Source organism: Micropterus salmoides, unplaced genomic scaffold (assembly GCF_014851395.1).
Source record: "Micropterus salmoides isolate LMB-PRFRI ecotype aquatic unplaced genomic scaffold, ASM1485139v1 Ms_hic_scaffold_16, whole genome shotgun sequence".
Lineage (NCBI taxonomy): Eukaryota > Metazoa > Chordata > Actinopteri > Centrarchiformes > Centrarchidae > Micropterus > Micropterus salmoides.
In genome coordinates, this window is record NW_024040707.1 from 27,564,631 (window position 1) to 27,852,988 (window position 288,358).

At 40.1% G+C, this 288,358-nt stretch overlaps 5 protein-coding genes across 7 annotated transcripts in view; 3 read left to right on the forward strand and 2 right to left on the reverse strand.

Moving 5' to 3' along the window:
* Positions 1–1,111, forward strand: part of cep104 (centrosomal protein 104) — a 60,786-nt gene extending 59,675 nt beyond the window's left edge. Inside the window, 1 exon segment of the mRNA XM_038723195.1 lies at positions 773–1,111. Coding sequence (XP_038579123.1) covers positions 773–906 — 134 coding nt within the window. The 3' untranslated portion in view covers positions 907–1,111.
* A 977-nt stretch (positions 1,112–2,088) lies between these two features.
* b3gnt7l (UDP-GlcNAc:betaGal beta-1,3-N-acetylglucosaminyltransferase 7, like) lies at positions 2,089–4,447 on the reverse strand. Its single transcript, XM_038723198.1, has one exon. The coding sequence runs from the start codon at positions 4,148–4,150 to the stop codon at positions 2,918–2,920; it is 1,233 nt and encodes a 410-aa protein (XP_038579126.1). The 5' UTR covers positions 4,151–4,447; the 3' UTR covers positions 2,089–2,917.
* A 1,804-nt stretch (positions 4,448–6,251) lies between these two features.
* Positions 6,252–10,490, forward strand: cunh1orf174 (chromosome unknown C1orf174 homolog). Its single transcript, XM_038723203.1, has 4 exons — positions 6,252–6,431; positions 7,836–7,907; positions 8,171–8,548; positions 9,055–10,490. The coding sequence occupies exons 1-4, from the start codon at positions 6,420–6,422 to the stop codon at positions 9,196–9,198; spliced, it is 606 nt and encodes a 201-aa protein (XP_038579131.1). The 5' UTR covers positions 6,252–6,419; the 3' UTR covers positions 9,199–10,490.
* On the reverse strand, positions 10,482–14,627 carry dffb (DNA fragmentation factor, beta polypeptide (caspase-activated DNase)). The gene is made up of 7 exons (XM_038723199.1): positions 14,487–14,627; positions 13,593–13,719; positions 13,076–13,261; positions 12,337–12,416; positions 12,085–12,258; positions 11,596–11,696; positions 10,482–10,971 (listed from the first exon to the last, which is right to left on the reverse strand). The coding sequence occupies exons 1-7, from the start codon at positions 14,607–14,609 to the stop codon at positions 10,722–10,724; spliced, it is 1,041 nt and encodes a 346-aa protein (XP_038579127.1). The 5' UTR covers positions 14,610–14,627; the 3' UTR covers positions 10,482–10,721.
* Positions 14,628–16,117: 1,490 nt separating this feature from the next.
* On the forward strand, positions 16,118–213,122 carry nphp4 (nephronophthisis 4). Of its 3 annotated transcripts, none has more exons than XM_038723621.1 (29): positions 16,118–16,420; positions 19,779–19,916; positions 49,194–49,363; positions 51,402–51,466; positions 66,603–66,752; positions 71,696–71,832; positions 91,531–91,715; positions 101,694–101,829; positions 125,115–125,333; positions 126,859–126,997; positions 130,974–131,026; positions 146,731–146,868; positions 156,263–156,420; positions 158,919–159,110; positions 161,733–161,920; positions 173,517–173,677; positions 174,398–174,581; positions 182,947–183,081; positions 186,744–186,943; positions 188,042–188,265; positions 195,736–195,919; positions 196,579–196,662; positions 200,482–200,638; positions 201,246–201,319; positions 201,479–201,564; positions 204,187–204,358; positions 207,545–207,724; positions 208,168–208,311; positions 210,882–210,954. In XM_038723621.1, exons 1-29 carry the CDS (start codon positions 16,244–16,246, stop codon positions 210,900–210,902), a joined length of 4,251 nt encoding a protein of 1,416 aa, XP_038579549.1. In that variant the 5' UTR covers positions 16,118–16,243; the 3' UTR covers positions 210,903–210,954. The 3 variants fall into 3 exon arrangements, with proteins under 3 accessions (XP_038579549.1, XP_038579548.1, XP_038579550.1); XM_038723620.1 differs by lacking the exon at positions 210,882–210,954 and adding an exon at positions 212,678–213,122 and having other exon boundaries at positions 16,120–16,420; XM_038723622.1 differs by lacking the exons at positions 146,731–146,868; positions 210,882–210,954 and adding an exon at positions 212,678–213,122 and having other exon boundaries at positions 16,120–16,420.
* The last annotated feature ends 75,236 nt before the right edge of the window (positions 213,123–288,358 follow it).

A 288,358-nucleotide genomic window follows, 5' to 3' on the forward strand; every position in this document is an offset into this window, starting at 1 on the left:
TTTTTGGCCGCAGTGGTCTAAAAGTCTGGAAGCTGTGTTATAAAACACACCAGCAGTTATCACCAGTAACACGTGTGTTGCCAAATCAACCAGGACTGAAATCTTAAGGATCATAACTTAAAGCAACTTTGATAACAACAGGTAGGTCCCAGAGGAGGTCAGACGCGCAGGAGGGTAGATCCGCTGACCTTTTACACCAAGGGTGCCACAAGGTGTCATAATGACCCAGCTGATATATAGATTCTAAAAACCTTTCTAATAAGTCACTACTTTGCCTGTGTGCATAGTCAGAATTTAACACTTAAGGAGCAAAAGCTAACCTGTAAATCTGTGTACTTTACAGGGTTTTCCCCAGGAAATAGATTATCAAAGGTGTTAAGCCATATAATATTAATCCCATTTTACGTTTGATAAAGGGAAGGATCTGTGGCCTTTTTTGACATTTTGTTATTCCACTTGTAGGCTGACAGAACTGGATAGCATTAGCATCTATTGAAATTAAGCCTTGTGAAGAGACCCGCAGCATAGACTCAGTGACAATACGTAATGAAATGAGGTGATCTCTCCCAGTATGCACCCACATCATCATGAGCTGCTGACGTCACGAAACCTTTCTGTTTATACTCACTTGGCAGGTAATGCAGGCTGCTTTGTTTAGTGGTAAATAGTATACAAGAACAGAGGGGTGTCTTTGTGTTAAAGGGCTTACAAACGTTTTCTGTAAGGATGTCATTTTGTGTGTGTGTGTGTGTGTGTGTGTGTGTGTGTCCAGGCAGGGCTGTCGGTGGAGCCAAGCTAAAGCAGGCCTTGTCGGTCGGGGCCAGAGCCAGACCCATGGGAAGAGGCAGCCGGATCCCAGCCCTGGCACCCCTGGCCAAAGGACATACACCAGGGAAGCACACTTAGAAACAGTACTGAGAGGAGAGTAAGAAGGAGGTTTGGTTACAAGTAGAAGACTTTTCCTCCCTTGGCAACCCTGCAGCACACGATGTTTCAGTCCTACAGCCACGGACAACCTGAGTGTAGCTTTGCTGTCAGCTTCACGCTTTGCCATCTGTTTACATATTTATTTTTATTTCTTATCTTAAATAAATTATATAAAAGAAATGAAGTAGCACTTTGCCAAAGAGATGATTCTTCACCGCTGAATTTTCAGCACAGTTTGGACTTTAATTTGTTTTCCTTAATGCCTACTGACAATCTTGAGTAGATGGCACAGTTTTATATGCTCACAAGTCGACCTTTTAACTTAACAGAGTTATTCAAATGATATAAACACAAAATGCAGATGAATGTACGCTATACAGTAGAATTTGTATAGCACCTGTTTTATGTTTTTTTTTTCAAGTCTACTTGATTTCTGCTGAATCAACAAACAGTTTAAGGCACTTCAATGGCTTTAAAATGATTTTAGCCACAAAGTCAGAGTTAAGAACTCATAATAATAGCTATAATTTTACTACTTCTATAGTACAGTGTTATGACGATATTGATTGTAATATATCTGTGATTCGTCTACAGCCAAGAACTAACAGAAACAACCTTAAAACAGTATGAGGTGTTTACAAATTGTAATGATAGGAGGGTAAATTCTTAATTAATCTGTGTGAGAACAGTAACTGTTGTATTAGTGGAGAAACAACTAAACAACTTGATTAGAGTTGGTGTATGAGAGAGTATATTTGGTTTCTAAATTACCAATCCACCATGTTGGCTTAAATGTGCTTCTGTATTGAGGACTATTGCAACAGTGGATATTTTATTGTGTTTTTATGTGCATAGAAGTCTGTATTTACTTTGGCATCATTTTTTTTTCTGCAAACGAACCTGTATTTGTTTAAATAAAGCTGCATTAAGTTGAACATTGCAGAAGTGGTTTCACATGACAAAAGGTTTTCGATACTATTTAAACCTAAGAGTTGAAGGTATCTGTGATAAGCAACTCTAACACCCTTTATTTAGCAATCAGATGAAACTGACAAAGTTGTAGAACTTGAGACAGTCACCTTATTCCCAATCTTTCCCGTGCTGTTCCCCAGCTGTTCAAACATCAATATGAATCAAATGCTGCTACATTCATTCTATATATGCAAAGTTGACAAGGGTTTTCCAGTTTTATTTACACTATCAGACATAAATCTACAATATCCCTTTAGTTTCTTTGGTTTTTGCTTCTGCAAAATCATACACAAATGAAGTAACTCTTAAAAATAAAATAAAAGCTGAAATAAAACAATATATTAACTTAAGAAAACCAATTCATTTGATTTTTACAATGTCAGTACCCTTAAAAAATCACTTTCTGTGCTCCGTGCTGTGTTCCATACAGTTCACTTTCACAGTCGCACTGAAATCCTGAAATCAGAAATTGACACAATAATAATAAAATCAGCTGTTTCAGAGGAACACCTGGATGTAACAAGTCAAGTCTTATTCATGCCTGCACAAACGCGCCGAAGCTATTACAACCATGTCTCTGCATCAAAGCTGGTTCTCAGATTTAGTGATGGATCACCAATTTGAAATTGCATCAGTAATCAGAAACCTAGAAACCTTCCTCTGATGCTTGCACACTGTGGAGTCATAGTGGTTTAGGTAGCAGGACTAGTGAAGAGGAAACCCAACCTGTTCAGAATAGCTTGCCTCCTTTTTTAATTTTACACACAGAAAATGGAAATGCAACATCTGGATGTTCTGTGTAGTAACAAAACCATCACTGGGAAATAAATGTTGCTGTTGATATTGATGACTCTGTAAATGGTTGCGTCATTACTGAGTGAAAATGCCCCTACTACGGGAGTCAGTGAAGATCATCATGCATGACCAGTTAAAAACTCAGGTCTTCTGTCTATTCCAACCAGCAGTTCAGCTTTAATGAATTGATTTACTTTCGTTTATATTAATTGACAATTAACAATCATATGGAGGTCCTTTGAGCGCAAACCAGTTCCTCGTTGTGCACCACGCTCCACATCCTGAGCAGCTCCTCCGAGCTCAGTTTGTGCACCACGATGAGGTTTTTATAAAAGCATGGCTCGCTGTTCATGGAGCTCACCCTGCGTCTGGTGATGCCGAAGGTCCTGAAGCCCGGGTGCATCTCTGGGGCCAAGTGAAGCTTCTGTAGGCACATCCCCAAAAACACATCGTCAATCGGGTACAACTCTAGGTCCTCTGAGACCACGAAGAGCCTCCTGGCCAGCTGGGAGGACATGAGAAACCCCCCACCTCCGACATAAGGTGGATATGGCTTATCGTACAGCTCTTTGGGAATGTAGTACTTGCTCTGCCGGTTTCGGATGGGGATCGCCTTGGAGATGGTGTCCCCCACAAACAAATCGGCCTCTTTGCGCTCCTCCACTTTGAAGCCGATGAGCTCCAGCAGATTGTGCGTATTCACAAACACGTCATCGTCTCCCTTGAATATGAACTGTACGCCTGAGCAGTAGATGTCGAACCATTTGAGAAAGTTGACCTCTTTCAGGGTCAGGTTGAAGAAGGTGTCCATGAAGTCCCACTGGAGGATGTCCCCATAGATCAGGTTCTCGTACTCGATCAATTTCTGGAGGTTCTTGGTGTCTTTTCCAGTCGTCGGGCTTCCCAGAAGAAATAAAGTTTTGATCTTCTTCCCATCCACAGTGTGCTCCTTGCCCCAGGTTTTGCGCACCGCCTCCCGCCGGTCATGCTGCTCGATAACGGATTTGACCACCATGAGGAGGTGCACCTTCCCATCCACGCATTTCTCCGGGTGGTTGATGCGCATGGGGAAGTACCTGCAGTGTCTGTGCAGAACAAACTGGTGAAATCGCGGGTCCAAGCGGCGGAACCAGTCCTGGGTCCTCACCGACGCGTCCTCACTGCAGTTGAGAACTTGTGCGTCCCAGGAAGCAGAGGTCCCGTTAGAGACCCGCTGCGCATCCAAGTTGTTGCTAAGTACCGGAGAGTCTGAGCTCCCTAAACTATTTTTCAGTCCCTTCTTGAATGAAAAACACTCGGAGCCGCACCATCCGGCATCCCTCGTATGTTTAACTCCCACTCCCTCCTTCTCTGCAAGTTTCAGCTTGTGGATCATAAGAAAGGAGGCGAATACCAGAGATAGACTCAGCAGGGGCTTCAGCAGACCGATCCGCTTTCTGCGGAAAAAGTGATCCATGGCTCTCACTGCGGCGCCCAGAGACCCTCAGATGCTGGACCATTTGCCTTCATAGTGTTTCACAACTGTGCGCCCGAGTGGAGTCCCCGACACCTGCCCCTGCTCATTTGGACACCAGAGGTGCGTCTTCGGCTGTGTGAGAGCGCTGACACTGAAGTGGCCCCGGGGGCCCTTTTGCCCATGACGGCGCTCAGTGAAGTCACACATCGCCTCTCGGTGCAGGAAAATGATGCCAAATACGCAGCATGTCCCCGGGCTTCTTCTCTGCCCTCTGTCTGCACACAGACTGTAATGGAGACCTGCTGCAGGAGGGTTCTCTCTCTCTCTCTCTCTCTCTCTCTCTCTCTCTCTCTCTCTCTCTCTCTCTCTCTCCCCCAAAGCCCCCCTTCCAAATATCTCCTCCCCCTATATGACACTGATCCGGGACCAGCAGGTTTCCCATTTCTCACATACCAGGTGTCCACCATCTTAAAGCTACAATTTTGTCAATTTTCTTTAGATTCCTTAATTAACAATATTAACAATAGGCCTGTTAGGCGTCCTAGTAAGACATAATAATCAGAAGTAAAATCAGGAATTATTTAGAAAATATTGAAATTGTATTAACCTTTTGTGACACAGGCTACAGTGAGTAGGTAGATGTATTTTGTCACAGTAAAACCGGTTATAGGGTGAAACTGAGTTCGTAACTCTCTTCAGCTAGTACAAACAGTACAGTAACATGTTCTAGGTAAGCACAATTAAACAAACACAGTACAAAGAATAACAGACTATTAACACACACCTACAGAAAAAGTTTCAAAAGTGTTTGAGGAAAACTTTATGCCAAAAGTACATTTTTACATAGGCCTACAAGTAAGAGAAAGATACTAAATATAGCCTATATTTATGTATGTAGAATTTGGACAGGCCAAGAAAAACCATAAATCATAAAATAAATCATATCAAAATATTTTTTTAATTGAAAAGGAAATGATTTAGCTGAATTTGACATTGCCTAGCTCATCTTATTTGTTAACACGCAACCTATTACAGGGGAAGCTCCAAACTTTTCTTCAAGGTAGGATATAGCCTATGTTTCACTATTCCATCTCAGGGTTACATTAGAAACAAGCTGTTGGAAAAGTGCTCCTTGTTGTAGCCTAACAGCAGTTTGGAAAAGCTTTAAGATATTCTGAACAGTTATACAGCAATTCGTTTGGTTTAAGGAAAAGGTCAGGCAGCGCGTTTTTTAAAACCAATTCTCAAATAATAAGATTATTTTAATGAAGAACATTTCTATGGTTCCTCGGCAGTAGAATCTATAGATCATAAGGTCATCATCAAACGTGCTTGTAGTCGCTCCCACAGAGAGGGTTCAGAGCGCCTCTAGCACCCTCGTGTGGACATCCTGTGGAATTAGGCTACATTTAGTTTCCGCCTCCTCCTCCAAGCCGGTTTTTCACTCACAACACCCAGAGAAACCAAAAGCCCAACTCTGACAACCACAACTTATCTAACACGGCACCCTTTTCATACATTTACACGCACGCGCTGTATTTAGGACCTGTCGTCACATGTGGACAAGAGAAAACGTCCAGCTGAACAACTGCGTCAAGCTTCAACCACATAGACTGTTAAAGCGGAAAAAAAGGCTCGTGTTTGACTTCAAAATAAATTCCTGGGGATTTGAATAGGCTGAATACCGGGGTGTTACAAAGTGTTATAAACGTCAAAATAATGAATAGACACGCTACAGTAAACATATTCAGATAGAAATAATAGCTAAAATAGGCCTACAAAGTCTGACAGCGACATACTACACTACTTACAGAGTCGGATATTGTCTTTTTAGACGGAACCAAGAAAAGCTATAAATTGTATTTTTTTTTATAATTTAGCCACAAAAGGCAGGAGACTGAATATTTAAAGACAAAGTTAATTATTACAAACGCATTGGGCATTTTTGCGAACTGGGGTTGAATTAAACCATAGAAAAGTCCCATCAGTTCTGTGACAGAACAGCAGCCTGTCATTAATATGAAGAGGTAACATCCCGGTGCAGAGGACGTCCTGCTGAACGCAGCCGCTCTGACCTCCGGGTGAACCTCAGCGGCAGGAAATACGCTTCAACAACGCCACATATCGTCAAATTACGCTGGCTGTGTCCGATAACATTCAGCTGTCTGTAGCTAGCCGAGTTCGGATGATTTGAAAGCGAATTGCATACAAGACCGTCACGAAACGTTGATATCGAGGCCTCTAAAAACAGAAGCATTAACGTCGGTAAATGATGCACAAGGTAAGTTTTTATGGCTGTTTTCAGGCGAGTAACGTTAAGAAATTCCACACCGGTAGTTCATAGCTGTCATGCTAGCCTTATTAGCTCTCCGTTATAGCTAACATGTCGAGATCGATTAAGGGTCTATGTTTCGCTAACGTTAGCTCTTGTGAGGTATTAGCGTGTCCGCATATAACCTCGCACTGTTGTGACATTGTAACCACAGACAGCGCTGTCTTGTGCCATGTGACTTTCATTTGTTTATGATGCCATGATGGCTTATTTACGGACGATGCGCATGGGATTTAACGTTAATTGTCAAAAGCTCCGGTATATTATTAGACAAATTCTGTTGTCTTAATGTCGTATGTTATGTTATTCACTTCGGCACGTCTTGAACACGCATAAAAGGTGCGAGTGCAACTTCAGCGGGGTGAAGTTCAGAATTAACTGGAGGTCTTGAGTCAGAAACGTGACCTTAAATTGCCAGTATTTTGGGAGGAGTTTGGCCTGCGGAGGATACAGGAGCCGTTTTGAGGACTGTACACAGCCGTGGTGCGAAGATGTAGTAATCTGAATCCAAAATGTCGTGTCCTAAAAACATCATTCTTAAACCACTCACTCCATCATTTGACACTCAAAATGTGTAGTTTGGAGAAAAGCATAAGCATGCTGCAAGTCTAATGTTGCCTGCTGAAAAGACCCAACAGATGTTGGACTAAATAAAATCCAACTGCATCAGAAATTTGGTCTGAGCCAAAACTGTCCATCTGTTCAGCACATCACTCAGATGGCTGCTTTTCTGCCATCTTTTTGATTAAAAAACGTATTCATTTTAATAATTATTATAATATAATACATTTTATTTATAGAGCACTTTCAATCAAAGTGCTTTACAAGAAGAATACATTTAAAATACAAAATATTTTTAATTTAAACACTAAAAGTAAATAGCACTTATACAAAGACATCAGAGACAAACTGAATTGTGCGCAGCAGTGAATAAGTCGGTCTAATATCTGCTGGAAAACTGTTTCGTAATGTTGAAGTGCGAAACAAAAAGGCTCGCTCGCCAGCCGTTATCTTCCTAACCTTTGGTACAGTCAGAAGTCCTGTCCCGCGGGAGTTGCTCTCCTATATTTCCTTGGAGCATCATCTTACTAAACCCATGCATAATTAACACCATTAATAAGCCAAAGCCAAGGGAGATGACGATGATTATTTGAGGCAGCCACCTCAAAAGCACACTTAGACATACCAGGTGTAGATAAACCAGCTTTATCTCTTTGCTGATATTCACCTTATGCAGTGAAATACTTCGAACATCTTGATGCTCGTAAAGTTCGTGAAGTAAGTGGTATTATTAAAGCAGGGGAAGCTCAGTGAAAACATTTAGCTAACAACAAACCACATACTGCTTTGCAGATGCCTGGTGAACTCGACAGCTTGAAGCCCAGAAAGAGGAAGAGCAGCTCTGAGGTCAAAAGCTCCAGAAAGGTTTGTGTTTTTTTTGTACAGAGAACAGCCTGTAGAAAGAGCAAGTTAAGACAGCAAATATGTTCTGCTGTTTCTAACGGAGTGAATCTCTGGATAATTGTAACTGGCTAGACTGTCATGTCTGCATCTGAGAACTGCACTAGACACACACACTTTAGGCTCGCTATTCAGTGTGTCTTGCATCTTTATGAGAGTTAGTACAGTGGTCTAAGACCAGAGGATAAACCATCATTCTAACCCCGTTATTTAACGTTCTGACACAGGCTTCTGCTCCAAGGAGGAGATGTATGAAAGGTCCAAAGACACCCTCTGCAGCAGAGAGCAGCTCAGTAGTCGGTGGTAACAGTAAAGCAGACGGCCCTCTGGAGAGAGACTCTCGCATCAGCTGTGAATGCCACCAGTCTGCAGGAAGGAGGAGATGCACAGCATCCCCAGAGCTCGAAGGACAGGAGGGCAAAGAAAACGAGTTCAGGACAGGGCTGGATTTGGATATGGACTGCTGCAAAGCGAACGGTAGCTTTGACAAACATGAGTCTGAGGACATGGATTGTGAAGAAACCAGCAAAAACATCTTTCCAGATGATGACAGTAATCAGATTCTTCCTGTGGAGCAGTTCTTTGGAAACTTGGATGCCGTACAGGTGAGGCATTCTGTTTTATCTCCATGATAGGGACAAACTGTTACTCAGGTTAATGGTGTTACCACACATGATTCTACAGCTCGCTGACATTCAGAATTTAGCTCCGACCCTGGTGTGGGAACTCCTGCTGTACTGTGTGGCAGTTTTCCATCCATCAACTCAAATGTTTGGTTGTTGAATTTCATTTCCTTCTCTCACAGGTAATATCCTTGAACTGATATGAATTTTACCTATTTATACGTGCAATTTAAAGAACTGCACTGAAACAACAGTCAACAGGATTGCTTTCTGTTTTTAAGAAGTTATGAGATACAAGGAAGACATGAAAGAATGAGCGTGACCCCGATCTCACTGATGCCCAAAACATTGCACACATGCACTGTATTTACAATTATATCCTGTACTGCTACTGAATGTGGCAGCGGAACAGTTTGATTCGATTGTTGTTTAGGTGAAGATTATGTCCACGGTGAACAAATTAAAAAAACTACTTTTTATTTCCACAGGACTTTCCTCAGAGATCGTCAGCGACGTCTGCCCGCGTTGAGAGGGAGAACAGGAGACGCCATTACTACGCACGAGAGGACAGTGATGAAGAGGAGGCGGGCCTCAGCAGTACGCAGCCAGACGACAGAAGGAGCACTTATTAAAGTGTGCCGCACCGATGACTGTGGTTGACTCGGAAGTCGTGCCTGTGGAAGAACATAAAGCGCCTCAGCACTTAGAAAAAGCAGCCAAATGAAACTACCTATTCAGATGCAGCAAACTGCCCTAAAATCACAACACTGTTACAAACACACTATGTGTGAGCAAGGTAGCCAACATTATGTGGGTGTATTTATTATAAACTCACTCTCAATACCATCTGTTGATGTTTCCCACAGGTATTTATGACTTTAACTGTTTAAAAATTTATTGATTGTAAACTTGGACATTTGACTTGATAAGGACCGTCCAAACACACACAAATGTCAAATTGTATTAAGTTTTGCCTGTTACCCAAATACTTGGATTTAATTTGGTAATGTTTAATATAGCTATAGTAAAATAGGCACATGTGAGGAACATATACAGTAGTTCTTGTTTTATTTATTGCTGGATTTATGCTCACACCACCCCTGGTTCAGTTTCTTTGGTGTTACGCGGAGGGTGTGTTGCTGGCACTGCACATTTAGACAAATCAGTCCACATTGCTTCATAATTAAGTTTGCAGTTTGAGATTAGCCTTAAGAGATGCCAAACTAACAAACTCTCTCAAATCTACAAATATTTACAGTTATAAAATGTAAAATCCATAAGTCACACGTTGATTTCATGTCCTGCATTCAGATTGTATAAATATGAGGAAGAAGGGTACACACACATACACACCAAAGAGCAGTTCCATAGTTGGAGCATTTAATATCAAGACTTCAAAGATGAATGTTGTCAGCAGTTTTCTTTTATAAGAAAGATTGTTCACAAGTGTCAAATATTCCTCCTCGACACATCTTAGTGCTTTTTGGCAGCTGCTCATCGTTTTAACTTGACAGCTAATGGTTTCCTGATAGGTTCATTTGCAAACATGACAATTTTATATGAGGAATGTATTAAAAGAAAAACATTGACTAAAAACATTGAGGTTTCTGATAAAGGTGTTCAGTGTGTAAAGCAAACTTTAACCTGACTTTGAAAGTGTAATTTAGTAATTTGAGGGTTACTGTAATTGCACTAGTGCTATTCACATCTGTTGTAGTATTTTGTATATAGCTGATTGTTCTGACCATCCAATCAAATGTTTTTATATATTTTTACTCCCTTATTTATGCAAAATGCTTTTCATATTCTCCTATGCAACTTTTTCACTGAGTGAGTGCCTCCTCCATTCAGCTGTCATTGTAATCAACTCGTGCTTTTTACATCACTGTGCCAAAAGAAAAGGACAAATAAATGGTTTTCATGATTTCTGAAAGTGTTTTTAATCACTTGTGTCTGTATTAAAGTCCTGCAGATTCAGGAAGCAGAATTAAATAATGGTCAAAAATCAAGTGAGGTAAAAGGTCACTTTGTCATCGATCTGATGCTACAGTGGACCTGAGATACATATTCACATAATTTCAGTGCAGCACATAAGGTGTCACAGTTCATACAAATTAATACAAAAAATGTTTCCATAAAAGTAAGTTAAAAATATTCACACCAAGCGCCTCTTCTTCCCTTTGGCTGTCAGTTTTCCCTTGTCTGTGTCACTGGCTTGTCTAAAAATCTTCTTGGTGTCACACAGCAGGTTGTGAGCTCCTTTCTTGTGGCACACGATGTGAACCAGCTTCAGGTTTTCCCTGGTGAACAGCAGGCGGTAGAAGTAGTTCACGTCGACGTCGGTGCTCTTGTGCTTCTGTAGAGCTTCCACCAGAGCGGGAATGACCGTCCTCTTCTTTTCAATCCTGGACATGAAGAAGAAGAAGAAATGTTGAAATTTGCAAGTGTCTGGAAGCCAGCGAGTGTCTTGTTCCAACACGTACTGGCAGCTCTACAGACAGGCATAGTGATTAAAGCTGCAGCCCCACGGCCCTCAAATTTGGTTTATGTCTGATCACGGCCTACCAAAGCTTTGATGACTGGTCTCTGCTCTGACTGTCAGTGTGGATAATTCGAATACTCATTCTTATGTGTCAAATGAAATGCATAAAAACAGCCTTGAGTTTGCTAAATAACATCTAGAACAAAGGAAAACTAGGAAACAGCGCAATTTGAATGATGTACAACTATAGGAATGTAAACTATACGCTGTATAAGTGAAAGCTGTGCAACGAGGTACTACTTGCTGTAGGAAAAGCATAGGTATAGATAAAATGAATGATGATGCTTCAGAGGCCCTGTATTGTGCATGCTGGCTCACTGTCATAGAATAGTGGGACACTTGAATGGAACAAAGCCGTCATTAATAGTATCATTAGTAACACCTGTGCTTGTCCTACTATGATAAGTCAAAATGTCTGCTGTGAAACGGGACAATAGGGGTTGCCATTTGCTCTGTGAACGGAAATGCTTTTGAAGCTGAAGTGCACCTGTGGTCCAGATTCCATGTACTGAAGATGATCCTGCTCTCCCGGCTGCCGTAGGGATTGATGGAGTGGAGAGACTGGCACACTTCCTGGTCAAATGATCCCTGAGGAGGCAACGGAGACGAAGAGGTCTAGAGGAGGCCAAGTTCATTTAAAACGCGTCAGAAGAATTTATAGATATGGAGCAAATGGGGAGTTAAGCTTGGTGCTACACACCTTTCAAAATCTGCTGTGAATTGCTGTACTTCTCACACTACAAGATTGAGCCCCCCCACCCCACCCCACCACTTTTTTTCATGTTGGAATAGGGGTGCACAAACAACACAGCTGACCTCAAGGTGTACTGGTTACAAAACTGTTGCAGTTAGAGAGATTTGTGACTAGAGCAGTTGCCAGAATGCCAGCTGGACCCTGAAATCTTAGATATTCAAATCAGGGCAAAAGTCATGTAATCTGTATTAGATTTTCTTGTTCATTCATCTCCTGCAATACCTGGCAGGTAAACCATCCTTCCTGAGTACAGAGGCGATCCGGCTCCTTTTCAGTCCTGTCAAAGTAACAGCCGTTGTACCTTGCCGTCTTCAGCATTTCCCCCAGGCACTTTGATGTTTTCAGATACTCTGCCCTGACTTTAGTCTTCTGTATGGCTTTGGTGGCATCATCCACCTGAGAACAGAGACCGAAAACCAAACTGTTAGTTATCATGCCAGACGCCTGAGGATTTACTTGATAGGATAGTTTTACCTCCTTCATGTAGCCACGTATCCTGCTTTCACAGTTGAACTTCATGTAGGCAGACTTTGTCTTGAATCGAGCATCAACACCTGAAATGAAACCTCAACTTAACTACAGACAGATTTCACATCAAGTGTTTTCGTAGAACATTTGTATGTCAGTCAGATTTTCCCATTGCTAAATTATTGCACTGCCTGCTTTTGTACTTTTCTAAATAGAAAATTAGTTTTGACCAGATCTACGGTATGAAACCATTCAGAACCACAACACACAGATAGTTTTGTGAACTACACATGACCATTTTTCCGATGTCAGAATAGTGTTGGGGGAGGGGTTTAAGAAGCTATTAGTCATTCAACCATCAGTTCTAGTGAAGTACACTGACGCCTTTAGTTAGACTTCTGATATTCCTCATTTCCATAATATTGTTATATTTCCATAAACAACATTAGCTTGTATTCAGCCTGGCATGTGCAAATTACAAGAACCTGTTGTCAGACACTCAAAGCTTCACAGTTCTCAGACTACAGCACCAAATGTCTGAAGACCTCAAGTCTAAAGCCATGGAGGTCATTTGGCATGTGTAAATGATGAGAGAAATATGTCAATCTTACATCAAAAGTATCTTCAACTTGAAAAGGATCTCTTTAAAACAAGAAAATGTTCTTTTTATAACATATGTGCCAGCAACATGCTGCCCATTAACGAAGCAGCTCAGCTGTGAGAGAGTCTCCAGTGGACTTTGTACCTTTGAACCAGTCTTCATCCTCCTTTCTGCTCTCCAGCTCAGATCTGTCCTCCAGGTTCAGCAGCAGGTCAGTCAGGATTTTTCGCCTCTTAGGAGACTGCTCATCAGACAAGAGCCCTTTCGCCGCTTCAATGAGGCTATCAGCGTGCCGGTCTGTGCTCAGTAACTGCCCGATGTCACACACAACTGAAATTAGAAGCACAGGGGTTATAAGGTTAGACGACAACCCTATCATCCGAGCACTAAGAATACACTGCGTCTGGTCAGGAACACACATACACTGACCTAATGCATTCTCTAGCCCCTCATGCCAACTCTAACTTTGACCTATGTTTGAAAAAAACACATTTAAACCCTCAAAAAGCAGTGTCCGTGGGGACCTCAAATTTTTGTCCCCATAGTGACACGTTTCAGGATAAAGTCCCCACCAAGATATAAGAACATGAAACACACACACTTTACAGTTAAAAGATTTGTCTTGTTTTTTTCAAATGGTGTCTGAAGTTGATTCACTGACCCCCACTCCATGTCTGATCTCTACAGAGAAGAACAAGTTCAGTGTTGTCCGGCAGAGTCGGGAAGAATTCCTCTGTCACTTTTGTCCCATCCGCACACAAACAAATATGTGCACCAGAAAGTGGCAACTGGAAATGAAGATGACATACAATTAAATAATAATACGAACAATAATACAAGATTATCAAATTCAAGCTAAATCTTGGCCCAAATTAAGATTTTAAGTCTTTTATTTTTCTCTCAGAAGGGTTCATTTAATTTTGCTTGAGTTTAACAATGTGTCCCACAAGCCTGGCTAGAAACGGGGAAAGGTTTGGAATCCGCAGATGCAGACAATCTTGAGAAATCTCTGAAACACACTTGGTCAACATTTGATTTGAAAGGGAAAACATGGTTTTAAATATCCTATGCATTCTAGGGTAATGCATTTTATGTAGCTTTCTAACGAACGCATTTGTTGTTGGTGTATAACGTTACTTTGGTCATTATCTGTAACCTGCTGCTACATTCCTCTCTGCAGCTGTGACGCTAAATATAAATAGTTTTAACTTATCTTATATGCAGATAACGGTGTCAGGAACATGTTTGCATATCGCTTGTGGTTTATTCTCTTGACAGTTTCGAGATTGCCCTAGGTGACACTGGACTGGACCAGACACCGCCCCTGCCTCGAACAGCAATTAACCAAATAGTTAGTTACAATAAAGTTACCAACGCTGATAGTATATCCACAGCACCCTCTAACGTCACCAGTGGCTCCGATTAAATGTAACGTTAACAACTGTATCTTTGTGTGTTTTTTAATCAACAGTGTTGACTCTCTTTATTTAATCGAAGCGGAACAGCCGGCGTAACTTCTTCTATAAAGCGCCTAGAAGAAAGCACACGGGCTCACCTGTAATAACTTGCAGCCTTTTTTAAGCAACTCCTTCACATCTTTTGCTGCAACTCCGTACTTTCTGTTATCATTATAACTCCTAATTTTCACAGGTTTATTCTTCCCGAAGACGCGAAACATTGTAGTTTTCGGTTTTGTACCTACCGCTTCCGTCTTCTTCCTGTTGACGCTGACTACACGCAGCGGCGGTGCGTTGCTGCCCTCTAGTGTTTCTCTTATTATATTGCCCGTGTTTGATAGGAAGCTCATGAATGATTTCTCGTAGCGTGAACAGTGGTGGAACAAGTATTCAGGTCTATGATTAAGGCATTTGACGTAAGTAAAATTAGCGATACCATTAAAAAACACCCCATTACTAGTATTATTAAAAATTTAAAGTAGCCTATCATGCAGGCAAGATTGGCCCCAGTCAGGGTTATATTAATCAGAATCAGCTTTGTTGCCAGGTATGTGTACACATACGAGGAATTTGAGTCAGGATTGTACATTGCTCACGATGTGCTTACTTATACAATAACACAATAATACAATATTATACAATAATAAAATCAGACACAGGCTACAGTATAGAGAACACATATATACACACTATAAACAAAAACAATATAGAGATATTAAGACAATAGTACAATGAGCAGAGTGCAAAGGACGCAGGAGTGAATTATTATTACCATTATTATTATTATTATTATGTACATGTCAGAGGTGGATAAGATATACAGGTGCACATACACATACATGCATACATATGCACATAAACACAGTGCGATGGAGCATAGTGCAGTATTAGGCTATTATATTCTAATCTTAATTCATTATTAGCATTGTGTTATTATGATGCATCCATGTGTATGGTAAGCAGTATTTTGATGAGCTGGTAAATGGGAATATATAATTTTATTTTATAATAAAGTAGAAGTATAAAGTGTCAGGGACTAGCAATAATGCACTTCTGGGAGGTCTCTACGAGGGATAAACTCGGTTGCAGCCTGGCCAGCCCTTTCACGTAGAAATTGTTTTTTATTTCCCGCTTTCCCCAGACACAGAGAAAGCGGACCGTCGTGTGAAATAGGAACAAATAAGGTCTAAAACATGATGCTTATAACCAGTTACGGTAGATTGTATCATGCTTTGCTATATGATAGGGCCACATTTTTTCTGTAATGGGACACTACTTCTGCTACAGCGAATAGTTGTATAACACTACGAATTATACTAACTTCATTTATTAAATAATATTGTATTTATTTTTATTAGAATGTGTATTACTGTAAGCACATGATGTACGATATGCCTTGACAGTTTTGTTGTCTTGTTTCGTTTGTCACGTTTATGGAAGACCTTAGAATGTAGCTCTGCACGGTAACGTGAGCATTACCATAGTAACTGATGCACCGCGATGGGAAATACCAAATGAAAGGGTAGAGCTTTCACAATCTACCATTGCGAAATTTTGTTTTGATGTTCAGTTTCGGCGGAAACAACCCCTATCGGATAAGTATAAGCATTTATTACGTTAAGTCCCTACAATTTGCCTTATTCGTTTTACTCGTGACTGGGTGATGAAATAATTGATTTACTCGGTTAACCCCACTTCACTGAGTAGTAGAATCCGATTTCAATATGGCGGCCGCGGGTTTGAAAACGTAAACGGCTTGAAAAGATAATAATCCCAGCAACAACTCGGTTGTACGCTAACCTACATGTTTTAATTGTTTGCGATGCCATTCTAATTGTGCTATTAACACAAGACCATGGTCAAAACAGAGGGAAAATCCACCGTGGAGGACGGCTGGAGAGAAGTGTTTGAAAGAAGCCGGTTGCTTCCCCCGCCCAGGCAAACAGTCCGCCTGGCTGCCGAAAGCCACTTCACCCAGTCCCAGGGCTTCCAGCTCATCCTCAGCCGGCTCACTGGAGCTCACCTCCCCCAGGTGACTGCTCACAGCTAACGCTTAAGGCTTAGTAAATATGTTGAAACAGTTTTCCTCAGGGCAGAGATGCGGTGGTCGTTAACCGCACCTACATTTGGTGTAGTTTTTAATTTGTGGAGTAACGTTACAGTCTTCTAACTTTGGACTGCCATGTGTCAAACATTATGATAAAGGCCTATAAAGTAACGTTATACTTTACTTTAACAGTTACGCCACAGTGCGTCTGAAGAACACGCAAAAAAAGTTGATAATCAGAGGTGATCTTACATTTGATCAAAAGGTTGATTAGGTGATATGCCGAGTTTTGCCTGCCTGCCGAGAATTGCATGCACCTCCAAATAATACTTTTAAAAGCTGTAATAATCTTTGTGGGCTTCATCAATGGTGATAAATGATTAGAAGTATATATTTTATGAACGTTTGGAGTCTTTAATATTTTAATACACTTAATAGAAGTACCATTCCTTGACATTCATATCTGACCACAGATGTATTGTTTTTAGCTGCGATTCGCCTGTTACTCATGCCGCCTCACCAAGCTCCGTGTGTTCTCGCATCTTTAATAAACAAAGTGTTTCAAAGTTTTGCGCATTCTTTCAGAGCCAAAGCCAACACCTGTCTGATTCCAACACCAACAATCTGGTCAATCACTTCAATCATATCTGCTTGTCGTCACTAAATATTACTGCTCCTCTAAAGGTTAGGCCTACGTCTAAAGCTAGTAAGCAACCCTGGATAAATGACAGCATTCGCAGCCTAAAAAGGGAATGCAGGAAAGCAGAGCGCAGATGGAAAAAATCCAGTCTCCAAGTCCATTACCTCAGTCTGAAGGATTTATTAATTAACTACAATAACATGGTTAAGGATGCGAGAACACACTATTTTTCTGAACTCATTACTACACATAAACACAATCCCAGGTTTCTGTTTAAGACTGTGGATCAGCTGGAAGTAATGATGACTGTGAATTGTTTTAAATCTTATTTTACAAATAAGGTGGTGTCAATCAGAGCCTCTATTACCCCCGCGGCCTCTTACTCAGAGGTTCCTCACCAGCAACAAGAGAGTTTTAACCAGTTAACAGTATCACAAATGAGAGTGTCCTCCAGCCCACTTGATGTAATACCTACAAAGTTTTTACTGAAAGTAATAGATTCTGTTGGGCCCCATTTGATCTCTGTTTTCAACAGCTCCCTATCTACTGGTTGTGTCCCTGATTATTTTAAAATGGCTTGCATGAACCCACTTTTAAAGAAACCTGGTTTAGATCCCTCCCTCCCACATAATTTTAGACCAGTTTCAAAACTGCCTTTTATTGCAAAGATTCTAGAAAGAATTGTGTCCAAACAGCTGCTCACTGTACTGGAAAATAACAAAATATTTGAAAAGTTTCAGTCTGGTTTGAGGAAGTGGTTTGACTGCCCTGCTTAAAGTCACCAATGACCTTTTAATGTCTGCTGATGAAGGCATGTGCTCAGTCCTGGTACTCCTGGACCTTAGTGGTGCTTTTGACACCATTGATCACAACATCATGTTAGACAGACTGAGGCACTGGGTGGGGATCTCTGGTACTGCCTTAAAATGGTTTTCATCCTACCTGTCAAATAGGAAGTTTTGTGTGTCTGTAAACAACTATGTCTCTTCGCCCTGTCCAGTTAAATATGGTGTGCCTCAGGGGTCGGTCTTAGGACCCATTTTGTTTTCCTTGTATCTGCTTCCCCTTGGACATATTATCCATAAACATGGCATTTCTTTTCATATTTATGCTGATGACACACAAATATACTTGCCCATCAGATCCACAGACCCTGGAATTCTGAGTTCACTTAACAACTGCCTTTGTGAAGTTAAAAAATGGATGATTTCCTCCAGCTGAACTCAGACAAAACAGAAATCCTGATCATCGGGTCCCAGCAGATGGCAAATCAAATACTGCCATCTGCTGGTTCCCTAGTAAATCACATTAAGCCTGTGGCAAAGAACCTTGGTGTTTGGTTTGATAGTAATTTAAATTTCGAGCAGCACACCACAAAGCTTGTCCAATCATGTTTTTATCAACTTAGAAATATAGCAAAAATTCTTTAACTTTTAAGGACACCGAGACCATTTTACACGCCTTCATCTCATCACGCCTGGATTATTGCAACAGCCTTTTCACCTGTTTAACCAAAAATCTATTGATCGACTCCAGACTGTCCAGAACTCAGCTGCCAGGCTTTTAACCAGAACAAAGAAATATGACCACATTACTCCTATTTTAGCTTCATTACACTGGCTTCCAGTATGTTTTAGAATTGACTTTAAAATTGTATTGATTACTTTTAAAGCTCTTCATGGCCTCTCGTCTTGTTATATTTCTGAACTTTTAGTCCCATACACACCAGCACGTACCTCGAGATCCTCGGGCAGAAGTCTGTTGTCTGTTCCAGAGTCTCGACTGAAAACTAAAGGGGACAGAGCGTTTGCTGTCAGGGCCCCGAGGCTCTGGAACAGCCTGCCTGAGGAAATCAGGTCAGCTGAGTCAGTGAACTCTTTTAAGTCCCTTCTTAAAACATACTTTTATAGGAGAGCCTTTCCTGATCTTATTTGACTTTATTTTATCCCTTTTATTTTATTCTATTTTACTAATTTTATATTTATCTTAAATGTGTATTTTAGTCTTTTCTTTATCTTGTATTGTTTTTGTATTATTGTTTTTTGGGTATTATTGATTTTGGGTATTATTGTCTTTACATTTGTTAAAGCACTTTGTAACTTGTTTTTGAAAAGTGCTCTACAAATAAAGATTATTATTATTATTATTCAGTAAATATATGTGGTGATAATGTTGTTTGATCAATGAGCACAGCAAAGTGCCTGAGAAGGACCCAAAGAGGTAGATGCATAATTCGGCAGATCAAATTTTGTAGGCTACCTGCCGAGATTTGCATCCACCTCTTTTCTCAGCATAAATGACCGTTATCACCCATGAGGTGCCTGCAGTTCTTGGCAGGCAGGCAGAATTCGGTACAAAACACGAAAACGTGCTATGGATCCTCATGTAAATTCAGTTTTAAAGATAATCCACCAAACATCACTGCAGTTAATCTTAACATGCATAATTGTCTGTCACCGCTTGCTGCCTTAATCACCCAGCACAGAAACACTTTTAAGATAATTTAGATTTTTGAATATGTGTTAAATGTACTACATATTCTTTAGGTTTTTGGGTCCTCTATAAAGATCTTGAGTGAAAATCACTTATGGATGTTTGATGACGAGATGGGTAATGTTAACTTTTTCATACGTGTCAAATCTTTTTGGGTGGGGATTAACTATGACCTTTTCTAATGTGGGTGCCTTCCCATTTTACTCACAGGAAATGTCAGAGGGGGAACAAGATGTGGCATACCAGCTTCGAGTGACCCTTTTTGATAGAAATCACCAGCAATTCTTTGGAAAAACATGGAAGAGCCTACCCCAGAAGATGAAAAACAACAAGATCTCCTTCAATGAGGTAGCTTTATTAGAACAGTCATTCAGCTAAAGTCAGCCGAGACAACACGCAGCTGTGATTTACTGTGTGTGGCTTACATTACATTATATTTACTACTTTAGGTAGTTACACTTTTGTCCAAAGCGACTTAGAATTGCAATATATGTCAGAGCTCGCACACCTATGGTGCAACTAGGGGTGTCTTGCCCAGGGACACTTTGGTGGATGTGCCACAATAGGAATCGAACTTGGGTCTCTCATTCCAAAGGCATGTGTTGTATCTCCATTCCATCCATATATTCTGAACTCCTCATGTTGTTTTGATAAGCAGTGAGTTGATGATTACATAGTAAAATCAATGCCCATTCAAGCATACGTTACATTAATTTAGCGCAACCATTATTTAATTAAAATCAACTCAAAAGCTCCACCAATGAAGGCTTGAAATTAGCAGTGATGATTGGGCTGTGTTCTGCCATGCTCTTGAGACTAAACTCAGTAAGTTAAGTTACCACCTACCCTGATTGCCAATAAGTGATTCCAGTTGCATGTCATTAGCGATCCAGTCCATTTTCCAGTCGGCGAATATCAGATTTTTATGTGAAGCAACAACTTTTTCAGAAGAAAGTTATGGACACAGTTGTATCAACTACCTTTTACATTACTTTTATGGTAGAAATGTTAAATAGTAGGTCACTTGGTAATCAGGCAGTTACCACAAATTACAAATGTTCAGTTAGTTTAAAAGGTTGATCACAACATATATTGTGGCAAAAGTAAGAACATGATAAGGTGTAATTAAAGACCCTAAAAACTACTTTGTTTCAAATCAGATTTCTGTATAACATTAAATAGTCATGACTAAAAAAGACACAATCACAAAGTTCAAAAATATGACATCAATAGGCGCAATTTTGCAAATAATATATTAATATAGAAATTGTTGATGGATCAACTAGAACAGAATGTTTATTTTTGGCTAATCCAGATAATTAAATACTTAAAAATAGGTAATTCATCATATTGATGCAAAAATAATACAAATATCCAACACTGCCATAAAGCATTCCTGCTCACTGATTTGCAAAATTACCCATAATGACCCAATCCACCCCGACATATTTAAGCACATCTGCTGTGTCAGAGTTTAACAAAAGTGACCTGTGAATCCAGTTGGAGTTTGCACTAAAACATGAAATGCACAGTTGAATTTGTCCGTCCTGCAAGCTTCAATAGAAGTGAATGAGAAAACAGAGTGAACATTCGTAGTACAGAGGTGTAATGTGACCGATTTTGTTTCCTAAGTTTTTCCATATGTACATAAAAGCATCACTTATCTGCCAGGACTTGCTAAGTGGCCACGTCATTTGATACGCAGTACGTCAAAAAAGCATGTGAGAAGAGAGTATTTTTGTTTCCATTCCTGGACCATGGTGGACCAAAGTTTGGATTAGCTTCATTAGAAAACGAGAACGACACAGCAAAATGCATCTGCAGTAAGGAGATTTGATGCAATGGACAAAGCAGCCTAAATTCACAAAAAGCATTTACTTCAACGTGGCGTGTATCTGAAGGAATGCACCGTGTTCGATGTGTTGCAGTCTCCCAGATACAATGACGCCCCAGATGCAGCTAAAGCTAACAGCAGCAACGTCTCACGCTCAGTTACAAAACACAGATGAGCATTCACCTTCTTGTCACAAATTATTCAAATTTTTTTTTACTTAGAAACCCCCAGGGACATCCCTCTAGTACAGAAACACCCTTCACTTTGGCCACATAGGGGAGGATGAGCAGAGACAAAGTGGATGAATGTGAAGATTTGTGGTGAAGGTGTTGGAATCAGGACTGGATTCGTTAATCGGAGTAAGAATCTGAATCGATAAAATTGAATCAAAATTAAAAAATTTAATCAATACCTAATAGACTTTTAGATTACAGTATGTCTGATCAGCTAAAACAAATGAAAACACCTTTGTAACTGCAAAGGGTGTTGGTGCAGTTGTGCTTGGCCTTCCTTTTCTGTCATTTTTGGAATGACCAGGTAAACCATGAAAGCATCTTGTTCACACCTTTTACTTCTTCTGTGGCCTCTGAGTGTAAAATGGTGGCAGTCTCACATTGTGGAGACTTTAGTGTGTTTTGCTGTTTCAACTCAACCTTTTAAGTTTCCACGCTCCCACCGGAGAGATTTGATTGAAAAAGTTTGATTGATTTTCAAACAGCATGTACTGGGTACAAGATTTTAACATCAAATTGTTTCTATGTGAGTAAACCTCTTTCTGCCTTAATGTTTTCACAGTTGCAACACATTAGTTCTCTGCTCATCCTCACAAATGAACAACACCAAACATTTCTGCCATCTCACTGTCATTAGAGGTTTAACTTTCGCGATCGACCGTTTCAGTAGCCCTGCTACGAACCAGTGCCAGTTTGTTAGCAGCAGATACACAAAACCTACGAGAAGCCTGGTGAATTCAAAATGGTACATTTGGCTTAGTCACCTTAAAAATCACAGCTAAGTTGTGTGGATCGTTGGGCCATAGCTGCATTTTGCTTTAGACTGAATTACACTGCAGCACACCGAGTAAATGGTAAATGGACTGTACTTGTATAGCGTCTAGTCTTCCGACCGCTCAAAGCTCTTTACACTACATGTCACATTCATCCCATTCACATACTGATGGCTGAGGCTACCGTGCAAGGTGCCAACGGCTCATCACAAACAGAAACTGATGGATCGCACACACTGGGAGCAATTTGGGGTTCAGTATCTTGCCCATGTCTTGCTCGACATGCAAACTGGAGGAGCCGCCGATCTTTCGATAAGTGGGCGACCCACTCGACCCACTCGACCTCCTGAGCCACAGCAGCCCCACTGACGCAGGCAGCAAGCACATTTTGCAATTGTTCATTTTACAAACAAAAGTTTTACAGTGAGTCTTTAGTATCACACTATCCTCGGTCCTATTGAGGTCTTATCGAGGTGGAATATTGGTCAGTCTCAGTAGTAGGCTAGTCAGTGAGAGCTAGCTCAGTGTTTTCACAATTAGGAATTTGGATTACATTTTTCATTTCGTTTGCTTGTTTGTGTCAGTCGAAAAAAACATGGAGGATGCTCATTGCACTCTCCCTAGCTTTCTACTTAAGCACAATTGTATTAAGTATATTTTTATATAGTATATGTAGTCATTTGAGTAAGTTGATCAATTGTTGGTTTTTCTTTTTTGCTACTGACAAAATCACAGTGGAGTCATCTACTTGTTGTCAGCACAGCTCCTCCTGTAAAATGGTGATTAATTTAGTTTTGTTTCCTCATGTCATCACTTATGTTAACTCCGTGTTAGTGTTTGTATGCAGATTGGATTGCTGAAAGCAGTGTTTGTTGGCTACATGATCATGATAAAAAGGCATCTCCAACCATTAGGACATCAATCCTTTATGGTTTTCGAGGTACATTTAGTGCAGTTACATGTACTAACTGTTGTATTTAATGTAATTTAATTCCCTCTTTTGGAAGTGGTAATATTTCTGCTGTGGTTGGGCTCCTCTGAACACTAAAGGCTTGTTTATTGATTTTGGATTGTAATCATCATGTACTTTTGTCTGTGAGTCGATGTGAATATGAAGTTGGCCTGCATTTTTAGTCTGGAGTTTGAGTTGTGCAGAAGTCTACTGTCCACTTTTCTGCACTTTTTTCATTTCTTTACTTTCCCCAACCATTGTTCTTTGAGTTGTGTCTCCTCTGTAATCATCATTAGACAAAGAGAACAAAGAAATCATTTTTGGTGTCAAACTATGTGATGTACTCTTTGAAAGATGTGCTTTGATGATGAAATTTCCAATTACTTCTTGAAAACGCTAAAGAGAATGTCGTAGCTACGGAGGTCTTGAGATACAAAAGGCATAATATACAACATTGATATTGAAATATGCCACAAATCAGAATATCTTCACGGTATGCATTCAACTTGAAAGGATATCTTTTGTTTAGCTAGGCACCCTCCGGTCTGTCATGTCCATGCTGCGTTGGTGGCTTGTTTCCAGTACAGTAGATAAAGTTGATTGCTTCAAACAATGCTTTATGTGTCACTGTGCAATACAGATCTTTTCTAGTCAGATGTGAGGAGATGAGATCTAACTGGGCAAACTTATGGCACCACATGGCATGTTTTTAAAAAGTTAGTGTTCTTTCCATGGTTTAAGCCAAAAATGCACCGCGCGACACTGTTGGTCAAGAACCCAATGGAGTTTTGATGCATTTTACTTAGTCATTGTCTTAATCTTGTTTTAGAAGGTAAATTCTTACTACATTTGCTTGATTCTCTAATAGTTTTATGCCATAAGATTAGTCTAGACCATCGTGATAACACCTGTGGTAAAGAAACAGGGTGCAAAGTTATCTTTTTTGTCCTCTGGGCAAATGGTTAAGGAATTTTCAAATTTTACCAGACACTCAATAGGTTACCAGCATTTGTACTGGTGTAACTGGTGTAAACCGAAGGTAAGACCAGACCTGCGCAAAACACATTGTTACTTGTTGTTGTCAAGAGGTATTTGATTCTAAATGTTAGATACATTGACAAAGTCCGCCTCTTTTCACATCCCATTATAGTTTAGTGTCTCCATGGATACTGCCATTAAAGTAATCGAAACCGAATTTCAGAGCCTCTTACCGACGTAATTTCCCCATGTCGGTTATTTCAGTTATTTAATCCTGTTAATCTTGTGTGTGTTGATGTACTTTCCCCTTGAAACATGATACCGCGCGTGTCGTCACGTGACTCCGCCGGCCCAGTCCTGATCAGCCTTCAGACCGGAGTCTGAAGCACAATGGATTTGTGAAATCTGTGAATAAATAAACCCAGTGTTAATAGTTCTCATATTTACAGCAGGCTACAAACCTTGTCAGTAAGATATGAGGGCAAAAAAACAAAAAACTAATTCGTTCAATAATCTTAATCGAGGTGAAATTAATCGTGATTTTGATTTTAGGTGAAATCTTCCAGCCCTACAATGGATTTTATCATGTACACAGGTGTTTGAGATTGGATGACATATTTAGGTTTAACGTGTGTTCCACGAAACACTTTGTTTTACACAAGAAGCCAAACTTCTCAAATGTAAAATGTTGTCTAAATGTCAGTCTAAAATAAGACAACTTTTCATGAATTCAGATTAAATTAGTTAATAAGATTACAAATCTCACCTGACTTTCAATTTTTTTTTTTTGAGAGTGCAAGGATACATTCCAGTCTGTACTAAAAAACATGGAGGTTTAATACCCAGCCCTATAAAGTAAATGCAGTAACCTCGGGAAACGAGGACAATAAGTCAACTAAAGTCGCAACCATACAGCCCTCACTCAATAGTGAGTCTCACTTTCTTTAGATTTAGTGATTGAGTGCAGGGAGTTCTGAAAGAGTCAACACAAAGTGCTTTAAAATGACCGACCGGCGAGACATTGAATCTCGGTGTCAGTAAAACATTAGAAAAAGACTTTTGATCGGGTTCATTCTCGTGAGAAACGTCACTCTTTTTCTTCTTGATAAATAATTTGCAGGAATTAACTGCAACCTTTCATTGTGGTAAATTCTGAAATACACTTCATGCTTGGAAGCAAGTATTTTATACCCCTGCTGGAAGGGAGGAAGAATGAGGGAACAAGCAAGGGTTTTACTGCCGCTTCTCTATAAACTCTCTTCATTTGGCAGCCATGTTTCATCCAGGCATTTTTGGGGATCTGTCCTTGAGTTCGAGAGAACACAGCAGCCAGCAGCAAATATTTGTCCCCTCTGTTTGTGTATCCCCTTCTATAGTAATCAAAAGCAAAAAGTTAGGGTCAAATACAGAACAGCCGCCCCGCTGATGGCTGGTTTTTGGCATTTTCTTGCTCAAGACTAAACAACTGAGGAGGCATTCCTGCTATTACAGTCTAACTACAGTGCCTACCAGAGGAGTTTCTTGGGAAAGGGCCATCAGTTGTAAACTACAAAATATACCCCTGTGTAATCCTATCCCTTGAAAATGTGTCTCCCAGCATCACTTTTACCATCTCTTCCAAGTCATTCTTTTATTTTTGAACAGATATCTAGGAAGCAGCTGGATGTCTGTGTTCTCTCTCAATCAAACATCTGAAGGTCTCTGTACATCCCGGTTGGAGGCCAGTCACCCACTGTTTTATGATCGCGTCAGAGCACTGCGGAGCTCCTCTGTAGCTTCTAATGTTGAAGATGCTAATCTGCTTACAAGGTGTTTTGAGAAACGCTTTTTAATGGAAAAATGCTGTGAGCTGTAGCTGGCTGATAAATGCAGAAAGTCTTTTTTAGGGTGTAACAATGCACTCTAAAAGCGATTCTGATTCTCGGATCCGCGACACAAGATCGTGGACTTTTGTGCCACGGTTTAGGTCTCGGTTTCAGAACCGTTACAGCCCTAGTCTTTTTACAGAGACACCAATGAGTCACAGCTATGGCACATCCTGAATTCCAGTTTTGTCACCATCTGTTTTCTCTCCTTTCCTCTGCTTGATGTTCTTTTGATCAAACAATGTCTCACTGTGTATGGCCTTACTTTGAACCACCCTAATAGTCATAGCCTGTATAAAAACCCACTTGGTATCCCAATAAGCGTCCAAATCCCATTATCCACACAGGGTAATAATATAAACCACATCATATCCTATCAGGATGATAAAGTGGGCCTGGCCCTCTCTGTGTCGTGCCGCAAGAGCTGCACCAGCTTTTTTATTGGATTTGGCCCGATGCACTCGCATTCATGCTGGTGTTTATGAGTGGCAAATTGCTGTTTGATATCCAAATAATGTCATAGGGGGGATCCTCTCCTGAGTTACAGGAGCGCAGTGAAAATTGCAAGGCCCCCAACTCCCCCCAGTCAGCCATGATGGATTGGTTTTAATATCGGGTGAAAAGCAAAGATGCGAAGTGATTAAAGAGAGAGAGCGCTTACTAAATGTATTTTCTTGCTTTGTCTCTGCATTTCTTGCAGAAGCAAGACAACTTGACAATTATGACGTCTGTGGCTGTTGGGTCTGCTGCTTTACAAGTTGTTTTTGAGTTGTCAAAACTGACTTATGAAGCTTTTGTTTTGAAAGTACACATTTGGGGACAGTTTGATAGGTTTGTCAATGCTTTAATAGTTTTCCTGTATTGTGAAAGCTGTGGAATTGTGTGGAATGCAGCATGTATAGCTCAATAAATTCACATTAAAAACTTTGGCCTTTAGTTGTCTGTTTGCTTGGAGGGAAATTTAGGTTATTGTACATTTCCTGTGATATGGTTTGCGGAAACAAGGGCATGTCATGGGCCTCTGTGTGTTAATGCAAAATCAATCTAGAGCCTGTGGACTAATGTCCCTTTTGTGTCTTTTTGGTATCTTTTTATTTATCCTGGTACAAAATACAGTATGACCTAAACCACCCAGATGACACTTACACTTTCTCACCAGTCACTGGTTTTCTCACATCATGGCTCAGATTGTTGGACAGCTGTTATATTTTCCTCAGGGTAGCTCACCTTGCCATACTCAGTCTAAGGTAGTGAAAGCTGTGGGCAGTAGAGGGCAATGTTGTGCTACAGACAGCGCAGGCAGAGGAGTTGAGATACTGAAGGAGGCAAAGAGAAATGTGCATCTTTCTGCATTGTCTCTCGCTATGATCACTCCATTTAAACTCCCTGCCTTCACAGGGAGCCACTGGTTTCTTCTCATATGTGCAACATTATCAGGCCGACAGCTGGGCTTTGGAGAAAAGGCCAAGTTTTGTTCCTGTCCGTGCAACCTCTATTTTTCTAGGTCTTCAAATGCTGTTTGGCATGACGTAGGTAGCACTACACAGAATAAACTGCTGAGTAACACACACATACACATATTTTATTTCTCTACGTTTTATCCCTTTCTTCCTTCTCCTAGCCTTGACCACATGTCTAAACATACCCCTCAGGCTAACACTCCTAAACTAACCCTAAACTAAAGGACCCCCCACAGCGGGATGGATAACTAGGTCCCCACAATGTCACAAAAACACTACCCCTAACCACCGTACGTCACCAACACGCGCACATACAGCCATTACATGACTTCAAAGCACTGAAAAGCAGGAGATGACAGTGCTTCACCGATGGGAAAACATTTAAACATCAGTCATGCAATTCCTACACTTTTGTTTCTTGAATCGTTGTTCTCTTCCCATATGCTTCAAACTTAGGTTTGGAGAAATGAATACGTGGCAGCAGTCACATTCATCCTGTAAAGCATATGTTTCTCCTTTAAATGTACAAAGGTTGTCAAATTTAAGCTGTCAGTGCTTTAACAAAGCTACAGTTTACCTTGATCTCTAAAAGGAGACACATACTCCAGAAAGGCTGGCTCAGCTGAAGAACAACTTCTCTTTTGACTCGGGTGTATTTGTTGTGGTGTGCTACTGTATACACAGTGTTTTGCAGTCTGTCACGTATGATTGCACACATGATTCACATTTATTCAAGCGTGTTCATTCAGCTATCACGTAAGAAGCTCTGCCCTTTTCTCCAGTGTTTCTCCAGAAAAAAGGTGGCATCTTATTTCACTCCATGATAATAAAAAAAAAAACAATTGGAGAATAAATGATGTTCCTCCTTGTTGATAGGTTTGTAGGTGTCTGAATACAAGCCAACCTCAGTGATGAAAGGAGCCCACTGATTCAACCTGTAACATTTAGTTTAGCTGGATTGTAAATGATACTGCTTCTGTAATTCTCCTCTAGATAATGGACAGCAAAGTCGCATGGTTCTGCTGGTAATCATGTCATATTTTTATTCCGATAGCAAATAGTCACTCTTTTTCAGTTGCTGTATTAGTATTTGTAAGTAGTTCTGTGAGAGAACCCTTTGAAACTGGACTGATGCATTCATATACAGATTTATGTAGTGTAGAAAAGCTGTGGAAATAAAGGCAAAATACCCCCCTCCCCCAACAAACAAAACAAAAACTTTTGTAATAACCATTCTTTTTCATAAACTCATACAACATGTTTAGTATGGATATGGTACCACTGATGTGCTAATTAGTGGCATTTTTGAGTAGCCTAACATAATCTGAAAATTACAATATGACGTATAACAAAGAAAAATCTAATCATAATTCCATAATCATTTAGATAAAGGGAGTGAAAACTGAGTGAAAACAGCCGAGGGTTCAAAGAGATTTTAAAGCTGCCATGTCAGAATAATTTGAATTATGCTGTAAACACATAACATTTATACATAGGGGCTTTTAGTTCTGCCTCATTACTTAGAGAAAGACATTGGTACTGATACTGCTTATCATTTGTCTTTATACTGACACTCATTCACAATTCTGTGAATAAGAGGGATTTTATCTGAAAACAATTAAGTTATTCTTCTTGCACCAACTGTTATGAATGCTTAGAATTTACTGTGTTTTCATTCACTTTGTTAAAGTTAGCATTTTAGTCCACACCTTTTAACCTGTTTTCTGTAATGTTTGCAGTCCACAAAATGTAAACAGTGACAATGTCATCATTCAACAATTTCAAACACATCATCGGCAGATAGCTACATGTCGGGAAATAGGCAGTTCTGACAAATTTGAATAATAAATGTCACCAAAATCATTAAGATCTATGCTCTGGGGACCATGTCGCCTTCAGAAAATGTCATGGTAATACATTTAATAGCTGCTTAGATACTTTAGTCTGGACCAAAGTGGTGGACTGACTGACAGGTTTGACTGAAAAACATTGCTATCCCTAAAAATGTACTCAAGGCCATTATCATAATAATTTAGAAAACAACCTGACACACTAGATGTTTTCCTTTCAAGCAGGTCGTTTTAATCAATTTGGCAGAGCATCATTTATTTACTAAATTAACCTTTTATTAGGGTAACTAAATGAATGTCTACCTATGTGGGGGAAGTTTGCGCTAATGGTGCAATTATCACCTTTTTATTTAGTATGCGTGGGTTACACTTTTTTCCTATGGATTCTTCAACTTGATGCCATAGATTTATATAACTGCCTTAATGGGGAAGGTTTGATTAAAGACTGTCAGGGCTGTTCTTTGCATGTGGGAGACTGTCAAGTTGGTGACATGGAATAAACACATGCACAACACCACAGAGATATATTATTGACAGCAGTCTGTGCTGCCTCACTGTGTATGTGCCCAGTTTAATTTTTAGATTTAACATTTACAAACACCTGGTTTGAAAATGTTGGCTGTTTGTAAGTGCATAGCTGTAATTATGGCATCTGTCTACCAAACCATCAAATCTAAAGCCAAATGCTTTTTATGCTGTGTGTTAAACAGGAGGTGATTCGTCCTGATCATACACAGCTGTATTTTGTGCTATTGTGTTTTTCATACTTGTATGATTGGCTGTGGACCTAGTTTTCAAGATTTAGCTGCTTGAACTATTTCGTGAGGACAGGCACTTGTCAAACCGGAAATAGATTATCAATCTTAGCCTGAAAGAATAAGCCTGGAACTATTCTATTAATTATTTTAATACTACTAATAATTGTATATTTATTTTTCTCACTATTGATTCATTTTGGGCTGCATATCCAAAGCCTAACTAATTACATCCTAGGGCAGTCCACTGAGTAATTGGTAGTAAAACTCCCAAAATGGCAGGACCCTCAAGCAATGAAATTAGGCAATTCAGGCAACTCTGAAGTATGTTAGCACTGTGATGTCAGCCATCTTTCTCCGTGCAGAGGACGACAGCAGGAGGTTGTCAGAGTTCAAGGTGGAGTTCAGGAGTCCCTTAGAAAACGCATGTAGGCAGCTATTAATTAGTGCTAGACAACAATTAAAATTTTTAATTGCGATTTATGGCATAGTTATGCGCAAAATTGAGTAGTAGTGTATTGCGCACTTTTCATTTAAATGTACTGCCATACAAAAGTGCAATAACATTTGGTTTGCAAACACTTTAAACTTATAAGGTGCTTTTTACCAGCAGTATTCCTTTTTGGCTTTTTCCATCTCCTTTATTGAGTTTTATACCTTTTTTGTGCATGTAATATCTTTTCAAAGTTATAAAGCCCAAAGTCCAGCCCAAAGGGAGTTCCCATCTCCCACAGAAAACTCTGCTCTGGACTGCTTGAAATCAGCTTGTTTATAGTCCAACCATTTCCCTTTCATCTCTGTGACGACACAAGGGTGAAAGCTAAATGCGCCTCATATAACGCTTGCCAAGCGGCTAGTCCGACACGCCCTCAAAAACACGGGTGGAAAAACAGTGAGCTGCAGCACACACCTCCTCTCCCTTCCAAACACTAGCTACCCTCCAGGCAATCAGTGGATGTAAAGTTGTTACTGTGATATAGAGACAGAGCTCAGTTAAAACTTTATGGATGAAAGATGCTTTTGTTACAGATTAATAACTCACCACTCTAAAACTCTGGCTCCAGAGTTTGTTGCTAAGCTGGTCGGCAACATGTACAGCTGAACCGAAGCCTTGTTTACCGGCTTCTCACTGACCCGCCCTTCTCTACTTCTGATTGACTAGTAGTCCTTAACTAGGAACTGCACATGTGACTCCCAACAAAGATCATTTAGCGACAAGATGTATCACTCCATAGGTAAACCGAACCGTTCAACACAGGGTGAAAAGAGGAGCAGCAGCAATGCGCAGTATGACAAACAATATGGTGTTTTTTGAAAATTAAACCATGTAAACCTGTTCTGGCACAACCCCTAAATAGGATTTTGAACCTGAAAATGTGCATAATAGCACCTCTTTAAAAAAGGGTAAAAAACGATTGCTGACCTTAAGGAAGATATCTGATGGCTTGCAAAGGAACTCAAAGAGAGACTCCCTACTGACCGGCTTTATGGATGTGGCTTCAGTACAAGCCAAACAGATTGCCTCTCTCAGCGCTACCGCTAACATCCAAGACAGTGCTGTGGGACCCCAATACTTTTCCACGGCTTTCCTCCTGCTCGACTCCAAAGCACCAGTCCAAAGCACCAGTCGACCTGGGCTGAAGTGGTGCTCTGTGACTGCAAGACAGGCTTGGACAGGGCTGCCTCTCCTCCGCGCATCGGCCTCTCCAACCGCTATGCAGCCCTGTCTAATGACACTCCAGTCCACCCAGCAGATACACCCACTGCTTCAAGAATTCCTGACACGGATCCCTTTTGGCGGACAGTGCCTGCCGACACTGCTGCATCTCCTCCACTGGCTGGTCCGCCGATCCACCGCTGGGCCTGATCAGCGGTCGTCATCCCGGTCAAAGACCTTCGCTTCCCGAAGTTGGATCCTGAAGGAGGCTGTACTCAGATGCTCCGGAGGCCGTCTCTACCCTGCACCCGCGGGTAGTCCTTCTCTTAGGTCTGTTACTGCTCCTCCAACACAACACTTGGCAGCAAAACACTGGGCAAACACATAACTGTGGTCATACAATGGACTTTCCTCTGTGGAATTAGTGGATATGACCATATCTGACCACAAATGTATAGCTTTTAACTGTGAATCACCCGTTACTCATACTGCCTCAACAAGCTCTGTGTGTTCTCGCATCCTTAATGAATAAAAGTGTTTCAACATTTTGCACATTGTTTCAGAGCCAAAGCCAACAACTGTTTGATTCCAACACCAACAATCTGGCTGATCACTTCAATCATATTTGCTTGTCATCACTAAATATTACTGCTCCTCTAAAGGTTAGGCCTACATCTACAGCTAATAAACAGCCCTGGATAAATGACAGCATTCGCAGCCCAAAAGGGAATGAAGGAAAGCAGAGCGCAGATGGAAAAAAGTCCATTACCTCAGTCTGAAGGATTTATTAATTAACTACAATAACATGAGAACACACTATTTTTCTGAACTAATTACTACACATCAACACAATCTAAGGTTTCTGTTTAAGACTGTGGATCAGCTAGTAAACCCAACCCCTCCTTGTGCCTCAGCTGGAAGTAATGATTAAAAAAAAAAAAATCTTTTAGAAGAGACCTGGCCAAGGTAGCATGATGACTGTGAATTGTTTTTATCTTATTTTACTGATAAGGTGGTGTCAATCAGAGCATCTATTACCCCATCTGCCTCTTACTCAGAGGTAAGAGGCAGATGCCTCACCAGCAACAAGACAGTTTTAACCAGTTTTATCCCATTGACTTGTCTGAGCTTTTAAAAACAGTATCACAAATGAGTGTGTCCTCTAGCCCATTGATGTAATACCAACAGAGTTTTTACTGAAAGTAATGGATTCTGTCAGGCCCCATTTGATTTCTGCTTTTAACAGCTCCCTATCTACTGGTTGTGTCCCTGACTATTTTAAAACGTCTTGTGTGAACCCACTTAAAAAAAACTGGTTTAGGTCCCTCCCTCCCTCCAATTTTTAGACCAATTTCCAAACTACCTTTAATAGCAAAGATTTTATTAAAAAAGTGTCCAAACAGCTTCTCTCTGTACTGGAAAATAACAAAATATTTGAAAAGTTTCACTCTGGTTTCAGGAAGTACCACAGCACTAAGACTCCCCTGCTTAAAGTCACCAATGACCTTTTAATGTCTGCTGATGATGGCATGCACTCAGTCCTAGTACTCCTGGACCTTAGCGTTGCATTTGAATGCATTTGCATTGCATTGACCACAACATCATGTTGGACAGACGGAGGCACTGGGTGGGGATCTCTGGTACTGCCTTAAAATGTTTTTTATCCTACCTGTCAAATAGGAGGTTCTGTGTGTCTGTGAACAACTGTCACTTCGTTCTGTCCAGTTAAATTTGGAGTGCCTCAGGGGTCAGTCTTAGGACCCGTTTTGTTTTCCTTGTATTTGTTTCCCTTTGGACACATTATCCAGAAACATGCCATTTCTTTTGCATTAAATTACATTTATGATTTTAGCTGACGCTTTTTTTTAATCCAAAGCGACTTACAATTGCTATATATGTCAGAGGTCGCATGCCTCTGGAGCAACTAGGGGTTAAGTGTCTTGCTCAGGGACACATTGGTGTCTCACAGTGGATTCAAACCTGGGTCTCTCACATCAAAGGCATGGGTCTTATCCCCTGCGTCATCACCACCCCTAACCACCACCCTTTTAATATTTACGCTGATGACACACAGATGTACTTGCCCATCAGATCCACAGACCCTGGAATGCTAAGTCCACTTACCAACTGCATCTGTGAAGGCAAAAATTGGATGTCAAATAATTTCCTCCAGCTGAACTCAGACAAAACAGAGATCCTGGTAATTGGGTCCCAGCAGATGGCAAAGCAAATACTGCCATCTGCTGGTTCCCTAGTAAAGAATCTTGGTGTCTGGTTCGATAGTAATTTAAGTTTTGAGCAGCACACCACAAAGCTTATGCAATCATGTTTTTAGCTTAGAAAAATATCAAAAATACAATTTATATTAACTTTTAAGGACACTGAGACCATCTTACACGCCTTTATTTCATCACTCTGGATTACTGCAACAGCCTTGTTACTTGCTTAACCCAAAAATCTATTGATCGACTCCAGACTGTCCAGAACTCAGCTGCCAGGCTTTTAACCAGAACAAAGAAATATGACCCCATCACCCCTGTTTTAGTTTCACTACACTGGCTCCCAGTATGTTTTAGAATTGACTTTAAAATTTTATTGATCACTTTATAGCTCTTCATGACCTCCTGCCTTGTTATATTTCTGACCCTTAAGTCCCATACTCACCGGCACGTTTGAGATCCTCGGGCAGAGGTCTGCTGTCTGTTCCAGAGTCTCGACTGAAAACAAAGCGTTTGCTGTCAGGGCTCCGAGGCTCTGGAACAGCCTGCCCGAGGAAATCAGGTCGGCTGAGTCAGTGAACTCTTAAGTCCCTTCTTTAAACATACTTTTGTAGGAGAGCCTTTCCCGATTTTATTTGACTTTATTTTATTCTATTCTATTTATATATTATATTTATTTTAAACGTGTATTTTTTAAGTGTTTTCTTGCTTTTATCATGTATTCGTTTTTATGTGTTTTATTGTTTTTACGCTTGTTAAAGCACTTGTTTCTGAAAAGTGCTCTACAAATAAAGATTAATATTATTTATTATTATTACTCTCCTTAGAGCGCTTGCCGTTTACTTGCAGAGTGCTCGTCTCCCTGTCTGATCACTGGAGCAAAGAGCAACCCTGTGGGGCCAAGCGAATACGTTGTGATTTTAAGAACGTTCCTAAGACCGACATCTTGTCCAGTACTAATCAGCATGCAGTGTGTAGTTATCCACTTCATTATGGCATTTGATCGCTTGTCTTGCTTTTATCTACTTCTCCCACACACTGCATCCTGCGTAGTCTGCCAAAGCCTCCCTCCGCTGCTTGTTTGGGTGGCTGATTTTGCAGGCTGATCAACATCGCACCCCTCCTGACTTTCAAAATAACCATAATAATAATAATAAAAACTGCGTTAACGTGCGATAAATAATTGTTTAATATAATACAATATTTAATTAAGTAATGCATTAACACGATAATAACGCATTAATGTGCCCAGCCCTACAATTAATTTATTGTACGGTAACATATTATATTAAAAGTAGCCTTTAGCCTTTTGCCTATATTGTATATTTTACTATATTTGCCTCTTGTTATCAATATGCTATCATAACTTGGATTCAAACTGTCAAAAATATTTTCTTTAAAATGACACACACTGTTATATGAAAACAGCTATGCTTTTTTAATCCTTCAGTAATAAAAAAAAATTACCTGTATGATCATTAAAGCTAATTTAATTTAGTCTCACTAGAAGCAATTTACAAAACACTGTAATTGTAACTGTAATATTATGTTTCAGTGCGCATAATGCCTCTATACAATAATTTACAACCCCAGGTGCACTGCATGAAGTATAACCTCAGTGAGGTGAAGCAGGCTATTAATGTTTTTTTTTTTATTGTTCTCTACAATAATAAATGATAATAACAATCGCCAGTTTCATCATTATAATCTTTTTTTATTGTTATAACTTTTTAAATTCAAACACCAATATAATCACCAAGCCATCAGAAATACGATTAAATGTAAATTATAAATAATGTGTGAATTGTGCTCACTAGCCCAAAATGTCCCAAAGGAGTCTTACATCTCCTCCTTTGAACTGCTAAGTGCTCAGATAAATGGACAGCAGTAAAACATGAACTATTATTATATTGAGTCTTGCTTTGTCTTTTACAAGGAATGGTGTTTCCTACAGTAAATGTGGCGAGCCTATGAAGCCCACCTGTGTAAAAAGCCATATGATTGATCGACAAAGGACCTGCTATGGCAGCATAGACAGGCCTTCATCTTACCTCGATGCTTAATTACTTCTCCCAACTGGCATCCTACACTTAGAGATATATACTTCAATTATACATGGGGATGGGCGCGGAATCCGCTGCCTTGCCTAAGAACTGATCAATATTTCAGCTCCAAGGGGACCAAACATCTAGCAGAGCAGCTGCTGCTTAACAGCTTTACACACTGGAGTGGCACACCCCGTAATACACAGCTATATACTGTAGGTGTGTGTGTGATCGAGGGAATTCAAGGGCCGCAAGAGCTGCTGCTGAGGTGACAGGAGGGAGAGATGAGAGCCTCGAGGAGGTGTGTGTGTGTGTGTGTGTGTGTGTGTGTGTGTGTGTGTGTGTGTGAGAGAGAGTTTTTCTACTGTGTTTGGTGTGTATTGACTTCTTACTCCACTCTTCTTTCTCCATCCATATATCTTTTGTCTTTCCGTCACTCCCTTTTTTCCCTTCACACATGCAAACACATATGGAGGACCTCCATAAACACACGCACTCAAACACACAAAAACAAACACAGAGAGTGAGCTCGTCCCTATAATTCTCTCAGCTCTCCCCGGGGTCTACATTGCCTGTGTGTGGGGTAGAGCGGTAAAGAGAGACGTTGAGACAGAGAGAGATTCTGTCTGTCTTGTACTTTGTTGTTCTGGCTTTGACATGTCAATTCCAACTTTACCTTTTTGAATTTGGTAGTATGGCAGCGTTCCTCTTATCCTTTCATCTTTGTATATTTCCTGCATTTCTCCCTTATTGTGATGCATCTCCAGCATTTACAGTCAGTGTGTCTGTGAGGCATTTCAGACAGTATTTACAAAATGTCAGGAGACCAAAACCTGGTTGACAAACTAAGGCTTTACCCAGTGAGCGCTGAGATCTGTCATTGGCAAAGGTGGGGGATGTTGTAGAATATGCAGAATCTTTGGATTTTCTTGGAGTCAGGGACAAGGCAGCAAACACCAGAGGCACTGAAGCTAAAAACAAGGAATGGGGAAAAAGGTTATGGGAGTTGTGCTGATGAGGAGATTTTCACTGTGTGCATGTATTACGGAAACTGTATTCAGTGTTGATGCTGACAGTAGATTTGGGCTGTCATTGAAGCAAGTTAGCTGTAAGGAAAATGTCAGAATTATTGCATTGCTGCTCTTCTTTTATCTTGTTAATTTCTCATCTGCCTCAGCTAGCCTTGGCTAGGATCCAGGGCATAAAAGCTGTCAGGACACATGTAACTCTGAGTTGACATTCCCACTGCTTTCAGGATCTTAGTCAGTTTTCAACTTCATCTGTTACACCCGAGTCAGTTTGGAGCCCTTATCCATCTTTGTCAGTGTCTGTCTTCCCCATTGTGTATCTAGAGAGAAAGACTTTGCTTGCTTCTTTCAGGTAATAACACTTTTCAGTAGTATTTGGATTCATGTACACAATGCATTTGTGAACCTTTGCCGCACTTACTGTGGAGCTGGAGGATGATCGTCATAGTCTTTAGAGGATGTTACCTGAAGATTCTTTTTTCTTTCACGCTTTCCCTTATTTTCTGTCATATATATAATATAATGTTACCATGTCTGATGTTCATATTAAATGTGGCGGGTGGTGATGGCGCACACATAAAATTTGGTGTGGGAGACCTGGGTTCGATTCCCACCATTGTGTCCCTGAGCAAGACACTTAACCCCTAGTTGCTCCAGAGGCGTGCGACCTCTGACATGTATAGCAATTGTAAGTCACTTTGGATAAAAGTGTCAGCTAAATGAATAAATGTAAATGGCCAAGGTTTTAAATAATGACGTAAACATATTGTATGTAAAAGTAATCTAGGGCCCTTCCGAAATCTGTTTTCCCAAATTCCATGTTTTCCATTTACATCTTTCTGAATTCTGTGTTTTACAATTTACGCACATTTTGTTATGTGGTGGGTGAATAAAATTCCAACAGAGAGAAAGAAAATGTTACAAATGGAATCAATATCAATGAATTTATCCTGCAAATATGCATAGAAATATAGAAATATTCAAATGTATGTCCACTTATTTATGGGGACAATTCATAATAATTATATTGCATTAGTGGGATATTAAAACAACTCTCACGTGGGCCACGTTCCTCCTTCCTTACTAAGCTCGACCAGACATAACTTCACCAGACATAACAGAATATCTGACTCCACCCAGACAGCCACAAAGTCTACAACAAGTTAGCGTGTGAACATGTCATTCAATCATGCAAAGTTGGGGCTGGCCAATAAAACAAAAATGATAATTATCGCAATATAATTTTCTTCAATAACAATATTACAAATTGATTGATTTTATTCATTTTTTTATGATGAACGAATCAGCCCTTAATTCTTCAATTAAGATATTTATTTTGTTGAGGAAAAGGGGCTACATTTTTTAAGCGTAATTTTATATATATATAAAAATAGATTTTATCTTAATTATTTTGATTGTTCTACCTTAGAGTTGTAAAGTGATCAAGTGTTTGTCATGTTCAGACCATAAAGAAAACCGCAAATAACCGTCTGGTTTGTTTTATTGTGATAGAATATTTGGCCATATCGCCCAGCCCTATGCAAAGCTGCTCTAGTGCAATCCCAGAATAAAAATAAAGAAATAGAAGTGAGCAAAATAGTCCACCTTTAATGTAATTTAACACTTAGTTTTGCTGCTTCTCAATTTCAGCTTCCCAGTTGTCAACAACTCGTAGGACAATGGAGTGTGTGGCATTGATGTGGTATTGATGTGTAGGTAATGCTGCTAGATCTAGGACTGCAAGATAGTGGACATAGAGCCAGTGTAGCAAGATGGATTTTGCGATCTATCCTCAATAAAAATGAACACAATACAATATATTGATGGTAAACTGAGTTCTTACTGTGTGAACAAATTTAGAATTAACTCAGATGATACATTCACTGAATATAGTACAGTATAAGGATATGTTCAGTCTACACTGACTATAAATTAAGGTACTAATGTACATGATTTCTATGTTGAACATGTCCACCTACAAATTATCTTTATTGGTTACTTTATTATTATTACTATTATCTACCTTTTAATTGTGGTCAAACAATAAGCAAACAAGATTATGAATATAACATTTGATGTCAGTTTTCAGTTCTTTGTGCTATGGATACATTTTGTTCGGTACCCAAGGAGTATGTAGGTTTATTTGTATACATGCAGGCTAGGAGTCCTAATAAACATTGGTCACTTCTAAATAGCCTCACAGCTGTTTAATATTCTCTCTTCCCTAAAATAGCCTCAGATGGAGATTTTAGTAAAATGAAAATCACTGCTCGATGAAAGTCATTGCTAGATAGAAATCGCATCACTGTCGCCCTCATTCCTTGGAGGGATTCCACATAATTGGGCTGTTTCTCCAGTAATTGCTGCAGTTCTCTTATCTTTGGCTGATAAATCAAATTTTCTCTGTCCTCCACCTGTTTTTTTCCCCATCTCTGTTTTGTCCTTATGACATGAAATTTTATATCAAACCACTTTTTTCCCCTTCAGCCACATTGCACACTTCAGGGGACACAGCATTCACTGCCTTCATTAATGCAGCCCAAGCCTCTTTTTTCCCTTGAACCAGTCACTCAGGGGATAGAAAAGAACACCTTTTTCTGCCTTCAACTTCTCAATCAGCTCCATCACACTGCTTGTTTTTTTTTTTTTTTGCACTTGTCATGGTTCGGGTTTTCTCTAGCTGCCTCCTCCACTTCTGAATCTCTGATCTTGAGGAACAGTCCTCCTTATACAGAATATAAAGGTTCAGGAAAGTATAATGGTAATGGTGTAGGCATGTGTAGATCAATTTTACAAGGATCCAAATGACCAACTATTCAGCAGGAAATAAAACTGCTGTCAAGTTTGCACTGTTCTTCAAGATGACGGTATTTTTATGCGTCCCTATGTGTGTTAGATGGAGTACAATGGTAAGAATTATGAATCGTGGGTGTATTTAACAATAGATGAGGAATCCAAAGAATAGGTCTTCACAGATCCACTCAGTTCCTTGTAACTGAGACTCAACTGGGCACCAGAGTATCCTTATAATCAGACTAATTGCCATTTTGTTTCAGTAATCAGTCTGACATCATGTGTAAGACAACCGTTTTCTGTTTGGGAGGTGGTGTTATTTTGCCCGATCATTAAATAGTGACTGACATATCTGTCCCGTCTTTTTGAGTTGACACAGAAGTGGTTAGCAGTTAATTTAACATTTTTCACGCCGAAGAAATTGTCAATTTAGCACTCATTATTTCCACTTCCAACTGCCAGTTTGGCTGCGTCAATCCCACTTCATCACCATTTTTTTGTGGCACATCTTTTACTTTTTTCTCTGCGTCTGGTACAGGAAGATAATGCCTCCATTTTTAATCCCACCTACAAAGCTCTGATGAGTACAGCAGCATACCTATCTGAATCGCTGAAAACATTGGCGATGGTGGCAGTGATTATGCGGTCTGAATTTGGCTGGGTCCAAATTATATTCAGACTGGGACTTCTTTTCGGAATGCATTTCCATGACATTGATTCTTGGGGAATGTATTCTGTTCTGAAATTGGTGGCGCATTTGTTTGGGATTAATATTCCTCCAGTCTAATTCAGACAATTTCTGACTGTTTTCTTTTTGGATTGGTTCTGTTTTGGGTAGGTCTTCCACAGGTCAGTTTCTCATCAGGTCCAACATTTTGGACCTGTGAATACCTCTTGTTTAAAGTTTATTCGATTCAGCTATCCCATATGCATATTCAGTCCTCTCTACCGAGCTGCGATCCAGTGAGATTATTGACCATAAGGAAGTCTGGAGCCTCCATCCCTGTCATTTTCTCTCCCTCTATCATCTGCACCACCATTTCTCATCTCTCCTATGCTGGTGACAGTCATAGAATTTCACACAGAGGAGATTTGTGATGCTGATACCCGCTGGTTCTGTGCCTGTCAAATGACTTACTGCATCTCTCTCTCTTTCTCTCTTTCTCTGCCCTCCACCTCAAGGCATTGGCTATGCTGCCAAAACTAGTATCAAAGTGTTACAGCGAAGAATCTTCCTGAGTGCATGTGCTTGCTTTGCTTCATAGGACTTCATGAGCTGAGCTATGACCCGTTGCCAGGGTGAAAGCACATTATGGTGACAACAAATGTTGTAGTTGTACAGTGGGAGCTCACAGTTAAATGAACACTTATATAATGTAATAAAGCCTGATTTTGTATTTATGTGCTTTTTTCCTATGCTTAATGATGGTAGCCCTTATTCATCTTAGACGCACATGCACACACAGTCACATGCATTCACACAGGTACATGCATAACATGTGAGTCCCATGTAGCTGACACTAGTGCTCCTAGCCCACCAGCCGGCGGGTTGGCTAAATGGAAATGCCCTGTTTGGTTTACTTTTGGGAAGCCTCCAGGGGTCGAAACAACAGTGCCCTGTCGATTACACTCAAGTTGCACTGGACCTCTATGCAAAACAAATACCCATTTGCAGCCACCTTGAGAGGGCGGGGAAAATTAACCTCAGCTTTCACTCTCTGTTAGTACTATGAGCACACTGCTTGTTTAGCACCCAGTAATAGTAATAATCAAAGGTTATCACATATCAGTTCATAATAAGTCAACTTCATGGTTTAGTGTAGAAATAAACCAGCTGTCAAACCAGGGGATCCAGTGTGATGACTCTCTATAGGAACTTGCTTAGCTGTAGATGTACTAATGTACAGTAATTGTCCAGTGATCTGCTATATATAGTTGGCATGTCAACTGAACCCATTCAGTTTGTCACAAAATGTGGCATAGGTTAGATACACATTCACACACAAATGATATCTGTGATCACAGAAGCTGCAGACAGACTAGTTGTTGGTACTGACAGAGACTTCAAGCTATATGCCTCTCTGCTGATTATGTTTTAATGTCACCCCATTGCCAGTGTTGGGGGGGCGGATATTTACCCCTGTGAGAGTCGCTGCGAGTATAACCTCTCATTAGGTCCGACATATGCTGCGCCTGGCGTTGCCGCTGATGCAAGCTGTTTTCTCAGTGACATCTCCCAGTACTCCCGTGGTGATGCGAAGGAGCAAGATCTCATTGTCTTACCGTAAAGTTCTGTAGAAAAAAAAAATGTAGTGCTATATGTTGGTCTTAAAATAGTACAAATTTTGAGCTGCGCCCAGGCATGAGTGTAACAGTATGTAAAATTCAGAATTCCTTTATTGTAAAATAAACAATTCACTCAAACCTTTTCATATATCAAAAGGTTATCTACTGTAAAACAACAAAACTCAACTGACAAACAATATACAGTGAAGATCAATAAACATAGCATAGGCTTGTGCGGTATCAAGGTATTACAACATACCAGGGTATTTAGAAATCCCAACAATATGACTAACAATACTATCAAAAATACAGATGCTTCTCTTTCTGTGAAACTGATCCGCCCAATCCTAATGTACTATACAGTGTTTTATTGAATCATACTGTGTTTCTATAGGACAGATACAGCACACACGACACAAGAGGTGCTGCTGTAGGTCTCCCACAACTCCTGCGTATGATGGTGACCAGATGGATTCAACCTTTACATTCAGAGCATATTGAGGAATAAAAGGCCTTTTTAGAAATGTTTTAAGTTTAAAAACAACTCAAGACGCAAGAATAAAAAAACAAGCAATTACATCAGTCAGATTTCAGTAGATGTTTTCGGTCTGTAGGACATAATTACACAATTTGGAAAAAGTTAAAGCATGTCCGTTTGAATCATAGCGACAGACTGGATCAATTAATAGGTGAGCCCGAATAATTTCGGATTTTTAAGCCCAATTCCGATTTTGATATTTGAGGGTTTTAGATTCCGATTTTCAGAAACACATAACAAACAAAAATTATTCCTCACCAAGATAACATGACATAATGCAGTTTAAAAAATAAACTTTATTATATAAATAGTATAAATAGTACTTTGAACAAAAAGTACAGCTGATCGTTGTGTTTTGTGGTTGATTAGTTCCATCTATGTAACAGGGTAGTTTCAGAGTGCCCTCTGGTGGACAGACTATACAATGACAACACTCATAACATGATTGAGGGGGCCATCTTCTGTCTCTCTGTTTCTTTTTCACTAGTCATTTTTTAGCTGTTATAAACACTGATAGCCATTTATCTGTAATTAGCTCATATTGGCCGATAATATCGGCACGACTTATCAGTCGGGCTGTTATTAATAGAACAATAATATGACTGTACATACAATTTATTAAATCAAAAACGTTGCTCAAGGGTGCTCCCGTGGCTTAGGTTTAAGACTGTTCAAATCTGGCCAGAGAGCTTCTTAACATGTTAATCCCATCTCTCTCTTCCTCATTGTCTCTCTACTATTGCTATGAATGCATAGAATGCCCCAATACAATAAAAAGTTTAGTGTTAAGTTACTAGTCCTAGACTGGAAGGCTTTCACTGTGGGACAGCTGCAGATAGTGTTGAACAGAGGGTTGAATGAGAGGTCAGCATACAAAAATTGCCTTCATTGGTTTCTTTGTATCATCATCTGTAGCACCTGCTTTAGCCCTGCTCTTAAGCAGGATCTAAACAACACAGGTCAGCCAAAGAATCTCCAGCTGTGAACTTGTACTGGAGAATGAGATGAAAAGGGCATTGTGAGGCAAAACAAGGTGCGGCTAAAGCATGCTGTACCATTGTGGGGAAAAATGTACAAATCGGCACTTGACACTATTTTACCCTTAGTTTAGCTTGCCTGTCTCAAAATATTCATAACTAGTCATGGCTGTTTTCTTGGGCTTTGGCAACGTCCTTTTGAAAATCCGAATTATTGCAAATTGAGTAAGGGAAAATTTGCATGGGGACAGAGTGTTTGTTTATTTATTTATTTATTTAATTTCTGAGATTGGAACAGAATCAATTTGGAGGTGTATCAAAGCAGTGAGGCAGATGAAACAGGAATTCTACCTTTGAATTGGAAATCCGTCCTGAACAGTGTCCACATTTGGATTGCTCTGAGACTGGGGACGACGTCTTTGACCACAATGCAAATTTTACCATTATCACAGAGGGAGGAAACTTGGGTGAACATGATAGAAAACATGGATCCCTCCTCAATCTCTTGTTTATACAGCTTGGGATAGGTTCAAGAGAAGTTCATACAAAGATGAGGCATTGATTTGGGAAATAAATAAATACAGTGAGTGAAAGTAAAGTTTTCAGTCCATGAATACTGAATGACATGCATTTTGGGATGGGGGATATTTTTATTTTTATTTTTCTTTCTCAACTCAGCCGCTAGAATAAGATTTGCTGCAGCTAGAATATCTGTCTGAATTCCACCATTGTTACTCATCCTATTCTCTCTCATTGGCCTGCGTTGAAAAAGCATTGCACAACATTTTAATGTTGAATCACCACCACTTCAATCCTAGCAGACTCACCCATTTGTTTTGTGAATCTCAGCTTCCTTGTCAACAAGGTAATGTCCTATGAATGTATAAAAACAAGCAAACAGACCAATAAGTAAATCAAACCATGGCTAGACCAGTATATTTGCCTTCCACCTTTTGTATTCAGCAGTGTTTGTATTTGGAAAACTAGTCATTTAAACTCACTGTGCACAGAGATAAAAGACGGATGTAGCTGAAATAGGAATGCCTCAGAGCTTTTGAATTTGAATATACAGCTCTCTGGTGGCTGATAGCTGGGTCTAAAGATGAGCAGGCTCTGCCACAGTGGCTGGGAGAAATTGGCTCTGTATTTCAAGGTAGCTCATGTCTTCTATTCTGTTGACGCTGTCGTGTTCTTCTTTATGGTTTTGAAAAATAACAGGCTTTATTGTGCTTGGGGACCAATGGATCACAGAGAATTTGTGGGTCTCTTTATCATATTCAGGCCTTTGTGCATGTTAAGCGGCGTGGCTCTAGTGTAGGTAGGCTATTATTTAGAATTTGAAAGGCAGATCAGAGTCTGTAAACAATTGGTCCTACCTGGCATGGACTACAAACATACTCCCAAAAGGCTTGACTGTCTTCCTAAGAACTTGTTTAGTAAAGTGAACCCCCAACATAATCTGAAAGAGTCTTCTTACCAGAGGAACGTACCCACCTCTTGACTCTTGAGTTTTTGGTGTCATATCCTGAGTATTCTTGTCACCCCTGGATGTTTGGCTCAGTCCTTTCAGTGACCTGCAATATGGAGAGAAGCATGTTGGTGTCACACCTTTTGTTGGAGAATCAAAAGCAGCACAACAATTGGATAAAAGAAACAATTTGTTTATCTTTCTAAGTAAGGGATAATACCCAATAGGGTTGGGCCGATAGACGATGCCATCGTCCATTGGCAGTGGCTGACAGATGGTCAATGCTTGAGCAGACATTGTGATTGTAAAACCCCGCCCCCCGGCAAAAAATCTAAATTTTTCATTTTTTTGCTTGCCCTGGCCCTCTCGGTCTTCCCCCTCCTCAGTGTACTCCACTTTCTCCATCCTACGTTTTTTAAAGTCGCCTAAAAGACACATAACTCGTTGTTTTTCCGTATTTGTCCACCCGTGGGCCATTATCACGGCAGCAGGTGAGCCGCTTGTGGGTTGTTGACGCAGCCTATCAAACAATTGAAAACAACATCTGCACCCTGTGTGTTCACTGCTGCTTTACCTGGTCTGTGCTTGTAAAATTTCCACCGCGACTTGTAATGTCGTAGGCTGCCAAGTTTTTAACAGAGTAATATCTGAGTGAACACATGCACATAAGATGACTGCACCCCCCCCCACCACCACCACCACCTGCATGCAATGCCATCGTCCAATAGAAATTTTATAGACATTGCCCAGCCTTAATACCCAACAAATTGTACATTTCATGATTGTAATGCATGAAGCAGTTCACATTTTTTGCATCGATCAAATAAAAATGCTTATTTAAGAGTTTTCTGAATCAGGAGAATCAGACTCAGAAGGAGCTTTATTGCCAAGTACTTTGTTTTTACACGTACAAGGACTTTGCTTTGGAGATAAGGTGCTACACATAGACAAACATACTGCTGACATAAATAAATTTTGAAATGTATAAATATGGAATAGACAGATGGCATGGAATAAAGAGATGATATAAATATATAAATTGACAAAATATAAAAAAGAATAGTGATTAACACTTAAAACAAATATGTGCAATATGCCGGGTATGTGCAATAATGTGAAATGAAATAATAAAAAATTTACATGTGCAGAGATAAACAGTATTTGAGAGGGAAGGGGTAGTGTCAGTGAGGGACCCGGGCCTTGTTAATGTTTTTTTTTTTTCTTTTTTTAAAAACCTGTCCTGACCAGCACTTGGTATAGAGTATGATGAGCTGGATACCATATTGTGCCAGACAGATTTTATTTTAACAAGAGAATATTAATATACTTGTCTGTTTTATTATTTATTTAATTATGTATTGATTTGTCACTGGGCAGGACAGGGGCCAGACATGAGGATGGGGGGGGGGGGGGACAAACAGACAGCACAGAGAAAGGACAACACCTGCAAGAGAAGGGGGATGGAAGGTGGGGACAGGGGAAGGCAGGGAAGAGACAGGGAATAGCAGAGGGAAACACTAATTGTAGAAAGCAACAAAACCTGCAATAGAACAGAGGGGGGCTTGGGGAGGAGAAAAACAACAAACAAACAAACAATAAAAATAATAGTAAAAGACACCCAGCCGAACAGCAGCAATAAACAGCTGACATAGTAAGACAACTAAGAGAAAAATGAAAACAAGAAACAGTCACGCACACTACGTAAGCAACACAGCACAGCCACGAGAGCTGGAATAATAACAATTCATTTAAATAAGTAACTGAAAGAAAAGCATCAGGAATAATTCTACCAGGGACAACCTACATTTGTTTGTGTCTATGTGTGAGACTTTATGTGTCTGTGTGTGTGTACGTGTGTGCACATAAGCCTGTTAAAGAATGTAGCGAACAACCAAAACGCCCAAATGCCACGCAATCATCAACATCAATGCACTGCGCGCGCACGGCGACACCCAATGCCCGGCAGCCCCCCACGTGCAAGGTCGGGCAAATGAGAGAGAGCGAGCAGCAGAACACGACAGTGAAAGCCAGCAGAGAGCAACACCAGCAGCAACTCCCAGCCCGGCAGCAAACGCGCCGCGCAGGTCACAGTGCACCCGCCAAAAGTCCGCCGTCCCACCCCACAAGCCCTCTGTGTCTAAAGTGTAATTAAAATTGAGGGGCGGCCATTTGGGGGAGGAAGAAGGGCGAAGCCGCAATAAAGCAGCCCCACCCACCAAACGCCCCAGAGTCCTAAGGGTGTATGTAGTGAGACATGACCAAAGGGGGGAAGGTGAAGGAGGTCATAGGGAGGCTAGAATGGTCCTCCTCACTGGGACCAGATTCCTGACTGGGCCCATCATTCAGTCCCGTCTCCCACCCCCCTAAGCAGGAGGATGCCAGGTCCCTTCAGCCCAGGGCTTATAGCAAGAGCCCCTCTAGCACCGACAGCTCCCCAGAGTCAGCGACAACCCCGCCCAGCCCCAGGACGGGTCCAGGGGGGCCCAGCCCCCCCAGGCCTTGTTAATGTTAATGTAGGTTGACTTACAACAACCTGTAAAGGTGTAAACACCTATGTGGATGTAGCTTGGTAGGAAGATGACATATCCATTCACTTAATCCTGCTGACAAAGCTCTGATTGGTTGATTGTTTTGTTATTTCTCTAACACTTGAGACATGTATGTATGTACTGTAGCTCCTGTCATATGATGTCGCCATCAAGAGCCATTCAGTATACCAGTCATCTGGAATACATGTTGAAATTGCCTTGTGGAACGCATGGTACCGCAGTAGCATTATTCTAATGGAATGTTTGGGTTTTTTTTGTAGAAAAATCTGATAAACCTGGTGATAATTCATGCTATGTGTTACTAGCCATTAAATCTCAGTGTCCCTGGTAGAGTTGCTCCGATCAGGATTTTTTGGGCCGATCAACGATTGCTGAAAGCAGTATCGGCCAATACCGATCACAGATCACTGGGTCTGTTTGAAAGGACTTTGGTGCTAGCTAGCTTAGAAAACTGCTCAGACCGCCTAGTGAAAACACTTTAGCTGCTGTTTAAATTTTTTCCTGTCGAGTATTGCATCATCTGATCGGCCTTTTTAGAGACCACCAATCAAACTAGTTAAAGCCATTATTGGCCGATTACGATCGGTGACCGATCGATGTATAGTATGCCGGTGTTCTGACGATCTATGCTGCCTTGTCGAAAAATGCTATTACCGCAGCGCAAATCGACAGCAGACTCTGTCGAGTCGCTCTGCCCTATCAAAAAATGCTACCTTATGTGTTCCCTTTTCCAATCCCATAAAGTTATAACTCTCACAGTATTATGACATATTCTGTTTTTTGATTATACTGTATTATAACATCATTTCAGGGGTAGTGTATTCTGATATAATATCCCCTATCAAATAATGCTCCCACCACAGAATCATTTTATATTGCACCACTACTCACTCCATGTGTACTGTACGGAGATGGGGAGCATGTTGAAATACTATATTATGCCATCTTTATTTAAGATATCAGGGGTAGCGTATTCTAATAGACTAATAATGATTTTTCTTTTTATGTTTGACAATGTTTGACAGTCTGAAGAATATTGCTTTCATTAGTAATGTAAAAAATTATTGTTAGTTTGCTACACTTATTTAGCTTTTCTCTGCAGATAGTCTACATAAGAAAAGTCCTACCTCATTGTCACGTTATAACCTTGTTTAACTTTTAGGTGATCACCATCTTATTTACTCCCCAAACCAAAGGTAATCTTAGGGAACTAGTGGGGTCATGATGATAGAATTACATCTTTGGTGTCATTTAAATTAACACTATGTTTAGATTCACAGACATTGAAATTAGATCAAATCCAAGCTGCATTCTCAACAGATCAGAAATATCTGTCTTCATTCCATGTGTTATTTGGTTCTGTAGGTCCTGTACTTCCATACCTCTCTGCGGTTGCCCAGCATGGTGGTGGTACTGGAGCTGGTGTCCTTGTCACCCAGGCCAGATGGCTCCCAGCAGGCCCTGGGGCGAGGCTTCACTGTCCTGGAGCTTTTCACCAACAGGCCAGAGGCTCAGGCTGCTGATGGGGACAGAAGGTGATTAGCCCATTCTTATTTACACACAGCCAGGAAATAATGAGGTTTCTCACGAGGACATGGTCAAAGGAAAACAGGTATGGTTGTGGCAAAGGGGTTGGTACTTGAATATCATCTAGGCACTACCAGCGTATTTGGTATTGTATACTTATACAGTGGGGGAAATAAGTATTTGACCCCTTGCTGATTTTGCAGGTTTGCCCACTTACAAAGAATGCAACGATCTATAATTTTAATCATATGTACAGTCTAACAGTGAAAGACAGAATCCCAAAGAAAATTCCAGAAAATCACATCATATGAATTTATTAAAATTGATAACCATCTGATGAGGAAAAACAAGTATTTGACCCCCTGGACAAACAGCATGTTAATATTTTGTAGAAAAGCCATTATTGGCCAGCACAGATGTCAAACGGTTTTTATAGTTGGTGACAAGGTTTGTGCACATTTCGGCAGGGATGTTGGCCCACTCCACCCTGCAGACAGCCTCCAAATCATTCAGGTTCCGAGGTTGTCGCCTGGCAACTCGAATTTTAAGCTCCCTCCAAAGATTTTCAATCGGATTCAGGTCTGGAGACTGGCTAGGCCACTCCAGAACCTTGATGTGCTTCTTCTTCAGCCACTCTTTTGTTGCTTTGGCGGTGTGCTTAGGGTCGTTGTCGTGCTGAAACACCCATCCTCGACCCATCTTCAGCTCTCTCACTGAGGGAAGGAGATGTTGGTCCAGAATTCCACGATACATGGCCCCGTCCATCCTCCCCTCAATACGATGGAGTTGTCCCGTCCCCTTGGCTGAAAAGCACCCCCAAAGCATGATGTTGCCACCACCATGCTTGACGGTGGGGATGGTGTTCTTTGGGTTGTACTCGGTGTTCTTTGCCCTCCAAACACGACGAGTTGAGTTGAGGCCAAAAAGTTCTATTTTGGTCTCATCTGACCACATCACCTTCTTCCAGGCCTCTTCTGAGTCGTCCAGGTGGTGAATGGCGAACTTCATGCGGGCCTGTACATGTTTCTTCTTGAGCAGGGGGACCTTGCGTGCGCTGCAGGATTTCAATCCCTGACGGCGTGGTGTGTTACCAACCGTTTCTTTTGTAACTGTGGTCCCAGCTGCCTTCAGTTGATTCATCAGTTCCCCCCTTGTGGTTTTGGGATGATTCCTCACCATTCGCATGATCAGGGACACCCCACGAGGCGAGATCTTGTGTGGAGGCCCAGACCGAGGGAGGTTGGCGGTGGTGTGGTGCTTCTTCCATTTCCTGATAACTGCACCGACAGTTGATCTTTTCTCTCCAAGTTGCTTTCCGATTCTCTTGTAGCCCATCCCAGCCTTTTGCAGATCAACAATCTTGTCCCTGATGTCCGTAGAAAGCTCTTTGGTCTTGCCCATGGTGGTGATGTTGGATGCTGGTTGTTTGGGTGTTGACAGGTGTCTTTTATACAGGTAACGGGGTGAGGCAGGTGTATTTGATGTAGATAATTGGTTGGGATTGGGGCTGTGTCTTAAAGAAAGACTAACTGGCTTGTAGGAGCCAGAATACTTGCTGTTTGGTAGGGGGTCAAATACTTGTTTTTCCTCATCAGATGGTTATCAATTTTTATAAATTCATATGATGTGATTTTCTGGAATTTTCTTTGGGATTCTGTCTTTCACTGTTAGAATGTACATATGATTAAAATTGTAGATTGTTGCATTCTTTGTAAGTGAGCAAACCTGCAAAATCAGCAAGGGGTCAAATACTTTTTTCCCCCACTGTAGCTGTTCAGCCTTTGCAATAATATGTAGCACAGCTGTAATTTTACTTTTTTCTGCATGCTTGCAGAACTACTACTTCACATAAGATGTTTTGGGTTTGCTGTGTTGTCAGCAGTGGGGATTTAGATGGGGTGGCCAGGGAGCTAGTTTGGTTGAGAGACGCCAGTTTTAGACACTGGAATATAGCTAACACAAAAGTAGACAAATGTTTTGTCATGTGGGAGCCTATAGCAGCTCCATTCATTCAGTCGTTTAGGTTGGTTTCAATTTATCTCCTAGACTGAATCTACACCATGGATCACCAAGAAGCCTCCTCCATCCCCTGCTGAAGGACACTGTTGACTGTAAGAACCTTTTTTATTTGCCATGTTTTACAAGTATGTATTAGGTCCATTGACTTTATTTATCCCTAGAGTAGTGTACCAGGAAAACTGAGAGAGCCACAGTACATGTGGGGCTTAGCAGTATTCGTTTAGTAGGCCAGTAAGACCACCTGTGTTTTCTGAGGTGAGAACCTTGACAACCACACAGTTTGTAGCTACACATGACAACACTGTCGACAATAAAGGGTGCAGTGCTGCCCCACAGTTTTGTTATTTACCATGTTACAGCAAACTGAACTGTTGTGTGTATGTAACATAATATCATACCAGTGAGACTTCCTGCAGTCTAAAGGGATTAAGTCATCAGGTGACTATTTGTAATCCATTAACGAGGACCTTGTTGTGTTAATTTAGCTTGGCAGAGAATGAATTGGGACAGATGTAACAACTGCACACAAAGTAAGATGAAAAAGTGTCAGAGGGATGGTTTATGCTATAGTAAAGTAAAGTTGATTGAATAGCAAAACATTTAACTTACTAGCTCAACTGGCACCACCGTCCAAAAACCTTGCTGACTTGGAAAATCTCCCAGTACAAACCTTTATGAGGAAAAACAAAATAAATATTCGGAATGGAAACTTAAAATTGTGCAGCAGTCACAGAAAACAATAAAAAGGGCAGCATAATGGGTAGTGAAATGTTAAGATGAAAACATAAGATGCAGAGAATATAATTAGGTCATCAGCTGTCATTGTATCTACCACAATGTGAAATCAAAGAAAAGTTGGATTCTCTGTCAAGTATTCTTTGCCAGTTAACATCACATAAAGACGGGTCGACTGCCATGTAAGGCCGGTCTAACAGACGTCTAAAAGAAAGTCAAATACTAGACTGTAGTGTTGGCATATGGCATGTGGAAGTATAGCCAGGCAGCCATGGTCAACCTATTATTGACCATCCAGATCTCCATTATTTTCTTTTAAGGCCAGTTTGGGTTATTTTTGAAGTTATTTTAGGCCAAACCATAATATTTTCTTAAACCTAACCAAGCAGTTTTGTTGCTTAAACCTAACCAAACTGCAATGTTTCACAACAATTCTAACCAGATGTCGCATAATTATTCTTGCTAACTTCACCACAGAGCCTTACATGTATAAAAACGACACTGAAAGGTACCCAGGGCGTTAAAAATGACGCCAAGGGGTCTTGACAAAACGTCCGTATGTGAAGCCATGGGATGAGAACAGGTTGCCTGTTCATATAGCCCATCATATAGGAGGCTCACCAAGGCAGTCGGCGTACTTAATAAAGTGCTACTATTAGGGAAAATGCTAGTGCTTCACTAGACATTCACTAGACACTAGACAACACACTTCATGAGCGATGTCAAAGCTATTGGACGAAAGCCATTGGGCCCTATGGGACTGGGAATTTTTGGCACGAGTACAATTGTAGCTATTTTCTATAGAGTAAGGACTTTATGAAGATGAAATGTGGACCTAAATCTGACGTCTGAAATCTGATATGTAACAATTACATAAACCGTAGGTAATGAAGAAAGTTAATACTTTTTGATTGAAGGGTTTAATATAACTGTTGACCTCCAGTCCTGGAGGTTGGCAGTTTGGTTCTTGCTTTAAGTGTGAGGTGTTTTAGGGAATTTGGATTATCTTTGAATATTAGACCTACATTAGTTTAGCATTTAACAACAAATTCTCTTTAATTATTGAGATGGCTGCTTTAGCTCAGGGTTGGTCTAGATATGTCCTCGCTTGGCCTAAAAACTATGCTATGAATTACAAAACACCATAGTGTCTCACAGTATGAATAACACTGTGCCCAGTGAGAGCGAGAGTTCCTGTCTTGGCTATCATGTCACATGAATATTAGAAAACCTTCTCTCAAACAGTCTCTTATGCTCGCTGAATTATTAACCACCTGTTTCGTGAAACGTTGTTTTTTTGTTTTAAGGGCCATATTGCTGCCATTCTTGGTGTTACTCTTTTATGGTCAGAACCCCTTTTTATTTCTTTATATCACTTTTATTCTCATGCAGTGTGACAGGGACACATAGTCTCTGTATGCTGCTTGATGTTAAGCATTCTGTGCTGGAGTGAAATTAGTACTTTCTTATAGCGGTCATCCATTTCAGATTGTGTTAAAGAATTATAATGAGAAAACATGCCCTGGAGGCTGACATTGTTTTTATTCTTCATTCATTACAAATTCCACATTATTCATAATTCAGTTTCCCACGACTTTGTTTTTGAAAATACTGTAGTGCTGGATAAGAATAAGACCTTTATTACTTCTTGATGTGTTCCAAATGAAGTTGGGTTTAAATGCTGCAGTCTAATAAACACATTTGCTTCAGGGAACAAGAGTAAAGTTGGGGTGGTAAACGGCAGCGTGTGAATATTCCAAAATTAGTTTACATATGAATTTTCACATGGTGCCCAATGTGTCAAAGTCACCATATAGCATGTGAGGACAAACCTGTTTTGATTTGTACTGTTGTCATGGCACAGTTGCTTCTGGTAAAATGATTTGCAGCGAGAAAAAGAGACCGATGTTTTAATAATTAACATAAATACTGCCCTTGTAAGATGAGAGAAAGTATGTTATGAATACTTGGTTAAGTTAACAGTGTGTTTCTGTTACTAGTTAGAAGACGATTTAGCTAGCCGCACCTAAATTTGGAGTGCACACGTATTCAAGCCGGCCCAGAGAGAGCTGACAGGCAGGTTAGCGACAAAGACAAGTTTTGCAGTATGAGAGTCCTACCTGAAGAGAGGCTATGAAGTCTTCATGTTACGCGATACGAGAACCACATACAACATAATTTATCAAATTGGGTTGGACTTGATGAATTTAGCACAGGGATACAAGTGACAATGTCCGGTTTTCAAAATAAGGTGTCCATACAGTCTGGAAATAAGATTAATTGGATTATATTCACCGAAAGTATAAAACATATTACATGTGTCCATTAAAAGTAAAATAAAAAACCCAGCAACAATAAAATGTTAGGGAAATTTACTTATTCTATTTTCTATTCTTTTCTATTTTATTTCTTCTATTCTATTTCTTTACGCCATTATCTAGAACAGATGAGTCATCCTTACCTACACACTACACCACTTTACAAAACTTCCAGCAACTCAGGGCAGGCAAAGAAACTGGCTAACGGTAGCTACTGTTAGCAGCACTTAGCAGTTACTTTGGCAACAAGTAAAGCCATCTGTCCCTCTACTTAGTGAATGTGCTTTTGAACATGAGCACAACACGTTACCCAGTTTAGTCAACCAACCACCATATCTATAAACGCTACAGACTGCTCTGTATTTATGTCAGTTTTTGGGCTCATTGCAGTTACTATCACTGTCTTCTAAAGACTTATTTGTTCTCATGTAATTGTCCACGGGGTCATTGTATTACCTATATAATATAAAATCTTGATAATGCACACTTAGATGATTTTCATATGTTTACAAAAGGTATTTGCTGTTATTTTATTTTTTATGCAAACAAAATGGCAATTGTATTTGTAGTTTTCAATATCAAACTTGTTGAAATGGTTTCAGTGTGTGTATCAGTACATTTTAATCTTTTCTGGCACATTTTTACAATACCGTGATAATACTGATAACTGTGATCATTTTGGTCCCTATAATGGTGACATGAAATTTTCATACCATTTCATCCCTACTTTACATTTTGAGTAATGTTGAAACGTTTTAACTTAAATCAAGAGACAGCTGTATGTGGCTCGCTGGTGTGTGTGTCACGCACCCGCTTAGCAGCAAATATAAATTTTGCAGTCCCGGGATATGACTTTTTGGCCATATCGCCCAGCCCTCGGTGTGTGACTATGTGTAGTAATAAATGCTATCAGAATAAAGGATGGCCTGGCTGTAGCTCTAATATCACTTAACAAACAGAGAATATGATTTCAGATCTGAAATGACTAAAAATGTTGACTTCAACTAAACTACTTAAAAAAGGACTAAAGGTAGCCCATATAAACATATGTAGCTTGAGAAATAAATTGAGTGAAATCAAGGAATTCCTATTATTAGATAATATACATGTTTTATCAATATCTGAGACATCCACATTTGAACAGTCTGCATTAAATATACAAGGATATAATATAGAATATATAGAAATGCATATCTATATTCAAAATCATATACCTGTTAAGGGAGGACCTACTGTCAACAGAGATCAAAGCACTGTGGCTTCAAGTACATGTTCCCCATTTAAATCCCCTACTGGTAGGGTGCAGTTACAGGCCACCTGGTGGAAATTGCAATTATCTAGAGCAATTGTGTGAAATGTGAGATAAGGTGTGTGATCATGATAATGAAATCTATTTCCTGGAGGCTCTGAATACTGACTGTAACTCATTATGTTGTCCACTTAAGACGAAGCTTCTCACTGTTGCGGAGGCATGCGGTTGGTTGTAGTGATCATAAGCTAGTGGCAATAGTGAGGAAGACAAAGGTTCCTAAAGCAGGACCTAAGATCATTGTTAAGAGATCATACAAACACTTTTGTGAAGACTTTTTCATCTAGGATGTGAGAAAAATAAGCTGAGGAAGTGTGTTAATGAAAGATGATTCAGATGAAGCACTTGAAGCCTTTAATAAGCAAGTGATGAAGGTAACTGATAAACATGCACCTGTGGAAAAAAAGAACAGTCAGAACTATTAGATCCCCCTGGATTGATGATGAACTGAAGGATTGTTTGATACAGAGATGAAGCGAAGGAAATGGCAATTGAGTCAAGCTACATATCAGACTGACACATTTACCGCAAGCTAAGGAATTATGTAACAGGAAGAAGAAGTTGTATTATGAGTGTGATAGATAATGTAAAGTATGACAATAAAAAGCTGTGGAATTCTTTTAATGATATTATGGGCAGAACAAGCAAATCAACTCCATCATTTCTGGAAGCAGAAATGACTAAACCAGTTGATATTGCTAATTACTTGAATAATTATTTTAATTGTAAAGTAAACAAACTTAGGAATGAGATGGACCAAACAAATGATAAGCACTCCTATGACCTAATAACACATATCACATTATGACGGATAAAAATTGTAAGTTTAAATTCACCAAAATTACTGTGATCTATGTGGAAAAGTTGTTGATAATTTGGATGGAAACTACTAAAAATAGTATCAGATTTGATTGTTATTCCTATTTGGAGTTTGGAAATGTGTTTGTCCAAAAGCTTGGAAAACTGCAAAGATTATACCATTGTCCAACAATGTAAATGTACCATTTTCAGGCCCTAATAGTCGTCCAATTAGTTTGTTACCTTCTTTAAAGGAGACCTATGTGATGGAAATTTAGTGTTTACTGTTTCACCTTGCATGCTTGCATTATTATAGACCAATGTTTCACTGTGTGGTTTTTAATCATTTTATTAGGTTGCAGTTAGGTAGAGGTTCCCATGGGAAACTCATTAGAGAGTTTTCTTATCTGACTGTCCATGATAGGGCTTCATCTCAGGGGAGTTGGTCCCGGACTCACTCACTTAAGATTTATTTTCCATTACACCTATTATGCTTTTCTATATTTTATGACTTATCTACAATGTTGCAATGTTGGATGTTCATGTTAAACATGGCCAAATCTTCAAATAATGAGGTTAAAGTATTTAAAAGAAATCCCTGTGACACAAAACCTCAGATTTCCACCTGTTCTGAATGCTCTCTTTTGAACTGCTTTTTCTACCAATGCTCCGTTTGATGACATGGAGCTACATGGAGCCGGTATTCCATATATAGTCATTTGCTCCGCACAGCTACGTTCAGTCTGTACCTCTCAACTGCAACAACAGCCTGGTAGCATGCTTCAGGTCTCGGCCTATCAGAAGACAGTGGGCTTTGAGGGGGGAGCCATAAAGAGACAGGAGCATCTACAGCTTGTTTCAGACAGAGGCTGAAATGAAGCCCTACATGAATCATGCAAAGCTGCCATACAGGAGTCCCAGAACAACAATATAGGACTGGAAATGCAGTATAATAGATCTCCTTTAAATAAGATCATGGAGATAATTGTTTATGTTATGTATAATTGTCAATGTTATTTTTCAGTTAATGATATGAACACAGCTTACCAACATTGAACACCAACACTGCTCTGACTCAAATGCCAGTTGATTGGTTCAGTGAAATTGACAAATTAGTAGGTGCTATATTATTGGATTTCAGTGCTGCTTTTGATATAATTGATTATAGTTTGTTATTAGAAAATCTTAAATGTTATGGATTTATTCACACTGCAATTCTTTGGCTAGAGAGCTATTTGACCAACGGGAAACAAAGAGTTTTCTTTAATGGAAGTTTTCCTGATGAAAAACCTATTCGCTGTGGAGTTCATCAAGGAAGCTGTCTAGGTCCGTTGTTAGATGCTGTGTTTACAAATGAATTACCATTAACGATGTATAGGGCAAAAGTTAGCAATTATGCTGATGATACAACAGTATATGGCAGAACCCACGATTGATGAACATTCAAGTGTCTCAAATAGGGAATTGCAATCGGTAGTTGAATGTGTAGCAAATAACAAACTAGTTCTTAATGTCTCTAATACAAAGAGCATTTTATTTGGGACAAATCATTACTTTAGAAAAGAGCCTAGGTTAAAGTTGTATGTTAAAGATGTTGCATTTGACCAAGTTCAAGAGACCATACTTTTAAGTATTTCAATAGATAGTAAATTATCATGGTCTACACATATTGAAAAATTGCTGAGTAAGATGGGGAGAGGTCTTTCAGTGATAAAAATGTAATGGAACGGTTACTGCTCTGTAGTTTGGTCCAGTGCTTCCATGACTCAGATAAGAACATTCCAAGTTGCTCAGGATAAAGCAGCACGTACACTTCGATGCTCATATTCAAAGTTTTCACAAGGAAAACGCTCCCATGGAGGGCAAAAAAGACGTTATTTTCTGCTCCCTGCCAACCAATAAGCAAGTGATATACTTCTACTTTGAGTTGCCAAAATGCTGGATGGTTGTTGTGCTTTCGGATGCACTAATCAAGCAGGAGACAAGCATGGGCTGTGTTAGGTGAGGGATTCCCCACAAGGTAAACGTAAACATACCGCAGTCGAGCGGCGGCAGGGACCTGGCTTTTTAACGGTAGAAATGCGGCAGCGGATGCTGTAACGCTATGTTGGTCTGTTGTTTTACCCTGCAGCTCACCGAGCATGCCACGTGACCGAAAACTATGAATAGTAATGTAAAGACAGTGTATAGCTGTTTATTCTGGTTAAAGGTAAAATATAGATGTACTGCATCTTTGCTTAATTTAAAAATTGACCGGCTTTTTAAGTTACTAAATTACCAAGTGAATTACATACTCAGCAATATTTGAGTTCAGATATGCATGACTATTATACCAGGCATGCTACTGAAGGTAGATTCACACTACCCTAAGCGAAAACCAGAATGATGAAAAACACTGCAATGTATAGAGCCATGGTTGCATGGAACGCTCTGTCTGCACATATCATTCAGGAAAACAGTAAAAATTGCTTTAAAATAATCACTGAAACAACATCTCCAGCTGTCCTCATCCAAAGACGCTTAGGTATAATCAAGATTTTATACAGCGCAATGTACTACCTGGATGATAAACTTTTCTTTTTCTTCTGTTTGTTTTGTTGTGTGATTTTACTGAATAGAGCTGGGTTCTGTTGTGTGTTGAATTGTGTTTGTGTATGGCTGTTGTACTGTGATGTATAGAGTGTTTGTGTGGACCCCAGGAAGAACAGCTGTTGCTTTGGCTACAGCTAATGGGGATCCTAATATATATAAAAAAAAAATATGAAGAAGAAAAGAGGGAAGGAAGAAAGTGGAAAGGGTTTGTCTAGTTAGAGTGGTGGAAACGTAGGAAAGCGAGGTAATGGGAAGCATACATTTTCAACTCTGATGAAAATTATTGTCATATTTTTAAAGGCATTTTTAATAGATGGATAGATTAGAACCACTGAACTGATTAAAAAATATCAAGTGGTGCAGCTAAAAACAAGAAAAACACAAGATTTTTCATGGCTCTGAAAAGCTGATATTTTGTGTAAACATGCTTTTCACTTTCCTGCAGAAAATAAAAGTTAGTTTGCTCCTCAGGTTAAACACAGTTTTAACATATTAAATACAAGTTGGACCAAAAGGTATACGATCAGTGGAGAAAACCTGAATGAAAAATATAAATTGGAGACAAGTAAGTCTGAATTAAAACATATAACAGATTAGTGAAAGTAGGGAGGAAAGAAATAAGAGTCAATCTTCTCTATTCGTCTAGAGCTGGAGTCAGGGTCAAGTGGCAGGAAATGGTAAAAGGAGATAAAATAGAGGAGAGGAAGTTGCCTAGGGGCTTTTGAAAGTCTTAAAAGGACGGGAGGCAAAAGTGGAGGAGGAAACACGCATGGTGAACTGGGAGAAAAGGAGAAAGATGAAGGGCTGCTCTGAGGCTCTCTTAGTGTGATGAGAGGACAAACAGATGGTACATTGTGTTCACATTAGCATCTTAATTTGAAGCAACACCACAATCCATCAGTTTATTGTACGTTTGTGTGTGGGGGACAGAAAGGTAGTGCCGTGACAAATTTAGTCACTGACACACCAAAGAGCCTCTTTGTGGCTTAGATAAAGAGGTTTGCTTGTGCCTTCATAAATGTTTGCCCTGCATATCTAACTCCCACAAGGCATCCCACATAAGTGTTTGTTTTTGCCACCTACACCAAGCTTTATTGCTGTTTGGGTGAACTTCAGAGTTCCAACAAACATGATGAAGTTAAACAACACTTTCCCCCTGTTGTGGCTCACAGTGGAACCGGTTCCACTTTAGGCTCATGTTGAAACTCTGCTTTGCTACTTTATCAGCAATGGTTCAACAGTTCTTTCAAGTGTGTACCTCTGTTACAGATTGATATAGAACAGTATTGATTATTGGACTATTGATCCTTACAGTTCATTTAAAATAGACCAAGTTCCGTGTGCTACTGTGTAGGCATCTTGAGCAAAAAAAAATTGAACAAGACAGCGGCATTAACAGAAAGTTTAACTTTGTAAAAAGATAGTTCCAGTCCTACAACTTGGGCCTTGTTTTCATAGTTTTGTGCAGCATTCCTATCCTACATTTATCGCTAATCTTTAAATAGAAACTTGAGCAGTCAGACCGGTCTTAAACAACCCCCCAGGTTCGACAGACTCATTTTAGATGAGAGGGTTGACTGATAAAATAATTGCACAAACTCTCTGTTGTAAACATCCATCCAAGTTTTACATACTGACTTCTTTGCCCTACAGTTTGCAGTAGTTGTGTGCTCACTTTGCAATTGAGGAATTAGCAACATTTGGGATGCACTCACACTCAGTTTAGCCTCCAAAGTGGTTTAGATAATCTGATAACTGATCATCTAAACTGCTGACATGTTAACAAAAAGTCTGATCATGACTGCTTGTGTTTCTCCCCCTGTCATTTTTGTTTCTTTTCTTTGGCAGGTGTAATGTTATTGTAACTATTACAAACAAATGATCTGAGTTGTCAAATCAAGAGCCTAGTTTTAAAAACCAGTATTCTTTTTTTCATCAAATGATGCAGGGAAAAGACATACCTTCTCACTATAGCATGGCTTCATTTGAGCCACCTAAAAATGGTGTACCCCTAAACGCCATTTTGTGGAATTAATTGTAAATTGGAGCTGGCTGGGCTGATTTATTGGCTGAAACTGGCTGTCACAGATATATACGTGTGTTGACTGATAAGTAACAGGAAATTGCAGTGCAAAGTGCAAGAAATGTGAGGTAAATGAGAAACAGTTTAACATTAAACTGTATGGTTTGTCCACCAGTGAGCACAAACAAATACAAATTTGACCCGTAAAATGTCCCACTCAGTTCATATGTTGGTAACATTAATGTGCATTAATACCACCGATGTACTGGTTGCATCAAACCAAACATAAAGCAGTGTTTTGTGAGATTGTGTTGGGTGGACCTCAGCCACTCTAGGGTCTGTGGTCACAGGCTTTGGGGGTCGTCCTCCAAGAAAATGTTATGTTATTTAATTAGAAACTGCATTTTTTCATAATTTGAGACTATTATCATTACAATAACACACAGGTTGTAGTTTTTCAGATTACACCCAGGAATTAGTAGAACAAAAGTGAAACAAATATGCTCACCGATGAAGTAGGCACAGTGTCAAATAAAGTAATCCTGGGATGAGTATTGTGTGCGATACAAAATAATTTTTAAAAAATTGAAAAATAACACTGGCTTATAGTGAAGGGATCTAAACTGCGTCCTCCCAAGCTTCACACTAACCAACTGTATGGGTGGGTATGGTTAGGATTTTATCTTTATCTTATCCACACTCTTATCAGCCCAATAAAATAAATCACATTCCTGACTTCATAATACTGAGTGAAGTTTAGAACAAAAAACAAAAACTTAGTATGCCTAAGTAAGCCTAAGTATGGGATTTTTAAACCAGAGTGCAGAGAAGCTAGCGCAACTCTAAATGACAGCAAAATGTAGAGAAGCATGTTTTTATTGTTTTCTTTTCATTCGGCTTAGTCGAGGTGAAAAAAGATGTACACTCGCACCTAAGTATGGGATTTTTAAACCAGAGTGCAGATTCACACATGGCTCTTTTCTCTGCTGACCCATAAATGCTCCATTTTATGGTATTTCTGAGAAGTGTAAAAATAATGTTGGGTCATTATTGTGGTGGGACAAATTAGGCTGTAAGTAACATGAATCTTGCAAGTCACCATTTCAAATCCCTACCCTCTTACCTAAATTGGCAGAAAAACTTTCTCTCAAAAATCACCCCTTTGGTATTCATCTTCATTACTTTCTTCTTTTCCACTCAACCATCTCCCAAACCACTGCCTCTGTTTGTCTGATGCTGAGCCATTTTTTGTTTTTCACCCCCCTCCTTGGTTTCACATCTCTTGCCAAGTTGCTGCTCAACTGACTCTGAGGTACCACACCGCTGCTGTAAGGAAATTTTGGGCTAGTTCTAATCTATGCACAGCATCTGACTGAAACCCAAGCTTGATGCATAATGAATAACAAGAAATAAATGATGAAAAAGTTGCAGACACCTGAGCACCATCTGTGTCAAGAAAGTTCCATGTTTGATTTCTCCCTCCCTTTCTCTCCTTTCATACACATCCTACTTTTTACTGTGTTTCATGGTAAGAAACACCTTTTCTGAGAAAGCTGCTGGCGCCACTGAAAATGTTTGTAGAACAGAGTTAAAGCTGTGCTGCAACCTCAGAGATTTCCCCAAACCATTTTCCTTTTTCAGCTTTGTACGTAAGCACTTTTTTAGTAGTAAGTTAACTGTTAGAGAGAGTTAAAGGGTTTTGCTGGTATGAGTCATGGACAGGGAGTGGAGGAGAATACAGTGATATACTCCATCATCTTTCCTTCTCAATCCCCTTTCATTGACTTTAAAGTTAAAGGCACTGGCTCTGCCCTGAAAGTAGATGAAAAGCTATCTACAGCAGAAATGGACACTCTACCCAGACTTCATAAGCTTTCCATATATGTACTGTATATACACACACACCATTTTGTTTTGTTAAATGTGATACATTTTTAACAGAAATGTCTCTATCAAGTCCCAAAGATGCAATTTATTTCAAATAAAGTTAACATAAAATCTGTTTTCTTTGCAATCGTACTTTTCAGCGGATCCCATAGCGATCCACGTGTTGTTTTGCTGGTTTTATTTTTTTTTTGTCAAAAAGATTACAAATGTTTTACTTCTGTGGTTCCTAAAATAACACAGTAGCATAAATGTGTTAGTGATTTGCCAGTTTGTTTTGAAGTGTACTTCATTTATTGTCAAGCTGCCAATGGGCAATATCTGAACAAATAGTTTTCTTCCTTACAGAAGTCTCAACTTTATCTCTATTAAAGTTTTTTCCTTTGTAAGGCAGTCAGAACTAGAAAAAAATGCTGATATATTAGGTTTATTGAGAGAAAAACAGCTGCTGTGTGGATTACATTTAGCAAACTGCTTGATGTCGGGTAGTTTTTAATAGAACTATGATGCTGCAGCTTCATGTTTTGATGGCTGGTAAGGAGTACTTTGGTTTTCTGCTGCACATTAAAAGACAGATATATGGTGCAATGGAAAAAGACACATGCCTTTGGTGTGAGAGACATGGGTTAAATTCCCCACTGTGACACACATCCACCATTGTGTCCCTGAGCAAGACACTTAACCCCTAATTGCTCCAGAGGCGTGCGACCTCTGACATATACTCTCACCTAAAGGATTATTAGGAACACCATACTAATACTGTGTTTGACCCCCTTTCGCCTTCAGAACGGCCTTAATTCTACGTGGCATTGATTCAACAAGGTGCTGAAAGCATTCTTTAGAAATGTTGGCCCATATTGATGGATAGCATCTTGCAGTTGATGGAGATTTGTGGGATGCACATCCAGGGCACGAAGCTCCCGTTCCACCACATCCCAAAGATGCTCTATTGGGTTGAGATCTGGTGACTGTGGGGGCCATTTTAGTACAGTGAACTCATTGTCATGTTCAAGAAACCAATTTGAAATGATTGGAGCTTTGTGACATGGTGCATTATCCTGCTGGAAGTAGCCATCAGAGGATGGGTACATGGTGGCCATAAAGGGATGGACATGGTCAGAAACAATGCTCAGGTAGGCCGTGGCATTTAAACGATGCCCAATTGGCACTAAGGGGCCTAAAGTGTGCCAAGAAAACATCCCCCACACCATTACACCACCACCACCAGCCTGCACAGTGGTAACAAGGCATGATGGATCCATGTTCTCATTCTGTTTACGCCAAATTCTGACTCGACCATCTGAATGTCTCAACAGAAATTGAGACTCGTCAGACCAGGCAACATTTTTCCAGTCTTCAAATGTCCAATTTTGGTGAGCTCTTGCAAATTGTAGCCTCTTTTTCCTATTTGTAGTGGAGATGAGTGGTACCCGGGGGTCTTCTGCTGTTGTAGCCCATCCGCCTCAAGGTTGTGCATGTTGTGGCTTCACAAATGATTTGCTGCATATCTCGGTTGTAACGAGTGGTTATTTCAGTCAAAGTTGCTCTTCTATCAGCTTGAATCAGTCGGCCCGTTCTCCTCTGACCTCTAGCATCAACAAGGCAAACAAGGCCCCCTTTTCACATCATTCTTTGTAAACCCTAGAAATGGTTGTGCGTGAAAATCCCAGTAACTGAGCAGATTGTGAAATACTCAGACCGGCCGGTCTGGCACCAACAACCATGCCACGCTCAAAATTGCTTAAATCACCTTTCTTTCCCATTCTGACATTCAGTTTGGAGTTCAGGAGATTGTCTTGACCAGGACCACACCCCTAAATGCATTGAAGCAACTGCCATGTGATTGGTTGATTAGATAATTGCATTAATGAGAAATTGAACAGGTGTTCCTAATAATCCTTTAGGTGAGTGTATATAGCAATTGTAAGTCGCTTTGGATAAAAAGTGTCAGCTAAATGTAATGTAACATGCATGTGTTGACTAATATTTGCCATTGCTCGCAGTCTGCATATAGTTTGGGCCGCACCCGCACATGGGCAGACCAAATTTAGGTCGACACTGAGCCACATGAGTAAAAGTACGGTATACAGTATAATTGACAAATCTTCTTCTTTCTAAGACAAGTTTGTATAATTTGACACAAATAGGAAAACAAAGTCAAAATTTCTTAATGTGGTGGTCTGTCTGTTATTATATATAACATCTGTTTTTGTGAATAACATAACATAAAGGGTGTTTAGGGTGGTTTTTCTGCTTTGTTTTCCACACAACTTGAAGCCAGAGGGATGGCTGGTTTCTGTACCAGCTCTCTTTGGATAATGTAGATGATCCTCTGCATGTCACAACTCTGGGATTCCCACATCTAAACATTTCCATTAACATGTATCTATTGGTAGATGGCAGAAAGCTTAGAAACAGCATTCTGTATATATTGTAAATATATTTATATTTATTTCCTCAGCATACATCTATGAATTTACAGAATATGGAACTATCTTAATCATTTTAGAGCAACACTGCATACATGATTGACACATGAATAGTTTACCCTATCTATCAGGAATATCAAAACAAATAACAGTTTCAAAAATTATCCATGTATACGTTTTCTGATTGGCCGCCCTACCACTCAACTTAAGGTTGTTTAGGTCCAGGCAACTGAAACTACTTGATTGAGGTTAGGGAAAGATTATGGTCATAGGCAGTGGGTGGGAGTGCAGGGGAATGCGCAGGAACACCGGAGTAAGTGGCATTGCAGGGTACCTGGAACCCCAAAGTGGCGATTCTGTGTCAGCGTTGTCATCCATGTTCATTTCTCTGACAACAACAAACAATGTAAACAATGTCACAGCAATCATTATTAAACATGATAATTATGAATTCACTTAAATGCTCTCCGACAACACCACCATTTCGCTATCTATAACAACTCACCTTCAGATTGCTCACTGTCATCTTGTTGAAACAGCCTATGGGAATGAAAAGAGCTTCCTGTATTGATTGTCACTGATGATGCTGAAGGTGCAATCATTTACCCTGTCAGAGTGAAAGATTGTGATACTGTTCAGGCTTGAAGGAAGCCAACATACGCAGCGCATCAAACACCACTTTGTTCAACTTCCAAATGGTCTGTGCTTTGTGTTGATGGCAGGAATTGTGGGTCGTCACTTGTCATTGGATGACCCGTTTGAAAGATGACAACGTCTGCCCCATTGCTCATACCTTGTGTGTCATCTATGCTGCAGTGCTGTACTGGAGGAGCGTGTTTTCCAAGTTGTATGCTTGTCAAAAACGGTGCTCGCAGTGTAATGGAACATTGCACCTAGGTCACCAACACCCAAATGGAATATTGAAAAATGGAAGTGTCTGCGTGTTGGGTGTCATATTGTCAGGTGACTCATTGCTTCTGGGAAAATATTAGACTCTGACGCACCAAGGAGATGGATGACGTTTCTTTGGGTGGGTTCAGGATGACGGTGGGGTGGAAAGGTTTAGCAGTTTGCCTGTTTGTCATGAAATTCGTGTGAAATATTACATAATTCTACACAAATTTTTCTTTTTTTTTGCAGACAGCAGTCTCCTGAAGACAGTTGATGGAGCACATTTGGAGTGTGTCATAAAAAACCACCCCGCACTGGTTTCCATGATGCACCTCCTTCCAGAGAATGTGCTTGTATCTGGAGATGAGAACATTCCCGGGCTTGCAGCTTCTCCAACAGGTAAACTTTACATCACTCAGAAGGTCTTGGGTCAAAGAATGAGTAATTTGCTCCCCTACTTTACCAGCTGCTCTTTTAAGATAATTTTAAGAAGTTTGGCAAGATTAGAAGACCTTTAGGAATGTGAAGCAGTGTGTGGTTGTAATGTAGAAATAGATGGATAAATGATCGGGATAAGATGAAAACTCACAAAACAGAAAATGTGTGAGAAGTCTGGATCAGTTGGTGTTGATGGTCGGTCGATGAAAACATACTGTGTTTAGAAATTCAAATTGGTTGCCTTATGATTAGGTGGTGGACATCGTGTGAGTGGGAGAATGAAAATAGAATAGAAAATTGGCAAGACAAAAAAATCAGAAAATGGCAAGCTAATGGTTAAACAGTGGGTTATTCTAACCCCTGAGATTTGGGTTTCACTATGGAGCCACAGCTCACCTGAAGGTTACCTCACTCACCTCCAGCTCTCTAATGCAGACTTTATGGTCCATGTTGCCCATTTCAACATTTTCCCTCCATTTCATTTTGGCACAAATTGCAGCATGGATTTACATGATAAACACTGTCTGTCAATGTCTGTCAGTTTCTTGAGTTAGTCACATATCTTTGTTTTTACAGGATTGGGGGCTCTTTCTATTGACACAACTCTAATTGGACTACAAATGTATTCACTCGTTCGTTTAATATGCCTCCTTTTAGACGGTACCAAACAAATGATGTCGGTCATATGTAGCTTGTCTATTCCCATCTTAAGTCTGTGTTTACTGTGCAGCTATGTGCAACTCATTAAAGAATTGTTGTAGTTTCGGTAATCATTAGTGGTGCTGCTTTGATTCTTACATTACAGATACTGTGCAGATACTCTCGGTGCACATTTAGTCCCTATTCAGCTGTCAAACACATTTAAGTAAACAAAGATGTCACCTAAACTACAGTAATTAAAAGATGACATGACTCTATCCAACACTTTCAGCTTATTTCAGGTGTAAACTCACATAATAATGTTCAGCAACCACTCACATGTCTTTCTTCAGCTGTCAATATAACATGCAGGACATTGATCATGTTACTTAATAGTGGCTTTTTGTGCAAACTTAGTTCCATCAGAAGTTGAAATGTCTGCAGTACTTAGAAAGTAAGTTTCTAAGGGGGAATGTAATGAAGTCTGACAGTGCAGAGCTATAATCATTGGGAGTCAGTGGGAGGTATGGTAGCTGGCTAATCCTCTTCATGTTCTGGGGCTGTGAGCAGCAGAGACCTAAGCTGCCTTTTAAGACCACAGCCACCGGTTTGATATTCACGCCGCATTCAGAACAGTCCAACTCTGCACTCTAGAGACAAGGGCTGCAATGAAACGCTTGATGGCTACATTAGTCTTGAAGAGATTACAATCACACTGGCTATTTTCTCTTTGTTGTGTCTGAAAGTTGTGATTGTGGACTTCACAGGCTTCCCCGCTCTATCCATTGGCTGAGATGCTTTCTTCAATCGATTCAGTTCACAAGAAGTACCCCGATGGAAACCATTTTTGTTGGATTGTTTGACACAAGCACTGTTATCTCTTTCTGTGGTGTAAATATTCCAGTGACTGGCATTAGACAGCTTACCGCAAATCAGTGGAGCTGTCATTTAGATGAAGCTGCGGCCTCTCAGAAAAGTTGTGATTAAATATATTTATAATGAGAGTGTGGGTTGATCGTTTAAACATTTGCTGCCAAGAAGGGAATATGTTCCTCATCCAGCTCATCAATATCTTCATGAAGGAGTTTGAATTATGACAATAAATTATTGAATGCTTGACGGAATGTATTTTGTGTATGGAAAAATCTGCTTGATGGTGTATGTAGCAGATTTACATCCTCCTTACCACTCATTGACACCCCCTATACTTTCACTGCCTGCGATGCCTCTGCTGTAGCCTTGTTAAGCTAGCAGTTAGTGAAGGTGGGAGGCTTAAGTTATTATCACAGCTTTCAATGTCGGTCTGTAAAATAGACACTTCAGGTTTTGCAAATGAGCCGTTAGCCGTCACACAGCTGGTGCAGACATTAAACGAAGTCGAAGATATTTATTTAAATAAATGTCTGTGAAGTTACTATCTTTTACCACCATGGTGATTGAGTCTATGCCCCACTACTAAAAGTATTGCAATATTATATATTTGCTGATTTACAAACTAGGTGTTTGTGGTGGCATTTTTTAAGTGACTGCTAATGCAAACCGAATATTTCCCACTGCTGCAGTTTCACATTAAAAGCATTTAACTGGTGAAACCTTTATTTTGAAATAGTCACAGGAAATGTGTTTCTCAGTAAGATTAGCACTTACTTGCTATAGTTCATTCTTTGACAGCAGACCAGTTTGAAATACTTTAGGGAGTGATGGAACAAGAAGGGGCAGTCACAGTGAGCTGTTGATGAAGAGCTGCAGGCGATAAGCTGCACACCTCTAACTTCTCAGTGAGGTAACCATGTCCTTTAACTGTGCCCCGCTGTTTGCAGACTCTTGCCGTGTGCAGCATAAAATCAGTTCATTGTTGCTCGCAGAATGATGGAAAAAGACCGGCTACTGCCTGAATTATTACCCCCAGAATTCTGTGACCTGCAGTTTTAAACCGCATTTGCTGTTACCTCCAGTTACTACAGGCATTGTCAATTCAACAAGAGGGACCTGGATGCAGACATACTGGCAGACCTCCGCAAGTGGCACCTCTGTAGTTTACAGGAAATCACTCATCTCAACAGCGGGAAAAGTCATATTGCTATTATTTTGCACAATATTGAGATTTGCGCTTGTTATATAATGGAACAAATGGTACTATGAGTCATCTAGCTTGGTTATCAAGGAAAATGTACAAATACTTACCTTTTGAAATGTGTATTTCTCAACTCCAACAAAGTTAAACGATTTTATTTTTTTATTCACCAGTCCAAAAATACTGAGATTGCCCCATCGTAAAGAGCTTTTTAAAACACTCATCACAGAAAACTCTTCTGTGATTGATGCATTTTTGGGACTTGTAGTTTTTGAACCAGGGACAGATACATGATACACCAGCGGTACCAACACAACCCACAGCACACTTTATGTGAACCAGATTACTGAACAATATTTAAAACAATAACTTTAGTTCAACAGATGTAAAACAGAACAAGGAGCGTGTCGCTCACAGTGGGAGGCAGCTAGAAGGAGCAAATGTTGTCACAATGGCATCCTGACTCTGGCTAAATCTAACATCTGTCCACTGCAAAGGCACCATCCACAACCTGGAGGAGGAACTAGTATAACTGAGTGTATTAGTATAATAGTATAACATTAAATAAAAATGATAATGTTCTGTTAATAGTATGCTGTTAGTATATGATTTACTGTATTCATTAAAATTTCATATAATAACTAGTTGAATATTAAAACTAATTACAGCTGTTACATTTCTGTGGGTTGTTTTTGTATTCAATAAATCCTAGTGCAAGAAAAGGGCTCTACATTGATCTCTAATTTGTATCGTTTAATCTAACTTGTCAATAATCATATTGTTCAACATTGTAAAGTTTGCTGTAGCGCGTCAGACCTTTTTTTTTAATGTCCCGCCCCGTCCAGGCTAACTACAGTTAGCAGGATTTCTGTTGCCTCTGAGAGTTGAAGTAGAACAGCTGGGGACATCAAAGGGAAAACCAGAAAATATTTTCTACATAAAATATAATCCAGCTTTACCAAAATCAGGGAATAAAGTTGTGTTTTTGTTCAGTAATCAGAAACACCTCGCCCCGGTGGTGTCTTTTTTCCAACCTAATTCATGTTGCATTTGTGGTCTGATAAACACACCACTGATTCAAATTCAGTGCCCCAGATCACTAGTTCCACCAAAATAAATATGTAATGTTATGTTTTGTACAGTAAGACTGCATAAGCTGAAAAGATGACATGATTTCCTGTCAACTGTGTGCAGAGGTAATCTTGCGGATGTCCACCATTTTGTCTGCAGCTAGCGACTCTTGAAATCAATCCGGACTGAAATCTTAAGGATTACAATTTAAACAAACAAGACTATGGTGGATATTTACTAACAATTTGTGGCCCTTTTTTATTTGCTGACCACTGAAATTGCATTTGGCATCATTTACTAAAGGACCCCACCAAGGTTTTGTATCATTAAAATGGAAGAAATGTGGCACAGGTGAAAATGTGTTTGTTCTGATGCAATTTGTATTTTAAGGCATCCTTGTTCAGAGGCATAACATGTGGGAGTAGGAAATGGAAATTCATACAAATAGCATCTGCTCCTGACTTTTTACCTCAGACTGAAGAGGAATTGAGTCCTTACCACAGCGGCTCGGGTTTGTATTATTGTAGACCAACTGACCAACCTGATCAACAGATTGACATTTACATCCACAGATCATGTTGCTAGCATGGTGAAAAAGGCAAACATACATTCTAGGAGCATATCATATTTGAAGTGGAGCATCTCTGACGTCCAGGGTGAGGCAGACATATTAATAAGTAAAGCTGCCATGAAACTGCAAGTGTTTCTGGAAGCCAACACTTTGGTGCTGAATAGACACTACTGCTAAAGTTATTTGGAGTTCCACTCACTTTCTATGATAAGGCAGACACAAAATCAGCATGGCTGTAAAACTGTATCAAACCATGCATTTTCTTTAGTTTTCTAGAACTGGGATGCCATGATAAATTTTCTAGGGACTATGGGGAATGTCAGGGAACTCTGCAAATGGGTCACGAAAAGGCATTTACGGAAACATATTTCACAACTTGTTTCACAGATTTATTTTTTCAGTTGTTTATCCTCAACAGCAATCCCAACAGAACTGAACCCGAAAACAAAATTAACATGACGAATTACAAGAAGTAATCTAAATAAGATAAAATCATGTAAAATGTCATGGCATGTTGATACATTGATGCTATGTTCATACTGTCACCAGGAGATGCTCTGCTGAGGCCTCAGCTGCTCAAGATGCTGCCCTTCTCTCTGAACAGACTGACCATCAACCTCCAGCCGTCCCTGGAGAAGTTTGAGAGCCAGCTGCTGCAGCTGATCAATGCTGACTGCCATAACACAGTAAGGCCAGACTTCCATAACACACACAGCCTTGAGAGTCCATGCACATGGCACATGACACAGGGCAGTAACAGTTTGGCACGAGAGTTGTCCAATCACGCCAAATCGCCTTATGATATTCTCATACTGTGGGTCTACAGTTTGAGCCTTTGAATTGCTTGTGTACTTAAAATAGATGTCCTGTTGAGAAAAATCAACTGCAGATACATGGTTTACATACTTGTGAAGCAAATATGTCTCTTCAAAATCTTATATCCTTGCTATCCATGCTTTGAATATATATGGTGTGCTTACAAGGGAAAATAAATCACCATATAGTTTTGTGATATGAATGCAACATTTCATCCTTCTAAGGTAACAGTTCACTACACTCCTCAAATTAAAGATGGCCATGATGGCCTTGACACACCTCTGCCGAGATTATTTTCTCCACCCCGATGCTTTCCTTTATCTCACTTTCCGTTTCTTTAGTGTGCAAGCACAAGCTTTTACAGCTGCCATTGCAATTTAAGGCACATCACCTCCCAAAGTAAATGGAGCTTATCTATTCTCTTCCCTTTCGCTTGTCTACGGAAACCCGGATGGTTAACCATATTTGACAGGTGCAACTATGGACTAGCAGTTATTTGTACAGTGGCTTTGCATGGGCCCTATCTGTTCCCTTCAGCCTAAGTGAGATGTGTCTTTGGTAGGGATGAGAATTGATATGACAACACTGTCACTCCGTATCGCTTTCCCGCTGCTCTTTGATACTGCTGGGCGAGAACCTTAAACTCAAACACAGAGGATCGAGGGAGTGTTTAGACTTTATTAAGTGGAGCAAATGGTCTATATTTATACTAAGTGTACCTAAGATGGAGCAACTGCCTAAACATTTGTTTTACAGAACTGCAGGTGGCTTTCAGCTAAGGTGGTTATTTTGTTAGAGGAGTGAAGAATCTGCATGGAAAAGGTCTTTACCATAAAATGGTGGCTTAAAGTGTTCATGGCAGTGTAGAGTTAACAGTGTTAAAACTTTTTTTTCAATGTGTATTTTAAGAAAGGTGTAGAAAATTTAAGGTTGGAAAGTTACAGTTAAATAACATTTATTTAATTCTTACAAAATATGATCTCTACATTGGAAGCTTTGTAAAAACAGCAACATCAGATTCAGATTCAGACAGCTTTATTGATCCCAAGAAGGACAATTCATTTGCAGCTTCCCCAGTTTGTACACACGACTCAAAAACTCATAGGCAATGTGGTTATATGTGGGCAACAGATCAACATAGATAGATCAATAAAAGGAAACAACAAGAGATAAAAATAACACAAACTGTGATCTGAGAACATTGAACAATATTAAATACACTTTATTCCTTTAAAGAGCAAGCACAAAGCAAAATGTGACAACCAGATTTGAAAGGCAAATTGATTGATCTTGCTGTCTACAAATGTGTACTGCACACTGTAGTTTGTTGTTTAGCTTGTTGTCCTGATTGTTTATGCTTGTTCTTTGTATGTACAGAAATTCAAATTCCTTATATGTGTATAGATACCTGACCATTAAAAGTGATTCTAATTCAAAAGAAAAGGGGGAAAAAAGTCTTACATAATTTGGTAGCCTGGCATCTCGCAAATGCAGAGTAGTCTGTAACCTTGTTCATTTTTGATTTCCAACGGGAATTTTTAACAAGCAAAGACCAAAATGCCTCTGGACATAGACCTACAACCAATCAGAGCAAAACCAAACGTGTATTGTAGCGTAGTTGGTGTATTAAACTTACCAAATCCTGTCAGAAATACAGCAAAGACAGAAAATATACCGTCCAATTTTTTTCAATACTGACGTGACAGCAGATTCATCAGAAACAGTTCCACATCAGAAGCAGCCATCTTGATTGTTAAACTAGCGCAGTGCCGGTTGCGCCGATGTAATGCGCCTCCCTGTGTTTTTTGTTCAAAATGTGCATCTCACATTGGTTTCACCTATAGCAGTGGTCGGCAAGAGGCCTCACGCTGGCCAAATAAATAAATACTTTTGTAGGGGCTGGTAAAAAAAAAATAGATCTCATGAAAGCAACAGTTACACACATAATCGCTTCCTCTTAAGTGATTGTGCCTACAAAATAAAAACCCGATAAAGATTTTTTTACAGCAATGCTTTTATTATCGAATTGAATTGCGAACTTTTACAGTGAAAAGTTCTGAAAGACATTTAAAATAGTCTGTGTCACACCTCTTCAGAAAAGCCTGAGGAAACGTGAGATTGGATTCCCTTGAATGAGAAGCGCAGGAATTTCCTCTGCCTGGAGATGCTGGAGAAATGACAACAAGGGTCCATCAGTTGATGGATGTGGATTAATCGCCGGGACACACTCACTCCAGTACATGCTTTATTGTGAGCGCGTCTCTTCAACGTTAATTTGTTGATTTGCTCCGCTCAGTGCTCTACTGTATTTATTAATTCTGACCATGTTGCGTGTTCGAATTGCACCAAATGCGAAACTGCACTGCCTTGGGTCCGCAGCAACACACCCGCCACGTTTGACATAATGGAAACACACACACACACAGACTACCCTCTTTATTAGAGAGATGTCTCAATGGCACTCCTCTGTCAGTCATGGTATTAAACCCACCCCATATTAGATAAGGGTTTGTGATTGTTCCTGACCAGATTCAGGATGGATTGAAATGTTTGTGAATGTGAGGGGGGCCAGCCGAAGTTTGCAGGTACTTATGCAGATTATCATGCAAATAATTCGGACTACTTTACAACCTGCTGGTGACAATCCTACAACAACATGACATGCGCGGTTACCTGGAGGGCAAAACAACAGACCCAGACAACACTCCCCCATAGCGACGCTGCAAAAGCAGTCAAATTTTATTTGGATCACCTTTCAACTTAAGAAAAAGAAACATATGAACACAAACTGCAAGTGTTGGGCATATCTGATCCATATAACGTCACAGCATCCGCTGCCGCATTTCTACCGTTAAAAACCGCCAGGTCCCTGCCGCCGCTCGACTGCGGTATGTTTACGTTTACCTTGTGGAGAATCCCTCACCTCACCAACACAGCCCAGGCTTCTCTCCTGCTTGATTAGTAAATCAGAAAGCACAACAACCATCCAGCATTTCCAGCAACTCAAAGTAACAGTGTATCACTTGCTTATTGGTTGGCAGGCATCGGGAAATAACGCCTTTTTTCCCTCCAAGGGAGCGATTTCCTTGGAATGTGACATCACGTGAAAACTATGAATAGAATACTGCTGGTCATAGGTTCCTGGTCTGTATGATGGTTCAGCTAGAGGTTTGATTTTAGCTGTATTTGTGTTCACTGGTTTAAATTTAAAGGTTAAACATGCCCTGTGGAGTTTTCTTAAAATCTAAATAAACAAAAGTTATGTTTTCCTTACCAAAACGCATTGTGTGCATCCTCGAGGCCTAACAGACATGTCAAGTGCATTTCCTTTTTTATCTACAACCAGCAGCTCTCTGGCTTACTCTGTCAGTCAGTTGGTCCACAAGCATTTCCTCACCGTTCTCACCAACAGTTTTTCGCTAAGCGAAGCTAAGGTTAAGTGTGTGTGAGTGAAGGTGTGTGTTTCTGTTCATGCCAACTTACTAAAGGGCGTCATGGCAATGGAAGTGGCCTATAACAAAAAGGGTCATAACTTATAAATGGATTCACATAACGTGAGCAAAGACACAGAACACCATTATGACACGCCCCTCTTTCATAACTCATCTGTGTGTGTGTGTGTGTGTGTGTGTGTGTGTGTGTGTGTGCGTGCATGTGCTTATGTAGTCGCAGGTATAATTTGTGCATGTTTTCCTTTTCTTCTATTCCCTTTTAGTATGTTATTGAGCATATAATGTTGACCCGCCTAGGAGCAACCCTCAGACCATTATGTGAAGGCACTTTTGTGGGTCCAAGTTTGCTTCCCTTTCAGTTCTGCCCACATACCCTCTGGAGGTAGCCAGTTCTTTAGGGGGTAGCAAGCCTATTTAAATATAGTTATATTAAAAGGGAGGCTTTATGGAGATTTATCCCCCTGTAACTTGCCCAGATTTCCGCTAAGTCTCTGAAAGGGACCAGTGCAGATTATGTGACCAAAAAAAGAAGGAACTGAGAGAGAGAAATGAATGCATTAATTAATAAATGGACACAGTAGGAAAAAACAAATTTAATAGGCAGATTGCCATTAAATTTGCTGAGGAACATTTTGTACTCCCGTAGGTACAAACTCAACTGCCAGCACCACACTGACAATGATATTTCAGACCTCCAGGGGCTTGCTTGTGGGGCTCATTCGACCAGGCCTGTCTAAAATTATAAATAGTACTGCTCTGTAGTGTCAAGTATATACAGTATAATATACAGTACTGTCAGTAATAGAGTCAGAGTACTTACAAGCATCAGTAAAAATCCCACAACAACACTGTGCATGCTGGTAGCAGATTCTTTGTGGTGCACAAAGGAAACCTTGTTTCCTGTATGCCTGTGTATAATATGCCTGATTAACAAACAAAACACAGTAAAAAGTCCTATCCATTCAGCCATCCATACCCATTGCTTTTCTGGGTCTGGACCAGACATCGTTTGCCCTAGTGACATGCAACTCTTCCCAGAGGAACCCAAGGCTTTCCCAGTTTAGGTGGGAGATGTAATCTCTCCAGTGTATTTTGGGTCTGCCCCTTTTTTGCTCCCAGTTGGATATTTCCAGAATACCTCCGAAGGGAGGAATCCAGGAGACATCTTTATAAGATGATTGAACCACCTCAACTGCCTCTTTTAATTATTTCCTGTATCTTTTCACTATGAATGAGCAGTGTTTTTACTCTCAGCTCAGTTCCGATATCTGAGCTCCTCAACTTGTCTATAAAGATTAGCCCAGAAACACATTTTTGCTGCTTGCATTTGCAATTTATTTATTTTGGCCTGTACCCAGATATCCTGACAATAGTAAGGGTTGGAATGTAGATCAACTAGGAAGCTGAAAGCTGTATGTGAAGGTGAACTTTTCACCAAAACAGTCCGGTTATATCTATTGACATCCATGTGTATGATATTTGGACATGCACATGGGTAAATAAGTAGTGGCAGTGGGTTTTGGCAGCACCTAAATACAAACGATGGGAACTAGGCTACAAATTCGCCTTCCTTTTCCACTGTGAGGTAAGTGTCATGTTAGCATGAATAATTTCCTAATTTTGGCATTCACGGTTTTTTTTCTCATGCGTGAGGTCTTCACAACCAGTCTGAGTTGCGTAGATTAGTTAAATGTTCCAGACTTTTATAACTTCAGTGATATGATGACATTCTCGTGTCTGTGTGAGGTGTTAATACGTGCAGAAGTCAGCTTGATTACAGCTTTTAATTAAACTGTGCGTCTGTGTTTGTGTGTGTGTGTGTGCGTGTGTGTTTGCGTGTGTGAGAGGGAGAGAGAGAGAGGAGACAGAAAGAAAAAGTGTGTGATCTGTGTGTGACCTTTAAAAGTGTGACTCCAGCTGGATTGTCATCAAGCTGTCTCTGAAGTGATGCTGACACCTCACCCGCCAACTCCGTTCTACCGTTGCATGAGAGAATATGTGCACGTGTGTGTTTGTGACTCCATGCCAGCTTATCTGTGCTTAATTTGGTATCGAGGCAGAAATGGAGTGACACAAATGAAGAGGAATGGGGTGGGGGATGAATGTACAGTGCAGCATGAAACGAATCCTTTATGCTGGCTGCCAGTCTGACATACAGTCGTCACATAATCTCCCCATAAGTATTGCTATTTTTAGCCCAACAAACTATCACAGAGTGTGGCTTCTCTTTATAGTCCACTTTCCCATTTATTATACAGCCAGTGCCCTAGCTAATGTGCTTTTCATGTTAACTATTGTAGCTGCTTTCCATAGCTTCATAGCATACTTTAACTTGCCCCGGGCTTATCTGAACTGTGGTTTCTGACCTCTACAAATGCACTCTGAGCTCCACTTGAAAAAAATGAACACTCTTCATCTTTAGGGTTGTTTGAACTGCCGTCTCAAAGTTTGAGGGAAGCCAGAGGCTGCATCACCTGACTAACTTCGTAGCAACTGTTCACGTACATCTTTATTAAAATCTATCACTCCTTATGAAAGGACAGGAGATCTTGTCAGAAATTATGTAACGTCTTGGCTTCTGATCAAAAGACCGGGGAGAACAGAAGACAATGAAGAGGAGTAGAGGAGCAGGCAAGGACCGGTGCCACGCCGCAGGCAGAACAAAACGCTGTAGGCTGATTTAATGAATGGAGAAAGACTTTGGCAGAAAAGCTCCAGGAAGTTTTCATTTGTCCTAAAAGAAGAAAACTCACTCAAAGTAGGACTTCCCCTGTGGACGCGGTACTATTAAAAAAAAAAAAAAAGACAACATTTCTGAAATAAGGAGGTGTCTTGCACATTGTTCTCTAAGGACACAGAGTTTGGCTGCACCTCCTAATGTGCCAGCTGAGTGCCTTCTCCTCATAATTAGGCCTGTAACCACTGTAACCAACTGAGTGCAAAGGAATGGGATTTAATGCACTTGGCTCACATCAAGTATTCATAAAATTCAGGTCTTTGTAATGACTGACGATCCAAATGATAAGACAAAACAGACTGCCACTGCTTATAGAGCCTGTAAGTCAGACAAGGCAGAGAATGCACAGTGGTTGAATAAGGAAAGATAGCTAAAATAAACTTGAAAAGTCTCACAGTCACTGCTGTTTTTCTCTGTTTTTCCTCTGTTGAAGTAATGTATTTGGAGAATCTGACCAAACTGAGAACAACGCTGTGAGACAGATAGATGTAGCGGAAGTGTTTTGGGACTCACTGCACCCTTTGTCAGAGCAAATGCTATGTATGAATGCCATACCCTACAATAAAGTGTTTCTGATTCTGATATATGGTACGTTTGAATCTCAGACTGTGTGATCGGATAAAGGAAGGCTCATATTACTTATTCCTTCTCAAGTGCAAAGGAACATCACACACACCCCAGAGTATTGTTTTACAAAATTCAAGCTATTGCCATCTCAACACGCAAATAACCATTAGTTATTTGGGAATTCAGCTGGTCCCTACGGCACAGCCTTATTGATTATCAGCAGGATAAGATAAACTTCACTCTCAGGTCACATCAGGTGCTGTCAGGCCTGCAGCATGAATTGTCACTGTGGCTGCTGTAGTTCCAGATGAATGTTGCTGATGTCATTATTTACCACCATAGCATCTGGAAATTATGCCCTTACTCATCTAACACTGGCCACTTTGTTAATGTAATGTTATCATTGCCTTCCCTGTATTAAAGCATTGCTTGTGTGGGACTACTATTTTTAGGGACCCAGAAATCACCATCATGATCTATGTAAATTTGCCATGCGCATAAACTGTGTAAATTCCAGTAATTATCTATTTTAGTGAGTAATGAAGTAACCTTGTCCTTATTATCCAGTGTGAATCAGATAGATGTCACAACCTCAGTAGTAAGGTTAACTAATTTAGTTAAGTGGGGTTAAGAGCACCCCCTCAAAGTTCTGACAGTTAGCTGAACAAAGCACAAAGGCAACTAAAGCCTTTCTAACAAACTGAATGAACCATTAAAGACTGCTATATAATATACAGATATTTTCTGACCAAACAAAATGCTTCCAATGGATCTTTATTCATCTTTAGCACAGTGCTGTCTTAAGATTGTAGCTTTCTGATGAAATCATTAGTTGTGACCAGATTTGTCACACTATTTTTATCTTGCAACTGTTTTTCTAAGGCCAAAGGATACTGCTGGTGTTTTTTTTTGTATTGTCAACTAATCCCATAAATAAACAACAATGTATTGATCTTAGTAATATGTTTTGCCTGGGTAGCTAACTTTTCCCTCTGTGCCAGGAAACATATTAGCACATCAATAAGTCACACTGTTGCACTGGGTGACATATCCCTTCATTACGATACACATGGGCACTGTAGTTTATTTTGAGTCAACCCCACACACATCATCCTGCCGCCGTAAATACTCAATAGAGCACCAAATGTACAGTACTGTGCAAACGGTTTAGGCAGGTGTGGAAAAAATAAAGTTAGAATGCTGTCAAATATAGACATGTTAATAGATTATATCATTTAACAAAATGCAATGTGAATGAACAGAAGAAAAATCTAAATCAAATCAATAATTTGGTGTGACACCCTTTAAATTCAAAACTGCATAAATTCTTCTAGGTACACAAAGTCAGGGATTTTGCAGGCGTATTGTCAGGTGTATGATTATACCAAACAGGTGCTGTTGATCACCGATTCAATATGCAGGTTGAAACACAATCTTTGACTGAAACAGAAACAGCTGTGTAGGAAGAATACAACTGGGTGAGGAACGGCAAAACTCAGCTAACAAGGTGAGGCTGCTGAAGACGATTTACTGTCAAAAGTCATACACATTGGCAAGACTGAGCACAGCATTAAGACACAAGCTAGTTAAATTGCATCAGCAATGTCTCTCCCAGGCAGACAGTTCAAGGCATACAGAGGTTTCCAGGTGTGCTGTCCAAGCTCGTTTGAAGAAGCACAAGAAAACAGGCAATGTTGAGGACAGTAGCCGCAGTGGTCGGCCAAGGAAACTCACTGCAGCAGATGAAAGACACATCATGCTTACTTCCCTTCGCAATCGGAAGATATCCAGCAGTGCCATCAGCTCAGATCTGGCAGAAAATAGCAGGTACACCAATCTACTGTCCGGAGAAGTCTGGGCAGAAGTGCCTTCGTGGAAGACTTGCAGACCAAAAAGCTATCCCTCAGATATGGAAACAAGGCCAAGCAACTCAACTATGCACAGAAACACAGGAACTGGGCTGCAGAAGAGTCTCTAGGCTGATGAGTCAAAATTTGAAATACTTGGCTGCAGCAGAATGCAGGTTTTTTGCTGAAGGTCTGGAGAGCGGTACAAGAATGGCAACAGTGAAGCATCACACCTCTTTCTTTCAGACTGCAGCTGAGATAGCCCATGGATTCCCCCAATGCCTGTTTGTGAATATTCAATATGTACCTAGGAACCTTTTGCAAGCACTGGTTTCTTGTTTATGCCTGTTGTCGCTAATTTGCATCATAACTTCATCATACCTGAATTTAAAGCAAATGAAAACACAAATAATTTTAAATTTTTTTAAATTGTAAATAAATTTATAATAATAAATTTAAATATTTATTCTGCAGCATGTCAACAACCACAAACATACAGCGAAAGTCATTAAGAACAGTCTTCAGCGTAAAGAAGAACAAGGAGTCCTGGAATTGATATTATGGCCCCCACAGAACCATGATGTCAGTGTCATTGAGTCTGCCTGGGATTGCAAGGAGAGAGAGAAGCAAGCGGAATTTCAAACTACCTATTTCTGAGTTCCTTCAAAAACCTTGTGCAAACTTGTTGATGCAAAGAATTTGTGTTTTTAGTATTCGAATTTGATCGATGAATCGTTTCAGGCCTAAACATGACATCTACAGCTTGTTTCAGACAGAGGCTGAAATGAAGACCTGCATAATAGTATAAGATAGAAAATAATTTTTTTGCACTTTGAATCATGCAAAGCTGCCATAGATGAGTCACATAACTATAACATAGGACTGGATATAATAGGTCTCCTTAAAAATGTCAGTTTTTGAAAGCATTTTTACCTCACAGCATTTTTCCACACATGCCAAATACCTGTACATGGTACTGTACATTAACCTTTGGCTGAAGAATTATATTATTATTAATATAGTAACTGTTGCTAAAAACTACAGTGCGCAGCTTTTTTTTTTAGGAAATTACAGAGTTTTCAAAGGAAAAAGAAGAAATTATATATTTGTGTTTGTGCATTAGGGTTTCTTTCCAAGTGGAACCAGTAATATACTCGTGGTGGTGGTGGTGCAATATGTGCAGTGGATGAAAGTGGCATGAGTTATGTTAAGCTCAGGGACACGTGGTATGAAATAGGAAAGCAGCAGTATGAGTGTGTGTGTGTGTGTTTGCCTTAATATTTTTGGTTGTGAATTATGGGAGTGTTTCAACAGTAAGGCAACAGTGATTTATCGGTGGAAGCGCTGTGCCAGTTAAAATCTGTTAAGGAGTAGCGGAGTGGGAGGATGAGAGCGGCATGCTAATGATGCTGCCACAGTTTCTTGCCATGGATGACTCACCCTCAATATGGGGGAGCTAATATCCACCGTGTGGGTAGCACATACGCAGACACACACACACACACACACACACACACACACACACACACACACACACACACGTACATGTCTTGACATAGATGCAGATGTGTAGGCCAGTGTCCTGAGTGCTGTGTTATCATTTGGTTAAAACATGGAAAGCATCTTCTCCATTGTGTGACTGTCACAAAACTCAGAGAAGCATTTTTCTTTTGTTTGCTGTTTTTCAAAGGTAAGAGAAAAAGGCCAGAGTTGTGTAACTCACTTGGTAATTGGCTTATACAAAACTCATGTGGGACATAATTTCACCTGCTTTCTCTCTCTCACACTCTCTTGCTCTTTCTCTCTCACACACTCACATACACCCCTTGAGATGACAGTTGCCATCTGTAGAGTTATTATTGCCTTTTACAACAGCCTACACACTGATTTCACAAAGTACTGACACAAAAACTTACAGATGAATAGCTGACAGTTTTTATTGGAGCCATACTGGGGGAAAAAATCTAGTTTGATGTTTTTGGCTTTTATTATAGCAAGTATTTTCTAGCATTGGCCAATTGTTGTTTTTATATAGGAAGGCCAATGTAAAGGAAGAAATTAAATGGCAAGGACTGAAAAGTGGTCAGATCTGACTAGAATTAAGTACTTACAGACACCAGTAATTCTTGTGCAGTCAGTAAACATGATAAACATCATATCTGTTAATACGCTGGCATATATGAAATTCTGACTCTTTTAGTTCCCAACTCATCTCACTCTTCTCTTTACACTCATTTTCAACAGACCCCAACGCTGAAAATACTAATAATTCCTAAATAAACAATTTTCCCCCTCAAAAACTTTTATGAATTCTTCTGATTTTATTAAAACCTAGTAAAAAGAGGCATACTGAAGTCAAACTTTCCAAAAACCTTAGCAATATGAAAATTCAATGCTGCTGACATATATTGAAGATTTCTTAAAAATAGTGTTAAAATATTGTCTCGTTCTCGTGAACCCAATATTGGGTTTCATCTTGTGACCTAAGTGCACCGTCACACCCCTAATTCAAAGCATATGGCATTTATAAGCATGTCTGACAAAATTAAAGAAAGCTCAGTATATTTTCGAGCTGTTAAATAGGGCCCAGAGTCTCCATTACACCAAGCGGAACACAAGAGTTTATTAGGTCTACTTTGCTGATTATATAGTTCAGCTAAACTCTGCTTTGGCAGCTTGGTCATCACTGCTCTTCCAAATGAACACGAAGACATTTTCCTTTCAGTAAGATGATAATGATACATGATAACTGTGTTATTCAAGTTTAGTGCAATTGCATCTATTTAGACTCTATGCTTCTGTGAGTCCTTTTAAATTGTTGGTAAAGCATAATTTAGACTGGGTTTCAATGGAGCCACCAACAGTCCAAAACCCGAAAATATTTTAACCCCTGTCACTGTTCAAAGATGCTCTTTGGCATTGGATAAGAATGTCATCCAATAATACACCATAGGTAGTATTTAACAGGTTTCAGAAGCCCATATTGGGACTTCTGACCTGGTATTGATCAGTGCCCCTACGCCCTGTCACGACCATTTATGAAGTCCCTATACAGTGATTACAGGGTCAAGACCCATTTGCTGTCTTGAGCTTCTGTCTCAGTTGCAGCAGTTAAAAAGCTCTCTCACTTCTCCCCTGCCCTTTGAGCACAAAGGAATAACCTTCAGAAACTAATTTATCCGCCTCTGAAAATCTACACTCATTTTCCTCAAACTCACACAATGAGGCAGCTGCCTCCTGCTTTTACATTTAAGCTATTATTTATAAATTTGCTATAAATGACTATCTTGCTTTTTCAGCACTTCCATTCTGTTAAAATGACAATGTCCGCAACTAAATCAGTTTTGCTTACTAATATTTCATCTTCACCCCTCTGTCTCTCACTTTCTCTCCGGCAGTTGGACCGGTAAATTGAATCTAAGAGGATCTTTGTTGTTAATATTTCACAACGATAATGCCATTTTCAGGTGTGAATACTCAAGTGAAGAAATGATCTTCTACTTTTGTACTTCAGAGGTTTTTTGTCATTTTATTTTTGGTTGAAATTCAGATGAGGGCAGGAAAAAAAATCCCACACCCCCAAAACAAAAAAAGGCAAAAATGTGTCTGAGTTTGTACCATTCATGTGGACTGAAATCATATTCAAACCTCTTCAGCAAACATTATGCATTACAGTCCTCCACAGAAATGTATTGCCTGTATTTTTTGTAGGGTTTTTTATTATCCAATGTAAGATAAGTTTTTCCACCAGTGCTATCTGGCTTGCTGGCGAGCACTTTATCCCCAACACCGATTTCAAAGGAATATGGTCATTTTTCCTCAAGACTGCAGACACGTTAGAAATGTGGGTTTTGCAGTTTAAGAAACATTTCTGTTGAGCCCTCAAGGCTGTATTGGTAGGAAGTCGGCTTTGGCTTGCACTTGATGCACTTGCAGACTAATAGCCATGAGGAGCAACCATCGCAGATAATAGTGATGCACTAGCTTCTAAATGTTTTCTCTCAGTTTTTAGCACAATGTTTAATTTCCCTTTTACAACACCCACACTAGGGTGACTCGTCTATTTGTGAGACAGAAAACCCACCACCAACTCTTCTTACAACACACTGCTTTTGTTTACTCTGTTAACAAAGCTCTAAAACAAACTGCTTTAAAAAGCATGCAAATTAGTCTCATTCTGCCTCTGCCTTCCTTTTCCTTTAATGATACAAACAGCATTTAGGCATATTAGCTCCAAAGAACTTCCACTTTTTCTAACCCAGGTGTCAAGTGTACATTATAATCGCTGAAGGGACCATGTTGATTGGTTGCAGTGTCACTGCCTCGCTTAGCAATTCTAGAAGCAAGATCGGTGGGAATTTCACAAAAATGACATAAAAGCAGGAAACAACAAGCTTATATGTATGTGAAAAAGAGAAAGACACACCCACGTGGCACCGGTGTGCTCATCACTCAGTAAAGTCCCTCTTCAGTGACTCTGGAAATAGAGTATAATTTAACTTGGGGGCCATTTCATTGTTCCCTTTAAGCTTCTTAGCTCTAAAATATTCATATTTCAGGCGAGGGAGGAAGAAATCTGTGACGGCAGCAGACAGAGGCGAGAGGGAGAAGAAAGAGGATCGCAAACAAGAGAGGTAGAGAGAGAGAAACTGACGGAGTGAGAAAAGAGCAATGAAATAAATGAAAGAGAAACTCGGAGGAGGGGAGTGAGGAGATGGATGCAGAGAACAGAAAGCAGCACTTTAACTGATGTTCTCTTATAAACAACTTTCTCTCTGTCTTTCTTTTATTTTCACTCTGAAACACTTCATGGCAAACCTGTCCAACAAGAGACAACACCATTCTCCTGTCATCTTCCCCCCCTGCACTGGCTGCAGTGGAGAAAAATGGCGAGAGCAGCGACAGTGTTGAAAATCACACAATCATAATTATAATCTGGATGTCGCCGAATGAACTTATTTGAAAATATCTAGTCATAGTTGTGCTGCTTGCTCCCACTCACCGAAAGCCGAAGGTTTTTGGATGATTAATGGTTAATTCAAAGACACCATAATGTTTTTCTCAGAAAACTATACAAAGCTAATTTACACCAGCTGTATGAAATGCAGCCAATGATCCGACATAGGATAAGGCAAGATAAGGCTTTATTCCGCCCGGAGGAAACTTCTGTGTCCACGATGCTCGGTATGCATATACATAGTAAAATAGATAGATAAAGATACAAGTAGAAAAATAAACAGAGGGACAAAGGAAAAAAAGAGCATCTATATTACCATATAAACTACATAATAAAACTACGACGTGGTACATCACAATGCAAAAATAAATGAAAACTGAAGAATAGGAACAGTGAGCTGATTTATTAGATATATGTTAATAGTGCATGATACTTATCCCACTGTAGCCTGGTTCCAGACCAGTGATTACCTCTAAAAGATCTGGTGTTTTTTGCACATTGAGGACATTGAAGAAACACCTGAGCTTTGTATGTGAAATTTGCATGCTGGACATCATCTTTCCGTACCGCAGCCAGAATCCATCCTAAACAAAAATAGCGACAATGGGTGGATGAGATCACCGAAGACAGAAGTTGACATGAGATAACCTGTTGAAATGTTTTGTTGGTACACAAGAGACCTGAGAACAAATTACATATACACCATCACAAGAGAATTCAGTCAAACAAAGCAGCGAGATGCCGTAAACATGTGAATATGTAAATAAGTTAATGTGCCCTCATATTAAGGCCATAATTTGTCTGCAAGATAGATGTCGTTTTTTCCACCTCACTGTAACAGTATAGTGCGCACACAGGGATTTGATGTATGTTGTTTGTTTTTCATCATTTTCTCTGGTAATTAGTAATTATCCAGCTTGTCACGGTGCATGCGACTAAGTCCCAGATTGAAACATGTGATGTACGCTCCTCTGAGAGCGCACATTCAGATGGCAAACGTTAATTGAATGGGGCTTTAGCCTATGTGATCCAGCTGGAAGGCGGTTATGTAACAATACCGAAGCCAAATGAGAGCTGACACGATCAAAAACAAACTATACGTGTCTTCTTATAGGTAAATAAAAAGTAAACTTCCACAAATCCTTTTCACCTGTCTCGCTTCTGTTCCCAAGTTGCCGCGTAACCAACATGGGTCTCTTATCACAAAATACAGAAATTGTGAGGAGATGAGAGGAAAGGTTTTACTTGAAATATATTTTTAAGAGGAAACTTAGAAGTGAAGGAATTGGTTGAGGTTACTATGAGAACCATAATCTTCCATCCCCATCACCAAAATAAAAATATGGTGTACCGGAGAGCGCATATCAGCTTGTTGAGAGAAAGAGCGAAGATAACAAGAGGAGGGTAGATAGCAAACAGGCAGACAAAAGAGAGTGATGGAGTCAGTCAGTGCAGATATGTAATATAAGGAGAGCGGCAGCGAGCAGTGGTGTATGTGGGCTGTACAGTAGCCAGGCAGGCTGGGCTGCTGCTCCTGCTGTTGCTGCTTTGAAAGAAAAACCCAAAGCTGAATTGATATGCTAATTTGATTGAGAAGGTGTGGGTGGATATGGAGAGGGTTTTAAGCAGCGAGAGGGACAGAAAGAGAGAATGACAAGAAAAGAGAGGGAAAGAAAGGGAGAGTGGGAGTGAGAGATATGATGAAGACAGAAGATTGAAATGAAACAAATGGGAAGGAGTGGGATGAGAGGCGAGCTCAGCCTTACTCTGCACTTTGGGGTTAGAGAATTTACAGTCCATCACTGAGCAGTTGTCAGCTGTGCGTTATTAGCTGCAGCAGCTACGGGGTGGCAGTACAGTCTCCACCAGCGCCTGTTGACACATTGACTTGTTTTCTTTTTTAACATTTGTTAATTAGCACGGAAATGTTTTGAAAAAGAAAAAAAACATGGTGACCATAAAATATTTTTATCAAAGTATAATTCCGGGTTATTACAACTTAAGCTCTTATTTTCATAGTTTAATTTATCACTTCGGTCACTTACAACAACATTGTACTCCCCAACCAACTCACCCATAACTGAGTTTGGGAAAGTCGCATGATTAGATCAACACTTCAGCCTTCTTTATTTAAAACCGAAAGTGAAACTCCAAAAGTTGGTAATAATCTAACATCCAGTGACAAAGGTTCTATCTCCAATCACATGCACGCACTAACTCACCAACTGAAATCATTGTGCACATAACCGACCAATAGGACCACGCTACCGATACAGTCAGCATCCTCTTTTCTTCAGCAGACGGTGAAAATCTCACTTAATATTCTTCTCCATCAGATGGAGTCGCCGCTCCCAGAGGCTCGTCATTGCCTGTCGTGCCCCGGCTTGATCACCGGTACCGACCCTGGTCTCGCCTGCTTCGAGTGCCTTGAGAGGGACCATGATAGGGATAGCGAGGACGAGACTTTCTGTACTAAATCAATACTTTTCACGACTCCTCAGAACAGGGGTCGGCAACCTTTTCTGTGATGAGTGCCAATATACAAAGATGAAGACATCCAGTGTGCCAGCAGCGTTTGTTAATGCAAATGACATTTATTTTTAATTTATGCACTGATAGTTAGCCAGATTTTAATTAAGTTTGACCTTGTTAATAATAATAACAGACATATAATAAATAGGACTGTCAAGGGATTAAAAAAAATAATCTATGTAAATACAACTTTTGTAACGTATTTGTAGTTTTGTAATTAATTAATAGAATGAATAGAAATTAATCACATGTATCGATATTTGCCATGATAAGCATTTTAAATATTCTAATTTAAATAGATTTTGATAGATGAGTGCATCAATGATAATAAACAAACTTATTAAGCTAAACATTTTTATTTCCCATACATTCAGAACCTTCAAAGTGTTCATATGCAATAACAATGCCATAACAATTTTTATTAAAAATCCAAATAGCATTTTTGTGGTATTGAAGACCTTCACGAAACTTTAGGATGACACCTGCCTCCTAGGTTTGAATAAGCAAGTCACCACTGCACTGAACAAGAGCAGGTCAAGCCTGGTTAAAACCTAAGTCACAGTATACTATGAAATATGTGATAATAAATATGTGATAATTCATGAACCTAATCTGGTCTGTACCCAAAAATAATTTCAAAAACCAGCCCTCCCACAGTGTATTATTACTGATAGGAACGGTGTCCACAATTATAGGTAAAACTGTGCATTCAGACCAAACTCAAATTTAATCCTCGCAATGCTTTCCTCACGAGGGTTTTATCGCTGGACTACTGTTGAGTGTTTCACGATAATGCGAATAAACACAACTCACGATTACTATAGCTGTATGAACCCAAAATAAACACTTTGCTGTGATTTAGCTGCAACAAACGTCCGGACCATCTCAACACTGACAGGCTATTGCGACGCCGCGTCTTGCAACTTTCTCGCTCGCTTGTAAATTTTCATCTTGAGTGAATCCCTTACCTGAGAGGAAATCACTGCGCCTTTGCATTGACTTTGTAAGTAATACCATCGCCCCTGCGTTTGGTCACAGTAAGAACCACGTAGGAATAAACCAGTTTTCTCATTTAAAGACCATAGGTAGTATTTGATTTGTCATGATTATTAGGTTATTGTGTTTGTGGGTCTATCTCTTACATCCTCCCTAACGAGGCTATATGTAATTTTTCAATGAATTCACTAATTAATCAATCAAATTTTCATTGCTTTCTTGTTAGCAGGCTCTAACCTCACTTACAAATGAAGTTGCTTGGAACAGCTACTATTCTGCTTTTAATGTGAAGGTACTGGGTCGGGAAGTAGCTGCATGCATGCATGCTCCCGAGCCTCACTCTGAACGAAATGCAGTACACTAAAACCATAAAACAACTGGATAAATAATCAAGGAACGGACACATTCGGACTTAACGAGCGCTTTAAATGTAACGGGAGTCTGCACTTTTTTTTTCTTTTCATCTCTTGTACCAATCAGGTTACACTGGTAAATCTGTAAGAATTAGACTTTGGGGCTCGTTGTTTCCGTTAAATGAACTAAACGATTGAATTGTGGAGAATCTAACTGATCTAACGATGTGTAGCATGTCCATACTGAGACATTGATCATACATTTAAACATTAATATTTTCATTAACAATCTAAGCAGTTTAGAAGCAGCTAAAGCGGGAAACCCAGCGGGGTTTAAGAGGTTTTTTAAATCCAAAGAACTTGTATAAAAACCATACTAGGCGTTTAACGGCGAGCTGCTTTTATTTGTCAAAATGTGTTCCCACACCAGGCAAGTAAACAGGGTAGGCGGCTATTTGGAACTCTGCTCTTGATTGAAGTTTTACCTTAGTAATGATACTGAAAAGCTTACCTGAGTTTCCAGCATGTTGTGTGAAGCTGTCTGCCGGCATGCGTTTCCGCACCAATTGTGAAATCTCTGTATACAAGCAGTTGTTTTCAGATTATGTTCACTCATGAGTTGAAGCGAGCATGCATACGATCACACACCTGGTTGCAATCTGAAAACCGCACTGCTAGTAGCCACTAAAAACTATATGTTGCCCCTTTAAGCGTTGTTTAGGGGTGTCATGATACACTTAGCTCACAAGATGTGACGATGCACAATATTGGGGTCACAAGAACAGGATGAGAAGATACGTTAACACTATTTTAAAGAAATATTCAATGCTGAGATCTGTGTGTGTGTGGGGGGGGATTTGGAGCATTAATAAATAGAAATTTTGCTGCACCAGTTTTTGGTGGAAATGTCTTTATTTATAGGCTTTAAAGGGAAACAAAAACTCCAGGTGGCAGATGACAATTCAAAGTTTAAAAATATAATACAATAATTACTACCTTGTCTTTTTAGCTCTTTTTTGGCAATGCATATTTATTTCTTCTATATTTACGTTGCATGTTTTCTTTTAGTGCAAATAAACCTTTCTCAAGGTTGGTTATCAGAAGATTTTCTTACAAATGCTTTCAAAAAGTGGTGGGGACATGTCCCCAGCTTCCCCAGTATAAATGACACCTATGGCAGGAAGAGATAATTGGACAAGCTTTCATTGAGTCCTTGTAGTTGCCTCAGAAGAGATCCATGGAGGAGATGCCATTAATCCCTATTGTTTGTAACATAATATGCATCTTGACATTTTAATTTAAAATACAATAGATGTTTTCGTCATAGAGCATAATCATGTTAAAACAGGAAAGAACGTAACCACAAAGTGGTTGGAAGCACAGTATTGTGTAAACTATCAACGTATGCTATTGCTTTGAGATTTTCCGTCATTGTGACCAAGCGGGAGCCTCCTGGTCTGAAAGGTGAGGCGAAGTCCATTAAACCTGCATTCTATTGAACGACCAGCAAAAGAAAGTCCAGAAGTTAATCCAGAATGATTATGAGGTTTAGTAAATATACATACATACATTTAGTAAATTATGGTCCCATTTAGAGGAAAACAGACCAGAAAGCAGAGTATACTTCAGGGCGGAACAATCTTGACAAGTCATGACATGACATGGACTTGTACCCACAACATTGTGTAAATTTAACCATCGCCGTTGAAAAAGCTAATTAGGAGTTGGCAGTTCATTTTCTCTGGTGAGTACATTTTGCTTTAAGCGTTTTTTTCGTAACACAAAATTATCATTCCGGTTAAAATGACAGTTAACGTGAATTTACAGATGCACCTAGCTTAGCAAGCTAGCTGGCTCCAACGGTGCCGCTGGTTGCAAAAAATCAACATGGCAGCGTCCCAACAGCCAAACTCGAGGCTTTAAAACGGCAGTCCACAAACCAACGGGTGACGTCACAATGACTACGTCCATTTCTTTTATACAGTCTATGATTGTGACTCAGGAGTTGGGCCCAAAACCACAAAAAACATACCCTGATCAAAACTGCACAAATGTATGAGGATGTATTATATGTGGTGTATTAACTGTGTGAGTGGTAACACCAATATTCTTCGCACTGATTCTTAGAAACAGCCAGGACCAGAAGGTACACTGAGGACGGTTGTCATCCAGGAAAGGAGGCTCCACGTCGGAGTCCACAATGGCTGGTGTTTCCTTGACAATCCCCAAGTGGTGGTACTGGAGCCCCTTGCTTCGGGGACCAGAGGCCGAGCAGACAGCATCTCCAAACAGAGCACCCTTGTCAAGGACAGGTGAGCAGAGGAAACACATACTGTATGTATATCAACAGTGGAACCATTACCGTAGGCTACAGATTAAATATTAAAATATTTTCAGGAGTGCTTATATTTATAATTTCATCAGCCTTTCCAGGCGCTGGTCCTGTTGCTGGCAGGTGATTGAAAGTTTATAGTGTCAGCAAAAACGGTGTTTTTGAAAAAGTTAGGTTGGTAAGAATTTAATGTGAATATAATATTGGTTGGAAGCTGTCTGGTGTCTTATTGTACCCTGGTGTCCATTTACTTCATATGTTCCTCCATTCCTAGATCCACACTATATATTTATCTTTCACTTTCTACATGCTCTGTATTTGTATAGCCCCGTTCTAGTCTTTTCAACCACTCAAAGCGCTTTTTACACTACATCTGCATTCACCAGTCATACACATTCATACACTGAGCCTAAGTGCTCAAACGGAAACTAACATTCACACACATTTATACACTGAGCCTAAGTGCTCAAACGGAAACTAACATTCACACACATTTATACACTGAGCCTAAGTGCTCAAACGGAAACTAACATTCACACACATTTATACACTGAGCCTAAGTGCTCAAACGGAAACTAACATTCACACACATTTATACACTGAGCCTAAGTGCTCAAACGGAAACTAACATTCACACACATTTATACACTGAGCCTAAGTGCTCAAACGGAAACTAACATTCACACACATTTATACACTGAGCCTAAGTGCTCAAACGGAAACTAACATTTATACACTTGTGGAACAGCCGCCAGGGGCAATTCCAGGGATTGAACCGCCGGCCTTGCGATTAACGGCCAACCCGCTCTACCTCCTGAGCCGCAGCCGCCCACAACCTGATTTCTACCTTCCTTATTGCATGTAATTATAATAGTCTTTTGTTCATAGAGCACTTTGAATTGAACCACATTACAAAGTGTTTTCACAAGTGCAAAGACAATAAAACACGCACAAAACAGATAAGATACACAATAAAAGCAAAAAAAAGTTCACTGACACAGCCAACTTGATTTGTAGTGGGTTGAGGGCATTTTCCACGTCATTTATTTTCTTTTTTGGTCATATGAGTGGACAGCAAGCACACTCTGGCTTTGCTGGACTTGGCAGAACTCCGTAATGCTGCCACGTGACTCGTTTTATTGTAGGATACAGTTGTTTTTTTTATATGAACTAACGCAAACGGTAAGTTTGAAAATGCCTCAACACAACCCCATCTTTTTTTTAGCTCCTTTCATTATGCCACATTGACAGGTAGACTTAACAACACATGCAAAATCAATAGGCGGGTAACAAATTAAAGGAAAAACTTGAGTAAGTGGTTATAGGTGACCAAAGATTTGCAGAATACCTCTACAGTAAGTTGGCTTCTAAAAGTGCTCTGATTGAATGATGATTGTCTTTTTACTTTGTTGCAATTTTGTAATTCCACTCGGACAAAAGAGAAATGAGACAAATATCTCTTATAGTATTATAACACTATCACACAATGTGCACACAGATGGGAAGCTTGTCACTCCTTTTATACCTTGGAACTGTCTCTCCACTGGTCAGGGTTTCTTCTTTCATTAAACATCCTTTTGTGGTTTGCATCAATTTGTTACACTGTAAAGGCAAAGTGCTTGTGAACCAGTGGTGCAGCAGTGAACACTTGACAAACGTCTTTGAACATAAACTTCCCATAGGCCTTTCTGTTACATCAACAATGCCTTAAAGCAGTCTTTCCCAAATTTAGGGCTGCGACCCAAAATGGGTCATAGACCTGTTTTTATTGCATAACAATGCTATGCTTTATTTGTATAAGCCAGGAGGTCACAAAACATAGAGAGGCTACTGTGGTGGGTCAGGTGGAGACCCTGACACTCTCTCTCTCATCTGTAGATTGCTGCTACAATGTAGGTGAAATGAAATCAATGCCGAAAGTCCTATTCACAACCATGAAAAGCAAGCAGTGCGATCAGACAGAGCGCATTTAACCCACAAATCGATTCTGATTGGACAATGGGGATAAACGCAAATGACGTTGGGTGCTTTTCTGCTGAGTTAAAAGTTAAAAGGCGTGAGTGTTCCTGCAAACACGTGAGCGGCTCCAAACGCTGAAGCGTCTAGGGCACATTTGATTATTGCTGTGATGTAGCCACTTATAGGCAAGGCACTCGGCAGCCATCTGAGCAGTTATTTTGGACTAAAAAGATCAGGCCCCTATCTAAATGAATGGGGAGAGAACCATAGCTACACTTTCAATGGGCACCCGGACATAAAAACTGCCTGTATAGAATCACCAGTAAAACCTGAAAAACTACCGCTGAAAAGCTTCGACGACTAGGGTTTAAAAAGCATTTTTTTAAACCGATGACGCATACGTAGTACACCCTTACGTCAATGGAACCACACGATATGTTTGGTTTGGCTTTCTAGCTGGAGGAGCGGGAGAACCACCATCTGTGGCGTTGCAAGCTTTCCCTGTATATTTGTATTGATGATTCTTTAAGAGGCGGGTCTTCTCTTATAACTTCTCTGGTAAGGTGCATCCACACAGGCTTTAAACAAAATGTACTTGCCGGAAAACATTTACAGCCGACTCCTTAGAGTGTCTTTTAGTACAACCAAATGCTGAACAAGACATTTTTCGGTGACCAAAATGTTACAATTAACTTTCATGAGCTGAAAACGCAGTGAAAGTGTCAAAGTTCTTAGACGAAAACACTGACAGCACTCAACAGGTTCATGGACCGTTAAATGAAGCGCTGTTAAATAAGGTTTTTCAATGTCGCTGGTTAACAGTGCAGTGGATATAAGTCGCCTCTATCCTGATTGACAGGTCACCATGGTAGTGACTTGTCAATCACAAGATAGCAATGGCCTAAAGCGTGCCCTGCTTTATTGATTATTTTCCTCATATTCATAATTTACAAAATGAATATCATGCTGTATTGAAGAAGACTTAAACTAATGATTGAGACCATAAACTCAATAGGAAAGTGCTTTCTGAGGCAATAAATCAAGTGAGAAGTAGTCATTTTGTTATTAAGTCCCATGCAATCGGTTGCTTATAAATTTAGATTTTATTGCAATGCATAATGTATCTTTGTAAGTTTGGGTCCCGGTGAGATTTCTCTTTTGGGTTTCGAGCAGGGAAACCCCTGCCTTAGAGGAAAATCAGGCTAGGCTGCACATAGTCAGCGCTTTGCATTTTACAGATTCAGCATCATCAAACAGAATGTAAACTAACATGATACATGTGCAGTTAAAATATTCAAATATGTGCAATAAAGGTATTAAGACAGTGTCGAGCAGTCTGCCATGTAGCCTCAGCATGCCCAGTGCAAGTCCTACTCAAATCCTGATTGTCCTCTCACCCCTCATTTTTGCTGTTCTCTCCTGTCATCTAGGGTTGCACCGATCAGACTTTTTCTGCCAAATTTAAACTCTGTTAACCTCTCTGTGTGGAACTGATTAAGACCCTTATTCTATGTCTAAGGTAACACAAGGCTGTATATCAATTATTAGTTCTGATGTGGATCTGTTGTGTCTGGCTGTTATCCAGTCCACTTAATAAGGTCAGTGTCTCTACAATCATCTATCAAGAAAGGGCATGAAAAAACTTTTTAACAGCAACAGTTTATTGGTTGCTGCATGAATCAAAGGTTATCTGTCCCTCAAATTTCACCCACTTCTATTGAAATTTGGTAAGTAGCAGACTATCAAACAGACGGATTAAAAAAAAACAACCTCATTCCACATTTATGATGCAGGTTAACACAAACAATCACACTTCAAATATAATCTTGTATGAGCAAATACATTATGTTTACATTTTGTATGTACTTTGTAAGTACTCAATTGACCTTGCTCAAAGAACAAACAGTATATACTTGTCCTAACCAAACCCCAGCCTTATAATTTACACACTATCCTGTGCAATATAGGCTTCCACCCTCATAAAACAGCCTTGCAATACATTTGAATGCATGTTAGTACTTTATAAGCAATGAAGTAGATATGGCTCCTGCTGCCTTTGCCCCTGGGTTTTATTGAGGCACCATGACATTCAATGCTAACCTTGTCAAAGTGGATCTGCCGGTCTAAGTTCACCAGCATCTGCGTTAGGTCAGCAATAAAACACTTGGATTGAATGGTTTTAACATGCCAGATGCAGAACAATGCCAGAGACGACCACTACAACACCTGGAAACTAGGGCTGCAACTAACGACTATTTTGATAGTCGATTAATCTATCGATTATTGAAACGAATAATCGACTATTCGGATTATGAACAACAACGTTCTCCAGCTGGGCATCGTTTATGATTGTAAAGTCAGGGCACATCTGCAATGTGAATGCGGCCGTTGTGTATCATAATGTGCTACTCTCAGTGCCATTAAAAATCAGTCAAATTGTCCAAAGCAAACTGTATAGAAAACATCACAGCTCATAGCGTGAAGTAACACGGCTTTAATGGGAAGCTAGCTCACTTACCGAGACGAGTCTTCATCATCCACAGAGTAACAACGTTACGAGCCTCATCTTCAGATGCTCCGGTGTTTCCAGGAAAGCTCAGCTTTGCAGACGCTGCAGTTAACAACCTTTTTGGCTGACTGAAGAGTGAAAAGCTCCCACATTCTGGAGGTTTTAGGTGGTGAAGGTGTTACTGCAGCGCTGATGTTGTAACTTTACTGTTCACATCACTTTAGTCCGTTAAGCTGACGGTGTTGTTGCAGCCCGATGACGTCATGAACGAATCGATTATTAAATTCGTTGGCAACGAATTTTTGTCGACTACGTTGATTAGTTGTTGCAGCCCTACTGGAAACTGAACACAGTTCTGATGGTACATCAGAATTTGCTCCGCCTGCACCACACATCACATATACTGTATATTCGAAATCTAATTTTACATTCAGTACATTTTGTGTACTTTCACAAAGTTCCATGTAGAATTACAGTGTTGAGGCATGTCTTTATTTTGTTAAACTTGACATTTCCACAAATTCAAGTCCTCAGATTCAGGATCAGAGTTAGTCATTTCGCTTTGTAAATAGAATGGTAGCAGCTGTAACAAAGCCTGATCCCTTCAGATACTGTGTTTAGCAACTAATTGTGCTTTGGGTACACCAGCTGTGACAAGTAACTCATTACACCCTTTAAATTACTGCAAATATTTTCAAACATAAATGTTGTGAGCAAGTGAACCTTTGGCCAGTAAACAGCCAGCATCAGTGAGTCATTGAGCAGAAGTGCTTTGAGTTTAAAAAGAAAAAAAAAAACTTCTGTGTCTATTTCAGCGACATTGTACAGGTGTGTTATGACTGTAACTAAAGCATTTTGTTCAAATTATGATGAAAGAATGTTCTTATCCTGCCACAACAGATCCATACTTTCATCCACCTTTCTCCCCATAGATGATATAGAAAATACAATACAACATATCACACATCATTCAGTAGAGTTTCAGAATCATATAGTAATATGTTAAAGCAAAGTTTGAGATGTAGAGTTGCTCTTGGCTTCTTCCCAGTCATAATTGTAATTAGGGCTGCTCCTAATTGTCGACCCAACCATTGGTTGATGAGAAGAGTCTTAGTCGACAAACTTCTCATTATGTAGTCGCAGAAGAGAAAAAACAAAAAACAATGTAAACTTCAAACTCCATTCGTAAGTTGTTCCTTGTCACTGGGACGAAAGTGTCAGGGGATTGTTGCAACATGGACCTTTTCTCTGGTAAAGCAAGATTTATGCTTCTGCGTCAGGTCTACGTACGTAGCTACGCCGTAGCCATGCATTTATACTTGCGTCGGTGTCTGCATCGTTCTGAAATTAAAACCACTGTGTTGACTTTTGCCGGCAGAGCAGGCTAACATCCGGTTTAGCCCTCCGCTCCCTTGAATTGGGGTAAAATTATATACGTGCAGCTTATCAAATGTTATCAACCGAATGGATCACATTCTGATTGTCATTTTGCTCGGGTTGTGACACTCAAATATATCGATCCACCGTGTTACAGCCACTAGATTGGCCGCCAGTAAAATTTATTTCAAAGCACGGGGCACTTCCTGACGGCTCGTAGGCATTGCGAGGCTACCCAGCCGACCAATCACAGTTTTTACGGTCCGCGACACCTGGATGTGTAGTTATATTTTTGAGGAGGTGCACATCTGGCTACGGCGTAGGCTACTGCTTAGGGTACGGGGCTACGCGTAGGCTACGCCATCGATTCGACGCGGAAGTATAAATCATGCTTAACAAAGAAGTCGCTTACCTGCGCACTGCTGTTAACTCTAGCTGCCATTAGCTGGTTAGCAGTCCTATTAGCTGACTTACTCAGACTTGTAGCTAAGACTACAGAGGGTAGTGTTGGTGTTTGTTTACACCATTAGCACAGGAGCTTTGGACCACCAGGAGGAATAGGTTTTCAGGCCCCCGGCAAGGGACCCAGTGGGGAATGCTGGCTTGGAGTGTTCCCGGAATGAGAACCGGAGCCGAGCTAGCAAGTGGGCCCTGGAACAGGTCTCAGCAGCTTTCCAGTGAACACGGTCAGAGCAGGAGCAATCACAGCCTCCGAGACTAATGACTACTAGTAGATGAAGAAAATCTCTAGTTGGGGGCAGACCAGATTGTATTACTTTGCTTTGCACTAAATTGCCTTAATGATGCCCCATGTGATTGGTGTGAAGAAATGTGCTTGTTCTGACAGTATTGTCTGCAAAATACCTAATTGATGGAAAGCATAATAGTGTACACACACATGCTGTCAGCTGAAATCAATAGCAGAAGTCACTCAGTGCATTCTGGCCTCCAGACTAACATTTTTCACTGGTGCTCCCAAATGAATTGTTTTCAGTTGGGAGTAAGACACAGAAAGACCAAGACATGTACTGCCAAGCTAGCACATCAACTTAATGTCACTGTTTGCTAAACTAGTACTACAAAATAGGGTTTGGGGTGATTGAGGTAGCTTCGGGTTTAATTTTTGGGTTTTGTGGTTGTGAACAGTGGTTCACTTCTTCCCGGGGTACATTACCACGGTTATGCTTCACACCTAACCTACTCCAGAGCAGGTTATGTTTGAAATAATAGATCAAGAGCTGTGTCTCAATTCAGGGACCGCATCCTTTGAAGGGCGTGGCCTTCGCGGCCTACGAAGGCATACGGCTGCAAAAGGCCGAACCGACCATTGTTAAATGACAGTCTGGTCTACAGAGGACTGTCTATTGTGTCATCAACTGACCCCCCCTTACCCATGCGTGGGGAAGCGCCGCTCCTGTCGCCTAGCAACCTTCACAGCTGCGGTCCACAGGATGGAGACCGGGAGGTACTTCACTGCCAGCGCCTGTTGTATCTCAGGCTGAGAGAGGACCTCTGCAGACAGCTGGTCACACCACTCTCCAAACTGTTCTCTGGGGCCACAATGTCACCAGCCCCAAGGCAGTTATTGTGGAGGATGGTACATGCTGTTATGACCTGAAATGGTTAAAAATATATTTCAGTCTGTTGATTTACTCATTAGTATAATTAAAAAAAATACTCATGTGAGGTACAAAGGTGTGGTGCTCCTCCAGCGCTTGCAGGAAGATGGCCCGGAACCTGGTCTTCATCATCCCAAAAGCACGCTCTATAATGGAGCGTGACCTGGAGTGATGGCTTCTTGTAGGGAGTGATGGGGGGGGGAGTGGGTGTTGGAGGCACAGGTACCCTCCGTCTGCAAGGATGAAATGCCCTGGAGGAGGGTAGAGTGAACTCCTGTACAGTGGGCTGTAGCGGAGCGCTCTGGAGTCGTGGACCGACCCAGGCCTGCCCACGTAGGTGTCAATGAAGCGGCCCTGATGGTCACAGACAGCCTGCAGGATGATGGATGGAAACAGTTTCCTGTTCCTGTAGCACTGACCTTCAGGGCCGCTCGGTGGCTTGATGCAGACTTGGCAGCCGTCGATTGCTCCAGCTGCTTTAAAAAATGCTCTGTGCCTTGCCAGCCCTGCAAACCCACGGGATATCGTTTGTAACTCATCCTGGGTCTTCAGTAGGTGGATGACCTTGTGGCGAATGGCAACCACCTCCTCAGTGACTCTGTGGAAATATGAAATATGGACGATCCATATTTGTCTACATTCCAGTGGACCGCAACTGTGAAGGTTGCTAGGCGACAGGAGCGGAGCTTCGCCACGAATGGGTAAGATCTCAGTTGATGACACAATAGACAGTCCTCTATAGACCAGACCGTCTCATTTAACAGTGGTCGGTTCGGCCTTTTGCAGCCGTGTGCCTTCGTAGGGCAAGATACTGAACCCCGAACTGCCCCTGGCGGCAGTTCCACCAGTGTATGAATGTGTGTGAATGTTAGTTTCTGTTTGAGCACTTAGGCTCAGTGAATGAATGTCTGTGAATGGTGAATGCAGATGTAGTGTAAAAGTGCTTTGAGTGGTCGAAAAAGACTAGAAAGGCGCTATACAAATATGGAGCATTTACATTTACCTATAACGTTACCATCAGAGGACGGCATAGTGGAGTTGTTTTACTCAAAAACAAGGGGTAGGGGCAAGGGGTGAAATGGGATTGGCCCTTAGTGGCCAGATGATTTCTAGATCTAGATTCTCGTCTGAGGGACTAACTTATCTATGTCAGCTTCTTGAACTGGATGTTTCCAAATACTTTTATGTTGGTTATGCTGAAAACCTGAGAATGAATTAAGCACTAAAGCCTTGTACCTGTTGTACTTATCACATATGGAAGTAAGCCTACTCACTGCTTTGAATTATGATATATATATATATTTTTTTTTTTCAAATTTGCTCCCACGTTCTTTCAACTTGCCGGGGTTGCAGCTGAAAGAATAAGGCTAAAATGATTAAAAATACAGCTAAGGAACACATTAATCTGCCAGTAGACAATTGGTCATATGCTACAGCAGTCATTTATTGAAGTTGTGGCCCTCAATATGATTTGGTGGAATATTTTTAATATATTTTTCATAACATAATGACGTGTAGGACATTTGTGTAAAAGAAATGCTATTAACAATCAAAAAAGCTAACATGCTGTAAGTCAACGGATGACACACACAGAGAGTGAGAAATGATTCCCTTTTTCCACTGTGTAACTGAATCAAAATGTATTGTGTTTGTTACTTCAAATGAGACACTTGCTGAAGTGGTGATTATGTGGATGATTGTATGGGCGTCTTATAAGTATGAGAATGCGTACAAATACATGCAAATGCATAATCAGCACAATCACATGCTAACCAACAATCTGTGCTCAATTACTGCATTATATGAATAACAATAATTGCCATTATTGTCCAAATAATGGCAAACATTATATGTTCTGCCCTTTTCTGTTTTCTTTGAAGGAGAAAGTGGTTTAAAGTGGTTTAGTATGATAACACAAGTCTATGCAGTAATTAGCATGTTTGCCCTTTTTTGGGTGCTGCCAGTGAAAGCTGCCAGTCTGTCTTGTTTGTGTTTTGCCTGGTTCTTCCAGACAGCAGAGAAAGAGAGAAAAAAAAATACAAATGTGAAGTGCTCGCCTATTCCATTCTCCAGGGAGACCATGAAGCGAAAAAAAGAAACGGCGCTCGGCCCCACCTCGTGACACGCCAGCGCTCCACAGTATGCTCCCGCCTATGGTGTATGCAAACTGTGAATGACGAATACCAAGAGTGCTGTTCCACTGCTTACACAGGAGGCCAGTGCTTGCCAGGGAACATTCAGCAAGCGAGTGTAAATCCTTCCAACACATTGATTTTGTTTCCGTTTAATTAAAAAAAATAAAACTACCAAAAGAAATAAAACTATTAATTATAGTGAGGCTTTGTCATTTTTGTCAGTAACAGCTTTTAGGAACCCAAGTCACAAATAATCTTTATGTGTGTCCTATCGTAGCTTCTTTCCTTGCCTCTCTCTCTCTTTACACAACCTTCACACCTTCACTTCGTGTGTGTATTTCTCTTTGCTCTCTCCACAGCGCAGCAACATCATCCCTCCCTCAGACGCTGGGCCTTCGCAGCAGCTTGGAGCTCAGGCTGACCAATCATCGAGCTGTGGCAATCGTCTTCCAGCTGGAGTGGGTCTTCTCTGCTCCAATTGGTCGAGAGACGATGGTAAGAGGGATGCACAAACCTTATCTAATGTTAATCCTAAACCCCGGTCCTAGCCTGAAGTCAACCTCTTGATGAAATGAGGACAAACCAGAATGACCTCACTCTGAACAGGCCTTTTCAATAATAGACATAACAAGAGACCTTCACACTCACCCTATGCTCTTTTCATCCTGTCCCTTGTTCTCTCACAACCTTTCTTTCCTGTCCTTGGAGTATCACTCCATCCTCCTCTTGCCAGTGTCTTCCAGAGGAAATTACTGAAGGCATCCTTGGCCACAAGACAACAAACAAGACTGAAAGAAGTATAGAAAGATGGAAGTGAGGGAAAACAAACCCATTCATGATGGTTTGACCCCGAGCTGGCAGCTTGCTGCTTCTTCAGGGTTCATTCACATGTATGTTCATGCCTAAATTTTGTTTCTTACACTGAAACTCCACAACCTCTCAGATTTTGCAGTTTGAGAGTTGCAATTTCACTCATCAAAACACATTTTGTGTTATCCTTGAGCTCCAAAAAAAGTGTTAAATGCATTTCCTTCATCAGAAACATTTGCAAAGCCCAGTTTTTAAATATTACGTTTTTAAGTAAGTCCTGCATTATTTTCTATATCTATATTTTTTAACTCGCGGTCGTCTTCTTCCCTGCCTTTGCTGACACATTGCAGCATATGTCGGTGTATCGCCACCACCAGTAGAATCAATGAAATAGCATGAAACCATTTGCAGGACTGTGTGTCGCTTCAACTGCTTGAGTTTGTGCACGCGTTTGCATCTTTGTGCACGAGATAAACAAAATGGAGACCCACTCGTAAAAAAAAAAATAGCTCTATAGCGCTAGAGGTCAAAAACTCCACAGGGAACCTTTAACTCAAGAAGTCTCAGCGTATCACTCTCAGTCCACTGACTGCGTTACAACTGCACCGCGGTTTTGTTCCATCCTCTGCCAGGCATCAAGTTCCACTGGAAGAGTCTCAGAAATTTCAGTAGCGTAGCGTGTAGCCTGCCCCGCGTTATGGACTTGTTGTTAATTTGTCCTTTTTTTGTTTTTACTACCTTCTTCATGGAATATGTTCCTGAGTTATGGTGTTGAATAATGGCCAAAAAAAGACATTAGGACGTGATGAGCATAGAGAAGTTGACCTTTGACCTTTTCTTTAAAATTGTCATCACTTCATCTTGTTAACCATCTGTGTGAAACAATGTCATAATCATCAATTCTTGAGTTATGGCCAATGTCATTTTGAGGTCACAGTGACCTTGACCCTTTACAACTAATGAGATGGATGTATGGATAAACCGAAACATAATCCCTCTGGCCACAGCTACTGCAGACACTGGAACGGAGGCATAAAAAACTTACTGCATACAGTACAATCACTTCTGCCATTGCTGAAATGCAGATTGCATAGGGACTAGGGCTGAACGATTAATTGTTTTCAAATTGAAATTGCGATTTGAAAGAACGCGATTAACTAACCGTTTTAAACAGTCATGCAGTTACAGATTCATTCCGTTGTCATCTGCTCGCCAACCACAATCTCCATACGCCTCCTGTTATGGTCCTACTTACCAATCAGAGTGGGAACAGGGTGTGTATATCTTACAACAACAAACGAAACTAGAGGAAAATGTGGGATAATTGCGGCAGCCGAACCTACACAGGCAGCGGCTCCGCAGTTTTGTTCAGCATCAACTCACACTGAAGTGTTTCAGCAGCAGAGTGTTTGGCCTACACGTTTTCATCTACGGATCACCGCTCTCTATGAGCCAGTTCCGTTCCGTGCAGGCTAACTTTACATATCTACACGGAGCATTTCAGAATAAAAGCGTTATGCCTGTCAGATTTTGCTGACTTGTTCATATTTTTTTTATTTCTACTATGGTTAAGTAAGCTACATAGTTAAATTGTTTCTTTTTTCCTGTTTTAACTGTGTTCATTGTTGATGTATGATCGGGAGTCTGCAAAAGGTGTTTTATTTTGAAAATCAACCGGATTCTCTATGCTGTTCTGTGTCTGACTTCCTGCCTGGTTGATCGGCTCTGTGCTGCTTGACATGGCTTCTGTCAAAAATAGACTGGCAGTGAATATTGAACTTTGGCATAACTTCATTAAATAAATCTCAAATCGAATTGTAATCGCAATATCTGGCAGAAAAATTGCAATTAGATTTTTTCCCCAAATCTTTCAGCCCTAATAGAGACAATTTTTCAGACCTTTTGGGAAATGCAGGAATTTAAAAATGCTGTTTCAGGTTTCTGAGATTTGTGTTCTTTGTTTTTGATCTACAGTGTAATACTGCTATTAGTTTTTGGCTGGACCACAGCAAAGCGGGGCCAGCCTTACAAAGGTGAAAGTCTGTCTCTGACTTACTTTTTACACCATTGGTTGTTGCAGATACATTTAGGTCAATACTCAAAATTAATTGAGGTTCAATACTAGACACAAGCTAGACAGAGGATGTCTTTGGGTCTCTATGTTTCAGACATATCAAGTTTCCGTTGGTGTCTATGCACATAAAATTACTAGATTTTAGACATTATCTATCTTCACTTTGCAGCTGTCTGCAATAGTTGGCAGTAATCAGTGTTTTGGGCTGCCTGTCATTCAAAGTTCACTGACCCATTATGTTGATTTATTGATGTAATGGACAGATATTAGACTTCAATCGAAATGAATAATTGTCAGTCACTGTTGTTCAGTGCTAAATTGGTTGATATTGGTAAGATGAAGATTGACTTTACATTACATAATTTCTGTAGAGCATATCAGGATACAGTACAAACAAGTTTTGATGTAAACTGTTTTTCAGAGGCTTGTCAAAAGCTTTTCCAAACAATATTTCTGTAATATTTCTGTGATTTTTAAATATCTGCAGCGTATGTCCATAAATTTTGTAAGTGGTCTATGAATTACACAGATCTGAAGCTGACAACCTGTTACAGACCAACACAGTCAACACATCCCCAGGGAAGTCATTTCTAAATTCAAGCCGCACCACTTAACAACCGCTCATGGCATGGAAAACCACAGAAAGACTGTGGTAATTATATGTGTGGGTGAGCCTTCAAAACTTAATGCACACCAAGGCTGGGCTCTCATTGTGTTACTGTGTGTACTTTATACAAGGAGGGGTCACCAGATCACCAATTAAAAGCAGCAGAAAAACAAGCAGCCACTCGGTCATCGGAGTGCGGCGGTACATTTGCATTTATGTATTAATTCACCCATTCTTACCTTTGCAACCACTTGACAGCCTATCAGTCTGTAGTAAATGGACAGCCCCCCACCCTCCACCCCTTTTTTTTTTTTAAAACCATGGATGAGAATGATTAGTCTACAGACTTGTTGACACATAATAGATATTTTTCATGGAAAATAACAACAGTTTCTACAGAACAAGCTTTTTCCATATCTCAGCTCTAGTGGGGAGTAGCTCATAATTTCCATCGTCTTTGTTGTATGCGGTATACCATGTAACTCTGCTTTACTGTTCAGCCTTTTATGAAGAAAAACATATCCTGATGTTACCATACCAGGATCTGAATTAACACCAAAGGCTATAATTTTCACAACTGAGGAACTGCTTATACTGAAGGGTGCAGTAAAAGAATTATTCAATTAGCCTCATATGTTTTGCCAACAATGTCCTACATACCTAGTTTCTCGACAGAAGTCCTCATTGGGGCGGTGTTGGTTTATTTTACTCAAATGCTTATTATTATGCAATTAATATATTGTCATTTGTTGTTAGAGTAAAAAGTGGATTCCAAAAAAGGAAAACAAGATGAAGAATCTGCAGCCCATGATAGTGACCTGTGAGCAGCTGAGGTTGGTGGGAATCTCATTAATTCTGCCTCTGTTTGGTCACAAACAAAGTAGTAACGTATATATTTTGAACTGATGATGGCGCTAGATGAAAAGTTAGGGGATCCAGTTCCTGAGGAGGACACTGATGTCTGTACCACATTTAACAGCAATCCATCAAACAGTTGTCGAGCCACAAAATGACTACCTGCTGATGGCACAAGATTAAATGTAAAGGGATGACCAAAGTCTGACTGACTGACCGGTCGTCCAACTGAAATTGCAATCCTCGGAGCAATGCTGCTAGCGCACTGGTTGGTTTGGAAATTACCTACGACTATACATAGAGTCTTGGCCTTCACAGTGGCAATCTGCTGATATATACTCGAAAGGAACAAGGTTGCACGACATGTTGTTTGCTACATCACAAAGTTGGACATGTTTTCAAAGTGTCTGCCTTTGATGGTGAAAAAAAATAAGCTGTTGTCATAGCGGGGTAGGAAGTTATAAACCTGAAGTACATATTGAAAACAATCATGCTCCCAATGGGATAAACTTGCGTTGGTTTTAATGAAAAAACTTCACTGAAGTTGAGAAACCTTCCCAGAATAGCTAGGCAAAAACTGTTGTGTGGGTGACAAAAAAAGATCTCCTACCACACTCTGCTTCACCACCTTCGTCTTCTCTGGCATGACTGTTTGATGAGGTGAGAGATATTTAGCAGGTGGAGTAATTTCTGCCTGTGTGGGAGTGGAGCGCGTGTGTGTTTGTGTGCATATGTTACTTGTGAGTTCTAATCCGGTGCCAGATCTGTCTTGAATGTTGACTGATAAGGGTTTGATACGTGCTCCCTCCTTTAAGTAGGCAACAGTCATGACGCCCTAAATCTCACCTAACCAAAAGGCTAATGTATTATCATTTGACTGCAAAAAGTTCAGCCTCTACTAAGAAGAGTGTGATGGTACAGTATACATGTCCCTGCAGTGATACAGCACTTGACACCACTTAATGTGAATGTGGAGCTTTGTGTCCCATAGCCTCCCTTTTCAGGCCCTTATGGAACTGTAGCAGTACTTAAACCTGCAAAACTCAAATCAAGTTGCGTTGAATGGAATATAGACCAGTGCAGTTTAATTGCAGTTAAATTCTTGGAAATGCACCAGAGGCTTTGATCTTCAACCTTGATATACTCTCTGAGGCCATAAACAAAACATGTCAATACTTTGAATGTGGCTATTGACAGCAGTGTCTGTATACGCTTGCCTTGTTTTATACAGCTGGATTCTTACGTGTGAAAAAACACTGAATTTCCCCTTGCGGGATTAATAAAGTACTTCTTCTCATGTCTTCTTCTTATGTTGATTTATGGTATTGAAGATAAGATAACACTTTATCGATTCTAGATGGGAACATTGGGGGTTGCAGCAGCGCAAAAAATCAGACCAGATGAAGACGTAGAAAAGGTTCCACAGAGTAAAGGAAAAATAAGTAGAAATACACCATAAATCTAAATTACGGAGATGTATACAGATAGATAGATAACAGAACAGTATACAGTTGTATAGGAATGATGCATAGTACCACATAACAACATGCCTTTTCAGAATAACCTTTTAGGATTCAGTAATTGTACAAATGGCTTTGTTGTGTCTGGTGGCAGTGGGCTCAAACAAATGCCTGAAACACTGCCTCAGTGTGGGTGGTGCATTTACCCATGAGTGACATATAGATACCTTGATGCTCTCTTTGGGAGTCCCTTATAATGAAGTACTAAAGCTGTTTTCTATCCCCCGTGTTTCTCTGCCTCTGACTGTATGCATTTCCACTAGATGGTGCTGTGTAGTGCAACTTGAGGGAGCCTCCTCTGCTATAGGGCTGTGCTTGGATGGATGGAGGTACTCTGCCTTACTGTTGTTCTTTCCTCTGATTAAATAGAATTATGTCTTTTGATGTATTCTGAGGGGGCTAAGGTGGGTGAAAACAGTAAAACAATTTTGTTGAAATCCCTTCTCTCCTAAAACATAACCGCTGCAATCCAGAGGCAATCAATTGGTGCTCTGAGACTGCCTACATGTCTCTTCCTTGCTGTGTTGAAAAGCCAGTCTGCTTCTCACTGCAAGACAAAGAACGAGGATGGCCTCCTTTTACAAAATTGCATTGCCCTCATTGCCTTTGGTTATGAAGAAAGAAAATCATGCTGTCGTCATTTGTCCTCTTTGGTATTTTTGATTTTAGTTATGATTGGGTTGCTCTTTTTTGTCTTGTCTCTCTTTGTCATATTCTGTCTCTCTCTCAGAGCCTTTGAGCGGACTTCTTTCATGCCTTAGCAGCAGTCCAAGGCATGGAGATAACAATTTAAATTAAGGAGGCTCGGGAGAGGAACTGGGAATTTGTCTGATAGGCTGTTCTCAGAGGGTGTCTGGGGTCTACGAACTTCTAACAGTCAGCTTTTCTTTCAGTTAAATACATCATGTCCGTTTCCTGTAGTCTTGCTTTCTTTTGCTGTTTTGGTATTTAATTCTTTGTCTTTATTCCGTCACTCATCAATGGCTCATTTTATTACCCGCCATACCTCTCAGTGCTTATGCCTTGATAGGCTTCACCCAGGAACTCCGTCCTCCTGTGTCCACTCCAGCCACACTTATCCACATCACTCTGCTGCCTATTGAAGAAGAAACTCGGGGAAGCTGTGGACGAGAAAGAAAGGCAGGGTGAAAGGATCTTCGAGAGTTGCAATTAGTGGCTCCACTCACTATTATACTCAGTGATTCTGGTGCCTCTAAATATTAAGATGATGGTAGCCTTAATTCCCTACGTCTCCTACCATATTATTACTGTAATTTCTTGTTTATGTACTGTATTGATTTGTGGAATGAAACATGGTATTAATTGGACATGACAATATCCACATACAGTTAGCTACAGGTAGCCTATAAGGGATTTAACGAACACTGTGAGGTATGGTGCCCTTTAATTTTTCCTGTGTAGACTAGGTTGCTTATTTTATTTTTATTTTTGGAGTTCACACAGTGCTCTGTAAATCTATTAAAGGCACATTAATGGCTTTTGTATGATTTATTTTTTACATTTGAGGCATAATTTTATGTTTCATTCGACCCTTCATTGAATTCTGTTGTGATATGAGCACTATAACCTAAGTCACTTTCTGCCTTTCTGATGTTTGATGATGATGATGATGAATGACAGTGATGGTTTACAGATACAGCACATGGTCATGCATAATTACAGCTGCTCTGAAATTGCTGGAGAACTTCAACGAGAAATTGCACCACTTCCTTTGCTGTTATTTTCACTGAAAGAGTAGAGGAGCAGGCACAAGTACTGATCTGCAAAGAGGCAATTAATGGTGCGTCTACAAGCACTTAAGGCTTACTGTAGGAGTGGAGAACAGGCTTGTGAATGTGCGCCCAGTTCTACAATAAATTACATACACAAAACAGAACCATGCATGTGCAAGGCTTTATACATCTGATAAAAGGAATGTGTATGCATGTTTCTGTCTTTGTGTGTAGACAGTTTTATTTATTTAGAGTTTTACGTATCAGGCCCCATTAGTTTGTGAACAGCTGAGTAAAAAACAAGGCCATTCACATCCGATGCCAGAGAACATCCTTGAACTGAGAGAGGGTTTACAACCCTGCCCCCCCTCCACAATATACAACCACCTGTTATCACGTCAAGGTCGAGAACAAACCATGCGAGGTTCCCGTTTGAAACTGAAGGTTTTTTTTGTTTCTTTCTTTTTCAGTAACCTCAATTTTGGGGGCCTAAACATACTTGAAAACTCACCAAACTTTGCACGTAATTCAGACGCGGCGGAAATTTTTGTATTTTATGGGTTTCGCGCATGTGCATGACAAAATGGCTCATTAGTGCCCCCTACAGAGCAGCCCAGACAAAATTTCACCTACGTGTATGAAATTTCCGTGGCACATGTATCATGTCCAGATGTACCAAAAAGCCTCTTTGAGCGATGCCCTAAACCCAACAGGAAGTCGGCCATTTTTAATTTTATAGTCATTTCTGGATGATTTGAGCACTCCATACTTTAACAAACTCCTCCTAGGGATTTAGTCCAACAGACTTCAGATTTGTGCTGTGCAGTCTAAACCCATTGACAATTAAAAGTTGCGCAAACAGTGAGTTTTCATGGAACGATGTGCCCGTGGCGCGGTGTCCAAAATCGATGAGTCGCCATTAAACAGGAAGTTGTTGTAACTTCAGTCTACATGCTCACATCTCTGTCATACCGCCACCTGCTGGCAACAAGAAATGACACATTTTATGCTGCAATGTACTACACCTAGCAGGTCGGCCATATCAAACTGTCCCAGAAAACCCTTAACACATTGATGAAGCCATGTTGCAAAATTTGTGAGGTTTGAAAACTTTACGTGCTTGATAACTGTCCCGCCCCGAACACATCTACACGCCAATATTCATTTATAGTCGTATCGCCAAGTGCTCTAGAGCACCACAAAGGGGACACAGGAAGTGACGTATAACACCTTCATGCAGCGTCCAAAGCGTGTAGCAAATTCACAGCGGCACCGGCAGAGCTCCAGAATCTGAAACGCAGCTGCCTCACACACCGACGAACTTCAAGTGCGAGGGCCCACCCAACGCTGCTTGCAGCTTTCATTTTTTTTTGTATTTGTTGTAAACCAATCCAATAATTAGTTGATTGTTGAATTCCAGTATGTCCCTGTCCATTTACCAACAGTGCAGAAGTGATCCATCTTTCATACCGGTCAAAAGAGCAGTGATAAGAGCAAATACAAATAATTTCAGCATTTTATCGCTCTTCTTTCAGGTCCTTACCATACTCGTCTATTTGGGAAGTGAAAAAATGGTATCCCTCATAGTACATCAAGCGTTCAGTTGTCCACTCAAAAGTGTAAATGGACGCCTTCCCCAGTACATGATTTACTCACTGTGAGAATACTTGGGTCACTGACAGCTGACGTGAGGCAGCGATGGCTCTCCTAATTGTGGTCTGTCAGCACCAATTTAGCCGAGCCGTAACTTCATCTGAGACATCTCTGGTCTGCTCCTGCTTGACGATCGCTGTCTCTCCTTAACAACTGTAAGCTTGGCCACTGCTCATCAATTGAACCGTGTAATACAGTTGCGTATGGCTTAATGCAAGACGATCAGACTCGTTGTTGTCTGCCTTCCTCTGCTGACAAGCACTAGCTCGTCACTAATGGAGGGGCCGGTCCAGGGGAAACGGAGGCTGGCCCGCTCGGCTTTGTCCTTTTGCCAGGAAAGAATTTGTCAGGAGGCGTATAAGCTGTAGTCATCCAAATCACTGACACAGGGAATGAGTGACCGTTCAAAGGTTACAGCCTCAGAAGAATGGAAGCAAAGCAGATAGATTGATAGGCAGAGGAGAGGCGGTGGACATGTAGAGAGGAGATATTTGGTTTCATCCTCTCACTAACCATGTTACACTTCTGAGAGACTGTCAGACGTGAATCACATCCTCGGAACAGTAATTAGCAACTCTCCCAAGCTGTTACACGACAGCAAACTTTGGTAGCTGAAGAAGGATGTTGACAGTTGTGATATGTGTCATGTACTGAAATAGGTTCTCCTTTGAGTAACTGAACCAGCGTACAATCAGTAATAATGTGTCACAAGCATCATATGTTCATGTTGTGTCACCTTTGACCCTGACTGTGCTTGGTGAGTGGCACACTCAACTCACACTGAGCGTCTGAGGAATAATATGTAACCATTGTTTGATTACCTTTAAACATATTCAATTTTTTGCCCTTGGACTGAATTTGGCAGCATGCCCATTTCCCATATGCGATATAAAGCAACATTCTTGTTCAATGAAAACATTGTCATCAGTAAGCATCAGATCAGGTCAGTTGTGGTGGTCACCCACAGATTACATTGAGCAGCATTCATGAATGTCCTGTCTTTGATTTAATTTAAAATTACAAACCAAGAACACCTGACGGCTGTCAGTGGGGTGACAGACAATCATTTCCTAACAACTGAGACTGATGAGTGGATACAGAACTCATGGGGAGGGTATTTGACTACATTCTGCTACAGATATAGGGCATCAAGGTCAGCCATGTGGCAATATATTGGATTAGTGCTGGAAAGCATTTTATCAATGCAATGTCGCATTTGACATCAGTCAAATCACCAGGCTGTAATGCTGACCACACTATTTTGGAACTATAATCAGTATATAATCAGTGCTTGAAGTGGGAAAAAATGTATTTTATTTATATGAAGGGAAACAAAATTAAGGTGACAGGTGACAATTCAAAATATAAAAATATAATGGAATATAATTCAGTAATCAGCTTTTGAACAATGCACATTTGTTTCTTCTATATTTCAGTTGCTTGCATGTTTTCCTATTGTGCATTGTTTCATTTGTTATTCAACATTTCTTGTTCCAAGCTGTTTTTCAGAACATTTTTAACAAAAGCTTTCAAAAAGTGATGGAGACATTTTGATTCTGACATGTCCCCAGCGTCCCCAGTGGAAATGACACCTATCTGTCAATACCTTTAAATGTCCCGCCCCATCCAGGCTGTGACATTGACGAGCTACATTCAGCAGACGGCTGCTTGAACGGCACTCGAGCTTCTCTTCTCCCTCGTCTCTCTCCGCAGACAGAGATTAGCAGGCAGGCGAGAATGGAACAGGTGAGCGTAACATAGCGCCAAAGAACCTGATATGGAGAGGGCAGAGGAGAGTACCGGCAGCTTGGGAGAAGTCCCGGTATGCAAGAAAATGTCCTGGTACGCCAAAGAGTAAAAAGTGGAGGTTCCGGGCCCGCTTCAAGCACTGACTATAATGATAGTAATACTATCTCTTAATGGGATATTTTTGTAATTGCAATTGTGTTTTACTTATTTAATAGCCTATACTCTTCATAAACCTGTATGAAGGTTTAACCACTTGTACATTTCGTTTTTAGGTACGTGATATTTTGGAAAAAGTTTTGGATCCTACCAGTGTTATACTTGGTGCTTACACACAACTTAACATTTCATGAATAACGCTTATTTTGTCATTGATTTTTTTATTATTATTATTATTATTTTTTTAAGTAGCTCGGACCTTTGTTTAACTCGATTGATTGGGATTGGATTTAATTAAAGTCAAAACTCAAAGAAGCTGAGTTGAGTGGTGAGTAGTATGTGACTTTGTTACTGTGTTAGTGCTGTGGAAATGTATATTAATGGGGAATTTATCATTTTAGCCATACCAGTAATTCCAACCCTAACCCCTCTTAATGTTTTTTGTCTGGCCTCATTTGTTCATGTCAGGAACGTGGTTCAGTTTTTCACTCATTCATTGATAAGCAACTGCTTGAGACAGTAGTGATCAAAAGCAACCGTCAAGTTTTTGGGTGAAATGACAACTGAAGCAGTGATTAATAAAGTTAAAGCACAAATATGCACTTGATGGCTACATACATGACAGAGCCCTTACTTAGCCTACACTCCCACTACATTGTGGATTTTTTTAACCCCACAATAATGTAGTATGAAATGCTCCTCAGCTAAGAAGTAATGATGGGTACTAACCTAGTAATGCGGACATGCTAAGGAGAAAAACACGGCAGGAAAATATAATTGTTCATCCATTCTTTACTTTTTTTGCTCAGCGATTTTTGGTGGTGGAGAGGGTAAAAAAATCACAAAATCCACACCTCTTTTATACAAAGTATTGCTCTTGCTACACCCCCATGCACACTGTGGAGACATCCAAAGCTTGACAAGCCCGCTGTGCTGTCAGCGTTGCAGTTCTCTGTAACGGTCTCTGTAACAGGTGAAGTCACTCACACAGTTTAATGTGTTAATTAGAACATCTGGAATGATTTTGTATATAATATTTAAAAAGGGTGTAGAGGTAAAACTAGATTTAAATGAAACAATAAATACTAAGCTACTCCTTCTATCGTAAATACTGAATCTACTACATAGACATTGCTATGCCTTGGCCAGCGGCTTACTAATTGTGGTGAATAATCTTATACGAGCATGCATTGTGTTTGGGGTTAGACAAGCTTTCCAAGATGTATAACAGATATCACTCTCTTAATTATTTATTTATTCCTTGCTTTGTCACTACCAGTGGTTGGAAGATAACAGTATGTGGAGCAGAAAGCAGTGACATAGCTAGCGGCTGGGTTTATTAAAGGTGTTGGTGTACAGCTTCTCCTCTGTGCCACAGAGACTCTTGTTTGGATTTTAATTGGCTCACCGACAGGTACATGCTGTATAGATTGTTGTGTGTTTTTCCTGTGACTTCCCTTAAGTGGCTGTTTGTGTGTTGCTGTGTGCACTTTGTGTGTGTGTGTGTGTGCGCAGGCTTTAATGATGTTTGCTGAATGAACAGCATCTTGTGATGCTCTCCCCAATCACATGCTCATTAAATTGCCCCCTTTACAATGACACTATCCCCTGAACGTATGAACCCCTCCCTCAGTTTCCTCGACTGCTTGCATTACATGACATGTGAACACCGAATCCTCCCACTGGTGTGGACCTAATCCTCAAAGAAACCAGTAATTTTTTTTGTTTGCTTCTGATCTGAAATGTCATACAAATGTTAATTAAATGTTAATCAAACATCTTAACCACAGTAATGTCATCGGGATTTGGAAGTGATATATTTAACTGATTTGTGGCCTATTCTGGAGGTCATTCCTCCCTGGAGGCCCCTTTTCCTGTCTTGCAACGAGAAGAGACGATGAGGATAAGGCAAGGGAGGCTACATGCCGCAGAGACAATATTTCGCCTGCCTAATTAAAATGAATGTCAGCTTTCCCCCCACTGAGAAGTGCATCAGTCTCCCCTTGCGATAGGCCCAGAGTGAGTCTTACCCTGTCAGTGCCTGTCAGCAGTGCTATCCTTCTCCAGACGAATGCATTGCCCTGGCAGCCAGAGAGGCAGTGGCGATGATGTTTCTACATCTAATGGTTGCCATGTTGATCTCAGAGGCCCTGCTTTAAATGTAGAGGAGCTTCAGCCTAGACTTGCATGATTCTCATTTAAAACCAAGACGTGGACCCTCCGGGTCTGAAAAGTGAACCAAATGCGGAAGTGCCTTGAACCTAGGGCTGGACGATCTGACGTACAATCAATATCACGATTACAATTATGGAACAATTATTTTGTTGGGGAGGTGGGGATTGCCCTCATTGTTCACTGACAAGGTTTGGACTGTTAATATGCTCAACTATTAAAAGCTGCGTTTATTTATTTTTTTGATTTACAGATCTCACAAATCCTTTATCTAAATGTTAATTAATAAGGTAATGTTGATGTGCACATTACAGAGACATGGTTCCCCTATATTCGGCGCATCACCGCTACTGAATCATGACCGCTGCTACTAAGATTTCACTCAATCATTTACAATTTTTCTTGATTGCTTAGATGTATTTCTTGACATGATGCCTCTTTTTCTCGAAAGTCTAAACACAAATCCATAACTTCTCACCCAATTCCCGAAACATCCTCTTTTCAGGTCAAAATGAAGCTCTCGACTCAGAACCATTCAATCTTGCTGAAAAACCAAACTTTGCCCTCAGACATGACACACACGCGCTCAAAACACACACACTACAACACTGGTGAGATAAAGCTAGCTTCCTCTCCTCATTCATCAAAGGACATCTACGTGACAGGTGCTGTTATAAGAGCAGCAAAGTCGGGTATTTTAACTGCAGTGCAATGTGTTTGCGTAGCGAGTGATTGACGAGCAAATGTGAGAGAGCGAGCGGAAGAAAGTGACGCTGAAAGCAAGCGAGTAATAAGTTCTCAGTCTAGGAGTCTCAGTGTGTCCGTTAATAAAAGTCTGTCTGATGTTTCCACAACTGCTGGAAAGTGAAGGCGGTTAGCGCTGGCTAACATCTCCCTGTGCTCCAGACTCCGGTCTGAAGGCTGAGCAGGTCAATGAGAAAGACTGATGGGGCGTAGTCATGTGACTACACATGCGCTAAGTTGTTTCAAGGGGAAAGTGGCATAAACACACACACAATACACTATTAACAAGATTAAACAACCGAAATAACCAACATGAGAAAATTACGTTGGTTAGAGGATCTGAATTTCGGGTTTCGATTACTTTTCAATTAATCGTCCAGCCCAACTTGAACCTGCATTCTTTCTAATGGCCAACAGGGGGTGACTCCACTGGCTGCAAAAATAAATCTGATTGTATAGAAGTCTATTAGAACAATACCCTACTTCTCACTTGATTTATTACCTCTGTAAACACTTTCCTAATGAGTTCATGGTCTCAATTGCTTGTTTCAAGTCTTCTTCAATGACCACAGGAAGTTCATTTTGTAACACACCAATTTAGAATAACATAGATGATAAAGCAGGGTACGCTTTAGGGCGTGGCTACCTTGTGATTGACAAGTCTCTCCCATGTCCACCTGTTAGTTAGGATAGAGTGCCTAAGTCCCTCCCCTTCTGGTAGACCACCATGGGACCTTATGTATGGAATTACTCATATGATGTTTGTCAATTTAAAATATAAATTCAAAACTCAAGAAAGTCGCAGTTTTTTGTAAGACTGTGAAACTACAAAGACCAAAAACCCAAAGGTCGCTTAGGTGATGTAACTATGCAAGCACAGTAACACTCATCGCTTGGTTCACTTCCTCTCCTCGATCTTCAAAGGACATCTACGTGACAGGTGCTGTTATAAGAGCAGTAACTCCGAATCGGAAGGTGTGTAGTGAGTGTTTGATTGTCTGAGCGGCAGAAAGTGATGGTGAACGCGAGCGGAGGAAAATAATCTGGCAGTAAATGTACTGTGTCAGTTATGGTGTGTCAGCTTCTCAAGACCAAGAAAAGTCCATCTGTTGTTTCCCCAACTGCTGGAAAAGTGAAGCCGGTTTGCACTAGCTAACCCCCCCCCTTCAGACTGCGCTGCTGAGCAGAAAAGTGTAGGCTACGTCTTTTGGCTGCTATGTAACTTAACATTAGCTCCATTTAAAGAAAGAACCTACTTGTCCAAGAAAGGACGGAGGTAACTGGAGGAGCTGAGGTTAGCAAAGCAAATTAGTGATGCAAACTAGTCCTTTTAAGAGAATGAGGTTTCTTTTTGGATTTTAATGTGCAAATAAAATGCACCTCAGAAGGGAGGAGGTTTCTCATGTTGCCTATTTTTTATATTAATGTCTACAGATAAATGTCAGAGGCTGTAAAATGAAGACACAAAAGGCAAACATGAACAGTGGTCTCTATAATGATTCATATTATTATATTAGTCATATTAACAGGGTTTTAGGGGGTGATGCCCAAAACATGCTGTGCTATAAATGTAAAATCACTGTGGAGAGCATCATAACCAACCAAATTACTTTCCCCAAATCTAATGGATGTAGTTCCTCCCTAGAAGACTGATCTTTGGGTGTTGATTGATTAATGGCCCAACATGATGTGACATATATGTGACATTACATATTTTTCGACCATTTGCAATTTTCCCCCCGACCATGACCACCACCAAAACATCATCTAAAGCTCACATGAAACTAAGGGAAAACACTGAAATTTTAAGCTATTTTAATGTGCATCGCATACTCATGGAAACAAGAGCAATGCCGCTGAGACAGAGTGTTGGGGTTATATATTCAGACATACTACGCACTAAATGCTTGCTTCATTTTCATAACTCAATCCGAGGGGAAACACTGCTTCAAAGATGAAAACATCACAAGATTAATTTGAGGCTATATGGATAAGATAGAACATTGCATTGTCATTTACTTTCAGCAGCTGATTTGGGAGTCATTTTTAATCTTTCATAACATATCATTATCTTCAGGTGATGAACATTTTATCTGAGGTAATCATCAAGTACCAGAGATAATCATCTGAGGCACTTTATGTAACTGCTTGTTAAAAACAGAGCAAATTAAAAGGTGGATAAATGTTGAGGTCTAAAGTTTGTTTTTGATTCTTAGCGGTTGTGATGAAGTAAATGTAAGAATGGAAGTGGTTGTCATGTTAACATGTTCAGCAGGTAGTGCTTACCTTAAGATCTGTCCTGCAAATTAGCCTTATGCACAAAGTGCAGCTCAGGCTGATGGGAGTGCTATTCGTTTTGCAGGTATTTTTCTCATAAATCAAAGCTTATATTGGAGCTAGAGGAGAATTTAAGCGATCACCAAAGCCATAACGATTCATCCTTTGTGGAACTATATGAAATTTCATGACATTTTACTCCAGAAATGTCAACCTGCTGGTGGCCCTAGAGGAAAAGTCATGGGATCATTAAAGTTATTAGGATCATCTGGGATCAATGAGCCTTTTTTCAAAATGCCATGACAATCCAAAGCATATTTGTCAAGATATTCCAATCTGAGCAATTATTTGGTTGTTGTTTAAACTGTTAATTTTCAAATGCAAGTAAAAAATGTGCAAAGGGGTTTAAAATATTTCTCTACAGTAGTTTCCAGAACAGTATGTTTCAAGAATGTTCCAGAATAAAATCAAATAAGTCCTAAATCCCGAGATAAGAGATTGATTTGTTATTACATATGCATTTTAACCGTCATCGCTATGTATGTGCATCTTCTGTCTGTATTAATCATCAGGTAGAAGAAGAGTATCCAACTGCTGATTTAAAAAAATATGCACATCCACAGTAAATTGACCTGAGCAGTGAACATGCCTTTTAATGAACATCTCCTTGAAGTTTTGCCATCAGTGAAGGCTGGATCTAAAACTGAGCGCAGAACTTCCCAGGCCCTATTTGGCCTTGGTGAGCACAGTATAGAGCACAGTAGCCTGCTGGGTTCATTTGGACTACTTGTGCAGATAGATGAAAATGTGAGTGGTTTAGTGCTCTTAAGTTAATGATCTCTGTGCATGTTCCCTCACTTCCTCCAGGGTATCTCATTGTGGAGAATAAGTAGCGGGTGCTGTGGGCCTGGTGCCTGTCACAGGGTCTTGGCTGAAATAATGACTTGAGAACAGCCCAACAGACTAAGGTAATAGTAATAACTGTCAGACTCCGTCTCCCATCAATGCTCACATCCCCCTAATTTAGGATTAATTCCTGCTGTACTCCAGAGTCGCTGAATGTCTTGTCATTTTCTTTGAGCTTCCCAAAAACTATGTTCCTGCTCCTGCCTTATCTCAGCTTATCACAAACTTGGCTTTTTTTTTACATTTGGACACATTTGAATGAGCGTAGCAATAGCAGCTCTGAATTGGTAGATGTTTTTTAAATTAGTGTTGCTTTAACTTTTATATAAAAGAAGAGGCCTTTCATACCTTTTTTAAGTTTGTAAGTGAGGATGAAATGGGGTTTCAGCTGTCTTTGATGTGCAAAACTCGCCATCACCTTTTGATAATTTCACATTTTTCCCCTCTTCACAGTACCTCCCCCCCCCCCCCCTCTAAAATTTGATGATTACCTTTCTTGCTCCAGGTTGCAGACATAGGATCGTTGTTTCCGCCTGGTAGTATGTTTGAAACAGGCACTTTTTTTATTTGGAGATACTGCAGTGTTATATTTCACACTTCTAAACAAGGTTGATGGATTTTTCCCTTAGAAAATGCTTTGCCAGTTGGAGCAATTATGTGTGCAGTGACATCGCCGGTTATTGTTTTCAGTACAACTTCATGAAAAAGTTTGCTGCTGCCTTGTTTTTGCCTTAGGCTACTGTTTCTATTTTTTCTCCCAAGTGCACTATTGAAACAAGTGCTTGGTTGCTCTCCGAGTGAAAGTTAATGACTTATTTTAAATATAGCCTTTAACACTCAAATCAACAGTGTAATCACACTTTGGGGAAATTGACTATTGATCGTTCCGCCTTGTCCGACATAATGGCCAGCGCCACAGCAAACAGTCTTAAAAGCGATTTTAAATTCAAATGGAAAATTCCTTGATTAATTCAAACGTTTCCTGCTCAAAGCTGTGCAAGTGCAAAAAGTCATATTTTATTTCCACTGAAATATAATGTCATTGATTTGATGTCTCTTTGCTGTCACCAGCAGGCTTTGCAATTGATTAAGACTCACTGAGTTACTGTGGTGCTCAGAATGAGTCGATGTGTTTGACCCTTTAGGCAACTTTCGTCTCTACTAAAGGCCTTCACCACATGCATACACCAGCTAACTACCTCCTGTATCACTGTGTTCTTACCACAATGCCAATAAACCACCTACACACTCACGTTGATGTAGCACTGATCTCCGCTGTCATATAATCAAGAAACTGCATATTGTTGTTCTTAATCTCATGTATGCCTCCGAACGTTGTGAACTGCTTGTGTGTAAGGATTACATGCATAATGTGAATTTTCTGCTTTATATGAAACTATTATCCCTGTTTGTTTACTCAAACAACGACTTAAGAGTCTCTTTGAGATTCCTTCAATCCTGTTGTTTGCCAGCCCAAGCTGTCAGCAGTATATGCAGTTCATATGTAGATCACACCATTCCAAAACACTTTAAAACCACTGAACTGAAATCATGATAGCAATTCATGTTGCTGCCAGCTTTGTTTCTCAAAGGGAATTCTTAATTTGTGCTGTCCATGTTTCAGTGCCATTGTTGAGATCACAGAATTCCACATTTGAGAATGTCTTCCATTTTGACCATGAATAACTTAGTACTTTTTTGAAACTCAGTGATGGATGTTCACTTCACATGTGTTTGAAGATATGTGGTTGTGGTGAAACATGTTAAGTTTTGATGGGTGTTTTTTTCTATTCCTTTTTATCCTTACTCGTCGTTACTCAATTGTGAACATAGAGTCCTTCTCACTTTCCTATGATTGAAAGACTCAAAGTGCGTGATAAGCATTGAGTGTCGGACAGATAAAAGCTTTTCCCTAGGCTGTAGGTGTCCCTGCAAAAAAGGGGTCCGTGATTGGTTCTTTGTTTCTCTCATGCTCTGAGCTCAGCCGGCATTTCTGCTCCCGAATCATCCCTTGCAACCGAATATATTCATTGAATAATACAAGAAGTGAGTGTGTCGGGTCGTGGGCCAGACACTCATTTCGCTCTTTCCCTTGTGTTCTGTGGGAGCACACATGTTAGAGACAGAGGGTGCTTAAAAAAAGAGATGCATTAGATAAATTGCCTCACAATTTTTACTGGCTACTCCCTGTGCCATAAAGTGATCTTTCTCTAGTTAGATCGTTTTTACAAAATCATCACTCTGAAAATAGACTTGTTTGATTGAATGTTTCATATAAAGCATCTTATTAATTCAACTCCATGAGATGGAAAAACAGGCAATGCCTCAAGGGGGAATATACTGCAATCTGTTTATGGCTGCCATATATTTCCGGAGTTACAATTCAAAGAAATAGCTGTTAATGTCTGTGCTACTTGGGGGTAGAGTTATAGTCAGAAACAAACTCCCTCTCGAGAGGAATGGAGTATTGATCCGCATCTGGGGCTTCTTGAATCATGTGAGACTTTGAAGAGGTCTTCATGTACATACAGTAGCAAACATTCAGTGATATGACTAGGTACTATTTGTTAGACTTGGACAACAGTAACACACTGCGTATGACTGACCAAACTGTTCAGACTAGACTCAAATGCAGGACTTGAACAGGAAATTATTCCAAAATAAATTAAAAATAAGACAAAACGTATAATTCTCAAAGCACCTGCAGAGGGTGAAATGCACCCTTAACTGCACTAACAAGCAAATAGTCCCGTCTCTGCGCTATTTGCACATATTTAAATTAGGTATTAAGTAACTGAAGCGCATTTATTAGGTGTCACGCCCAGACTTTCAGGTGATCATGGCAGCAGTGATTCTAGTCAGGCGAAGCTAAAGCGCATCACAGTACGTTATATTCACACGGAAGGGAGAGACGGTACCATACCTGATATTCACCACAAGAAATAACTACAACATGATGCAGATTTGTTAAACATATGAATTCATACTTTGTCAGGTCTGTCAGCAAGACAGCAGGACAACAACTTCTAAAATGTTTGTTTTCTGAATTGGATCGATCAGGGCTATGCTATGCTAACTTGGTCACAGTAAAGTACAATGATAGCTGAAATAAAGTTACAGACACATGTTTTCTGAACTCACCACCTCCTCGCTTTCTTTTCTCCAAGTAATGTCCAGTTTTGTCCGGTTTTTATATAAATATGAAGTCGTAGTCCGACAGAGCTAACGATGCTAACAACAACACTGGAGCCGGATGTGCACGGAAGCTAGCAGTAAAGAAGCTCCAGTGAAGAAAAAAAATCCCCAAAACTAAAGTAAAAAGCTAATTTAATAAAAGCAGTTTACTCCAAGCTCCTCCCGCGAGTAAACGGCGTAGTTGTCAGACCAGAATCCGACCGACTACGGGTGTTTATTTGTCCAGTGGTTGCAGCTCTGCTCCCTGCTCCTCTCCCCCAAGTTTAGCAGCTCTCAGCCGGCCAACAGATTTCCAATCCGCCGCTCTGCCTGGCCCTCTCCACACAACGCTCAGAAGCCTCGGTGACGTACGGACAGTCTCAACACTGATAGGCTTTCGCGACTCAGCTTCATGCGACTTCTTCGGTTGAGTTGAATATATTCAACTACGCAAATGTCTTCGCATTGCCAGCCCTGCCCCTTTCGCGTCGCTCCGCCTGACAGGATCTATGCATCTTTGCATTGACATTGTATGTAAACTCACCGCCTCGAACGTTCGCTTCGCTTTTGGTCTGAAAGCACCATAAGAACCAGACAACTTCTTTGCCAACACCCACCCCCCCCTCATTGTTTGTTAAGAAATCTGACTTGTGGGCTCGGTTGATTCTACATTCATTTGTACAACAGGTGAGCAGACTGGGAGGAATGATGAGCTGATTGAGACCGGGTGTGTAGATACAGCTGAGCTGGGAGCCAGGAGAGTAGGGAAGGGATGGCCTCCCCCGCGACAGCAGACTTGCAGGCAAAGACGAACACAGAGAGAGACAGACATGGGAAGACTGGAAACTCAGGCAAGGGGAAGAAACAAGGAACACAGAAGCTATAAAAAAGCTATAACACAGACTACATGTACGTATACGGTCTATAAAGCTGTAGCAGAAATCAAAGGCAAATAATGGCTGTGGAAATGGCAAGCATGCAAGTTTAAAATATTTATGGGTTTAGATTTGTTCATTTGTATTACAAAAAAGGTGTATACTCTGATTTGGCAACTAAAACAACACACATGTCTTTAACCGTTTCACCTTTAGTGCGCTTTGTTCCCTCCTTGTAGTGTGCAAAATGTCAACTCCATTAACCTATCCAAACACTTTACTTTGGGTTTATTTGAGCAAGCACTGGACAGCAAGGTTACTTTGCATAATGCATAATAATCTGACATTTTGAAACTGCTCTCATCAGACAAACAAAGGCAGCATTGGTTGTTTCTTTAAAAGTTTCCCTGTCAAGGACTTCCTGTGGCAGTGAGTATGACTGTCGCCTGTCAGTAAGTAAAGGCTGACTTAACCTGAAGTTGTTAGAGGTAAATGGTTGTGACGGATGGTTATACAGTCAGATTTAATGGAAAAGGCACTGCTGTTTGAGGGAGCTCTCAATGAATCAGAGCAGCATAAGGATTCTGCTGAGAGAGGTAATCCTCCGAGTGGAAACGCAGAAAATCTCAGCTTGGCTGAAGTGGAAAAGTTGGTTGATCAATAAAAGCAAAATTCGACAAAGAGCAACAGAAACAGACTTAGCTTTAACTTTAAATGTACGCTCAACCTCCTGTTCCACTGACGAGACAAAACATAGCAGCAACATCAGAGCTGTGTGGAGCAAATCCCCACATTAATACATTAACAAACATAAATGCCATTTTTCCATTGTGTTTTCTATATTGTGTTCCACAATTTGAGGTTATACGGTCGTCCGTTGTTGTTGCGCCCTCTTGCTCAGTTGTCATGGAGATAGCTCAGTTGTCATCACATGACCTAAGCATGGAACATTGGTCACATGATAACAGTAAATGGTGCGGAGACTGTAATTCAGATGATCGTTTGGCATCAGATGTGGACGGCCATCCTTGATCTTCCTCCGGCTGTCCAATGACTCCTGGTGAAAGACCTTGACCTCTTCCCAGTAGATGCTGTTACTGGTTTTGGTCTTGTGTTCACCGACAGCTGATGTTGTCCGTTTCTGGTGTCCATTCAGTGTCTTGTCCAGGGTCCTAGCTGTATCACCAATGTCATCTTCCCTATAGTTGTTGCATGTGGTGTCGTACACCACTCCCATTTTCCTCTGAACTACCGCCTTGAACCGACCATCATTAAGACGAAGCTACCGGACCAGATGGTGGTAAGCCGGCTACCGGCGGTGTCTCCCCTTTCTGAAGGTCTCATGCACCCACACTTTTCCCTGTCTCCTGCGTGTTCGTACACCTCTCGTCCTCAAACAGGGCCAGAGATAGCACCCTCTGTTTGTCTATTTATATGACAGTTATTACTTAGCGGCAAACAATACAATAATTGCTACAATCTTCGATTAGACTGACAGGAAAGCTGATTCGGTGGTTGCCTAGTCAGATTAAAAAAAACGCAGCACACAAAAAAGGCATTGATGTGCACCTCGCGTTTTTGAACCTGCAAAGCGCTTTCTGTCTGATCGGGGCCTTAAGATACATTCCGGTTGTAACAACCCCAGTTTGGAATGTTTTGATCAAATGGTGCCATTTCATTCAACACACATGTTGAATTACTGTATCAACAGCAGTGTTGGCACAATCTGCTTCAAGACTACTTCAGGCAGTTCCTGTGTTTTCCCATAAGACCACCCTTTGGACAATGCATGGCATTAACAATAAAGATGAAAAATGAATGTTGACCTATAGTATTGGATTATGGTATTACATGTGAATACTGTGCTCTGGAGACTTACAGTATAAGCATTGAGTGAACCATTATATGCTCTGCTTTGTCTTGAAATGATGTGGACTAAAAGGCTCCTTGTGTATTCTGTACAGTCCTACCTATGATTGATTACAATAGTCTGAGGCTGGCCAGTTTATTAATCGATTCACAAAGCCTCAGAGTCCCCTGTGGATGATTTAAAGCAAAAGGCTTTTTTTTTTTTTTTTTACTTTTCCTGGGATGGCTGGTTTAGAGCAATGTAATAAATGAATCTGCAGTGTATAAGTCAGTGATGGTTACAGTGTATGTTGCAATGAATGTATATGTGGAATTGTGAAGGCAAAACAAAAAGAAAGCCAAACCTGTATATTTCTCTAAACTCTGGTGTAGTGGATATGGAGGAATCCAAAAATTGACAGCTGCACCCAGTTACAGTTGCTATGATTTGACAAGCACTGTTTAAACAAATTAAAGCAGATGTCCTAAATCCATACTTTCTCATGTAAACTAATGAACTTGTTTGTTTTTTTTTTTGTTTTTTTTTTAAATTCCCTAAATGGAAACAATAATAATCATGTCAGTGTCTGAATGTCCCTCAGTCTTGTGTCTTTTTCCATCACACAGCTGTCTACCACATCCACATCCCGAGCGGCCTTCTTGCAATGCCTTCGTTGGGGGATTTGGTGCCCCTTTCAGGAGCCAGCTGACTGGAAGTGGAAAGAGGTACAGCTTGTTCTGCAAGGAGGTGCAAAGCCAAACCCTCATGGAGTCATGGTCTATAGCACAGAGATGTCTGCCAAAACTCAGAACCCTGCGCCACTCTCAGCTCAAGGCACAGCTCAGGTAACACAATAGCACAGAGGAACGTCTTTGTTGAAGAAACAAAATGTAAATAGTGTGTTGAAAGGTGTTGAGACAAGGTTGCTGTTTTCAGGACATTTCAGCACTCACACAGATGTTTCTTTTTCAATTTTTCTTTATAAGATATTTGACAAGTTGTCTTTATTGGTAGGCCCTCATATAGTACCTCTAAAAGGTCACATTAAATCATCCTTTAAAGCTCTGCATTGTATATTATCATCACAGTTGATAGTACACTTTTGTCTGCAAGTCCCATCTTTTTCGTGACAGCATAAAAAATGTCAAAGGGTGCAAAAGCCGACATCTTTTGATGACTTTTTGCTCCTTAGCTGTAAAGTCAGGTATTTTAAAATAACTATACTAGGGGTGTGCATCTTGACTGATCTCACGATTCGATTACGATTATCCTGTCGGCGATTCGATTTGATTCGATATCTCGATGCATCACGATGCGGCACCTCATTACGATTATGAGGGCTACGATGCGATTGTAAAACGAACAGGGTAAAGATGTATTTTTCTCCCTGTGTGACTACTTGGTACTTTGAAAGCAAAGTATTTAACAATCCAACTAAGTAGGTAGTTGAAATGCAGATATTTAATGTTACTTCATATAAATGTAGCTAACATTGCATGGCATTATTACATTATAACAGCATTATTACTGACCTCTGCTGCTGCTATTTTCATTTCTGATGCTGCTGTTATTAGATGGGGGTTGAACTACGTACTTTACAATGCTTCAGCCAAACCACGTTCACTCCGCCTTAATATATCTTTTCCTTTTTTTGTCTCGTCTAGTGTAGTTACATGGTTGTGTCTTGTCCTGTAAGTAGATTATTGTAATCTTGTATTGAGCACCATGGGCCTTGAGAAACGGCATTTCGTTCATTTGTGTACTCGATATGTGGATGAATGACAACAAATGAACTTGAACTAACAGCCAAACAACTTGTTGCTCAGCTTCCAGACTGCAGTCTGAAGAGGAGATGTTAGCTAGCGCTCACCTCCTTCACTTTTCCACCAATTAAAAAACAGACAGACTTTAATGACCGGACACACTTAGACCTACACTGTACATTTACAGCTAGACTAAAAAGTAGCGCTCATGTTTTCTTCTGCTCCGCTCGCTTTCACCATCACCTGTACCGCCTGTCACGCAGCTGTCCTTTGAAGAATGAGGAGAAGACGTTAGCTAAGTGCCTCCGTGCTGGACAGTGTGCGGGTGAAAATCATTATTGTTAGATGCGTATTGTTTTTATTGATCATGTGAAAGTTTAGTAGTGTTGTTGTCAACATTATGTTATCAGTTAACCTCTAGATAATCGATTATTGACATTTGTGTCACTTCAGAATCGTCCAAGTCCACATCGCGATGCATCGAATCAGTTATTTTCCACACCCCTAGCTACACGTCACTGCCACATATATCCTGCTTCTTTCTGCTTTCTCATTGATCTTAGTTGTTTTGTGTTACTGAAATGTCTGAACTTTACTTCTCCCGGAGGTCTCGGAGGCGAAGGATATAATATCGTTTCGGCTGTCGTCCAGTCTGGAGAGGAAGGCCTCCAGCCCAAAGGCATCTCTGAGGACAAAGCAGGAGGATGTGTCAAGTCGGAGAAGATCACCTTCCTCACCTTCACAGGGTAAACACATATTAATTACTTGGAAAGGAATAGGAGCAAGCTAAAACTTCATCCAGGGAGGTGAGAGGCTCTTTACTGCTCACAGTCTTAAAAGGACCACATTTTTGTTTCTCCGTGACAAAGGTGTGTTTATTAGACACGAATGTGTGCAGTCTGTTTCTGCAAATTGTTTTGTGGGTGCATCTTAAGTGAGCCGCAACATATAATATAATGAAATATAATGCAGCCCATACCTCTGCAATGTTATCTCAATAGCACCACCTGCTCTCTGTCTGATTAGCACAATTCATGATTGGAGTCTGGGGGGAATAAAGGGATAAACTCAAAGTGCTAGGTGAAGACTTTGACTCTCCATTAGGGCATCTTGATCTTGAACTAGCCTAATTTTGTATCCTCATGCCAATGCTTACTCTAAGAGGGGAACTTTGGCCAGAACATAGACAACAACACACACATCCAGTATCTATACTTTTAGTATTTTTATTTTCAGTCTGTGATGACTAGTATTTGAGCCAAAATTATGCAGCATCAGTCAGGAAAGTCAGTGTGTAAACTGATTTTTACAGCAGTTCGGGTCATAGTCTTCCTTCTTTTCTGCTCATGTTTCTAAGCCCATTTAAGGAATCTAGGAATCTGTGCGCAATGGCCAAATTTCGGGTCTTCCGGTATAGCCAGCAGATTTCGGGGCCATGCGCCGGTCATTGCTTACAGGCCGATTAGAAATCTTGGATGATTTGAATGCAGATACATTTTTTAAAGCAAATTAGGGTTCCGAGATTGATAAAAAGCTAAATAGTCATCAGGCAACAGCTGAGATTGCTTTTTAGGTATTGCATTATGCTGCTTTTGCTCTCCACACAGACTGTTTACTTGTATGCAACCAATGCCCACTCAAACATGATTGGTCAGTAGTACTCGGACTTCAAGCGGAAACCAGAACGTTTACAATACCAAAATCTTGCCCCTGGCCTACAGATTCTGCATTCATATCTATTAATAGAGAGTAGTCGGTCCACTACTTTAGTCTAGACTGAAATATTAACTACTACTGCTGGGTGGTATTGCCATGAAATGTTGTACACACATTCATGGTTCCCAGAGGATGAATCCTAATCACATGATCCCCTGAACTTTCCTCTAGCACCACCAGAATGTTGACGGTGGTTTTGAGTGAAAGTCTCAACAACTGTGGATGGATTGCCAAGGAATGCATTACACACATTGATGTCCCCCTCAGAATACTCACTTTGGCGGTCCCCAGTTATATCCTGTAGTGCCACCATCAAGTAAAAATTTCTGTTGTCGAGTGCTTAGCTTAATGACCAAATACATGTAGCTGAAAGCCTGTTCCCAAAGCTTGAACTTTTTTATTCGATAAAGTGTGAAACAGACTTGATTATAAAACTTTTTTAGAACATTGAATGGCAGGGGAAAAGAGCAGTTTTGTTTTCTTCAGTGATTATTTTTGCTGTACACAATACCAGCGGAAATACTGTCGCACTGCGCTGCAGTCCAGCCAATCAGATGATGATACGGTGTCACCACATCAATGTCGCAATTGCGGTAACAAAATACAGAAATCCACAAAGTGCAGTGCTTGCTAGAAAATGGTGTAGACCATGAAGACACCTATCTGAGACCAACTTTGATTCTCAAAATTTATGAGACCGGCCACAGGTTCTCTGCGATGTTTTATTTTTTTTTTTTTTTTACCAATTTTGATTCTCAAATATCTCCAAACCTCCATCAAGTTTGTTTGTTGTTGTCCTTTTAAAATTAGCACATTTCTAAAAATATCTTCTAAGACTCAACTGCATGACTCCCAGTGAAATGACATACTGTTTCCCATGTAAGTGAGATTGTAGAAGAATCAGTGTGCAATTTTGTAGCATCACACATCAGCCTCTTGTGTCACCACGCATATTAGCTGTTCTTTGCTTTCTGTAAGTGCAGTGATTAAGAGTGTGAAAATAAACCTGAACCAAGTCCTTGTCCCTGTTTTTTTGTCTTCAGATTTTAAGGGGGTTATCACTATATGCTGCTGAATTTCTCTAACAGTAGCTTTTTTATTCCGTCGTTACCAATTAAGCATGACCGTTCCACGATATCCGTCCAAAAATAACTCCTGAACCCCAAGCTTTAAGGAGGCCTCCCACTGAAACAAAGTTCTGATTAAATATTCCACATCCCACACACAGCCAAAGATAAATGATGTGCCACTGTCTGCATCTCTTATTGAAACTGCTGATTTGCTCTGTGTCTGTCAGTGAATTGATTAAAAGTGTAGCAAACACTAAACACAGCCACTCAATCCCAGTGACAGCAGAAAGAACTTGAGTGGACCCCGGTCGTATACTCGATGATTTCCCCACTAATGATGCTGTTAACTTATCTTGGGAGAGAAGAATAGAGTTGATCAGGGCCTACTTTATGGGTGTGTAGAGAAGGCTTTTGGCAAAGTCTATTAAAGACATTTTAATCAGTGCTCAAGTGTCCTCAGAGGATTGCCCAAGAAGCCTGAATGATTCAGGCTAGTTTTCAGAGGAGAATGATATCATGAATCTCTGTCATTCTTTCATTTTCAGCGTCTTAATCATCCTTGACTTTGTTTTTCCAAGATTATGTGTGTGGGCGCATGGACATGCCTGTAAGTGTGCTGATTTCCATTGCAGATAGCTTATTTAAACAACATGATATTCATGGCCAGGATGAAATATGTAATTCATGCCTTTGATGCATGTATATTTATTAATGTGGAAAGAGCTCACTGCGTTTCACAACCTTTGAATGTGTTAAGAAAGAAACAAGACACTTTGCCAATTCCATCTTCTCAGAATGAACATCTAAGTTATTCATGACGGACCTCAACATGACTTCCAGTTAGAGGGGTGTAAATTCTTGTGAAGTCCATACATTTTCATTAATCTAATCTAGCTACAGAATCCCTTGATGTTTACGGGACCGTCCCACGTCGCTCTCTGCGTCTAATGAAAAGCTGAGCGGAATAAAATATGGAGGCAATCTTGTTGTGATATAGATGCTCATTAATGAATTTTAATGATGCATTATCTTTACATATTTAAATGTATTCTTCCTCAATTCATGGTGTCTTGTGCATGTATAGGTGCCGCTTGTACACCTGCTGCTAGTTTGCGCAGCTGTCAAGAAACCCTCTCATTGGTCACGAATGAACAGCCAATTGCACGTCGGACCAGCTAATGAGGTGAAACACATTTTCCACTGGCTCGAGACGTAAAACAGTGAGAAATTGGGAAGCCCTAAAAACAAGATGGCTGCCGGGGGGTGGGGGGGGGGGTGCCAGAACACATTTGAACACATTTGTGACAGAGAGCCAGCCAGTCCTGCACCGTGTCCACTCCGTGTACATGTAGTCTGAACAGATGGGAGCTACAGTAGGACACCCCAGGCAACTGAAGCAATTTCTAAAAGGCCAGTCAAGCCCAGCACAGAGAGCGAGAAAGAGTGGGAGAGGAGGACAAAGAGATGCTGGAAAGCCTTTCATTTCAGTATTACCATGGCTACCAACCAAAAGCCTCAGGAAGCATTGTTAGACTTTAAACTCAGTGTGACATCTAAATCCAACTCTGCCTTCTGATCTGTGTGAAATTGGATAAATGTGTTACTGATTGTAAGTAGTTGTTGTATTTACTTTGCTGAAGTTATTCAGTACACGTTGTTATAGTATATTCTGTATACCTCAGGATGCTGCCTGACTGCAAATACAATCAATAAGAAATTCATTTGAACTGATGACATTTTACTGTAAACTCCCATTCCCTCTCACAAGTTAATCTTCTATTAAATGTTTAACCACACTATAAAAGTAACAGTGGAGCCAGGTACACAGAGCGATATTGTTAATTGAGTTTGTTAAACACAAACTGGAGTTGTTTGAACATTGCCAAGTGATATGCAGATGTGATTTATCTTCTTTTGTTCCGCTTGTGTTTTTCAGGTCAGAAATACATTCCACCGGCTTCTCCTCCAGAATCTCCTCAAGGCCCAGGGGTAAGACACATTGTCAGTACATGGTGACACAGGAGTGGATTTAAATCAGAAAATAGGATTTAATCATATTCAAACTGCATATTTATATAAAAAAACTAACATGTGATTCCTGTCCGACTCGCTCCCATTTACTTTTTTCCGGTCCTGTCCCTGTCCCATGGTGAATAGTGAAATTGACTCCCACCCCGCGGGAAACCCAAAAATCTGTCAGCGTCCACTTATCACCTACCTACAGCTATTACAGCTAGTGCTATTCCTAAAAGGTTTGTCTTAACTTTCAACTTTCTCACTAAAAGTAAGTCTACGCTGCAAGCAGGGCGCAAATTATACCTTGACACCCGGGGGAATCAAATTCTTTTTTTCTATATCATAAAAAAACAAAACAGGTGCTAGTGCATGCCTCAGTGAACTAAAATCTTACAATGCTTACAATATCCTTGCTTATTTAACTAATGTCTGTAGATGATGATATATCAAAACCAGTACACCCACAGGTGCCCCATACACACTGCAACTTTTGTAGTCAGGTCAAAAAGTATTCTAGAGCAATACTGCCAGCAAGTCAGACCTACACACACATACAACAGCTCATATCATTTACACTCAAACACAGACCCACACAATGCTGAACCAGAACCAAAGACACTATCATAAAATACAGTCTGCATTATAATTCCTAATTCTTAACATTTCAAGTTTTAAGTTTTGACTTATTCTTTTTTTGAAGCAAATATCTCCTTCCCTCTTGCTCATGTTGACTGTGAATGTAATGCAATCTGCGTTCAATAAAGCAGTAGTCATACATTATTGGGGAATTGGGAATTGTTGGGTTTCTGTAAATTATATATAACAAAGTAAGGTCTAGACCTGCTCTATATCAAAAGTGTGATGAGATGACTTTTGTTATGAATTGGCACAATACAACTGAAACTGAATAAATTTGTGCAATAACAAACCTGGATTTTAACATTTACCTAGCCAGGTAAAACTCCTGAATTCCACAGTGAAAACAAGACTCACAAAAGACTATATATATGTATATTGATGTCAAAATGTATCTCTACAAGAACTATTAACTAAACTAAAAACTAATCCTCAATTTCACTGATCGCCTAAACACCAGTGTTAGCTAACAACTAGATAAAATATAATTATATATAACGGTAATGAAATGATAGGGCGGGCTATCAGCTAGCTAACGTCAGATGGCTCATTTTAAGTTGAAGAAATGATAATTATGAAACTCTGAAGGTAGGAAAGTTAAAAGCTGCAAGCGTTTTAGCTGCCTTTTGTTCATACATTATTCTCAAAGTAAATAAAATTTTTCTGTCAGTGGGTCCATGCAAGATCACCTATTCTAATCATGTAATTTAAAGCTGCATTCAAGGATTTTCTTTGTATGTTTGTTTGCTTTTTGGCCAGTTAGGGCAGCAGAAATACATCTGATTTTATCATCTTATAAAGGCTGTCAAACAGTTGTCTGTTACACATCAGCATCAATTTCATTCATTTGGACTTCAGTTTCTGTCCACCTAGTAAATCTAGCATTTGCTCTCCTTTGCTCTGTTTTGGTTTCCACCAACCTTATTCTCCAGCTAGTCGCTCTTCCAAAACACATTATTTAGGCACAATGAATGCATGGGCAGGAAGCCAGGTAGGCCTACAGGTACAGAAAACGGATTTTCTTCTTTTTTCTTCAGAAGATTTGATTTATTGATTGCTGTGGGGATGTTGAATTTCAACAAATGACAAAAACTGCTTCTGAAAAACAGTAACTACCCTAGCTTTAAGACTAAAAAATCAATGGATTTAGTAATTTCTAATTGATAATAAATAATTCATATTTGCTTCCTCAGTTGCAGCCTAATTTACGACGGTTATTTATATAGGCATCAAAGCAGGAATCAAATTTCAGTTGATAACTATAGCTACATTTTGATCCTTCCAATGCAGTTCTCTAGGAATAATGTATGCAGAGCAGATTCAGATGGGCCTTCGGCTCTGTATATGGTAAAACTGCATATGCCTCACCTCTTGTGCAGTGAAAATATAAATACTTTACAGTGTAAAGTAGGTATCTGAAAAACGTTTAAATATAAGCTTAACAATATAGGCTGAATTCTACAGTGCTTGTGTGTGCTATTGAATGCTCATAACTGTCTACATAAATCAGAAACAGAAAGAAAAAATAATACATGCTATGCATGGACTACAGCAGTGTTGGGCAAGTTACTCAGAAATTGTTACTCCTTAAAATAGTAATGTTAGTACTTATTACTGGATGATAAAAGTAACTAGTTACGTTACTATATTGCTTAATATAATATATGCTCAAATTCAATATGTGGCAGTCCGCGTTGATAATTATCCAAATTATAGGCTAATTATGGGAAACACTGCTTTCACTACCACCCCTCTTCACCCCCAAAAGCATATAGCGTAGGTCTAACGTTTCTTAACACCACCGGCTGAGATAAAAAAAATAAAGCAATTAAATCCCAACTTTTGAACTACTGTAGCAACATGTAGCCTGTTTATAAGAGCAGTATGTAAACGCCACTCTCTCCCGATGAGTCCAAGCATCAGTGGCAGTAGCTGCCGGAGTTTCTTTCTGTAAGTTTCATGTTGCTGTGCTGCTTCAGCAGATGGTACAAAAAATTGAATGTAGAAATGTCTGCGGTTGAAAGCTTTTTGCTGGTCGCACAGATAGACGACATTGTGCTTTGTATCTTAGACTGTGACAAAATAATGGCAGTAGCTACTTACAGCTGTGGAAAGAACGCCTCTCTCCCTCGTTCTCCATTCTTCCTTTAGTTTTTGGCTAACAGCGGACATGAACAACCGAAGTTCACAGCACTAGTTACTGGGAAAAGTAATAGTAACACATCGTCAGAAGACAACTGAGGTACGCGTTACTGCCCCACACTGGTCTGCACACACAAAGTAGAATTTCTGTTCCTGATCACAAGTTAGTGATGAAACGTATGTATTCCTTTTTGCTTTACCCCAGAGTGAAGAAACGTTATTAAAAATAAAATGTTTTGAGTGTATGCTCAATGCTATCAGGCTCTTGCCAGTACTTGTCAAAAGAAAACAATATGAATGGATTCAAGTTAACAGCTGACCTAGAGTGATTCCTGGTTGGATGACAGCATCAGGAAGCCTCTCTAGCAGTTCTCTCTACATGGATACAGCTCTCCTTCCATGCTCTTTAGACAAAGATTATACATCTTGATTAACCCACAGTCATGCTCTGGCTGGTTTGCCAACAGAAAAATGCATTATCTGTCCCAGATCTCTCTACAACATGGTGATTAGGATGCATAAATAGCATTAGTAAAGAGATGCCTGTTGAGAAGACTTTTAATCTTTTGACTTACATGTTTGAGATTCCAGAAATATTGGGTCTTTCACAGTATCCTGCATTCAGAGTTTTACTGAATATGCATGCAGCTGGCTTGGCAAAGAAAAAATGTAAGTGTGTGGGTGTGTGTCTGTTGAAAATGTTATTCTTGGTGAAACACAACAAAATATCTGTGTGTCAATCACAGAGCACCTAAATCACCACAGGAACCCGAGAAATAAAAGTAATACTGATGATGATAATCAAGTCTAGTTGCATCAAATCAGATTAAATGTCACATTAGCATCAGTGTATGTCAGAAGCTTCCCACTGACAACGGATATGGCACTGATCAGTTCTACAATATCTGTGTGATAAATTTAACTGCATTATAATCACCCAGCCATCAAGTCTGAGGTGGGTGATGATGACTGACTCATATCCCATTCTTACTAAAAAAAATACCAACATCGACCATATGTAACATACCATTAGTGTGTGGTGTTGTGTGTATTTTGTGTGTGTATTCTTCATGGCTGAGCTAAGCTACAGGGCATTACCATCATCACTCAGCCTGAGTGGAAGTGCCAATGGAGACTGGGAGTTGTGATGGATGCTGCTCTCTCTCTCTCTCGCTCGCTCTCTCTCTCTCTCAGGGTGGAGGAGGCCAGGGACAAACACACACACACACACACACACACTAACATAGTGTGACAGAGCGGAGGAGGAGAGAGATCAGCTCAGTTTCAGTGTTAGCTCTTTGGGCCAGAATGAGCCACGGTCTGTATTGACTCATTTTAAATTGAACCAACAGGGGCTGGGAGCTGTGGGAGCGCTGCACCCATGAACTCTACATATCCTCGTTCATTTTGATTAAGCAGCGAGGGTTGTGGAAGCCTGCAAGTGGGCTCCCAGTGGTTAACAAAAGACGACTGTGGTCATACTGGCCAGCTCCTACGGGATGACACTTTGGGAGGTGGATATACCACTCTGCATGTATGAGTCTTTTTTCAGCTCTTAAATCCCCAAACATCTCGGGCCCGATGCATTCAACTTGTAAATGCACAAATCAAACTGTCTGTATACATTAAGATAGAAATATGCATAAGCATTGTTTCTGTCAGATTTTTAAAGTCACACGTACGCCGGAATCTGTTTTATAAATCTCAGTCATTGTGGAACTAGACGCACACGCTCAAACCTTATTTCAACACCCACAGTCCGCCATAAATGGATGTAGAAACGCCCTAATTATCCATTTGCACATGAATACTTGTGTCTGCGCCACCACTCAATAGACCTGTCAGTGGGAAGAATTCTTTACATTTGTAAAGAATGATATCAAAAATAATTTAACTGATAAATAATTTAAATTAAGTTTATAAATGTGCTTTTGAGTGACATTTTACAGAACGGAGAGTAGATTTCAAAAATAACAGTGAAAATGCCAAACAACCTAGTTGTACAGGACCTAACTTCAGGATTGGCCCTGGGTTTTCAGAGATCCGCATTATAAAAGCACAGCCTACTGACCAATCGTATGTTGGAAAGTGGCATCACCATTCAAAGAAGATCCCGCGGACTATTTCATAGGCTGCTGTAGGTGGTGCTTTTGAATACTGACATCATCCTACTACAGAGACTGATTGAAGAAATAAAGCCTTGTACTTAGCGTGATCGTAGTTGTTAAGGTTAGTGAAGACAGATAACAAAAACATACCCTGGGTATGTTGAACTTACTCTGTAGTACAGGTCCCTGATCTGAAGTATCTGTGAAACAATACCAGTTTGTGTGTAAAAGCCATATACATGTTTTTTGTGTGTACGCATCATTTATATATCTGGCCTCAAGTCTTCCAAACAAGCATAATTAATTTAAAATGAGAATGTTATTTGCACTGTGTTATTAAGTAAGTTTCCACTGCAGATTAGCAAATGCTTATGTCATATTTCCAAGCTTTAAGGGTACAGGTAAACCACATAACAGTAAGGGAGCAGGCAAAATTCAGAAATCCTCTTGGTGAGAATATGAGACATGATGTTTGAACTGATTTTTATGGTGTTCGGTTAGCTCAGTCAGTAAAGCGCAAGACTCTCACCTTGAAGGTTGTGTGTTGGATCCCATGTCGGGAGAATTTTTTTTTTTTCCCTCTTCAACAAATTGATTATAAAGCGACTGTTTCACATGCTCACAATAAAGCAAATGCTTCAGTGTGTGCATTCCGGCGTTTAATCCGCATCCATCAACCTACGGACACTTTTTCATTTCCCCAGTATCTTCAGGCAGAGGACATTTAGGGGAATCACGCTTTCTGATGACTCTTTCAGAGGTGTTTTTTTTTTTTTTTTGCGGGCCAGTAATTATTGCTGGCGGGCAGTTTTGGTGCGGGTCCAAGCAAATAACGTGTTTTCCTTGTCAATGTTGTAAAATGCCTTTTGTAAACTTTATCTATTGTGTTAATAATGGACTGTGGTGCAGAAACAGTGACAATGTTACACACACTAGTCACAATGTTATATGGTTTTACTGAATAATTAAGTAAATATAATTTCTTAATATATCTACCTAAAGACACCTCATTTCTTGACTGGCTACTCTCTGGTGTCTCAGAAGACAACATCTTTTGTCGTACTCTCTTTGGAAGGGGGGGTAGACTAGACAGTTGGCTGCAATTCGCAACCTCACCGCTAGATGCCACTAAATCTTACACACTTAACCTTTAAGTTATAAAGACTGAAACAGAAAATAACAAAAAGTACAAAAAAACAAACCATGACAGTTATTTTTCACAGCAGTTTCTATTTAATGTTTGCTAACACTAAATGAACAGGCGTAGCATGTTGATTTAATGTGTTCTTATGGGGTGTATGACATTTTGGCCTTATTCTTTTAGCTCGGCCGTGTTTCGCAGTTTCCACATTAGAAGCCTCGGTCTCTGATGGTGATGTCCAAGAGAACTGATAGGTCAGTAGGTGATGTTTTTATAGAGTTGATCTCTTATCTGGAGCATAAGTTACCGTGGTGATCTACCCCGGTAAGAAATGAACAACTGTCGTGGTACTGAAAACCCCCATGTTACTTCGCTAAGCTCAAATCCTGCTCCGTGGTACAAGCCCCAGGCGGTGAAAGTAAAAATAAAGGTAATTTATTGTAGTCAGGGGAAAGGGAAGTGGATGGTGAGCAATGGCAGATGGAAAACGGAGCAGGCCGGGTGAATGAATGAAGATGGCATGGCTGGCTTGGTGTTTGCTGGCAGGCAGGCAGGAGAGCGTCATCCTGAGGCACAAGGAAAGTCAGAGTTTCTCAATGACGACGAGGAAGTAATTGGAACTAGGTTAAGCACAAGATTTGGCCTGAAGGTTAGTACCACAGTGACTGGAGAACCGGGGCTGAAATACTGCAGGACTGATGACAAGCACAGATATTTCATATCACAGTTGTTGGTGGGCACAATAAAACCTCTCCCAGCAAGAGATTTTTAGAAATAAAGTCACTTAGGGTCTGATAAAAGTAGGCAGCAGACCAAACCACTGTGAGCTATATCAAGGAAAAGGACATCATTTACAGAACTTACTACGCCCTTGGTTGATACGAAGCAGGTGTGTTATTGGCAGGTAACCAGGAGCCCCAGAGGAGACAGTAGCCACGCCCACAGCACACAGACATTGAGAGACAAAAACACTAGGGGAATCTGGGAAGGGAAACAGAAAAGCCTGGAGTCACGGGCATGACTATAACAAAGATTGTCTTATTAAGGGGAGTAGTATCTACAAACACAACTAGAAATGAATGCTCCGTATCTGCTAAATAGACAAAGATTTGCTAACATTTCGCAGTTTGCCGTAACAACTTAGTATGATGTCAGATGTTTTTGCAGCTTGTTCCTGCTCCCAAGTGGTCAAAAAAATCAATTAAAGCTGCTTTGAGTTGACAGCTAAACACACAGCCCCACACATTCTCCTATACAGACATATTTCAGAGTAAATAAGGGTGTAAAAGAGCAGTCATTAGTGCCCTGGCTGCTCTGTGTGCACAGCAGATATGTATCTGAAGGTCGTCCAGGATTCTGCATAAAGAAATGAAACAGAAAACACTTTTAAGCCATGCCACTGCTGTTGGCAGTCACCATACAATTCATCACGACTCCAGTGTTGCTGCAAAATTCACAAACACAGTCTCTCCCTATCCTTCTGTCTCTTACCCTTTCAGATACTCAAGACACTGTTATAAAAATACACTTGTTTCAATCCTAAAATGATTTAGCCTGGTCAACAAAATGTTGAATCCTTTTCAACAACATGACTGTCAAGTGCCAATTAATCAATGGCATCCATCTCTGAAATGGCTCTGTAAACAAGCGGTACGCTCCAGCTCTGTCTGTAGGCATTGTTGAATCTGACAACTTTCTCATGCTCGCATAAATTATTGATCCTTGACACTCTCGGTTTGCCGAGGTGCAGAATACTAAGGATTCTGTGGTATTTATAGCCAACATATGGGAGAGCAGCTGAGTTTGTTTTCCTGTGTTGATGAGGATTTCTTGTACCGGGCTGCGTCATGTTTCAGGGTCGTGCTCGTGTTCTGTTGACCCAGGTGTTCTTGTAGTCCGTGGGCTGGAGGTGAGGCCATGTTTCAGTTTGTTGCTGGCAAAGGGCTGTTTGGCAGCTGGTACTGGCTCAGTCAGACCTAATTTTTGCAGCTCTCTCCAACACAGTAGTTAGGTATTTAATGCCTTATCCTCGTATCAGATGTCTTTTCAAATAATAGGAATTCAAGATTTCTGAGCGATGTTTATTTTATGACTCTGTTTTAAGCACTAGAAAATGAAGGGGTAAATATAATTATAACCATGTAGCTGAAACACATTTTCATGACACAAAATAAATGGTAAGTGGTGTATAATCTTGATGTGAGCTATGTAGAGATTGATTTTTGTGTTAAACAAAGCATGGATTGTTTTTCTTCTTGTGTTTGTCTTATGATAATCACACATAAAGGTTACAGCTCAACCTCTTGCTTCTACCATAGTGATTATTGGGGGGGGGAGTACCTCACGCCAATTTGCTGCCTAACATTCATTTGGTGGAGATGTAGCGGCTTATGGCTCTGGAGGAAGAGCAGGTTGTCCACCGATCACAAGGCTGGTGGTTCGATCTCTGTGATGATACTGAACCCCAAATTGTGAGTGCGTGTGTTTATTATTAGTTTCTGTTCAGCAGTTGGCACCTTGCATAGCAGCTCTCTACCCTTAGTGTATGGATGTGTGTGAATGGGTGAATGTTGACTTTGATTGGACAGAAGATTAGAAAGGCGCTATATAAGTGCAGTCCATTTACCATTCTTATAATTGAACTTTAATTTCTTGGATATTTATGATGTTACGGCACATTAGCCGTAAATGAGATCACACTACATTCTATGTATAGTTATACCAGTGTGGGGGCCTTGGAAAATCTGAATGGAAACCGGAGCATTACATTTGAAGGCTGCCAGATCATTTGGAACACAGAGATAGTTTTCACAAGATGAAGAGGTCTGTTTGTGTAATATGAAAGATCAAGTTAGATTTTATTACCATTCTCGAATGCAAACATAAAGAAGAAAATCATGACTTTCATACCTTTTCATTTGTGGAATTGGAAACATTTGTAGCTGTGACGTGGTAATTGCTAACAAGTAGGCCTGTGGCTAGTTTATAGAAAATTATAGCAATTTAAATTGCAGTCACAATATTGGTCAGTATCTGGCATTGTCCTGTGAGTGTTCACTTTTTATTTTCTCTCTATCTTTACTGGCACCCAACCCCTATTGTTCACACTTTAACTTGGTACCCCCTCTTTCTTGTGCATCTCTCGTATTTTCCTCTTTTGTGCTTGACTCCTCCGCCTTTTGTTCTCAGTATTTCATTCCAGTAATCGCACCTTCTTTTTCACTGGATCTTCCTCTTAATCCTCCACCCTTTTAAACCTCACCTGTCTCTCACTTTCTTTCTCTTGAAAAACATGATGACCATGTCACGGTCTCTCCCCCTCACATACACACTGATTGTCAGGAAACAGACAAATGAACATTCGTGAAGGTCTCACACACACAAGAAGTGAGGTTAGCATATACTGTACATGTACACATGCACACACACACACATGCAGGTCCCATGAAGCCAGAATGTGAACAGATGATCTACTTGGCTGTCAGGGCAAACAGGCTGAGTTCAGAACATTGGCAGTCACAGCAATGCCACTACTAATTGCCCTGCTTTGCGTAATCTCTTGGTGTGTGTGTGTGTGTGTGTGTGTGTGTGTGTGTGACATCCTCACATGTAGAGTGAGTGTGGTGTCTTTCGCACCCTCTGAATGCAGGACTTGGTGACTCAATGTGAGATCACATGCATGTGTGAGTAAAATGTGATATGGCAGCCCACTGGTCTCATTTTAGGACATTTTGAATTGTGAGGACATTTTGACCAATGCTAACAGCCAAAACAGCTCATTTTAGGGTTACGCCTACACCTAACTTTGTAAGCAAGCAAACTGTAGAGGGGCCACCAGTATCAAATGAAGATGTCCACTCTGAAATCATGTGTAAGTGAGTCAAACCACTTGGTTTAAAATCACTTTTTCAGTGACATTTAACGTGTAGCATCCCTTTTTAAAACAATACTTTTTGTCTCTTGTCATTATTTAGACATTAAAAAAAAAGAAAAGTTAGTTGCTGAGGGCGAACAGCAGCTGTGTTCAACAACACTACAGTACATATTCTGTGTCTTGTAATCCCACATGGGATGGGCCAGATGTTTGACGTGACACAGAAATAAAACCTAAACTGAACTATTCAAGGCTGATATAGATTTTTGCTTTTTAACACAAATACATAAACATACATTTTTCATAAGCATCCTATAAATGTGTTTTTTGTGCATCAGCTAAACCACGACTGTACTTTAGGATGGGAGTAAACCACCCAGAGGAAACAAAAACGCAGAGAAAATGCAAATGCCACGCTGGAAGGCCCCAATCAAACCTAGTGGATTCTGAAACTGTGATATTCTTGCTGGGAGGCAACGGTAGTATTGCTGAGATACAAGATGTTAAGGTTCAAATAAGATGCAAACATACTTAAAATAACATTTTATGTGTTTGTTTTGTGTTCTTTTTGTGCATGATGACCCATCCTGCCTTTTGAGGAGTGGCTACTTTTAGGACAAATTTCTGGGTCTGCTTAACCTCTTCAACCACGACCATATCAATCAGTTATAAACTGCCGGAGGATCAGTCATTACAAGCTCAGGCTGTGCAGCCAAAAATGGACCCACAGAACTTTATTTTTAATTCTAGTGATCATCCTAAGGTTTCTGAGGAAACCAAACGACTCAGAAGACATCTATAATATTTCCATTTGATGGAATGGTGCAGTCATGAAAAATGTGGAGTCTTCAGTTTAAATATGTCACTCAGTGTAAACATCATCTATCTTCAATGGAGATTTGGAACAAGCTGATACAGAATATATATGATGCTGTCAGACAGTGTTCAATAAGATAATTTCCCCAATCTTAAAGCTGCTTAAGGATAAACTAATGGGGGAAATTTGGCTTTAAGGTGTTAGAGTAGGATTTTGTATGTATCAAATAAGGGTTAGGGTTAACATGTAAATATAAAGTAGTATAGATTGAAGTTGCCTTTGTCCATTTTCACAGCTACTTACTTTAGTATCCACGGCAACAGCAAATTTCAACATGTTCTTAGCACTGTGACCAATTCATCCTTTGCCATTATCATTAGCATTATAATGAACCAACCAAAGCACAATTTACTAGCTAACATGCATAAAAATGTTGTGATCTAGTTCTTAAAATCTTAAAACTGTTCAGAGGATGTATAAAGCACAAAAAAATTACTTCAGAGATTGTTTGAGAGAAAGCCAGGATGAACTTGGGGGAATAGGTATGTTTAAAAATTTGTTTTGCTTAGCTTAAAGCTATATGGTATGTAAAAAGAGTAGACATAATAAGATAAAGCATAAGCTTACACCTTTACTGTCAATATTTGTGTTTGGGTTGTTTTGTTTTCCTTTTAATTCAATGCATTTATTCTTATTTATTTACTTCTGGTATGCATTCATTTTGGAAAATTGTTAATAATGACCAAAATTAATTATTACAACATATCTACCTCAGCTAGAAACAGGTCATCTCTCTGTTTATTCTTCACTCAGTGTTTCCTTATGCGCAGAACATTTAGTGGTTCATGAGTTACATGACGTGTGTCACAGTAGCACATCGCGATTACTTCCTTTTTTTATTTGATATGGAAGAAGAGGTTTGGATTGAACTGGGAATGTTTCATCAATTTCAAGCCCCAGGGGAATTAATGTAAATCTATCTAATGTCTTCAAAAGCATAGCAGTAATTAAGTGTATGTGTGTCCAACAGATCAATGGGCGAGTGAGTATCTTCTCCTATCCTGCTCAATAGCTTCAATGCAGTATCTTTATTGTCTCCAGAGAGCCATTTGTTTTGACCATAACAGATTTAATATTGCTCACAAACAGACAGTTAGATGAAACCAACTGAAAGGCACATTCGGATTATCGAGGAGTATTGGCCACAATAAGTCCAATGATAATGTTTTTGACATTTTTATTTTAGATTTGTTTTTCTGTTACTTAACACAACACACATTGCATAGCCCGAAGTTAGAATAATCAGACTAATGTTCTATTATTGATTGATCTCATATAACTCTGTACTGAGCCTGCCACTCTTAAATGGTAAAGAAAATCATCTACTGCACTGGAAGCAGTGTGTTCTATGTCTTCGATTTGTGTGTAACAGTTAGAAGGGGGGTAACATGAATGCAATTTCCCCAAGATTATTTCCCAAATAAATTTTTGCTTTTGCTGGTGGAACATTTCCCAATGGGAAATAACAAATCTTAGGAGCTATCTATTTCCTATTTTATCCAGATAGAACTTAACCAAAGCATTGCAGTCTATAATTCAAATGGTTAACCTATCATTCCCATTTGGGGTATAATAGTGCAGCTATGAATATGAAGTAGGAATGTCTAGAGCATGGGTTATCAGAGTCTGAGACCGTGGGCCTCCCCTCACATAAAGCTTGGAAGAAGGAGCCCCTTCACCCCTCTTTAGTTTACCTAAATGCTTAAGGGATCATGATTATGTTATTTGATCCTGTAGATACTCAACTATTGAGTCTGACATGCCTTCAGAGTAACTAAATACATAAAAAGTTCTGTCCTAGACATTTATTAGTATCTCACTGTGTGATAGTGGGGAAATCAGTAGAGTTCCCAAAACTACTGTAACTCTGAACTGTCTCTTCAACCAAATCACACACATAGGCTATTCTGTGTGATTTCCTTTTGATAACTCATGTAATATTTGTTTCACTTCCGTTCACTGAACCCCTAAAAAAAAAAAAAAAAAACTCAGATATCCTAAAGGAATTCAGGCGGAACTATTGCTCCTTTGCGTAGAGAGCCAAAAGGTGTGGTTATGGCATTTAATCCGATGCCTCCCAGACACGTCCCTGTGGACATTCATCTAGGAGGAAACCTCAGGCCAGACTCTCACCAGAGGTATAGCATACCCTGTTGGGCCTGGGAATGCCTCGGGATCCCCCACGAGGATCTAGAGGTGACCAGGAAAGGATATCTAAGCTCCTGTACTTACTTTGCTGCCTCTGCTAATCAACACTAGATAGGTAGCAGAAAACGGTGAAACTATCCCAGCCAGTGTTGGGTCACAATCTCACCTCTTGCTTTCTGAAGCCATAACATTTAAGTGATAATACATAACATAGTGTCTAGATATATGACAGTGTTGGAGCTGAAGAATGCCATGATGCAAAGCAGTCCTGACAAATGAACACCTAAGAATTCTGAATTCTTTCTGAATTCTTTTTGAGACAAGTCAATTCACTTAGCACTCAGTAGTAATGAAAGTCTGTGCTTGATGAATGGACAAAAACACTACTTCCAGTGCTAACATTGGTCTTTTCCTCAGATTTTCATTCTGGAAAAGCATGATGGTTCCGAAAAATGTCTCCTATACTGTCAACTAAAATCAGTTAAAGGTTCATGCAGCAGTATGGATATAAAGGGCTAGACAATATTATTGAAATGAATGTCACAATATTAATAAGCTATTTTTCTGGTATTGGTATATATCTTTCAAATGCAATCAAATGTTTCACTGTCACAATCACTGTACAATTTACAAAACTGTTTATGTAAAACATAACTTTCAATAGTTCATATTGTTATTTTTTTAGTTACATTTACCTTGGAATATTGTCAAGAATCAATAGCACTATTTTTTAGTACACTAATTCATTCCAATTTATTCTACTTTGCTGTTTTTTCAATCTGTGTTAAGCTACCATCAGCGAAACACTCCCTGCACAGATGTTTCACTGTAAAGGAGACCTCCTTTTCCAGTCCTATATGTAGTTCTGTGACTCCTGTATGGCAGCTTTGCATGATTAAAAGTAAAAAAAAAAATTAGAATAAAACATTCTATCTTATACTGGCACTTCATGTAGGCCTAAAAAATAAATAACGTTGAATGTCTGTGTGAAATTGAAACTGAAACAATCAGTGTTTTCCTGTCTTTAAGACTGATGTTTTGTTGTTTAGGTGTTGTTGGTCCAACCATTCAACCCGTCCTCTTCCTTACATGGCCTTTTTTTGCCTTTATAATAACGTCACCTGACTTCCTACTTTGTTCCTGCCGTAAAAACTGCAGCCATTTGAGGGCTTTGTCACTTGAATGTAAATATATGTGGTATTGGGGCACTAGCTCAAACTGATGCTTTTGTTTTTCTTGAAAGTCGGTCTCAAAAGTCTGGGTTTCTCTGCAGCTGAGATAAATGAAAGCAGTTACTATGTAAGTGTTGATAGTACATCTGTAGCTGTAGCATTGCACTTGCTGGAACAATCTTAACCTTATTTTCTGTAGATCATCTGTTAATCAGAGAAGTGATTTTTCTGAATTAATCCGTAATTCCAGAATTTCCAGAATATTCGTGTGAGCAAGCCTTTTCCAAATGACATAAGGTGGGTTGTGTGTAGTCAAATTACGGCTGATAAATGTTTAAAAAAGGTGTAATTTGTGATTCAAATGTGATCTAATTGTTGTATCTTGTTCTGTATAATAACTAGGGCTGTCCCAGACTAAGGATTTACATCAGAATTGTATGGAATCCTGCCTATAGTCAACTGATGCAAGCCGATTGCAAGCCAAAGCTAAACTGAGGCTTATTGTTGATCTCTCTCTCTCCCTCCTGCATGCACGTCGCGGTTCCTCTGGGGTCTATTTCAAGTAGTGGTTCATCAATGGTGATAAATTACCTGAAAGTCCTGCGAGGTGCGGACAACTCGGCACAACACCAGTGAAGCTGGGGCTCTGTCTCTTCAGCACTGCCACTGAAATGTATATTGTAATAGGCTGTACATTAACTTATTGGGAGAAAACTGGTAGTTCTATGTAAAATCAGACGTTGAGCACCCCCATATGATCCTCGTTTCACTACAAAGCTTCGACTGTGAGATTGACAGTCGAATCAGGCTCCGCCCATCGAAGCATAGAATTTTCGACTATGGGGGGTCATCCCTAATAATAACCAATTCATTCTGTGTAAATCCTGTCAATATTGGAGATTACTAACATTCTAGAAAATGGGCAAGTGTTAATATGCTGAGTTAATATGCTGAGTTCTCCTTCTAGGTAGCGTAACAAAAAATAACTAATTAAATTGAACAATTAGAACATGAGATTCAATTACGTAACCAGAAAACTCACATTTTATTACATTAACCAATAGAAAAATAGAAAAGAACAGTATCAATTCACATAAGTGAATTTAGATGCGCTAATAATGCCGTGGCGTTACCATAGCAACCACATCAGCTAAACTCAACTTATATTTTTATAGCTAAACTGGTGTGAATAAACTCAAAGGTTATGAGGCTACAGCTTTCCATTGCTCCTGTGATTGATATATCTGTTTGCCATCCTTGCATAACCCTTGAGACAACTGTAAGGACCAACAGCAACTATTTTGTTTCCAGTCAAAGTGGGATAGCAAGAAGGGAGCACACACACTTTTTTTTTTTTTTTTAATTCGACCTGCTGGGGGCTGACAGTGTTGAATGATGTTAGGTGGAGAAGCGGGTGGAGTGAGAAGGGCTTATGCGTGCCAAAGCAGTGTAATGGTCTGTTGTTGTCATCTGGGATGGAACATGTGTGTCTCTCTTGCGTAAAGTATATTTCTAAGCCCTGCTCTTCATAACCATAATGATAACAGCGAATCATTTGCAGCTCTTTGTTTCTTTGCAGCTCTCACTGTCTCAGCTGGCAGTTACTTCACGCTACCCGACCATCAGCCACTCCAGCTCGGCGTTGCCGTGGCAACAGCCGTTTCCTTCTCTGCTCCATCCTTCCCCGTTGGCATCGGCCCACCAGCTGTCACATGTCGTAAGATTTCCACCTCCGTACGCTCTCACACACACGCACACACACGCACGTTCTGAGGAAAATAAATAAGCATTAAGCAAAAGGGAGTCATAGATGCATTTACAAACAAGGTGCACATTCAAACACAGCAACGCTAAAATACACAACATGGTAAGCCTTTATACATCCCCAAGGATATGCAGACAGTCACTCAGTACAGTTCAAAGACACTCACCTTTACAGCACTCTGCTCCAAGCCCCATACCCATAGAGACACATGCACACACACACAACCTCTAAACTAAACTACAGCACTACACAGTGTTTCTCTTTGGAGCTACTGGAAGCGCTGTAGCTACTCCTTTTCATCTTTATAATCAAAAGAAACATTATTCTTTGAGTAGGCTTTTCAAATCTTTCTACAAAGGCTACTTCCAATTTTCTTAAGGTATCCAGTATCCTGCGCAACCTTGTGTTTTGCCCCCTGGTGAAAATATTTTTAATCAGCCTTGTCCAGGACCACGTTTAATAATGATTTACCCTTTTATTTTTTTCCTTCGCATTTAGCTGCCTCATTTCTGAATCAACTACCATTTTGAAATGTAATTCATGGCCTCACAGCAGTAGTATTTAGTGGCAAAAATAATTTATTAGACTTTTCTATGAACCACCACACCACCAAAACACACCATACCACTCAACTTAGCAAAAATGCTGTTTCCAGCTCTGTCTGATTGAAACCACATAGATCCCATTGAAGTAGTATGGAAATAGTAGTAGCAGTAGTAGTAGTAGATAATGGAAATAATATCTGAGAAAACATCCAAATAGCTCTACCGTCTAACAATCTGAATAAATTTCAGCCAGGGGATCGCAGAAATGAGGATGTCAGCCATACTGTGCTGATTTTAATAACTCTAATGAATAATTTCCTGAAATGACGCCAGGTTACCTATTACCCCCACATGTGTTTGCTGCTGAGAATCTGCAGGCAAAGAAAGCTGCCTTGTCTTTGATTAGTTAGACCATGTTCACCCACAGATGCATATATTTAGGAATCAGCACGCTGCACGGTAGAAAGAGTGGTAAAATCTCACAGAATGGAGAAGGAATCATAATCCTGGGATTAACCCTGAAGCTTTCTCTGCTTATCAAAATCAGTTTGCACATTCTTAAATTATATCTGCTATGTAGAAAAATCAACACTACAACAACATTTTGGTAGTGTTTGAGCAGTTCAGGATTTGTGGAATGTTTCTGCTCATTTCTGTCTTAGCAGTACATCTCTGTTGACCTTCTTTATGTCACATCTCATTCAAAGTAGTTTTGCTGAAATGATGTTAGTGTAGGCAAAACTGTGTATGTAACAAATAGCTTTGGGAAATAGTAACATATAACATGTCAATTACTCATTTGGGTAAATCTAAATGTCTACCCTTAACCTGGCAAATTTGTGGGGTGCTCAGATGTGACAAGGATAAAATGCATGCAAGACAGGACTTTAGACATCAGTCCTTACTGTGGATATGGCAAATGCACATATCCTGACCTTGTAATCCATCAAGTTCCACCAGCTATATGTACACTACTTTTTCCAATTTATCATGTGGTATTCCAAAGTGTTAGTTACCAGGCCACATAGGATATAGGAATTGGAATTGTTCTGGCCTAGCAAATTGAGAGCTTAACTTCATTCTTAGCTCCCTCTTTACCATAACAGTCCAGCGCACATTAGCCAGTAGACTTTCTGAAAGTCAGCAGAAAGTGTGCTTGAGTCCCTTTGCAGACATGATGTATTGTACATTTGGGCACCCTTTGGATTCTGGAGTCCAGAGGTCTGCAGGGACTTTGTAGGAATCTAGTTGTAGTTACAGTAACTTTTAAGTTAATCCAGTAGTTACAACAGATAATGTTGAACATTCTATGTGTCACAGTAAATCATTGACTCATTCGTTCATTCACCTTTCCATACTGCAGTATATTCTTAATTTTCAGTCGTTTTCACCGTAGATGGGAGGCTGTTTCAGAGCTGTCCTGGCCAGTCTACCTGCTTATACGCCTCAGTACTTATTGCTCATATTTTAACTTGACTGCAGTAGCTTTAATGGGTTTCTCCCATATTTCATGGTTGAAATCCATATAGTTTAAGCTATGAATCATATTGCAGGAATGATGCAGGAACCGTGGATCCGGCTTAGTGGAGATAATAATATAATCAGATGTTCAATATTTCAATGTGGTTTTGAAAGACTGACTAGGCTTTGGAACTGTCATAAACTTGTCTATTTCGTATATATTATCACTACATTGGAGAACCATAAAATATGACACAGGTACGAGTGAAATGAAACAGGTTTGGGATTTTTTAATTTAGTGGGAATAATCCATAGCGTGAAATATACATAAACACTGATTATCTTTTTACCATGGCACCTGTCAGTGGGTGGGATATATTAGACAGGAAGTGAACATTTTGTCCTCAAAGTTGATGTGTTAGAGAGCAGGAAAAAAAAAAGAATTTGAGCAATTTTGACAAGGACCAAATTGTGATGACTAGATGACTGGGTAGCATGTCCAAAACTGCAGCTCTTGTGGGGTGTTCCCGGTCTGCAGTGGTCAGTACCTATCAAAACTGTGAAGCAGAGACGGGATGCACGTGGGGAGCGGAGGCTGGCCCGTGTGGCTCGATCCAACAGACAAGCTACTGTAGGTCATATAGCTGAAAAAGTGAATGCTGGTTCTGATAGAAAGGTGTCAGAAAACACAGAACAGTCAGGGTGCCTATGCTGACCCCTGTCCACTGCTGAAAGCGTAATGGGCATGTGAGCGTCAGAACTGGACCACGGAGCAATGGAAGAAGGTGGCCTGGTCTGATGAACGTGGCACGGGTGCGGGTGCATGCGCGTCGCCTACCCGAGGAACACATGGCACCAGAATGAACTATGGGGAGAAGGCAAGCTGGGGGAGGCAGTGTGATGCTTTGGGCAATGTTCTGCTTTGTTCTGCCATTCATGTGGATATATTTGACACATCCCACTGGGGCTGGACGATATGGCCAAAAATGTTATCACGATAAAAAATTTCATATATTTCTATATCGATTAATTATCAAATCTTTATTTCTTTTGAGTTTAAAGGCTGATTTCTGCTACTGATGGAAAGTTGAAGAAACCTGACGGTTAATTGTGGTTTAAACTCGTCTTTATGGTCAGAACATGACAAACATTTGATGCCAAACAGCTGAACACTTCACAAATCTGAGGTAGAACATTCAAAACAATTATGATAAAATCTTTTTCATCACATATGCGTGAGTAAAACTAAGTAAAAGCTTTTTTCAGTCCTTTTTCACAACAAAATAACCATCTTAATAAAAAATGAAGTCCTAATTTGTTTATGATTCAAGTGAATAAAATCAAACATTTATTGAACATTTGTTATATTGTTATTGAAAAAAATTATATTGCGATAATTATTGGTATTGTTTTATTGTCCCGCCCTACATCCCACCCATTTACACCCTTTCATGGTGACAGTATTCCCCTTATGACTGTGGCCTTTCTGCAGGATAATGTGCCCTGCCACAAAGCAAAAATGGTTCAGAAATGATTTGAGGAACTTCAGGAAGTTCAAGGTGTTGACTTGGCCTCCAGATTCCCCAGATCTCAATCCATTCAAGCATCCATGGGATGTGCTGGACAAATATATCCGATCCATGGAGGCCCCACTTCGCAACTTACAGGACTTGGAAGGACAAAGGATCTGTTGCTGTCATGCCTCGACAGGTCCGGGCTGTTTTGACGGCAAAAGGGGCACCTGCAAAAGGCAGGTGGCCATAATGTTACGGCTGATCAGTGTACGTAGCTGTTTATGCCTAGAGATTGTTCATCTTCATTCTATTTAGATACCTAATTTAACTATTCCTATCTGGCAACACATCTGTCATCAGATGTAAACTGTACTAAACTTACTCAGTAATGTCACTTAAAAATGTAATAATAAAATTTTCTAACATTTATTTACCAAAAGCTACATACCAGACCAATTAATGCTGTGGCTCCAAACTCCTTAGTGTATTTAATTAAAGGTTCAGTGTGTAAGATTTAGTTGCATGTAGTGGTGAGGGTTGTGAATTGCAACCAACATTCCATTCTACCACTGTCCCCTAACCTAAGAGTGTAGGTCAGCTGCAATGGCTGAAACAACACAAAAGGTGTCTCTTCTGAGACAGCAGAAAGTGGCCTTTCAAGAAATGAGGTTTCTTTGACACACTGAAACACATTCATTCTCTCCGTGATTAAGGATCCTCGCCAAAACCACCCGCCGGCAATAATATCTGACCCGTGGTCACATTATGGTGCTTTAATAGTGGCAAAAAATATAAATGAATAAATACTTTGATAGCGGTGCTGACACAGATCTCAGTCATGAAAGCAACTGTTACTCACATAATCACTTCCTCTTTAGAGGTTTTACCTGCAAAATACAAGTGCTAGAAGCTTGTTTACTGTAATGCTTTAGTTGGAGTTGAACTGAGCTTTTACTTTGAAAAATTCTGAACGACATTAAAAGAGTGTGTTGCCTGCTTGACGCACCTTTGAAAGTGGCGTTAGACAACGTCATTCCCCTAAATGTCCTCTGCCTGGAAATACTGGGGGAATGAAAAAGCGATGATGGATATGGATCAAACACTGAAACACACTGCAGCACATGCTGTAATGTGAGAAACAATTGCTATAATATCCATTTGTTGAAGAGAGAAAAAAGAAGTCGGGCTAACACTCACAACCCTCGGGGTGTGAGTCCTACACCTTACCAACTGACCTAACCAAACACCATGTTGATGTAGGTCGATATTATCTTTTAAATTCTCACCCACGATCTATTGGTTGAAAAAATTGTTCTGATGCAAAACTTATTTGCCGACCCCTGCAGTATATTATTACTACTTCTTCTTCTAATGTACGTATTCAACAAAGTGATGAGTGTCTGCACTGCCTGAAACGCACTCTGTAGCGCTGTTTGTCCGTTTTCAGCTACTGTAGAAAATGACGACACAACGTGGCGATGTCCATGGAAGGGGGGCCCCGCGGTTAAGCAGATACAAATGGCTCATTCTAAGGTAATAAAAACATAACGGTTTAATATGTAAGGTCTTTATACACCGCAGAAAACATGGTTATGGATCTTATTTTGCATTTCTGTCAATATTACACACTGAACCTTTAAGGATGGATGTGTTTTATTGCCTATGAATTCAATTTGGTATTTACTCTTTAATTAGTTACATAAAATCGCTTAAAGAGTCGCAGCCTGACACTGTAAAAATGTTCTCTTAAATTCAATTGCTTTATTGTGGCTGCTCGTTTCATACTTAGCTGATACTGTACAATGCTCTGTTATGAAACTGAAAAACACTGTCAATGTTAAAACCGTTTTTTCCAACTTATTTAATGAAATGTATGAATTAATTGTTCTTATGTAATTTATTTATAGCTTTGGCAGTATTTTTGTTATACAATCATGCCAATAAAGCAATTGATTTGAACTGAACTGTGACTCAAAATATTTCTCTCCATTATAAAGTTGGTGTAAGCTATTCTGGAGAAATCCAACACCATGACAAATACCATGATAGAGTGAACAATGACACACCAACACAGCAGTTCCCGCAACGAAATATTACTGTAAAGTGTGAGATTTGCAACACAATGAAATAAACGATAGAGCATAATTGTAAACGAGAGACGTTTTTCTGTCGTCAAACAATAGATATCGTCATATTGCACAGCCCTACCTGCCTATAAAAAGCAGTTTGTATGTCACCACACAATGTAGGTGCAATGGCAGATACAGTATAAAGCTATTACGCCATGCCTTGGGACGCTCTAAGGTTATTATATAATAGGCTGTTTGATTAGTGGAGGAACATGGATGGGTACATTGCAGTGTGACTTTGGTCGAGGTTATTAGGTTATATGTTTGATGCACAGCCATGTATTTCCTCTGATAGGCCAACTGAACTATGCGCATGTATCAAAGAGTATAAAACACTCGACTGGAAAATGACACCATTAGCACTTCTTAGCTAATTATCTGCGATAATACCCCTCCAGCTGTGTGTGTGTCAATGACAATGAAATGGGGATTAATGTTTGCCACAAAAAATGTTGAAATGTTGAGTTGATCCACAGGCATTAACAGTTTTATTTTCCTAAATAGCTGATATTGTGAAGTAGAAAGAAGCAAAAATGGATAACAAGAAAGGACATAGAAGAATGTCAGTAACTGATGAGATGCAAGACTACCTCAACGTCTTAACGTAAACAATACATTTTTGGCAATCAAATCATCACTTGGATGGTGTTGTTTATTCAGTGATATTTGCTTTTACCTAAGTTAAAATGATAAATTGACTGTCTATGGTACTTTGGTTGAATTAAAAGTTACCACGGTTGTGCGGGGCATCTTCACGCAACAAAAAAAAGAAGACTTTCCTTGGAAGTTTCCTAAAAGATAAATGTGTCTAGAATATTCACACTTGTCTGAGGAGTAAAATTCATCAGTTTAATTCTATCTTTATAATGTTTATTTCATGTCTGAGAGTTGTAGTTTGCAGTGGTGTTGAACTAGACGGCATTATCTAAGTGTTTCAGATGTTTTGCCCATGACCGTGATCGTAAGAAAATAAAAAAACTAGTAAGCAGATCTTAAGTAAAAAGTAGCAATACCACAGTAAAGAAATAACAAAATAAAAATAGGTATTAATGCCAACATTTTGAAAAATTACCCATTTTGAAATAAAATTGTATTATATTTATTTTAATTATATTTTGATTAATGTTTACTTCACTTTAATGCTAAAGCTGGTAAAGCTAGGGCTTATTTTAACTTGTTTATATACATTCTGTATTTATTTCTTCATATACTTCTTGGTTGAATATTATATTTTAATTAATGCATCAAATTTTATGCATTATATTTAGCATTATTAATTTGAATTTGTAAAGTTAATGCCAGTAAAACCAGTAATAAAAGTAGTAAATGAGTAAAAAGTATATTTGCCTCCAAGTAGTAAAATAGAAAGTAAAGTACAAGTACCTCAAAATTGTACTTAAAGCCCCCTCCACCCAGTTTTAACTGCCGTTTTTGGTTAACCTTCTTCTTCTTTAACAGAGAATGGGGGTGTGGTTATAGTCGAACGTAATACATCACCATGACAACCAAAAACTGACTGGTCTATTACTCTGTTGAACTGTATGTAAAGACTTCTGATGAAACGGCCGTCAGTAAAATGCATGTTGCAGACTGTATATAATATATACCAGCACACTAAACCAAGAGGAGGAAACTAAAAACTAAAATGAGGACCCTCTGTTAGCTAACTTTTTGCAATAACTATGCTAGCTAACTACACCTGGCTAACTACAACTTAGTTAACTTAGCTCACTAAACTAGAAAGACAAACCAACAATCAGACACAGAGCTGATTAGCTAGCTCACAACGATGTTTATCGGTTTGATGCTTTGACTTAACGAGGCGTGACGGCGTGACAGTTTTTTAAGGAGGCATGACAGTGCGCCTGCGCAAGCTTGGAGAATGACGTATGACTTATGGAATTACTAGTCATATGTCACAACCTCGTTTTAACTTGCTGCAATTTTTGCAACTGTAAGCCATTTGGCAAAAAATATTTGGTGATCAACATTATAAGGAAATGACTCAGAAAAATATGAATAATCGTAGAAATGTCAAAATACACTGAACGGGCGCTTTAAGTACAGCACTTGGGTAAATGTACTTAGCTACTTTCCACCATTGTTGAAACACATTTCACTATAATGCAGTCCAGTACAACACCATCACTAACTATATGATCTCAAGAACATGTACTATTAAACTACTTAAACACATTAATGAATGACGCATAGGTACTGTAGTTTATTTTGAGTCAATCCCACATACCTACTGCCATGAATACTCACTAGTGCATGCAACGTGTATTAATCCACAGCTGAAAATAGTGCCCAACATTTTTACTTATTTACTCCTGTTAATCTCCTGTTGAGTAACATTTACTAAAAACTACAGCGTCCTGCTATTTTTGGAAATAACTGAAGCTTTTTTATAAATTAAACCGGGTATGACCGGGTGATCCTACTTAAAGATTTGATTCTTTACTAGGAGCTAATATGCTTGGGCCAAAGACATGGTAAGGGAATAAAAAAGTACTGAGAGATGGACTAAAATACTGTTGGTATCTTTTCATTATTTGCTAACCAACAATACAGAATCAAATGAGCAGTTTAACACTGTAATTTGCATTTTTGTAGGAGCCAGAGGTGTATTTAAAAGGCTGAAATGGGTGTTAAGTAGAATTAAGTAATCCAGTGTAGAGACTTGCATATCTTAAATTCTTTGTTTCTAAAGTTATACTGTCAGAGCTGAGTCATTTCTTTACAGTCTATCCCAGATATTCTTCTCCTTCGATTGCTTGAGAAATAGCAGCGGCAAATCACTCCACTTTCTTGCAGATGTATTGTGTTTATATCAAGTTTACTTATAGATCATTTTGAACAAACAGGTTTGTCATAGAGGTCTCTGCAGAAAACAAGGGACACAAAACTAGATAAAATCCAGTGTAGTATCACAGTTGTAATAAAACACAAAAGACACATACAGAGAGTTACATCCAGGAGGAAATCTCAAAATTCAAACTAAGTAAGTAATGATTTTATTATTACAAGGCAGGTTTTAGGGAGTGATTGCTAATACAAAGTCACACCTTCTGTCTCATATGTCCAGTTTCCAAGATTAACATGTCAACCTGCTTATCTTTGGCTGCCAAACATGACAGTTTAAGGTTGTTAGTTCCAAGTAAATTATAATCCTGAAAAGTTGCTTCCTGCCACTTTAAACACTGACTCATTTCAAGATAATTTCTATGATGATAGTACAATATTGAGTAGGCCACTGAGAGGAAAATATGGGTCGTTAAATTTTGGTTTGTATGTTGATGGCCAGGGCTATCTGGGAAGTGCAGATAACAGATTGTCGCTGGTGAATGAATGGCCGTCACTACTAAAATTTCACTTGATCATTAATATTGATCAGTGCGCAGTGTAGCTCACAGTGTGTCTGTTATTAAATGTCTGTTTCCCCAACAGCTGGAAGGTGAAGGCGGTTAGTGCTGGCAACATCTCCCTGTGCTTCAGACTCCGGTCTGGAAGCTGAGCCTATCCTAATAATAGGATTAGAAAAACGAAATAGCCGTTATTGTCCAGCCCTACTACAAACCTTCCAAACTAAGCATTGTTTAAAATTGTTTTCTTTTAGCAGTTTTCAAATTATCTCTTTATTTATCAGGTACTGGCTGATCTATTCCTGTAACTGTATTATTTCACTTATGTCTAGGCCTACACAGGTGTCAGCAACATCGCCCATCTGGAAGTGGACCTTCAGCGGGGAGGGGATGCGTCACCTTCAGCTCAGGAGGAAGGAGATCAACTTCAGGAGCTGCCCTTCACTCCTGTCCATGCCCCTGTCATCACCCTGGGCATGAATGTGCCAACGTGAGTGTCTGTTGTCTGCTTCAGCCGTGAACAATCATCTATTTTAGAAAGTCAAAAGGTTCTTTCTCTGTAAAATAAACTCCATGACAGATTTGGTGGAAGCTGCAATGTACAAAATATGATCAAGTTAAAACGCCGTTTGAAAATCCAAGCATCTTGAGGTGTCTGAGACCAGAAAATGTCATACTGAGAGTTAGGAGTTTTAAACATTCAATTATAGTTGCATGAAAGACTTAAGAAGTTGAAAGTCAAATGGCCAAATTAAGAAGTGATTTTTAAAATAATCTTATTATGTTGTAATACTTCACTTGTAAAAGCCTTTTACTCCAAGAGTATCACAGGACAGCCGTCATAAAACATGCCGGACATCATTTCCTTAAACCTGTTATTCATTGGTATTCTTTTTCATGCTCTCCACTTTGCCTCAGAATAATTATTACTCATGTTAAGGTTATTTGCATGACCTGGTCTTAAATACAGGATCTGGCACCATTCTGCTCTCTGAAACTCAAAGCTATCCCTCATCCTGTATGTGAAGTAAGGGAAGTACCACTTCTTGTATGTTGGTGCATCAGTTGTGTAACATGAATTACAATAAAGAGGCCAGCTGTTATTTGTGAAACAGTAAGCACTGGCCAGTATAATGATTGATGCTCATGATGTTGTAGCCTTGAAAATCCATTAGTTAAATACTGATTTGAGTGGAATTGAATTTGGTAGGAACGAGGGGGTGGGGGGGGGTTGTTTGTTTGTTCATTCATTGTAAAAAGGATTGTTTGTAGATTCATTGTTCTAGCGTATTCCAGATATATGAAACTAGTCAGATTTGGCCACCTGGCTCTCCTAGATTAATACATATGGAGCTCGAGTTTCTTACACACTATTTACTTTTCTCCTAGTTGTATTTTCTGTGTGTATTTTCACTACAGTTTCTGGTGTGGCTAACCTCTCCACTTTAAGCATCTTTTTAACATGTTACTGTTTTATCTGGACCAGAATCCCAGTGTGAACACTAATACGGTCATTCATTAGTTCACTGTCTTTGTATCTACAGAGGGATATTGATCGGCTCACTAATTGGTGGCATGTGTTCACTGGATAGTATAGCAGTGTTGTCAGTAAGTAGACTGTTTGCCTTTACATCCCTCTCAGCATTGTTCTTGGTGTGAAAATGTCTTATTAAATCCAGCTGTAAGAGAGAGGTTTTTATGTTGATTTTAGCGTTACAGAATGCAATGAAATAAGCTCACTGTTTACTTTGCTGCTAGTAATAGTGAGAGAGTTTGGAGAGGATATTATAATGGCAGTGGTAATGCAGAGGTGGGATACCTGATGATAAAGTACACCTTGCAAATAATGGGCACAGGAGCTCAGGAACAAGACTTACCATTAGTACAGAGAGTCTGTAAATAAGAAGCTGGCATCGAAACAGTTTCCCAATTCCAGAGTTTGGATCCAGACACGACGCTGTTCAGTTCAGTGGGCTGAAACATCTCTGCCTCTTCACTCGGAGCCAAAACATCTTTTTGTCTGTTTTCGCTGTGGAATGACCCACTTCTTTGAGAAGAACAATGAAGTCTTAAGAAGTTTAATTGAAGTTGCTGTGCATATCTGATTGAGGCCCTTTTGAAATAAAAATGATGGCTTGAATATTAATCCACAAGGGCTAAATTAAGATAAAGCTTTGAGGGATGGGGAAGAGAGGGAAAGCATGAAATTGACACAGCCGCTGAGGAAAACCCAATCAACTATCTTCTTCACTGTTGTTGCCTTAATTAGTTTGATCAAGGCCTCATCCTTTCACACACATATTACAGTGTTGGCTCAACTGTTTACCAACTCGACATAGGCAACATTAATGTTATGATAAGTCCAAATATTATCGTTCATTTTCCTGTGCTTGCACCTTAGCCAGCCATCTGTGCAGTGTGTTTATCATACCCAGAGCGTTTGGTGTCAGCACTGAAAGTATAAGTTATGAATGTTACCATAGTAGCGGAAAAACAGGTGGCCACTATGATTAGAGATAACTGCCAATTATGCCTGAAAATCCTGAGGGAGTGCTTTTGGCGCCTGTTCTCCCCCCCCCGTAAGCGTTCTCATGGTGTCGCCACTTGACGGATATTGCTGACATCCTCATGCTGTGTAATCATTGTTCCAGTGCATTTTTGCTTTGTTTGCTTAATATTGAAATTCAGGTTCAGTTTAACAGGATGAAGTGAGCAAAGTTATCTCCCAAAAGATAAACAAGCTTCAGTCTGAAGGGGAACTAATCCAAGATAAACTGATAAAACCGCAGCGTTTTCCACTCAGAGCCAAACGTTGTTTCTGCCTCATTTACAACCACAAATCACCCAAGTAAGACCAATGCATCATGGACTTTAGCACATTACCTCCTGCTGCTCGTGAAACATCAGGAACAGCATTCACTGAAATCTTTTCAGCTTGGCAAATGATTGATGTCCTCATAATTCTCTAATTTAACCCTTCCCCTCTAGGTCCTGCTCAGTCAGCTCCAGGAGCTCATTGGCCCACCTCTATTCTGCTGGCTTCCCAGACATCGTGGACTGCAATGGGCAGGTGGCAGAAGTCCTGGACCCCACAGAGCCTGTGCCCTTTGACCCCCAGCGTGAAGAGACTGACCTTCTACAGAGTAACCTGCTGGTGTTCCAGTTTCTGGCGTTTACCAGGTGAGGCCAGCAGTGCTGAGTTACAGGTTGCTGCATTGCTATTGACTGATAGCAGCAGCTCATGTACTACACAATGTCAGATTAGTAGTAAGATCAGTATAGGTTTGTATGTTATACTAGATTACGTGTGATTATATTCTCCTTCCATATTACTGTAAATATAAAAATTTCAGAATTGTTGGCGTTGTCATTGATTTGACAGCACTTTACTCACATCTTACTGTACACTGAGCCAGTGACCATTTAACTGTCTACAAGAATAGATACATCCTTTATGCAATTTGGTTGAAGGCCAAGGACAACGCCCTGCTTGAGGTTTGTCTTTTTTTTGTATTGAATTGCAGCCAAAACTCCAATGCACTTAAACCATGCAGGCAGAAAGTCCTGCCTGTCATCCTCTACACACACGTCAAGTACATACCCGTACACAGCTTGGAGACATACGCTCACAATTGCAGCAAAAACACATAAACACATTTCCCGTCAGCACGGGCTGAATAGCACCTCTGTCAGCAGCTAATCACAAAAACCCCGGAGCCAGCATCCCCTCTGTCAGGGGTTGACAGTGAAGGGGGGCTGTTGAAGGATGAGTACAAAACACAACACTCTTTGCGTCCTTCTATCTTGTCATCAGCGTTGTCAACAGCCCAACTCATATCTGTCTTATTCATCATGGATTCACCGTCATGCTACCTGTGTACCAATCCCAATGCTGTGTAATTTCTTACTTTTAAAAGACATGAGATGGATAACGCTGTTCTCAGTGAATAATGTGAATAAGCAGACCTTTTTTAATTAATATATGTAGACCAAAATAGTCTTTTCCTGTGTGGTAACTTCATGCACATTCACCTCAGTATGCTTCAGAGGTCATTAAATCACATGATGGTATGGGATGACACAAGTGAAATTTGACTACCAGCCATCCTTAAGCGCAGCAGAGAGGAGGAAATATGTGGTACTTTGAAAATGATTGGGGCTGATGCTATCTGATTATTTTTATATAAGTTTTATTGTTAAATAATGTATGGATTTTTAGCTTAGAAAATGTCAGGTTTTTCTTTTTCAGTTGATGGCAGTGAATGTTGCAGCCTCTAAAATCAAATATATGTAAATCTATTAATTTAATCAAATTAGCTTTGCTGCCAGATTAAACTGAACTGACCTAGTTAGTTGAACGGATGACCAGTATTGTGACATCTTTATCAGTTTAATCCTCTTACAGGATAATTCTGGTTCAAACTTATTTAGAGAAACCTTGTGGTGCAAACTGTAAAATCATTACTTAAACAGTCTGATGTAAACTTCTATCACAGTTCACAGACTGACTTCCACTTTGATCTGCCATACTAATGGAGCTGTGCATGCACACATCATAAACAAGACATCCATTTTCCCCCCAAATAGATTAAGCAGAGAGATTTGTTGGACATGTTTCCTACCCCCAGCATCACTATCCTGTTGATTTCATACAGGCTGGCAATTAAATCACTTCCTTTCTGCTGGCGAGTTGGAAGGAAGTTTGGTATTAGTGCCTAGTTATGTTGTAAAATTACAGCAAAGATTTAAAGCCTCTGGGTGAGTTGAAACTCTATGATATTATCAGTTGAAGACAGTGAGTCATAGTAGATATATTAATATCAGAAAGCATGGATTTTTACTTTAATTTGAGTGTTGTGAAGCTATGGAAGCCTCTTTCATTCTTCTTTCTTTTTTTTCAAGGCCATCTTAAGACACTCTGAAGTGCAACCTGAAAAACATGTATAGGCAGCTTAATTTCTACCTGTCACCCTGGCACCATAATTATCAATATTGTCTGTTTACAGAATGAATATTAATGCCAGCTCCTCTTGAAGATGGAGCACAGCAACATTGTTAACAGTGGAATATCAGAGCGGGTGATTGACTTGGAGGTCGCACACTGCTCTTATTAGATACACACTTTGAAATCTCCGGCTCTGACGGCCTGTCCGTGGTCGTGGGGGGCCTCCCGGCACTCCCTGCTTGTTTTCCAATGCATTTCCTTTTTTCCTCATTATTGAATGCCCAATGACTGATTGCTAATCTGTTCATCAGACGGAAACGAACAAAAAAAAAAAAAAAAGCTCATCCTGAAACTCACTCATTTTTTAATTTGTTCTGTGCTAAATCAAGTGCTTGCAGGCTCACCGGGACTTTTTGTGGGCCATCAGCAGTTTGAAGTATGTGTTTAGCTCTGTATACGTGTGTGTGAAATCACACTCAGAGGGTGGTGTTTGTGTGAAAAGGAATACACAACACCAGGAGGCTCTCTTAGTCACAAAGACTTTTTCCCCCCATAAGAGCCCTAGTAAACAAAAAAGACATGCAATTATTGCTTTTGTTTTAAGAGAATACACCCATATTTGTACACTTTTTTCGACATAAGCAGACAAGATTTCCTGTCTTCCACAAATATAATAACGAGTTTTCATGCTGCCTTTAGTTTTTAAGAAGGAGTCAAGCTTCCCACTTATTTTGAATCAAAGGTGTAGCACTGAATTTCTGGCTACTCCATCAGTAATCCAATTTATAGCCACTTTTAAGGTGTTATTTACCCCCTTAAATTCTAATCCTCATTTTGGTTATTGGGTCTTTTGACAGGATACCAACAGCGGGTGTCGGCCCGGATTGGCCTGACAACATCTACTTCACCTTCCAGTTCTATCGCTTTCCACCAGTCACATCGCAGCAACTCAAACTGCTGACCAGTGACAAGGTTCAACAGAAAGCTAGCGATCCACTTCCCTGTGTCTTGGCCTCCATCAACAAAGACGGCACTGTCAACTCTGGTAAATATCCGCAGCTGCAAAAAATAGTACTGTTTGCTTCCTCACCGATATGGAGAGTCATGCCTTCTATTGGCCCGGTGCACCTCCACTGTAAATATTTAAGGTGAATGAAACTATGCTCTCTCAAGGCTTTTTTGTACTCTAGTCCCAACAGTTTGGATGCACTGTGAGCATATTTTAAGACAACTTGTGCAATTTAAAGTGAACATTTTTGAAATAAATTTTTTTTTCCTCATAAAATTCTTTTTTTTTCTTTTTTTTTATTATCCTCCCTACAGCGATTGGCTTCCATTCATATTAGCTTGGTATGAAACTTGTTTGCGATACATAATCTATCACAGTGAACAACATGTCGAGTTATGTTATCAGTGCACGGTTATACAGTTGAGAACCTGAACTGACAAGTTTGTGCTGTATGGCGCATTCATTTCCATGTCGGAAAGTGGGGAAATGCATTCATCTAAATACAACATTGTATTGTTTTGGGAAATGCCCACACACTGCCATTCATTACAAACAATGCTAGTCACATATCTGTTAAAAATTCTGGATATAAGCCGGGCTGTGATTTATTTTACTGCTTTCCGGGTTAACATTGTCCAACCAGTGCCTACAAACTGCAAGCTCGTTACATGATGCTCCATGATGTTCTCTGATGCTGAGGCACTTCTCTTTCAATCAGCGGAGCGGGAGCTGATTGATGTCGAGTCTATTCATGTAGCGACTAATGAAATGGAAGAGATATTACAGCTTCTGACAGGGCGTGATATTCAACAAACAAACAATCCCCCCCTCCTCGTTCCTTCGCCTACCCACATTCTCCATTCCCCAGACGTACACTCCAGTCTAACTCCGTCAATATTTCTTTGTCTGTCTCTGCGTCTCTCTTAGTCTATATCATCTAGTGGGCTCTTACACAAAGCCCTCCTACATTCAGACAAATCCTTCTATATATTCTAAGACTGGGAGCCTTTCCACCTATTTACTCATAAATGCAGAACTACTGAAGCTTCTTTTAGCTTCTTTTTCCTTAGTTGATGAATTACAGTAAGTGCTACGTTATCATTTAACAGTGCATTTGTTTACCATTTCTATTCCTTCATTAGCTGTCAAAATCTGACTCATCTCTCTTTTTCAACTTTACTTGCTGAACTACCAAAACATGTATACTGTTTATGTACAAATAAGAGCTACCCTTTCTGTAGAGATGTTATTATAGTTAGTCATGAAATTGCAACTAAAAGACTACACTCAGTGGATTCAGGCAAAATTCTGCTGTTAGGTCTGCTTTTTTGTAATGTCATTACAATAAGATATGAGAAAGGTTTGTGAACACTGGGAAATTATCAACAAAAAAGGACAATCAATAAAATAGATCAAATTACTAACACCGTCTGAACAATTAGACAGAAACATTTGGAGATTCTCTATATATGATTTTACTGGAGAGATGGTAATTTTGTTTTATGTTACGAATGTTTCAATAAATGTTGTATAATCAGAGTAACATGATGATAATAATATTAATGAAAACTGAAAGTTAACTTTGTATTGATTCTCATTTCTATTCAGTTACTTGCTAAAGCAGAAATGACAACCGACAAAATATCCAGGACAATACTTTAGTTTGTTTAAACAACTACTTAGATAAAATGTCTTGTTATTAAAGACATTACAGAGGTGATTTTGACATTATTTTAAAGTGAGACAAAGTTTTTAAAGCTTGGGTAGACAGCGTTGGAGAACTAGCAAGCAACAGCTAGATTTTGAAAGTATTCAACCTCAAAAATCCAGCTCCTCCCATCAGGCCTCCCTCCAAAGCCACTCCCCAAAAACACATTTCCACACGCAAAGTAGTTAGGTAGACGGGCCGAATGCAGTGATTGGCCGTGCTTATTACTGGCCTGCGACAGCCACAGATACCTGTTTTTTGTTAGCTAATATTAGCAAACTTATAGATAGATAGAAGATAGATATTGCTGTATAACTGGCACTACTGTAATTTTACTGACTTTATGACTTTTTTCTACATGTGCTACTATCACCTTTTAGCATGTCACATATAATCATTAAAGTTTTTTTGGGGGAATGGTTAAACAAGCAATTGGTTTCTAACACAATAAACATTACAACTTTGCTTTTACAATATAGAACTTCACAACAGCAAAGCAGTGTTTCCCCTATCATTCTTACATCATATATAAGTTTTGGCAAGAAAAAAGCAGCATATGGAGGCTGTCAAGTAATAACCTATTTGACAGGTAACAATGAACAATACATGTGCTGCAGCAATACATTCGTTGTAAATTGTCCCCTATTAAAAAGTATTATAGTATTTTAATAACTCACTGTTGTAATACATTTATTATGAATTGTCCCCACAAATGCATATACATTTGAATATTTCTATGTGCATATTTGCATGAGATGTCATATTCATTGATATTAATTTAATTTGTAATATTTTCTTGGAGAAATTCCACTCTTTCTAATGACAAAATGTTCTTCAATTGTTAAACACAGAATTCCAAAAAATTTAACAGAAAACATGAAATTTTGGAAAAAATCAAACGGAATCTGGCAAAAAAAAAAGGTTTTACCGATTTCATAGGGCCCTTTCCATAGTCTGGTTATCCAATATGTGAATGTAGCATAGCGCATATTCGTGTTACGAATACTTGGTGGCGTCACAACACTTAGTTTCGAGGGTCTGCCGCCCCCCTGAAAAACATCCTAGGGGAATCGCTGGTAAAGTGACCATTCCTCCATCAGTATTTAAGATTATGGAATTGTGTGTATGAATAGCTTTACTCACTGTACTTCAATCGATTTAAGGTCAGGATTTAGCCATTAAACACTCAAAATTATCAATATTTAAGCTCTTTTTGTTACTTTACTTTGCTCAGGGTCATGAATGAATGTGTATGACCCCAAAACAGGCGAAGTTATATTCTTCTGTAGAGTGTATAGTATTGAGTTGATTGATTTTTTTCAGTGTTTTGTGAGTCTTCCTACCCTGAGGCAGAACTATCTGCTACTCCCTCCATGCGTCGTTGTTGAGATGAGCTGTTTTTTATTCAGTGTGGCCTTGAGAAAATATAAAATAAGCAGTCATGTTTTGTTTTGTTTGTTACCAGTATGTGGCTGATTTTGTTTTTGGCAAAATGTGGTCCTGGAGACACCTACTGTAGCGGGAACTACTACAGGTACAGGAACATGTACAGTTTAAAACATAAATTTCACCATTTATTGCAGCGTAACAGATTATGGCTTTAAGCTAATTCACACCAGCATTCCCTTTACATGTCAAATCAAAGAGACGGCACAATAACATTATACAGAGTTATACTAAACGGAACTCACAGCTACACAATGTCCGTCCATCCATCCATCGTCAACTGCTTATCCTGCGTACAGGGTCGCGGGGGGCTGGAGCCAATCCCAGCTGACATCAGGCGAAAGACGGGGTACACCCTGGACAGGTCGCCAGTCAAAACAACCAGTCACACTCACACCTAAGGACAAGTTAGGGTCACATATTGGATGGTGGAGAGAACCCACGCAGAACATGCAAACTCCACACAGAGAGGCCAGGGCAACTGGGTTTTGAACCCACCCACCCTTCTTGCTGTGAGGCAACAGCGCTAACCACTGTACCACCGTGCTGCCCGCTACACAACATATGCTTGTGAAATAAAAGCATGTCATGAAGGCCAAAAGATAGATTTCAAGGTCGGTGAATACAGAGCTGAGCAGCTTTTAACAGAAGGTGTTGATAGAGCTGCAGCCCTTTACATCATCAGGCAGGGTATTCCACTGATTTGTGGCTTTTACAGAAAAGACCGATTGCCCAAATGCAGTGAGGCATGAAATGGTATGTTACACTTTCATATAGAGGATATTCTTGAGGATTTAATAGAATTTACTGAGAGAGTTACACAGTTTCACATTGTGAATATAATTTTCCTCAATATAACAAATGCTCAATAAATGTTTGATTTAATTCATTTGAATCAAGAACAAATTAGCACTTAATTTCTCTATTAAGATATTTATTTTGTTGAGGAAAAGGGACTGAAAAGGGGATTTTACTTAATCTAAAATTCTCAAAGCTCAGTAACAATCAAATTTTTCTGTACCCCACAGTGATGAAAATGCAATGGCTTTTTGTCCAGAGTTTTTAGAGTTTGTTTGTATAACAACTCAAGAGCCCTTATGGCTGTTTCACTAGCCTGCCCCCAACATGTAATGCAATAAGGCACATGGGAAAGTATCATGGCATGCATAAACGTCCAGAGAGAGTCTGTGGGCCCTTTTTATACAATCTGTTGCATGGTCTAAAGTGCATGGTGCAAGTGTATTTTGGGAGTGTCCAACTCCACTTTTTATATTTAAATGGAACATAATTTGCATGCAAAGTAAGGCCTAATGCACAAAGGTATATTATATATATATATATATATATATAAAAGTAGGTGTTTTTTGGGAGCAACATGTATCAAACCAATCGTAGTGTCATCTCCTATTCCCTTTAAAAGCCAGGTGCGTCTGCAACTCTTTAAATGGGGGATGAATGGCGCGTCATTTTTAAAAAGTGTGATGCAGACTTGCAGCAGAGAAGAGCTCATGTTTTGACATGATCAGTGAAGTATATGAACTACACTGCAGACTAGAGTCTATACACTCGTCTCCTCTATGAAACTTCTGTATCCTCGCTGCGCTGTATTATTATAAACCACAATGAACTGGTCATGGGTCACATCTGTCTGTCGTCCAGGCGCTGTCTCTCCCTCATTTGTTCCGTGATGTTGACAGTGTAGTTGCTGTGGCTGCTTTGACATACAGTACGTTGATGTTCAAGTTTGCTGTCTGCTGGGGTGTAAAACATTCTCAAACTGTTGTAAATTGCTGTTGATAAGTATTTAATATAAGTTACCTTGGACCTTCAAATGAAAAAACATTAATATTGCGCACCATTTATTTTATGATGTCATTAAACTGACCTTTTCTCACAACTGTGACTGACTGCGAGTGTCCCTACTGTGTGTGTGAAACAGAATGTACGCGAGTTGTGAACCCACCTATGCAGCCGCATCTTACTGTCTGCTGCTGTGCAGATTGTTCTTTTTTTTCCCCAAGCAGTGTTTTCCTCTGTGGTGTGCTCCACTCCTTCTGTTTAAATTATTGGAGAGCCTCGTCCAACCCATTGAGCTTCAACCACATACTGTAGGATCTCTGACATTTATTTTGATGGGTGTACGTTTCACTTCAACTACTGTGACATCCAGCCTCTATTGATTCATGCATTTCCAACTTCCATAATTTTTCCCCACCAAAAACAGTCTCCTAGTCATTTCATGATACATTGACCAGAAGACAATCAGTTCCTTCATTCCCTAAATCTCTTTTTCCCACTGTGGCACTATACACTCAAAGACTGAGAAGGGATTCAGATGCAGTTGGGCATCCTGCTGTTTACCTCATGAAAGTTTGCTCACACAGCGATTAAAGTGTTCTCTCTCAATGACTGATTTCTCTTAGGCAATAGGTGTAAATTTTTACAATTATCTGCAAGCAGTTAAAATGGTTAAACTGTAGGTAGTAACAATTAAAAGAATTCACCAGAGAGCAAAGGAAAATGCAAATTGCTTCCTTTGTAATAATTTGTTTTTTGAAGCCACAAGAGAATTTTATTTGAAAGGCAACAGTGGGACACACAAGTTCTGAGTAGCTAATGGTAACAACAGATCAATGTGTGTTATATATAACTATTATTTTTAGCAATAATTTGCCAGGCATGTGAATAATCCTGTGTATTCTTATATGGCCAGGGTCCACGCAGCTGTTTGCCTCCTGATTAGAACGCCAGTTTTTGCCTTTTACCACAAACAATGTACCAACTGAATAGTTAGCTATAGCTACCTTACAATGTATACACTATAAATAAGTGTTTTGGGTTTGTGTGTTAGCTCAGTCTCAAAACATATTCTATTCCTTGGTGGCTAGGCCCGCTCCAAAATACTGTCTGAGTCTGCCCCAAACACAGCAAAATACAGCCAGAAGGCAAGGTCTTTCCAGAGACCTCATGGATGGCATGCAAGTTTATTATATAATATAATATAGTGTTTATTTATATAGCATCTTTTACACCACTCACAAAGTACTTCACAGTCAAATAGAAACAAATCATTAAAACAACGATTAAACACCAGATAAAATATAAAGGGGAACAAACCATAAAACATAAAATACCATGTTACAGAAATGCCTGCCTGAACAGATGGGTTTTTAGCTTTTAAAAGTCCACAGAGTCCAAAGACCTCAAGTTTATTGGGAGACTATTCCAAAGCTTGGGGGCTGCCGACTGGAAAGCGCTGAGTTTTAAAACGTGTCCGAGGTACACTTAGAAAGCCCTGGGTAGGTGGTGGTGGGGGTTCATGAAATTCTGTGGAGCCTGGCCATGTTGGGCTGTATCATTGAGCACCGATTTAGAATTAATTCTAAAATTACAGGAAGCCAATGCAGAGATTTTAGGTAAAAGGAGTAATAAGTGAGAATAGTCCAAACGTGATGACATAAGAGCATGATTTTCCATCTCCATTTCATTTCTTGACACAACAGACCTAAGTTTTGCTGAAAACTCATGGATTGCTCAATAATGATACCACAATTATGCTGCCCAGACTCAGAAGATGAGGATAAGGTAGCAAGATTTTGCCTTATCGCTGAGTGATGGTTATCAGGAGCAATAATCCAGACTTCACTTTTATTTGCATTTAACTGCAACAGTGATTTGCACAGTTGTTCAGTACAGACAGTTTATGAGGCTCTGTGGGTGGCGATGGTGCAGTGGATTAGACACGTGCCTTTGGTGTGAGAGACCTGGGTTGCTCCAGAGGCGTTGGACCTCTGACATGTATAGCAATTGTAAGTCACTTTTGATTAAAGTTCAATGAAAAATACAACTGGACGTTATCAGCCTCAAAATAATGCTAAAACTACTGATAATATGTCCAAGTGGCGGCATGTATATGGAGAATGAAATGGGTCCCGAAACCGATCCGTCGTGGACACCACATGGCAGAGCAGCAGTGTGCGCAATGCAAGTTCCCCTACAGAGACTGAGGAGAGAGAGGGACAGATGGAGGTTGTGTTGATATGGATATTAACACTGAGGTAAATACTCAACAAAACAAAGAGATGTTTAGTTGCAGTCCATAGGGATTTTACAGTTCATTGATGGTCTGCACCGCTATAGCTAATGTTGTGAACATCACAACAAAGCATTTGCTTTGTTTTTCTCTTACGCATACGCATTATGCTAAATATCTTCATCTGAATATTTCCTGCAACTTGTCAGTCAAGATGTGTTGGCAGCTTGCGATAGGTAATGCAAAATGCAAATGTTTTTATCTAAAATGTCGCAGATTATTACTTTTAGGTGTTGACTAATTTCGAAATAAATATCAAAACTTACAAAGTGCATCACATCTCTTATATTGCAGTGAGAAACCCTATGTGGCCAACATGTGTTCCTGCAGATATATTGGTGAATTCAGCCTTAGTCTACAGAGATGCTCTGGTTTGCGTCAGTCTCTACATCTATCTGTACACTGTGTGCATCCTCACTATTTTCTTTCCCTGCAGCCTTCACAGCATTGATGGGAGTTGTTGATCCACGGCAGGATTTTCAGCCTGCCTTGCCTGCTGTGTACACACCAGGCCGGCCATTCAGGTTAGGGGCGGGGGAGGGAGGGAGTCTGGTGGGTGCCGCTCCTCGTCTGCAGACCTAGCTGCACACATACACACAGGCACACAGCCCTTGGGCCAGATCTGTCAGATCTTCCTCGTTTGTGAGCACAAACACACACAGCACATTCTCTCTCTCGCGCTCCCCCTCTGTGCTCTCATTGCCACCCGTCCACTGCACACAAGCCCAGAGCACGCTGGGAGAATTAATGGTCCAAGTGGAGAGAGTTGGCGGCTCGTTGAGGAGAGGGGGAGGGGAAGGAGTTAGGTGAAAGGAAGAGAAGTTCTTAAGCAGCACAGAAATATCAAGACTGCTTTGGTCTTTGTCGGTCTTCCCCTGTGTCTTTAATTTTTTTTCTTGAATAAAGTTAAAAATCTTCTATCGCTGTCACTGTTGGCTACTTTAGATAAAATGGAAGTCCCGTTAGTCACTATGTCTTTATTCATTTCAGAGATCTGATCAGAAAGAAAAACGGTCAGCAGTCACTCAGTGAAACCTTCACTGTAACCTACTACGCTCACTTTAAGGAGCCACAACCCACCCAGATGAATTTAATTTTGCTGGTGTAGAGTTTTAGTGTGTCACGGTGGTCTAAATGCTGTTTCAGAGGCCTTTCTATTTTGATAAGAAGAAAACCGAATGTTACTTTATTATACGCTTTCAACTGCATCTCACATAAGCAGACATCAGCTGTCTGTGAACACCAGACCAACAACACATACAAGACCACTTGTTAACATGCAACTGAAGCTGCATTAGTAAGTAAAGGGCCTTTGAACTTTGAACCTTTATTATTTATTTTTTATTTTTTATTTTTTTGAATAAGATAAAGTTACATTTACAAGATAAGAAGTCACTTACAAAGTTAATTTAAAGCGACTAAATGGAACTTGTGGGCAGAGTGTTTTCTCAAATTCGCCTAAATAGATCTGACAAGTGATTCAAAGTCTACTTACAGGAGTCAGATTCAACAGAAACCTATGGAGCCCTAACCCATACTTTATATGTTGGCATTTGCATCCAAACAAACACCCAGTGGTAGCAGTGGTGGCCTCAGAACAGGCGCTCTGTCTGCATGCATGCATCATGGGAATACTGCGAGAATATATGTGTGCCTGTGTGAGTGTGTATTTGAAAAAGTTTGTTTTCTATAAGTTCATGTGTGGAGAAAGACAGAGGGGCTTGCTGGTCTCTTTAACACAGCAGGGCTGTCACCAAAGGTCCTTATTATTCCACTTCCATCCAGCCAGCTGCTTCTCCGCACTTTCATTTTATGGGTCTAAAGACAGCATGCGGGCTCTGATACAGAGTTGGAGGGATGCTGTGGGGGAGAATTCTGGAAGTCAAGTTGGCACCATCACACCTTTAATACTCATACGCGGTAGCATTACCATGCCACTGCAGTTTAGGTTTGGGCTGCAGCAGACTGTACATTTTACCCACTCACCAGCTGAGTTGGATCACTGATGGGGTCAGTTTCATTTGAACTGCTCGGAGTAAGTGGATGAGTCAGATTTTAAATCTGTACATCACAGAGCCGTCATCGAGAGAATCACAGGGCACTCATTTTACATTCTCAAAATGAATCTCTGCTTTTACTCAGAACTGATTTAATCAAAATGAAATGGCTGGTTTGTGTGTTCCTCAATGTGACCTTGCAGGATTGGGCAAAATAACAAATGGCTAACAACATAAATACTAAACATATTGAAATTTACAGCCGCCCATTGTCCTCAGAACAACTTCAGTCTTAGTATGTGTATAGTATTTTCTTTGAAAACGAAAACCTTTTTCTTCCTCAAAGGTCCAAAAAGCGTTTATTGTGGTTGTGCTGATTAAAGCCATGACTTTATCCTGCAGTTCATAAAATCCCTCTTGAGGTTTTTGGACAGTGTGTTAGGCACCATTATCATCTTGAATTATGGGAACTCTAGGGTGCCTAAATTTTGTGAAATGGTCTCATACTTCCAGGTTATTGTACTCCCATGCAACACAATCATCAGACCTAATTACTCCCAGTGGATGGCTGCTGCACCAGTTCAGATCTGCCCACAAGGTTAACAGCTGGTTACAGATATTATGGCTCAATTTAAACTCTTCCTGATGGAAGGAGAGGCTAAAATAATGATCAGGTTGTGCATCTTTACGTTTTATTGTCAGTAAAGACATAATGCAAGTTTCTGAGACTGTACAGTACTTTTGTGGTGTTGAGTATCAACTTGCCATTGCATCATTGCACTTTATCATGCAAATGAGTGACAAATTAAAGGCTGATTTAGTGTTGCACTTCCATAAAGATGGGAAAATTATGAGAGGCATAAAAATCCATAACAAATTATCTAAATCGCTGCAGCTGGGGCCGAGATATCCTGACTTTTATTGCCTAGCATGGGTCAAGCTCCAAAAATACAGGCTCCTACACTTCCCTGTCTTTCAAATTCTACACTGGAACACTGGATTCCAATTATCAATTAATCTGCTGGTTATTGTATGAATTTATCATTTGGTCTGTAAATTGTCAGTAAAAAGTGAAAAATGCACGTAACAATTTTCTTAAGCCATCTTCAAAATTCTTTTTTTGCATCATCAACTGCTTGTTGCGGCTCGGCATCACTTGACATCGGGCGAAAGGCAGGGTACACCCTGCACAGGGCAGGGTACACCCTGCACAGGTCGCCAGTCCATCGCAGGGCCACACATAGACAAACAACCAGTCACACTCACACCTAAGGACAATTTAGGGTCACCAATCAACCTAGGCTGCATGTCTTTGTACAGTGGGAGGAAGCCAGAGCACCCGTAGAGAACCCACGCAGACACAGGGAGAACATGCAAACTCCACACAGAAAGGCCGGGGCAACCGGGGTTTGAACCCACAACCTTCTTGCTGTGAGGCAACAGTGCTAACCACTGAACCACCGTGCCGCCCTTTGCTTGCTAATTACAATAAAATACCGAAAGATATTCAGTTCAGTATGGCACAAGACAAGGAAAAGCAGCAAATCTGTGAGAAGCTGGAATGGGGAATGTTTGAATTGATTATCATAATGGCTGTTGCTATTTATCTGTCCATCAGCTAATCAATCAATCAATCAAATAGTCGTTTCAGTACTATATCCAGCATAGTTGCACCTGTCTTATCCACGCTTCTCACTATACTTGCGAAGTATTTAGTATTTAGTAAGCTACAACCACTTGTGTCCCCATTGTTAATCCTAAATACGCAGAGTGCTGGCACTCAGAAAAAATGTGTTATGGTGTATTTTCAATTGTGGGAATCCTTGTTTCGGAGCTCTGCACACAGCTATTTTTTTTACTATACCCATTCTTGATTCTGCCTCCAAATCTCTGAGTGGTTAAGTTGTTTCTCTAGCCGGAGAAAACAGCCACCACTTACCACAACACCACACTCATTTGAATCGCTGAACCAACTAGACATGTAGGTTGGGATTGTTAGGCCTCAAGGATACAAACAATTACTGTTGTCGGAGAAACCTCCACAGCGTAACTTTTAACTCATTTAGGAACTTCATAGTCAGGCTTTTTTATTACGTCATTGCAGTCCATTAATATTTGGAAAGGGACAAAATATTTTGTTGTTTTGTCTCTGCACTGCCAGGGCTTAGTGTGTTGACAGTTATATTAGATTAAGGGTGTAGTTCTTATGACCCCTCACATATGCAGTATTGCTACAATGTAAAGTAGTGAGTGTACAGCTTGTATAACAGCTTGTTTGTTAATATCTAAACCGCTGGCAACAAAAGTGAGTGATACTCTATAGTTCCAGTTTTTGTCTAATGTATGTGTTTTTCTTTCCATGCAAACGTCTCCTCTCTCCTTGCCCAGGCTCTCCTGGTCTACAGGTGCAGTTCAGAGTAGATAAGGGTTTCCTGAGGCCTGGCGAGAAGCGCTGGTTTCTGCGCTACCTGGCCCTGCACACCATGCACATCGACATCTGGGACAGCGACTCGTTGCTCCTCATAGGTTCTACTGCCATCGAGCTCAAGGTAAAAGACTCATGATTCAAATATATTGAGATGAAAGTGATCATTTGTGATCATTAGTTACAGTATTACAATATGAACTCTGATTTCCACTCACCTGGTGTTCTTTACAAGAACATCCCAGAGTTGAACATTAAAAAAAAACCACATGCATTATCAACTCATGACATACCTTCCTCACAACCCAGTGCATCTGTCATGTATTCATCCAGCATTTGCAGATTGTGTTAACACATTTTAAAAAAGTTAACCAGGCGTGACAGATGCTACTGATAATAGAATGTCAAATACAAAAACGCTTCACAGTATATTAACCAGTTGTCCTCAAACACAACAGACATTTCATATAGATGTTATTAATGGTTTTATTCTGTCTTCTCGGACCAGATCAAGCATAAATTATCTTGTTTTATAAGATATGCAAATGTTGATTTTCTTAATAGGAAAAGAGCATAAGAGTTTAAAATCTGAAAAATGAAATGCAGCAGAGTGAACTTTAATCTGTTTTGGACAAACCCACTACTTTGCAATGTTGCTGCCTGTGTACTCTGTTCAAGGATTTCACCCAAGCAAGTTTTCCTCCTATTTTAACCTCTAAATAAATTAACCACAGATAAAAGGCTTTGTAATTTTGTCTTGATTAGTACATTTGTGTTTTATGCATGCTTGCAAATAATGGCATCTCATTTTCTTTTCTCCAAAAAAACTATTTTGCGTCCCCAGTACATGTTGCGTCAGGGTAAATCGGCAGTGCAGGCCCTTCATGAGGTGGAGGTGCTGACCACCGATTACGTGGGAGAGGACACCCTGCTGACGAGCACAGATTCAGGTCGACGGTCAGCCTTCAGCCCCGTGACGGTCCACACCATTATCAGGGGCCGGTTGTACATCCGCACCGGCAACATAGGCAAGTACAGCAAGAGTTTCTGACAACTGATATGGACGCCAAGGCGAACTGGCTCTTTCAGAGCTTCCAACTGCATCTCACGGTCTCCACCAGTGAGTGTTGAGTTGTGTTGTCATGGGACCAAAGGACGGAACTTTGGTTCATATTATTTGTATCATTTGGTATCATATTATTGTCACATATATAAACTTCCATGCTCAACGTCCTTAGGCTCTTCTGCATAAATGATAAATTCATTTTCATTCATGATGGTTAGTGCTGTGATACATGTGAGAGCTTTTGATATTGGTACCTTGATACCATACTGAACTAAATAGTTAAATGCTGTATGGTCAACGTTCTTGCACTGAGCTTTGAATGTAGTATTTGTTAATAATTCATCCGACCAGTCAGACAGTTGTCTCACTTTGTATTGCTGTTTCTGCATATGGAGAAACCTGTAAATCAAATAGACCAAATCTAGTACTGCCTCCATTGGGACACAGAAGAGGGTTAAGAGTGAATACATGGGATGAGGGCTATAAATAGTTGGGTAGTTGCATTATGAAAACATGAAGGTAAATGTAAGAAAAGCCAGGAAAAGAAGAACTAGTATTTGTTGTAGCTTTCAAAAGAAAATCCAGTTTCATTATCACCCAAATCTTCTTCTACCTCTGAAATATTTAGCAAAGTGTTTTATATTCAGCCCATATTCCATTTGGATCCTCAGATTATGAAGTAGTGCTGTCTGTTTACTTTTATTGATGTGTTGAGTTGGAAATGACAGTGAATCCCCCAGGCTGCTGCTGCTGCTGCTGATGTTAAAAGTTCCCATTTTCTGGAGGTGTGCAGGCTTGCAAAGCAAACACTGTGCCAAAACGAAATATCTTGATGTGATAGTTCCACTCCATCTAGCAACTGAGCACCTTTCCTCTTCCCTCGCACTCATCCAATTTGGGCCTGGCATGCCCCTGCGGCACGATGGCAGCTGATGATAGCTTCCTCACCATTAATCAACTGTTGAAACGATACTCCCTCTCATAAACAATGCATCATTCTCTGGGCCTCAAAAACTCTGCAGAGTGCCATTGTTGGGGCTAAATATGCCACCACTTATCACTCAAAGCAGGTTGAGAGCGCAACGGGTTATTGGGTGTGCTTGGGATGGATGGGGGAGGGTTGTGTCTGGCATGTAAATTCCAATCAAGGCTCAGTTATCCATCAGGCGCCCTGGCCGACAGTCAGAATCAATTTGGGGAGGGAGGACTCACAAGCACTTTTCTTTGTTTCTGCTTCCATCTGTCGCTGCCTTTCTCACATTCGCACTTCTCTCTTCGCTCTTTATCAGTGTCTTCCTGTTTTCTCCAATTCATCCATTTACCTCTTACCTTTCTAGCACATGCTCTCTCTTCCACCCTCTATCTGGCTGTTTATTTTCTTCTCTCACCTACCCTATATCCTTAGTGTTTCTCTTTCTTTCGCTGTGTCTGACATCAAGCTGTAATAAATCAGTGCTCTTATTTGGTGGGTGGTAAAGGATGTGGAGCCCAGCTATTAATCGGCAGCAGGGTGGGGGGGATAAGAAGTTACCCACAGTACGACAGATGGATTTCCTGTATGAGACTTTGACAGAGATTTGATGAGAAGAACACACACACAAGCATGTGTGCATATCAAATCACTCGCGCATGCCAAGAAGGCACGCACCCATGCATGCACGCAGACGTATAGACAGGCAGGTGTACCAGAGCGTGGACAGGTTGTGTGATGAGGCAGGGTGGCAGAAATGAGAGGCGGACAGGTATAGTGTATCACCAACATCATGTGAGGACCCTGTAACTCAAATTCTTGTGATTTTCAAGTTCAATAGAAGGATGACATGGCTTCTCTGTGAATTGGAAATGTTCCACTAAATCCCCACTGGATGGACTCAAAAATGCACACTGGCCCAGCTGACAGGCACGGTGTATTTCTGTGTTGGCACTGCGCAGATACAACTCCTACATTTCAGTTCGAGAGGTTTATGGAAGGTTTTTTTGAAAATGGTTGATGACGCAGTGTGTGACAGAAAACAAAGTATGTGGCAGCTAACGCTGTCAAAAGTGAGGCTGACTTTTCTTCTTGTTGTGAGCATCTTGTCAATTTAGATTAATGTGCTGATTTAATTTTAGCCATATGATAATGTTGATGAGTTTAATGTGTACCGTAAGTTTTTTAATATTGATATTGACCTTTAATTTGCTGCAGGGTTTATTTGAAACAGAGGGCTTTATTTCTAATTTCCCCTATTACTATTATATTTTAGTAAAAATCCTCCTCTAATGCAGACACAAAATCGCCTCAGCATACTTTACATTTCCATAGTGCTAATTTCTGGAGTACAACAACACAGTCATTTAATAGTCAGTACTCTGCTCCTCAGAGTTTCTCTACCCTAACAAACATTTTCTCATTCAGTATTTTCTGTTTCTTGGCTTTTGCCATTTTAAATCACTGTTAAGTTGCAGTCAGTGGTATTTAAAGAGGTCATTTTATGCTTTTTGGCTTTTTCCCTCGTCTTTATTGAGTTATATACCTTTTTTGTGCATGTAATAGGTTTGCAAAGTGAAAAAGCCAAAGCCGAAGCCAAAGTCCAGCCCAAAAGGAGTTCCCATAGAAATGACTTTGAACTGTCTGAAAACAGCTCGATTGTAGTCCAGCCTTTTCTTCCGCTTTCCTGTGACATCACAGTGAAATACGCATCATAATGCTCGCCAAGCGGCTTGTCCGACATGCCCTCAAAAACACTGGTGGAAAAACACTGAGCTGCAGCACACAGTAACAAGATGTCCACCTGCTGCCTCTCCTCTCCTTCCAAACACTAGCTACCCTCCAGGCAGTCAGTGAACATAAAGTTGTTCCTGTGATGTAGAGACAGAGCTCAGTTAAACTTTACGGATGAAAGATCCTTTTGTTACAGATTAATAACTCACCACTCTGAAACTCTGGCTCCAGTCTATGTTGCTATGCTGGTAAGGGGGATATACAGCTGAACTGAAGCAGTGTTTACTGGCTTCTCACTGACCCGCCCTACTCTGCTTCTGATTGGCTAGTAGTCCTTAACTAGGAACTGCGCATGTGAAACTCCCAACAAAGATCATTTAGAGACAAGATGTATCACTCCACAGCTAAAACGAGGCCTTCAACACAGGGTGAAAAGAGGAGCAGCAGCAATGTGCAGTATGAGAAAAACATGGTGTTTTTTGAAAATGAAACCATGTAAACCTATTCTAGCAAAACCCCTAAATAAGATTTTGAAGCTGAAAATGAGCATAATAGGACCTCTTTAACACTTCCTGCGCAGGTGTTTAACAATAAAATTCTTCCAGAGACTGCAAAATCCCTTCTATTCCTTTCAGGCTTTAATCTGAAACATCTACAGGATGTGTTAAGTTTCACTGACAATATCTTAAAAGCACTCAGAAAAACAGCAGATTGGAAGTGATTGGAATTAATTAGGAAATGAGCAGAGTGGTGAATGTGACTGTTGTTGTTGTAATTAGTTACTGTGAAATATTGCCCTCAAAAGAATAATAATAATAGTTAGTACATAATCATATATATTAGTTTATATAATAATGTGGCTCTCTCCCCCACTATGCAATTATTATTCACAAGCAGTGTAGTTCTGACTACATACTGCTCTCTCTTTTTTTAAATATCAGTCATGCATGTTATTAATCATGTCTTTACTTCGCTCCGTAGGGAATTCATCAGAATTAGGCTTTATTGGAAAAAGTGAGTGGCAGACTGTCATTTCCAAATGAAAAAGAGTGAAACACCAAATGATATCCTCACAAGGTGGGATTGACAACTAATTAATTAAATGGTAATGATAAACGCTGTCAGGCCTATTCAATCATTCTGTAAAGCAGCTTTTATTAATAGCGTCATAAAGGACCAAAGGAAGTAGCTTAATCAGAATAATAGAGACTTGTGGCTGGTTTTGCTTTGGTATGAAGTCTTGAGGAAGGAAAACAGCACTCCCACACAGAGAACTCTAGGAGCAGATGAGGAGTGTATAAACCATGACGACCGCCTGCTCGTCCTGTGAAACTGATCGACTGGTGAATCCAGAGGAAAGCTACAATGCTTTATTGATTTCATCTGCTAAATCCACATGAACTCTGAGTGGAAAATGAAGATAGAGGCAGGGGAAGAGATCCGTTACCGTGAGATGTTTAACCTTAAAACAATTGAAAACTGTGAAAGAGCTCTACATTTGGAAGCTGGTAATGATATTTTGTAGCACCCGCCAAAGTCTGCGGAGTATGTGTAAGAAAGTTTGTTCCTAAGATAGAAAATATAAAACATTGAATAATCTTTATAATCCATGATGTTTATCCCAGAGCTTTTTCAAAAACCGATACTGTGGATTGATTGATGGCCTGTTAAGAGTGATTAATCTATATTGTCTTTCTAAAACAGACAGATCTAAAGAATAGTGTATCTACATTTTCCACCTAAATTGCTATACATTTTGACACAGATATCCATGGTCCTTGGAGGATAATTCTTAAACATTTTGGTGACAGCCCCTACCTATTCGTCTCGCGCCACTATTAGGTTAGATCAGGTGAGGCTTTCGTGGTCAGATGGGTTACAAAACAAATGTACGATGCGGTGTAGTTGCATGCCAAAACGCAAGTAAATGGGAACAACCCCCTTATTCGCTCTTGTTTGAGCAAATTTAAGCAAAAGCAAGTTTACGCCAGTTAAAACTGCTTGGATACTTCATGTAAAAAAAAAAAAAAATCCTGAAGAAAGTTTCTGGCTCTTTTAGTGTTAGATGATTTATTATGTTCGCCAACTTTCTGCTGTTGGCAGGTCAGGTAATGTACATGATTATCATTTCTGTATCACTGAAAAAGCTGCCTGATCTGACTGGAAACAAAGTTGTTAAGAGATTCCGCCCTGCAGGCCAGAAAACCAAAACAATGAACAAATTGGTGCTTCTTTTGGCAGATAAAGACACGTTGATAATATTTGCCAACAGTAAAAAACGGCCATATGTGACAGAAGGGAAAGCCTATTGATATAAAATTGTTTTGCTGACTGAGTTGTGTGTGTCTATATCATTTCTGTCTAACTCTGACTTTCTCTTGCTGTCTCTTGCTTGCACACGCACATGCCCGCACTCGCGCACACACACACAAAGCATGTATCTACTTCAGCACAGTAGAGAAGACAGATTAGAACCTTCTCCAGACCTCACAGTGCTCCTCATCTGCAGCAGCCTGATAAGCCTTGGAGAGACTGAGTGTTGCAGCAGGAGAGAGTGGAGAGAATCCTGCCTAAAGCTGCCACTAGTGGAACAAAATATCAGTGAAATTTACCTAACAATTAGTTTAGCTAGGTGACTTCCCTAAGGGGTGCACATACAATACAGTATGTCTCACTCATTAAAAGCTCTTGCTGTTGGCACATTAAGTCCCGACTTTATCAACCTTGCTTTTGGCCCCGAGGTGAGAGGCATTCTGCTTATTCTGAAAGGTCTGTGGCCTGGAACGGGGAGGCAGGAGAAATCGAATATTGCAGACTACTTTGAAACCCCCTTGGTGCTTGCTCCCGTTTGTTCTGGGGGCCAGTAAATCAGTGGTTTGTTGTGGCCTTAACCTCAAGAACTGCCAGCGGAGCAAAGAGGGCGGGCAGGTGGCGTAGTGCCGAGTGAGGTTATTGTCATGCAACAGAGAGAGGTAGTCAATAAATTTGATAGAGTTCAGCCCCCTGGCACTTTGTTCACAATTACTCTCCTCCACACAGATAACACAGGGCAGTAAACGCTGTGCTGGGCTTTCTCTCTGCAACACAAACCAGGAGTATTAGCTTACATTTCAGTGATGAGGATCATCAGCTCTGTCTTAACAATCTGCCAATATGATTCAGCAGTTAGGGGCGGATAATGTGACCGAACGCAAGACATCCACGTCAGCCTGGATTAGCACTAAAATAGGTATTGTCTTAAGAGCCTAATGATGGTTCTAGTGATAGCCGATTAATTAAAATGATTGTGTGATTAAATCAGAGGGTCACGACTGGGTTCATCTGTCCATTTGTTTTATTGTAGGCAAGTAGCACTGGGTGTTCATCTTATCGCATCCCTACAGGCTTATTGTATCATTCTGTCCATCAGCTAAGCATTTCTCGACACAAAAGAAGGCAGGCTGAAAGGCCCATAATGAGACGTTGGGAATGAGATCTCTATGGCTTTGTTATTGATTGGAGATGTTTATGTGACGGCAGACGTAATGTCTTCACTGTAATATTTGGGAAGTATAACTCAAACAAATACATTCGGCTGAGTCTTGTGGCCAGGGAAGGGTGATGGATGATGAGGGGAATGCATTGGGACGGCACACACCTCACCCATTAATCTGCAGAACTGTGCTGTCTGTGTCTGTTTGCATGGCAACAACAGCTCCCCATTACTCATTTAGCTGCTGCCCATTATCAGTTTGTTGATGAAGGACTTTGCCTCTGAAAGATTTGGAGGGTACTTTTGCCTCCCCTTCCAAAACTCCTACAAGCTCACTGAGGTGTCAGTTATGGGCGGTAAAGCCACTTAATTGCTGCACTCACCATATTTCATATGAAAGCATCCCGGATGAGCTATCCCAGAGCCTCTCAGAAAATGCTAAAAGTTCTTACACTACAATTAAGCACCTCAGTTGGATATGTTGTGAGCCTAGACACGTAATGGGAGCATTATGTCAAAGTGCACAGCAATTTAAACAGCCCTGAACTTTAGTTTTAATTACTTCTTCAGTCAACTTTTGTAAATTGTATCTAAAGGAATCCAAGTGTTGCCCTCAGTACACCTGTAAATTGCATAAACAAATCTATTGACCTGTGGTATTTGAAAACTCCCTTGTGAAGATGGTACATGGCTACAGGCTGGTGTTGTAGTTGCGACTCTGTGAATTGTCTGTCAGTCTGCCATTACCAGGCATTTTGTAAATAAAGCACTGTTCAAAAGCATAATAAAGCATTTCCCACAGCTACTGTACTGTAGAGGCTCTGGCAGGATGAATTAATGTTTAAAGAAAACCTTATATCGACCATCACTCACTGTCTTAGTACAGGCACACCCTGGAGTGCTTACTTATCCACTTGCCTTTAAAAAGAGGAGGGAAATAATGCTTTTGCCATTTAGGAACAGAAAGAGAGACAAATTAAGTTGAAAGCTGAAGGCAGTCTGGTAATCTGTAATTTGCGGTGAGCCCACACTCACAGCAATATTGGTTGCTGGTTGCAGGTGATATTTAATATCTTTATGTTGAACTTGTCCTACTGCATCTCTGACACCCAGCACTCACCCAAACCAGACCGAGGCCAACACTAGCCCATCAATCAGCGTGATTGCAAGCTTTCTGTGTCCATACCCTGGCACTTTTAGGGCACTAATTAACCACTGTAGGCTTGTCTTCATGTATTGATCCTGCCTTGAGTGTTCTAAGCCAGGGTTTAACCTGGACTGTGTTCACTTTGGCGCTGTCTACAATGAAAATGTATTGTTTCACATGTGACTTCAAAGAGATCTTTGGGGCAAACTGGCCAGATCTGGCTTCAGATCTCAGTTTGGCTTGAAACCACCTACTGCGGGGGTTTCACAGATTAGGTTTTAAAATAGAATGAAACAAATCAGGGTTTACAGAGATAACTGTGCTACTATCAGTTATGATCCTGATACTGATGCAGGGGTATCCTCATTCATAATGTGTGATCAATCAATAAACAAGGCTAATATATTTTAGATATGCTGACGTGTGAATGTGTGTTGTCTGGCCACCTGCTGGACAACCTCAACCCTGCTCTTTTATAAAAAGTGCTCTGAGATTTGGCGCTATATAAATAAAAAGCATTTTCCTTTGTCCAAAAAAATCTAATAAAAACAAACCATAAAAAACATGCAATATGGTTAAGTTTTGCCTTTGGTACTAAATATTTGATGTATAAACTTGGCTGTTATTGAAATAATTTCTAAATCTGTTGTTAGTGTAATAGTTAGCTTAAATCAAGTTTTGTTTTGTTTTTTCCCCATAGAACTTTTTTCTCCATAAAATAAAAAGTCTGGCTTGCATGTCTGATGAGTTGACAAAGCAGGGAAGAAAATATAATATAAAATCTTTAAAAGCAATGTACAAGTCAGAATCATGCTGACCTGTATTTCTCTTTGAGTAGCTAAAAAAACACACACACAAAACAGCAACCTGCAGGTGGCGCAATTGTTATATTTGCAGCAGCTATTTCTTCCCTTGCCTGTAAGTGGTGCTGGTCAGCATGCATGAATATAACCAGATACTGGATTTTACTAGTCAAACTAAAAAACTGTATTTTTCTTCCACAGGGTGCCCAGTAGATCCTAGCAGGAGGAGGGCAGCAGATGTGATGCCGCCTCATTCTCACATCATCACACCTCGCGAAGTCACAGGTGGCTTCAGAGGAGGAAGCCTGTCCTCAAGAAACATACTCCAACTCAATGGCAAGCAATTTCATCCACAGCCTATTGAATCCTGTCTGTGGTTATTAGGGGTGGGAATCACCAGAGGCCCCACGATACGATATTATCACGATATTTATGTTGCGATTCGATTTTATTGTGATTTTAAATATATTGAGATATTTTGCAATTTATTACCTTTTTCCAACTTCCAATTAGGTCCCTAAAGTCAAACTTTGTCAACATCTGTTTATCTAAAAAGATACATTTCTCTGTTTGTTCACATCACTTTTTCAGTCCTCTATATGGTCCTGTTAAGTTTTCTAGTGGACTAAAAAAGCAATAGATTTTATTATTCTAGTACCAAAAAGTACCAAAACTCCCTTCTGCAATTTATATAATAAAATATCGATACTTGGCATCCGTGTATCGATACAGTATTGCCATGGGAAATATCACGATACTATGATGTATCGATTTTTTTCCCCCACCCCTAGTGGTTATGTACTAACATTTCATTTAACTTTCGTTTACCGTGCACTTTGTGTTTTGCTCCAATCACCTATCAAGGAATGTCTAAACACATGATTATGTGTGTATTCTATTCTGTGGAGCAATTAGTGTCTTTCATTTGGGTAGTGACCATGCTCCTGCCTTGATCAACTCAACCAGATCCATTTCACATTCTGTCTGTTGGCTGCACCACTGAACCACTCAATTTTCAGCCTAATTGAGCTTGCAGAAGCATCTCTGGTGGCTAGCCACAATTCTGTTTGTATTTGGTGTGTGTCCGTGTGTTTGCATGCACAATCCTAGCAGAGGAACACACACACTGGGGAAACCAATTTTGTCCTCAATTAGACAAGTCATCACCAGTCGACTGGTGTGTATTCCTAAATTTGTCCTTTAAATGTGGCATCACGAAGAGTTGAAAACAAGCAGATAATTGCTTATAATGATATAAAGTAAGTCTGGCAGCTCTCAAATTACATCACACTCTGAGAACAGACCTTAGAAATGCTGCATAACTATGTATGTTTTACAAATATTTGCTCCTAGCATACTACATACTAATACACTGATAAAAATGCATATGGATACACAATCAAACAAACTGTACTGTATATATAATGTTTACAAATGAATATGCATATGTTCACTCCAAATATGTTTCCTAAATTGTTGCAGTCATTTATTCACAGCTCTTGTTACTGTGCAAACGCGGTCTGTTCACCGTTTGCTTTATTTCTTGCCTATCTCAACCACCTCCTCCCCACCTCCACCACCTCTTCACTACTCTTGTCTCTCTCACACACTGAACTCTTTCCTCTCTCCACTCCACCTTCCCGTGCCGTTTAAACATACAATACTCTTAATTGCTTTCACTGGAGTCCAGTCGCTACAGTAAGCCGTGCTCTGTGTGTGTGTGTGTGTGTGTGTGTGTGTGTGTGTGTGTGCATGCTCAGTTACACTCCTGTCCCGCTCCTGGTCGCCTGTGGCTCTGAAGGAAGCACTGTAGCCAGACACTATCTGGTCAGGGGACTGGCAGTCGACACAGTGCCTCTTTGATAAGGAGACTTGGGGAATACAGAGAGAAAAGGGGATGTTTATGTGTAAGAACAAATAGGAAATTAACTCAGGTTAAGTTATTTTCAGGAAGGTGTGAAAAAATGCTGCAGTAAGTAAGAATGTTTTCAAAAATAATGTTCATACATCAAATGTAAATGCTCCGTACTTGTATAGCGCCTATCTAGTCTTTTCGACCTCTCATAGCGCTTTTACACTACATCTGCATTCACCATTCACACACATTCACTGAGCCTAAGTGCTCAAACAGAAACTTACATTTGCACACATTCAAACACTGGCGGAACAGCCGCCAGGGGCAACAATTAACGTTTCAGTATCTTGCCCAAGGACACTTCGACATGCGGGCAACCCACTCTTCCTCCTGAGCCACAGCCGCCCTCATCACATTTATCAACTGAACAAAATACGCAAAGTGCATGACAGAGGAAAAATCTAAATTAAATCAGTATTTTGGTGTGACACACGCTTTTGAAGGATAAATGCAGGTAGGTTGGCCCAAACATCTTGAAGAACTACCCAGAGTCCTTCTGTGAATTTAGGCCTCAGTTGCTTCTCTCTCTTCATGTGATCCCAGACAGACTTGATGATGTTGAGATGTGGGCGTTGTTGGGTGCCTTGACATCACTTCGAGGTCTCCTTTTTGTTCTTTATGCTGAAGATGAAGAGCATTGATGTTGACCATTAATTCTAACCAAATCCTCAACACCTTTTGCAGAAATGTTGCCCCAAACTTGCAAGGAACCTTCACCGTGCTTCACTGTTGCCTGCAGACAGTCATTCTTGGACCGCTCTCCAGCCCTTCTTCTGTTTACTCACCTTGCATTTTGTTAATTGATATATATAATCTATTTAATGTCTATTTTTTTTAAGATATTTTTTGGGCCTTTTTTTTAAAGGACAATGGATAGTGAGAGGAAACAGGGAGAGACATAGGGGGCAAAGGGGCACAGGCTGGACCCGAATCAACCGTGCCACTAACATGTCTATTTTTAGTAGTATTCCAACTTTTTTACTCAAATGTGCGCAGAGGGTCGCAATCTCAGGGTTATTATCGATCTTGGGCTAATTAAACTAGCCTGACTTGGAGAATATGACTGGCCCAAAATAGTCATGTGACACACAGTTGGAAGACAATAAAATAGTTGCATGTGTAGTATATACAAAATATTGACCTACAGCTTGACCTAACTTTAACAGTGTTTCCCACAGATAGACTTTACGTGGGTAGGCCGCCCAGGTTTATTAAGTTGCACAGACAAGGTAAAGGAACAGTGAACACACCAGAGCAGATGTCATTTGTACCACGTTGGTCTCGATAGGCTACGTCATTAACAAGCCTCCCTCACATGCCGGCACAACTGCTGCTGAAAACAGAGAAAAATACAGGGAGAGAGAAACAGAAAAGGGCGGGGCAAGTCGACGTGTTTGCAGCAGAAGTGTAGTGTGTGAGTGTGAGGAAAAGACAACTGAAGGGAAAGGGAGCCGATTCAAGTAGTTAGTAAACACTAAAATAAGGTGTAGAATGAAGGTAGAATTAAAATAGTAAAATAAGAAATAATCTACTAGAAATAGAAATATACCCTGCTAACCTGCTTTTCCCCCCATTTATCAAAAGAAGCTAACGTCAAATGTTAAGTGTCTAAACAGATACCAGAAGTACGATTTGGGAAGAGTTTATAGTTAGTTAATGTTTGAGCGTTGTTCAAAGTGCAGGATTAGGCAAATTGTCTTGTCAAAGTTTTTAAAGAACAAGGGTAATTTGCATAATCCAAATAAAGATGGATTATTTAGTGACCAATAGAGAGACTCAGGTATTTTAAGTAGATATTTTGGTGCTTGCAGAGGATACATAGAGGTAAAAAAATGATTTGGGAGGCGAGAACAAGTCTATTCAATAGGGCTTTGGCCCAGTTGTAGTGGTGCCAGTTGTTTGACTGGAATATTTGTGTACAAGCTGTTGTTTCTTGTGCTCCAACAATACTTTAATCAGTCAGTGCCTCTCTCCCTTGGACATTTGGAGGGTTTTTAGAGCATATGGTGAAAATGGCAAAGAGATTAGATTCCACTCTGCTCAGTAAGTACATTCATGATTGCGGCCTGTTTCTCCTTCACAGCGAGGAACACTGCACAAGCGCACAAACGGGAGATTGATGGGGATCACATGCCACCGTTCAGACGCGGGGTCAGAGCTGGCACCATTATGCCTGGAGAGCACAACCTAAACGAGGTCGACGGTGGGCGCCGCAAGCTCAGCTGCATGGCTGCCGTGCATCAGCGGGAGGGCAAGGAAGATGCTAAAGCGGCTAAGGTCACGGTGAGGTCAAATTTTGCACTTGAGCCAAGGGGAGACTAGAATAGCTGCTTCTCTGTAAAGCACACTAGTCCACGCCTGTGTGTCTTCTTCACTTAAATCTCAAACGGACAACAAAGACAGGAAAACAGCTCTCCTTCTGGCTCTGAAACATGTCCTGAGGGAACTTTCATAGAGGCATGGAGCGTCTCCCAGACAGCCACCCAGTGTTACAATTCTCGTGGCGATGTGGCCTTCAACCCTCTGTGTTTTAGTGACTGTACAAGAAGGTGTTAATTGTTCTTCTACCCGAAAGCACATCTTGTACTTTCACCCATGGGTGCACATGCTAAATGTGATTTTGGCTGTGGTGCATGTCTGTCTCAGACATTTAACACATTACATTTCCTCTGGTAAGACCTGCGTTTCAGTTGTTTCACACCCTCATAACAGCCAATACAATGTGGAATATAACTGAGTCCTGCTTGCACAGGAAGCTGATTTTCAACATTGCTTTGCAATTCAATTTGGATTTGACTTTTCTGGGCTGATAGCAATGACTTAATATGGTCCTGGTTTATCCCCGGCATAATTTCAGTGCGCTAGACCTGTTGAAAACCTCTATATTATATTTTTCTCACAAACTTAGCTTTACTATTCTGATTTTGAAACTCAATTTGAGGTGTTTAAATTACAGTCCTTGGCATCGTGTGGTTAAGTGTAACCTTGCCTGCAACCTGGGTTTTATTTTCTTAGTTTTGCCCATAATTCCTATCAGTTATGAATACATTGTTCCCAACAAAATAATTGCATATAACACAGCAACTTCACCACAAAAATGTCAGAAAGTTTTAAACTAACCAACAGTTTAGCCAAATTATCACTTTTTTGGGGAGTTAAAACAGAGTGATCACACCCAAAATGTTGGTAATAACCTCTCATTGCACAAAATATCTGGGTGCGCAAACTACGGCAAGTAAGGTAGGTTAATATTAAACCAGGAAGTCACTTTGTAAACTGTGATGGATGTTTACAACAGAAAGTTGAGGTTATAATTCTACATATTTTACAGAATGACACGGTGTTGTGTTGTCTGGCGATACATTGGAATGTCTTTTTCAGGATCGGACAAAGGCAGACCAATTGACCAGAGAACTTCATCAGATCAAACCCAGTGAAGAGCGCAGCAAGGCAGAGGGCATTGCCAATATGCTAAGCCAGGCCATCACCACTCAGCACCTGCTCTACCCCAGCCTGGGCACTGCTGAGTACATGGAGTTTGTCCTTAAAAATCCTTTTAATGTGCCTCAGACCGTCACCATTCACAGTGATGACCCTGAACTCAGGTAAGACTCTGCAAACAGTGAGTTGACATTAAAGTGGAGTCCCAGAATTAACAGTTTGTTTAGTGTGATTATATTTCCCACTGACTAAGAAAAATGTGTTTGTTATTCACGTGTTTCATCTTATAATTTGGTAGCTTTTACAAGTTTGTAGGTGTGTGCCAAGTCTAACACATCAACTGTGAGCATTGGTTTCTGTACTGTATGTGCTTTCCATTATCAGACCGTAACCAGCCGTGCCCCGCTGTGAAACTGTGTTGTCACATTCTGAATGTGTTTCCAAAGGTGATGGTGTAGCTCTTAGAACCTATTTTCATCCTGCTTTAGGAAATCACGCTGTGCCCTCACTCTTGAATCCAGAAGTGGTGGTTTAGTTCCTCCCCTATTCCTCAAAATTGGTCCCCACCAGTCTTTGTACTTAACAGTAGAGGGCAGTAAGGCAACATTATACTACCATTGTTAACACAAGAAGAAGAAGGAAAGGGATGGCATGGCCCTCAAGACCCTGGACATCAATCTTAACGCATTGCTTCTAGTCTATTATTGGTCCTATGACTACCAAGTTAATTTACTACTAACCGGCTTATAACCCACCTTGTGGAAGGCCGCTCCAGACCAAGGCCACCTCTGAAACAAAAGGTAATTGGAGTTCCATGTAACGGGCTTCAATCACATTCATTACATCTGTCCTCACCTCTAAACTCTTTTTATACAGTTGTGATGTCACGCTGTCTTAGCAATGCTGTCCAGCTTTAGCTATTATCAGTTAGCTGTACATATACCACTTTGTAGCCTAATGTTGTTGTAGTGCAATAGTGCAAAGTAGGCCTTTTTCACAGCAGACATTTTGTCTTGTCATCGTAGAAAAAGCACAGGTGTTACTAATAACACCTGACATTAACGGTGGCTCTGTTCTGTTCAGGTATCCTAGTAAGTATTGACGGTGTGCCACTGAACCAGCATGCACAATGCCAGGACCCTGGAACTGAAGCAGCTAAATGGAATTAAATCATCATTAATTTTATCATTTTCACCTCTGCCTTTCCTACTGTGTCATGCCATATAAAATGCATATACTGGTAAACAGCAATGGTTGTCAGACCATAGACAGTAAAATTTAAGTGAGCTGAGTTAATACATTTTCTTTTGCGGATGCAGATACGTGAATACACTTCAAATTTAGCCGGTTAAACAATGTTGTTCAAGAGCACACATGACCTAGTCTAGCAGGAACCTCAAAGTTCATTGTCAATTTCTAAAGGGCGTTATCAAGGGGCGCAGACCAAAATGCCTCAAATGTGTCAATCACTGGTCGAGCGCACGCTGCACAGCCCCCCTCCCCGCGCATGCTCTCACTCAGTCAAGCTCAATATCTTCAGCACACGGCTTCAGAAGTATCAAACACAATGGCTGAGAAACAACCACCAGCAATAAAAGAACTGCCCATCCCTCCTTTGCCAACAAGAGCAAAACATGTGTGAACATGTCCCAGCTCCACATGCCACTGCGCTCGTATCAACAAGTGGCAAAGAGGCATGAAGACAAACAGTGGGGGATAATAAATTAAGGAGGGACAGTGGTGCACTAGCCTCTTATCCTGCTGTTAGACATTGTTGCAGCTGCCTCTGAAGCCTGGGGCGCTCTGCCCTGGGCCGCAAAGTATTGGAGTTGCGTCTTAGGGAATACGAGTCGCTGCGAGAGAGACCGCCGTCTTGGCAAGCCTCTCGCCACAGAGAGTGAGCCTTTCGCAGGATGAGGTTTTGCAGGGCAACTGGCTCCTTCTCCTGGGAGGGGCTTAGCAGAGTGATACAAGCAGCAGTGAGAGACAAGTCTGTTATAACCATTGTGTATTCAATTACAGCTTTAATACTGCAATGACAGACTGACTGTTATGGAGACTCAGATCGGATCAAACCCGCCGCGTATTAGATAAACAGTTGTGATTGGCCCAACAATATCCAGGAATTGTGGAAACCTGTCTGAATGGGAGACCAGGCCATATCTGCTAGAGCAAATAAAACATGATCTTCCAGAGTCGTCTGGTTCCTCAACTACAAATTACTATTTTGAGAGCAACAATATGTTTATTTATGTATTTTCCAGTGACATGTGCTTGGCTCAGTTGCAACACTGACAAGTTTTATTAACAAATTAAAGTCCTAGGCTTGTATTCTGTGTTTACATATATTGCTGAATTAAACAAACTTTAAACAAGCTCAGACAACATTACAGGCTTAAATGCATGTGTCGATCAGGTTGAGAGTAATAGCAGTTTGCACATTTGTGTTGAGATTTCAGTATTTGGAACTACCTTTTTGTTTAGATTTGCGTCATGCATTGTGCCTTTAACAAGTGCCTCATGTTGGCACAAAATGTATGACATTTGTAAAATCATCAACCATCAGTTTTTATAAAATTTTCAGTAATTTTAATTTTGTAATTATAATTTACATTTTGTTTTAGAAAAGCTTTTGTTGGTTATGCATGGTACAGCCTGTATGGTTCTTGCAGTCCAGTAGAAACAAAACACAACGTCACAAGTTGACATACTCATATGCAGTAGTAATGCAAGCAAAGCTTCTTTACAAAAACTATTCAAAAATCGCATCATTCAAAAACGTTTAAAATATTAAAAATATGAAACACTAACATCATAAAGTCAAGATAAAATCCAGTCATGATGATGTTTACTTGTGTGCGTTTTATTCAGGTTGTGGGAGTCTGATTCACAGCTTCCTCACTGTTTTGATATGATACGTGTGTGTAGGTGTGTACTAATGTGTGTATTTGCACGTGTGCATGTGTGTTTTAGGGTTTCAAATTATTTAGTTTTTTTTACTGTTTAGACACATTTTGTTTGTGTGTGGTGGGTGCATTTTAAATTTAGCAGCATAGGGGTGCAGTGGTGATGGGGCAGTGGATAAGACACATGCCTGTGGTGTGTAAGACCCGGGTTCAATTCTCCATGTGAAACATCCACCAATGAGTCCCTGAGCAAGACACTTAACCCCTAGTTGCTGCAGAAGCGTACGTATGACCTCTGACATATATAGCAATTGTAAGTGGCCGTGTAAAGATATTCTGAGCATCTAGCATTATGTTGCTACACTTCACCCTATTGTTCACACAAATATTGTAGCCCTATAAAAAAACAAAAGCAGACTCAAGCTCCTTCAGCAGCACAATCTGTTGTCCTTGACACAGATGCAGGCATAATGCTGGTGAGATGCTAAATATTCTACACAGAGCAGCCATTATGGCTGGTGTTTCCTGGATCACCCGTTCTTGGTATCCTTGCTGTGTTTGTTTCCTTCAGTTAGCGTTGTTGTTAATCCCCACACAGAATCTTTTGTTATGGATTCTGCTCATGCCTGAGCTTTGGATTAACATATATCACGCTGATCAACAAAGGCTGGAGTGTGCCATGGATGAATCATTATGGCATTAGCCCGGCCACTGAGCCTACCAAGTCTAATTGAGAGTCATCAATCCCTGCATCTGTCCTCTGGTCGGCTTAGCGCCCTTCTTAACTTATTTATTTATTTTCTGTTTAGGCAGAGTGACACTTTACATCAAACCGTCTGCCACCTCTAACAAGATCCACAAATGTGTAAATTAGCAAGGAAGCTTCTTCCTTTGATGTGATTCTACCCCAGAATTGTGAGTTTTAGGGAACAGGCCTGAATGATGCTTTGAGAAAGGTTTATTTGCACAATAAGAAAACATGCAATGCAATTTAAATATAGAATAAACAAATGTGCATAATCCAACAAAGCAAGTTAAGCTAAAAAAACAAGCTACTGATTACCGCATTATATATTTATATATTGAATTTTCAACTGCCAGCTGACTTTTGTTTCCCTTGATATACATTATGACATTTCCACCGTAAATTGGTGCAGAAAGTTTCTCCAGAATGCAGTTTTTAAGAGTTTAATGCTCAAAATCTTCTGGGAGGGTGCCCCTAGACCCCCGACTCATCAAATATTTCTTCAAAATAATGTTAAAACACAGCGCTAATCTGAGCCCTGATGTCCCCACCACTTTTCAACAAAAAGTGACGCCCTTGTTCACAGCAATCAGCTAATTTTTGAAATGTTGAACTCAGTGTTCCGCATGAATGGTTATGATTATGACAAGTTAGCACTCAGCATTAACAAATCAGAGACTAACCACCATATAGAGCATTTTTCTTGCACAATAATTTAATGAATAAAAACAACAACCAAAATGAAATACTACTAGTGGTAAGTTCTATTAGTGGTCTATACTAATTTCTGAAATAATAATGAATACACTAACATTAGCTGTAACCTAAACTACAGGGGTGTAACAGAAAACAGTGAATGGAGAGTACTGGCACCTATTTTTTCCACTTCAAACACTGAGTCATTGTTTTACACTAACATGGCAACTCTTTGAAGGGCTGTGGAATATGTACACAAATCACAAAACCATCCCTTGTACCTCTTTCGTCCTGGAGCGCATGAACCACATCTCGGTCAGTGCACCAAGCCTTATCTTCTGTTACTTCCTCATCAATATTTTAACCAATATTTGACAACTAGCTTTCTTGAAAACACAAGCAAGCCTTGGGTTAGCTCTTTGTTCTACAGAAAAAAACTATGACCCTCGGTGTCAGGCTTTGAAGGTGGGGTACTGAAAGAGAAGCTAGGCTAGCTGTAGCTTTGATGTCTGCAGTGGTTTAGAGCCCTGAGGCTCCTCTTGATGTGGAGGATGCATTTGCTATCTGTTGCCATCCATTTTGCATGGCTACCTTTTACACGTGACCTCGCAGAGCCTAGTGTGAGCCATGACTGCTGGCTAGGAGACTACAGCTCCTCTGCTGTAGCCCATGCTGCTGCGTTCTGTCATTAGTTCTCCTGCTCATTAGCTGTCTTCTCTGTGCTTTACCAACTCTGCATTCATTCAATTATCTCTTTTGATATCCTTTTAATCATCTTCATTTTGGTCCTTCTGTTTTTCCTCTATTTGTGTGTGTTTTTGTTTGTTTGTCCACTTCACCTCCTACCTTTTCTATTTTCTTTCTTTAAAAATGAATCAACCCGTGGGTTTTTTAATGGAGGCTTAGGTGAAAGCCATACACACATAGACTCTTAGCTGTCATGATAAGCCAGAAGCAAAATGTTTTATTCCAAGTGCACAGGTGGGAATCTCCAAATAAGTTTCATGGAATTTGCTCTTGCATCTTGTTAGTGAGGTGGGACTCTGAAAAATTCATAAACTCTCGCGCTCCTATTGAAAGAAATCCCCTCTCCATGCCCATGGGTTGAAACCTTTGATGTTTAAAGCCGCATTTCACTTTATGCATTTGTGCATGAAATTTTTGCATTCAAAGGAAGAGGAAAGAGTGGATACGAGTCCTCCCTCTGTTGGAATGTGTTATCTGTTCCTGTTGCTTTCTCCCTGGAAATCCATTCGTTGGGGATTGTAGGAGGGCTTTCACTGACCTTTATACACATTTATGAAAGCTGTCATCGGTAATTAAAAAGGATGCATTGTGTGCTGCGTGTTGACTGCTGCCACTGTGGAATTAGCTCACTTCAATTGCTGGCCATACAGTGAACTTAACAGTGCTAGAATCAGTTTGTAAGAATGGGAGATCAATATTGTTTGTCCTTAGCCTACTAAAGGGAATTATATTGTTTTCGATGCTTTGCTGGATCCTGTGGAGATGCACTGATCGTTCGGTGACCAGAATCGTTTTGTTTTAGCTTAGTCAGTGACTCTAGCCAGTCACATGTACGCATGCAGCGCGTACCACAGCGTTCCACGGGCGGCAACCATTGTTAGAGCCACACACACAAACACGCAAGACAACACTCACAATATGTAATACCTGTAAGGCCAAAATAAGCTGTTTCCCCACACATAAACTTTGCTCATCAGAACGCATATTAACATATATTTGGCAGAGGAGACAGAGGGAGAGACGTTATCTGGTATTATGTCAGAAGATGTGCACACGGTGGATATTTTACAAGCCCGGACCAGGTAAAGCCTGTTGGTGCCAATGTCATTCAATGCCACGTTGGTCTTGATCAAGGCGACGTCATTAACAACAAGGCTCCTCCACACACGGCTCACATGCTGCTGTGAAAACCCAGCTGTCCCAGCTGAGTAGGGTATTTTGGGCAACTTTATAAAACTGCTGACAAAGAAAGTCATCACAGCAGACATATTCAGGGAAAGAAAGACAGAGAGACACCGGTGTAGGTGTGTCTAAATGGAAAAGCAAGGTTAGCAGATAACTGTAGTTTATGAGGAAACACTAAAATAAGGTGGATAATTAAGTAGAATTAAAAGAAATAACCTATTAGAAATAGGGTAATGTATTCTTCCTATTTTTTCCAGTAAAAAATACATATACACGCCCCGATGTCCCACCACAGTTGCACTGTCATTCTGTGGGAAACACTGATGCTGTGTTATATTGCAATACTGTGTTAGAGTGCAATTCATTTTCATTTGGATTGTATAGAAAAGCTCTGTGCAGTAGCCTAACCTGGAGCACCTTTTAGATTGAGAGGTGATTGAGTGAGAGAAGGTCCTGTTACCTGCTGGAGCAGTTTGGAGAAAATCAGATTTTTGTTGTGTTCATGATCCTCTTTCACTGAGGAAGCTTAGATGAGAAGGGCTGATGAAGTTGGAGATATAAACACTAGGAGCTGGGAATTTGAATTACCAAGGGGCATTTCATTGATCTCATTCATGAAGTGTATGAACTGTATAATGACTTCTGTGATGTCATCTTATGTTCAGGGTTATTATCTTAGCTTGGGCTTGGAGACAACACATTTATAACAGAAAGCATCTTTTACAAACTGGGAGGAGTTTGAAAGACATGTAGGTGTTTACCATGCAGGGTCAAATAAGAGTTGGATCATGGGAAGTGTAGTTTCCAGTGATCTTGGAGCTTGACCCATACTAGGGACTTAAATCTCAAAATATCTCGCCACCAGAATTAGGCAAATATTTGCTTGCACAACAACATAATTTTAAATCGGGATAAAAATTACAGTCGTGCTCTCCAGATTATGAACCATTTGTATTTTGGATGCTCAGTGACCTTTGCTTTAGATACTGCAAAATCTAGTATCCAAATTGCCATGAAATTTGCTGAGAACATTCATGTTTCCAAGACGATACCAATTGATATTATATAATTGTTGATACCAATTCATTTTAATAATCCCATGGACTTTTCTGTACCACCATGGTCAGTATTGTTAGCCAAACATCTGTTAAGAAGCAAAGAATACCAAAAACATCAGTATGTTTTTTTTTTTTGTCAGTACCATCTTATCAGACTTTAAGTATGTAATGAACAGGACAGTGTTCAGTGTTATTCCTGATTGTGTAACAAATCTGACCTTGATCCTGGATGCATACCTTGAAGATATACAAGAGCCTGTTTTCATCTCACTCATGTCCTTTAATCTTTCCATCCAGCGTCATCACTAACACAGATGAGTGGCGTTACTTCAAAGCACTAACCAAAACCACGACCCCACTGGAGGAGAACATGTTCCACTTGGAGGAAGGTGCTCCCAGGGTTTACCTCAGACCCAAGGAGAGCATCCATATTCCCCTGAAATATCAGAGTTTCCTCTGCGACCACACCATGGCTCTCCAGGTACAGTGGAATTGATTTGTTAGGAATGGTCAACTTATAAAACTGTGTTTTTAAGAACGGTAATTATTGCAGGATGCACTATTTTGATACATAGCACTGTATTTTCAGCAGTCCAATGTTATGCTTGAACCACTGAAAAGGTTTGAAAAGATTTGTTTTTAGAATCAGTCACTACATATTACCATCACCACAGATGCTAAAGATCAAAGTTTTTCTCTCTGTCTAACTTCCGATATCACAGTATTTCACAAGTCTAGTTATTGATTCCAGTTCAAGAAAGTATTTTAAAAACTGAGTGGCCTTGAGTGGTCCAAAGTGAAATCTCTTTGATATAAATGTCACTACTCTTCAAGGATTAAAAACCATAACTGATGTATTCCTAGGGCAAGTTTTACATATGCAGTCACAACTCAGGCTTGACAGTTAATTTAATGCCAGAAGGACAGTTCGCAATAAATGTCATTTACATAGGCTATGCTCTTATCTGCTGTAGATGACTCGGGGTTTTACACCCTGTGGTTCTGCTTCTTGTCATCATTTACAGTTTTCTTTCCTGATCTGCAGTTGTAATATTTTTTTATGTTTATTTATAGTAATTTGCTATTTTTTGTAGCTGATCAATTTTGAGAACTATTCTGTTTCTTATCAAATCCTCACAGGGACCAAGCTTCCTACCTACAGGCAAAGGTTCTCAGGTGGCCAAGAAGAATCTGTCCAATATTGTTGCTGCCAAGACTATCAAGGTACAGAGTGTGCTACTTATTCTTTGTGCAATATTTACAGTGCATTGGACCATCTTTATCTCCTTCAGCATTCCTCTATTTCTCATTTTCTCAATGAGGTGCAATGTGCAGTATATTTTTCTGCCATGATAAGAGATTTATTGTAGTTCATTTTAAACATTTTGATATATATTGATCAGTAGATTCAGAAGAGTAGAGGGGGATAAAGCCGCCTAAACTCAGTTTATTATATGATATCATATTATATATGATATATATATATATATATATATATATATATATATATATATTTTGAGTTTAGTCGGGTCAACCTTCTGGTACATCCTTAAGTCTAACAACATCTAGTATACACACGCAATCCCAGATAACTCTCTGCGGAGTGGCAGTGCACCGCCTCCTCCCTCCTCTCCTCTCCCACACGGTCACAGCTCAGACACAAAGAACTCTTTGAAGTGTCAACTATTTAAAAAGTTACACTAACCAGACAAGATTGTCAAGCAAAATTATATGCTGGAAATCACTTTTATCTTACTGAACATTGTTTATCTTCTCCAACTGGCAAATGTCAGGCTGGAGAGTTTAACTATCTCCAAATGGAGGACAGCATGACACGTCTGGCTAATCTACTTTAAATGAACCATGCATATATAGTATTTCTCTGAAGTTATTTTCCCATTGTATGCACTTATTCAACCATTTTTAATATGTCAGAAGTTCAGAGGACGGAAAAACAATTGGAAAGTGCTTGTTCAAATGCACTTTGGATAAGACGATATGCTTTATATCTCCATGTGACATAATGTGCTCTACAGCTGTCACAAAAAAATAAGTTCTGTTCCATTCAATTAATCCTTTCAAGTTGAAATTTCGGCCCTCTTTCTGCAGACATAAATATAAGCTTACATTGTAAGCACATTTATGCTGCTAAAAAAAGATAACCATCACTGTTGGCTAACCTGCAGTACCTCGCAGTAATCCTGTTGTTCGTGTAGAGTACAGTACCCTGGAGCTCTCTCATTGCATGGGATGATGAAATATTTGCCAGTCTGCCAAGCGTATGTGTGTCTGCCTACGGTATGTGTGTATTCATGTGTCAGTGTCAGCACTGCTGCTCTGAGCAAAAATCCTGTCAAAAGGTCACAAAGGTCGGGTCTGGATCAAATCTGTGTCCCACTAAAACTGACAAGCCCCAACAGCAAAACTGTCAGGATGCCAGCTTTGGCACCGCTGTCAGTCAGCACACATCGCCAGAGCCAGATATGGGCCGCTCCTGCAGGTCAGCATGGGCCTGCAAATCTGACCCATCAACGATTTGGACAGCTGCTGTTTGGCAGGGATCAGCTTCTGAGTTTGTGAATCAATGACCAAAATGTGGAAACTTTAGAGAATAGTCCATTACTCATGACTAGATATTTAACTCTGTTACACATGAAGGTTCTCTTCATTATTGGTGGCTGTGGCTCAGGAGGTAGAGCGGGTGGCTGTAAACTCCACCACCGCTATACATTGTATAAATGAATGTAAGAAATAATTGCACAACTGCTGGGGTTTAATCTATTTAATTCAGATGTTTCATTGGCATGTGTAATGATACACTATAGTTTGTAGTATATGGACACCCGAACATTACATCCATATGTGAAATCAGATTGTTAATCACCTAATTCCAAAACCATGGACATAAATCTGCTGCTTTAACAGCCTCCGCTCTCCTGGGAGAGCTTTCCATTAGATTTTGAAGCATGACTGCAGGGATTTGCTCCAATTCAGCCACAAGTGCATTAGTGAGGTCGACCACTAATGTTCGACGACAAGGCCTGGTTCACAGTCGGTGTTCCAGTTCATCCCATAGGTGCTGGATGAGGTTAAGGTCAGGGCTCTGTCTGGGCCAGTCAAAGTTTTTCTGCACCAAACTCATTTTCATAGATAAAACATAATATGTTTATAGATGAGCGATGTTGGAGTTCCCCTGCCTTTATTTGTAACATTAGAACACTATGAATAATCCGAAAAAATCCTGCCGAAAAGCCATGAAAGAAAGCCATGTTAGCTGTCCTTATACGTCATTTTTCTTTTTGAAATAAACACTTGGTTGATTAGCATTATACCACTAATCTGTCATCCAAACAGCAGTGATTGGAAAACAGTATTCTACAATGTAGTCTGATTACTTTCACTGACAGTAGAAGCTGCAGTGTTTATTGGACCTCACAATATGAATGTGTTGGTAAGAAGGAACAACAAACAGTGGTTTTCACTTTTTCTTGAGTTTTTTTCTGGGGGGTATGTAGTGAGGTTTAAACTATAACAGTTGGCCTGGTGGTGGCAGCAGAGGAAAGGCCATGAGGTCATTCCAAATGTGTAAATTTGATGGCAATCTGCCAATTAGAGCAGGAGATATTTGGAACAGATTTTGGCCAACATTGCCAAAATAAGACAATCCCTAGGAATTTCCAGACTGGAAAAAGTTTATCCTCTGTGGAGCATGATGATGCTTAATACATTGGCAATCTGACCTATTAGATTTTTTATGTTCAAGTGGAAACTCTGGGCTGATTTTGGGACAATTGCAAAGGCAGGAGGTCAAACAAAACATGTGGACATGGACACATGATGATTCTGTACTACAGCAGTACTCTCAGCTCAGAAGTAACATCAATCATAATTCATAGCCTGTAATTCAGTTATAATCCATAATCCCTAAACTCTACAGGTTTAGGGATTATGGATTACAGGCAGTTCCAAAATGTTTGCATATGTTGGCGTACATGTATACACCAGCTATCATATGTAACCATATGTAATTAGTGCATATGTAAGAAAAATTTGTGTTGATTTGCACAGATCCTGAGGGCTATTTTAATGCGGCAAACATCAAAGCACATTCAGCAGGTCTGTGGGGGTTTCAGTAGTCAGATTGAAGCCAACTTTTATTTTCTACTGTACAGCCACAGCCTGTTCTATGATCATCACACTCTGGTGAATTTTTAAATGAAACTTCTCTAAGGCTTTTTAAAAAACTGTGTGTTGTTTAGACTTGTACTGCCTCAGGAAGAAAACATAGCAATTCCACTCATTGAAGAGAGTCAAGGAATGTACAATGTAGGTGTTCTCTGAATGTCTAATGACACAGGACCGGTATTCGCTGAGGGTCTCACACACACACAAACACAAGGGGAAAGCAGGAAGAAAAGAACTGATGAACTAATGAAAGTAGTTGGCGCGGTTAGCCAGAAAATAATAAAATATACATGACCCACCTCACCATGCCTGTAAGACAAGTTCCCAATTATTACAACACTGGTCATACTTTCATTATTATGGCTATCTATTCCTATCTGTAGAAATAAATTGATTGTACTCATAACTTCATTGCTGAGACAATTAAAGACCAACATTGTGGTTCACCTTGTGTGTGTATTTTTTACATTTCTCTAGATTTGGATTTTTGTTTGTTATACTGGATACCTTCCCCTTTTCAGGCCTTTAAACATTCTTTGAATGAAACTAATTCCCAATTTGTGGGCAGAGTAAGTGCACCTTAAGAACATAGGGGTCACAAGCAAAATGTTGGGCATTCGTTGATTGCAAAGTAAATTGATGGAAATAATGGACAAAACTATGACCATAAGATCCAAGTTGTAATAAAAATGTAATTCTCCTTTAAGGAGCTTCTAACCCAGCTATCTGTCTGTTTTACTAGTTTGGCTCGAGGGGTTTTATTGCCCCATGACGATGCTGTTACTTCCATTGGAATTGACATCATGCAGAGGAGTGGCATGCTGCTGATACCACTGACTTTTCACCTTCCCTCCACAGGTTACATTCAAAGCAGAAGACGGCAAGCCGATGGCCATCTGCCAGGTGAACGTGGAGGCGACACCTCACATTGTCGACCAGACTTTCCGGCTTTACCACCCTGAGCTCTGTTTCCTCAAGAAAGCCATCCGCCTGCCACCCTGGCATGACCCCACAGGTAGCACAGGTTACCCCAGTTATCCCCCATCAGCCATTACTCCCTTGTCTCACTGCTTCCACCCTTCCTCCCCTGACTGCGTCTAGATTTGATAGTTTGGTATAAGATTCAATGCATCTTATTTATTTGCATAGTATTGACTTTTTAGTGCTGGTTTTGTGCTTATTTAATACATTTTCAGAAGGTATAGTGACTTACTGTCCCGGAGGAACGTAAACTCGTACATTAATGTGCACATACTACAGTATACAAGGTGGATATGAATGAATAAGGTATTCATTGTATTGTGTTTTCACTAAAATATCAACAAAAACAGTTGTATAATACAATTTCTATCACAAAAATGGCTAATAATGTAGAGGCATCTGGAAATGAAAAGCAAGAACAAATGAAATGAATTACATTAAAAACATTGAACAAATGCATGTGTGTGTGTGTGTGTGTGTGTGTATTGTATAAAACACGTCACATTACATATGTCATTAAGATCAGCTAGGTGTTTAATACTGATTCTATTTATGAAAACTGCTTAAATACAAAAAGTAACATTTTTACTGACTGTAAGTTAACCATTTATTCCTCTTTTTTTTGTTATTGGGTTAACCAGTTAACCTAAATGCCAAGACTCACGTTTCCATCCGCTGCAGTGACCCCAACATCATCTGCCAGACGAGGATGCTGGTGAGAGAATGACAGTATTTTTCTTACATTTTCCAATCCCTACCACAGTAACTCACACTAATATTATCAGGGGATTAATTACTGAACTGAAGCTTCAGCACAATTTCCTTTACCCCTCCATTTTATTATCTTTCTGCCTTTCACTCTGTTTCTGTGCAGGTGCCAGGGGAGCCTCAGGATGTGTACTTGAAAGTGCCAGGGAGTCCCAGTCCACACTTAAAAATGTTCTTTGTGATGGTTTTTACGTATGTATTATTTACTAAACAGGCAACTTGAACACAATAAACACAAACACACACACACACACACACACACATACACACACGCTCATCTTAGCCTGAAGAAGCTTTCTATTTTTGACTAATACACTTGTTCACGCAGGCTTGAATTAATTAACTAATCAGATGGAGATTTGGTGGTCTGACTGCCTGAAGTTTCTGAATCTGCCCTCTAGTCTTCCTAATCTTCTAAATCAGGATTATTATATGTGGGTTTCTTAATATGCGGGGCAAATGTTTGTATTCATTATTCCAACTAATATTTGATATGATGAAGTTTTGGCTGTTTACATATTTACTGCAGAACTGATCTGCATTAGATTGCTTCTGCTGCTGTCTATTAGAAAGCCTTTATTTTATAAGTTACACTCTAGAGCAGGGGTCTCAAACTCATTTTCACCAAGGGCCACATAAGCATTACGGTTACCCTCAAAGGGCCAGTTGCAACTGTAAGACTGTATAAACGTAACTACTCCTTAACGTATTGTTAAATAACTGTCTCTTTATTTGATTATGTATTCAAGTTAAGTCATTTATCAGATGTAATATAAATATAAAATTATATATAAAATATAATATAAAAATATAGCCTTAGTAAGACAATTTCTCTGTGTTATTATAACATAAATAAATGAATTTATCAGATTTAAAACCCCTCATTACTCTATCAATCAAAGATCAAACATTTCAAGTAAATAACAAAGACAAATATCATCAAACATAATCTTTTACAGTAACTTTTCACTTTTTCAGTCCAGAGGTGCAGAACCATGCTAAAACAAATAATTGTGAGCTGCTAGTAACATGAGGGACAGATGTGGCATTTGATAAAACAAATAGTCCAGCTGCACACAGCCTTGCATAGGGCATACATCCAACTAATGAGAGATAGTTTGATTACCTGGAAAAATGCAGACGTATAGGCTACTGTAGCCTAAGCCTGGTTCACACTAAACGATTTTTAGCCCGATTTGACCCTCGGCGAGCTCGCCGACCATCAGGCTGTGATCGGGAGTAAATCAGCGGTTGATCTGCAGTTGCCAGTCGTTATGTGTGAACTACTCAACAACGCATCAAAACGGCTCCCCGACACATTTCTGACACATTGCCGACGTCTGCCAGATATCTAGCACGCCAAATATCTGGAGAAGATGGCCGACTCGACATCTACAACCGGCCAATGAGAGCAGGCAGCTACTTTTCACTGCACAACACTTTTTACTCCCCTCCAGCTCTCCTGCTACCTACTTGTGCTAATCCATTCTTTCACCCAGATTCTTTGTCTTTATAATTGCTGTCTTTATAATAACAAACAACAGCTGTTTTGTCTATAGGTTCGCGTCATTTAGGTTTTTCTCCTTGAAGCATAAACATGTATTCACTTTCCCACCATTCATGAAATTGCCTTCCTTCTGCATCAGTTTTTCTCTTCTTGGACATTTAGAGATTTCTTGTATACATTTCTCATCTCCACTATGCGAAAACTATCGTAGTGGGTGTGGAAACATTGCTATCTAGTGGCGGGATGCCGTCACTTCTCGGGTCACAAAATCGACATACATTGTGGGAGATGTAGTTTATGGCAGCATTGACTTTTATTTTAGGACAATCATGTATCTTTAAAGCTTTCGCGCCTTGAGTTTGACACGTGCTCTAGAGTTTTCTGGTAAATTATTACATTTTACAACATTCAGTGTCAAATTATTAAATTAATTATTATTATACTTGTCTGTCTACTGTCTAATGTGGTGAATACATTCTCTTCCTGCAATGCAGAATCTGCTCAAGCATGAGTCTTTGCGGGAAATAGATGCAATAACAAGAATGCAGGTACGGGTTAAACACAGGGACTCCACATGGCAGCTTCATTATAGGGTTAGAAACTGAGATCATCCAGTCGTCCTATTCGGGAATAAAACGACCTGGCCATAAGTGTTTCTGTGGTCAATTACAGTAAAATATATGAAGTTAAATGGCCCCTTGTCATGTAAAGGCAGCCATTTTGTCACATGGCCACAATTTGACACACATTGAACCTGGAGGTTTTAAGGTTCAGAGGGGAACTGGGGCCCAGGGCGGCTATGTGTTTCCCCTAGTTGATAAGCCAGCCTTGATTCATGGAAATGTTTTAGAAAATTGTCACAAAATGATGTAACCCATAAAATAAAGCATTGCACCTAATGCAATTCAGTGTAAACATTTATGGCATGGCATTTGCAACATGTACAAAAAATGCTGAAAACATCAGTAGTGTCAATCCAACACTAGTGACATTGTGTCTGCCTGTGTGTCTCAAATACCCATAACACTTGAATTCTATTCCAAATGCTCCTTGAGTGCTGTTGTCACAGAGCAGGGCTGAGTAGGTGACTACATCGCCTCCCACACAGTCATTTAGGGCCACTGAGACTGAATTCCCCTTTTCTCAGCAGTGAGAGTGAGGAGGAGGAGGAGGATGATGATGTTGCTGCTTATTAAAATGCTAGTGCAGCTGCAGATCAGCCCTTCTCATCTCCGACCTCATGCTGCTACCGCTGCGTCTCCAGGGGGCATCAGCTTAATTGTCCCTGATGATGTTTTTCTCCATAGTGATAAGTGGATGGCGGTTCCCTCTCAGATCTGGCAGATTTACGTGCATTTCCTGGAGCGGGTGGATGTCAGCTGTGTGACTGGCCAGCGGAGCTGTCAATCACTGGTGCTGAAGGGGAAGCAGGCTGTTCGCAAGGTCAAATGTTTCTCATCACACCCCCAAGAGATAGAGGTATATCTTCAACAGTAGACCACTTTTGAGTCTGTGACTTGTTGAAAATGTAGTAATGCTTTGGTATTTGGGTGCATAACAATAAACAGAGTAAGTGGAAAATATAACAAAGACAAAGCAAGGACTGCAAGCCAAAAGGTGTAAATATAAAATTGAAAATGGACAATAAGATATGACAAAATATGACTTAAAAAATATGTACAATATGTTAAATATCAATATGACTCTGTGAGTTCATCCATACTGTTGGTAGAGGTCATAAAAATATCCCACTCAATACATTCCAAGCACATCCAAAGGTCTTCCATAGCTTCACTGGTCCACCGCTTTGATATTCTCACAACAGGTTTACAGAGCTTGAATTTCTGACTGTATGCAGGAATCAGGTGGTCAGAGTGTCCCAGTGCAGCGCTGGGGACCGCGTGAAAGGTACTGTTGATTGTTGTGTAACAGTGATCCAGAATGTTCTACTCTCCGGACGGGCATTTCTCTAACTGTCTGTATTTGGGGAGATCATGGCTGACATTCCCTTTGTTCAAGTCACAGAGGACAATAACTAAGGAGTCTGTGTTTGTGCTCCCCACACACAGTATCCTAAACACTGACCAGAACGAATGAAACAAACTCCCTGGGGGGGAGTAGAAGGTTTTGCAATTGATGAAGGAAGATTCCAGATCAGGAGAACAGCGCTGTTGAATCACTGCCGCATCCTTACACCAGCCCTGTTAATGTAAAAACAAATACCTCCACCTTTGGTATTGCTGGGAAGTTCGGTGTCATGATCCGCTCTGAAGACTGTGAAGCCTGCCAGCTGCAGTGCAGTGTCTGGTATCGATCCACACAGCAACGTTTCCGTGGAGCATAAAACGGAAGATGGATGAAATTCTCTGTTTTTCCTCACCAGTAGCTGAAGTTCCTCCAGTTTAATGCACAGTGAGCGCAAGTTGGAGAGAAATATTCCCGGTAACGGTGGGCGAAGTCCACACCAGCAGAGACGCACAAGCACAGCGGCGTGTTTCCCTCTCCTCCAGCATTTCACTGCATGTACAAAGATGACAAACCCTTTGACCAGAATCTCCAGTATTTCCACTGCTGACACAAGAAAAGTGGGAAATAATTCTGCTGGTGTTGTTGTTTCCCTAAAGTGCTTGAACCTTTCTCTGGTGAAAGAGCTACAGCAGAAAACTGAATTTACAGACAAAACAAGAGAAAACAATGCACACCAACACAGGGAGGCAACCATCCGTGGTGCCATCTTGATCTTATCAAAACAGAAAACCAGTTCTCAGCGGTGTGGAGAGTAGAGGTCGTCACGGTTCCACGAGTTTCTGGTAACTGGGATACAACCTGGTACCTGAGCTACTTAATCAGGGAGGGTCTTTTTGCTGTGGGCCTCAAGTATGTCTAATACCCAAGTGAATCCAAGCAGACTTTGTTTTGTGAGGCAGATAGAGAGTGTGATGTGTAAGTGGGTGGACACCAGCTGGTTATTAATTGGTGGGGCATCCTGCTGCTGCCAGTGTCGGGGTTTTCTCTGTAGTTCGGTCTGCCAGTGTCAACCAGTGAGTTTGGATCAGGTCTAAGGATTTTGTATTTGGATTGAGGCTGACTGTTCTCGGGTTTCTTTTAGATTGGTTCTTATTTTTAGAAATTCATTTCTGTGCGTCAGGCTTGGGTAGGTTGTCCATTGGTCTGTGTTTGGATTTTGGACCCATGAAGACTTCAAGTGGAAAGTTGTATTTGATTTTGTCTTCACTTTCGCCGTCTCTTTATTAATGGTAAATGGATTGCACTTACAGTATATGGTGCCTTTCTAGTCGTCTGACCAGTGTTTTACTGGTCAGACGACAAGTCTTTATTCACACACACACACACACATCATACACTGATGACAGAGGCTGTCATGCAAGGTGCCAACTGCTGATCCAAGACAGAAACTAATCCCATTCACACACATTCACAATCTGGGGTTCAGTATCTTGCCCAAGGACACTTTGACATGCAGACTGGAGGAGCCAGGGATGGAACCACCGACCTTCTGATTAATGAACAACCCGTAATGATTTCTGTTTTTCAACAGGGACAAAGGCTGACACAAATGGGAAGCAACATGTAGAAAAGTGAAAAACTAGAATCAAAACAGCTCAAATCATATGTCAGATCCTCCATATCTAAGAGAAGTTGAGGGCATTGTTCTTAATGCATGCTTTCAGCAATTTTTAAACTGCATATCCAAAAATGATTTCATGCAAATTGCTCTCCTAGCAGCAGGAAACAATGAAACAGCAACGGCCTCTTTTTTTAATAACCTCAGGTTACAATTCAAGTCATTATCAAGAATGTATAAATGCGAGTTGGCTGCATAATGGCTTTTCCTGTCATGTCATTTAATTTTATGAGGTTCCCCCATTTCTTCCTGCAATCATGTCAGTTCATGCTGGAACACAATTTGACATGATCTGAAAAATTAGCAATGGCTGTATGCTCCCTGAACATATGAAAATATATTCCAAGAGTGTCAGATTGCCCTCTATTTTACTTGACATTGTTTCGTATTCAAAACTGGGTACAAGAAGGGAGAGAGTTTGACGATGTTTCTCACTCAGAGCTGCAATAAAAGGGCATTGCATATTACTCACTCATAGTTTAAAAAAAAAAGGAAGAAAGGAAAAAAAGTGATCGACTGTCACAGCCACCATGGATGCATACAGTACGACCCAAACATGTTCTCCCTGAAGAAATAGGGTACTGGCTGAAAAAGCTACAGATGTATTTTTAAAAGATTTTCCCGTATGCATCAGCGGTCGCTTTGATCTGACTCTCAGCAGGTTAGCTCACTGTGGAATGCATCGAAGGAGTCTTATAAAATAGGATAAAGCTCACCGCCGGAGAATAGCTTTGCTTTTCTCAACAGATTGAAAAGGAGCTACACAGTAAATCTCATTCTCGCATCCTTCTGTCTTTGTCACATTTCTGCCTCTACTTTCTCTCATTTGATTGTCTGCCTCCTCTCTCTACCTTTTTTCACCACACCTTAGTCGCCCTTTCTCTCACCCACTCTGTGCTGTAATCTCTACACCTCTATTATTTCCCACCAATTCCGTTAGCCACCTTTTCCCATTAACTTAGTTGGTCAGTGCCTCTATTTCTCTTTATTAATTGTCTCTTCCCATATCTTCTCTTTAGGTGGACCCAGAAGGTGTGTTTGTTTTGCCTCCATCAGCAGTGCAGGAGCTCCAACTGAAGGTGCAACCATGGCGAGCAGGCAGCCGTTTCTTGTATGTGAATGCAGTGGATGTGGAGCACCGGCGGCTGGTCACCGCCTGGCTGCTCTGTCTCAACGTCCACCGGCCCGTACTGTCCAAGGTATGAGGAGTTTTCCCCTGGCTTTACCACTTAAAATGGTAATGTGTGTGTTTCTATCATGCACTTGCACTGCCCTTCTCACATTTTAAACTCTGTGGCCATCATACTCCAGTTTGTGAGGCTTTGGAAACTGTAGGTGGCACTCATTTATTTACAGTTGCAGCAACAGAATGACTGTATTTTTTTCCTCACATAAACCACATAAATCAGTCTTTTTTTCTCATTTTGATTGCTTATACACATCTTACAAAAGTCGGTCTTGAGGCACACCCAATGTACAAATTTTGTGTCAAATGCAGTCAAAAAATCTGATATTAGCTGCACATGGGAACTGTGCATTTTTGGATGTGTCCTACTGATTTAGTGACCAACCAGTTGTGGCACTAACAGACTGCGCGTGTGTGTGTGTGTGTGTGTGTGTGTGCGCATGCATGCGTGCGCAGGCTTTTGAAGTGTCTGTCCCAGTTGGTGGTGAGCGAGGCAGCTCAAGGAAAATCACTTACACCAACCCCTATACCAGCAGCCGCATTTTTCTGCTCCGCTCTGACCATCCAGACCTGCTCCAGTTCAAAGAGGATAAATTCCAGGTGAGAAAAGACGGAAGTCTTGCAGTTCTGTTACTCTCATAAAATCAATTCTTTGATTAACAGCTAGAGCAAAGGGAATCATCCTCTTTGTTGTTGAAGGAAATCAAGACCCGTTTAGAAGAGGTAGGATCATGCGATTAATGGTAACCTTGTGCTTTGAAAGTTCCACTGACCAGTGTTAGGAATCATTATTCATCAGCTTTCAATCCTGTTTATTATAAAATAATGGAAATAACAAAATCTTGCATCACTTTTGCAAAACCAAATGGTCAATTTTAAATACAGTGTCTCACAAAAGTGAGTACACCCCTCACATTTTTGTAAATATTTGATTATATGTTTTCATGTGACAACACTGAAGAAATGACAATGTAAAGTAATGAGTGTACAGCAGGGCTATTCAACTACAAATTCAATTGGGCCGGATTTTAAAACCAGGACACGGAGGTGGGCCGGTCATTTTATCAGAGGTTGGGATTGGTATCATTAGGATTTTATTGACATAATTGTATTGGTACTCCTTATTGGTTCAGTTCTTTATCAGTGCTCTTATCAGTCCTATTTATAATTAAATAATTGCCTTTAAAAGTATATATTATTTGAAACAAGGAATTTATATTTTAACTAAATGTTGTTTCTAGAGCAGCAACAGGATTTCCAACAGCAGTCACTGATATCTCTCTGGAAACAAATCTCAAATGTCAGTAAAATTAATTATATTCCTGAGTGAAGTTTAGAAAGAATGAACAACTCAGTCCCTCCTGTCCTCCTCCGTCTGCTGCTGCTGCTGGTAGAGAGGAGGTCTGGTCTGTCTCAGCCACCAGCTGAGTTTATAATGTGCCATATTTTAATGTATGTGGTAAACTAAGCTTAATAGCTACTTAAGACAGGAAGCTTTCACTTTAGCTTGTTTGTGACAATTAGCTATTAGCCGAACTAGCGCTGTGCCTGTGTAAAAGCACCACACACCTGCAGTGGATGAGAGACTGAGCAGATTAAAACATGGCGTTGGTAAAGTATTGGCTTTTTACTCAGTAAGTTTTTATTGCACCACGTAGGCCTACTTAACGAGCGTAGTTATCGTCAAAGTCGGCAGTGTCCACTGATCAGGTGGCTGAGAGACACAGAGGAGGGGAGAGGGTGCAGGTCATGCATGTACAGCTTGTATTACAGTGTAAATTTGCTGTCCCCTCAAAATAACACATCACACAGCCATTAATGTCTAAACTGCTGGCAACAAAAGTCAGTACACCCCTAAGTGAAAATGTCCAAATTGGGCCCAAAGTGTCAATATTTTTGTGGCCACCATTATTTTCCAGCACTGAGTCCCTAAGTGTTAAAGGGTTAGAGTCCCCTTAGGATTACAGTAAAAAAATAATAAATAAAAGGATAGAGTGGGAGATGGAGAATAAAAGGAGTATAATAAGCAAAGGGGAGAGACCTCTCTGTTTTTGTCTCCGAGGCTATAAGAAGATTGCTAAGATCCTGAAACTGAGCTGCAGCACGGTGGCCAAAACCATACAGCGGTTTAACAGGACAAGTTCCAGTCAGAACAGGAGGCAAGTTGTATAGCACATTTCAACAACAATGTAATTCAAAGTGCTTTACATAATACATATAAGCAACAGGAAAATATGAAAAAGACTTAAATAGAATTAAAAACAGAGAGGTTAAATTAATTAATTTTGAGTACTTGGCCAATATTTATATAATATATAATATATTCCGATCATGCAGCAGAACAAACTGTATTTACTATCAGTGCCTGCTGTAGAGTTAGCTACAGTGACTAGTTATTTCACTGACTTCAAATCAGTTTTTGACACACTTTTTTGACACACATTTTTGGTACTTTTACAGGAGTATCTTTAGGTTGCTTCTGTTCAGTATAACATTCTCCCTCGTGTCTTCACAGTGACACCACAAACTTTTCAGTTTAAAAGTATTGTCTGTTACAAAGTAAAAGCCTCTCAAATCAGGCTCCACACTGCAGCGTACACATTGACAATTTTAACTGACAATTGACAGGAAATTTATAAGAGAAGGTTAGGTAGGTCACCTACATTTTGGCAGCGTCCAGAGCCCAACACACAATCAGTAGTTAAGCACATAAAATGGAAGAAAATAGACTTATAAAGATAGATAAAATAGGAGCGTATCTTTTCCATCAGTCGACCAAAAAATGCATCTGAAATGTCTCCTGTGTAGACATTCTTTTACTCTAGGTTTTAGTTGGATGGAGCTGGAGCTCAGTCAGAACACAATACAGCCGCATCCAGTGGACATTTTAGTATTGGATTATCTCAACAATGTCATGCACTGACATTTTAGCCTGGTATCATCCTCAAAATCAGTTTTGGTTTACTCTCAGCTATAATCCTGAGTTGGCTGTGCTGCAACACCACTGGCTATGCATCATACTCATGAGTGCTACTGTGCAGACTGACTTTGGGGAAAAAGTTTTGTCCGACATGCAGATTGTAAAAATAGGAAGTTTTTGTGTGGAAAAACATTTGGCTGTAAACGTATATGCAGGACTTTTTTTTTTTTTTTTTCTGTGATCTCAACAGGTGAGGAAAAGACATAAATGATTTCTGGCTTCTCATGTTGACTGGTAACGCCTCAGCTGTTAGGCAAGTGAATGATTTCCTTGTTTGCATACAGAACGAAACAAGAGGAGTAATTACTGCTGTTGTTTTATTGTTATGTTGTCAGCGTCGGTGTCTAATAGCTGATTCTCACACACAGAAATGAAGTACCGGAGTCATTGCCATCATTGCCTTCCATTAACTGAGGTGTCATAAAATGGCAAAACAAATGGAAAACTTAAATTAAGAAATAAATGAACAAGATGGAGTCTGTTTCCACATAAACTATTTAAGAAGCTCGCTGCTGTCCAGAAGACACTGCATCAATTAAACAAGAGGAGAGTGGGAGTGAAAAACAGCCCACTGTTTTTATCCATCTTGTCAGTGAGGCTCCAGGTGTCTTATAGATAATTTACTGTGCCTGTAGCATTAAGCAAATGTGGAGGCACTTTTCTCTTTCTTGACATAAGTCGCCATAATAAAACCAGCTGTCAGGCGGGAAAGCAATGCAGAGATCAATACAGCTGTGCTTTTGGCAAAGCTAGAATTCTGGCCTGATTTTGAAATATTGAGAAAACAAAAAAAGGACCAAAGAAAGACATTTTGCACATTATGAGCCCCAATAAATAAAGTATTAAAACATTAAGCATTGTGTGTCTTTAACATAAAGGAATAATCAATGGATGGAAAGATGGTAGTTTGGACAAAAAAACAAAGAGTGTGACGTTAAGAGGTTAGAACAATGAAGAATGCAAGCCATTTGGGGTTTCCTTTTTCCCTTTTAACATTAGCCAGTGGAAAACCCACAGTGAGGATACACACTTACAAATGCTTGCTCTATGTACTATTTCACAATATTTATTACATTGCAATAAAACAAAAACACATAGCTTTAGCTCTAATGCACTGCACGCAAAGGCATGCAGTGTTAAGTTTAGAAATGTTTGAAATGTCTTTGATTTTTTGAGACAAATGAGAGTAATGACGCCAAATTTGTTTAAATGTTGCTACAGAGACAGAGAGTGTGAACAAGTTGCTCCAAAGTCACTGAAACAAATGCTGTTTGAGAAAGCAAACAATGGTGAATGAGTTTTGAGTGAACACACTGACTAGATATTTAAATAAGACAATTGACCACAGATAAAACAGGAAGGAACAACCTGTAATTCTTCAGTTAGATGTTAGATAACTGTCTTATTACGCACATGACCGTGATGATGTGAACAATGCACACTGAACATATAATCGCATTTACCTTACATAAACGCCATAAAACTAAAAATGAATATTAAATCAAGTCGTCCAATTCTCATACATTCCAACTACAAATGATGATGACATGTAAGAAGACCTTTCGTCATCATGCTGAGGTAAAAAGAACAGTAGTAAGTCACTGGTGAGACATGTACGCGACTTGCACATCATACGCATGTAGTATTCAGTCAAGCAAAACTGAACAGAGAGCGACCCTGAAAGAGTCGTATAAGTCTTGGTAAGATCCCATGAACAAATTGGCGGGAGTCAGCAAATAGCCCTGTGACCCAGTGGCCCAAAGGCTACATCAACAATTATGTATTAAAACGGCATGCTTTTTATCAATAGGTCAAAATAAATTGCCCTTCGTATGCGTGTGATGCTCGTGACACGTGCACGCACACCACAGAGTAACATTGATATACTACTGGGGACTTTGTGTATGTGTAACTGAAGACAAAGGAAGAAGCTTTAACTAAGATGAATATGAAGTATGTTTGTTGTGTTGTGTTCACTGTGTTCAGATCGGCGGGGGAGAGAGTTACACCATCGGACTACGATTCGCCCCTAGCCAAAGTCCTGGCTCACTGGAGATACTGGTCTACGTGAACAACCTGGAGGAGAAGACGGAGGAGACGTTCTGTGTGAAAGTCAACTACTCATGAACTGATGATGTGTTTTTCAAACAGCGAGTACAAACTGCTTCTGGAAATGTTGACTGATACATGTATATATCGGAGTATGAAAATAACTCAAATGAGTATAAATGAGCTGTTTTTCTACTTATTGTGTGTGATTTTGTATTAGATCAGATTCATGACAGAAATAAACTCTCTTCATATACTGTTTTGTTTTTTTTTTCAGCCTTTTGTACAAGGTGAAGTATTCTGTACTGTATGAATGAATGAGAATTTTTGTGCTGGCTTTCTGAGCTTCAATAAAAGGTCACATCAAACATTGAACGCAAAACAAGCAAGCAAACCTACTTTCTCTTAAACCCTTTAAACATGCACCCAAACACATCACTTCGTTTCTTAAACAATACACCAAAGCAGTAAGAGAGTAAGTAAGAAACTAAAATTTAAAGAACTTTATGCATAAAGGCAAAAATTAGGGTGCAAGAAAGAACCAAAAAGAAAAAATCTGCAAAATTAACTGAAGATTTACATTAATCTGACACTTTTATCCAAAGGGACTTACAATTGCTATACATGTCAGAGGTCACACGCCTCTGGAGCAACTACGAGTTAAGTGTCTTGCTCAGGGACACAATGGTAGATGGGTCACAGTGGGGGATTGAACCTGGGTCTCTCATGCCAAAGGCATAGTCTTATCCAGTGCGCCACTTCCACCCCACGTGAGTTTATATTCAGTAAAAGGCAAAGCAACACAAAGCCAGCAATATCAGCGTCGTGGCTGAACCCCAATTGTGATCCTTCCACTTCTGAAATGTCCAGCAAATGTCTGACAACCATCCAGAGGTGGTCAGAGGGTGAAAGCAATAACATTTTATCGACTTTAATTACCCAGCAAACCCACTTGAATGCCACTTGATGGTTGAGTTTTAATCTAAGACAAGCCAGGGGTCTGCTCTCGGTGTCCCTTTGCCTCCCAAACAACTTATCCTCATCACCGGCATTATTAGAAACAGTGCCGTAATGAGGTATGACTTTCCGGCGAGGCACACATCTCTTCAGATCGACCTCATTAACACTAGCACCCTTTTACGCCCTCCATCCTCTCCTTCCTGGTCGCTCCCCCTCACTCGCTCGGCTGTGTGTCTCTCTGTCTGAGGGAGAGGAGAGAGAGAAGGCCGTGCACATTGCGTTATGTAACACAGCGTTACACAACCCCCCCCCCCCCCTTCTCTCTCATTAGAATGCAGGCTGCAAATAAAGCCTCAGCACAGCAGCAAGGGCTAATAAAAAGAAGATAGCAACCAAGCCAGGTGCGTTTCATCTTTACCTTCTCTAAAACAAAACATTCATTGTCTTTTCTATTTTATGTCAATATGTTAACTTACAGAAATACACATTAAAGCTCTATTCACTTAATAATCTGTTCTCCGTAGCCTTTCACATTCTGGTTTGTATGCTAAAAGATGCTCTGTGCAACTTTGAACAGAAGTTAGTTTGGAAGGATGGGTTTGGATCTATTTAAATTAATCTCAATGCAATGTTCAATGTACACTGAAAGAGACAAAATCCACAGTCCTCATTATGTGTAAAAAAAAAAAAATACAAAAAAAAGGCTCCAGCAGTTTGAGTTAGTCAAATCAAGTGGGTATCTTCCCAACTTACAGTCTTTTTAGGGCAACATTCCCTGTTCATGTTTCCACAGAATAAAAGAACCTACAGGAAATAACCTAACTAGAGGGTTGCCCATAGCAATCAGTGGGAAGCGATATATTCAGTCAACTGACATTATTTTTATCTGTGAAAATCATATTTTCATGCAGTGGCGGTTAATGTTAGCAGTTGCTAGGAGCAGCTGTTATTTCTAGAAGTCGACAACCTGCACAGCTGCATCAATCTCATCCATGCCTCCATTCTCTCTCGCCATTTTTGTGGCTGTTCTAAAATAGCTGGGATTCCCTGCCAGTCAAAACAGAAGAAGCCTCTTGTATGAGAGCCAAACGTCTTCAAGTATCTTCAACCAAGTCCAGTTGCCCTTGATATTAACCCACCTTGGATAACTGAGAATCTTCACAGACATATTATTAATGTTATTTCATCATACCAGGTTTGCTTGCTATAAGTATTAATAGCCCTGTGTCTTGGGGTTGGGATGGTGAACAGCCGTCATGTTTCCATGCTTCACTGCCGGTGTGTGGAGAACATTTCATGCTGCCGTCCATCCCCAAAATAATCGCCACTATTTCGGGACGGGATGGGATGCTGTTTTCTCTGATTCACTGTAGGCTGATGTTTCGTTTAAAAACAAATCTCACCCGTTGCAGTTTTAATACCTGCATCTTGATCGGAGCAACATCTCGCAGTGTGAGCTGCATGGTTGTTCTCTCAGCGAGGGGCAGAGCAGTGCTGACACCTTATTAGAGGTGCCCGTCCAGGTGTTGGCGGTTCCTCCTGAAGGAGCGCAGACACCCGCCACAACAGCTCACACTGTCTGCTCACCTTGTTAGTTTGGTTAGACTGCTGCTGTCTAGTTGCCCAGCAGAGAGGCTGCCTTGATATTGTGCTGGGTGGAAGGTTACATGTTATTGCCCTGATTTGGAAAAAAGCAGGCCTACCCGCTGGTGCATGTCTGTGTGCTTGTATGGTCTTTTTCTGTGTGTAGGTGCCTTGCCTGAGCCATGTGAGTGGGTGCATGTCTATGAGAGAATACAGCGACGCAGGTATCAAAGAGCTTTGTAACTGGAGGAATATGCAACCTAGCAACCAGTCCTCGTCCTCATCCGCTGGCCTGGCTCGGCGCTCACACAGTAGAGAGAAGAGAGTCTTTGTTGTAGAGAGAAGAGAGTCTCTGTGTTATTGCAGTTCAGTTTCAATTCAGGACAATTCAGCTGTATACCAGTGAACAGACAGCAACAGGAGTCATTTTTTTTTACAGAAAAATATCAAATAATTTAAAAACAAAAAGGAAATTCAAAGCTTGATCACTCCTTATTATGGCCTAATCAGTGATGTCACAACTGATGCTTTCAAAGGCAAACACCTGCTGTGGCATCACTGATTGGGGGTGTGGCTTGAATTGCAATATGCTTAATAAAAGGTTTCCATCCACAGGTTTGAATTACTCTTTAAAAGAGTTATGGGAGAATTGATGTCAACCATGAAAGGTCTCTACTAGACGTTTCACAAAGAAACAGGGGCAGGAGAAACGAAAGGAGGGGTGAAGTTAAAGCAGCTGTCTTGTTTTATCTCGGGGAGGGGGGGGACCTGGGTCAGATTAGACGTGAAGTGCGACAAGGAGCTCTTAACAAATTGAAATTCAATTACCTTGTTACTCGTCTCAGCAGGACCTTCCTTCTGCCATGACTGTCGAGCGCAAATGTGTTGAGCGTCACTGTTCCCCTCAGTGCAGACAGATAGAAAGATAGTTCTCAGTAGATGGCAGCCTTACACATACAGCAAATTCCAACTGTTGTTTTCACCAATCTCCCTTTCCTCTAAGGTAAGAGTAAATACATAAAGTGATAAACTATGATGTCAGATCTGAAATGATCATAAGGCGAAAATATCCCAGCCTGTATAACCAATAATCTTGCTAATACTAAGAAAAGCTTTATGTCCTTTTTTTCTTGTATCCTCCTAAAATAGATCAATTAACTCTGTTCTATTCACTTGTCTCTACTCTATGTACACACTGAGCATACAGTGAATTTCATTGAGAAATAGACCAGGCTAAAAAAGGGAATAAACTCTATTCCACAAATAGAATGTTGGGGAAGTTTCTCTCCTTCTGCCTGTCTGCTCACTATATCCCTCTTTGCTGCCTGTGTGTGTTCGATGTTGATCCCAGTGGTTGGCAGATCAGGTACATCTTTTATTTAGCCTCGTTACATGTTCAGATTTGGTAATCAACTCATATTGGTATGGTGTTGTTCCTCTAAATGGCTGTTGTGAATAGATGTGTCACAGTCAGACAGCTCAGGCCATCTTAAAAAGTTGATTGCTAAGCTCCTGAAACATGGCACCATTGTCAGACAGCTAGAAACAGATGATCAGATTTTTAACAATTCAAACGAATGATTTCAGTTCAAAGAGTTATTCATGCAGTATTAGACATTAGCGAGATAGCAATGTTAACTTACCACCTATTTTTACTTACATTACCATGAGGATTTTTTTCATGAAATGCCTGGTTCCAAGTCATCATGTAAGACAACATGAGAAACATTAGGAAATTGTCTTAGTTTTTTGCTATGTGTTGTGGTTTCCTGTTTTATTTTGTATACCCTTCCTCTTCCTCTTGTGTTTGTGTTCACTTCACTTCCTGCTCTTGTGTTCCGCTTCTGTGAATGTTTGCTCCTCCCCGATTGGTTTCAGACTTGTATCGTTAAGCACCTCCCTCTTGTGTATTAAAGATTATCTTTACATTGTTTTCATATATTGTCAAGTGTGGCTTTCTGTCTCCTGTGTTTCTTGAGCTCTTTTTGGATTTATGGATTATTTACCTGTGCCTTTCGGATTTGGTTGCTGGGTATATACCTACTTGGTTTTAATTTTTGCCTGCGTCCTTGTTGGATTTATTTTGGATTTATGTTTGTTTATTATTGCCTGCCTCTACCCCACGTAAGCCTGTTCACCTTTTTTGTTGTTTCTTAATAAAAACTTTAAACTGCCTCTGCTCAGTCTACTGTCCTGCATTTGGTTCCAAATCCCTGAGTTTCTCCTGTGTCTGTGCTTGGCAAAACGTGACAGAAATAGCCAACGCAGGGTGGGAGTACAGTTGTTTTTCCATCTTCCTGATTGCCTTATTTGTCTTGAGTATATAAAATTTAATCTCTTTTGTTTCTTTCCTAATTGTCCATTACAATTGTATAATGTTAGTATAATGTATAGTATTGATTATACATAGTGATAATGTCCTGATACAGGAAATGCAACATCCATGTTGACTTGGCGATCTGCTCAGATACAAACAACTCATTCCCCTACAGAAAACGAAAGGCATTGTCAGGCTGAATAATGGAGCCGTAATGGCCATTCTGCCTGAATATCAGACTATTGTAGCATTTGTAAAGACTGAGCTGAATGTAGCCAGTGTGCCTGTTATGATTGATCAGTATTGCAGCAGGCTTTGTGATTACATTTTCTATTTTTATTATTATATTTAAACTGTACCTTATACATTGGTAAGAAAACAAAAAACAAATTGTACATTTGTTAATCATGGTCTCTAGATTATGGTTCTTAATGATTCTGGTGACCACCTGACCAAAGTCTGAACTTGTCTAGTGGGCAGATTGCAAAGAAATTCACTGAGCACATTCACGTTCCCAAAGCACATTCACGTTCCCAAAGGGATAAACCCATTTGATTTAAATGACCCCAAGGTATTTCTACTAGCAGCACCCTCAGGACAAATGTGTCAGTATGTTTTTAGTTTAATCCAGCACTTCAGTATTGTAGGTTGGGATGAATCTCCCCACTAGCAACCCCTTTCACTTTAGTTTATTTCGCCTGATTTAAGAACTGAAGCAGACTGCTCACTGAGAAGATTGAGGGTACTTTCAAACTGTTGACATGTGAGGGACTATGTGAAAAATAAAATATAAACCAGTCCTAGTTTGAGGCCTGGTGCCTCAACGCGACAGCATACATTTTTCTATGTAGACGCTGACAAAGTAAGCAGCAATTTTGCAAAATACTACAAGATAGGCTACCTGGTATGAACACTTGCATGCAGCTGCACTGCCATGCTTTCTACTTTTTTATTTTTTTACCAGAGCCCTTTGCTGCAGAACTGATGTGCCTATGTAGTGGTTTCATGGACATTTATTTTTTTCAGTCTTTTCTTTTGTTGGTGGACTGCCATGTCGGTTAATAGGTTTGTCTCTGCAGACATCAGAGGTTTACACAAGAAGTAAACCATTAAAACCACTGCAGGGGCTACAGCTCAGAAATCATACAAACCTTACACACAATGCTTGTGTCTTCCTTATGCACGCCACTAAAGCCATCAGTGCTCATTGCTGTTAATGTATTGTATAGCTGAGGATAAATGCCTAAAATAATGTTCTTCAGGAGAGAGATCATCCTATAACTGGGTCAGTGGTTCATTAACGTAACGGCCAAAAATGATGACCATTGCCAGTGAAGTGTCCTTCAACAATTTGTGAACCCTACTTAGTCTCTCATTGTTAATTACTTTAAATAGGAGTGTCAGCTAAATGTCTAAATTAAAACCATAAATTCGTTCAATTAAAGAAAGGAAATGCAGAGCAACCGCTGGTAGGGTGGGAAGCAAGATAGATGAAAAGTTGTGCCAAATAAATAAAAAGTCCTGGTTCTGTGAGAAAGAAGAAACTTCCATTCCCAGCTGTTTGCTTTCGATACTGGGTAATAATAATTCCTGTAGCCATTAAATGGAGAGTTTGTGTGCGGGTTTATGAAATAACAAACCAAAGATATATTATGGGTCAGTGCCCTCTTAAAGATTTTATGACAGAAGCAGTTACACCAAGTGAATGACGATGCGAAATTGAGGAATTTTCTAATCTGCTTGTATATTCTGTCTGCAGAGATCTAAATATGTATGTTTTTATGCATCTAGAGATAGGACCACAGTGTAGCTCACTGCAGTACTGCGGGTCAGTCTTACAACAACAGAAAAGTTAGGGAATTACAGATTCTGGATATTTCTGAGATAAAAATATGCTCTTAGGGATATTGCTTTCTGGGGCTTGTTAGAGGAGAGGTTTGGATCAAAGGTAACACGGAGATTCTAACATATTCCTTTTTGATAACTGTACAGCCACCAATATTAATTGAGAGGGCTGATCCAGAGATGAGTGGATTCCTCACTGTTTGACACTAACATTTGAATTTTGATGATGCATAGAGTAAGAGTATATTTTACATAGCATTACTAAAAGGCTTCATCACAAATCTGTATTTGAGTCAAAGAGAGCAGGAGGTGATATATTGTGGAAGAAGAGGCATTATCTGTGCATGCCACATGCTGCTTTGACATATTTAGGGCCTGAGCAAGCCCAGTGAGGGTGCCCAGGTCATTCTGTTTGATCATAAAAGATTCATAAATACAAGTTACATTACTGATGCTCTTGTTGCTGCAGAGGCCAAGACTGGTAATGCCCACTACAAATGTACAGTAACGTTGATAATAATAAGAGGAAAAACGTATTTCTTTATTCAAAAGTTTCATTGTTTTGCTTTATGAAACAATGAAGCCCTTTTTAGGTGCTATTTACATATAGGCTAACGTCAATCTTGGCTTTACTGTAATGACCACTATAAATGTACAGTAACATTGATAGTAACATTTATTTATGACTTAACCCGTTTAATCCCAAATCTTTCCTAGCAATTTGAATAGGGGAGAGCAGGGGCGAAAGTACCATTTTTCAGAAAAACCTGATTTTAAAAGATTATGTTGTAGACATTTATATATATTTGCTGTAGTCACTAACTCACAGGTGGGGTCTATCAATGTCAGGTGGTATTTTGTCCAAATAAAGAACAACTTCCGTATAATTTCACTTTAAACATAAGCGGCACATTGTTAATTTCGAGTTGGGTCAAAAGTAACACAACTAGATTTTTTGTGTTTCCCTTGTTCTTATTAAATATACGTGACTATGGAACTGCAAATGTATTTTGTCAATTACATTTTCATTTTATTTATTATCTATTTACAGTTTCTTCAAATGTTTCAAAAGTAACCCAACCGTATACTTGTTCAAAATGTTTTTTATTGGCAATGTCAATCCATTTTATAAAACATTTCTTCAACAATATGAACAATATGAAAATGAATAGAATTATGTCAAAAATGTCCAAAATGTGTATGAAAACATCTGGCTGAATCAGACCTCTTTCTGACCCTCACTCTTGGCATAATCTGTAATCACATAAACATGTTTCAATACATGCTGCAACACAGAGAAAGTCACCACATTAGAAGCAGGACAAAAGAAACACTTGCCGTGCTCGGAAACAATTTTCCGAAGATGGCTGCCGGACACGATGATGAAATCATGCGATATTTGGCAGCTCCATCAAGGGTTGCGTGCTGAAGTTGCTGACACAGCTTGGACTGCAAATGCGGTCAGGGCTCTGAGAAAATTGCCTTGTTACTTTCGCCCCGGTTTACCTCTACATGCATTTTACTCATTAGACCTTCCTAACACAAAAAATTATGCCCTTTTTGTTTTTTTGTTGGTTAAGTTAGTGAAATATTAAGTTTAATATTTCCGGTGGGAAACGCCATAGTCAAAATTCACGCAAATTCTTCAATTAGACAAAGCAAGTTAAAGCAATAAAAACAAACATTAAAAAACACATTTTCATTTCAAAAACATTCAGCATGTCAGAGCAGGCAGACATAAACTGTGCCTTAGAACATTGGTTCTCAAAGTGGGGTCTGGGGACCCCCCTGGAACCACCATAAGGTTCCAGGGGGTCCTCAGCAAAAAGGGGAATAGTTTTTTTTCCCACTATAATTCCATCCATAAGTAACACAATTACTATTTCAGTAATGGGTTTCATACACTTTCTGTAATAAAACATCTACCAATCAAACATACCAATCAGTCTTTCGCCCCCAAAGATCTATAGGCCTTTCTTCATTCTAGACATCACGGTGATATGACCAAGACAAGTGATGTGAGAAGAACCCTATTGAAAGTCAGCAACTCATTCATGTTCAGATTGGTTTGCACTATATAGGCATTTGACATAATTAATAATAATTATTTAATTAGCTGACACTCTTACCCAAAACTACTATGTCAGAGGTCACATGCCTCTGGAGCAACTAGACACTGGTTAAGTGTCTTGCTCAGCGACACATTGGTGGATGTATCATAGCGGAAATATCTCACACCAAAGGCTAACCACTGCTCCGTCGCCAACCCTCTATTGACATCTCAAACCAATCGATTCTCATGAACATCTGCCTCATCCTCCAGATATTGCCATTCAATAGTCTACCTATCTGAGCCATCATTATCACAGTCACTTTTAAATCCTACTTTTCAAATGTAGGAATGACCATGATGCTGCACACAGCACTTGGGGGGGTCTCGTATGTCTAGGAGGTCCAACACATCTCATAGTTTCAAAAAGTGTGAAAATAAACAGATGATGACTAGGATCACAGCCAAAACCTGTGTTTCAATTGAAGCACTGTGTTACACTACCGGTCACAATTGTGACCATTAACTTTAAATTTAAACCTCTTATGAGCAAAATATATATGCAGGAGTATAATTCTCAAAACATACCAGTAGTAGACACTTAAAAGAATATATATACAAAATATGAAAATTCTATCTGTTACTTTTTTTACTAACAACTTTTTGTTGTAGTCTGAGGAAGACATCCTCTTCCAGGTGTGCAAGCAGGAAGTAAACTAATCTGGTCATGTGACCTTTCACACTAGTCACATGATATTGATCAACTTTAATCAAGAGAATCAATTTTTTCATTTAAAAGTTGAATTTCTTGGCCAAAGCCTACAATACAACTGTTAGGAGCTTCAGAAATAACATTAATAGACACTGTCACAAATGTGACCAGTGGGATTAAAGGGGTTAATTACCTTTACTGTAGGAGGGTTTAACAAACTATTCGACTCCAAAAGTAGTTGACTAAAACTACTGGTCAGTGCTGTGGACAGAAACGTTTTAGCCTGCATCACCAGATTTACAGTAGTTCTTGTGTAAAACATTGGTCCCTGTATATATTTAGTTTGAAGCCCTGTAGCATCATATATTAATGCTAAGGGTGTGTGGGAGTGTGTGAAGGATTAACACAAAAGTCTGAGTAAGGAGGAGGTTGGGTTGGACAGCTAGGCCAGAAACCGTACTTTTACCTAGAAGGCAGGTGTTTGATTGAATGTTTTTATTTAAGTTACATAGCTTACATCAGTTGCGTAAGTTGTGTAAGTTACGCAAGTAACATTCCTTAAGTTACGTAAGTTAATTCACGTTTCCTGCTTTCTTACAGTGCAGACGCTTTGCTGCTTGCTCTCACCTCTGCTTGCATTCTTTTGCTGAAACTCTCTGTTTTTTTTTTCCTGCTAGAAATTATGAGCAGCGGTTCAACAACAGTTTTATGATCTTAGTGCTACGCGAGTGCGGCCTATCAATTGCACTAGCCTGTACTGCAGTGACTGGAGTTATATCTAATACTAATTAGCAACAAGATGCCCCCCTTCTCCAAGGACAACATCTACAAATTTCTACAGAAAATTGCAGTGCTGGAAACCAAGATCCACAGGTTAGAAGTGAATGTGGAAGTGAATGGACTATGTGGGAATGACACTACTTTACCGTGAACCCAAAACAGTGGACAAGAGCATGCTAACTAATTAACACCAAGAAGTCTACCAAGTAGCAGGAGGCCAGTGTACTAAATCTTAAAGTGGGAGTCCTCCCTGGAACGCTCTTGGTGCAAAGCCTAAGAGTAAATAATTTCCTTGGGAAATGGGAGGACGAGTAACAGGTAGAACCCAGCGCCCTGAGATTTGTGATGCGACTGGCTGGCCTGTATTATCATCCAGGCAGAGCGCCTCTTCAATCCCTGTTCTTAGTAGGACAGCGAAAGGGAGAGTTAGCAACAATCCCCCACAACAACCGAGTGTGCAACAGCAGAACAGATTTTCACCACTATTGCAGGACCCTGGATCTCCGTCTGATGACCTGGATAACATCCCATCTTCATACAGAAGGGTAAGGACTGAGAGTAAATCAGAAAGTAAAAGGCTGCAGGGAAAGCTGACGACTGGGCCTCAAACTCTGATTGTGGGTGACTCTGCTGTAAAAATTCAAACAATTAGACAATTAGACAAGCAATCAGTGCCTCCATGTCACTAACAGGATATGTCTTGTCCCTGTGTCCACTTAAAAACAATTCATTTAGCATGAAACAGTTTAATTCTATTAACCATAAAAACCTCATGCTGCCTTGATATTCTGCCAACAGGTTTTTTTTTTAAATGTTTCTAAATGCATGGCCTCAGATCTACTACAAATTTTCAACATGTCTCTCCTCTCAGGTTTTTTCCCACAGGCCCTGAAAACTGCAGTCATTAAGCCACTCTTAAAAAAGAGCAATCTAGACAGTTCACTAATGAGCAATTATAGGCCCATATCAAATCTCCCTTTTTTAAGTAAAATCATTGAAAAAGCTGTTTTTCAACAGCTTAGTGCTTTCTTGGCACTAAATAACTGTTTTGATGTCTTCCAGTCAGGTTTTCGACCACACCACAGCACTGAGATGGATCTTGTTAAGGTCTTCAATAACATCCATTTAAACACTGACAGTGTCAGAATTTCAGTCTTAGTATTATTGGATCTCAGTGCTGCATTCAACACGGTCGACCACAACATATTACTAGACAGTTGTAGTAGACCTAAATTTATTAGTTATGCATTTTAATAAATTTATGAGAATTGATACCCAATTATGAATTTTAAGATTCATAAAATCATTTTTCCTCGTTAAGGGCACCACCGAGTTGTTATAATCCTAGAGTCTCCGGACCTCTAGGTAGTTTTGAATAATTATACAATTATTACTAGTGATCAGTTAGTTAATAATCGCTCAATTATCTTAAATCAGTCAGTCAGTCTCATATCTAAAGGGTCAATTCTCTTGGCAGGAACTATAAATAGCAACACACACAGCTCTTGATTATATTACAGTGAATTTATTCTCTAACTAAGGTGATAAAAAGATTGGATACAGGGAACATAAACATTTGCTGAACAATGAGCCTGGAGGTTCGATTGTGGGAAGCATTTGACTCATACGGCATAGAAGAACTAATGAGAGTAAACTAATGCTGTGATTTTAGGAGTTAAAATGGACATCTGATCACAGGACTGTGTTAAGTCTTACTGCTTGTCGACAGCCTGCTTTCGGCCTGTTGCACGGGTCCCACGCTAGCTGCCCGATCCTGGCTTTTTGCTAGGGATTCTCCAGGGTTCTCCGAGTCTGATTGAAAACGCCTCCTCCGTCTGGCAATTCGGCTGTTTTCAGGTTTCCTTCGTTGTAGCTGGCGAGACCACGTGGCTTGGTCTGACCTCGGTGAAGTTGGCTTCAACGAAAAAGGCTTAAAATGGAACTTGGTCGTTCCTGAATTAGTCCAGTGTAACTTAACGGACTCATAACTTTAACAAACAAAAGAAATAAAGAAAATAAAACAAACTGAAGGCAGATCGATGTCGCGGCACTTCAGGTGGGTAGCTTCAGGCGAACAAAGGGCCTGTTTGTTTCGCTGGCCGAGTCTGGGCGTGTTGCCTGGCGAGGCACGCCACACGTGCCGAAGGGTGGAAGAGCCAACAGCGAAGAGAAGAGAGAGAGCGAGCGAGGTCGCGTGTCGCTCTTTTGTTGTCTGGGGCGTGGTTCCCCAGAGGGCGTCTCAGGTTTCCCAAGTTGTCTAAAGAAAAGAAATCTATTTGCACGTATTATAATCAAACATTTTCCACAATCGAACCTCAATGGTTGAACGGTTGTACTGTTCTAAGCATTTGGTAACAGGAAACAATTGTCACATTATTGGTCAGGATATTTATACATTTAACGGCATTTCCGACGAGGGCATGTAATACTTATTTCGCCCACTTGGGGGAGCTCAGGTTACATGAGGAAAGCTTGGATTACATTAGATGAAGGAGTGTCTTAAAATAAAAAAACTGCACAAGTAACTTCTTTTCAGCACTAATATCAACAACAGATAGCAACAACAGTTAACATAACTACTCAAATAGAGGCAAACGTAATCAGGTAACTAAAGATTTAATTAAATGCTTTGAGTCTTTGGAGACTGCAGTCCTTTTACATTGAAAGTTCAGTGTCCTGGACAATGTCACACTTAGGTGAGACAAGGAGTATCCCTTTGATGTGGTAATAAAACAAAGAATAAGGTCAGTTTCCACGGAAAAGTGTGTGGTGGGGCCAGTTTTGATAGGCTGTTCAGGGAGATGCCAATGGCTGGCTCGTGTCCCTTTGTCAGTTTAACAGTCAGGCCCCGCGTTATCAGCTTCGGAATCAAAAAGGTGCCAGTTTTATGGTCGGGCTAGCACTTAGAGAAAGCAACTTTGACCCCTCCCCTTCTTCTCTGGGGAGGAGAAAGGAATTTAGGGTAGCTCCACATTTATTCCATGTAAAATGCACAAATCCACACCGTTGTTCACTACACAGTCTTGAAAACTGGGTTGGACTTTCTGGCACAGTACTAAACTGGTTTGAATCCTACTTAAAGGACAGGGACTACTTTGTGTCTATAGGTAATCACACATCTGCGCTGACAAAAATGACATGTGGAGTTCCCCAAGGCTCCATTCTGGGGCCTCTTTTGTTTAACATTTACATGCTGGCTCAGATTATGAAAAACAACAAAATGTGACTGAATGTCAGAACTCAGCTTCAATCTGTAATGTTAAGAACCACAAACCAAGCCAGAAATCTTGGTGTAGCTTGCTTAGCTAGGTGCACCTATAGTTCACGTTAACATTTTAACAGGGCTTACAGCTTTGTCTAGTGAACAACAGTCTTAAAACTAAATGTACTCACAAGAGAAAGTGAACAGCCAACTCCGAATAAGCTTTTTCAACGGCGCTGGTTAAATTTACACAGTGGCGTAGGTCAGGAGTCACTCTAGCCTGATTGACAGTTCACCATGGTAACGACTTGTCAATCACAGATAATCCCGCACTGAAGCATACTCTGCTTTATGGTCTATTTTCCTCTAAATGAGACCATAATTTACAAAATGGACATCTTGTTGTATTGAAGACTTGAAACTAGCGATTGAGACCATAAACTCATTAGGAAAGGCAGTGTAAAAACGCACTGCAATGTTACAATAATATTTTTATCAGCTTGCAGTTGAACTAATTCATGCTCATTACATGATAATCTTACATTTACTGTTAGCTCGCCTGCTGCTTTTTAGTAGGCTAACTAACTTTACAATTTGTGTATCTTTCACTGGAGGCTGAGCAATGTGAGCACAGCTAAATGTATTAGATGATAACAAAAATCGTTAGTGACTGAATATTATAATGAGAATGTTGCCACACTTTATAACAGTTAGACCGCAGTAAATAACATTTCTGTAGTGAATGGGTCTTCCAATGTGGTGTAGTCCTGTGCCATTATGTTGCATTATTGTATATTATGTGGGTCAAGTTACAGCAACTATGGTGGTGAAGTTTTGTACCTGAGTATCGGTAAAATGACAAATCTAAAACTTTGTGATTTTGTATCATTCCGTGGAGGTTGGGTTGGAGTCTGCGTTGTGCTGGGACCCGGTTGTATTATGGATGTCAGTGGACTGCATTTTGTTAGCTGCGGTGTTGTCGCTGTAGTCGGCAGGAGGCTCGGGAGCACGCAAATAGCTACATTACGATCCGATACTGTCACATAACAAGCAGAATAATGGCTGTTGCAAGCAACAGAGAAAGTGGGCGTGTGCTTCCTTTCTAAGTGAGGCTACAGCCCATTGACAAAAAGGAAGTAAAAAAGTGATTTATTAAGAAGTGATTTCATTGGAAATCTATATATAGCCCCTTTAAGGACCAGTGTAGATTTTACAAAATCCCCTTTTCATCTGCAATCATATGATATACATTATAGGCCATTCCTATAAGGTAATAGAATAGGATATATTTTTTAAAAGGGTTAGTAAAGCCATTTTTTAAAAACACTAATGAAGAATTAATATGCACAAAAGCATCTCCATTTCTCATACGCAGCCCCTTTTCAATTAGAGCAGACTGGAAGGTCAAGCAAATTTAATTATAAGCAGTGCTGCATTCTGGATGCTGGTATTTTGATTGGCAAACCTTTTAGAGAAAATACACTCACAAGGGTGCTCTGAATGAGTTTGCTTGCTATCAAATGGAAATGAAATGGATTGATGCTGTTAAGGTGAAATTATTCAATCTGATGCAGATACCAACGGTAGAGGGGATTTAAATTACTTAAGTGTTAGCCTGTTATGAATTTTAAATGGGAAATCATGTCCCATTTCCTGGGTTTAATCAAGTCTCTTTGAGAATCAGTCACCAGATTTCTGGTTTAATATACTAACGGTTAGAAAGGAGAGAGAGGGGGAAATGAAATATGGAGTCCTGATTGGGCATCACAGTGCACTTTCCGTCTGTCAGCAGAATGGCCTGGCATAATTAGGAAAAGCAGCACAATTTGGACACTGTGTTCAAAGCCAAGAGCTCTACTCTTTTTTTTCTTTGCCTTCACACATTCAGACCTATTGGAGACCTATCTGCCTCGCTTTGCAACCACTGCACATCAGAGTGAGCAGCCACTTAGTGAGGCTGAGATGTACAGAAACATTATCAATCACATCAGAGACACTACAAAGCTGCCTCCCGCCTCAGCCTTGTCCTTTTACATTTATTCATTGCATTTAAAGTCAAAGCAGCGTGTATCACAGACACAAAGATTATCTTGGGACTATCTGTCAGCACACTTCAGATTGCCTGTGATAGACTAACAGGAAATTCATCTTAATCTAATCAGATTAGGCTGGGAGACAAAAACTAAAATGCAGTTATTAACCTATAGCTTCAATGCTGATTACTAAGTCCAGTCCTATTGACCTAAGTGCACCGATCTGGAAATAGTGTAAATATTCATGAGTGAGCGGCAGGTCCCTGGGAGATAAATTGGGCCCTTGCCTGTGTGTGTCCACCTTATCAAGCGAGGGGTCAGAGCTCAGGTAATTTCTTACAGCAGAGTGGAGGCAGTTCAGAACCTTCCATGAAATCTAACCCAGAATGGAAAGCTCTCAACTTAAATCATTCTCCATCTCCTACTGCCAGCATGGACTTGTTAAAGGAAAGAATTAGGCCCCCGGTGATTTCAGCTTCATTGCTGACCCAGTCCTGCAGGACGTTTGCCTGTCAATAACAGTCAGCTGTCAATAAGCCTGTTCGCTGGACTGGATTGCTATTTCTGCTTTTGTTGGACAACATCATCATTTGTTTTGACAAAGAGGGATGAATGTACATAGTCAGACTGGATCATAGAAGGATGGTATTGTAATGTTGTTTTGCAATGCAAATTTTGGATAAAATAATAAATTACACTTAAGCAAGTAATTTAAAGCTACACAAATCAGTACATTTATATAAACAATGGCTCAAATGATGTAAAAAATGTCACTTATAATATAGTTATGAACCTACAGATAATTATTTCCCCACCTCTGCACCCATCGGCTTTTCTTCGTGTTTTAGCCACTTTCAGCTCACTTGCAACTTTACTGATTTGGGTCCCTCTCAATACTTTCATCAACTTAGTTTCCAGCAGCAGCAGACAGCAGTTTTCAGTGACCGTATGCTACCTGTCCAGCACCAAACAGCAGACAGAAAAGTAAGCGAATAGCTGGCAAACATAGTGGAGCAGCTAAATTCATCAGCGAAGGACCCAATTACATTTCTCAGGAGTTGGTGAAGACAAAAACATAGCTAAAAAGAGAGTGAATATTGGACATTCAAACATGCACATGCATCAGGTGGCCAGAGACACAGCTCCAAATCAATGCTAATGTTGTCTGCCGGATCTGTAAACAGACTAGTGCTTGCTAACATGTTAGCCATATTGACTTTTTAAAGCCATTAAATGTCAAATGTTTGTGATGTTCAGCTTGTTGTGGAGGGCCCCAAGTCTCCAAAAGAATTGATAAGTGCTGCTTTAATCTATATTTCCAAATATTATTCTTATTCAATATGTTGGGAAAACAGATTTAATGGTTTGGTTAGTAACATTTATCTTATCATTCCACCTTATTTGACAAAATGGGTTATTTCATATTTATGCCATTAAAGCAGGATTATTTTATGTGCTGTTAATTAGACAAATTGAGTAAGCGGTTGCAGGACAGACAACAATGGAAGACGTGCTGCTAATATTATTACTTTTCTTTCATGTTTATGTTGACATGAGATACAGTGCCACATGTGCCGATGGAAAATCCAGGGCCCTGCAAGGACAAACTAGCTGATGCCCCAAAACGGCATCTAGCTCAAGGAGCCACTTCATAGTTTTTCAGTTAGCTCCACTGGACAGATTGTAATATGTCATTTTTCTATCATCTTGTTTAATCTTTTCCATTTTTTCCCCTTCTTAGTTTGGCTTTGTGTTGTATCTCCATTTCTGTCAGACACTGAGAAATCTTCTGGTACACCTTTTCTCCAGCTTCCTTTGTATGGATGAATGGCCTCCTCTCCCAAATATCAATGAGGGGCATCTTTATTTGTCCAACAAGCGTTCCCCATTGTTCAAGTATTGGTTATCCTGCCGATACAGTAGTAAAAATGTTGTTAGTTGATATTGACATTAAACTTGCGTTTAGCGTAATTTCCATTGCACTTGTTGCAAAGGTGGACAGAGAACAGTGGAACCAAAAGCAGGATTGGTGACAACGGCTACATGTTTATGTTGATTATACCCCTTTATGGAAGGGCCAATTGTGTCTGTATTTATGGAGCATTAGTCAGAACCGTGCATATCATTGAACTATGACGCATGCTACAGGAGAAAGTAAAGTATGCCTTTTTTTGCATTTTGCAGGCAATCTTCTAATGTGAACTATTTTAGCATTGCTGACTGTGTTGTCATCAGCTGTCCTCTTCCATTTGCGTTCAGCTTCTCCTCCCGCCTGTGCACAACCTGCCATTTCCTTCAAGCTCCAGACCCTTCTGTGACCTCACAGTCTTACATCTCTCCCTGTCCAGCACCTCTTACAGTTACAGCACAATGATCTTGCACTTTGCTATCCTAAATTAAGATGACATTCAGTATTTGATCCTTTGGAACTGTGGACTTTGATATTACTCTGTGTTCCTTAAGGTCAGCCCAATCTATGTGCCCTGAGCCCACAGAGACTCCATGTCCTGGCTCGGGGCAGAGGGCCAAGCATCACCATCCACAGCCCCCTAGTCAGCCTCCAGAGCTGAGGGTCAGCGGAGGTTCATCTACCCTTCAGACAGAAAATGATCCGATGTGTGTGGACAAGCTCACAGCTCACAAAACAGCAGGCTTCTCTACGTCTCACCGACTATTAGAATGGACTAATGTAATTGTATGCACTCACATACAGTATTCACCCTCTGTTTGATTGATTACATAGTTATTGGAGAACTATGGCTCTCTTAACTGAGATGTGATAAACAAATTCCACAAGAATGCATAAACATGTTCATTATTGAGTTACAGAGATTTAATGGATAGTTTTAATGTTGCATGATCTAAATGCTAATTTTTTTTTATTAATTGAAAATCTCAGTTTAACACATAAAAGCCCAGTTTTAAATGGGCACTCCAGTGCTGTAGTGTTGCACTTCCATAAAGTTTAAGGACCCACAAGAGACAGATTAATACAGAATGGTCAAAATCAAAGTTGCATAAGCTGCTTATTCTGACTTTAAGTCCTTAGTATAGGCTGGAAGTCAAAGGCCACAAATATGACCAGACTAAGCTGCTACCACTGTCCACAAGGGCTAAAGCCAATAACTGGCTAGTGGTCACAGCAGGAATTTCTCTTATATGTTTTAAGCATCAGAATAGGGGGTGTTATCTACACACTAGGAGGCAGTTGTTAAGTATTAGTACATTATTAATTCATCTTCATCTTCATCTTCTTCTTCTTACGTTCATACACATTAGTAAGCCATTTATAAACATAGTTATACGTGTTGTATTCTTTATTAATCTTACTTCATATATGATTGGTTCACTATTTATAAATGAAGTATTATTTTTTAACGACAAACCATTTATGTATGAGTTGTTAATGGTTCATAAGATCATTTGGAAAGTTTAAGAATATTATTACATAACTGCCTGTTTTTTGATACTTTCCCGAGAAAGAATAAAAACAATCTCTGCATAACTCGTAAATCTACCAGTGGCAAAGCCCAAAGGATGCTACTAAGACTACCCGAAAGATGCCCCAGCTAACTTTACAGGGTAAAAGCCTCACCGTTACAGGCCTGGTACCGTTTCTCTGAAGTCCTCATCAAAACTCCAAGATCTGCACTTCCAGAGATCTGCTGTGATGGGACCAGCAAAGGGTTGCTTGGATGGTCCGTTGAAAGACACTAATCTTACCAGAGCATATTATTTATTACAAAATGCCTTTCACCCATTCATTCAAAAAACACAACAACACGAGACTAATGCTGCATAAACTGTACAACTGTTGATATAAAATGAACCATCTACAACCCAACCCGTTCTCACTCCCAAGTCGTCACATTTGGACCAATGGTCAAGATCCCTTGTTGTCACTTTATAACACACTTGGGAGCCCCTTAGTATCATAGTTCAACGTACTGGGGAAAGCCCTGTGGCATAGTTTTTGAATGCTAAAGACAGGTCTAGAATATTTAACACTAGTGTAGAACTTTAGCTAACTTACCAACCTAGGTTCTGAGGAGTAGTGTTGGGGTAAGAAATAAACTGTGTGTGATTAAAGAACAGTGGGCAGGTTTATTTATCCCTCTCATAGTACACCAACCATGTTTGAAACAATCCCCAGAATAAGAAGAGCTCTTTCATAAAAAATACAATTTTAAAAAGTGTCCAGTGTCTTTCAGTTATTTGTATCTCTACCCGGGCAGGATAATGAACGTGTGGTGGATCTTTCTTATCTGCCAGTCTGCACGTATAGTGCAGAATAAATAAGATAAATCATCACAGTCATTGTTCTTCAAATAAGATCTCATCCCGTTTGACAAAACTCAATATCATCACCCTGTTGTCTAGGGACTCTTCTGAAGTTTTACATTGTTATAACGTTACCAAAGATTTATAACTTTACCAGGTAGCATTTAAGCAAGACATCAGTACTATGAATTAATTAAATTTCTCCATCTCTTAACATTACATTACATTAAATTACAACCAAAAAATACTGAACAGAGTTTACACATTTTAGTCAAGGAAATTATCTTTAACATGTATTATCATAAATACTGTAAATAAAAATACCTCTGAAAGTACTACATGTGCTTACACATCCAAAAGTACCTCCAGAGACACAACAAAATACTGTTGAACAGTTCAAGACATCGTGTTCACAACATCCTCCAGCTGCTATTAACTTCCAGTAATATGGTTTTTAACCCGCCCATTTAAGCTAGCATCACGCCGCACTTTTAGCTCTAAAAGGTTATAAACTTTACTCACCGGAGTTTCCAGGGGGAAAAAAACTCCTTCGGCAAATAACGCCATTCAAAAATCCCGAGTGGTGGTGTCTTTACACTAAAGACCCGCTTCTGGGCCCGTGTGATCTCGTTTTTCCAACTTAGCCTTCTCTCTGTTCTTCCCTGGTGCGATCTGGCGCTAAAGTGAGTGCACGCTGCAGAGACTACTGGATGCACCAAGGGTCAAAATAGCGCTGCTTTAAGGCCCATATTTTTTATGTGGGCTACAGTCTATGGTAAGGAGGAGACATTGTTGACCAGAAACCATACTTTCACTTTTTTTCTGTGTTAAACACAAAGTCAATATTGAGTTTTTTTCTTTGGTTGCGTATGGAACGTAAGTAACGTTCTGTTTCAAAATGTTAGTCACTAGTTTTATTTTGAAAGCGTAACCGGATGTTGTGTATTTATTGTTGCTTTCATCACTTCCCAGGAAACTCAACAAACGTAACCTATTGGCCTCAGGTGAAGATACCAACGATGGTCGTTCAGTCTTGGCCACCGGTAGTCTCAACGACTGTAACGACTGTCGTCACAGCAACAAGGAACACTAACGAACCAGCGGTATCGATGACCCGGGCCAACGACCCCACTGAGGTTAAATAGCTCAGTTTCCCTGCCAGTCAGTCAGAACTGAAGAAGTCCTTTGGATGAGGGACGAAACGTCTTCCAGTAGCTTCAACCAAGTCCAGTTGCCCTTGATTTTAACCTTAGTTGGATATTGTTGCTAGCTTGACCGGAAGTTATAGGTGTTAACCCAGGCCGTAATAAAGCTGAGACATCTCATTTGTAATCATTTGCATCCTTTGGGCTTTGCCACTGATAGATTTAGGCGTTATACTTAGATTCTTTCCCGCGGAAGTATCAAAAAAACAGGCACTTAACCTATGTCATAATTTTTTTTTAAACTTTCCAAATGATCTTATGAACCATTAACAACTCATACATAAATGTTTTGTCATTAAAATAATACTTAATTTATAAATAGTGAACCGATCATATATAAAGTATGAAAATACAATTATTAAGCACATTATAGATGAGTTTATTAATAAAGAATACAACATGTATAACTATGTTTATAAATGTCTTACTAATGTGTATTAATGTATGAACAATGCTTTAAAAATGATGAATTCCGTATTTACTAATGCTTTATAGTGTGTAGTTATTATAAAGTGCTACCTTACTTATTTTTACTCATTATTTTTTAAGCTAGAAGTAGCCTAGCTTGCAGAGCTACTGGAAAGTAGCCTACAAAAGACTCCACACAGGTTTCCTCCTCTTTTGATGAAATTTGGATTTTCTTGCTCCAGTAAAGAAGGCAGTACATGGAAAACCAAACAGTCCACTCAGAACCATATGAACAACAACCACAGGGAAGCCAGGAATTCAACCTTCAACAACAGAAATGACTTGCTTCTTATTAATTTAGTGAGCAATTCAGCACATTTCCAGCCAGTCATTTTCCTGTCCTAATGTAGAAGTGAAATAACTAAGACGTGATTACAGAGTGGGAGCTGGTGTGTTGTTCAGAACTTCTTTCCTCTCTGCAGCGGTGCTGTCCGTGGTGCTGAAAGTCCTCCTTACAGGGAGCAGTAGACTGTCTTTATGTACACAGCATGTACCAGCTCTTACACACACTCTGACTGCCTACAGAGTGAACAGACCTGAAAAACACATCCAGAACTACATGTGTGCACTCAGAGGAAGTATGACAAGAATTGCATGGTGATTCTCTTAACCTTGAACTGGGGTAATTTTAATGCCACAGCTGCTTCATAAAGATGGAGAAAATAATCCCATCTGACTATTTGGTTTTTCTTGCCCTGCCTCTGATGTTGTTCTACATGGGAATAATTTGAAAACAATTGGATTTGCTCTATCTCATACCCTCCCTGGGCATCCTTGAACATGAAATTCCACTTCTCTGCTTTAAACCAGGCACTCATGTCTCTCCCCGTCTATTTAGGCTGTAATGTGTTCTATAAATAACATCAGGGCTGGAGAAATGGGATAGAGGGCATATTGCCATGCAGCTCAGTAACGAGCAGTGTTATAAGTCATTAAAGATTTTGGTTTAATTAATGCAGCATATGGTAACACACCTGCTTCAGAGACTTGATGGTGTTACAGGCCTCCTTTAAGGTTTTATACACTAACTCCTTGATTAAGACTTGGAGGAATCAGCATTAGCTAGCTTTGTGAAGTTCACCTAAATTGGTATATACAGTGGGGAGAACAAGTATTTAATATTGAGAACAGGAGGGCTTCTTAAAGAAGAACTAACAGGTCTGTGAGAGCCGGAATTCTTACTGGTTGGTAGGTGATCAAATACTTATGTCATGCAATAAAATGCAAATTAATTATTTAAAAATCATACAATGTGATTTTCTGGATTTTTATTTTAGATACCGTCTCTCACAGTTGAAGTGTACCTATGATAAAAATTACAGACCTCTACATGCTTTGTAAGTAGGAAAACCTGCAAAATCAGCAGTGTATCAAATACTTGTTCTCCCCACTGTATAGGTATCTTATGTTTGCTATAGCGCTTAATTACCATTTAATTAGTCATCAGTGTGAAATGGATGCCCTATTATTAAAGTGTGTAACTGTGTGTCATTGTGTGCATAATTACACAAAGGTTTAATTAATGTTAGTAATGCAAAACCCAAACTCAAACTAATATATTCTTAAGATGCCAACTGCTTTTGAAAGTGCAGGAATGTCTTTATTGAATCAAAATGTAAAGCAGGTTTACTGGAGGTCATGATAAAAACAAAGTACTAAATGGGTGCAATGCCAATTTTTTTCCCTTCCAGTCAGGGCACTCTCATTGTGATAAAGTACGTGGCTCTGATCCCAGAATGCTCAAAGTGGCAATTATAAAGACAACTTGCAGTACATACCCTCACTTATCCAATACAGAATTAATAAATACTAATGTATACGTACTGAAAAATGGAGTTTGTGGTGCAAGGTAACAAAACAGCAGGACTGGCATATGCAGGATGAGTGGCCACCTGCTCTGTTAATGGTCACAGTTGAATGTGATCAATGACTATACCATGGTTATACAACATCTGTGTCCTGCATAATAACCACAGAGCTCTACGCCTTAAGAACAGCAAGAATGGCAAGGCCCCAAATGACTTATTCAAATTTATGTTGTAATAATCAATAAATACCTGAGTGCCCCCCCCCCCGCCACACACTTTTTAATGGCAGTTTTTTTCCTTTAGAAGTTAGGACAGTTTTTGATTATTTCAGATGACACATTTCTGTATTTCTTTTCTTTTCTCTGTGCCTTCTCACTCGTTTGAAGTGAGCAAGACTCGATTCGTGTGTACACAGGAGGGGTTTCAGCTGCATTTTTCTGTCGTCTGTCTCACGCATGTCTGACAGAACACGCACACCACAATCAATGAATACAGCTGTTTACACAGGCTGCGTATGTCTCATGCTCAAGTGTATTTTTATGCTCCAAGTCTATTTCCTACCATTCTACACGGGTAACTGCTGTCATTGTGTATTGGGTTCTGAGACCTGCCAAAATGCGTGTGAACAACACTCAATACTGTGCCTGAATGCATCCTGTGTAGACAAAGAAGCAGGACCGAAGCGTCTGCTGGTGCTCTGTTCACATGCTACTCACGCAGGCTGTACAGACATTATATCCACTTGGGGGGGGAAATGATCTCAATTTTCATGCACCAATCACAATTTAGTAACATTTGTATCAAAATCAAAATAGTTGGTTTGTTGTTTGTCAATAGAACCACTTCCACATCTGTTTTTTATTGACAAACTTTGATTGTTGCTTATTTAGTACAATATTTAATATTGTAGAAACATACCTAGGATTGCAAGTCAAGTATTCAGGGGTATTGTTTGTTATACATTTAAGACATCAAAACTTTCTTGACTAAAAATTTGTCAAGATCCCAAATACTGTTGCCATTCAGAAATGGTGATGATGCCTGGCTCGTTTGAAATTAAAACGAGCCAGGTGTCTTTTCTTTTGTCTTAGGAATCTCCTTCCTAGACGTACAGAGATTCATTAAGTGTCCAAATAGGGTTATTGTTCACCCCACATGGCAAGTACATGTGTGAAGATTATTATTATTGGATACTGGTTCAAAACAAGATACCATGCTTACCGTACCTACATATATACCTTACATATAAGTACCATAACCTGACACATAAGTCATGATGTGTGTCATTCATGCCACATGCAACATTTTCTACAAAGAGCCAGTGAGTCTGTCTGTAATGAAACAAATAAAGATAATCTTGACCTTAGGTAACATGGCAAATGAATAGCATCCGTCCTTTCAGTGACGTGAAAAATAAACCAAATCAGACATTGTTGGAAGAAATAATGAATGCCCCCAAATATGGTACAAATACCCTTAGTAGCCTACATATTAGACAACTTTTTTTATGATTTGAAAAGAAAGAAGAAATAAGAGAAGTGAGAATGAAATTCAGCTAAACCAAAACGTTTAATTTGTCACTTTCACAAGTGGCCTGTCCAAGAAAAAAAAAAAGACGCATGACAAATGGTGTTAAAACTCGCCATGTTTATCTTTTTAAAATGTAGCTTTTCAACAATCTGGCTTGTTTAGTTTTAATCCATTTAAAAACAAAAACAAACAAACAAAAAACCATTCATGCTTTAAGGAGAAGAAAGACGGTGACCAGGTTCTCTTCCAGTTAAAATTACCTTTTTCTTGTTATGGAACAACGCTCCTCCTTGCTCTCTATCATTTTGTAATTGGATTTGGAATCATTTATGTTTCATCCACTTTTCATAAATTGTTTAACACTAGACTTGGATTTTTGTTTTAATGATTTTTCAATAACTGAATCAAACCAGCAATGGCTTTGAGTATCTTACAAAACACAGGGCAAGACGTTTTTTTTTTTATCTGCTGCAATAATTTTTTCCATCCAGTTTATCTAAAAAGGTACAAGTTCGATTTATTTGTCACAAAACAGCAGGTTGTAGAGTGAAATTGAGTTTGTAACTCCCTTCTGCTATGTAGCAGACAATAAGCAATTATTAAAATGGCAGAAATAAACTCAACACCGGAGCAGTGCTGAGGATGAATGTGAGTTTAAGAGTCTGATAGCTTGGGGGAAAAAGCTGCTCTGCAGTCTGGTTGTGCGGCAGCTGAAACTTCAATATCTCTTCCCAGAATGCAGCAGGGTGAACAGGCTGTGGCTGGGTGGGTACTGTCCTTTAGTATCCTTTGGGCTCTGTGTAGGCACCTCACCTCACCGATATCACTGATGCTCTGGAGATGGGTACCAATGATCTTCTGAGCAGTTTTAATCACCCGCTGCAGAACCCTCCAGTCCTGAGCCAGGCACATCTCATGTTAGTGATGTTTTCAGTCAGGATGCTTTCTATTGCTCCTCTGTAAAAACTGAAAACTTTCTATGTAGAGTTTGCATGTTAGGTTAATTTCTCCAGTCAGTGCATTGACCAAGGAACTGGCTTAGATCTAGCATTGGTCCACAGCCTATGCACAGTGGCTGCCCACTGTTCCTAATTAGGTTGGTTTAATAGGGACATACAGTAAGGGCTCAGATTAGGGGCGTGATGATACACTTGTGTCACAAGATGTGACGATGCAGAAGAAAAAGATGAAAAGATTTAGAATTAATGGGAAATGCAAATGAGTGGGTGTCCTCCCCCATCAACACTTAATTTCCTGCATTTTGGAGACATTTTCTGCTCCAAATTACATTGGAAATGTCTTTTTTTATATAAAGGGAAACAAAAAATTCAGCTTGCAGGGGACAATGCACATTTGTTTCTTCTATATTTAAATTGCATGTTTTCTTATTGTGCAAATAAACCTTTCTCAAAGCATATTCATTTGTTAGTTAACATTTCTTGGTGCAAGCTATTTTTCAGAACATTTTTAACAAATGCTTTCAAAAAGTGACGGGGACAAAATCAGCCATTTCAAAATGCGGTGGGGACATGTCCCCAGCGTAAATGACACCCATGCCTGCAGCTGGTAGCGATGACAATGCAGACACAGAAATGTCACCCTTTCCCGTTGGCAATATGGGCTGTAGCTGGATTTGTGGTGTGTTCATGCACAATAAATCATATTCATTTCATGAACATGCTTTAGAAACTATGTAAACAGCTATAAGTAATTTAACAGTATAAAAACACTGACACCCCCCCCCCCCCCCCCCCCCCGACATTAATGCATAAATTATTACTGTTAAGCAATTAGATGTAAAGAGGATATTTAACTATTTTATTAAAAGTCATGTTTGAGGTCAAATATGTTAAATATAGCAGTAAATTGCAACACAAAGATCAAGGAGCACATTTGAGGTTATTAGGACAATGTGTGACTGGGAGAGGTTATATGATGCATTCTCCCTTTTTGAACTAAAGTAGAGTCTGGGTGTAAAACTGCAAATAAATATTTTACATCTGGATGACAATTCAGTGTTGTTTAAGGTTTGTGTTTGCTGTCTTTTTGGAGATGGAGTTCGTCTTCACAGATGTTGATTATTCTGTTCTAGAGTATAATAATAATGTAAAGAATGGATTACTGAATCAAATGTTATTCTAAATGGTGCTGTTAAAATTGTTGACACTTACCAAGAAAGGCAGCAAATTCAATTCATCGAGTGCATTTTTGCTCAAAGTGGCACCTCAAAGTCACTGTGTGATTCTTAACATGAATAATGATTTCATTTATCTATTATAGAGGACTGTAATGCCAGCCAGCAAGTTTTCCACATCTGACAAAGTGATAGCTTTAGTGAAACAGCACAGTTTCCTGTTTTAAGTGTGGCATTAATCAACTTTCCTCCTAAATAATGGATTACAACACCAGCTTGTGGCAGAAGACTCAAAGGACATCAAATCCAGCAGTGACTGTAATATGGATGACTAAGTTTCCTAAAAAAAAAAAAAAAGACAATGCCATGTTGGGTTTTGCATTACAAAATTTTTGTTGGATGGTGGGCTCTACAGTTGATACACTTATCTGCAGACTTACAGTAGTCCATCTATTTGTTTAGAGTTGTATTTCTTGTATTTGGCAGCTCTTGGGCTGGTTTAGTTTTTCTGAAAGATCCAGCTGTATACTTTCCATGGTAGATACTAAGAGGTTTTTAAATCATATAGCATTTTAGAATTTTGAGACATTGGTGTACTTGACTGAACCAAAAGAGACTATCACTGAGTGTTGCACCTCTACGTTACCTTTCAGATTAAGAGCAAGCGTGTAACGTTTTACTTAGGTAATATGAAGTCTATGTAATTATTTAATTTTTTTTTCCCGCAGCTTTATTAGTAAACAAGTTAGTGAAAATAACTCCAATAACATGTACGTGCAAAATGTCCAATGTCACATTAAGCTATAGAAGAAACAAAATTGTCTTGTTCACCCATCACACTTTTTACTATCTCATCATTTCTGTGGCATTTTGTTTGTTTTTTTTGTCTTTACTGAGGGTTGAAATAAACAATCCCTGATGGTTTCAAGATGGTTTCAACAGACTAAAATAAAACTTTTAGCCTTCAGATATCTAAAAATTCAGAAGTCATGTAGGTTCATCTTTTCCTTAAGTTCCCACTTACTATATATAATCTGTTTATCTTCCCATAAGGAAGATAATTTAAATTTAAGGTCAATTGGGAAAATCAAAATTCACAGAAAAGGGTTTAAGAGACCCTGTTACGATAAATGCTCAAACTCTCACACCTTTTATAGTGTTCTGTAACAAAAAACTGCAAGTGTCAAGAGCTTTGACCTCATTTTGAGATATGTAATCAACCTTATTCTGAGGGAAGCTGTAGGAATGAGAGATTTTTTCAGCTTAGGGACCTGGAAATGTGGGTCAGTAATGGTGTGGGGTGGCATTTCTTTGGGGGGCCACACAGCCCTCCATGTGCTCGCCAGAGGTAGCCTGACTGCCATTAGGTACCGAGATGAGATCCTCAGACCCCTTGTGAGACCATATGCTGGTGCGGTTGGCCCTGGGTTCCTCCTAATGCAAGACAATGCTAGACCTCATGTGGCTGGAGTGTGTCAGCAGTTCCTGCAAGAGGAAGGCATTGATGCTATGGACCGGCCCGCCCGTTCCCCAGACCTGAATCCAGTGGAGCACATCTGGGACATCATGTCTCGCTCCATCCACCAACGCCACGTTGATGCTTTAGTCCAGGTCTAAGAGGAGATCCCTCAGCAGACCATCCGCCACCTCATCAGGAGCATGCCCAGGCGTTGTAGGGAGGTCATACAGGCACGTGGAGGCCACACACACTACTGAGCCTCATTTTGACTTGTTTTAAGGACATTACATCAAAGTTGGATCGGCCTGTCGTGTGGTTTTCCACTTTGATTGTGACTCCAAATCCAGACCTCCATGGGTTGATAGATTTGATTTCCATTGATCATTTTTGTGTGATTTTGTTGTCAGCACATTCAACTATGTAAAGAAAGGAGTATTTAATGAGATTATTTCATTCATTCAGATCTAGGATGTGTTATTTTAGTGTTCCCTTTATTTTTTTGAGCAGTGTATATATACACACACACAGTAAAGGCCTAGTTTATATTGAACCAACTTCATTCCACAGTAGTAATAGAAGAAAGACTACAAACCTGTTCCAACAGTGTGTGTGCGCGAGAGAGAGCTAAATCAGACACACAGAAACTCTCCTACTTATTGCCATATCATTGCAGCTAAAAGTATTTCCTCATGCAACAAACAGAAAACCATTGTTTGTATAAAGTAACTTAATTATCACATTATTAATTAATTATATATTTTTATTGTTATGAATATATATATGTGAATTTGTGCTCTGGCAACATTGCAACCTACACATTCATGGCAATGGGCAAGAAAGAGAAAGAAAGAGAGAGATCTCATCTCATGGAAACAACTTTCTGGCACTACATATCAAAGTTTCCAATCGCTCGTGTCTTTACTCCCCTGCAGCAAAGTCGCAGACGTCAGCCCAAGGATCAGTATGTGACGTCACCGTCGGTTCAGAAATGCTTGGGAAAATGTAGCGCGTGTGGAAGCTACCGCGCTACTCGTCCAATAAAAGAGCTTTGTTACTGAAAAGCTATTTGATTCAGCAAATAGCAACGCTACCACCAAGCTACTGAGAAATGTAGATAAACTAGTAACGGAGCTACTTGTAGTGACGCTACTGCCCAACACTGCCTTTCAGCTGAGAAGGAAAATAATGCAAGTTTGTGCGAGCTAACTGAAAGGACAGAGTGAAACAGCTTTCTCTAATCACCTGCTGCTTTTATTTGGCCTTAACCTCTGTTATGAACTGGCTCGTTAACGAGAGCAGTAACATAATTGGGATTGAACATGAGGTGGAATATGACAACTGGAATGGTTCTGGTTAATGGAAAGGGTTTAATTAACCGAGAGAGCACAAGGAATACAACAGAAAGAGGGTTATACAGGTGCTGACAAACAACCGTTAACAAGCATAACAAAAGATGGTCTTATCTAAAGACAGTTAAGATAGCTCTTGGCTCAAAATACACTAGGTACACTAAGGAACAAAATAACAAAAAGAGGTCAGCACCCATAAGCTTACAAATGACAAGTAAAGAAAACAAACTAGAAGTTCTGAAGTTCAGACTCAGTGGTTTCAAACTAAGGGCGACTATAACACCACACACAGTGGTGGGGAACACCTACACAATTTGTTGCCCCTATAAACCATTTTAATTCACAACACCAGTCAATCTCACAAGTCAGTTCAAGTAACACATGAGACAAGTCACTTTTATTTATATAGTCGATACCACAAATCACATTTTGCCTCAAGGGGCTTTACAATCTGTACAGCATACATCAGCCTCTGTCCTTAGACCGTCAACTTGAATGAGGAAAAACTCTCGCACAAAAAAACCTTCTATCAGGGAAAAAAATATAACAAACTTAAGGAGGAGCAACAGAGGAAGGTCCCTCTCCCAGGACAGACACATGTGCAATAGATGTCGTCTGTATAGATCAGATTCACAACAGAAAATAGTATATATAATTATGATGACAAAATGTAGATGGTAAAACATAGGTGATAAGGATGGATCCAGAAGGACAAATGAGCAGCTTCAGGTGCAGCTGTTGTGTGAGTATTAGGGCCACATTAAGGAAAGAAAAACTGAGTATGAAGATTTTTTATTTATTTTGTATTTTGAGAAAGTGGAAATGATGAAAAAAAAGTCAAAATGATGAGAATAAGGTAGATAAGTTCCTTATTCTCCACTTTGTTCTCGAAATGCAACATATATAAAAATCTTCATCCTCAGTTTTTTTCCTTAATGTGGCCATAATACTCCTACAGAGACCTACTCAAGGTGATCTATCTAGTTAAGCTTGCCTTTATTTGTGCAGCTATTTATACCTCCTCCTACTATATTTCAGTCAGGAGAGACTTCATGTGAGTGAACCATAATAATTGTATATGTACAATAAATGTGAGAAATTTCAAAATGCCTTTGTCAGTTAGACCCCATCGTGATGATGTGGTATTTAAAGGAGGTGGTGAAGGCGTGGTGGTATAGAGAATCTGGTGGAGGAGAGCCCGACAATTTCAATCTGAAATGACAGCTGACATCAGCAGAGAGGGGAGAGAAGAGCCGAATTCAGGAAATGGTGGGACCTTGAACACCCCATTGTGTGTGCAAGCGCACTGCATTTTCCTTTCTTTTTCAAAACACTGTGTTTACAAACTTGTTGCACCTGATTGGGTAATATCTCTAACACACCCACCAAACGGGATAAAACACTGTTTCAAGGAAACATGTCGTTCAATCAGAAAACTTATACCTTTGCAAAACATTTTAAGATAGAACGCGGCCCAGATTTTAAAGTTTGACAGTGACTACATGATTGTCTGTTATGATTGTGGCAAAATCGGATTGGTAAACTAAAGAGTGAACGCCCACAGTCAGCCGTTAGAGAGCAGAAGGAGAGAAGAAGGCCTTTTTCATGTCTCAGTTTGTACCTCCTTGATTCCCCTCCTCCCCTTTCGTCTGACATGCAAGTGGAGGAGGTGAGGAAGAGACACAAGCAAAGAGTAGTCGAGGCAACAGGCATTTAATGAAGTGAGACATTCCTGCTTTGGAGCCGTCATTTTAAAGTGACATCAATTAAATATGATGTGTGGCACAGCTACATCACCTGTCCATTGTTTGGGTATAGCATACTGCTATGATCTTCAAATGAGCATACCAATTGTCAGCACCAATGCTTAAAGGCTACAGATCATATCTTCACAATCCAGAAAAATGTCTATTGACTTTATGACATGTAGAAACATCTCCAGGTTGTAATAAACATTATAGCATCTGTTAACAGCAACAACAGTCACTTATCATTTTCCCCTGATTTAGAGCCCTGCACCTGCGTGGACATTTTACTGTACTTCTACTGGTCCCAAGTATCTTTTACAGTTGCAGGAATCATATTATTTACTTGCATTATTTATTCTCATAAATAAGGTGAACAGGAGGACAAATTCCATTTAAATTGATGCCGTTTTAGATGCCTCAGTCAACAAATACGAGTGCATAGTTTCATACATTGTTATCACATGTTCAAGTTCATTAAAGTACATTTAAAAAACAACCCCAGTTGACCAAAGTGCTTTCCAGATTCAGGATACACAACAAATGTACACGACAAAAACAGTAGGAAGTCAAAACTCAACTCTGTTTGAAAGCCAATAGATAGAGGTGGGTCTTTAGCAAGGACTTGAAAATGTCAGCAGTCTGAGCAGTTCTTATTTGTACAGGTAAAATATTCCAAAGATTAGGAGCAACCACTGAAAAGGCTCGTGTACATGTAAAAGTTCTGATAAATAAGAAGGTGTCAACCCATTTAAAATCTTAAAAACAAGGAATAAAATCTTAAAATAAATCCTTAAGCGGACAGGAAGCCAGTGGAGAGAGGCTAAAACATTTTTTGTTGTTTTATGGTGTTTGAGCCAAACGAGCCAGCTTGTGGATGTGATGCGTTGCTTATAAAAACAAGGTACGGAAAATATAACACTATTTATTAAGTTCACTTTCAGGGTACAGCTTATGTCACATAAAACAAGTCATTATTCTTTTAAAGGTTCAGTGTGTAATATTTCTGAGGATCTAGCGACAGAAATGCAATATAAGATCCATAACTATGTTTTCAGTGTGGTGTAAAGACCTTACATAATAAACCGTTATGTTTTTATTACCTTAGAAAGAGCCATTTATATCTACATAACTGCGGGTCCCCCCTTCCATGAACGTCGCCACATTGCATCGTCATGTTTCTACAGTAACTGAAAACGCACAAACAGCGCTACAATAATCATAAATGGGCAAAGAGGCGGGTTGTGGGTGGAGCTGAGGTGATTGCTGAAACAACTCCCGCCTAGCTCGACATGACAGAGTTAGCTCATGCTAAGGAGCTAATGCTATATGCTACTCTGCGTTAGCAGAGGTAGCTTCTATACCCTTGGTGCTGTACGGTGGAGGTTGGAACCTGTGGCCGTTTTGTTACCAGTTTATGGTGGTTACCAGCTCACAGTCAAGGTAAGAAAATATTAAAATAACTCACATATCTGTTATTAACATTATACTTAACAAGGTTTTAAATGCTTTTTAATATATGAATGTGGTAACATTATTGTTACAGATGTCCCACCTGGTGTCAGATAACTGCAGAGATCTGGAAGCCTTGTTATTGTCGTGGAAGTCTGTGTCTGTTGGCGTGGACTGATGTGGAAAGCCCTTCTCTCCTTCTGTTTACTCTGAGTTTTAAATATTGTCCATATTTGTGTTATAGGTCCATTAAAAAAAATATATTGTTCACATTGTAATAAATTCTATATATATTAGCACTCCCTGTCTTTACTACTTACTGAAAAGCTAATCGTATACCACATATAAAACATGAAACATTACAGCTGAACTCTTGCTGAAGAACATCAGTCTAGGATAAGTTAAAAAGTGAAACTCCCAACATGTTTCACATGAAATGTTGAAAAGTAATTATGCAGTGTATTTCTGTGTGTGCAAGAGTATTTTTACTTTCTACCTTATATTTTAAGATAAATAAAGAGCCATACACCCAGTACCCACAGACTGTATAACAGAGCCTGAAGTTTCTGAAGAGTGCCTTGTTTGCTGCTCTGATATAAGTCTAGTTTAAACACAGAATAACGTGGGCGCATCCAAACCATCCTGTGGGTAAGTGCTGAAACAAAGAATGATCTGCACAGAGTAATTATGAATCCCACTAGGTGGTTTTTATTGTGACCTTGCAAACTCTGAGGTCTCAGAGCTGACCGAATACACATGTAGTAAATAGGTGATACAAGGTAGGTCTATACAATGTAAACCACACAAGACCTTCTCAGAGTTCGCAATGACACCTCCTACAGGGCTTCAAAACTATTCAGTGTGCAGATAAGTCTTTGTTTTTCACAACAGAGTAACTTCTCAGTCAATGTCACATTTGTCTCTTAATGAAATGTGAAAATAAAAACATTATATAACATCAACCTTTCATGTTTTACTTTCTAACATTCATGCAAAATGTTAATCTATAAATACCATCTTAATATTTTCATTTACAGCTGGTAACTATAATATATCGCTGAGTATTGTAGATCACATTATTTCCAATTAACATAGGAAACTGATGATGAATGAAGAATGTGATTTTATTTATTTATTTTAAAATTTTATAAATTTTTATAACAAAGTACTCCTAATACTAAACCATAATAACCATCCATAATATTAAACTCTTGTCTTGCATTCATGAAAACATCAATATTAAAAGGTTACAAATGTAAAAGTAGTTTAGTATGACTTGAAATGTACTGTAAGTTATTATAACGATAGAATCTATTGATAAGAAGCCCGTGTCATAATTTCACATCAGTAGTGTTCGGGTGTTGTGAGTAAAAAGAAAAGGCTGCGCAGAGCAGGAGCTAAAGAGCTGGAAGCTGGAGCTGTTATCTCCTATAGAGCTGGACACATATCACATCTGGAGGGTTCTGCAATCAGCTCCTCTGGCACCTGTAAAGACAACAATGGGTAGACAGTTAAGCAGCTTCTTCCAAAGTACCATAAAGCTACTAAGCTCTGAGATCGCCTCAGCATGAAAACCTCTCTGGCATGTGACAGTAATTAGGGGTGGCAATGTGAAATACACTGTTTACTAATATGTGCAATCTACAGTTTGCTGCTGGACACTGTGCAATAATAATCCATGCTGCTAGACACCTGTTGACTACTCAAGTCAGTTCTTATTGAATGTGTATTAAAAGAATTATTTTTTGGCAAATTCTAATCCACCAAATTTCTCGCTTTAACTAAACCATTGCCTTAGTTACAGCCCAGCTACCTGTCTGTAGGCATAACACTCATATGCTAACAAAAAGGTGGATGCAAATCTGCAGGTAGCCTACAACATTTGTTCTGTCGAATAATGCATGCACCTCTTAAGCTCCCTATCAGAAACGACGCTGATCAAACGCAGTTATCACCTCAGACCGTTTGCTGAATCTACTAAGTGTAATAACTTATTGATGACTCTAAGCATCCTTCAATATGTAGGCTACTTCCAATCACTCATCCCCACTGATGAACCCACAATGAATATATTATGTTGTTTTTAAACAGCCGCTTCCCCCTCGGCTCTCTGCCTTGAAACCCTTCGTGTCCCTCCGGTTCAGGTGCAGGCACATATAATAGTATCTGACTAGTATCTAACTGAACAGTGACTCCGTTACAGTACGTAGCCAAATCTAACATTGCCTGTTGTAAAATTTACCGTTAACATAACGTCAGCTAAACAGAACTGAGCTGAGACGTTTGGCTGAGCCTTTACAACTTCACACACACCTTTTCTTCAAAGCATTATCACCGTAGTGTCTTATGCTAAGGTTAATCTAATATATTATGGCTTCTCTCTTCTTGCTGACTTGTCTCTTGTCGTTAGAACACACTAACTCCCGTTAACTTAGCATCGTTAGTAGCTTGGGGCTGCTCGTATCTGGCTAATTAGCGTAACAAGCTACTCGGTGGGAGAGGAGAAAAGATCGTGTACCCAGATATTATATAATTTCTGGGCCCCATATCTATGACAGAAGATATGCGGATGGAGACATAGATCTCCATACCTGTGCCAGAACATACGGTTACGGAGACATCGTTTTTTTTAAAAACAGGGCCTATAAATTTGGAAGCTACTGGTATATGACCAGAGACGCTCTTAAGGGGGCCCAAGGGGGCCCAAACTCTGGGAAGTGCCTGACCCGAGAGTTTACTGGTGTCTTATAACACATAAATGTCTTAAAAATTTTATGACTACGAAATAGTACCCTCAGATAATGTGTTTATACAGTAAACTGACAATAACGATGAATTAATGTTTTAAGGAGAATAGAAGAATTAGGGTTTTAAGGGAGTATAATATTACAGGAATGGGGTTTTAAGACGGTCCTAAAAGAAAACATCAAAGAAGAGATTTACACCAGTAGAAATAATAATTAATAATTAATGGCCACATTAAATTGAAAAATAGGCAGGTATCTCGCAGGGGCCCCACCTCCCTGGGGAGAGCCCAGGGCTATATAATGAGAAGCTCCACACCATGTTTTCAGTGTGCCTTACCGGTCTGCTAAGTCTTGTTCGGGTTTTGTCTTGCTTTGACAATATACTCTATTGCATCGATCTCTGACCGACTCCAGTAACTTCTTTCTAACTCCAAGTGTTATCTACCAGCAATACTTGTTGATTTCCAGCGGGCCTGAGTCTAGCGTTTTGTCCCTCTACATAACAACCTATATGCCGACAGCGATACCTGTTAAATATCGTTAACTCTTAAATGAAATACAGAAATTGGGCATTTTAACATTGGGGTCAGTGGGGATTGACTCCCTTTTGGAGCCAGCCTCAAGTGGCCACTCGATGAATTGCAGGTTTTCGGTCTTCCAGGAAAGCTTCAGCCCGGAGACCGGAAGTTTGCTGCTTGGTTTTGCATCAGAGCAATATTTTCAACCATGGATGAGAATATAAAACATAATATTGACTTACATCAACATGTTATTTGGTAGCTCAGTTGGTTCCTTGTGCTTTTATTTTGTAGGCAAAACCACTAAAGAGGAAGTGATTATGTGAGTAACTGTTGCTGCCATGACTGAGATCTATTTCAGCACCACTATCAAAGTATTTATTTATTTATATTTTTTGCCGCTATCAAAGCACCATAATCTGGCAGCGCGCCAGATATTATTGCTGGTGGGTAGTTTTGGCGAGGGTCCATAATCACAGAGAGAATGAATGTGTTTCCCTTGTCAATGTTTGTATAAACTTTTTCTTATGTGTGGTTTATAATGGACTGTGGTGCAGAAACAGTGACAGTGTTTCACACTCTTGGCTTACATTTTCCATATTGTCTGTCAGTACCTAAAGAAACCTAATTTCTTGACTGGCTACTCTCTGCTGTCTCAGAAGAGACATCTTTTGTGCTGTGTCGGCCACCATAGCTGTCCTACGCTGTTAGAAAGGTTAGGGGGCAGTGGTAGACTGGACAGATGGTTGCAATTCACAACCCTCACCACTAGATGCCACTAAATCTGACACACTGAACCTTTAACCCTCTATGGAATGGGGTTGCCCTCAGGCAACAAACCACTATTTTGGCCCCCACACCCCTCCTTTAATTTTTTAAGTAAAATATCATATTACAAGTCTGATGATAAGTCTGTGACCAATAAAATTTGAGATTGCCGTGGATTTGACCTTTCGTGGACACACAGAAGGTAAGATAATTTTCACTTTTTAACATGTTTGAATTTAAATAACTTTTGATTGAGTTTATTTATATAGTAAAATGGTATTTTTGTCATTCGTTGCCTCATGGCAACATTTCGCAGTTAGTTTTGTTTGAACCATAACATTCTTATGGATGGATATGTGCAGGGATGCATAGTTGTCACTATGATCTTTTTTCTTTTTTTTTTGCTTTACTATCTACTATTACTCACAGGAAATGGATGAAAATGATCGAACAGTTAGGCTTATTCCTTTCGAACAGTGAGGACAGTGAGCTTGAGGAGAGTGACAGTGAGGAAGAATAGACCCCAGAATCAGGTTTGAGGGAGACTTAGGAGATAGGGTTCAGTCAGTAGAGTAACATACTGTATGTAAAGAATGTGTGTGTGTGTGTGTGTGTGTGTGTGTGTATGCATGGACATCAGTGAGTGAAGAGAACAACTGGTTCACGAGTGTCCCTCTCATACTCACACTTGCTCAGCAGAGAATTCACGGTACTGGTACTGTTCTTACCAACAAACTACCAGGTGTCAACTTGATGTGTGATGCTGTGTTGAAGAGAACTGGACGCGGATCTTTTGAACAGAAGATGGCCATGGTTGGAGTAACCACCTTGAATACTGTAAAATGATATGATAACCGTTCAGTCAGTCTTCACAGTAACTACATTGGAGCACACCCAGTCACCGAGGTTGATAGGTTGGATGGCAAGCAAAAGAAAGTCATCAAAGTATCCTGTCCTGCCCACTGGATGGTCAGGGATGAGAAGAAGGGGAGATGCAAGGTACCAGGATGCAAAGGGACGCCTAAAGCCAAGTGCCAAAAATGTGATGTCAACCTCTGCTTCACATCCACCAGCAACTGCTTCCTGAGGTTCTATACAGAATAAGACTGTGCTTTGTAAAAATTAAAAACACAAATGATTCAATTAGCTGCAGCTAATTTCTAACCACTGACTGATAAACCATTTGTGACTGATGGTTGTTGAAATAAAACTTGATGAAATTGTTGTTGTTGAAATAAAACTTCTTGTGTATGTATTGTATTGTTTGTTTGTTCCTTATTACACTTATTATGTAATATAGAAAACCATTGCATTTTAGTGCCCTCATAGCATGTTGTTGCCCTGAGGCAACAAACCAAGCTCCCAAAAACTAGGGTGAAATATTATTTTCCTCCTAAATTAAAAATTCAAGCCACTGATAGTTAACTCATCGGCAGCTGCGTTAAGTGAGTGGAGTGTTTGTGTAAATACATTTTTAAACACAACTGGAATGCATTTGATTTACTTTTTTTTCACACAAAGGAATCCAAATTATGTACCTGGGTCATCCAGTGCGTCTTGCATATATGTGTCCCTCTCCAGCACCGTCACTACTCATTCATGCAGATCATTTCTTAAAGGGGTTAAACTCAGGTGCTCCCTTTGCTCTGGTGCACAAGCATTGTGTGTATGTGCGCCTTTTACCCACCAAACAACATAATTTTTCTTGCTTTAACCTCACTAAAAAGAACATCAGTGCCACACCGGGTTCTTTTTTTAGAATTTGCAGTCAGTATGTATTAATTTTTATGAGGGGCGTTTCACTGACCATTCAACTATAGGCGTTATTAGGGTCAGACAAGGAGCTGGCTCACATGCGCCACATTTCAAGTTGATTGTAATTTATAAATCACAGTCAACACATGCGTATGACGTGCATGTTCACTGTTTTATAAATCTGAATATTTCTGTATGCAGACACCCTCTGTGTTTTGTCCATATGCAAACTTTGGTAGTCTTTTGTACGTACAGTTTTATAAAAGGGACTACTGCTCCTGCCATGGGTTGTACAGTGGGTACGGAAAGTATTCAGACCCCTTTAAATTTTTCACTCTTTGTTTCATTGCAGCCATTTTCCAAAAATCAAAAAAGTTCATTTTATTTCTCAGTAATGTACACTCAGCACCCCATCTTGACAGAAAAAAACAGGAATGTAGAAATTTTTGCAAATTTATTAAAAAAGAAAAACTGAAATATCACATGGTCATAAGTATTCAGACCCTTTGCTCAGTATTTAGTAGAAGCACCCTTTTGATCTAATATAGCCATGAGTCGTTTTGGGAAAGATGCAACAAGTTTTTCACATCTGGATTTGGGTATCCTCTGCCATTCCTCCTTACAGATCCTCTCCAGTTCTGTCAGGTTGGATGGTAAACGTTGGTGGACAGCCATTTTCAGGTCTCTCCAGAGATGCTCAATTGGGTTTAAGTCAGGGCTCTGGCTGGGCCATTCAAGAACAGCCACGGAGTTGTTGTGAAGCCACTCCTTCCTTATTTTAGCGGTGTGCTTAGGGTCATTGTCTTGTTGGAAGGTAAACCTTCGGCCCAGTCTGAGGTCCAGAGCACTCTGGAAGAGGTTTTCGTCCAGGATATCCCTGTACTTGGCCGCATTCATCTTTCCCTCGATTGCAACCGGTCGTCCTGTCCCTGCAGCTGAAAAACACCCCCACAGCATGATGCTGCCACCACCATGCTTCACTGTTGAGACTGTATTGGACAGGTGATGAGCAGTGCCTGGTTTTCTCCACACATACCACTTAGAATTAAGGCCAAAAAGTTCTATCTTGGTCTCATCAGACCAGAGGATCTTATTTATCACCATCTTGGAGTCCTTCAGGTGTTTTTTAGCAAACTCCATGCAGGCTTTCATGTGTCTTGCACTGAGGAGAGGTTTCCGTCGGGCCACTCTGCCATAAAGCCCCGACTGGTGGATTGCTGCAGTGATGCTTGACTTACTACAACTTTCTCCCATCTCCCGACTGCATCTCTGGAGCTCAGCCACAGTGACCTTTGGGTTCTTCTTTACCTCTCTCACCAAGGCTCTTCTCCCCCGATAGCTCAGTTTGGCCGGACGGCCAGCTCTAGGAAGGGTTCTGGTCGTCCCAAACGTCTTCCATTTGAGGATTATGGAGGCCACTGTGCTCTTAGGAACCTTAAGTGCAGCAGAAATTTTTTTGTAACCTTGGCCAGATCTGTGCCTTGCCACAATTCTGTCTCTGAGCTCTTCAGGCAGTTCCTTTGACCTCATGATTCTCATTTGCTCTGACATGCACTGTGAGCTGTAAGGTCTTATATAGACAGGTGTGTGGCTTTCCTAATCAAGTCCAATCCGTATAATCAAACACAGCTGGACTCAAATGAAGGTGTAGAACCATCTCAAGGATGATCAGAAGAAATAGACAGCACCTGAGTTAAATATGAGTGTCACGGCAAAGGGTCTGAATACTTATGACCATGTGATATTTCAGTTTTTCTTTTTTAATAAATTTGCAAAAATTTCTACATTTCTGTTTTTTTCTGTCAAGATGGGGTGCTGAGTGTACATTACTGAGAAATAAAATGAACTTTTTGATTTTTGGAAAATGGCTGCAATGAAACAAAGAGTGAAAAATTTAAAGGGGTCTGAATACTTTCCGTACCCACTGTATATTCCAGCTCTTTGTCATGCTTCTTTTATATACCACAGGTGCCTACCATATACATTAGCAAAGGATACACTGGTGCATCCTTGTTTAGCAGCGAGGTTCCTCTCTCCTTGCTTCTCGAAGTGCATTTTAGATATTGCTATGTCCTTCAAGATATCAGAGAGTTCCCCTTCGAGGGAACTCGAACTGCGTCGGTTACGACACTATGGGAACGCCTCTAGGTGTAGCAGGTCTGAACGTGAATGAAATCACTCCAATCCTATTGGCTTGTTGCTAGAACGGTAAGGTGTGACGGAATAACCGGAGGAGTATAAAGCACACCTGTACACACTCATCATTAGCTTTTTTCTATTCAGCAGGCGCTCTGTATGTTGTTTGAAGAAAGCTCCAGTCCTACAAGCAGTGTGTCTTACCTGAAGAAGAAGTCTACCAGCATGTCCGGCAACCAGATGTACAGAAGGTGTGTTTTTTCTTGCCCTCGGTACATCATGGATGGAGATTCTCATGAGATGTGTGTCTCATGTTTGGGGCTGCCTGCGCCCGTTGCGAAGCCCTTTCCGTGCGGGTACTGAGGTACAGCATGGCTCTCTTTTCCGATGGCCGCTGAGGTGGCCCGGTGGCTTCACTCATGGGGTTCACAGCGTGATCTGTCAGAGGATTTCGGGACGGCTGAGGCTTTTTCCCGACCTTCATCTGCTGGCTCCGACGCTTCCTTTCCTCGTTCGGGAGCCCGTTCTCGGCTTCTCCCGCTCGCGGTTTGGATCCGGAGATGCTGCAGCAATCCGACTCCGAGGAGGCAGACGTGCTCAGCGTAGTAGACGATGACTTCCGGGTGTCGGGGCGGCGTCATCAGGCGGCACCCGACTATGACGTGCTGCTGGAGGTGGTGACTAGAGCCGTGGCTAAGCTCATCATCAACTGGCCACAGGAGGAGCAGACACCACAGGCTAGTGGTAAGCTTGATGAAAGGTTTCTTAAGCACCACGCGCCACCTCCACGCCGGTCTCTGCCATTCTTTCCTGATTTACATGATGAACTGAGTAATCATGGGGCAGACCCTTCTCTACACGTCTTTCCACACCCCTATCACTGAACTACAGTAATGTGATGGGGGTTAGGGACCGTGGTTATGGGAGGATGCTTCGGGTGGAGGATGCGCTTGCGAGCTATCTCTCCCCTCGACTTGCGTCCTCCCTGGAGAAGCCGGCGTTACCCTCCAAGCCATGTCGCACCACATCTACGCTCGTGGGGAAGGCGTACATGGCAGCGGGCCAGGCAGGTGCGAGCTTGCACACCATGGCGGTGCTTCAAGCCTACCAAGCCGACCTGCTACAGGAGATGGTTCAGCTTCGCAGAACCACGGAGCGTTAGACGCAGGGCGAAGCGTTCCGCCAGTACCTCCCTCGCCGGTCTGGACCCAAGGCAGCTGAGGCTGCCAGGCGTAGGTCCCTTCCCTCTACGAGCTCCTACGGAGAGGAGAGGAAGCAGAGTGTCGCTTCTCGGGGGCCCCCCCGAGGAGCTGGGGCAGCGAGACGGCGCTCTCACCCTCAGCCTTCTGAGAGACGCGATCTGAGGACCGTCATCCAGTCCCGACGGAGCTCAGGGAAGACCGGGGTAGGGGAGTCTTTCTCCCCTCCCGCACCTGACGAACATTTCTCCATGAGTCCTGCGCACTGCCATAGATGGGTTTCGACTACAGTTCAAAACCCGCCCTCCAAAATTCAACGGGGTGGTTTGGACTGTGGTCAGCCCGAAGCAAGGTCCGGTGTTGGCGCAAGTGTCTTCGTTCCCTATCAGTTTGGAAGGAAACTTGGTTCCTGTCCCAGGGGCCCGTGCTGGGAGGGTCTTGTCGCCGGCTGGTCATTTCGACAGACGCCTCCCTCACGGGCTGGACGGCCGCTTTGCAAGGGGATCCTGGCAGGTGCATCAATCCGAGTAGCATATCAACTGTCTTGAGACGTTGGCGGTGTTCCAGGCTCTAAGGAGTTTCCTGCCCGATCTCCAAGGCCACCACGTCCTGGTTCGTTCCGACAACACAGCGGTGGTGGCCTATCTGAATCACCAGGGTGGTCTGCGCTCACGCCCTCTGTACAGACTGGCGCGTCAGATCCTCCTGTGGTCCCAGCAGAGGTTACTATCGCTCAGGGCGATGTATTTCCCGGGGACGCAGAATCAGGGAGCAGACCTGCTGTCGAGGCATGGGCTGAGGCCCGGGGAATGGAGACTTCACCCCGAAGTGGTGGAGCTCTTGTGCAAAGAGTTCGGCCCCATAGACTACGCACTGCCCGCTATGGTTTTCTCTTGTCCCTCCAGCCCCGTTGGGTCTGGACGCCATGGTACATTCGTGGCCGAGGCTACGTCTGTACGCTTTTCCCCCAGTCGCTCTGCTCCTGCTCTGCTTGAGTTCCTCCAGGACCGGTTCTCTGCTGGGTCTTTGGGGAAACTTCCCTTGGTTGTACGTTTCCTCCGTGGTGCCCGGAGTATGAGACCTGCGACTCGGTCCAAGGTTCCCACTTGGGATCTGGCGGTGGTTCTTGGGGCGTTGGTTGAGGCCCCCTTCGAACCCCTGGAGTCAGCTGAGGCTAAGCACTTGACCCTCAAGATGGCCTTCTCCTTGCTATCACCTCTCTGAGGAGGGTGAGGTATCTCCATGCGCTTTCGGCTTCCCGCAAGCCTGGAGTTTGCCCCGGGGAATATTAGGGCTATCCTGCACCCTCGTCCAGGATACATCCACAGTACGTCCACAGTGCTGCAGGCATTTCATCCTCCACCTCGTGTGACGGCGGAGGACGGGAGACTTCATCTGCTCTGCCCTGTCAGAGCACTGAGTATTTACACTCTGAGGTCCTCCCGTTGGAGGAAGGCTGACCAGCTGCTAGTGTGTTTTGGGTCCCCCAGGGCTGGGCTCCCTGCACCCAAACATACTATTGTTCAGACTATGTCCCTGGCCTATCAGGTGCGCGGTTTGCCTTCACCTGTGGCTGTGAGGGCTCATTCTACCAGAGGCATGGCGGCCTCTCGAGCCCTCCTTTCCAGGGCCTCTTTGCAGGATGTTTGTTTAGCGGCTGGCTGGGCCACTCCGCACACATTCATTCGGTTTTACAGTCTTGACCTTCCTTCGGCACCTGGCACTCGTGCGCTCTCCTCTTAGTCGTGCCACTTTATTGCACACGGGGGCAGGCGGGGTTTTCGGCACGGTTTAGTGGGTATCTCGTTCCCATAGTGTCGTAACCGACGCAGTTCGAGTTCCCTCGAAGGGGAACGTCCCGGGTTACGTATGTAACCCTGGTTCCCCGAGAAAGGGAACGAGACACTGTGTCGGCCCGCCGCACCTCTCTCCCCGCCTGAAGCGCCTGCTTCATAGTTTAAGCTAATGATGAGTGTGTACAGGTGTGCTTTATACTCCTCCGGTTATTCCGTCACACCTTACCGTTCTAGCAACAAGCCAATAGGATTGGAGTGATTTCATTCACGTTCAGACCTGCTACGCCTAGAGGCGTTCCCATAGTGTCGTAACCGACGCAGTGTGTCGTTCCCCTTCTTGGGGAACCAGGGTTACATACGTAACCCGAGACGTTGTGAATGAATGATTCGTAGTTGAACTTAAACCGAGCTTGATTTGACAATGTCAGTCTACAAAATAACACTTCTAAAAATGGCTTTTCTCATTGTGCTCATGTATAATCAGCTGACGAAAGAACGCAGAACAATAAAATATTTTGATAGAAAACCAGAGAAACCATTTCTGTCGGGACCATCAAATACAAATACCAAAATAATGTTTTGAATTTTAAATGCATATATTCTATACATTTAAGAGCAATATTGTCCATCCCTGGAGTGCAGAATAATAGGACCATAATGTGGGCACGTGTTGTGCTTACAATTCCCCTTTGGGGATCTGTGAGATATCCTGCAGACAGTATAGCATTATGATGTCAGGATGTGCAGTAATGAATAGCTATCCAATTTCACAAAGGGATGTCACAACAGGCTCACTCCAGGCTAACGTGTAGCTGAAGTGTGACTATTGAATAAGATCACAGTGACTCCTCTGTGTCTTCAGGCAGGAGGCACATTGTACACCAGACCCTCTGCTGATTCAGTTGTAACAACTGCACTGATTCACCATATCATTTTTTTCAGCCTGTGATTAAGCCTACTACTCTTACTCAGCAGGTGTTCATGGATGTGTCACACACCTGTTGGCTTTGGCCCAGGGGCCAAAAAAGCTGAAATGTTCCCCAGGTAAGCACACATCTGAGAATGAAAGACTGATGCCCTCAATAACAAGCCAGCTCTCTGCAACAACACAGGGTTGGAATTTCTGTGTGTTTGAGATCAGTCCCTCATCTGCAATTAGGGCTTCATCCAACCTTGTACCATCAAGTGGGAAGGGAGCAGTGATAAGCTGGACATGCAGGATCCACTAACTCCATCGCTCCATTTTGCATTGGTGGACATTTTTCCACTCTCTGGGAGTTCACTGCCAAAAAATGCTTCCCATACACCAAACATTTTAATAAACAAATGGAAACAGTGCCTGTGCTTTTTGTATTTTGAGGTCTACAGCATTTATCATATTACAGTGGTTGTATAGTCAAGGGGAAAGCTGATTATAACTAACTTCACTGTTGAAATGTCAGCAATATAAGATGTCTGCACATGTGACTTTTTTTGTAAACCCCCTTAATAATGCCTTTTGTGGTTAATGGTGGGGTAAGCAGTTCTGGAGAAATCCAATACCATGACAAAAAGTATGATATAGAGCGAACAACGACACAGCAAGTAATGCAACTAATGTTAGCTAGTTGTGGATTAGAAAACTGTCGCTACAGTTGCAGCTGCAAAGCTCATACTCACAACTCTCTTGCTGCTATGGCTAACAGAAATAAGCTGAATTTCCGTGGGCAAGTCATTTAACGTTACCTAAAGCGTAAATTATGGCTGAAAGGGCCGGGATAATGTTTTGTGGCACAGTCCGGGACACTTTGTTTGTTTCCCTTTTCCAGAGCCAGGGCTCTACAAACCGGATTTTTGTCAGTGCACACCAAGAACGAACCGCTTGCGGAGAGTGAGGAGATATTTGCAAAATTTGACAAAAAGACGTATTAGATTAGACTTGGCTACCCCACATGAAAGTCTATAATACTAAGGTTTGGCTAATCACTGTAGATGACAAAATAGTTCCATTAGAATATTATTAATTCTGCAGTATTTTCTTTAAGTACTTTTTGCAGTTGCAGTTTTGACAGTTGTAAGTAGCAACAGCATATATGAAAAGATTATGAACATATGAAGGCCATTTTCTAATTAAATAAATAATAATAAAAAATGGCATTTTCCAATCTTGACTGAAAAAACAAATCTACCTCTACCTTTTCATCTAGTCAGTTTATTGGTTCTTTATTGTGTGAAGATGTATGTATTTCACATGGCCAGAATATTTAGTGTTTGCTCCCTGTCCAACGTTGCACTTGCAGGTTGATAGACCAGCTTAACTGACAGTGCATAGGCCAACCAGTTTTCACACAGAAGAGATTGGATTCCTGCTGTGAATAACATGTCACAGGGGCTCATTTTTGACAGTACCATAAAAGTAAGCTCTTGGTAAGAATAAACAAGCAGAGGGAGTAGTTATTGATCTTTGTCATGCTCTCTTTCTCCGTCCTATGTATGACAGAATAGTAAATTCCAAATGAAACTGCCAGTCACCGTCACTGAGCTGTGACGGTGTTTTAATATTCATGCACCTTCTTGTAATGAGCAAGTCAAGTCAAATGTCAGTGTTTCACAGCAGAGGCACAATCCCACCTGCGATAAGCATCCAAATGTGAGAACAGAAAATCAAACATGAAAAGGCATGTTATGTATGAGTTCCACGGACGGCTTATACTGGCCCCCATGGGAAAGGAGTCTGTGGCTGGAGAGACACAATAACAAGAGGCAGCGGGGAATCAGGTAAGACCTCAAAAAAGCTTTGTATCATCGACATCATAAAATTCCCTCCATTTCCAGATGTTCTGGAGATATGATATCTGCTGTCTGCACCAAATTCAGAAACGTCTATAATCTGCCAATAAGCCACATTCTTAGCTTCTTCAGACAATCCTGTTTTTTCTCTGTACCTTTCAATCATGTCACTTATTGAGTTACAGAAACAAATGGAGCTAGACTTAAGTTCCTTTCCCTTCCTTGTGGATAGCAGAAAACTAAAGAGGGATTTTGAAGCTGCTCCATCACAGCTGGAGAGCAGGTGGTGGGAAGAAGCCCTGGGGAAACTCCAGTGGAGCAGACCTGGCCTGTGGGCAGCCTCGGGTACTGCCGCTATCTTGCCAAAATGACAGGCACCCAGTGATTTTAAATACCTTCTGATAACTCCATGCTTGGGTTAGACTAATATGGTCATTTGCTGATTCATCTGGTTTTCTACTTAATATCATAAGGTCCAGAAAGTGGCATTGCAACATTACTGTACTGCACAGCATATGCAATAGAATGACCATCCTGATATAGTGTACATTTAATCCATATACTACAAGCCTTGTCCTCATGGCTCCTGAAGATTTGTGAGTTAGGAATTCCTTACGACCATATACCTGCTGTCAGCAAATCTTAGCATGCTAACACCCTAAACTAAGATGGGGGACCAGGTTGATACCTGCCAATTTTAGCATTGACATCGTCATTGGAAGCATGTCACCATAACAACCATTATTCTTTTTACATTTATTTCAGCAGAACTGTGGAGGACCTCAACTTTCATCAATCTCGTGATTTGGTTTTCATTACAATAAGCAGTACAGCCTCCCAGAGCCGCCGTTATGTCTTTTATCACTTCTTGAACGTCTTGTCCCTTCATTCCTGGAGCCACTACTTTCAATTCAGTTTACTCCAATATGGAAATAAACTTGCAAAGACTTTTTCAAGTTAGGTAATCCATCACAGTGATCATTATGTCTGCTTTTGTTTGTCAGTTCCACTGCATTACCAATAATGTAACTTTTTAAAGTAATAGAACTTTGAAGTATTTGCTATTTGATTTTAATTGTGTACTGAAATAAATGGAAAGCAATGGTTAAGTTAATGTATAAATCATGAGTATATAATACATTATAGTCTGCCTTAAAATAATGGTGATTTTATTGTAAAGTCTTCTATTGGCTGCTGTTAAATAATTATTATTGCTACAATAATGCTCAAATTTAAAGAAGTTGACTAATGGCACAACATATTAGAATGTCATTTTCAATTTTAATCTCTTAAATTAGTTGGAGAAGTCTTCTCTACGCTTGCTGAGGGCTACACAACATACCTGCACTTAAATCTACTTCTTGCATGCACGGCTACATATGAGATGATGGATTTGAAAATGACATCCACAGCACGTGTTTACTTTGTGAGTTTCACTGACAGTTCCTTCTTTGTCTTTACTTTACACCCCGTAAACGAAGCCAAGAACAGCTTGTATTCCAGCACTTTTCAAAGCTCTGACTACAGCCTTGACAGTAATTGTATAGTCCATGTACCGGCGTAAGGATGGGCCCCTACCTTGAGATGGAAGTAATTTTAATGTCATCCCTGCAAAGGTAAAATAACAAGAATTCAGTATATATGCCAAATTTTGGTCATAAACTGGTCAATTTCAAAGACACAGAATAATAGCGTGTATTGCTGTTGTCAAAGTTGGTGTCTGTATCAACCTTTAAATCTCCGCTGGTGTTCATTGTTAGATTTAATAGGTGACTGTCTGCTTCAATCCCTGTGAGCAATCCTCATCTACCCATTTATGAAATACCTTGTACACACAAACAACAATGGCACTGTTTCCTCCCTACACTGAATTTTAGCATTTGGTTTTTGACAAATAGTGTTTCAATTGTTTTGAAAGTTTTGTTACAGAATGGTTAGAATAAAACCACCACCAAGAAGTGTTATTATAAAAATTACAGCACAGGTCTGCAGTATTTTTCAGATGGGACATTCATCTTGTGTACTAGTGGTTAAGTAACTTTTTCAGCAATGGCAATCAAATACTCCCTGGCTGCCCTCCCTTTACAGTAATTAAACTTCGAGTGCATTTAGTCAGTTGTAAGCTATTGCACAATGTGAAACACTACCTTATTGTGGTTTCCAGCTGCCTGTTTTGGTGATCCTGACTTTTTAGTGCCATTAGCAGGTCAAAGTTTTCACTTTTTCAGAGAAATAGCAGACAATATGGATTGTAAGAAAAATATTTTACAGATATTATATTACAGATATATATTCATGGTTCCCAGAGTTATTCCTAATGACTTTAATGATCCCAAGACATTACCATTGGCAAAAGGGCTGGGTGAGATAGAATTGAAATAAACCTGCTCTTAGGTCTAGAAGTCCTGATACAGGTGTGCCAATCCCAGCGATGACAACAATGGCCTAACAAATGGAAAGATGCTTCTCCAGGAAATCATATTGTCTGGATTCTGCTGAGCGGCACAACATGATCACACGGACCTGCACTTAATTTTTTGTCAGTAGGGTGACTCTGAATAGTTCATGATTCTACGATTTGCTGTATGTTTGGCTGTATGGGGATGCTCAACATCTGAGTTAATATACAGCCTATTATGATGTATCAACATATAATGCTGTAAATAAACATGTGAAAAGAAAGAAGCATCTAATAAATCTTTTTAAAGCGCAGGAATGAATAAAAATGTAACCCTATCCCTTAAGGGAGGGAAAGTAAGTTCTCATGTGTGGCGTAGCGTGTGTGTGTGCGCCGGGCTGGACTGGGACAAAAAATTGGCCCTGACAAATACACCATCGATCCATTTAGGGGGTCAGATTAGGGGTGTGATGAAACACTGAGACGTAACATTTGCACAAGATTGGTGTCCATGACTACAAGACAAGAATATTTTAATACCTACTATTTTGAAAAAAATATTTATTGATGAAATATTCAATAGGGGGTTCTGGGGGTCCTCCTCCAGAAGATTTTGAGCATTAAACATTTAATTTCATGCATTCTGGAGACATTTTCTGCACCAATTTATGGTGGAGATTTCTTTATTTTTATAAAAGGAAGTACAAAATTCAGGTGGAAGGTGACAATTCACAATATATAAATATAATGCAGTAATCAGTATCGTATTATTATTTTTTACTTTTTTTGGACAACACAGAAGTTTCTTCTATATTTACAATGCTTTGCAGGTTTTATTATTGTGCAAATAAACCTTTCTCATGGCATTTTTATTTGTTAATTAACATTTCTTGTTGCAGGCTGTTTTTCAGAACATTTTTAACAAATGCTTTCTAAAAGTGGTGGCTACATGTCCCCAGCGTCCCCAGTGTAAATGACCCTCCCTCCCTGCTCCTTCCCGACAGTTTGAGCTATTCCATGCTTAACGCTTCACCTCCACTCTCCTCCTGCTGTCTCTCCCCCTCGGCCCTGTCACTTTGTCAATCTGCTTCGCTAACACAGCCTCCTTCTCTGCCTGGCAGTGGCCACCACAGCTCTTTTACCCCTTCAAGTGCCTGTGCCTGCTCTACGCAGGGTACTGCAGCTGATGTTGAAGCTACTGCAGCCTCGGCAGCAAACATATTGGTTGCTTTTGTGCATTTGGCGGTTTATTTTGGGCCCGCAAACAAGAAACAGAGAGCAGAAGGGGTGGGGCCAGTAAGAGATGTGATTGCGACAGCCTAATGTCAGTATAGAAAACTACCCAATGGGCCGCTGTCCATGCTTTATGAGCCGGTCGTTGGCCTGTAAAAAACACTAAATAAATAGTGGGTAAAAAGGTGTTGGCCCACCAGATTACCAGTCCAGCCCTGTGTGTGTGGTAGAAAAGGGCACCAGAAGCGCCGGTGATGTGCAGAGTTGTGCATGAACTTTGCAGGACAGTCGAATCATTTATCACCATTGATCAGTCACACAAAGAATATTATATCGTTTTTAATCAATACTTGCACATGCATGCAATTGTCGGTGAGTCGGCGAGCACAACTCTCTGGGAGAAGAGCAAAGGGTCAACAATAAGCTTCAGTTTAGCTGTAAATGCACAGTCCAAGTTACAGAGACTAATGAATAGAGACTGCAGGTCTGCAGCTTCTCAACACTCCTTCCCTGACACACACACACACACACACACACACACACACACACACACACACACACACACACACACACACACACACACACACACAGATTTTACTATCAGTGGACTAAAGGCAATCCTTGACAATTATGATTCGACAATGTAGATCCTTAGTCGGGGACAGACCTAGGTATTAGTACACCGATAGAAATAAATCATTTTAAAAATTGTTTGATTAAACTGTTTATATGATCACGTCAGTCTGATGCTTAGTTCACCTTGTAAATTGTAGCATCTTCTGTGACACAGTATTTGCACCATAATGCATTTCACTAATAAAATCAGAAAGCAGACTGATAAATAAGCCCTGGTGATCCAATGTCTCCTGCATAAACAGCAGAATAAGAAAAGAAAAGTTCTAACTGACCAGTCTGATGACCAGTAAGTCTGGTTATTTTGTAGCAGCCTGGTGTTGTTTGAACGTGACTTAATCAAAGTAAGTGTTTTGGGATGGCACTTGGAGGCTGAAGATTTATCTACATATCTATCCTGATGTCTTCAGATGGCTGCAGGGATGTAACTGACTCAAGGAGAAGCTTTTCATACAGTATAAAGCAGCTGTGGATTATAGATACTATAAGTAATTTACAGATTGCATGGCCTAATCATGTTAAACGTTATTTTTGTGCCAGTTTAAACGTTTTTGCTGGTTGGAGAGTGTTTGATTAAAATACAGTTAATTTACATTGAGAGCATTATTTCCTTATTTTTGTGCTTTTGCATTTGTATTTTGTTTACTGTTGTAGATCAAAGTAGCAGGAGATTGACGTCACAGACAGACATGGTTCTGACACATCTATTCTCAGCACAAAGTCTAAGACACATTTTCATTTACATTTACCAAAATACCACACAGACAGGAAAAGTCAATTTCACTGTCAGAAAAGTACAGATCAGAGCGCTGCTTGAGCTGGTCGTTAAATAGGGCGCTTAGTCATGTTCATGTAGTTAGTCTGCCAGGACACTGTGTCTAACAGTAAATGGTACAAGTCTTTGGTGATAACTTAAAAGAATTACATTGAAATTTAGGTAGGCAGTTACATCATTTAGAATTAATCAATCCTGATTCCAACTCTTTTGGATGAATATGGCGCCATGTTTTGAAACTGAAAGAAAATGTTCTAAGGTTAAAACTATTGTTTCAGTATATAAAGAGTTAATCCATCCATCGTCAACCGCTTATCCTGTGTACAGGGTGGCGGGGGGCGGGAGCCAATCCCAGCTGGCATCGGGCGAAAGGCGGGGTACACCCTGGACAGGTCTCCAGTCCATCGCAGGGCCACACACAGACAAGCAACCACTCACACCTAAGGAAAATTTAGGGTAACCAATTAACCTAGTCCACATGTTTTTGGACAGTGGGAGGAAGCTGGAGCACCTGCAGAGAACCCACACAAACAACATGCAAACTCCACACAGAAAGGCCAGGGAAACCGGGTTTGAACCCGCAACCTTCTTGCTGTAAGGTGACAGTGCTAACCACTGCTCCACCGTGCCGCCCAGAGTTAATCCATGATTTTGCTTTTTGGTTATCTGGTTATTGATTCAGTATCTGTAAGATGTATAAAGATGAACTGATAAGTACTTGAAAACTGATAAGTCAGAGATGCAGGTACATACATAAAATATACAGATACAGTGCAGAAACAATCTTTCTATATAACTCGCTACTAATTTACGAAGGTGATGTGTACGTTGACTGTAATGTTACTGACAGAAGCAACATGATATGAGTGAGTCTAGCATTAGCAGCAACTGCTTCTTCAAAACCGCATTGGGACAGAATTACTCCTGGCTGAAGGAAATTACTGAAGCCTTCCTCGTATATAGCTTTGTTGAAAATAGCAAATGTAAATGCATGACACTGACCAGAAAACTGTGGCAAACAAGAAAACTGGGGTTTTCTCGAAACATGTTTCTAAAAACACACTGGTCATCACTGAACAGAGCAGTTAACCAATTAGACTTTTTCCCAAAATGAGTCTTCTTTCACTGACCTCATTTTATGTTGATTCTATCTTCATTATAACGTCTCCAATGGAGAAAAACCATCATTGGCAGATTATGAGCATGGCTGTATGTAGAGCTGCCTCTCTGGCACAGTGCTTATCATATGAACACAAGAGGAGATCTGCATCTCAACATCAAAGCTGGTCAGATACAGTATGATAACTTAAAGTCAAGCATTTCCCTGTTATTGTCCTTTGAATTATTATAACCAATTGGCTTTTGAAGGTTCTCTGCATTATTCAGTCCTGGATATGTTCTGTCCCTCATATGACTGACTGTAAAGTGATGTGAAATTCAGAGTGATATATTCAACTATGCATTATTCAGTCCCGGATATGTTCTGTTACTCATATGACTGAGTGATGCGTGAGTGAAATATTCAACACCTTTTTCTCCTCTTGTTTCTTAAATGTTTTCTTCCGGCTAAAAGTACATTCTGTTCAAGAACTGAACATAGTGAGAATCGTCATCTGAGACAGTAAAAGCCTCCTTCTCAAAACATTTATCCGAAATAACAAAGAAAATGTATTGTTATGGGGCATTTCATGAATTATAGCCTTTCAGTGCAGTAAAACATGATGTCCTTCTACACCCACCTTGTCATAATCAACTACAAAACATCAAGATTTGATGTTGGAAATGATGATAATCTTGAAATAACCATCTATCTTTGTCATCAGGACAATACACTGTGTCTTCAACAGTGTACAGATAATGTTATTTGAGGTTAGGATTAGAGACAAGCAATTAAACTTGTCATGCTGCACACTGCTGGGGTCTTGTATATGATCATTTTCGCTCCTGCTGATGCATTCGCTTTGCAGTGGCACTACCATTACCAGCATAATTGCAACTTCAAACCGCCCAGAGATGCGCCCTTGTTGCAAAATCCATTAGCACACCACAACACTCTGCCCCTGGGACGAAGACGGGGGTTTCCAACAAGGCTTGATATCACTCTGTGAGAGTGAATAAAACATGGACACTTTCCTCCTCTTAGCCTGCCCTTCATTGATTGTCTCCCTGAGACAAGGAAAAGAATGACTCACTTCAGTTCAAGAGGCTTTGTAAAATGAAATATTACAACGCCCTGTGTTTCTCAGCGCTAAAAACTTTTGAGAGCACATTTAGCAAACTCCTAAAGACTGTGAAGTATTTGACATGTTTTTGTCACAGCAGCCAACTGGAGTTTGACTTAAGACCCACAACCTCACAACCCTGTATTCAAACATAATATTTTATTTTCATTCCTTACTCCACATTTGACTTTCAATTTGTGATACTCAAACAACCTGCCTCAATATATCATGAAGAGCATTTCTCTGTTTTCTCATGCAGGTCTCTGGAGAAAGCCACTGCTTGCTTTCTTGTCTCCCGCTCCATCCCACACTGCCCTATATTGTCTGTTATGTAATGCTTGCACATCACCTGAGGGCAACAGTTCTTCCAGCGACAAGGGAAATCTCATAAACAACCACTCTTAGTTTTATTTTGCATTAAGCTTGATATTAACTTCTTTACACACTGTTTCAAACTTGAGATATAAGAGTCAAAACTTTATAAAAGGAGAAATGAGCTCTGGAATATTACAAGAGCTCGAGCACAATATATGAAATTCCAATAAGACAAAATATAATTCACAATGCACATCATACACAGTGTGCAGGAAATTAAAGTAGTCCTTTCCACAATTACAGCACATGGAGACAATGAAAGAGTGAAAGTCTGTGCATCATATCATTACAAAGTTTGCAGTGAATTTGACACTGGAAAGAAAACAAGGAAAAAGACAATAACCTGTAGAAGCCTTTATACAAGCTAGGCTAGTGGCAAACATTTATTAAGAGTTTACAAGAAAGGCCACTGATACAAGCTTCTGGCAACAACCAAGAGAGCAACCAACAATTCTCAAAATGCTAGGTTGTGTTTTACTATACTAGCATCTACTTTACAATTTAATTCTTCTTACATTCTTCTTCCATCTTACATTTGCCAATATACCTTGTCAAACACTAAATAGAACAACAGTAGCGGCCATTTAACATCGGGTGGCTCAGATGCCCCCGTTTTCCGGTTTCCGATTTTTGTTAGCCTGTTCCCCTCTGGTCCCTGCAGGCACATTTAAAAGGAGACGCAAAGTGAAATCATATTTTACGTGGCCAGAAACACTGGGCAGCAGAGCCTACTGGCTGGGCTGACATTTCAATCTCTTTGTGCCTGTTTGGGCTAACAGAGGGGACAGCCCGTTACAGCAGCTTTATGTTCTTCTTCTTCTACTAAGTACTTGCTCATGCTAGTTTTAGAGAAAACTGCTGTGGAAAACCAACTCGGCCAGAAGCTAGCTAGTGTCAAGTGAATCCATAACATCGCCACAAACATCTTTCAAGCTAGGTAGAGTGAAAAGAAAAGAAATGAGGAAGACTGGATAGGAAGAAAAGTAAAGGAGATAGATGAGGAAAGATAAAAATACAAAGATACAGAGCATGGCAATTTATTATTCTAAAAAAACAAAAAAAAATGAAGCAAGCAGTGGAAATCTGAGGAAGAAGAGAGTGACTAAAAACAACTAAGCGAGTAAAAAGAATAAAGCGAGGAGAGCGGAAAAGAGTGGAAAGGTAAAGAGAAGGACAGTACGAAAGGGAGGGAAGGCAAGTGGAGAAAACTGGAGGAGAAAGACTGGAGGAGAATGAAAGAATATGATTTACCTGTGCGGGGGGTGTCTTTGCATACCACATGCAACACAATCACATATTTATGGACAGAATTGCATAACTGACAAGGAAGCTTTATGAGCCAAAGTGTACATGTGTCAGGACAAAATAAAACACCATAGTAAGTAATTTAACATGGAAAACAAGGATGTGACATTCTCTTTCAACAACACAAATACTAACTTCGGAGAACTGAATAAGCTGGTAGATAAAATCCAGTTTTATCAATACAGTTTACTATTGTACAACAGTTACCATTGTCAAATACATGAACTCGAAATTGGCCCCCATTTTTATTTCATAGATAATAATATTGGATATATTAATGACATATTGGCTGTCGAATTGGAAATATCTCAATTTTTCATTTCAGAAATTTGGTCACAGTTTAACGCAACAAGCAAGAACCTTGCTGCAAACATTCGCCACTAATTTGCATATGGAAATGTGAGCCAGCAGTGTTTGTCACAATGTCAGTGGTGTTAGATTTAGCTCCGAGATGCTTGGAGAAAACGTCCTCAGTGTCTGTGACTGTTTTTGTTACATTAAAGAGATGTTCAAGAAAACATGGGAAACATGTATGTTATTTTCTTTTTTGGCCATTGTTCCTATTTGTGCTGTGCTAATAACACTGTACGCATCAAGTTAATTGCTAATTATGGGAATCCAGCAACAGTGCCAAAAATATAAAAATAAGTTAGAAATGGAAAACCTATTTGGAAGGTAAAACAAAAGTTAATTATTGTCAACAGTAAACCAAATAGAGAAGAAAGTAGCAAATTGTAACTTAATGGTCTGTGTCTCCTCTGAGATTGGTGGGACAGTGTGAATGTGTGATTTTTATGAATTCCAGTCAGCTAGACACTGGTGGGCCTCCAGTTTTTAATTGACAATTGATCATGAGTCAAGTATCCGCAGTACTTTGGCTGCTGTGTGTAGCCATCTCCACCACTGGACTGGAGAATTCAATTAGCCTAGCGTCCTCTTGCGAGAGTTTCCTCTCCCTGGGAGTTCACTATTTACAATCACCGCACATTATTTCCAATCAAAAATGTGCACAATGAATTCAGAAAGGGACATGCATCAGTATACTAAAAAACATTTACAATTCCTGGCTTCCTGCAGTCCACAGCACTCTCCCATACATACAGAATTCAATATACAAGCAATTTGCCCTTGATTCTGTACTTTCTCTTTTCTCCCATGTTGGTTTGGTCGAAAACTGAAAGTGTCAGTGCAAAAGCAAGCGCTCAAGGGAACAGAGTTTGAAAGGTTCTAGTCGATGAGCAATTCTATTCACTCAGGTGATTGTTATTGGGCACTAAAAAAAGTCCCAATTATTACAGGAACAGGATTCATCAAAACGTCGTAGGTAATTATAATTCAATACTGAGATTACACAATGAGATCAATCTATTCCTGAAAAAAAAATGTAAGAGCGTCCATACGACCTCTTGGCTGTTAAGTTACTGAGTAGAGACACAGACACACGCACACTGTAGTCTGCCTTGTTGGGAGAACCCACCACTCCAGGAACAGCTGTTCGCTGGTGTCCCTTGTGGCCTTGTGCCAAGCAGAATGTGTGTGTCAGCCCTTGACCACACAAGCCCACCTTGAACAGTGTGGTGTGCTCTGCACAAATGAGTAAATAAATTAAATGAAGAAGTCAACAGTTAATCTTCCTCCAAAGAGCACAGCAGCAACCAACTCTTAAAACATTTAATGAAGGAATGTTATATGAGAAAACAAAGTAGGATTGTTGGAAAGAGCTTCTGGTTGAGGAGAATGGAGCCCAACTGTAAACACAGTTAAAAAACAAAGGATTATGAGGAAATGAGTTGCTCGCATGACAGCATAAATCAGTGGGAGGCATTTTCCTCTAATGGAAAGCTGGGTTCTATACAGAGGACCTAATCAATCATAGAGATAGAGCTGCCAACATGTTGACTATGCACCAAACAAACAATATCTAGGATGAGGTCTAAGTGCTATTCCCAATACGGGCCCCATTGTGGATCATTCCTTTGCCATCGTCACCTGGGAGCACACTGAATTATTGAGAATGCATATATGTGTGAGTGCAGAGCGTGGTTGCTTTGAAAGGCATGAGGAGTGTTCCTCTGCTGCAGGATTACAGCAGCAAACACCACTAAAGGTCACATTCATTGTATAATATCAGGGACTGTTACAATCTCTAAATAGAGGCTAATTTTACAAAGCTATGCAAAGTGTGTAGGAGACTATTTGCAGATATTTGGAATATATGCTAATGACATTTGTTTAATTCAAAGTGCTCCTATCATGACAAGCACAAACTGGCTCACACCCAAACCACAGAAAAATGTGAGAATAAAAGTGACTGTGTTGTGTTTATGAGTCATGCATTGTTCTATTTCTCTGATATTTATCCCAGTGACCGTTGACCTGATTTACACAACCTAATTTAACAAGTCATAACGCTGCTTGGTGTAATTATTACTTATTGTTTTGGGGGTTTTTTTAAAGTTACTAAACCACATCATGGGACTATTAAAAAAAAATATATATATTGATGAAAAATTTTTCATTTTACCCCATAAATTTCACAGATGTGCCATAATTGAAATGGATGCTGTAATTCTTACCTTTGTAGGATTTATGCAAGCTTACAAACCCATTTTTTCATTCAGTCTATAAACTATGCTTATGAATTCAGTTTCTTTAGAAGGTAGAAACCCATTTATCTACTGTATAAAGGGATTTATAGAACACACACACACACACACACACACACACACACACACTGCATGTGCAGTAACTAAACTGTGAGTCTTTGGTGAAGCAGTCAGAAGCATGATGTGGATCTCTGCTCTCTTTCTGGCTGACCTGTTTTGGTCGGGAGTCATGTGCACCACAAAGCATGGTATTCACTGCTTAATTTAGCAATCACAGTGCAGTGGAAGACTCTCTGAAGAATTGTGGGCAGCGCCTATCTGCTCTTACGATTAGATTCAAGGATAAAAATATGTGCAATTTCTAGTCTTCCTACTGGGCGGTTGTCACCAACATACATCCACTACTCACCAAGTGGTAATGGAGTGACTGGGTTCAGAATTTGCTATATGATATAACCAGATTAACTGGTTAGGGATTTTTGCTTCTGTGCCCCTAACACCCCAATCCTGCCTTATAGCCCTCTTTGTATTGTGTATATGCCCATTGCTTCCAAAATCTCATCAAGTACAGTGCAGGCCGAAGACAATTCTTTGCAGCTTCATTACATAAGTAAGGAAGATGTACGTATTCTGTTTTCACACAGAGCCCCTCAACAAGCGAGGGCCTCAAGATTAGGTAAAAGTGCAGGACGCTACATTATAGTGTGTTTTAAAAGTGCAAAATGCCTAACAAATTTTGAAATTCATAAAATTACCAAGACCAATTTACATGCATTGAAAGTGGAACTTAGAAGCCCCCGTGGGACCCCTGGTTTAGTGACCTGAGCTTTGAGTGACATAAATCCATTCTCAAAGGCTGCGATATTGTTCTACATTAAAATCGTCTGATTTTCAATTTGTTTCAGTAGCTGAAGTGGTGTAATTTCCATTTTCCATGTACCCATTCCCTCTCAACCTGCAGTGGCAACTTTTGCTTCAGTTAGCTGTTCCTGTATTTCCGAGAATGGCTTTTAACAGCTTCCAACAAAAGGCGCGCTGTAAACATGTAGGTGGTAAGAGCGACAGCAGCAGTGCAATGAGTCTGAGATAAACAGGGAGAGACGGAGAAAGAACAATGCTGTGGAAATGTATGACTATTCAACACTGGCACAAAATGGTGAGAAAGAAGCCCTGCCTGTTTTATTCTCATGGGTTACACCAAAACCAGAATTTTTAGTTTTTGATTACTTAAAAATTCTGCTATCAAACACTATATTGATTGTGAAGTGATCACAGTATGTAGCCACAAGTATATGGACACCCAAACATTATGCCCATATGTTACTTTGTAATTTCAAAACCATGGGCATTAATATGCTGCTATAACAGCCTCCACACTATTGGGAAGGATTTCCACAAAGTTTTGGAAACTGACTGCAGGGATTTGCTCCCATTTAGTCACAAGAGCATTAGTGAGGTCAGCCACTGATGTTGGGTGAGAGGGCCTGGCTTGCAGTCAGCATTTCAGTTCATCCCAAAGGTCTTGGATAGGGTTCAAGTTCATCCACACCACTTTGGGTCAGTTTGTGCATAAGGGTGTTGTCATGCATGCATTGTCAAACAGGAAAAGCCCTTCCCAAATCTGTTGCTTCAAAGTTGGAGGTGACCTTTGTCTAAACTATCATTGCTGTTGAATTAAGACTTCCCTTTGATTGGAACAAACAGCCCCAGAACAAAAGTATACTATATAACCATGACATTCCACCTGTGTATCCAGTTCTACGGCATTGAGGAAAGTACAATCAATACAATCAGAAATGCAGTGACCTGTACAGTTTTGCATTATAAAAGCTTTCCTGACAGTCCTTGAAAATATGTAAAACATCATAGCAACAGAAAAATTTGGACAAATTATAACTTGTTAATTGTTTCAAAGCAAAGATGGAAGACCAACTAAAGCCCTGTCCCCAGCTGCAACCAATCACAGCATCTCACACACTCTGTTGGATACTGTCATTGGGTCATGAGGTTAATGATTTTGTGCTTTGTCAAATCAGATTTATTATCTGAGCATGGATTAATTTGTCAGTATTGTGCAGTCCATTAAGGCACTACCAAGCAAAGCCTTAATTAGAAGAACGTTAATTGCAGTCATTACCAGCCTCCTCTTGAGGCATTGTGAATGGGCGGAGGAGCAGAAATCGCCACCAACTTTTGGGAGTGACACAAATTAAGCGTGGTGTTCAGAGAAGTCACACACTGCGACAGTATGTGGAGCCTCACACTTTTCGTGTTTCCTGCAAGATTTGGTTTCCTTAATCTCTTTGGATAGCCTGAACAAAATTACTGAGTAACTGCTCAAGTGTTGTACACATAGATAACGTTCAACAAATTAAATTATTCCTACTGAGAGAGTATTGTATTGGAGGTCTGGGAGCAAGTGCAGCTGCAATCTCATGGAAGACACAGAAAGACAACCCAAAAACACTGTCAGCTCTGTAGGCAGTGCAAGTGTTTATTTGTCTGTGACACCGATATGCACACGCAACCAGATGAAAGACTGTTGTCTTTCTGTGGGCTGTTCCCATATATGATAATGATTCTCTGCCCCATCATTTTGCAGGTAAAGCTCAAAACACAAGCTGTTGTGCTGTTGTTAAGCTGGTGTCTGTTTTCAATCTGCATTTTACTGCTTTTAATACCAGTACAGCCCCAGTCAGAGAGAAGTTGATGCAGAAATTAAGAGGATGCATCTGGATCAGGACAAGAAAATAAGAACTGCGGCAGGGGCAGCTGTGGCTCAGGAGGTAGATTGGGTTGTCCACTGATAACATCATATTTTTTATAGTGTAGTCACATGGCCCTCGTGGACAGGAGGAACGATTACAGTGAACAAAGTCTGTCAGATAGCTTAAGAGTATTAAAGCTGCACTAATCAATGTATTTGGCCTCTTGGCAGCAGTGGAACAAACAGAAAACACAACAGTGGACAATAGTGAACCTGTTAGCAGTGTCCTATTTACAGATCCATGTCAATTTTATTTAAATAACCCAATATCACAAACCACACACTTACCACAGGGGGCTTTACAATCTGTACAGCATACGACACTCTCTGTCCTTAGACCCTCAATTTGGATAAGGGAAAACTCCCCCCAAAAAGCCAGAACAGAGAAAAAATGGAAGGAATCTCAAGAAGTGTAACAGAAGAGGGATCAGAGTAGTGTACTCAATACACCAGCGTAATAAAATTTGAGTATGGGCAATCATCATGACAAAATTATAAATGGATTGTAAACATATTTGAATAATAGATCTGGGAGAATCATGTTGAGCAACTTCAGGTGTCCCCTAAAAGATAGGACCTGAGCCACACGATCTCCTCCCCACCATGTATCCTGGAAGAGGACAGACTACACGAACTTACAAGAGGCAAAATTCAAGTACACCATTCACACAAATAGGATAAAGAAACAGACACACAGGGAGAGACAGAGAGAGAGAGAGGAGAGGCTGAATCTCCTGGAGGATGAAGATCCAAATCGGAAACATCTGAAATCAGGCATCAACAGCTAAGAGAGAGAAGTGCCAGGACAGCAGATGGTTCAGCACAGAAAAGCATTAGTGAAAAGAGAGGACACACAGGAGAAAAGGTTTGATTAGAAAGTTTTGGTGGGAAACCAAAACAATGAGCTAAAATAGATGAAAAAATCTCTGGAGACCTGAGAGAACTGTGCGTTTGTCATTGCAAGTTACACCATATCACACATTCATTTGATCCATTTACCACTTCCACACTTAGAGCCAAAACTTAAAAAACCTGAAACAGGAAAGGGAGTGAATGTGATTGAATGAGAAGTCATGGTCCCAGGTGGCAATGTGAAGAAATAAATTGGAACTAGACATGGTTGGACGAACATTTCACTCCCATGTCACCCTCCAGTTGACATTACTCAACACTGTCTCATAACATTTTTTGAACTCTTAAGTGCTGATTACTAGATGAAGGCACAATGGAACATTCCTCCACCATGAATGTGATAATAGCAAAACACATCTCCCCCTGTTTAACATTAAAAAGTAAATAAATGGCTCATTTAGGACAAATAAAACTATTTTTGTTAAATTTGTTAAATTATTTAACAATTTTTTTAAATGTCATGTTTAAATGAGCAAAAACATATTATCACAAGTGCGTAATTGAACCTGGGTTGACATTCACCATTACAGTTGTCATTTTATAGGCAAACATCTTTCTTTCTGTCTCCCACATAATGCTTTCATAGTGGGAAGGGATATTTCTCACTTTTCATGCAGGGAACAAGGGACTGAGTCTTTTATGTGTCAGACACAAAAATGTGTGTTTGTATGTGTATGTGTGATAAACTAGAAGTTGGGCAAGGCATTGGGCTGCCTCAAACAACCTGACCAATCAGGATCTTTTTCTTCATTTTGTCAAGTGAGAACAGCTAGTCTTTAGCTTGATTGCCAGCGTGCGTGCGATACATATTGATTCAGGCCTTGTGAAGCCATCCATCTTACACCACTGGGCTCGGATGCCCACAGCTTCTGAGCTTGCTGTCGGTATTTAAGCAGTTGCTAGCTATCACAAGATATAACAAATCGATTGTGGACAGCGTTATGGAATATAATTCATGGCTTTGAAAGAAGCCAACAGTTAGCTATAATTAAGCATGCTTCTTTGTAGATTGACGGCTCACAGTCCCCTGAGATAAGTGGAAATGGATGCGTGGAAGCGGAGGGGGGTATACGAAGCACAGGAAGGTTAGGTTTTTCCTCAGTGGAAAACATGTCAGTTACATTTAATTGACAGGGTGCATGTTTGAGTGCACACTTGCAGTTGCTTGCTTTACAGACGTAGTCTCTGTGTGTGTGTACTTGTTTTGCTGTACCTGTGAAAGCAAACTAAAGAACTTTGGAGTGATAGTATAAGGTTATTCAACTTTTCAAGTGGCTATTAATCTTTACAATTAAAGATATCAATATAGATTGATGGGTGAGTATTACATTTATTCAATTAGCAGACGCTTATATCCAAAGCGACTTAAAATTGCTGTATATTGTCAGAGGTCGCATGCCTCTGGAGGAACTAGGGGTTAAACGTCTTGTTCAGAGACACACTAGTGGAAGTGTCACACTTGGGAGTTGAACCCAGGTCTTTCACACCAAAGGCATGCATCTTTTCCACTGCACCATCACCACCCCTGTTAAACAACATTCTGCTAGGACACACATGAGGATTCACATGCATGCCACCAACACAAAGGTGATGTAATGCACATTTCAGCCAACTGCAAACACAACAGGTGATAATGTGTTGCAATGTGACAATAAAAGAGGAGAAGAAGACTAAATGTCATCAAAGAAACCAATGGAGGCTTTAAAACATTTAAAGAAGAGACATTTTTACCAGGTAGGTAAATAGTTCCATACGTAGGCATTGTGAGCATCAGCACATTTTAATTTATTTGAAGTTTGGTGGAAAATCTGCCCTCTCCATCGATAATAATTGCCTTATTCTGCAGTATGTCGAGAAACGAGAAAGCAAGTTTTACTTTTTTTAAGGTCAGTCTTGGAACTAAGTCTCAAAATGCTCTCTAAATTAAAGTGCATGATTACAATAAAACGTTTCTTGCTTGTTGTAGTTACATGAGCAGAGTCCCATTCTAGGCAACATGGTCACAACAGAATATGTTAGTGTTGCAAACCACACAGCAGCCATGGCACACATATGCATTAGCTGATTTATGCCTTAAAACAAACAACACATTAGATCAAAAACATAAAGTTTTGATCCCAGGAGAGAGTGGGTGAAAATATAACAACATATTAGCATTTAGCATTAACATTTTAGCCTGGTGACTTGCTTCCATTCTTGCATGGACAAAAAAAACATGCCTAGTCAAATCTTTAGTACAAACAATGAACAGCTACAGTGATACAACAATGCTGGTTTATTGATCAAAAAGATATGTCATGGCTCCAGGTGAATTCCTTTATATACTGTAGCAAAGGCCACTGAGACACATACTGTAGGTACGGATTTCTCAGAAAGCAGGTTCATAAGTAACCCTAGAGTTAAGTAATTAATCCAGGAGATGTGCCCGTGTGTCTGTGTTAAGACACATAATGAGGTTAAAGGTAAAAATTTCAAACTGCATAATTGGCAGAAAACCAGCTGCATCATAAGTGTAATGGTCCCTCAAAACATTATTTATCAGCAAGGTTAAAACACAAGCTGATCAATGTTTTATATACCAGACAGCATTCACAGTTAATGTCAGTTTCACATCCACTCACAAGAACAACATAAAGAAAAGGTCTGCAGTATTTTGCTCTCTGTATCAGTACAACACATAAAGGATTTATTAGTTCTGGAGAGAAAAATCTTGTGTAAATGTAAATTTTACAATTTTGTGCAGCATATTGTACTGTGTAGAATGATATTACATGATATTTTGATCAGGTTTTTAGCAGAGAGCCCACAGAGAAGCTGATCGCATCATCAAAGTGTAACAGTGTAAGTGCTTCTTTCTGCTGTGCATTGACCCTGAGTTACAGGCCCTGCAAACATCTGACAACTTTTGTTTTGACTTCTGCTGTTTCTTTCAGCTAACGTGGAGAGATACCCTGATGTGTGTTCTGTCAGCTTGTCTGCTGCTTACCTTCTGTGCGGTGTTCGCCTGGGAAAGACCAAACAGTAATCTACAAAAGCACACTGTGGCGAGCTGTCAGGGTTGAAGCTTGTCCTGCTATCCTCTCCTCTGTATCAAAAAGCTTCGCTTCTCCCTTTGATGTGCCGGCACCTCGGTGCTGCGGGGTGTGATGCCCCCAGCTTTTCTTTGCATTCATCCGCTGTCAGTCCAGCTGACATCAGTCAAGAGTCTGCATAAATGAATGCTCTCCAGTCTGCATGAAATGGTTTTGTCACTCAAGAAGAACACTCAGCACTCCAAACGTAAGACTGTAAAACAGAGGTCGGATGTTGATGTGGGTGTTTTGGAGACGTGCATGCATGGTGACAAGAAAAAGTCCAGATGGTTTTTTTTATTGCTGCACAGTGCTAGGAGTGTTTCAGTGTGAATGCAACTATTTTTTTCCAGATTCAGAATTTTCAGGGGAGGTGTATTTTCTGTTAATCCATAGCACCCCACTCTCTTTTTGCTCTCCTCTTGCTCCTGGTGTCTGCCTTCTGACAGGCTCATATTAGATAAGATCGGCCTTCTTGAAGCTTGGCAACTACTCTGACAATACTACCACAGGACTAAAATGTAAATTTGAAAAAATTTCCTGACCTTTGGCCCATTTGTAAAGCAGGCTGTTATAAATGTGTCGTCTCCAAGCCCAATCCAAGATTTCAAAAAGGACGTATAACCTCTGATGACGTCATCACCAGGGTTATTTTATAAAATTTACTAATCTTCTTCAGAGCCAGAGAATTTATTATAACAGTTTTCCCACACTATTCCAAATAACAAGTAACATGATTTTAACATGTATTATTGGTGGATTGCCCCTTAAAAGTGGATTTATAAGCATGGTGTTATAACTCATGTTTCCGTGCAACAACAGGGCTACATGCATGCATGCATGCACTGACTACTGGCACATATACTGTACATTTACAAATCTTAGTTAGGCCAAAGATGTCCTTCTTTGACCACTTCATCCCCATGCTGACCCTTCTCTCCTAGTGAGCATAAAAGCAGAAATATGCACATGCAGTTATGTCTTTCATGGCTTCTCAAAAACCTACAGCTATAGTAGCCCATTGATTGACAATGACAAATGAGGAGGTCAAATTTATTATCTTTTTTTTTTTCAGTGTGAATACATGTATTGGGTAACAATACGTTACCCTATTCACACTTACTAGAATAAAATCATATTGACAAGGACTTTAAAATACACCCACATCTAACAATAATTTCAAAATCTCTTGAGACAGTGTGAAGACCAATAATGTACTAAAAATATTAATTATATAATATTATTTATATTTAATTATTACTAAAGTGTTCTGCAAAGGTCCTTAGTGGTTTTCTTCTCCATTTCTTCATCACACTCAGCATAGCTGAGTCATAAGTCTGTTGTGCACAGCAGGCAAGGAAGTATACATACATTCTCACAGCACATTCTGTTTCATTCTAACTGTTATAAAGTGTGGCAACAATCTTATTTAATATTCAGTCCAGCTCACTAACCATTTTCGTTACCATGGAATACATTTAACTGTGCTGACACTGCCGAGCCTCTGTTCAAAGATACACAAATAACGTTGGTGACTGAAAAGCAGGCAGGCGAGCTAACGCTGATGTATCATGACTGCGGAATGCATGCAACGTACTGCTATCGTGTAACGAGTATGGATTATTTCAATGTCAAGCTGACAAAAATTTTACTGTAACACTGCAGTGGGAGTTTACCTAAGTTTCCAACATGTTGTGTGAAGCTGTCACCCGGTGAGTCTGTAAATAGCCGCTGTCACACTGTCTTATTTTCCTGGATAATTGTGCCAATAGGCTGGCTTGCTGTGCTGTATGAATGGTACAGAGCCGGGGGGGGGGTTTGATCTGCCTCTGAGCAGTAACATAGACAGAGCCATGTCGGCATGCCGATGTTTTTATTGCAGGATCTCTGTATGAAAGTGGCTGTGTTTCGGATTATGCATCCGAGCACCCGTACAAGCACAGACCTGGTTGCAATCTTAAAACCGCACTGCTGATGGCCACTGACTACATATTTCCTCTTAATAAGCTCTCACAGAAAGTTGTCTTCATTTTACTGCATCAGAGAAAGATGCCCGTTTAGTGTGGACAGAGGGTCCAAACGGAGAGAAAAAGCTGCATTCAGTTCAGCAGATGTTAGAAATGCTGTATGAACAATGTTTGGTGGGGAGGGCAAATATCTTGTGCCTGGTCCATTTGAGTCCCAAAATATTTACTCATGACAATCACAGATCAAGAGGGCAATTTGACTGTTTGTCTAAAGCTGTTTCACATCCGACCAGATGCTTCCATTAAACTTTTTTTATTAGCTGTATGGATTTATCTAGCTCACTTTGTGTTATCATCCAGGAGGCTGATAACAGCACAGGGATTGCTTCTAGATACGAGTAAATGGCCTCACTAAATCCCTTGCTTGATTATTGCCATGTGGTCAAGAGGGTTTTCCTGAAAAGGTCACTTCACATATCAGAAGAACAATTACAATGCAGGGAAGACTGAAATCTTTCAATTCATTTACAAAAGGATTCCAGGCCTGGAAGATTTATTTGCAGATTATCTGCACATTAGTGGAGTTAGGGAGGGATGTGTTCTTTTACAAGCCAGTGACAGATAAGTGATGCCATATGTGGCTGCAAAGGTCAATAGTGTATTTACGTGGAAGATGAAGGAAATAGCTCCTATGTATCTACATCAGTTATTAGCCTAGCTGCCCACCTAATTAAGTAGTGAGCACGGTAATCAATCACAGGCAAATTGGATTTGGATTGGATTTCTGTGGTCTCTGCAGTGAGCAGCGGATTGTCCAAAGCTGGAGGTTTGACTTTGACTATGACATTCCAAGTCAGCTAAGGCAGAAATTAATCACACGCTGCAGGACAACGATGAGATAAGTGGCTGTGTAATGGCACAGGGGGGCAGATTTTCCAGCTAAAATAATGCCTCCTGAAACATCTCCACTAAGGAACATGTTTACTGTGTATTTGCGCTGTTCTTTATCTATATCTGCTGGCAACAGAACAGAAAAGGGAAGCAAAAAGATGTTTTAAAGGTAAAGTTAGGAAGAATAATGAGGCATCATTACAGTACATCTAAAAGTTAAAGCACATATACAAGAGACTGCAGTGATTTCTGTACATATTGCCAGCTGTATTGAATAACTCTCAGTGATTTCCCAAGCACACAGTCTAGCAGAGAAAAGTAGCAGGACTGTTCCAGAACCTTTCAACACTAACTGTAGGACGTATTGATTTTGGGTCTCTTTCCTAATAAGAGTTGGATACATTTTAATGATGGGAAAGGCATCTAGGATGCTTTATAAAATGAAAAACTCACACAAATGTGAAATGCAATCACTGAAGAAAAAAATAAATCCCAACCTCTTGAGTTTCAATTAACCATGTTTCTCTGACAAATCAAGTCAGCATCAGTGGGTACGAATACACAACTTCAGCTTAAAGGTTGCCAAATGCAGAATCACCGGCAAAATGTCCTGGCATTAAGCCTTCCTCCATCTGTTTCAGTGTTAAAATTCCTGCTTCATGAATATTGCTCAATTTGTTCTGTCTACAACGTATTTAACAGCCCTGGAATACCAACTGTGCCAAACCCAACAGACATCCAAAGTATGGCTGAAACGATTTACACCGACATTTATTCCCGTCACACGTTGCGCTTACGCTGTGATCAAGGGCGCCAAGCAAAAGTACTTCTTATACGATTACTCAAATTAATCTGTAGAATACTCGATTAATAAAATCATTGTTAGCTGCAGCCCTAATCCAAAGTAAATTACAAAACATATGCCACACATAATAATATGTAACATATAAGAGTTTTCTGATCTGATGTGCCTGAAAGCAAGACAAGATCAATCTTACAAATATCATATTAGCGTTTTTAGACATCTGGTACATCACCCTCTGTAAAACCACAATGAGTCATTTTTACAGTCCAGTTTTTGTATGGATTAAAGCAAGTGTTCTAAACTTTTTCACCTGAAGACCCAAAAGAGATATTTGGTGAGATATTACTGTAAGCCCCACAGCCGAGCAAGTGGGCATTTTTGCTGTGGCACGATCGACACACACTGAACATGTAGTTTGGTTTCTTGGCCTGCTTACTTTACGACTAAGAGGTGAAAGAACAGTCAATGAGGGAGAGCTGCAAACTCTAAACAGCTGTTTCTATGTGCCTCCTGCTGATTTTGAATCATTTTTGTGCTCTGATTAGCAACTGTAAATAAATAATACTTTGTTTGTGATGACAATTTTGTTATCTTTTCTTTAGTTTTAACAGCTAGCACCTCAACATTGTCCAATGTGCTCCAGGCACTGTGGATTTTTGATACGTTCTGTGACTTTTTCTCTCCCCCTAACCCGTCGGTACAGCATGTTCTGTGTTCTGGGACCTCCTGATTTACAAATTAAGCACTCTATGGACATGTTAGCAACATGTTAGTGTTGCTGGTAGTTGTATTTTGTTACATTTGTACAAAGACAGCCTTGTTGTTAACCTTGTTTTCAGTCTGTTAAACTAAGCTAACCCACTTCTAGCTATAGCTTCATATGTAGCGTCAGACATTTCTCATTTAGCTGACGCTTTTATCAAAAGTGACTGACAAAGTATGTGCCAGAGGTGCACCATTGCCACCCCTTTGTGTAAAAACATGAGTGTACATGAGAAGTACTTTCAGCTAACTCTCAGCAAGAAAGCAAATATACCTATTTCCCTAAATGTCAAAATCCTTTTAAAATTTGCTTAGGTCTAAGCAACTACTCAAACATGCACATGTGACTCAAACAACCAATTCTATTATGACTTAATTCTCAAAATATTACAACTTTTTATAATTTTTTTCAAAGTCCTGCATTCAAATCTTAATTAAGTAAAAGTAAATATGTATAAGCAAAATACACTTAAATTTCCAAAAGTAAAAGTACAGATGCAGAATGTTCCATTTTAGAATAATATTTACAATATCTCTGGATTATAATTTGTGATGCATTGTATGTATAACTGTTACTAAGGGTGGTAAAGGAGGATTTATTTTATGTAGTTAATACTGCTGGGTAGCTTAATCTATAATAATATATCATAATGTTTAAGTTGATTCATTTTTTGTATTGTAACTAGTAATTATAAAGTACAATATTGGCTTCCAAAATCTAGTGCAACAGAAGTATAACTAAAATGGAAATACTCAAGTAAAATAAGTACCTCAAAAGTGTAATTGTTGTACAGTACTTGAGTACATGTACTTAGTTACATTCCACCAATGCTTACAGCTCCTTTATGTCTTCGTCAAGTTGAAGACGCATCATTCAAATTCAGCTCTTTACATGATGATTTAATTTATAGTTTAGTGGACAAGCAGTATGGATTGAATCCCTGAAGGGATTTCTGTGCTACAAAATACTTCAAATGGTGCAAATACAAACACAATCTCCACAGTTGTTAGAGATTCAAATTGAAATGTAAGGTGTATTATTGAAGCAGCAGTATGTGGTTGTGCGAAGCTGAGATTGGTGATTACTTTCTTCATCCGCTCTGTCCGCATGCTTGAAACAAAGCAGATAACATCAGATAAATTGAGGACCAGAAAGACAAGCTGAGCTGGCAAAGTCAACATTAGAATCTTTCATTTATATCCACATGGAAATAACCTCCTACATACACACAAACATAAACACACAGCTGTTTTGCATACTGTTGAATACACACTAACAAACAGGCTGAAAACCTCAAACGCAGCTGCTGAATGAATATTAACTCACTTTGTGTATTGTGTCAATTGTTCTGCAGTGCCTGGACTGTGTTCAGGTTTCAGGTGTCAGTCAGTAGGAATTCCCCCTTTGGTTTTGATCCACATCTGTGGCAGGTGTCACTCAATATTCCTCAGTGGGCTTCCCTTTCCTTTTTTCATCTTTTTTTGTGATGATTGTTTCAAAGATTCTCAGCTTCCACAGATGATAACTGAGAAAACAGGAGCTCTGTTGAGATGAATGAGGGTTACAGCGTAAGAACATTTTCAAAATGGACTGGAATCTGATTGCTGGATTGAGGGACCAGATGACAGTAGTAAATAAAGGCCAGCTTTGTGCGCTCCCGCGACATATCACATTTATCTATATACAAATAAATTAATTAAAGTATAGCGTATTATAATTCTTATGCCTCACTAATATGATGGGACAAATATCTAGATTTAAAGCATATAATGCAGAGAATCTTGCTTCCTTGGAGGTAACTTGTTGATTGTGTGATACATAAAGTGTTTTCTGGGGTTTATAGTATTTTGACATCGCCCACCATGGGGCCACAGCGGTGCAGTCACAAGTCTATTTCAACAAAACAGTTTGATGTGACCAGCGCTGTTGTAGGGTTTTTCTTTCAACATTGCCCACCTTAGGGGCTGTAGTACTGCAACAGCAAGTCTAGTTTGACAAAACACCTCTAACCCAATAGATTCACTTGAGTTTTTGAAATTTTGTACACAAAATGTGTTTGCTAGCAATGTAACGATTGCGTTTTAACAGACCAGTTGAACAATCAACATTAAGAGTTGTAAGCAGTAGCTTGTCAAGGATTTGTCCAGTCACAAGGCCATCAAATTAAACTGTCCCTTCACTCATGGTTTCAATAGTAAACTGTCATAGGAATGACAATTACCGATAGAAAAACATATTCTAACCAGAAACATTTAAGAAAACAGAAATTACAAAGTATCTTTTGTATTTCATACAAATAGGAGGTTTTTCAGTAATTTTTAACAAAGCTCCGCCGCAATGCATCACGGGATGTCTGAGGGACGGCCTTTAAAGCTGATAGGCTGTACTACATTGCGGGTGTGTGAGCCTCTGTCTCTTACGTAAATGTGTATTTTAGTCTTTTCAAAAGTTTTCATGCTTTTATCTTGTATTGTTTTTGTATTATTATCTTTTGTGTTTTATTGTCTTTACACTTGTTAAAGCACTTTGTAACTTGTTTTTGAAAAGTGCTGTACAAATAAAGATTATTATTTTTATTATTATTATTACATGCAGTAATATCTAGTTGTGATGTAGAGGCGGGAGGGTGTACTGAGATTCAGTGTGATTTATGTATGCTTTCTCTTAACTGTGGGTAAACTGTCTTATAGCGGATGTGAGTGATTATTTTTCGTTCTTGTTTTAAACTCTCAGTAACAAATGTTTCAAATGCATGCGTGGTTATTTTTCGTTTGCATTCCTCCTGATTAGTGACGTCACTGACCGAAGGGGGGACACCCACACACCCACACACATACACACCCCCGTTTGAAAAGAGAGTAAACCAAATGCCTTCCCTTCCATCTGTGTTTAAACATGTATTTAGGTTACACAAACAATCCACTCACTTAACAACGATGGCGATGAGTTAAAAGAAATAGCTTGTGACTTGTTGTAAACTACAATGAAATAATGTTATTTTCCATAACAAACAGCGCATCACATCCATACGCGCACAGCGTTTCGCTCGATTAGGAAGTGAACAGAATATATATATAACAATATAGTGTGAAACCTATGCACTAGTAATTTGCTCGACTGACGCATTGAAAACGGCATCAATTTAAATGTAATTTGACCTCCTGTTCATCTTGAGAATAAATTGTACTGCATACAAGTAATTAATATGATTCCTGATTAAACGGTGATTGAGTGTTCTGTTGCAGTAACAGAATCTCCGCTTGTGTTTATTATCAACTTCAGGGAGAATCAATCAAACCAAGTGTCTGATTATTTAGAAAGGCTTTAGGCTTTAAGCTATACTACTCAGAGGTAATATTTCGATATATTTACACAGTTTTAGGACTATTCACTTCAAACAGTTTCATCCTTCTGCCACGTGAGTCGCCGTTTGTCATTTCTCCTCTTTATGTGCGTACGCATGGTTCAGAGTTTACTTACAGGATGCTCATTTTCAATGTCTTCAACAAGTTTGTTTTTTTTATAAATCACAACCTTTGCTAGGGAAGTGGCGTTAGTTGTTGTCACCTATATTGTAATAACTTTTTTCCGGTTTTATCCTGCATCACAGAGCGTCGGACATTAGGATGTGATTTAAGCTGAGATAGATGTCACCCTATCTATTATCCTAACAATAGGAGACAATTTTAAGTATCTGAGAAATAAAAAGGCTTTCGAACTAAAAAATAAAACAGTTGCGGCAAGACTTCAAGTCGTGTACACGAAACATTTTTCCTGATCTGAGAACTTTACCATACCATGGCTGTTAGGGAGACTGATGGTTTAGATTTTAGACTACAACATCCTTTTAGTCTAATTGTGTCAGGTCCTTCAAACAGCGGTAAAACATATTTTGTGAAAATGTTGATTGAAAATGCAGATAAGCTCATTTCAAAACAGATTGAAAATGTTGTGTATATTTCTTCGTGTTGGCAACCATTGTATGACCAGTTATTGAAAATTAGAAATGTGAATTTCGTTGAAGGCTTGCCATCTTTTTTATGTGATGATACATTGTTGCCTTTAGATAAAAACAATTTGTTGATTATTGATGATTTAATGAATGATGCTAGCAATAATATTGAGGTCCAAAATGTGTTGCATAATAGAAATTTAAGTTGTTTACACGTAGTTCAGAATTTGTTTTTTCAAGGCAAAGTTAGCCGTACTATTAATTTGAATACCAATTATCTTGTTTTGTTTAAAAATCCCAGAGATAAATACCAAGTCATGCTAATGCCTAGACAAATGTTTCCTGGGAAGAGTCATTTTTTTATGGATTGTTTTGAGGATGCCACGAGTGTTCCTTACAGTTACTTGATGATTGATTTTAAAGCTAAGACACCTGATGATTTCAGACTCAGAACTGACTTGCTTTCAGACCTGCCTGTTGTGGATGTGCCTAAGAGAAAGTAAATAAACATGTCTGATCGCATTAAAAGAAACCTGTCTTTATTACAAACTATGCACGGAGCATCTCCATCTCAGAGAGTGAATATTATTAAATCTGCATCACCAGACCTTTTGGTAGCGTTATGCGAAACAGTTTACAATGTTTTAAAAGGTAAAATTCCTTTAAATAAGACACAGTATCAAAAATTTTAAAAGAAGAAGGCGGGGATTAGACTGCTCTCCAATAAAAAGGTTTGCACTTCAAAGAAAAAGAAGACGCTGCTTAAACAGTCTGGCGGTTTTCTTCTCCCCCTCCTGAGTATCGGTGTGCCTTTTATAACAAGTCTTATTGGTTCAAGACAAACTTAGGAGTATGCACAAAAAATGTTTCTGGTACCTAAACAACAGCTTGATCTTTTAAGAAGACCTCCGGCACACAAGTCTTTTCAAGAAACTGTTGAAAATGACCTGGATCGTACTGTTAAAGACATTCTGGATCAAAAGACTGAAGATCTTCATGAAAAAGCAAAAAAATATTCCATTGCATTGCAGAGATTTCTCACCCTGGTAAAACAAGGAGAAAAGACCAAAACACACTAACTTTGTCAATGCCGGCCGCTGAGGATTTTCAGAGCAGAAGAATCAAGAAGGAAGAAACTTTGCTTTTGAAGAAGTTTTAAAAAACTTGCCAAAAAACAGCAGGAATAAAGCTCAGCATATTTTGGATAAAATGTCCTCCTCAAAAAACATATCTGCGTGGACTGAACGTGGGGAGTTTGTGTTTAACGGTAATGTTATTAAAGGGTCTCATGTGTATGATTTGATAAGAGGAGTGACACAACGTGTGTGACAGCCAGAGACCTACAGGCTGGGATGAATATCTGCAATCGTTGTCTATATTGAATATACCTTTATCAGTTGTACCAAATCAACAGGTCAAAAGAAAAATTGACGAGTTTAAGAGAAAGAATCTTCTCCTCTTATTACTGGACCAGCATCTACACCTCTTTTTATCAGAGGGTACCGATTAGTAAACAATGAAACAAGTCCCTTTGTATCTCCTGAAATGCGATTGAGTGATTGGATAACTTTTTAATTGTATATCGTTATTGGTTTTAAATAAATACATAGAGACATAACTTTATCATTTCAAAGTGTTTTTATTTATATCACCATAATAACAAAAAACATTGTCGTACACGTTTCCATCTATAAATCATTTTGATAATGAATGGCGCACAACTTCTAATATTATTATACACATTTAAAAGAATATGATACTTGGACACACTGGTTACATTCTGCATAATTATTTTGACCGCATAAAATCATTGCATGACCGTTTATTACTATATTTAGTCATTACATTGTCATAAGATAATCCTCTATCCATATGGTAAAGAAAAACACACAATGCTGACCGCACACTACAGAATCCACATCTTGCACTTGTCTAACAGAATGTTGCGTGGACTTACAATTACTGCTGAGAAAGACAGAAAAGGATTCAGGAAAATGTGAGTATACCGGAGAGTTCCCAAAACTGTCAAAGAATGATCCCACACCCTGCTTGTCAATATAGATAGCGACCCAGTGTTGTCCTCCTAGGTGGGAGGGGTCTGTGTTTACCACCAACATGGCGGGTCTCTTTTTAATAACTGATTTAGGAAGCTGGTCACTAGCAAATACTCCAAGAAAGACTCCTTGCTTCACTACCTTATCAAGTACTTCTGACAGTTCTATCGTATTCATATTATCGTTTGTTAAAGTTAGAAAAAGTCAATGAGAACCTGTCTTCTTGATGATATCTCAATTATAGAATCATACGTGGCGAGCCTCTAATCTAACACTACCGTTTTTAA

Coding starts and splice junctions, on each gene's coding strand:
- b3gnt7l (XM_038723198.1), bottom strand. CDS start 4,150: ATGGATCACTTTTTCCGCAGAAAGCGGATCGGTCTGCTGAAGCCCCTG.
- cunh1orf174 (XM_038723203.1), top strand. Junction 7,908..8,170: donor AGGTCAAAAGCTCCAGAAAG/GTTTGTGTTTTT, acceptor GTTCTGACACAG/GCTTCTGCTCCAAGGAGGAG. Junction 8,549..9,054: donor GAAACTTGGATGCCGTACAG/GTGAGGCATTCT, acceptor TTATTTCCACAG/GACTTTCCTCAGAGATCGTC.
- dffb (XM_038723199.1), bottom strand. CDS start 14,609: ATGTTTCGCGTCTTCGGGAAGAATAAACCTGTGAAAATTAGGAGTTAT. Junction 13,720..14,486: donor AAGGCTGCAAGTTATTACAG/GTGAGCCCGTGT, acceptor CTTCATTTCCAG/TTGCCACTTTCTGGTGCACA. Junction 13,262..13,592: donor AGATCAGACATGGAGTGGGG/GTCAGTGAATCA, acceptor TTCTAATTTCAG/TTGTGTGTGACATCGGGCAG.
- nphp4 (XM_038723620.1), top strand. CDS start 16,244: ATGGTCAAAACAGAGGGAAAATCCACCGTGGAGGACGGCTGGAGAGAA. Junction 126,998..130,973: donor ACCTTCCTCACCTTCACAGG/GTAAACACATAT, acceptor TGTGTTTTTCAG/GTCAGAAATACATTCCACCG. Junction 201,320..201,478: donor TCTGCCAGACGAGGATGCTG/GTGAGAGAATGA, acceptor GTTTCTGTGCAG/GTGCCAGGGGAGCCTCAGGA.